Here is a 208201-nt window from a genome sequence, read left to right on the forward strand (position 1 = left end):
GCGAACGGCAAGGAGGCTGTAGGGCACGGCTACTGCAGGTGGGTTAGGTATAGGCCTAACAGAAAGTATCTGTCCATTGCGACTGCATCTTTGTAAAATACGCATTGCTGTGACATTTTTAATTGATCATCTTATTTTCCAAGATCTGTTATACTGCAAAATTATGCAAAAACTCGTTATAAATTCGGTATCAGTGCCTTGCTTCGTACTTACTGCAAATGAAGGTTACGTAATACATGCGCGTGTCGCACATACATAAGTACATTACGTGGAATGTGCTGTCAGTTGCCCCCGGAACAGTATGTGTTAACCCTATTCCTGGCGGGCTCCGCCGGGACAAGAAACGGCGGGGGGCCGATTCGGCCCCCCTTCAGATCTCCAAACTACACATCGCAGCGACAAACGGTAAACGGCATCGGATACGCACGGTCAAGATCTACAATTTTACTTAGGTCATTTTCAGGTCAGGTCAAAGATGACGTCACAGGGGTCGAAAAAGTCAAAATGGCGGCGCTAGATATGGAGAGAGTTTTTTCTCGAATAACTTTCGAATTAGTCAAGATAGGAACAAACTAAGGGCATCATCGTGATCCTCTCGTCAATCCGCATCGAATGATATATATGTTGACCTCGAAAGGTCAAGGTCAAAGGTTGACCTCAGGTCACGTGACCTCGAGGTCATCATGTATATCATTCGATGCGTCTTGACGAGCTGAACACAATGAGACCATCCACGCGTCTGTATCTTGTTCCTGTACGGAGTTATTGGCCAAAAACCTTTGGTGACCTTTGATGACGTCACATGACCTCACAGCTGCCCAACAGCAAAACAGACCTCAAGGTAGTGAAGGTTGATCGTATATGAAGTCATGTATGGTATATGGGGCCATTCCGACCCGTTTTAGTGGTAAAAACAGGGAGTTGATTTTTCCCCCATTGACTTATAATGGGGAGGTCGCGAAACTGACCTGACCTTAGGTCACCGATATCAAAATTCCGAGATATACAAATTGCACATACTGGTACCCTAACTAAAGCCTGAAGAGAAGAAATTGATCGGTCAAAAACTCTAGCTCTGGCGTGATTGCAAACTTTTCTGAGGTAGGGTCACCAAACCGCCTCTGGTGACCTGACCTGAGGTCAGATCAACTCAAAATTTTCAGACATGTTGCGTAGAAGCCTTTTAGGAAAAGTCAGAAAATTTGAGCTTCCTAGCTCAACGTGTTTGGGAGAAATAACCAAAAAACCTCAGGGGGGGCTCCTGAGGCCCCCCCCCCCCCGCCAGGAATAGGGTTAAGAAAACTGATAATGCGTGTAACTTGTGTAAACGTTGAAGAGTTTCAGGTGTCCGATTGACCAATGCCTCTCGTGTTATCTGATTTAATTCACCCGGTCTTTCATTCATGCCAGCAATAATCCGGTGAACGTGGAGAGTGTACTTATATTGCAACATTAACCCAAACTTGGTCTGAAATATGTAAGCATGTATTATGCACTGAGGTGTGTGTATAGCTATTCCGCTTATCGATAAGAGCAGCAAACAAAACAAGTGGTAATAAGGCATACGAGTAAAGAAAACAACTGGGTTCGTGGCATCTAGGAGTGATTATAACTGATATTTCATAACATGGAATAACCACGACGATGATAATGCTTGATCAGGCTACTTCTACGAAGCAGAGCGAGGTCGTCAGTGGTCAAATTTTGCATTGATTGTTGGTTGCTTCTTTGTATGTACTTATAAGAAAGTCTGTCGTGGATGGGAAGGAAGATAAGTCAGGCACCGGCTACCGACCTCCAATCTATTTACGCTTTGTAGCGATAAAATATTACCGTTCCGACCGCCATACGGAAGATCCAGTCAGCCGATACATGGCCGGCTGCTGTAACCTTCAAAGGAACATATCATTGGTTCGGAAATCAGGAAATGAAGTGCAGCACTGGGCTGGCTGACATAAGCATTGCTTTATTTTCTCTAGGAAGTTCTCAGGCAGCATCGACATATATGAGATAATTCAAAATTACAGGAGAGCTCTATCGTTCCGGCTCGCTTATTGCGGCAGCTCACTGAGGTCAAACAGTGACGCGATCCCTCTCCTCCGTTCCCCTATTGACTGTACACGGATAAGGTGCAGGTGACGAATTTGTCCTTCAATCGTCCTGTTGACCCGATCCTGTCAGGTCGGGTCGACGGCTAGGATACCAAGATTATGTCGGAGTTTCCCACCAGTTCATGTGACAGACTCTCTGGGGTATCCCTCTCTGACAACGCAATCTTCTCGGCGGGGACGGCGGACAATGAGTCAGAGCTTTGTGACTTCGTCTACAAGGTGCCGGAGAGTTGAGTCAGGACTCAATGGGCTCCCGGTGAGGTGAGTCAGGACTCGTCTGTCCAGGGTAATATATATTGAACTTACAGGGACAGGTGACGGCCATCCTCCGACGATGAGATAGGTGATGCCGCCGTCTGGGAGAACTGTTCGTCCCGGATGCGTGACTCAGGAAGCAAAGAGAGGAGAGAGAGCTGACCGGTCAGCCTTAGAGTCACGTTTGAAGAGGGAGGGGTTGGAGGTGAGGAATGTGGTGACCTTCAAGGTCAGGGTGGAAGAGCCGGGAATGCTATACCAAACATGGAGAACACTTAGAATGTGCAGAAGGCGCACAAAACTGGTTTGCCGGAGTTTTCTTCCGATGAATCATGCCGAATCGACGCATCCATTTTTGTGGGTTCTGATAATCCGATTGGACCGATGACTAGTCTAACGACATTTAGTTGATGGTTTATCCGTTACGTGTTCATCCATTCACCCCAGCAGCTCTGAGCAATCGAGCTGCCTCTGAGCCCATTCTACGCCCATCTTAATCGTTATCGCACCAGTCTGGGACAGACCAGATCCACGTCATGTGCCACCTTGGTCAGCGAAAATATTTGGCGTCGAGCGTTTTTGAGGTTTGAGAGTCTTCATAGGTACGGCATAATATGACATCTCATTTCAGATTGTGAAATCAGATCTTGATAGATGATGCGCAACTTATTAGAAAAACCGTTAATATGCCATAATGATGGCGAAATGTCCTAGGGCAGGCAGCAGAATGGTAAATGCGTGTGCAAGTACCATGTTATCGCTGTCTAGACAATGCAGTGTGGGAGGGACGTACTTCTAAAGTAACATTTTTCGTAACACTTCGTAAATGCTGCGATTAAGCAACTTAGTTACATTGTGGTTAACCCGCCCGCGCCCTGCTGGGGGGGTGTTTGAACACCCCCCCCCCTTGTGGTTTTTCGCGAATATCTCAAAAACGGCGGCGCTCCGCGCCGCCGTTTTTGGTACACCTTATCATGCATCAATTCTACACATGTTGTGAAAATTTCAGGCCAAGGTCATTCAAGGTCAGGTCACCAGGTCACTTGAAGTGACCTCACCTCATAAAAAGTTTCAATGTCTGTCATAGCTACACCGAGTGACCGATCGCTTTGAAACTTTCAGCGATTGCTAAGAGCAATAGCATGTACAAAATGTATATCTCAGAATTTTGATATCGATGACCTAAGGTCAGGTCAATTTTGCGACCTCCCCATTATAAGTCAATGGGAGAAAATTGAAATGCGTCTCTTTTGGACGAAAGACATTATAAACACTCCCAAACACTGAATTACAAGTGGTTTAGACACACTGAACATGAAAATGGTGTCCGTGACCCCTGTTTATGCCCTGAGGTCATCTTAGGTCACGGATGGTATCTAACAGTTTTTCGCAAATCTTTTCATAGAGGCATGCTAGAGCGATGAAATCACCTTAGATGTGTTCAGCTCGACGATACGGATCGACTGATATGCAACATGACCCTTTCCGGTCAGGTCATGACCTTGACCTGAGGTCAAATTTTCAAGTTGACCTTTCAAGGTCAAGTTATAGTTCATTCGATGCGTCTTGACAAGAGGAACACGATGCCGGTAAAAGTAAGCTCGTACAAGGCTTGGGTCAAAAGTTATTGCAGAAAAAACTGTTTCCGAAAAAAATCGGCTATTTTTGCAGTTTTTGCCCCCTGCAGGCAAAACCGCTGACGTTAGGTCAAATCTGAGAGAATTACTCAGAAAGGGCGTTAATAGGGCTATCGAATGCGCTTTTCCGCGGCGCTGTAGCTCTATTGGTTCCCGAGTTATGCGTTGGCTTCTTGGAAGTTTTCGACATTCGACCTGGAAATCGGCGAAATTTTGCCTTCAATAACCTCTGGTGACCTGACCTTTGACCTGACCAAAAAATTGGCCGAAGTGATTTCGTCATTATTTTTGGCGCTCTTTCGAACGCCGCCTTCTGCGTATCGCTACGTGGCCCAGGAGCCGAGTTAGAAGGGGGGGGTGTTCAAACACCCCCCCCCCCCAGCAGGGCGTGGAAATCCAGGACCCCCAGCCGGGCGCGGGTTAAGTTAAACAGCATATCTGATATCCAAACTGATAAGACTAACCAGTTACTTCGCCCAATATGAACCCGCGCCGGGCCGGGAGGGGGGGGGGGTGTTTGAACACACCCCCCCCCCTGCGGTTTTAGCAGATATCTCAAAAACGGCGGCGCGAAGTACCTGTTCGTGCATCTTTTCCGCACATATTGTGAAAATTGCAGACCCAGGTCGCCTTAGGTCAGGTCACCAGGTCACGCCAAGTGACCTCAACTCAGAAAAAAAGAATGCTCGTCATAGCTACACCAACTGAACGATTGCCTTGAAACTTTCAGCGATTGATGAGTAACATTATCTATAAAATTTATATCTCAGAATTTTGATATCGGTGACAGGTCAGGTCAGTTTTGCGGCCTCTCCATTATAAGTCAATGGGAGCAAATTGAAAAGCGTCTGTTTTGCACGAACGCTATTCTAGACACTCTCAAACATCGAGATGTAGGTAAAATTGACACACTGAACCGGAAAATGGCAACTGTGACCCCTCGTTACGTCCCCGAGGTCATCTCAGGTCACGAACAGAATCTAACAGTTTTTCGATAACTTCTGATAGAGGCGTGCTAGAGCGCTGAAAACGCCTTAGATGTGTTCGGCTCGACGTTGCGGATCGACGGATATGCGACATGATCTTTTCCGGTCAGGTCATGACCTTGACCTGAGGTCAAATTTTCAAGTTGACCTTCCAAGGTCAACTTATATATTTCATTCGACGCGTCTCGACGAGAGGAACACGATGCTAGCAAAAGTAATATCATGGCTCTTTTGGCTATCGAATGCGCTTTTCCGCGGCGTTGTAGCTTTATCGGTTCCCGAGATAGCCGTCAGCAGTTTCCAAAATGTTGAAATAGTCAACATTTTACCTTTGGTGACCTCTGGTGCAGGCGCGGATCCAGGGGGGGGGGCGACGGGGGCGGCCGCCCCCCCCCCCCCCGCCATCCGAAAAAGGCGCCCATATCCCGCGGCAGAGAGAGCGCCCCGAGCAGAAGAGCGGCAAAACAGCAAAGGTTCAACAGAAATAGGGCGCCTCCAGCAGAAGTTGGGCTCACCAAGCAGGAGAGTGACGCCCAATTGCCTATCCCCAGCAGATGAGAGTCGCCCCAGCAGCAGATGGGCGCCCCCAGCAGAAGAGGGCGTCTCGTTACAAGAATATAAAATACCTTATGTTCAAGAGGGGCGCCCCTGGCAGCGGAAGGGCACCCTTAGCAGGAGACGTGTCCCCTGAAGAGGAGCGGCGCCCCAGCAAAAGAAGAGAGGCGCCCCCATTCCGAGAAGCGGGGCGCCCTGACAGCAGCTGGGCGTCCCAGCAAATAAGGAGCCCCATAATAAGAAAATGGGTGCCACTGGCAGAAGAGGGGCGCCGCAACAGAAGAGAAGGGTCTCCAGCAGGAGACGGGCGCCCCAAGCAGAAGAGGGGCGCCCCAGCAGAAGAGGCGCCACAGCAAAAGTTAATCAGAAATAGGGAGCCTCCAGCAGAGGTTGGGCCCGCCAAACAGGATATGGGCGCCCCATTGACAATATCCGGCAGAAGACAGACGCCCCAGCAGCAGATAGGCGCCCCCGGTAGAAGAGGGGCGCCCCATTACAAAAAGAAAAGGAGTATATTCTACCAAGAGGGGCGCCCCTGACGCCAGCGGAAGGGCAACCCCAGCAGAGGGGCGGTGCCCCAGTAAAAGGAGAGGTGTGCCCCGTTCCGAGCAGCAGAGGGTCGCCTCGCCCCAGAAAAAAAAACAGGAACCCCATAAGAAGAAAAGGGGTGCCTCTGGCAGAAGAGAGACGTTCCCCGCAGTGGAAGGGCGCCCCCACAGGAGTGGCGTCTCCAGCAAAAGAGAAGTGCCCCCTGCAAGAGAGGGGCAGCCCACCAAAAGTTGGGCAGAAGTGGGGCGCCTCCAGCAGAATTTGGAGTCGCCCAACAGGAGAGGGCCGCCCTATTCACAGTAGAAAAAAGACTCCTCAGCAGCAAAGGGGCGCCCTAACAGAAAAGGTGCAATCGTAGTAGAAGTGGGACGCATCAGGAAGAAGAGGGGCACTACTAGCAGAAAATGGGCGTCCCAGATAAGTGGGCCGCGTACAGCAAATTGGTCGTTCTTAGAAGGAAGAAATGAGGCGACTTGAGCAAAGTGGGTCTCTCCATAATGGATTAGGCGATCCAAGCAGAGGTTGGGCGCCCCCGGGAAGTGAGGCATACCAGCATAAGTGAGACGCTTCCAGAAAAAGGACCGGGAGAAGAAGGACTGCACCAGTAAATGGAGGCCACCTTTTTGCTAATATCTTTTGCTAGGGTAGCGGTGCCCATCTACGACTTTTAACCCGTACCGTGCTGGTGGTCTGAGTTTTCCGTGTCCTGCTGGGGAGGGGGGGGGGCACACTCCCTCGTCTAACTCGGCTCCTGGGCCGCGTAGTGACACGCGATAAACGGCATTCGAAAGATCGTCAAAAAAAAAAACAGGACGACAACAAAACGGTCATTTTTTAGGTCAGGTCGAATGTCAGGTCACCAGAGATCATCAAAGGTAAAATGTTGCCTGTTTCAACATTTTTCCGTTTTCGAAGCAGCGGCACATAACTCGGAAACCAATAGAGCTATAGCGCCGCAGAAAAGCGCATTCGATAGCCCTTTTAAAGGTGTTTCTGCAAGCTGCGCTCAGATTTGACCTCAGGTCAACGGTTTAGCCTTCAGAGGGCAAAAGACTCTAAAAATAGCCTTTTAACGAACAATGTTTCCTGCAATAACTTTTGCTCAAGAGAGTCTCGACATTACGTTTGCCAGCATTGCGTTTCTGTCGTCGAGACACGCCGAACAAACTAAAGGTTGACCGTATGAAAGGTAATTTTGAGAATTTGACCTCAGGTCAAGGTCATGACCTGACCGGGAAAGGTCATGCTGCATAGCAGTCGATGCGTATCGTCGAGCTGAACACAGCTGAGGTGTTTTTATCGCTCTAGCTTGAATCTATCAAAAGTTGTTAACCCGCGCCGTGCTGGTGGCCTGAACTTTCCGCCGAGTGCTGGGGGGGGCGTTTTCACGCCCCCCCGTCTAACTCGGCTCCTGGGCCACGTAGCGACACGCGGTAAGCGGCAATCGAAAGAGCGTCAAAAATAAGGACGAAAACACTTCGGTCATTTTTTGGGTCAGGTCAAAGGTCAGGTCACCAGAGGTCACCAAAGGTAAAATGTTGACTATTTCAGCATTTTGGAAACTGCCAACGGCTATCTCGGGAACCGATAGAGCTACAGCGCCGCGGAAAAGCGCATTCGATAGCCCTTTTACAGACCTTTCTGAGTAATGTTCTCAGATTTGACCTCAGGTCAACGGTTTAGCCTCCAGAGGGCAAAAACTCCAAAAATAGCCGTTTTTACGAAAAACGTTTTTTCGTCAATAACTTTTGACTCATAAGCGCCATGACATTACTTTTGCCAGCATCGTGTTCCTCTCGTCGAGACGCGTCGAATGAACTATTCGTTGACCTTGAAAGGTCATTTTGAAAATTTGACCTCAGGTCAAGGTCATGACCTGACCGAAAAGGGTCATGTTGCATATCAGTCGATCCGTATCGTCGAGCTGAACACATCTGACGTGTTTTCACCGCTCTAGCACGTCTCTATCAAAAGTTATAGCCAAAAAACTGCTGGCGACCGTTCATGACCTGAGATGACCTCAGGGGCACACAGAGGGGTCACAGGTGCATTTTTCCTATTCAGTGTGTCATGTTTACCTATGAACAGATGTTTGAGAGCGTTTTGAACGATATTCGTCCAAAAGAGGCGCATTTCAATTTTCTCCCATTGACTTATAATGGAGAGGTCGCAAAATTGACCTGACCTTAGGTCACAGATATCAAAAATCCGAGATATACATTTTATACATACTGTTACTCATATCAATCGCTGAAAGTTTCAAAGTGATCGTTCAGTCGGTGTAGCTATAGCGAGCCTTTGAACTTTTTCTGAGGTAAGGTCACTTGACGTGACCTGGTGACCTGACCTTGAACGGCCTAGGTCTGAAATTTTCACAACATGTGCGGAAATGATGTAGGAACACGTGTACCAAAAACGGCGGCGCTGCGCGCCGCCGTTTTTGAGATATTCGCGAAAAACCTGAGGGGGGGGCGTAAAAACGCCCCCCCCAGCACGGCGCGGGTTAAAAAACTGCTGCGGACCTTTCATGACATGGGATGACCTCTGGGACATTATGAGTGGTCACACTAGGTGCTCAGTGTGTTAACTTTATATGTATCCCAATGCTTGATATTGTCTAGAATGGCGCTCGTCCAAAAGAGATGCCTTTCAGTTTTCTCCCAAAGACTTAATTATACCTACCTACCTAATGGAGACGTCGCACTACTGACCTGACCTTAGGTCACAGATATCGAAACTCCGAGATATACATTTCATGAATAGTGTTGCTTTCATCAATCGCTGAAAGGTTCAAAGCAATCGTTCAGTCGGTATAGCAATGATAGGGGAGAGTGGGGTGGGTTGTATCAGTTTTTACTCCGAGACCCATAACCTCGTAACTATCCGTGATAAACTCATTATTTCCATACTATCTCCTTCCTTGATTCTTCTGCTTTTTTGTGCAAAGTAACTTTTCCGCTACCTCTACTAGTTTTTCTTCTACGGTCTGCCGAATAGAACAATGTTTTTGATACAACTTGCCCCATGGCTTGGGTGAGTTGTATCACATGGTGGGGTAATTTGTATCACTATTTCACGTTTCAGGGAGTGTGCTTGCTACTGGTTTTGAACATAACAACAACATTAAATGGGGTTAATACAATGTATATGCTCAAAGGCTTCACTTTTATTAGACCAAACTTAGGTCAATCCGAACGAAACATCGAAACGAACGAAACGTCAACAGACTAGACGCAAAAGTGACCCGTTAAGAGCAAAGCAGCCAACACATTGTGCCGAAATGGAACGAGTATTGACTAGCTACCTACAAACGCGAGCCAGGGCTTAGCTTTCGCGATCAAAAGCAACATACCCATACATACATACATACATACATACATGTTACAACATACCCCACCCGGCTCTGATACAACATGTACCTCGCCGCCATCTTGGAAAAAAACTTCCTCGTGCTCAAAAACAGCGGACACTTTGGAGAAATCCATTTTCACTCACGCAGCCTTAGAACCTACCCTCACCACCGCTACGGAGATCTTTCAAATTCGTGCACATCTAAATGCCCAAAACACACATTTTCCTGCAACTTATTTTTTAGAATGACATTAAAAAAACATAAAATCGGCTCTCACCTCGAGACGCGTCCACCCAGCCACACGACAGAACAGGGAAAGGTGGCGCCCGGAAAACCTCGTCGGCTGGTCGTGTCACGAGCGCTATCTATTGGATAAGTTTGGCACAATTCGCCCTGATACAACTTGGACATGATACAACTCACCCCGCTCTCCCCTAAGCATTTGAACTTTTTCTTAGGCTAGGTCACTTGGCATAACCTGGTGACCTAACCTTCCATCACCCGCGTCAGACATTTTTACAACATGTGCAAAAAAGATGCATGATAAGGTATGCTGAAAATGGCGGCGCTGCGCGCAGCCATTTTTAACCCGCGCCCGGCTGGGGGTCCTGGATTTCCACGCCCTGCTGGGGGGGGGGTGTTTGAACACCCCCCCCCCTTGTAACTCGGCTCCTGGGCCACGTAGCGATACGCGGAAGGCGGCGTTCGAAAGAGCGTCAAAATAAAAGACGAAATCACTTCGGTCAATTTTCTGGTCAGGTCAAAGGTCAAGTCACCAGAGGTCATTGAAGGCAAAATTTCGCCGATTTCCAGGTCGAATGTCGAAAATTTCCAAGAAGCCAACGCATAACTCGAGAACCAATAGAGCTAGAGCGCCGCGGAAAAGTGCATTCGATAGCCCTATTAAAGACCTTTCTGAGTAATTCTCTCGGATTTGACCTAACGTCAACGGTTTTGCCTGCAGGGGGCAAAAATTGCAAAAATAGCCGATTTTTTCGGAAACAGTTTTTCTGCAATAACTTTTGACCCAAGCCTTGTACGAGCTTACTTTTACCGGCATTGTGTTCCTCTCGTCAAGACGCATCGAATGAACTATAAGTTGACCTTGAAAGGTCAACTTGAAAATTTGACCTCAGGTCAAGGTCATGACCTGACCGGAAAGGGTCATGTTGCATATCAGTCGATCCGTATCGTCGAGCTGAACACATCTAAGGCGTTTTCATCGCTCTAGCATGCCTCTATCAAAAGTTATTTGCGAAAAACTGTTAGATACCATTCGTGACCTAAGATGACCTCAGGGCATAAACAAGGGTCACGGACACCATTTTCATGTTCAGTGTGTCTAAGCCACTTGTAATTCGGTGTTTGGGAGTGTTAATAATGTCTTTTGTCCAAAAGAGGCGCATTTCAATTTTCTCCCATTGACTTATAATGGGGAGGTCGCAAAATTGACCTGACCTTAGGTCATCGATATCAAAATTCTGAGATATACATTTTGTACATGCTATTGCTCTAAGCAATCGCTGAAAGTTTCAAAGCGATCGGTCACTCGGTGTAGCTATGACAGACATTGAAACTTTTTATGAGGTGAGGTCACTTCAAGTGACCTGGTGACCTGACATTGAATGACCTTGGTCTGAAATTTTCACAACATGTGTAGAATTGATGTATGATAAGGTGTACCAAAAACGGCGGCGCTCCGCGCCGCCGTTTTTGAGATATTTGCGAAAACCACAAGGGTGGGTGTTCAAACACCCCCCCCCAGCAGGGCGCGGGTTAAGATATTTGCGAAAACCCTGAGGGGGAGCGCGGTAACGCCCCCTAGCACGGCGTGGGCTTTAAGCTCCCGATTTTGACGGTTTGGCGCCCCCTTTGTGTGGAGCGCCCCCGGATTGCCAGGTCGCCCCTATTTCGACTTGCCGCCCCCCCTCCCGAAAATTCCTGGATCCGCCCCTGCTCTGGTGACCTGACCTTTGACCTGACCCAAAAACTGGCTGAAGTGTTTTCGTCCCTATTTTGGACGTTCTTTCTATTGCCGCTTACCGCGTGTCGCTACGTGGCCCAGGAGCCGAGATAGAAGGGTGTTCAGACACCCCCCGGCCCGGCGCGGAATCTCGGATCACCGGCCCAGCGCGGGTTAACCCTATTAGTGGCAGGCTCCTGGCTACCCCATATTAGTGGCAGGGGGGGGGGCTGTTTACGACCCCCCCTTGATATCTCGAGATCTAACCGGCCGATTTTCAAAATTCAAACGGCATTCGATTTGGCTCAACGAGATCTACATTTCTAAAAAAAAAAAAAAAAAATGTCATTAGGGGGGTAGAGGGGGGTAAAAACGGGCAAATTGCAGATACATTTTAGACTGTTTATCACGGCCAGGTTTCTGAACCAATCTTAACGCAACTTTTGCCGATCGATAGAGAATGAACCAGGAATTCACATGGATCCTAAAAATATGCATTTTCAAAAATCATAGGCGGATACAGATCATTGAGATTGGGGGTACACAAAAAGTATAGTAAATAAGGTTTGTGTTGGTACTGTTTCTAAAAAGGGTGGCAATGGTCTTGTTATGTTACAATTTTCTTATGAGAGAACGACTAAAATTGTATTGGTCATGCATAGGCGGTGTCAGGGCACCTATGTTGGGAGGTAAAAAATAACCCCCCTTTTTGGACGCCTGGATCCGCCTATTATAGCAAAAACGTGCCAAAAGAGGATGCACAATAACTTTGTATATGTTATCACATGATACCTTTCATTCACTGTTCGTAAAACTGGTGCACCATCGTGATCTTCGCCCAAATGACTCGCTTCACGAATAAGACCCCCCAATTCCCAGTGCTCTGGAGCCGCCCCTGGTAAAGTTATGAACTTGAAATTTTCAGGGAATGTGCCCAATTTAGTTTTAGGAAAAGTCAGAAAATTTCAGCATCGTAGCTTGAGCGGTTTCGGAGATATTCCCGAAAAACCTGAGGGGTGGATAAAAACAACCCCCCCCCCTGCCACTAATAGGGTTAACCCGCGCGCCGTTGAGATCTGGCAGGTTCCACGTCCTGTTGGGGGGGGGACAAGGGCCCCCCGTCGTATCTCCGGAACCAGGTCAGAAAATTCAAACGGCATTCGAAGGAGCTCATGGAGATGCACAAGATAGGATATCGATAACCTTTTTTCGTTTGATATGAAATCGTAATCAGCTCCCCAAAAAAACTCCATAGCAACCTCACTTTACGATGCTCTAACAGGTCCCGATTCTCCCGAATTTTTGGTCATTGACCTGACCTGGAAGGTCAGCTAATGACCTAGAACCTTAAAATTGGGTATCATCGGCTTCATCTCGTCACGGGCAACACGCTCGTTTTTTTCCGCGAAGCTTTACTCGATCAGGGGCCAAAAGGCAAGGGGCATCCAACAGACCCCCCCCCTTCCTATACGAATTCAGGGCTGGGCTGGCAAAACACCAATATAGTTAGGCGGCGAGGGTTAACGTACGATATTATCTAACAGTCCACCGATTGTGCTACCTACCTCACCTGAGTTCCACATTATCCCCGCGCCCAAAGCATTTAACGTCTGGTGAAATCGGATTGGCAACCTGTGTGAGCTCTGTAGGAGTGCGAGCTTTAGGAGGGCGCTGACCCAACAGGATCTCTGGTATGAGAAGGGCTGGGTGATGTCAAGTCCGGTAAAAGACTTCAAAGGAACAATTAGTTTGTTATGCAGTTTATTCACGTGAGCACCAATGACTGATCACGCTTTGGTACAGAAATGTTACATGTAGTTAGCTTCCGAAACGCATGATAGGACGCATCCCATAAAAAGAAATCTAGAAGGAGCCGCCAGTTGAGACTGTCCATGGTCGCGCCGAGACTAAATTGGGAAAGTTCCTGGGACTGGGTAAGGGGTGAACGTTCAGACTGAGTTGGTGCAAACAGGGCCTGGCCGGATAAGGCTAAAACATTTCGCAAGTCATATTAGTCCGTATGTACATACATTGCACACAGTACATACATGACACATGCACGCCCTGGTGAGAGCGCGCCGGCCTGGTCGCAGCAGCGCAGGGACTGTCGCCGTTTTTGCGTCTTGCCGCAGGAGAGCCGGTATCGCCGGCAATCTAGAAAGGCGCCAGTTGTCAGACCTGTGCAGTGAGCGAGGGAGGAGGAGAGATGGGAAAAGGGGAAAGAGAGAGAGAGAGAGAGAGAGAGAGAGAGAGAGAGTAGAGGGAGGGAGAGGGGGAGGGGATCGAAAGGAGAGAGACGAAACAAAGAGCATAAGCCCAGAGTTTGGTTAGCATGCTGAGCGAATATTAAATGAGCATCATACCAAATTTAAGCATAAGTAATTTTATAATATAAGGCCCCTTATGGGGTTCATACCAAGGCAACTTGGTTCTTCCGTGAACATACAATGGCCATCGGCATACCACCCAGCAGTGGTGAACAATCAGATTCCTTGTAAGGACAGACGGTTTTGCAGCGTCAGCTGCCTGGCACGACAGGGAGGGGATGAGTTCTGGCAGATTCCTCTCCCTGCCCCGGTCATACCGGTCTCTGCAGAAACACAAAGCCATGGAGCTAGCAACCATTTCTGACTGGATGTAAAACAAAAATGGCTTGGAAAGGTCCATGACCGACCAAAGAGGACGAGTTCCCACGGCGCACGGACTCATCCGTAGCCTGAGAAGGATCGCGAGCGGGGCACCGGGAGATGTGGAGGTCATGAACCTGAGCTTTACTGCGTAACAGTGATGTGAGGGGATCAACAAGGAATCGCGCTAATATTAAGGCATGCGGCGCAGAGGACAGTCCTCTGTTCAGTCCACCGCTGCCGCAGAGCAGCCAATGGTGCCGAGACAGACAAGCGAATTAAAATGGCAATTTGATCAGGTATCTACCGCTAAGAGTGATGTGATGTAGGTAATTGAGGTGCGGTGACGGTAGATTTTGGTTTCTAGTGGATTGTGCTAGCTTAGCACACTGTACTACACAACATAGGCAACTACACAACATAGGCATCGTGCATACACTAATCTACCGATAGATTGTAGTCTATTGATATTCTTTTCACGGTAACTGTCACATACAGCCAAAGAACGATTGAGCATATTAATGGCAGATTACTGAACAGAGAACTTTATGAACTCATATTTAAAGCCGATGAGTGATTAATGAGCTAGAAATATTAGGAAGGTTATGTCTTCCACTTTTATTATGACTCGAAATCATCTATAGATCTCCTTCGACTAAGTTCTTGTCATTGCACATTAGCCTAAACTGTCAACAACCAATTAGAAAGCATAATCGTCCTATCACTGGCGATCGATGGAGCGCTCCTGACGTTCCTACAACGGTAGCACTAACTATATGCTGGTGCATTCCAATCATCGAAATAGCTCATGCCATTATCCTGCAAAAAGTGGTTAGCTGTGAGCTTGCAGCCTTAAAGGAAATAGTTCACTTTTTAACATGGGTTTTGAACTGGAATAGCAGTTCCGTAGCCTGGGCTGAGACGAGCATAAATCAGGAGCTTTTACAGCCCAACGATCACCCTAGGCAAATATATTCTATTTCTCGTCCCGAAAAATGTGTCTTGCGTTGAGGATGTGTGCCTTGCATATATTCGCATCCAGTATGAAACGAGCATGGGTACTGAAAATTCTTCAGAAACTAGAGAAATTATCTACGAGAACTCTAGAGAAATTCTCGTACTGATCAATAAGGACATTCAGCAGCAGCAGATCGCCCAAATGCCGGTGGCCGCGATCATTTCTCTAGTTTCTGAAGAATTTTCGGGACCCATGCTCTTTTCATACTGGATCGCCTGTGCCTTACAAAAACTGAAAAGTTCTTCTTATTATCAAAATATAGAAAATAATCTTTTCTTATAAATAGGTTTTATTTTCTTTGCTGATCATTTTGAACATAAAAAATCATAAATCCATTGCAAAAAAATAATTTCGTGAAAGTGAACTATTTCCTTTAACCGGTTACGCACTTAAACTTGTATTGCATTCGTTTATGCGACTACCCACATTTTTTACCAAATATAGGTAGGGTAAGGTGCCTAATTAGCGACCCACTTAATTTGAACCGTCATTGCTCACGCTCTCTGGGTGCCACTGTGTTACTGGATTGATTTTCGGAGAGATCGTTCATTTTTCTATTAAAATATAGTCATTTTCTGCCCCAATATTCACTTACTTATTTGTATTGAGCATTTTGGCAAACCATTGCAAAAAACGCTAATAGGGAACTCTTCCCGATTAGCAACCGGGGAGGGTCGCTAATAAGTCTATGGGTTTCCCCATACTAAAAATGGCAAAAAATGCGACGCCTGAAAAGATGAAATATGATCTCAAAAAGGTGACCTATACGCAAAGCACTCAATCACTCGGACAGGAACGTTTATCCAACACATTTACGTAAGTAAAAACTGATCACGTGATGCACCGAAGGCGAAAAGAAGGCGGAAACCCAAATTTTGCGGGCTATCTTCCTATGATATTCGAGGTCCGCGCTGAATTCGGCACCCCTGCAGTCGGTGACGACATTTGGCATCCCCTGCCACACATTGCAAGCTTCAGCAACACCTCATTTTCATTTCTCTCTTTTCCCCTTTCTTTCCCTTCTTGAGCTATTTGCGACCATGTCAGGCGCAAATAGGAAATATGAGATGCGACACATTTTTAACCGCCATGCTGTGCACAGTTGAGCGATTCACTATGGGAGAACGGCAATCAATTAAAAAAGGAATGTCGATTCAGAATAAAAAAGGTGCATCATCCTAATGTGCATCGCTTTTCATCAGAGAGGGCCCAAACACACACGTTTTGGATAAGAAACTCGTCATTTTTATTTAAACTCACCTGAAACGTCCCACCAGAAACATCAACAACCGGAAAATAATTTAATTTGATAACCAAAGTATGGCTGACCTTTTGACGATGTTTTTACCCCGTTTTCTCCTGCCAGTTTTTCTGTAGGGAGGTAGGTCGCAAATCGGAAAGGGTCGCTAATTAGGCACCTTACCCTAATGGGTTACCATCCAGCTGAACTAGCTATAAGCACTAAGCAGCTGAAGCTGCTCATATATTCTAGCAGCTTAAGCTAACAAGAACGAAGTATCTAGGTGTAACTTGAAAGTTAACACAAGCATCTCTTTTGCTGGTCAATATAAGTTATAAAACTCCAATTATTCAATCATTAGTGTAGGTGAGAATGAAAAACACATGAGACTGGGAGGAAAATGGCAGGAACCTTCTCCTTCGTCCGGTCCTCTTTGACTGGCGGGAAGGGTCCTGTGAAGCCTGCGGAAAGGGGGGACGTCTACAACCGGCGCGGCGGGGAGGGTTCTCTGCGGCCGCCGGGGAGGGTTCTCTGCGGCCGCCGGGGAGGGTTCTCTGCGGCCGCCGGGGAGGGTTCCTGTGCGGCCGCCGGCGGAGGATGCTGCCGCGGCGGCCGGGGAGGGTTCTCTGCGGCCGGCGGCGGAGGATGCTGCCGCGGCGGCCACCGGACGACCTTTCACTGAGGCAGGGGCGCCACAGGGACCGCCAGCAGAGCCGCCACCCGCCACCAGGCAGTCGTGGTCCGGAGTCTCCCCGAGAAGGATTCGCCAGCGCATCTCCCCAGCATTCAGCCATGGTGACACTGCGACTAGGTTAGTGCAAGCGGGTGGTGGGATGTGGAAAGACTTCTGCTAGGTGCAATCAAGTAGCGTTATAGCATTGATTTTTCACGGCGAGTAATTTCTAGGGATAGCCCACCGTGCTAACTAAATAGAATATGCTCTCCAATCTTATAAAACGAAGTCGTAAAGTACAAAGCTTGCAACTGTCTTTGTTATTGCACTTTTCATACTGGAATTATCTAGTACCAACTACATGACCTTTGCTGACCTGCAGCTCCGGCAGTCCACGCCTCCGTAGTCGGTTGTGCCTCGACACACGTGTAAGGATGCGTCTGCGGGGAGTGCGTTGCGAGGGTCCTAAAAATATATTCCAATTATTACTATCAATTCACCGACATCGTTTCCAAGAACCATGCTGTTGCCTGATGCTGCTAGAAATTATTAACAGTTCTGTTTGCAAAGCTTGAAGTGCTCATAAATATGAACATTCCTTTTAGAGCCCAAATTGATTTTATGTATTCATATTTAGCACACGGAGCTGAAACTGCGCTCATATACCAATTGAAGTTTTTTCCAAGCGAAACTTGGCCAGCAAGATATCAGTAAACAAAAGGGCTACAAAATACCTATTGCATATTTTTGCAGGCTCACCTCCTTCTTAAAAAAAATGAACTTAAAAATGGGACCTCTTCTATTTTTCTTTACCGTAATCTGACCAGGCTCTATTTTGGTGCGATTGCTGGGTAAAGTAAATGGTCACATATTCGTAGACCTATGTCTTTTAAAACATTTCATTGTTGTTAGTTAGGTGGCTCAATGAACTATTTATCATCATTCATTAGCATTTGTTTCTGTGTTGCAAACCAATTCTGCGTTGTTACAATGAAAAACGGAGCTGCTAGGAGTTAGGACATTGATTAAATTCAGGCTTAACCCGCGCCCCGCTCGTCATAGGCTATTTCCGGACCCTGCCATCCGTTAGAGGGGCCGTCCCACCCCCTCCGAAGATCTCGTCTCGGAAATTTACGTGCCGATTCTCAAAAATTCAAGTATGATCTGAAGGCTTCGCACATGAATTATTAGTATAGCCCGAATAATTTTACTTGCAGGGCACTGATGACGTCGCAGGTCAGGTCAAAGTAAAAACTGTCAACATTTTGGTATGTTCACGCTGCGGGCTCTGAACGTCGCTAAACAAGTTATAGCCACATCATTTTTTAATTACACACTTCTAAATGCAGCGCTGAAGATGCCCTTAAGATTCTGAGCCTGTACTTGGCGTTTTTCAGGTCAAAACTAGGGCACGCTAGGGCACAAAAGCTCATGGAATTTTTAAGGTATGTGCGTTATGAGACACATTTTCTGCGGCCCAATTTGGCTATAGAGCTTAACAATACCTACTAGCCGTTTTCACGACGGGCTATCCGGCGACTGCACCTAATTTGACCAAATGTGCATCTAATCTCTTTTAAAGCAAATATCGTTATCTTATGAATTTATTTTAGTGTTTTAATCGATGATACTCTCTGATAATATGACAAAGCAGGCATATAAGGAATTAGTGCAACCCTAGCTGATAGCTACTAAGAGACACACTGAACCTAATTTGACCAAATCTGCACCTAATCTGCACCAGATAAGCACCAAATGTGTACCAGATGGCTGTCGTGAAAACGGCTACTGTCGCTTGTGGCGTCTGAATCCATTTTAAACAGTTTTAAATGAATGTCAGGTCACGGTCAGGTCAAAAGAGGCAGATTTTCAAGTTGATTTTTTTTACAAAATCGACAAAAAAATGTATGCCTATCGAATGCAGTTTGAACTCAGGAACACAATTGTGCTATTTGTTTTGGTCCTTGTGAGGCAAAAAAAAGTACTGGAAGCTGCAGTTTAAATTTGATAATGATGATATAGGTAGTCGCCTATTGAAAAATGTGAAAGCGGATAGCTTTTCATTTTTTAAGAAGTCGGCCTAAAATGTTTCGGAGTAATTCATCTGTATGTGTTTTTTCCTAAATATCCCGGTTTTTCTTGAAAAACAATACGAAAGATGTGGATCAACATTACAAAAAAATGTATTTTTCTAGTTTTGACTTTTGACATATGTTTTTTTAAACAAAATCTACATTTTGGAAATCCAAGATAACAGTCTGATAAAAATAATTGTTGGCTATCAGCTCATGCTAAGAAATTGGTGCAAGTTTAAAAACTGGGCTGTTGAAAGCGATTGGCGTAGAACCATGTTTCGCATCCAAATTGGCCACACAAAACGTCACTCTGACGTCACTTCCGGTCATCCTAATTGGGTCTCCATGTTTTCCGTCTCTCAGCATGTGTAAAATTAATGCCGTAAGGGATATACACTATACAGAGTTTTGTGGGTTTACTCGTCTTCGATCAAGAGACATGGAGGAACTGAGGACAGGGGAGGCCGCTTCCCCCCTCCCCCTCCCCCACCCCCAACGGAGATGTTGATGTGTAGACAAATATATTTTTAAAAAATCAAAAATATTTGGTACCTCTTAGCATATTTAAAAAATATTATCCTAAAAAAAAAAATTTACTTGGACCTCAAGCAAGAAAACCATGTAACGATTGCATTATATCTTACACGGCACGACTTTCTAGAGCAGTTGTTTTACCGGTTCCGTAAAGATCACAGATGCATAAGTGAACGATGATCATTTATTAACATTGCCACCATCCAGCATCATGTACTCTCAACAATAACCATAGCAATAACCTACAGGGTTAGCTTATCGTGTCGTAAATGGCCACTGAACAGCCGCAAACATATTTACATGTGCCATCGGCTATCCCGTGAAGGCACGTTGATGCCCATCCAAGGATGTTTTTTGATGCCTCTGCTGGCCAAGGCCAACTCGCAGGATGAAGGTTACAGGTGTGCTTACTATCCCAAGACCGCTTGTTCAAACGGATAATGTGGTGAACGGTGTCCGCAAGTAAAAAGTTAGAGATCTGCCTCAAGTGCTATTTGACTGCCAGAATTGAAAGTTGACGCATTGGAGATAGACAGGTTTTGGTAAAGGTCATTACATAAGTACCTATGAACCCCGTAAAATACACAAGCCGTTTCGAATTTAAGAGTAAAATACACAGACGATTTGTTAGAGAAATGCTACCGAGCAAACTGTATTTTTACTGCGTTGTTCTTCCATATTTTTCCCAGAATAGACATTACACCAATCTATTTAATCGGCTATGATTGCCATGAAAGGGTATTGGTTTTCGAATTAATGTCGCTCTAGCATTAACTTTAGGTATTATGAAATAACCTTGGTCTTCCTTGCGCCGACAAGGAAGACCAAACTGATCTACCTTATACAGTACTGGCTTTCATGAGCTGGGTATCATCAATTACTATAACTATTTCTTCTGTTCAACCTGCTACTAAAGAAGGATCCCGACACGCCTCAATCAGCTGTATATGAATTAGCGTCAGACGGGCTGCTTCCCGCTCCGTATCGGACGGGAAGCTTCCCGCCCCGTATCGACCTTGACCGAGCTCGCTGGTTCCGCTGGATTCCCACGCTCCGCAGCGTCCGCGCGGAACTGGCTCATCGGCACGGGACCGGCACGGGCTGCCGCGCCGGTCTCACGGAGTGCACGGGACCACCGGAAGTCTGGAAGATGGCGTGAGAGATGGTGTGGGCTTTTTTTCTTTTGTTGGGTTAGGCCCTTTCGGTCCAATTAGACCATTTCAGAGCCGGGAGGATGATAGGATATAGGGGGAGACATTGGTCTGGGCAGGCACCCTAGTGAGTCGCCGGGGCTGAGCCCGTCCAGAGGACAGGCCACCCAGCCCCAAGGCACTCTGCACTGCACCCGGCTACGGGGTGCGCTCCCTCGGGAGCAGCGGTGCCGCTCCAAGGGAGCAGCCCGCATGAGATAAAGTTGCCTGTCCAGCCCGGAGGGGGGTTGCGGCGTGGAGGAGAAGGATTTCAGTATCCTGAGGATAGAAGCACGGAACGATGGTGTGGGCTTAGGATGATCGGAATATATATGCGTCCGGTACTTAGCCATGGGTCCGGCTTTTCGAACACTCCCAGCACTCAACAGGCGACCAGTCTGAAAAAGTAGATCTGCATAATCGTTGTCCAAATGAGGGAAGCGAACAGCATGAAACCGTCAATGTCTGAATGTTTGAGTGACATCTAAATATAAATGTTAATTCAGTACAATATCGCATATAGCTTGATTTTCTATGAGAACAGATACTCCTAGATGTCACTCATAGTAATAACTAATAATTGTTTCAGAGCATAGGTTGTGCAGTGTGCACCATTTTTTTGTGATAAGATTTTAGTCTAAGCACTGAGCAGATGACTGAACGTCTAGTGTAGAGCAGGGTTTATCAGAGTGCGGATCAAATTAATGATTTGCGTCGAGACAGAACAAATGATGTGCGATGACAGACGTTTCGGTGATGTCCGAACAATGCGTGACCTGCGAATCACCGTGTCACCTCGTGACAAATGACCGGCATCCCTGCGTCCCCCGAATTACCCTCCCAGGAACAGCTCTGCCCAGCGCGACCGGCTGCGGCCCTTGCGCAAAGGGAAGTCCATTTGTCTTGTTGCACAAACTTGTCCACATCAGAAATGCACCCCGTGTGCATCTATCTATCCACGTGTACAACTTCTTGTCCACGACAGGCTCTCCGCTGTAGAAAGTCCGCCCCTCACCTTCTCCCGTCCTATTCTCTCTCTCCCGGCTCTGCGCCTGTTACGGTGCCGTTGGCGGCTCCCAACACCCCTCGCCGGACGATGACCGTTTTTGTTGCGGTGACCGGTCGTTATGAGTCGGTGTAATACCTCCTTCCGACCCCTCCCACCGCCTCGCCGACGCGTATACTCCCACTCCGCCAGCGAATGGCGACAACACACCACTCACAAAAACTACCGAGCTGTGACCGGCGGGTCAGCCGCCGGCGATAGTTCCACCGGCCGCCGCCAGGGGCCCGGCAGATGAGCCCGGGTCAAGGTCACCGCCGGCGGCCAACGGGCGTCAGGGGGCAATCATGTGTACTAGGGCGGGGAAAATGATGGGCTGCGGCGGCCGGCGAAGGACCTCGAAGCCCGTAATTGTTCAAAGGTCGGTGGCAGCAGTGTGGAAGCAGTGACGTCTTTGACACACATCCTGTGGCAATGTTCCGGCGCGGTGTGGGGAGCGTGATTGGTGTAACGCCTACTTAGCGCTTTAATTTCGTGGAAGACGTAACCTTTGATTGAATTGTGGAATTCCGCATTGTTTCACCACCCCTAACGATAGACTGATGCGACAGTTCGATAGTGCTGCCCTATCAGCGTCAATGATAGAAAAACCGTTAATAGCAGTTGGTCCTTTAAGAGGCTTACCAAGATGGTAAAAGAATACATGAAGCAAAATTACATACTTTTGTCTTCTCACGCGCGCAGAAACGCATTGAAGAGTATCATCGTACTGAATTGGTTGCTTAAATTGATACTAATTTGGCTAGAATTCACTCCCGCATCCCATCCTCCACCCGTGCCCTGGTCAATGGTCGGTCTCAGAGAGAACGACCGGTCTCCCGGCTGGTCAGTGCCGTGATCACGGCGGCACGGCCGCACGCTCTCCCCCGCGGCCAGTGAGAGTGCAACGACACGGCTTGCTCGTTAGTGACTGTTTTGCAATGACCCCGGACCCTGCCGCGCACGGCGGGTCAGGAGCTGCTGGTAAAACGGTGACGGTATGGAACGGCATGTCTAAGGCAAGGAGAGTGGGGAGACGCACCGCTGAGAGAGGACGCGTTGTGCTAAAAATACTGACTGGTGTAGGGTTGCGGCCATTGAGTTATATGATAATACCGGGTAGAAATGTTGATGATAAAAACATGTTTTGACGGGTCAGAAAAAAATAAGTGATTCTTTAATCGAACACCCTGCTGAGTGCCGAATCTTATTATCACACCTTTGCCTACTAGCCGATATGTTGATAGGCTGTGTTACGTGTTGAATCTTTGTTGAATCCCGCAATATGAGGATTTGAATATTTCTGGTCTCTGGCCATGAAATATTGCATTGACACTAATCCATGGGCAAGCTTTCATCCTATGATGAACTATCACTGTCATCCTATATGTGTTACAGCAAAATAAGCCTATAGAATATACCACAAGATATATTTACACACGTGTGACTAGCGGTGACTTGTGTTTGCTTGTGCAGCTTTAGAAATCGAGGAGAAAGTTGCCGAAGAGATGCTCACCAAAGAGATAGAAAGGGATAAAAACTCAGCGTGGATGTGAGACAAGAGCTTATTGGTTGCAATGCTCACTTTGTCTGTCTGAATAGCATAAATAAAGACTTGTGCTTTGCAGCAACTCTGCATTCTAGTAATCGTTTAACACCGATTGCCTCTGTTTCCAGTTGCGCTGCTGGCGCTCTGTGCGCTGGCCGCCGCGCAGAACGAGCAAAAGTCGATTGCCGACTTCAAGAAGCCGTTCCGCGTCGTCGCCAACCTGATTGTCGACGAGAACTTCTTCCTGCTGCGTGAGCTGACTGAGGAGGAGCAGAGGACCGGAAAGGTCGACCTGGAGGATCCCTTCAATGAGAAGAGCCGGCCGCGCACCACCACCACTACCACCACCACGACCACCACCACCACAGCCAGCAGCCGCTCCGCGCTGGCCGGGCGGTTCGCGCAGGACATCTCCGGCCTCCTCCCGCCGCCCTCCTTGGCTGCCGCTCCCGCCGCCCCCGCCGCCCGCGCCCCCGCCAGGCCCTCGAGCTCGGGAGCGGGCCGCTTCTTCCCCCGCCGGCCCGTCGTCTCGCCTTCCGCCGCGGCGGCGTCCGCGAAGCCGACGCGTCGCGGAGGAGTGAGGAGGAAGGTCGTTCGTCTGCCGGCCCCGCGTCCCGTCGCCATCACCACCACCACTGAGGCGGCGCCGGTCACCACTGAGAAGCCCACCAAACCCACCAGGCCCACCACCGCCGCTCCCGTCGCCCCGGTCGCCATCCGCCGTCAGCCGGCCCGCGCCCCCGCCCCCGCCCTGGCCGCCCGCGCTCCCGCTCCCGCTCCCATCCCTGCCCTGGCCGCCGACCTGGCTCCGGCGCCGGCCCTGACGAGGTTCGACGAGGCGGCGGCGGCCGTGAAGAGGATTCCGGGCACCTCGCGACGGGTGGCGCGCGTGGAGTCTGAGCGCGAGAGCGACATCAACTCGCTGCACCGCCGTCTGCCCGGTGGCTCGCAGACGGTCGTGCGGGACATGCATTCATCCGACTTCAGGTGAGTGACCGCGGGGTGGAGGTGGGGGGCCTCAGGTTGTAGGAGGATGACCTCAGGGCGTCTGTTGTTACCTCAGGTTCCAGTTGCATAAATTATGTACCTCAGGGTGTGCATTTATGCATGAGTACCTATCTACCAAATGTAGGTTACCTACCTCCACCGGTTCACAGGATTTGGTTTACAGGACGGAGAATACAGCATAGCACAGTTGCTGACTGAATGATGACGATATCCGACAAAATACTGGATTTAACTAGTTAAACCGACATTCATGAAGCACAAATGTATTCTTTAAAAAAAAAGCGCGACGCTTATTACCTTGACAATGACTGACACTGACAAGTGACGGCTGGCGTGCATAGTTAAACAAAATTGTGATTAATCGTGCAGTAAATTCATCCGAGGGTCTCAGACTGCTGTTGTCAGTGTAATACGCGCAGGAGCAGCTTTTTCTGCATGATCCCTATGATCCATGGCTTAGAAGCATGTCTCAAATCCTGTCTCAAATGAACGTCGCACTGGCATGTTATTAGGCATGCGACACTACACCTGACATTTCCTTCACACTATATTCCTCTTGGTGTCTTCACCGATACATTTGTATATTGAGGCTTGACAATGGAAGATAGCTGGATCAATTAGTTCCATTTTGCAGCATAATGTTTCAATGGTGAAAACACGTCACTTTTGTTGACACCCAGAGTAACAGTTTGCTTCAGGCGGTTGGCCTTGGATTTGTAAAGACAATGGACCAAGATCCCATTCATAGCTGGCAACAAAGTAGTACACACGTTTCCAGAACAGCCGTCCCCTTGTAAACTTGAAGCAGATCCCATTCATTTGACGCTGTCGCACGATATTTTCGGAACTGATGACGCGTTGTATAATAACATTGCGGCATCCGCTGGAAAGTATGAACGAAACGTCTACATGCGTCTACATACGTCTACATACGTCTACATACGTCTACATTCAAGCGAAACAGCTTTAAATTAATCCTCTAGGAAGCCCATCATTTGCCCATTCATCTTTTTCTCAATCTGTCTCCAATCTTGAAAATGAACTAGCGTTAGCAGAACTAAATGTACTAAAAAATGTATTTGCCATTTAGCACCGACTACCGAACGGTAAAACATTATTCAACTTTGACATCAGTGCAAAAAGTGCAACATGTATCATCATTAGCACTGTGCGTCAAAGGTTCAGTCTATATTCGTCATTCAACTTGATCAATGCCTGTAACAAGCGAAACATCATGTCGATAGTTATAAGTTTCAATTAGGATTCAGGGGCAACTTTCATTTAATTTACTTCGGCAGAAGAAGCGGTTCTCAAGCGAAACAGCTTTAAATTGATCCGCTAGGAAGACCATCATTTGCCCATTCATCCTTTTTCTCAATCGCTAGCTCCAATCTTGAAAATGAGCTAGCATTAGCAGAGCTTAATGTACTAAAAAATGTACTAAAAAGTAAAAAGTATCTTGTTGAACATCTGATCAAATACTTGTCACTCGGCTCGTTGAAATCTAATGTCTCTGTCAAAATAATCTTCATCCTTTTATCATTCCTAATTATTGCGATCGAGCCTAAATTCTTCAGAACCTCAGCGTGCGTGTAAGGTATCAGCGACGCGAGCTGTCGTGATTTCGTCACACACCCATCCCGAAACGGGCGAGCCACTCCTCGGCAGCGGCCGGCGCGGCGGCCACCCATCGGTATATCTCCGCGCACCATCGGGTCGGCGCGTGCAGCCACCATCGAATGAGCTTACGTCATTGGAGGTCTATCTCTGGACGAGATCGGACCTTCAGTCGAGACGGAGACACGTCACGGGAGATGGGAGGCAACATGCTGGAATTCGGAGACACGTCACCTGTTGGAGAATGGATACGATGGTAAAGGACGAGACCGGTATGACCACGACCCCGCCGCCCGTTTCGACACATGCGAGGATGAGCCGCACGCGGATGCGACTCGCGGTAGTGGTGAGTCCTGTGGTCTGAGGCAGGTTTCTAGCGTCAGGAAATCCACACGAAGATGCTGCGGTGTTTCGCCGCAGTCGCCACTCTCGAACACGTTCTGGAGCAAGATATGCGGTTTTTGCAAAAGTGGTGAGATTCACTCGTGTTACTGTTACAGCCGGCGTGAAAAACCCGGATGACCAGGGGCCATAATGGCATTACTCAAACGCTACCAGGGATGCGGACTGGTCTGTGCCGGTCGGTACCTGCCTCTGAGGAGCGCCCGCGCCGGGATCCTCTCTGCACGCCGGGGGGGATCACTCACACCTCGGCGCGCGCCAGTCACTCCGCCGGGAGCTCCGGGGGCTCCGGGGGCTCCGGAGCGCGCCCCTCCGGCCGGACGGTGCCCCAAGGTGACCGTCAGCAGCCGCTGGGTGACGCCGAACCGTCACCGCAGCGGCGGTCAGTATAATCTCCTCGACCGTTGCCTCATCACCGCGTCTCCGGCGCCGCAAACGTCGCGTACCGGCTAACTTCAGACGCGCAAAGCACAGAGCTGGTCCTCGGCTCTGCAACGAAAGTGAAAGCTAAGCGGCGGATGTCGACACTTCCTGGATTTTATGGTAATTTGTCTCCCAGCTAAGGTGACCGAGACGGCGGCTGCTAGCAATGCTAACAAATTCAGCGGGAAGGGATTTTAATATAATTAGATAAATAAAAGAAGTTGACCTTTTCCTCGACATCAAAAATGTAAAAAGCCGAATAATATATTTTAAAACCGTTTTTTTAAAATATATTATTCGGCTTTTTACATTTTTGATGTCGAGGAAAAGGTCAACTTCTTTTATTTATCTAATTATATTCAATATGTTCCTCGCTCGAGCACTTAGTAATATTACCAATCGGGAAGGGATTTTATCGCTGTTAGAACTGGTCGCTTCTGCAACGTCCTGCTCCTCGTTTTTTTACCGTCAGATGAAAAAACAATGGTAACTACATGGTTAGATTTCAGACATCTGCCGTATCAAACCTTGACTCCTGTTGTTTTGCCAATTAAATGCCCAAAGGCATTCACTTTCACTGAAACCGCGTTGTTCGACGACTTAGAGCGCATTTCTGACTGATACTCCGCATTCGGCACTTCATTTACATTCCCCAATCCTCGCCTTCGAGTAAAAACAGCTCGGGCATCCTATTCAGCTGCCATAGTGGCGTCTCGATGCCCCTTTTTATTCGATCTGGCAGGCATTCAGAAGATGAGATGCCTGCGCTTCATACCCCAACACAAACAAACGGCTGGAGTGAATGTCAGTCATTCGCCGCTCTCTCGTAGGTACTTGAAATGGTATTTGTATCGATATTTGAAACACGCTGCAATGCGGTTGGCATTCGACATTTGAACATTCCTCGTCGCATTATCCTCTAACCACAGACCAGGCTATTACTCAGGAGCTCATTCCAGGGAGTTAGTTTAACAACTGGATGCATACCATATACAAACAGCATCATTAGCCAATGTCTGAAAAGACATGGATAAATAAAAATCAGAAAACAGTATGAGCTCAAAAATTACGGTGTGTTTACATTTGAATGTCATTAGATGATTTTGTAAGTTCAGCATTATGTCCAGCTTGCATTGGCTGCTTGGCTTTATGGTCGATATTCGAAACATTGAAAAGCAAACAAGGGCTTAACCCTCGCCCTGGCAGGGGGGGGTCGATGCGACCCCCCCCCCTAAGGTTTTTCGAAGATAGCGTAAAAACGGCGGCGCGCAGCGCCGCCAAATTTGGCACACCCTATGGGGCAACCTTTTTACATATGACCTGAAAATTTCAGGTCCGGGTGACCTTGGGTCAGGTCACCAGGTCAGAAAAACCGGTACAAGGTCATGGTCAAATTTCAATTTTCTTTTTGCACCTGTCCAACTCACAGTTTTGCACTGATTTCCTTCAAACTTTCAGGATGTGCTAAGTTCACCGAGTTGTATAACATATAGTTCGGGTTTTTTTGAGGTCACTGACCTGAGGTCAGTTAGAGGTCATTACGTCGTAATGTTAAGCCTATGGGAAAATACTAAATTCGGAAAATACTGGAGATATCCGCTTCGTTCTATCACTTTTGTGCTTTGAAACCACAGTACTTAAAAGCAGGTCACTTGGTGCTTCTTTGTTTGGTGTACTTATCCATGGGTCAGGTCAAATGAGGTCAACTGAGGTCAAATGACGTTTTTGCCAATAACTTGGCACATAATGACGCTAGAGCTTAAAAAATGGTATCATTGTGTTCCTGGTGATCAGCCGAATCGAATGATATGCGATATGATGCAATTTGGTTAACTTGAACTTAATTTACTAATTTAAGTTTACTTAAAATTTAAGAAAAACTTTAAGTACACTTAAGCATGCTAAAAAGTATATCATTCGACGCGCCTTGACGTGCTGAGTTCACTGGTGCTTTTATTTTTGCTCTATCTTAATTAGATCAAAAGTTATAAGCGAAAAACTTTTGGCCTGTTTTTAGCGAAATTTTTACATTTATACCCCCCAAAACCCCCCTAAATATTGACTTAGAGCAACCAAATTTGCACAGGGGCGAGAACTCCAGGGGGCCCACCTACCTACCAAATTTGGTGTTTCTAGGTGCCATAGGAGCCAATCGCGAGGGGGGGGGTCGCATCGACCCTATATATATATATATATATATATATATATATATATATATATATATATATATATACATATATATTCATATATTCATGCGACACAATCACAGTTGCCAAAGAATGGCCTTGGTGATGTTTGCTAAAACGTATGACGATGACGATGACCAGCATCCATCCATCTAACAGTCATACGCAATCACATTCAGGTTGCTCTCTCATTTCTAACAAGACAATCGCACACGTTCGTTCCATGCACATTTTGACATTTTTGCAATGATAGGCACATAGTACACAGAGCGTCCGAGTCTCTTATTCAATGTCCACTGCAAGTCAAAAGAATGTTCTTTGCTGATGGCTCGTACTCGGAATACAGGCAGGTGAGGGACGTTCACTGATGGAACAAAAAGGGAAGCCGCCACGAGTGAATGTGCGCAGGCAACCCACATGACCGGCAAATGTTGCCCAACCGACTGCACTAGAGACATCGCCCACTGTCCTGTAACAGATGTCGAACGGCCTCTGTGTCGGCTGATGTCTCGAGTGTTGGACGTGCATTATGAACGCTGCCAATGTACCACTCGGCCGCAGAGCATTTAATGTGGACCACACCCGAAACCTTTATCGGGCAGTCACGATTCCGAAACAAGTGTGAGGCAATCCTTCGGTGGCAGACCTGGCCTCTTGATCCACATGTTCTGCTTTTGTTATGGTGCCATAGTAGCGCTGTCTGCCCTGGTCCACTCACATCCATTGACTATGCATGTTGTAGCGCCTCTTCGATCATACATTTCAAATTAACACCTCACCGTGGAGACAGGTCCAGGGCAGCTGCATGCTGCGTCATTCATTAAAATGCAGTGTTGGGGCGCCTGGTCTTTACACGCCTCATATGCTCCTCGCTGGTGTCAGCTTTGGTTCAGCAGCGACCAGCCATTGTGGGGGGGAGGGAGAGGTTCTGTCAGCACACAGTTGAGTGACGTCTTCAGTCCCATCGATCCACTGGTGTTTCGTCATCGATGACCTGACAGACGATTGGCTGTCGAGGTGAAGAGGGGACAACGATTGCTCTTCAATGCTGCTACATGGCGAAATGATGCGTGAAAAGCAGTGATTATCTGATTATTTTGAAGGATCTTACAAAATTAAGCTTTTTACATTTTCATGTATTGTTTGATTCAGATGAATTTTCGGCCACGGGCAATGGTCACATCAATGCGAAAGTATCTTGGCCATATTTCATTCAAAACAATCAAATGATTTAAATGACTTACATTCAACAAGCACTTAACGATTTAAAACCTGGCGATTGTGGCGCTGAGTGGGCTTTCTCATCAGAGACGAGTGAGTGGGTGTATGCTTTTGGTTCGAGTGTTATTGCTACAGATACCTACTACTGCACACGATATTTGATTAGGTACAATCTGATGGAGCGCAGACGTGATTAGCATTCACTGATTAATCACATCCGTATCTAATGAGTGGCACGCGACGCGGGTCGAGCCAGTATTTCAATGACTCGCTACACGATTGTTTTGTTAGAGGCCTTTTTATATCCTCCTTTTGTATCCCCTCATTTGCTATAAAGGATGTATTCTGATTAAAGGGACTCTCCCACCTTAACATTAGATTTGAGTTGAGATAGCCAAAATGGGGTCCCTGGCTCACAATTACCGGTTTCGGCACTCACAACATCGAGAAATGCCTTAAATCGGAAATATTGAATTTCAAAATTGCAGCATTTTGATTCAGAGGGGCTAATGCTTAGGAATACCCCTCTGAATGTGTGACGTCAGCGCAGATATCTAACGATTTTCAAATGTTTGACTAAAACGTTTTGTAGCACGCGGTGGTATATGCTATTTGCGCGCAACATCTGCCACAAACGCCGCACTTCTGAAATAAAGTCGCTAGAAACAGCGGAGATCCCAAAAAAGTAAACAAAAGTAAAAGTATAATATCTTGAAAACCGGTGAATATTTTCGGTGAAATTTGGTAGATATTCGTTTTCGCTCTTCCTGAACCGAGCGACATCACTTTCATGCCAATTCATAAACTTTTTTGAAGGTGGGAGGGTCCCTTTAATCATAGCGCTATAAAGCAGCGTTGAGAGTGCAGATATATGCACGTTTAAAAGGTCTCCTAAATTACTTACGCGAGTCAGCTCGTTCGGTGCTGGCGTGTCTGGTAGCAATAAGAACTACAATACTGGTAATAAGGTACAATACTGCCGTCATAACTATGCCACAAATTGTATCTTCAAGTGAGTCTCAGCCGCTCACCTCGGCGATGTTCCCTCGTTCATCCCATCTTGTCAGCTGGGCTACAGCTACATGTCTCGTAATCGTCCTGTTTTATGGATCTCGCAAAATCGTCTATTCACACGCTGCACAGCGCTAGATCAGCGAACGGAGCCGAATTTCTATCGGCGGACGTAAAACGTCAGAGGCTGTTTCAGTGCGTGTGGAAATCAGGGTTTGCCGACTGGAAGAGCCTGCGTGAGGCTATGAATCGACGTTCTTGGCAAGCCTCTTTTCATTGCCTCACAGCTGAATGAAAGGCTACCCAATTTCGGAGAATAGCGGTTCGGAAACGTGTTATTACCAACACTGAATTATTTGCCATTTACCGAAACAAAATGCACGATTATTGATTGTGTGTGGCTGCAAACACATGGCATTTCCGAATCATTGAGTTTACAATGGTGAAGCGTTTTAAAAACAAAAAAAGTTTTTTTTTCAGTACAACATAGCAAGTTACAGATATCAGATATGGACTGTCTTTGGGAGCCGCGAGATCGTAGGTTGTTTTCGTGAGAGCTTTCTGTTTGAAAACCAATTGTTGTCCCTGCTGACGCCCTAAAGAATGGTTTGAATTAACACAAGATTGTGTTCTTGCCGCACCTTTATTGTTTAGCATATAATCAGTGAAAATTTTTGATATATTTCTAAATATCGGTTGTCAGCGTTGTTTTACCTATTATTTCCATTCCATAAGAATAAGTAAATAAATAAATAAATGAATAAATAAAACGTTAAAGCAAGACCCGTTATGAAAGCCTTACATACACCGTTAGCGCGTTATAAACCCCTGTGTTTTTATTGTCAGTCCAACGTTAATTAAAGACAGTTTCATGTTTTGTACTTAACCGTACTGAATGCATGCAGCATGCTATGTTAGTGATTCTCAACCAGTGGTGACCCAGAGGTGAGCGAGCAGGTCCCATCCCCGCTCACCAACCGGAGCGGGACCAGCACGACTAAGGCCTGACGGCGGCAGGTGGGCTGACTGACTGTGGACGAAGACGGAATGGACTGATCACTCTGGTGGACGGATAAACGCGACAATGGTAGTCCCGATGGTGTCGCGGGACTGCCAATTGGGAGATGCTCGCTCAGCTGTATGGTTGTGAATGTTATTGTAAAGGGGGCATTGTTTCCAACATTTGACTTACCATTTTATCGTATCAACTTTCCCAGTATGTCGCTGAAGTAGAGTAACAATTTTCTCATTTTAGTTGCCGAAGCTAGAATTGCGAATTTACTGCAGACACTGCAACATTCCCGACCAGCCGTAATCTTTATACACCTCCGTGTGTTTGGCAACTGCGGTCCCGACTGACCGTACATGTCTCCTTGTGCCCGGCAGCTGTAAGGACCGCGAGTACGGCTACTATGCCGACATGCAGGCCGACTGCCAGGTGTTCCACATCTGCACCCCCATCGTGCACCCGGACGGCTTCGCGCAGAACCTCAAACACAGGTGAGAGACAGAGACAGAACCTCAAACACAGGTGTGAGATATGCTGCTAGCAGAGCTGTCATGTGGTATCTTTCGCTCAGCTGTCCGTAATCCCTCATGGAATGCTCGTAGGAGCAATGTCCAACGACAGCTTCGGAGCACGACTCCTCAGCGTTAACGGCACTCGGCTGGTAATGGGGCATGTGCATCACTGCCAAAACTGGGAGCGCGGAGCAGTTCCGTCGCCGTTCCCAGGCGTGTAAGGAGCAGTGGGACCTCCCCTAAGCAGGGCCGCTGTCCAGTGTCCACATACCGCCAGAGGTATCGTGCAGCGCGCCACGCGTCACCTCTCAGCCACCATTCGGTCCGCGCGGCACGTCCCAACCAACCACACGTCTGCAGCCGCTGGCTCATTATCCCCAATCAGAGGAGCAGCTAATTGACGGTCTATGTACGAGAGCGTGCTGTCGTTAAACCCGGCCGGGTCGTCTGACTGTGACCCGACGCGACGTGACCTGACTCTGGAGAACGCCGACTCGGTCCGTTGTCTGTCCGATGGGGCAATTCTGAATGGCCGGTCCGCTCAGCGTCAGTAGCAGACACATACACTCGACGTGTGGTATCTCCAGGACGCGTGTCAGGGGCGCGTCTCGGATACCCGCGTGCGTACATCTGCATAATTGAGCGCGTGTGGCGCAAATCCGGCCGGCCGGCCGCTCGGGCGGTGTTGCAACTGTGATTACACGGCGCCGGGTGCCTCACACCCTCCCTCGGACAATTACGCGTCGCTTTCGTCGGAGGTCTCGAGGATTGTTAGCGTGCCTGTTCTTCGCAGATACAGGAACCTGTTATTTCAAAGAAACCGGCGGTGATTGTTGTTCGTGTGTGTAATGTATCATTCCATCGGACCTCACATCCACCGTCTATCAGTGCTGATTGTCTGTCGTGATAGTTCCGTCGGTATTTGGTGTGTGCTCCACACGGCAATTTGAGGAGGAAACAGAAGCTTTATCAGCCAACAAGGGTACAGACATAATGATTGCCTGTTCCAAAACCAGCCTGTTTGCTCTAAACGTGAAACGATTATCCATTTTTTTTTTTTCAAATGCGCTTCTAAACAAAGAGCATATTCCCAAGGATTGCTCGTTGCTGATAAAGTTAGCACTATTTAGCATAAATATCCCTATCAATCTCCTGACACCGCCTCTTTCTGCCGCAGCCTCTTCTGCAACAACGGCACGCGGTTCGACCAGCGCACGCTGACCTGCCGCGATGAGGCGCTGGCCCTGCCGTGCGCTGAGTCCGGCGACTACTACGCCAGCGTCAAGTTCTTCGAGAAGTTCGACATCTTCGAGCGCGCCCGCGCCGAGGACGAACAGAGGCGCACCAAGGTCCTGAGCCGGCTGGAGACCCTGGAGGATGTGGAGGCGCTGGAGGCGCAGCTGCAGTAGCTGCCGCACGTCTGTGACCAGGGTGAACGCTGATGAATGCTGAATGGATGCAGCAATGGATGTTTGACGCCTGTGTGGTGGAATGAAAGGTGCCGTGAACTTGATACGTTGTGCGGTTTGTGCTGATTGTCTACTGCTTCAAGGAACTTCCAATTTTCTCACTGCAACAATTTGTGCTGTTGGAGGATTATTGGTACTTTTTCTGCGCACGCGAGTTCATGCCACGTCACTGATGACGGTAGCGAATAGTGATGTCAATTACGGAAAATCGGAATACCGATACCAAACCAAATACCAACCAAAACCACGGGAAAATACCGAAACCAAACCAACTTGGGAAAATGAGGGAAATATCAACTTTTTACCGATTTCTTAGCCTGGTACACATTAGTGAGGGTTTATGATACCAACAAAATACCAAACACATTACGATTGAAATACCAAATACCAAGTTGGTATCGGTTTGGTATCGGTATACCAAAAAGTTGGTATCCGATTGACACCTCTAGTAGCGAATGTTCACATCTTTGGTCCTTTTATCGATGCAATGTGTTTGTTGTGGTGCACTGAAGGTGTCGACAATTACCCTTGTTGCTGAGTGCGTGAGGGTCCGTGTACTGGTTTATTTCTCTTGTTACGGAGGTGTCGCAGAACCTTACTTTGCTTGCCAGCTGGTTGATCTATATTTAGCTATAAAGATAGTGACGTCTCCTAAACCTAGTTATTTGTTTCGTATCACTTTCCGTACCTTTTCCTGTAGTTCAACAAATTAATTCGGACAGGCATGAGCCCAACATTTTTTGGGGTGTGATGGCTTGATGTGAATATTGTTAAGGGTATGATTGGAAAAGGTGCACCCCGACAAGCGAATGCTGTTTTAAGACGAACATGTCATGAAGTGAAACTTTTGTAATAAAGACAATGAAGAAGGTGGAAGTGTTTGAGTCAATCGGCGGGTGATGTAATGGCCAGAAATGAGACATTAGTGGAAAAAATAAAACATCGTGAGGTAGCTTACTTATCATAATTGTGTCGTATTACTAATTACTAGCCTGAAAACGATGCTTAGGGTGTTTCAAAAAAGAATTGTTAAATTATTAAGCTGAAAATTTGGAAATGCACAAGAAAGTGGAACGATAAGAGAATACAGGTAAACATTTATCATAATTATAGCCGTTTTCACGACAGCCATCTGGTACGCATTTGGTGTAGATCAGGTGCAGATTTGGTGAGAAGGTGCATTCGCCAGACAGCCCGTCGTGGAAACGACTCATATTCACTTGATCATAAACTGATCGAACAGGAGCCTCTCTGACAAATCATCCACGCAAATAGTTTTACACAAGCATCCTAGGTATAAGATGCATGCATTCACACCGCATTAAATTGGATACGTGCTTGCTAAAACAAGGGCTTAGCACTCTATAGACGAGCTTAGGACAAATATAACCTATGAAAATAAGACATTTTTCGTACATTTAGGAGGTGCAATTCAGGGTTCCAGGAGGTGCAAAAGTGCTAATAGGGGATATTTGTACCTCAAGGCTGATAGGTTTGATCACAGTTGATCAGACTTGCAACAGACTTGAGACCTGAACATTGAACAAGGCTTGAAATAAGATGTTGACCTATCGCACTATTTGTAGCTGATTCAACTTAAATTAATGACCAGGACGGTTCTTCATGTAAACGATCAACTAATGAGCAATGTATACCTATTACTTTGCCTGAAAACATTTAGACATTAAATATAACGCTCTGTAGCACTATAAATAGTAGATTTTGATAGCAGATGGCACAACAGATTATGATAGCTAATTTAAATGTCACACGAAAACAACTCGGATTACAGAGACTGATATATTGACTGCGAATGATGCATGACAATTTAAACAAAACGCTTAACAAATGTCGCACAGCGGTCGATGCCGCTGTTTGACTGGCTTTGAGGGGGGATAGTGCCTCCGACATCATGCAAATGAAACGTTGAATAACATTGGTTGATTTTAAGGTTGGTCGCACACAAACTTGACGATTTTATAGCTATTGCAAACTAGTTATACCTATTGCATGCACCGTGCAATGATCATGTACCTACCGCTAAATCCTTTTGAGCATAAATCACATCAAAGTTAAGCAAAAACCGAGGATGAGTTCCGAAAAGCGAATATCTCCATTCACGAAGCAAGTTCCTCCCGGTTTAGGATTTCAGCGATTGACAAGCAAAAATGGCCGTGGGCTTTCCTCAGTACGCTTAACCAGTCCCAGGAACCTGCAAAACAACAGGCTTCGTCCTTCGGCCTTCCACCGATAATCCGTAGTGATGGAAATAGCTATAGGCAAAAGCACCGGGACATCACTTGGCCTCCATCGCCGACCCATTGGCAGAAGACGGCAGTCGAGTGTCCGGATCGAAAGTCCCAGAAGGTCGCCGGTCGCCCGCGGATCCCCAATCCGGACCCCCCGCCGGTGTGCGGCCGTAAGCTGTCGTGTCAGATTTCAGCCCCCGTGACGCAATGAAGTGTCGGTGGGTCCAGGTGCCGGTGTCCAGTTCTGGTGTCGGTGGGTCTGGGTGCCGGTGGCTCCCGGCTCGGCAGCCACTCCAGTGCAGTGGTCCACCAGATGCCGTGAAGCCTGCATTGTTATAGGCTATAGCGGTGGGTCAGCACATGACCATTAAATAGCTGACACTAGTCGAGGTCATCCAGGGTCACGTGATCAGGTCGGACGGTGTCGTTGGTCGGTGGTAGACGGATCTGCCAAGTGTGAAAATAGACTGAGGGATAATCTCTGTGTTTAAGTGCGGATCCAACCGGCACAGGCTTTCCATTTCGGTAGCACACTATTCCGATGTCCGGACGTAGTGGTCAGGTCACGCGTCTTCTCAAGAATCCAGTCTGGTGTTCGGAGGGTCACCTGCCCACTCGGATGTCCTGTCAGTCTCAGCTCTCCACCTTCGCTCGCCTGGAGGCCCTGATACGGTGGCAGGGTCGGACAGACATACGTCACCCTGGACCGCAGCGGCGGCGGCAGGCGGCCCGGAACATTCCCCACCCGTCTCGGACCGCGCTGGGAGGTGTGAGCTGAATATGTATGGCTCCCGACGTCCGGTCAGCATGGTCCACGCTCGGCCACGGGCCAAGGTCGCGGTGGGGACGGCGCTGCGCCTCTGCCGCCGCCGGGAGAGGACTTTCACTGCGGTGGGCTCGTGGCGGTCCCCTCCGGTCCGGTCAACCGGCTCCCTCCCTCCCGGCCGGGCTGAGGGGCGCCAGGTGTTCTCAGAAGCCGTGCGCGGATGTGACCACGCGATCGGCGAGGATGGGGCTTAGTGGGCAGTCCTCGCGGCCATGAGCCGGCCGGGTGGCGAGCTGGAGCTGTTCCCTCGGCTCGCCTCCAGCGGCAGGTGCCGGATACAAACAAACCGGTCCACAATTACCGCTCTTCGTGCCGGGAGAACCGGGCAGACGGGTTGTCCGCTCATCCCGGGGTGCGGCAATCAGCACCGGCGTGCATTATGTGTCGGCGAGGGCGACCGGTCATCAGTTACCAAACTACACGGCTACATCGCTAGTCACTACCCCGGTCACGTAGCGCATGGGCCGAGGCAAGACGTCACACACAAACTCCTCCGGTGACAGCGGGCCCCTCTCGTGCTGTCCGGTGTGCCTGATCCTCTGCTGCAGCTCTGCCCCCGCGAGGGGCGCTGGGACCTCGGGACCTCAGTCGCCGCCCCCCTCCTGTAGCGGCACTCGCAGTCCGTAGAGGCGCTGGTCAGCGGCGCAGAACGGCGAGCGGCAGTGGCGCGGCCCGTGCACGTGCCGTTTGCCCACGAACACCCTGGACGCCTGTGGTGACGGGTTGGGGAACGGCTGGGATATGCCCTCGGGCGGCAGATCGGCAGGGTGCAGCGGCTGTGGACCCACGCGGATGCACGTCTTGGAGCGCAGAGGACTGCAGCAGCCGCCCAGGCAGGAGCACGAGCTGCCCATGGTCATGGCGCGGAAACGGTGCGCAACATGCTGCTCTTCAATCCGAGTATTTGGTTCAACAGCTATTTTCGCTTTCGTTGATTTTTCTTCTTGTTGATTCAATTACTTCATAGTGCGGCAAAGTTTTCAAACGTCGATAACTCAAAATTTGTAGCAGCTCAGTTTAACTATTAATTTTATTTAAAAGCGAAACTTTAACCACTCGAAATTTTGGGAGTATCCGCTTTCGCCTCAAAAGTTTAGCACTTGACAGGAAAAAGCGTACTTTAACACGTGATTTATTATCCAAAATACCACTTATCTCATGAACAAGAATGTTGAAGACGAACAACGTGCCTAACTGTAGGTACGATGATTATCTTATTGACCATTACTCCTTTATTTAGGCAGATATCGGCTTGCACCGTCTTCTCCCGCCATAGACATCAAATGGGAGGCACCACTACGGAACCAGTGATTCAAATCAAAATGGTGTAACATTTTCTGAAGCATTTTGATTAAAGTAGCGAAGATTATAGGTGGTGACCTATTTTCAAAATAATCACAATGTCCAAATTACCTATAGATCAGGTTTTTCGTTCTATTACATATATTCCGTTTTTTTTCAAAAAGTCAAAAACTTTTTGAAAAAATGTAAAAATGTAAATTTTGAATTTTATTATGTAAAATTTTCGAAATTTTCAAAATTTCGAAAATCCGAGATAACAGTTTGATAGCGCAGTCTATTCTGAGTCCTCTCATGCAAAGAAATTGGATCTAGCTTAAAAACTGAGCCCTTGGGAGCGATTGCCGTGGTTCAATGTTTTGCGTCGAAATCGGCCGAACATGACGTCACTCTGACGTCATTTCCGGCCGACCTATGGTAGCTACGAAATTCAAATTTTGACACAAGATGTCAAATTGATGCAGCCAAAGGTACTGAAAGTTTGGCGTCGATACGTCAAGCGGTTTGGAAGTCATTGCAGAAAAACGGGAGGGCGGCTATGAATAGCCCCCCCCCCCCCCCCCAGTGGGGCGCAGGTTAACGTTCGCCTCAGTGGGGGGGCATATGTTACCACCCTGTCGCGTTTTTTGCGTGTGAATAAAAAACCGCGGCGCGTAGCGCCGCGCCGCTTGGGGTTGCTTTTTGTACATTAATTTTGGACAATGTGTGAAAGTTTTGACCCCTGTCATGTCAGGTCAGGTCACCAGGTCAAGTTAACTGACCAAGCCTAAAAATGTTTGCAATCCTCTCCAGCCTGCAGTGTTTGTCAGAAAGGTTTGAAACTTGGTGGATTGCATGATCGTATGGGCGCCTATAATTTTTATGTCTCGGATTTTTATATCCGTGACCTAAGGTCAGGCCAGTGGCGTGACCTTACCATTATAAGTCAATGGAGGAAAATGAAAATGCCTCTAGATTCGTGTGTACGTATAGGAACAGTCCAAATACTTCAAAATCACAATGATTTGGACCATCCGTGACGACCATGGTGTCTTTTTTGCTGATAGCCCCTAGAAAGGTCATCCGAGGTCATTAGAGGCTACAAACAGATGTTTACCAATAACTCTCGATTGGAAAGAGATAGGACGCTGGGGATGGTCTCATTGTGTTTGTCTTGCCGAGACACATCGACTGATATGCAACATGACCTTTTCCGGTCAGGTCATGACCTTGACCTGAGGTCAAATTTTCAAGTTGACCTTTCAAGGTCAAATTATAGTTCAGTCGATGCGTCTCGGCGAGAGGAACACGATTCTGGCAATAGAAATGACGTGAACTTTTTAAGTCAAAAGTTATTGTCGAAAAACACTTTTCGTAAAAACAGCTATTTTTTTAGTTTTTGCCCTCTGGAGGCTAAACCGTTGACCTGAGGTCAATTTTGATGATTACCTTATCGAAAGAAGAGTTCAAGAACTATCGATTGCGTTTCCATGCGTTTTTTTAGCTATCATAGTTCCTGAGATAAATGCATGTTTTCTGAAAAATATGATGACATTTGGCAAATTATGGCCTTTGATGACCTCCAGTGACCGCAATTTTGCTCTAAGATGAAAAATGACTGACATACTTTCAAACGTACGCATTAAGAGCTATCGACTGCTTTTTACCGCGTCTTTCTAGCCCTCTTAGTTTTTGAGTTAGAGGTGGGTGGTAACATATGCCCCTCCCCCCCCCACTAGGGCGAAGTTGGCTGAGACCGCCACTGGGGCGCGGGTTAAGGTCAATTTTTGCTTCGACACGTCTCCCAAGAGAAGTACGTTGCCGGTGAACTCAATATCGTGCGAGCTTAAAAAGTTACTAAAAAGTTTGAAATCATCGATTTTTGACAGTTTTTGCCCTCTGGGGGCTACACCATTGAACTGTAAGTCAAATATGCGAGTACTGCTCATAAAGAAGCTATGGGATGTGCTTTCTCGTTTTTTTTTTCTGAATTATGCACCGATTTGCCAAAAATTGCCGAGAAGGCAAAAGTTAACCTTCGATGACCACTTGTGACCTTTAGCTTGAACTAAAAAATTACCGAACAACCTTCTTGGCTATTTTTAACGCCAGTCCGAACGCTACCGAACGAGGGCCGCGTGTCCCTACTTGGCCCAGAGGCGAGTTGGAGGGGGGGGGGGCGTAAAAATGCCCTCCCAGCACTGCAGGGAAAATTCAGACCATCAGCACGTCACAGATAATAGGTCTTATTGGAACCAAGTACTTAGGTAGATATGTACAGTCTGTCTTAACCCTCGCATGTGTGCGGCGTTTGCCAGCTTCTAATGTGTAGGGGGGGGGGTCGGTTGGACCCCCCCTTGCCGTTTGGCCCCTGATCGAGCTAGAGCTTCGCGGAAAAAACGAGCGTGTTGCCCGTGACGAGAGGAAGCCGATGATACCCAATTTTAAGGTCCTAGGTCATTGGTTGACCTTCCAGGTCAGGTCAATGACCCAAAGTCGGGAAAATCGGGACCTGTTAGAAAGTCGTAAAGTGTGGCTGCTAAGGGGTTTTTCGGGGTGCTGATCACGAATATCGTGTTAGTTTTGATCACAGATGATGTCTTGAAGCATTTAGACCAGGTCGGGTCAGGTCAGGTCAGGTCAACCAGTAGGCGTCGTGACGGGTATTCGTAGTACGTGTCAACCGCCTCTGACAGCTTCGTAACATGTTACGAAGTCACCAAAACTACTTCGTAAATGTTCAAATGGTTGCTAAATTCGAATTCAGCTCCAAAAACTAGCCTAGAAACATGTAAAACTCGAAAAAGTGACCCGAGGTCACCCGAGGTCACCAAAGGTCAATGACCTGACCTGACCTTCAGGTGACCTTGACACACACGGGAGTAACATCAAATCACATGTTTGAACGTTTGAAACCACGAGAAGCTTGCAAACACGCGGCTAGTGCGAGCCGACATACGCGAAATCGCGATTCCGGCCAAACATGGTCTCGGAAAAGAGGTCACAGGTCAAAGGTCATTTGGGTCAGGGTCATGAAATTTTCAGGGTAGGTGTAAAATTGATCAATGCGAGGGTACTGAAAGTTTCGTCGCGATGGGCCGCTTTTTACGCGAGTTATTCGCGAAAAACCATGGGGGGGGGTCCATCCGACCCCCCCCCCCTACACATGCGAGGGTTTAAAGTACCGCGCAAAGTGACGGTGGATCCATCAACCCTGACCGAGGAAGGGCCTGTGTTAATTTGAAAGTCACCGAATCAATTGGCCTGGGGAATGGACGAGGATATCCATTGTTTCGGTGACTCAAATCCAGCAGTCCTTCCTCGGTCAGGCTTGATGGATCCACTGTTACTTTGCGCGGTACTTTTAAGACAGACTGTACAGGAAATCAAATAAACAGCCTTTTTACGCCTCTCACCGCCTGTTTTTTATCGAACGTTTTTTTTTTAATATGTCTGACACTGATACCCAGGCGCGTAACCACGAATCTGAAGTTACTGGGGACCACATGGAGGGCCGCGAATACCAAATATGATATCTCAGGATCAGCCTTCGCCGGAATGCGTGTGTGTGTGTGTGAAGGGGGAAGAGGGTGGGGGCGTTTTTGGCCACACCTGCCAACTTTTTTTGCGCATGTAAGGAAAACCGCGGCGCGCACCGCCGTGAAACTTGGTATAGCTTATGATATATCAATTTCGCATCGTGTGTGAAAATTTTGACCCCAAGTCACCTAAGGTCAGGTCACCAGGGCAGGGCAAGTAAAGTAACCATGCCTCTAAAAACTTTGTGACTTTGTCATTCCTATAGTTTACATCCCAGAAGTTTGAAACTCGAGCTTTTACGTGAGGAAATCAGTATGAAAAATTCGTATACCTATCTCAAAGTTTTCACATCGGTGACCTAATGTCAGGTCAATTTTACGACCTCTTCATTATAGGTCATTGGGAGGAAATTGAAATACTTTTCTTTTGGCCGAAAACACATTCAAAAACCGTGACACAGGTAAACATGACACACTGAACCGGAAAATTGCACCTGTGACCCCTCTATGCCCCTCAGCTCATCTTAGGTCATGAAACATCTCCAACAGTTTTTTACCACAACTTTAGGTAGAAACATGCTAGAGCGCTGAAAACAGCATGAATGTGTTCAGCTCAACAATACCAATCAAATGGCATGCAACATGACCTTTTCCCTGACCAGGGGTCAAATTTTAAAGTTGACCTTTTCAGGTCAACTTATAGTTCATTCGACACGTCTCGACGAGACAAACGCGATGCCGGTAAAATCAGCGTCATACAGGTTTTAAGTCCAAAGCTATGATGCAAAAACCTTTTCCGCAAAAACGCCAGCCTGGAAGCTAAAACGTTGACCTTAGGTCAAGTCTGCGAGCATTACTCAGAAATGCTTTTGAAAGCGCTATCGAATGCGCTTTCCCGCAGCATTGCAACTTTATTGGTTCCTGACTTATGCGCCGATTTGTGAAAAGTTGTCAAAATTTGGAACAAAATTTCGTGAAAATTTTACAGTTGGTGACCTGTAGTGACCTCAGCTATGACCTGATAAAAAATGATGTAGGTAATTCTGGAAGACACTGTAGCGAGCTATCTGTTGCTTTTCACTTCGTCTTTCTAGCTTGCTTACTTTCCGATATAACCTGGTGTGGCCAAAAAGCCCCCCCCCCCCCCACCATGGCGAAGTTGGCTGAGAGGCCCACCCGGGTGCTGGTTAAACAAAACATCCATAGTTTTGTCTTACGTTGACTACATCTTTTCACGTCGATTTAGAGACAATATGTAGCTATTTAAGCAAATTGAGGTCGTCAGTTTTACTGGGGACGGTCCCCAGTAACCCAAAAGCTACTGGGGACCGGTCCCCAGTGTCCCCAGTGGTGGTTACGCGCCTGCTGATACCTACGTTAACGATAGTCGATACCAATCCCTAACGGCTGCAAATATCGATACGTTTTCGACTAAAGTAAAATACTTAAAGGGACTATCCCACCTTCTAAAATGTTGTTAAAACCAGTTAAATTGTGCCCGACTTTATAGATTGGATGACCAGGAACACGGTTCTGGCATTTATTTTTCATTAAACATCTTAGGCTTCCCATATTCCAAACACAAACTTTCAAATATGTGACGTCACAGCCCAAAATTAGCTCCTTCCCCAGGCCACATTACTGCCATAAAGCTGATTCTTTTTACTCTGTAGGCACCACAACAAAGTTCAGACCAAGTTTTAAGCGATTTTTCAACGAACAAACCCATTTAAATCAGAATGACTAAACGAGGTGACGTCACACTAACGGTCGCTCCATGTTGAAAATAGGGCCTTGCACAAGGCCCATTTTCAAATGAAGGGAACGAATTTCTTCAACACCAAGAGGCCGCGGGGGTTGCAACCTAGATAGATAGTGGTTTCTGAACCTCGCCGCAAACTTGGCTATCTCAACTCAAACCCCATGTTAAAGGTGGGATAGTCCCTTTAAGCATCTGACGTGGCATTATTCCCGATAGGTATTAGCGATCCGACACATTCAATTCTATGGAGCTGAGGAAAGCAACAGCGTCATCTATTTTCGTTCAGCTCCTACCTGTACGTACATACGGCTGATGGCCGTAAGGACCTACCCGTACGGCGACGGGCGCACTGTGGCTCCATCTAGGCATGTATCTCTTCCTAGTGGTCGTGGACCTACATAAACGTCATATGATGTGCAGATTACGCCGCCTACTTTTCCGTCGCGCTAAAGCTAAAAAACGGTGCGCCGCAGGCTCGCCAAAATTTGGGTAGGTATGTAGCCCCTAGATCGGCAAACTTTGAGATATCAAGGTTTAGGTGACATTATTTAATTTTTTTTAACTAAGACTGAACCTAAATATTCAAGAATGAGGTTTTGCCCGATGTTTCGCATTTACATATTGCTTATTCATGGGCTGGGCACAAAAATAAAATATTTATTTTATTTCATACCTATTTAAAACATTGTTTTAATGCACCCTATTAGTGGCAGGCTCCTGGCTACCCCTATTATTGGCAGGGGGGGGGGGTGTTTACGACCCCCCCTCGATATCTCGAGATCTAACGGGCCGATTTTCAAAATTCAAACGGCATTCGATTTCGCTCAACGTGATCTACCTACATTTCTAAAAAAAATGAAAATTAAAAAATGTCAATAGAGGGGTAGAGGGGGGAGGGTAAAAACGGGCAAATTGCAGATACATTTTAGACTGTTTATCACGGCCAGGTTACTGAACCAATCTTAACGCAACTTCTGCCGATCGATAGAGCATGAACCAGGAATTCATATGGATCCTAAAAATATGCATTTTCAAAAATCATAGGCGGATACAGATCATTGAGATTGGGGGTACACAAAAAGTATAGTAAATAAGGTTTTTGTTGGTACTGTTTCTAAAAAGGGTGGCAATGGTCTTGTTATGCTACAATTTTCTTATGAGAGAACGACTACAATTGTATTGGTCATGCATAGGCGGTGTCAGGGCACCTATGTTGGGAGGTAAAACATAACCCCCCTTTTTGGACGCCTGGATCCGCCTATTACAGCAAAATCGTGTCAAAAGAGGATGCACAATAACTTTGTATATGTTATCACATGATACCTTTCATTCACTGTTCGTAAAACTGGTGCATACAGTTATAATACATCAGCATCGTGATCTTCGCCCAAATGACTCGCTTCACGAATAGGACCCCCAATTCCCAGTGCTCTGGAGCCGCCCCTGGTAAAGTTATGAACTTGAAATTTTCAGGGAATGTGCCCAATTTAGTTTTAGGAAAAGTCAGAAAATTTCAGCATCGTAGCTTCAGCGGTTTCGGAGATATTCCCGAAAAACCTGAGGGGTGGATGAAAACAACCCCCCTGCCACTAATAAGGTTAATTCATATGCCCATGAAAAAGCAAAACACGAAACGTAGGGCAAAACCTCATTTTTAAATATGTAGCTTCAGTCTTAAAATTGAAATAAATATTGGCCACAGCTCAGCAACAGTTGCGTTGAACGTTTGCTGCAGATTATAGGCATGGAGGAGAGATTATAGGGGAGGCAAATAATATTGCAGTAGATTAGAAGACAATGTTTGAAATTATCGCCATGTCTGGCGCAGTAAATACAGTGGCGCAGTTTCGTAACGGCGGAGCGCGATTTTCAAACTGAAACACTTCCGTCACCGCTTTTTTGCTCTTATACGGCCTTGCTTTTTTGCAGTATCGAGTTCTCTGCACACGATTCTCGCTGATTTTCAGCCGTTTTTCGGTAACTGAATTTTTGAAAAATTGGGTAAGTATTTAACTTGCGTTTATTTATCTTCCATGCTGTGAGTAAAGGATGAGGAAATAAAGCGCTTCTACGAATGTAAATATCCAAGACAGAATAAATGATAACAAAAACATCAAATGTATTTTTAGACACAAAGCATTCGGTATGAAAATACCTTGATCACTTTAAAATAGAAAATTTAACTTAACTTGACAGATATTATAATCGACAGCTTGAACACAAATATAATACTGATACCTATATCAATTTATATTTATTTTGTATTTGTGTACAAGCTGCTGCCTGCTGGTGATAATTTCTGCCCTCATTACGATTACCTACTGTTTAACATAGTGATCAAGGTATCTGGTATTTTCATACTGAAAGCTTTGTGTCTAAATATGCATTAGGCGTGTTATTGTTATCATTTATCCAAACCACTTCAACTTTCCTCAAGCTAATTTTTTGCTCCAGTTTTATGATTTCATGCCTTAAATGATCAGAAAATAAAGCAAATACCTAATATTTATGGAAGACATTTTTTAAAACTTTTTTCATATGGAAGAACTAGATTCCATTTTTGGTAGCAGTTAAATAGTGGTGGTGCGGATGCTTATGCATTGACCATTCACATTGCGTAGTTCAAAAGCACCTGCATGCTGATTGGCTGAGCGACAAGTGGCTGAATACTTAACATTCTTCTACAAGTGACATTCCTCTACAAGCACTCTTTTTGGAACAAGAAATGAAAATATCTTTGCATACAACATAGGGTGATCATTGGGGTGTAAAAGCTCCTGATTTGTGCTAGCTTCAGCTGCACAAGCTACATACTGCTATTCTAGTTCAAAACTCCATGTTAAAAGTGGTATATTTCTTTCAATGTGAGTCATCTTTAGATTCAATACTCATGTGTCTCTATGGTTTACTGAATAATGAAATCAATAGGTATCAGGTATCTCAATCTAGGTATTCCTAGAATAGCTAGTGCCTACTTTGTTCTTAGGTACCTCATTTTCAGTGTAGGTACCTACTTAACAACAAGGGTTCTAGTCTGAGTCATAACATTAACATCTAACCAGACCATCTTTTCAGATCACACCATGAGTCTCTCTGGAAACAAGCGTGATCAGCACAGTGTCAGCAAAAGGTGAGAAATTTATTTAAAGTTCTGACAATTTTAATAGTTAGCTGTTACTCTGCAGCTTTTACCTATATTGATACTATTCAGTACATTTTTTGTCTATCATTTTCTTGAATTTTGATTCCAAATAGGCAATGTATTTGATTTTCAATGGTGTTTTTAGAATACCATTCTGCTTCATGTTATCTATGCATTCTGATATCATCCTTTTTTCAGGCTTCAAGCAGAACTGATGACATTGATGGTAAGCAGTCATATTTTTTCTTAATTTCCCTTAGGTATTAAAATGTAGTTTTGTTCATGTTTGTTCATTGTTAAGGATTTCAATGAAATTTGTCACATTGTTATTTTGCTTTGTTTAAGTGTAAGTCATAAAATCCATTATAGTGAAGTGTTCATTTGCTCTTCATCGCTTTCACATCAAAGAATGAATTGAATGAATTCCACATTGTATTAATGGTAATATGATATATTCACAAAACATGTATTTTATGTGGATTGCTTTTATGTGGATGTATTTGTGATTGCTTATGAATGTGGATGCATTTATCTAATCCACATTCCTGATTATTTTGTCACCCTTGAACCATAATCTCTTTTCACAGACTTCTGGAGATAAAGGCATCTCTGCATTCCCGGATGGTGACAACCTCTTCAGCTGGGTGGCTACCATCTCTGGTGCTGCCAATACGGTAAGCCAGTGGCTCATGGTGGATGAGACACTCATTCCACTTGACTCAGCTGGTGGATCAGAATCATCCTCTTTACTGTTCACATTTCGCCAGCAGCTGCTGCTTATTCGCGCCGACTTCTCGCCTCGCCTGCCGCCCTGGCCCACACTCCCTCCTCCTGTTTGCTGATGGTCTCCCCCGGTCCACAGGTGTACGAGGGAATCGAGTTCAAGCTGCGCATGGAGTTCTCCAACAACTACCCGTTCTCGGCGCCCACCGTGCGCTTCACGTCGCCCTGCTTCCACCCGAACGTCGACCAGCAGGGAAACATCTGCTTGGACATCCTCAAGGAGAAGTGGTCGGCGTCTTACGACGTGCGCGCGCTGCTCCTCTCCATACAGAGTCTGCTTGGCGGTGAGTCGCGTCGATCGACCCGCCGGCCCGCCCACTGGGTGTAGAGCGATCTGGCTCTGAATCCGCGACACTGGCTGGATGTAGAATGCCAGTTGGGCATCGCATTTGTGTTCTACCTTTCGGTATTGCCTTGTAAGTTGACTTATTTTGCTACAACCGCGCAACACGCTCGACTCTCATGTATGGTTCATATGTGTGTGCACTGTTTTACGAGCCTCCCGCTGTCTGTTTCAGAGCCGAACAACAGCAGTCCGCTGAACGTGCAGGCGGCCGACCTGTGGAGCGACCAGAGCCGCTTCCGGCAGAGCGTGCTCGAGCGGTGCTCCAGCTGCGTGCGCCAGTCGTGACGGACGTACCGCCAGCGGGCGCGGCCAGGTGCGTCCCATACCGTCCCGGACCGTGGGGCGTGTCTGGTCTCGGACCGTCTGGTCCCGGACCCCTGGACCGTCTCTGGTCCCAGATCTAGGGACAGTCACTGGGCCCTGCCGCCGTTCGGGGAGAGTTCGGATAGGCTGGTGAGGCAGCGCTGACAAGGCGGCGCATCGGTTCCTTGTGTTGTCTCTCATCGGCAGTGCCAGAAGACCACTGCTTTGTTGGTAATTCTGGCGCCTTGGAGCCCGGGTCCGACCTTAGCCCAGTCTCGTAGGCACTGCCTCGCGAACCTGTCCATATATGGTGTTTCCGAGATGTTCTCATTGCTCATCCCCATACGTAGTTTTTCGGTTATGATTCCACGGATGGCCAATTCTCGATTGCATTGTAGAGCATGTGCGCCTTGTTTTGACTGTCTTTGACTTTTCCTATACGTCTCCGTTTTTTTATGCAACATCACTTATGTCTAATGAACTGCCTAACAAACTTTCCATACATTTAAGTACGCTTGTGTAATTTTCACGCCCTTGACAGTGATCGGATAGGCCACTTCTAGCGGTATTTGATACATATTTGGTAAAATATTTGCATAACTGCATACGGAATGGTTGCGTGGGTTTCGGTCTCAGTCACGACGTATACGACGCGGAATTGATATTAATTTGTGTGTGAATTAGACTATATCTGGCTCTTTGTGCGGTGCGCAGTTAGGCTCAGTTAGGCTCAATAACTCACCAAAGAACCGTGCTCGACTAGCATTTCACTATGCATCTACGATCGATACGAATGCAATAAAACGATCACATAACTAAAGAATGTCTTTTCTATCGTTGACGCCAAAAGTAATTTTGGGCCTTGCTGCCCTAGATGATTTGCTATTTGTTATGCTGTCCATGCCCTGGGCTTTGTCAATGAGCGACCTGTTCTATCGAGGATTCGTGTGTGTGTGAAAAAGTATCGCACTATTCTCGGCGCTGGTTCCGAGGGATGGAGGTGGGAGGGGCCTGATGCAAGAGCCAAATGCTCCGTCCAAATGACAGGCTCCTGGCTCATATTGACTCCCGTTGCCTCGTCCTTGATCCCAACAAGCAACGAAACCGTAAGCGCTAAATGCGATTCTGGGGGCACGGCTGTGCAGCGTGCGCTCTGCAAGCTTGGTCACCTAGGGGATCGTGGAAGTGCGGGCGAATTGTAACCCTCGCTACTCGCTTATCAGAATTCTTATGGAATTAATTTTATATATAAGTTTTATTATGTAGATCCCGGAAGTGGATGTGCGGTTCACAGGAGCGTGTTTTCTTCGTTTTGTCGTTGGTATATGGATCAGTGATCACTCGTAGAATGCAAACTGAGAGTCCGATCCTAAGAAAATAACGTTTATTAAAACGAATACACAATATGAGGTGTTTACACTAGGTATAGGATATATCATACACGATAGGGAAATTCCAGATTTCTGTGAGGGATTCGCGTGCGCAGGTGCTCCATTTACCAATATTTACCGATATACCGACAATCGTACACCATGGGCATATACAAATCAACGACAACACACAATACCTTCGGGATATTTCAGTGAAGTTGGACACAAATATAAACTAATCACCCTCCTCTCACACAAACAATTATTGCTCACAACGCGGCTCGCGGCTATCTAAAGCGCATGGAAACTACATGGAAATCGCTCAACAGGACAGCTCTGTCACAACTGGACGCCGCCCGCGCCGCGGCGGGCGACTGGAAAGCACTTATGTTCTGTCATATCCTCTCGGGGTGCGTAACAACAAGTGTGCGCTCGCGGTGTCGGGTTCGCGGACCCGCGGCCGGGCTACGGGGCAGTTGACGCATCGGGCGTTAGGTGGAAGCCAGGTATGGCTCGAGGTTGGTCTGAATTCGGCTCTTGCTCGACGGCCTTGGTAGGCCCGCATTCTGCATATCGGTGCATTGCTGGTACCGGATCGTTGGTTAGCCCTCGCCAGGACCGCTGCCGTCTGTTCGTAGTATCCCGCTGTCGGGTCGATCCAGACTCACTATGCTATCTCCCTTCTCCCCTGTGTGGTCCCGGGAAGAATCGAACCCCGTCCTTTCGTCCATCACCATCTGCCCCACGCTGCCGCCGCCACGACCACCAGAGTGGCGACCAGCAGCGGCCGGCCGGTCGGCTCCCCTGCCCCGCTACCGCTGACTGAGGCGCGGTACGGCGGCCACTGGTCGGCCGGCCGGGACACCTCCAGCTCGTCCGTGAAGTAGTTCTTGAAGTACCACTCATTGGCAGTGTCGCGCGCCGGCTGGGAGCGGCCCAGCGCCGGCTGCTGCGACAGACTGTCTCCGAACGGGATCGTGTTGCTCTCGGGCGCCTGGGGAGGCTCGGGCTCGTCGGGCGGCGGCCGCGCGGCCTGCTGAGGACCCAGGCCGCCGCCGCGCGGCGCTATGAACTGCGGCAGGTCGTACTGGTTGTCGTAAGCCTCCACCTTGGTGATGCTCGGTCGGCCGCGAGGGGACGCCGGCAGTTCGGCTTCAGGGGGAGGCGGCGGCGCCGCGGTCGTCCTCACCATCGGAGGCGGTGGAGGAGACGCTTCTTCCTTAGTGTGAACCGCCAGCTCGGCTTTCAGTCTCGCCTCGTATGTGGCATTTTTGGGCCGTCCCCAGCCGTGATCGGGTGAGACCGTGTCCAGCTCAGGAGGGTCAGATGTCTCCGTGGTGGTCTCTGCGCGCTCCTCCGGCGCCGGACTGACCGTGGTCTCTTCCTCCGGCTCATTCGAGAACCAGTCGGAGAATGTATCCGACAGCGCGTTCGACAGCACGTCAGAGAGCTGGTCGTCATCGGCCGCCGGCGCTGGCTCGGTCAGCTGGTGTTTCTCCGAGGCCTCGTCTAGCGCGTGGACCGGCCACTCGGTGCTGGCTCGACGGTCGGCTACGTCTGTCCACAGTGGGGTCGTCTCGTCGGTCCGCTCTGTGCTCGTGATCGCCGGCTGGCGCTCCGTGGTAGACTGAGGACGCTTTGTGTCGTCTGTCGCGTCAAACCAAGCGGCCAGCGTGTCGCCGGGGCGCGACTCGGACGTCTCAGCTATCTCCTGGTACTCTTCCGCAGGCGGGGGCGGGGTGGTGAAGTCGGAGAATCCTGTGCCGCCCTCGGGCCGTTCCACCGACCCCGGCGTCGACTGCTCAGCGATCATGCTCAGCAGGTGGTCCAGACTGAAGTCGGCCAGCTCGTCGGACGGGTAGCTCTGCTCGGTGCTTGGCTCGCGCTCCGTGGTGGTGGTCGAGGGTCGCGCGCGCTCCGTGCTGGTAGTGGTCTGTCGCTCCCCGGCCGCTGCGTCCTGCTCCAGCTGCCGGAGCTCGTCCAGCAGCATGTCCAGCGTTACCCCGGCCTCATCAGCTCCCTCCGGCGGAGTGCCCTCCGAACCGGGCGCCGGCCGCTCGGACCACACGTCCTGCAGGCCAAACCGACTCCCCCCGGGTACTGCTGGCGCCGCCGCGGGCCGCTGTCCTCCCTCCGACAGCGGTCGGAACCCGTTCATCTCCTGGGGCTCGGCGTCAAACGAGGGGCTGGGTACGAACGGCGCATCCATCGGAATGGTCTCGGGCGTGGCTGGTCTCTGTGCCGGAGCCGGGGACGGAGCACTCTCCTCTCCAGCGAACACGACTGAGTTGTGTGAACTGGAGGCACCCGGGTTCAGCTGCGGGTCGGGGAACACGAACGCGTTCAGGCCCAGCGGGTCGACGACGTCGTTGTGTCGGATGTGGCCGTGCTTGGCCGGCACAAATAGTTGGTCGGATGGGACAGGCGGCCGCCCGGGCGGCTGACGCTCCGTGTTTTGCCGCGGTGGAGGCGGCGGCGGCTGGCGGGGCCTCGTCGATGGCCGGTTGGTGGCGCTCCCTGGCGGCGGGCGCTGGTTCTCGGGCCGGCCGCGAGGTGGAGCCTGCGGCGCCCCGGGCCGGCTCCGCTGCGCGTAGAAGTCGGGCCGGCGCTGCTGGTTCGGATACTGTTTGTTGTGTCCGGCGAACTGAGGCGGCAGCGGCCGCCGGGGTCGGTCGTGGCCCTGTGCCACGTGACCGCTCCGGTCCGAGTTACGGTTCGAATTCCCCAGTCCAAACGTGAGTCCCAGTTTCGGCAGAAGCGTCCCTAGCGTTCCCAGGGTACCCAGCGTGCCGAGCAGACCTCCCGCCGAGGCCAGTCCGGCACCCAGCGCCCCCACTCCTCCACCTCCTCCCTTGGCGGCGTCGGTCTGTTTCTGCACCTCGGCCTGCTTCTTCACGGAGCCGACGTAGATGGTGGGCGTGTCGCCGGCCGTGTAGTTGGGGTCGGCCACGGCCAGCGGCGTGGTGGCCGTCGGCGCCGCGATCTGCGCCGTCGTCTCGGCGGCCGTCACCGCCGCCGTCCGCTGTCCGGAAGTGGGCGCCGCCGCGGTGGATGCCGACGGAGTGGTGATCTCGTTGGCCGAGTCTGGGGACAGATGGGCGGGAGGGGTGAGGTCCGGGACCAATCTATTGTAGCCACTGAGACGGGGCGTGGCAATCGGAATGGACTAAGGACTCCGAGAAAGGGAAACATGTCTCATAATCCGATCCTTATTATCAGAAGTCCCTCCCATCAGGTATCGGCCTGTCAATTGTAATGATTATTTTTCGGTTCGCTACTTCTTTATCTATTATTATTTTTTATACGCTTTTAAGACTGGACGGCTACCCAAAGCATAGTCATGAACCTTGACAGGCAACGTCCAACAATCCTCATTCAGCCCATAACGACCCCACTTATCCTCAATCTCCTCACGCCAGGGTCTCTCCCCCGTCGATCTGTATCGTCTGCTACCCACCTGCCGCCGTGTCGTACTCCCCATCGTATCCGGTGAGCTGGTGCGGGTTCCTGGACCCGGCCGGCCGCGGCGTGGGCTGGAACACACGCAGCTCCACGTCCGTGAACTCGGGACACGGCTCCTCGTCCACGGACGCCCTGTGAACGGAACGGACGTGACGTGACGTGGTGTGCGCAACTGGAGACGTGATTGAGTGCGCGGGGGCGTAATGCGGGACGTGAAATAAACTGGGTTGGCATTGGACGTGACCGGTTACGTGTTGGAAGATGATGTGGCACATGAGAGCAGTGAGTTACTACGAATAACGCCCTGGGAGATCCGTGACGTCCACTGACACGCTGTCCGTCCGTGACGCCGCGTGACGCGTGCCCGGACGCCCCTGTCAGCGGCCACGGTGTGACGGGAAGCACGCCGCCGGGCGGTGTCGGTTAACCGTCGTTTCACGGGTGATTAGCACGGGCGCGGCCGCCCGTCCGTCGGCCGGCGGCGCGTGCTTCCTGTCTAATCCAGCGCTCGATGATGTATGTTTAGTGGAAACATTTACATGAAGTGTCGCTGACCCTGGTCAATGCCTCGCTGGTTACAGCCACAGGCATACAAGCCCAAGACTTCCTCTAGATTATGGATTGATTCAGCACCTACGCGGATAAGTTGCTCACCGTTTAAGCCCTGTCCTATTGCACAATCATTTTTGCTCGTGGGGTCTGTGTCTTCCCCACTCACCAATTACCTCGTCTCTGAAGATACTCACCTCTCGCACGTGAACTCATTCTCTCTGGTGCGCAGCATGGGGATGCCGCGCATGGCCTGCGGGTAGTAGCAGATGGGCTCGCGCAGCAGCCGCGCGGCCGGCGGGTGCAGCTCTCGCAGCTCCCCGAGCCAGTCCCGTAGCCACTGGATCTCACAGTCGCAGCGCAGCGGGTTCCCTGCGGAGGGCGGCATGACGCCGAGTCAGTGCTTTGTCCGGGTCTCATCGACATTCAGTCAACTCTGAGAGTAGTTGTCTCTTTAGGGGAAGTTAGGGCAATGCCGGAGTTGGGGCAACGCCGAAATTCGAGATATTTCTAAAACCGTACGACATGGATGCCACGTCTCAGTGATGCTCTGAAGCTTAAGTGACTACAATTATCGCATGTTTGTTATGAGTCGTCATTTGGAATACTTCGGCTGTGAGGGCGCCAAAAGCGTTTTCAAGGTACGTTTCCTTGTACTACATGCGCCTTTGAAGCTGCATTTCTTACTCATTATGCTACCGTTTGTCTGGCCAATTCGGTCAAGTAATCTTCAGCATGTCTTTGCATAAGTGTGCTGCCTATTTGAAATTTATACAGCACGTTTAAAAGTTATGGGCCTGCAAATGAAAGTATGGCTGGCTGGGGTAATGCCGAAAACGTGCAATTACGCACGTTAAAGCACGCTACGTGGACTTTACTGTTGTAGAATAGCAACGCGTATTTTTAGTCAAACAAATTACACTTTCAGCCGGCACAACGGCCTGTTACCTATAAGGAATGATTTGCCTGGCATTTTCTTATTATATCACACAATTATAACTTCCAGTGTGCACCAAGCGTCCTCAAGCAACGCGTGTCAGCTTTGATGAATTTTGGATAAAGTTTGAGATAAATTGGCAAAACATCAATGTCGGTATTCCTCGTAGATCATTTATCCCATTTTCGGCTTTCCCCGCAGTCCGGGGCAACGCCGAAAAAGTCAGTTCTTTGATATTTTTAGTTTTTGCGCTTAACGGTATGCGAATTCATCAAATGCGCCTGGTATGTTTGAAAGACAAAAGACTGGCCTCTCGAATGACGCCAACAAGAATAGCTTATGTTGTCTATCTTGCGTGCTACGGGCGTCAGCAAAAAAGTGTTCGGCGTTCCCCCAACTTCCCCTACTGTAGTTATCAAAGGACTCCGTTTTCACTCGCATTCGTCAGACAAAATCGCAGAAAAGTGAAAAGAGCGATGAACACTTCAATGGAGAAAACAGCACTCTCGTGCGCTCCCAAGCGTGGCACTCCCGCTGACATTTCATTCTGTGAACCATCACACCCCAACTTACCTGAGACCTCGAGGTGTCGCATTCGTGAGGTGACCCGCCGGAACAGGGGTTTCCGGAGGGAGCGCAGTCGGTTGTTCTGCAGTAGCACGGTGTCCATATGCCGCTGGCCCGAGAAGGCGTCCTCGTGGATCCGACACATACCGTTATCGTTCAGCTGTGGCGAGAACGGGGGGCGTCAGTGGGGGAGAACATGGGGTAATGATGCTGCGAGTGTTGGGTACCCACTGCTCAGTCGCTCGGCTGTGACGGGAGTGAGGGGCTTCACTCACGGAGAACATAATAGGGTAATGATGTTGAGGAGTGACAGACGGTGGTTAACACTGAGGTTGTTCCCTATGTGGTCAGGGAAGAGTGAGACCCACTTGACCGGTAAACGTTTGGAGGGGGAGCGAGGTAGGTAGTTGTGGGCCTAATTATATGAGTAAAGAGCACTTGATCAGGGAAGGGATCACTAATTCTACAAGGGATGGCCGGACCTCGCGGCCGTCAAAATAATCGTGACGCCTTCTTGCCGCCGGCCGATTTCAGTGTTATCCACGGCTGTTTCGTGCTAATGAAAGTAGCCCTCTGAACCATGTCACGGGTCAGCTCGGTCGCCTGCATTTATCGGCGCTTTCAACACCTCTGTCACACGGTATTCCCTAGCTGATCTTCCCTTTTATCTAGCTGTCTATCTTCGGACTCTGCTATCAGCGACCATCACGATCGGCGCTGGCCGTCCTACCGTCACGAGCGTGTCAATCGTCACGGTCCGCCGCTCGGCCCGTCACTGGGGCTATCGATGGGGAGAGGGGGACGGGGTCATGGGTCACTGCCGACCCGATGACACCGCCCCAGGCGATCGCTGGCACTGTCTCAACCAACGGTGTCGTCGCTGATGCAGAGTTCGCGAGGGTATTTACGATCGGGAATTGTGGCAAATGTCCAGCGGTTTGTGGCGGTTTGGTCGGTGGTCGCGTTAGGTATGTTAGTGGCTTATAATGGCGGAATGGGACGCGTGCAAGTTATATAATTGCAGCAATTAGGACACATTCTACGCGTGAAGTGATTGTACGTGAAAGTGAAAACGGTGCCATACGAGGCGTTAAAAGGAAACTTTGTGAGGGGTGCCCACTTTACTAACGCTGGCAGTCGGGTTACCCTGCAGCGCGCTCTACCACAATTATCCACAGTCACGGTGAGTGACCTTGTCGGTCAGCCTGGTATCAGTCCGTCCACGGAGCACGCACGGAACAGGACACAGATCGGTCGCATCACGGAACGGTCCTGCCGTGGCCAGCCGACCACAAAGGCTGAATTCCGGGGCACACATGGTTCGGAAACGATCGTGGTTAGCCGCGCGCGCGGCGATGCCGGATCAGTAACGGTGACGGACGGAGGTCACACAACAGTTGCCGGTGGACGGGTATTGCCGCTCGTAATTGCTTAAACCGAACCATTACAACTTTGTTCCATGGCGCAAAATGACCTTGGTAGTCGGTGCGCCCTATAGACCCAATAAACCAACAAACAGCTTTGTACCAACAGATGGTGATGGGTGCGAAATTTGGCAATCGATATCGTAACGAGCTTCTTCCTTTTAGGACCGACAGTTCACTGGCGTTTTAGTTTGCATCAAATAATTTTCCATCCCCTTTTGAGCACCACTGAAAGCGGCTTTACAATACTTTCGGGCATATTGACTGTCACTAGCCCTGATTTATCAAGACAACTATTATTGCCCTGTTAATCCACTCGCTGGCCTAGAGTTAGCGCTTTGCGAAGGTCATCGGTTGTGTCGAGGCATTGGGAGTGTAGAGGGTGTAACAGACGAACATACTGTATCATTGCCAAGTGGTGGCTTACATAAATCACAATTAACAACAACTGTCGCCCGCGGGTGTCGGTTAGCTCAACGGACCTTGCAAGAACCTAGCAAACAGCTGCCATTACAAACTTTGTGCATGACATGGCACCATGGCGTGGCCTGTTTTATGCCAGCTCAGCTCTGTGAAGCGCAGAGAGAATGTTTAACTTTTCCCTATCACCACTTTTTCATGGCGGTGGGTGACTAACGACTAACCCGCCAATATATTCAGCGAGAGTTCGACCGTGTCCTGGTCAATGTCACCTACTTAGCAAGCTAGCAAATCATTTCAATATACCTAAAATGCCAGTCTGTCTGATGCTACCTATACGGGTACTCACATTATCATCCACCCTTTCACTCAACCTCATCGTGCACCCTAGCTACCTATGTCCATCTACTCATCTCCCCTTCACCTACCTTGACCATGCGGAGGTCGGCCAGCGGTCGGAACACGGCGTCCGAGACCTCCAGGATACGGTTGTGGCCGAGGTCGACCCTCTGCAGCGCTGGTAGATTCCGGAATGAGTCGCGCGGCAGCCGCTCCAGCTTGTTGAAGGAGAGGTCGTACTCGCGCAGCGCCGGCAGGTTCTGGTAGGCCTTGTCGTCCAGCTCGGCCAGCTGGTTCTCGCGCAGGTCGAGCCGCTCCAGCCGGTTCAGGTTGACGAAGGTGGCTTCCTTCAGCTCACGCAGGGCGTTGTTGTTCAGGGACATGGTGACTAGCTGCTGGTCGCCTCGGAAAGAGCCCGGATCTAGCTCGGTTAGAGCGTTGAAACTGAGGTCCAGGTGCCGTAAGGAAGGCATGTTGAGGAAGGTGTTGCTCTTGATGTGCTCCACGTAATTGTGGTGCATCTCCAGGTGCTCCAGAGATGGTGTGTTCTCGAAAGTGGTGGAGGAGAGGACCTGGATGTTGTTGAAGCTAGCGTCCAGGTATTTGAGCGAGGGCAGCTGGTTCACCATGTTGTCGAAATCAGTGAGTGTGTTGTTCCTCAAGTCCAGCGTCTCCAGGTGTCCCAGGCTGTGGAACGTCTTGGGCGGGATGCTGCTCAGCAGGTTGTTGCTGATATTGACCAGCCGTAGCTCTCCGTTGTGCTCAAACAGCTCCAGCGGGATGGTCTTGAGGAAGTTGCCGCTGAGCTCGACCGACCGGAGGTCACTCATCGCCCGGAGCATATCCGGGTCGAGCTTTGACAGCAAGTTGAAACCCAGGTCCAGATCCTTCATTAGGGTCAACTTCTGCATAGCCTCAGCCGGTACCTCGCGCAGCATGTTTTGTTTCATCCTCAGCTCAGTCAGTCCTCGGAGCTCCATCAGCGCGGACGAAGGGAACGTGTCTATGAAATTAAACGAAAGGTCAAGAGCCCTCAGCGACTCGTGGGTAGGCATAGAGCCGGTTTGAATGACGGATATTTTGTTGTACTTCATCCCTAGCGTTTCTAACCTGTCCAAGTGAGAAAACAGCCCCGTCTCTAAGGATGCGATTTCATTGTAGCTCAGATCCAGTTGCCTGAGCTGGTGCAGATTCTGGAAGGTAATGGGATTGATCGACTGGAGTGAGTTGTAAGAAAGGTTCAGGTACTTGAGTATAGGCGTTTCTTTGAAGCAGTCTTCGTCCATCCGTGTGATGATGTTGTAGCTGAAGTCTGCGTGCTCGAGGAGGCTGACGTTGCGCAGCAGGCTGGCCGGCAGCTGCGTGAGGTCGTTGTAGCGGAGGTCCAGCACGGTCAGCTTGGGCAGGTCCCACCAGGCGCCACCGGCGGCCGGGCTCAGGGCGAGGAAGTTGTGGTGCAGATGCAGCTCTCGCAGGTTAGGCAGCGTGATGAAGCTGGATGGCGTCAGCTCCTTGATGTTGTTGTGGTTCAGGTAGATGATTTCCAGCGTCGGGTGACTGAATGTGTCATCGGGAACAGTCTCGATGAGATTCATGCTCAGATCTAGAATGCGCAACTCCGGGAGCCGCCTCAAAACGTCTGCGCAGCCCACGAGATCAGAGATGTTGTTGTTTTTTAGAAGCAGCTGTTCCAAATTTTCCATACTGTAGAACGCCTCCTTTTTCAACGAATTCAGATAGTTATTGGTGAGATCCAGTCGCTTCAGCTGTGGAAGGACATGGAATGCATCCCTATCCACCTCTGTGATAAGGTTCTGCCGCAGGTCCAGACTCTCCAGCTTCCTGAGGTCCACGAACGTGCCGGTCTTCACGTGCTCGATGAGGTTGCCGCTGAGGTCGAGCCGGCGCAGTCGGGGCGCCTCGCGCGCTGCCACCGTCACCACCGTGGCGTCCCGCAGGCCGTTCCCCTCCAACGAGAGGTGGTCGAGCTGCTGAGCAGGCCGCAGCGCGCGCGGGTGGATGTAGCCGATCGAGTTGTGGCTGAAGTCGGCCACGCGCAGCATGCCGAGCCCGATCAACGCGGCCTCGCCGAGCGCCACGGTCGGGTTGTGCGTGAAGTGTAGCTCGCGTAGCTCCGGAGTGCCGCCGAACGAGCGCGCCGCGATCTGCGTGATGCCCGTGCCGTTGATGTGCAGCAGACGCAGCCGGTCGGCGCGCGCCAGCGCCGGCATCGTCTGCAGCGGAGTTCGCTCCACGTGCAGCGACTCGAGCGTGTACAGGTCGTCGAAGGCGTCGAAGGCGAACATGTCTGCGGCGGGCTCCTGCAGCAGCAAATGCGTCAGCGAGCGCTCGAGGCCATGGAACGCGCCGCGGTCCACCATGGTCACTTCGTTATCGATCAGCTCCAGTCGGAACAGACGCACGCCGTCGAACAGCCGATTGGAGAGCGTCGACAGCCGGTTGTGCCTCAGAGTGAGCCGCTCGACGGTCCCACGCCACCGCGCCAGGGCCGCGAGCGCGGAGCGCACCTCGGCCAGGGCGGCGTTCTCACACCTGGGGAAGGGCAGAGGGTCAGATCTTGGTGAGAATGGCGCACCTGGGGAAGGTCAGAGGGTCAGGTCTTGGTGAGAATGGCGCACCTGGGGAAGGGCAGAGGATCAGATCTTGGTGAGAATGGCGTTCTCGCACCTGGGGAAGGGCAGAGGGTAAGATCTTGGTGAGAATGACGTTCTCACACCTGGGGAAGGGCAGAGGGGCAGATCTTGGTGAGAATGGCGTTCTCGCACCTGGGGAAGGGCAGAGGGTAAGATCTTGGTGAGAATGACGTTCTCACACCTGGGGAAGGGCAGAGGGGCAGATCTTGGTGAGAATGGCGTTCTCACACCTGGGGAAGGGCAGAGGGCCAGATCTTGGTGAGAATGGCCTGGAGAGCGGCAGAGGTTCAAATCGATAGGCGTTATCACAAGTGCATTCGCGGCCATTGGGGCGACGTAAGAAAAGAAGAAACCAACTGGCCCCAAGAACTTTAAATTATCAGTTAGCATGCACCTTTTCCTTGATGTGTAGAGAATTTACCATTATTTGTTACAAAAAATTGCATTTAAAATCTTCCACTTATGCTTTTTTCATCTTTTGCACAATATGTTCTTTTACTAAGCTAGAAACACTAATTAGAAATAGTTCCCGCATCATCAAGAACAATAGGGAAGGCTTGAAGTGAATAAAATAATTTAAACGGTTTTGTAATCTATGTGAGGGCACTTCTAAAATTGCCTGTAGAAATATTGAAGGCAAAAGTTCAACTTTTTCACAAGACGGATGTCTATAAACCTATTTAACTTGTGACAACTCAGCCGGTATTTCGTCGCCTACAGCCAAGCTTTCCCTAGTGACCGATAGAGGCGCTGCTATCGATGTCCGCCCGTGCCGCCTAACGTTTCGGCCAGGGCCTCGTTTCATAAAGCGATTCCGTAACTTACGCCAGTTTTTGGGCTTGTATTGCGAGCGCATGTGAAGCGATAAATTTATTTCCCCTTCTCCCTTCTGTTCTTGCTTGCAAGATAAATGAATTCAGCGATTCAAACTATCATCATCGTTTCACATGCACTTGCATTACAAGACCAAAAACCGGCGTAAGTTATGTTCTCGCTTTATGAAACGAGGCCCAGGGCGGAATTCTCACACCTCGGAGGGCCGAGGGCCAGAGGTAGGTCACATCTCCACCATAATTTGGTAAAATACTTATCGGGTGTGAGATCATTTAAAGGAACACACTTGTCAGCATACACCCCGTCGTGCTGGTATGGTGATCACTGATCAGTGCTGAATGATATGCGTGAAAATGTCGATCGTTTGTATTAATTACATCCTCCTCCAGGCATTGACGATTACAGCAACATCATTACAAATAGATATAGAGTAAGTAAGCTTTGCTGGTTTATGTGAAAGTAACACCACGTGATGATGGCGGTAAAAGTGCCTGTTACAGCGACACCATTGGTCATGGTATGGGGAGTGCAATAGTTCATGGCAGTAGCATCAAGAGAGGGATGCATTAGTTCACGTTACAGTAACATCAGCGTAACCGCAGGTTGTTTGAAAAGACAAACACTATTCGTTAGAATTGTGTTTTTCTATTGAAAAACAACCGGAGCGGTCCTTCTCCGGGCTATGTTTTGCAAGTCTGGCCGCGAATCAGTACAACTTGGTCGCAGCCTAGACGAATCGCTCAATCTTCGTAAAAAGTTCAGGGTTATGGAGACTGCAATAACATTTAACAGTAACACTTGGCGGAGACTGCATCATCTAGTCTAACACTAACATCAGGGTATGAAGACTAGATTAGTCTAACAGCAACGATACAACATGGAGACTGCATCAGATCATGTAACAGTAACCCGAAAGGCTAGAGACTGCAACGATCCACATGACAGTAGCACAAGATGGAATTGGAAACTGCGTTGGCTCATCTAAACAGTAGCACCAGGGTGGGGACTGCAGTAGCTCATGTAACAGTAACCCAAGGGATGGACTTAGAAGACTGCAGAAGTCTGTGTAACAGTACCACCAGGGGACGGAGACTGCAATAGTTTATGTAACAGTAGCACCAGGATTTACAGGAGACTGCATCAGTGAATATGAGAGTACCGCCACTCGAAGGCGGTAAGGCGGTAGGAGTCGAAGGCGGCGGTAACACATGCACGATCACAGTTAAGACCATGGGATTGGCTGGGTGATGGGACAGTTAAGACCATGAGAGGATTGGGACTACTGGAATTGGCAACACAATTACACCGTGATATAGACTATAGGACTGTGTAAGTGTGTAACTTCCTGCAGCACAGTCGGCGTATCCGTGCACGTGTACTCTGAGCAAAGAATGAAAGGTATCTACGCAAGTGATGCGTAGCTGATTTGCTGATCGTTTTTTTTTTTAGATTGAAACCTTTGCTTAAATGAATGAAATAAAGTTTCCAGTAAGACTTTGCATCCACATGTTCAATATTGTTTAGCTTTGCGAAAAACGTTTGACATGGCATGAACTATTTCTGTGGGATTCTCCTTAGCTTACCAAATATCCAAACATTTTTTGCTTTATCATTGTCATGCAAAACTTGGATGTTGCATCTAAACGTTAGGTACGAGCATAACAATGCTTTGGTTGATGACTAGGCTGTCAAAATGACCGACGTGCGCACGACGTCCGTTTCACCTAATTATGTTGCCGGCAAAAATGGTGACAGCGTGACAAACTGATGACACCGAGACAATGACAGTAGTTGCGTCGGAACCATGACAAACAAATGCGGACGTTGCGGGTTACACAAGCCAGGATTTATGAGTTTCCGTGAATGCATGCTACCGCTATTTTGGTGGAAAGCCAGCGAGATTGGTCAACTCGTATCACAATGAAGATGCTCCAGCTTGCTCATGTGCGATATAATGGTAAACATAAGCGTAGGAACCATGGGTGCAAGGGTGCAGCTGCACCCACAATATTTATCCAGTGGGTGCAGACAATGTATTCTGCACCCACAATAATCTGAACCAGAAACCCCTTTTTCATCAACACTACTTCCCATGCAGCACGGCAAATTCAGGATATGTTGCCTACTATCCATCTTTCGAAGCATTTGCTTCTGTGATCAGTGATGGTCTTCAAAACTTACATTTGTGCTGAAAAAAGGGAAATGGAGCATGTGATTGAACACATACCGAACCGATGACCCACTGTCAAAAATTTTAGTCCGATATCTTCGAAAATGGCTAAGTTGGCCGCTTTTACTTTTTGCGGTAGTCAATATTGACAATATTAGCCCTCGAATGTGTGCAGCGTTTTCCAGCTTCTAATGTGTAGGGGGAGGGGGAGGGGGGGGGGGTCGGTCGGACCCCCTGCCGTTCGGCCCCTGATCAAGCTAGAGCTTCGCGGAAAAAAAAAAACGAGGGTGTTGCCCGTGACGAGAGGAAGCCGATGATACACAATTTTAAGGTCCTATTTCATTGGTTGACCTTCCAGGTCAGGTCAATATTCCAAAAGTCGGGAAAATCGGGACCTGCTAGAACTGCGTAAAGTGAAGCTGTTGTCGGGTTTTTCGGGGTGCTGATCACAAATATCTGATGTTAGTTTTGATCACAGATGATTTCTTCATGCATTTAGGCCAGATCGGGTCAGGTCAGGTCAGGTCAACCATTAGGCGTCCTACCGGCTATCCATAGTAGGTGTCAACTACCACTGACGGCGTCGTAGCATGTCACAAAAGCACTAAAACTACTTCGTAAACGTTCAAATGGATGCTAAATTCGAAATCAGCCCTATAAACTACCCTAGAAACATGTAAAACTCGAAAAAGTGAACCGAGGTCATCAAAGGTCAATGACCTGACCTGACCTTCAGGTTATCTTCACACCCACCGTGATGCATGGGAAGAACATCATTTCACATGTTTGGACGTCTACAATCACAAAAAGACTGGAAACGCGCGGTTAATGTGAGCTGACAATACGTCAAATCGCGATTCCGGCCGAACATGGTCTCGAGAATCAGGTCACAGGTCAAAGGTCTTTTGGGTCAGGGTCATGAAATTTTTAGAGTAGGTGTAAAACTGATCAACTCGAGGGTACTAAAAGTTTCGTCGCGATCGGCCGCTTTTTGCGCGAGTTATTTGCGAACAACCATGGGGGGGGGGGTTCATCCGACCCCCCTACACATGCGAGGGTCAATGCTTCCAAATGCACTTATCGGTTGGTACCTTTTCGACATGGTACACCCTCAAAGCTCGTAACGAGCCTTCGCTCGGGTGTCGCCCCCCCCCCCCGCTTCACCGGCCATGGCTGGATTTCTGCACCCATGCACCCACAATGTTCCAGCCGTTCCTACGCCCATGATGGTAAAGGTGGCGCAATAACTCAAATGGCATCTCGCGAACTATCGGCAAGTCACTGATCACTCGGTATATACCTACAATATATGACCGGAGTGGTTGATAAACTCACGTGACATAGACGGCGCCGCGCTCGCTGGTGCAGACGCAGGGCCGCAGGTCGCCGGGCACGGGACAGTCGGACCGCGACTGGGCGCCAGCGAGGGCCGGCAGGGCTGCCAGGGCCAGCAGCACCATCACCAGCGGCTGGGCCCGGCGGAAGGCCATGCCGTCAGCGGAGGTGGACTGGCTGCATCTCCGGAGCGGCGGGCCGACGCCGCGACGTACTGCCCTGCTCGGCGCCACCGTGCCCTATAACAGAGAGAGGGAGTCAGCTGGGAAAACGGCGTGACACGGGGAAACACTTCCTATAACACAGACAGCTGGGGGAACGGCGTGACATGGGGAACACTCCCTATAACACAGACAGCTGGGAAACGGCGCCGACACGGGGAAACACTTCCTATAACACAGACAGCTGGGGGAACGGCGTGACATGGGAAAACATTCCCTATAACACAGACAGCTGGGAAACGGCGCCGACACGGGGAAACACTCCCTATAACACAGACAGCTGGGGCAACGGCGTGACATGGGAAAACATTCCCTATAACACAGACAGCTGGGAAACGGCGCCGACACGGGGAAACACTCCCTATAACACAGACAGCTGGGGGAACGGCGTGACATGGGGAAACACTCCCTATAACACAGACAGCTGGGAAACGGCGCCGACACGGGGAAACACTCCCTATAACACAGACAGCTGGGGGAACGGCGTGACATGGGGAAACACTCCCTATAACACAGACAGCTGGGAAACGGCGCCGACACGGGGAAACACTCCCTATAACACAGACAGCTGGGGGAACGGCGTGACATGGGGAAACACTCCCTATAACACAGACAGCTGGGAAACGGCGCCGACACGGGGAAACACTCCCTATAACACAGACAGCTGGGGGAACGGCGTGACATGGGGAAACACTCCCTATAACACAGACAGCTGGGAAACGGCGCCGACACGGGAAAACACTCCCTATAACACAGACAGCTGGGGGAACGGCGTGACATGGAAAAACATTCCCTATAACACAGACAGCTGGGAAACGGCGCCGACACGGGAAAACACTCCCTATAACACAGACAGCTGGGGGAACGGCGTGACATGGGAAAACATTCCCTATAACACAGACAGCTGGGAAACGGCGCCGACACGGGGAAACACTCCCTATAACACAGACAGCTGGGGGAACGGCGTGACATGGGGAAACACTCCCTATAACACAGACAGCTGGGAAACGGCGCCGACACGGGGAAACACTCCCTATAACACAGACAGCTGGGGGAACGGCGTGACATGGGGAAACACTCCCTATAACACATACAGCTGGGAAACGGCGCCGACACGGGGAAACACTCCCTATAACACAGACAGCTGGGGGAACGGCGTGACATGGGGAAACACTCCCTATAACACAGACAGCTGGGAAACGGCGCCGACACGGGGAAACACTCCCTATAACACAGACAGCTGGGGGAACGGCGTGACATGGGGAAACACTCCCTATAACACAGACAGCTGGGAAACGGCGCCGACACGGGGAAACACTCCCTATAACACAGACAGCTGGGGGAACGGCGTGACATGGGGAAACACTCCCTATAACACAGACAGCTGGGAAACGGCGCCGACACGGGGAAACACTCCCTATAACACAGACAGCTGGGGGAACGGCGTGACATGGGGAAACACTCCCTATAACACAGACAGCTGGGAAACGGCGCCGACACGGGGAAACACTTCCTATAACACAGACAGCTGGGGGAACGGCGTGACATGGGGAAACACTCCCTATAACACAGACAGCTGGGGAACGGCGTGACACGGGGAAACACTCCCTATAACACATACAGCTGGGGAACGGCGTGACACGGGGAAACACTCCCTATAACACAGACGACTGGGGAACGGCGTGACACGGGGAAACACTTCCTATAACACAGACGACTGGGGAACGGCGTGACACGGGGAAACACTTCCTATAACACAGACAGCTGGGGAACGGCGTGACATGGGGAAACACTCCCTATAACACAGACAGCTGGGGAACGGGGCCGACACGGGGAAACACTCCCTATAACACAGACAGCTGGGGGAACGGCGTGACATGGGGAAACACTCCCTATAACACAGACAGCTGGGAAACGGCGCCGACACGGGGAAACACTCCCTATAACACAGACAGCTGGGGAACGGTGCAGACACCGGAAACAAACCGTGCTCTGAAACACAGAGGGTCAGCTGGGGAAAACGGTGCCGACACGAGGGAACAATCTGTGCCCCCGTGTAACTTAACGGAGTGAGGTTAGCTGGGGAGACGGCCACGGCACCGACCGACGAGGGAACAATCTGTGTCCTGTGACACGGACAGAGGGTCAGCTTGGGAACTGGTGCTGACTCGGGGAACAATCTGTGTCCTGTGACACGGACAGAGGGTTAGTAGGGGAGACGGCGCCGACACGAGGGAACAATGGAACGGATTAGTAGGACTGATGGTGTTGACACGTGTAATGAGGCTGTAATGAAGACGGCAATGCTGATTACAGCGCTGTTTTATGGGTAATTAATTGAAAGGAGGACGCAAATAGGTGGGGCTGTGGCTGCTTGAGCATCAGTTGTCTTACTCTGCTCCTATATTTTATTGCGAGATGCGGTCGGCAGAGTTTGAAAGGTTGTCAAGTCAAAGAATGATATGAAAGAAGCCCACTACAGTCCATGGCCTCGTCCAGTAGCTCTGTCAGCGCATATATCTGGCCTCTTGGTTTAATTTCCAGCGGGATCACCGATTACCCAGCTGAGTGTCACTTCCTAGCTCGGGTGAAACGCTGCCGCTCCGAGCTCCGTGCACACACGGCGGCGGCGCGTGCCGCGGTCACGGAACGACGCGAGTTGTGTAAGCTCGCCGCGCGCCGCCCGGCCGCCTGTGACGTCACGCTCTAGATGACGCCGCCGTGTGTGACGTCACCGCGGAACGGTCGCCGTCGGCGCGAGTTCTGAACACGGGTCGGGCAGGTAGTCTATTCTGGGTCAGAGGAGGTTGGTGAGGCCGCAGGGTGTAATTTCCGTATTTTGAACGGAGTGGTATAAATTTGTGAATCGGACAAGTGGATCTGAGCATGTTTAAGAATTTTGCAAGATGATTTGCACCTTCAGTCTTTAGATTTGCTTCCTCAAATAGGTATCTGAGGCCGGACGGTTATCCTCTGAAGGTGGTATTCTAATCATGACAAATAATGATGTTCATATTTCATGTGTAATATCAAGGCGTACAGGTCCTAATGGCAGTTACGTGATCTACATGCCCTACTCCGACGTCCGGCGACCGCCGCAGGGGGATGTCGTCCCGGTTCTCCCCATGTATTATTCGCCAATCAGCTTAACACTACCAGTGACGTCACTGGTGGATCGCCAATCGGGGCCGGCCGGCCGGGCCCGTAGCAGGCCAAACGCAGACGTTTTCAGAAAAGCGTAAGCCGTATAGATACAGTCTTGGATGGAGTTTTGCTGTGATTCGGCTCTCCAAGAGTGCGTCAGCGGACAAGGACCAAGATAAAGGTCCTAGTGAACCGGCATCTGATAAAATCCGCTCACGGCTTAGCAGCCGACTTCGACCCTTCGCCCTCGTAAAATACAAAAGCTTGCCGGTTATCAATCCACCTGCATCTCCTCATCTGCTCACTGCCTATATCGACCAGTTACTGCAGCCGTTTTGGAGCGGCTCACGGCCGATAACACGCCGGGCGTGCGCTAGCCGCCGGTGCTAAGCGCTAACCACTGAGTGCGCGTGGCCGACTGCCGCCCCGATGGCGCTGGCCCCCGGCACCGACACCGGCGCGGCGCCGCTGACCCATGGGGGGGGGGGATTGCTAGAGCCGGAACTGGGATAGAAGCCGGTATGGAATTGGGATGGAAACTCAGCGAGACTAAATGATTGTTAAAGGTAACGTTTGGCTACCCCAACCATCCTGACAGCGTCGAATCCCCGCCAACCACCCCGTCACCTCCAGGGAATGGTTCGTATGTCAATAGTAGCGTAGGTGACAATTTCCTCATCCTCTTCCTCCGTCCGTCACCTGTCTCTCGGGCTGCGAAGTATGTGCATACCAATAGGGCGTAGATGTACCTACTTCAAGGACGCAGCCACGAGAGATGGGAGGCCGATCAACAGCCAACGGTGACAACGAGAGATTGAGGTAAAGGGAGCGGGGAAACGTTACAGAAGTTAACATAAGATAAAGTTAGTTATGGGATTGTGTTGTGCCTTCGGTAGGCCCCCAAAAATCACCGGTGTAGTGCCCTCAGGGCCGCCGGTTATGAAGCCTTTGGAGGCACTGGTGTGGGCCCTCAGAGGCATTGGTGCGGGGCCCCGGAGGTGCCGCTGTGGGCCCTCTGAGGTGCTAGTGTGTGGCCCTCAGAGGCGCCGGTGAGGGTCCTCACAGTTGCCATTGTGGGCCCTCAGAGACACTGCAGTGTGGGGTCATCACAGTCGGGAATGGGACCCTTAGAGCTGCTGGCTCGAACCCTTTATAAGCCGACAGGGGCTCTCAGAGACCGACAAAGGGCCCTTAAGAGGTCTGCGGTGTCTTCAGGAGCCCTGTGGAGTCCTCAGAGACCAGCAAGGTACCTACTCTCAGACGCCGGTGGGGGCCCTCAGAGTCGTCGGTGCGGGGCCCTCAAAAGTCACCGGTGAGTGGCCGTCCGATGCGAAGGTCCCGTCTTAGGCCGTCAGAGGCTCCGGCGTTGAGCCCTCAGAGCCGCCGATATATGGCCTTAAGAAGCACTGGTTTGGGCCTTTGGAACTTCATTCAGGGGTGTCGGTTGAACTCAGAGGTGGCAGTGTGGGGCCCTCAGATGGGCACCGCTTTGGGGCTTTCACAGCCGCCGGTGAGGGCCCTCGCAGGCGCCGTTGTGGGGGCCTTCAACCATTGGTTTAGGGGGTCATCACAGGCGTGTGTGGAACCCTTAGAGCTGCTGGTCCCTGATAGGCCGGTAAGGGCCCTCAGAGGCAGGCAAGTAGCCCTCAGAGGTCGCCAATGGGCCCTGAGAGGCCGGCAAGGGGCCCTCAAATACCGACAAGGAACAATAAAAAGCCGGTGTGTGGCTCTTATGGAGAGAAATGTGGCTATTGTGTGGCTATTCGGAGCACATAAGATGTTCTTTCGAGCCCTGCGGGGCCCTTCTGAGTCGAAAATGCCAGCGTGGACCCTCAGCCGCCAATTGGCGTCGCAGGGCCCCTCGGGCCCGAGAGGCCCCCTGATCCGATGGGGGCACGTGCCCCCTGCCCCCCCCCCTCCGGGTGCAGATAGAGAATGCAATCGGCGGTGCGGGACACAACAATTGCAATCGTTCCTTCTCCCGTCGCGAGGGTCGCCCATTCGACCCATTTATCCCAAGATTGTCAACCCTGGGGCTCGGGTCGGCAATGCATCGGCAAGGAAATCAGCTTTAGGTGGGTAAAAAAGTTATTAAGAGTCATTAGTAGTCGTTACGTTCAGTAATAGCAACGATAAAGTGCCAAATGTACCCGACGTACGGCTTGGAGCCGGGCGCCGCGCGGCATCCACCAGTGACGTCACGCTAATGCTTAGCGACCGGTCCATTGGAAATTGCGGGATGATTCTACCTCTCTTATACGGCCTTGGACCGCCGGACCGGCGTCACTCTCATTACACATCCAGCTCGTCCCAATATTCCCTCCTTCACTCTCCCTTCCACCCGTCGCTCGTCGTCTCCAGTGAGGCGCCTTCACCTGTCCGTCTGCCGCCCTCCCCTCCCCCCCCCCGCCGTCCGTCGTCCGTCTACCGGCCCGCTCCGCCCGTACACTGGACAAAGGGTCGGCGGTGCGGTACCGACACTACCCACACGTGTTAGAAAAGGCGGCAACAAAAGGCACGGACTCGCTCAGTGAAAGGCTGTCCTGTCATGCATGCCCTCTGAGCCAACACCTACACGTGAAAGTGTTCTGCGTTCGCTCCAGTGCCCTTTCCGCCCTCTCGCCTCGACGAGTGTGTTTCAGAGGACATTTCGTTGTCCTTTCTAGTTTGCCGCCTTTGATGTTTTTTTTCTTCTAATTTTAATTTATTCCCTGCAGTTTCACGAAGAGACTGAAGGGTTTACACGGCTTACGAGCTAAAATTGTTTGACAGCGTGTGCGATCAAGACATGTTGAGAAGTCTTTGTGGCGGTATTTTGCAACCTTTATTCCTCCAAAGTAACTTGGTCAGAGGCCCTGAGGAAGCGCATTTCATTTCTTGCTTTAATAGGTAGCATTAAATGTGTGATCACAAATGCATGTAATTGACGATGTTGTCGTCCTGCCTGAACTGGCGTTAGCATTACCTTGCAACGCATATGCAAGTCTGGGTACCATGAATATGAGAAAAGCACTGGATGTAGTGTAACATGAATTTTGCGAGTCGAAAAAGTGTAAGGCACTATCGAACCTGATGCTCTTATGTGGAAGGATCACAGTCCCTACCAACGTGTGTTTTTCACGCTATTGTAACCACACGTTCGGCGTGACACGTGAAGTAATTATTTTCCCGCAATTATCACCACGAAAATTGTTACTTATTACATAAATGAATGTTAATTGGGATACTGGGGGTCCAACCGGCAACCTGGGCCTCGTTTTATAAAGCGAGTCCGTAACTTACGCCGATTTTTGGTCTTGTATTGCAAGTGCATGTGAAGCAATAGTTATTTTCCCCTCTCCCTTCTGTTTTTGCTTACAAGATAAATAAATTTAACGATTCAAACTATCGTCATCGCTTCACAGTTCACATGCACTTGCAATTCAAGACCAAAAACCGACGTAAGTTACGGACTCGCTTTATAAAACGAGGCCCTGGTGCCGAAAATCGGGAAAAGCACTAAATGGAGTTCGAGGATCCGATGTTCAGGCATAATGTTTTCTGCCCTAAAATAGGCGTATTGTTAAAAATCAGTTTTTATTATGGCTGATGGCTCACATGCCCTCTGCGGCCTCCGGTGATTGACCCGGACAATATTTCTGGTCACAAACTATTCACATGATGATGAATCTGTTTGTTATAGGCTGATTTTCTCGTTCCGCTCCGGTCCACAATTAGTGACAGTCTTTGAGTTGAAAGCAAAAATCTGCAGAAAGCGTGCCGAGATTGCGCCGGCTCAGCCAGCCACGAAAACAGTGACCGCGCGGATAGCTGCCTGGGCTTCGAAGTTCAGACGATAGACCGTGACACGTCAATAGCTGTTCGCCGACAGCTGTCCCGGGTCGTTGGGTCTTTGTCGCGCTGAATCTGCCGCTATTCTTCGAGCCCGGAAGCCGTGCAGAGGAGAGAATAGAGAGAGGAGGTGCTTTACGGAGGTGGATGATGATGATGTGTTCACTTTTTAGCCAACCGTCATCTCTTTTAGATGTCCAATGCACCGTTTTCGAGCACTTGCTCTCCGCTACAGGTCATCATTTAGCGCGGTACCCCATCTACCTCGCTGTTGACACAAGCGGCGCGTGCGGCCGAAATGTGGCGCGCCACGCGGCCAATGTCACGTGAGTCACGCGGCTGGTGGCGCGCGTCACGGGCGTCCGGTCACGAGCCGGCCGACGGCGGCGGCGGTGACGGAACTGGGACTGGAGGCGGGTCGTGAGAACGGACCGTCGGCGACTGTGAGAGTGTGCGTGCACGGTGCAACTGGCGGGCGCCGGCTAACGAGATGTTGGTTTAGGAGGCGATGCTTGCTTGGAACGTTGACTTATTGTTATTACATGTATTGCAAAGCAAAGCGGTCTGTTCTGATACATGATCCAACACTTAAAAAGATGAAAGTCCCACAACTCACACGCAATCTGCATTGTTTCATTACCAAACGTGTGCCAGCCAGCAGTCCCCATGACCCGACCACCGGCCGGTCGTCTGTAGCCGGCGGGCCCTGTCCCGCGCTGCTCCATGCCGGCGGCCGCGCGCCGAGCTCCTCCGTGGCCTGTGGCGCTGCCGTATCGCGTCCAGCTGACACACTTCCGCTCCCCCTCCCCTCCTCCTCCCCCACCACCGCCGCCAGACCGTGGTTTTTCGCGAACCGGGCGACCTTTTTGTCACAGCACACTCACCGGCTGACCCCAATACGGCCCGCGGCACTCTCTAGCAGCTCGCTGTCGCACGAATGTCACGGGTGTGTTCTGAGGCCGCCGGGGAGCTCGCTACAATGGAAGTGTCATGTCATACTGGGTTTTATTGGCGTTGACGTATTATGATGGCACACGACGTAGGTTTGGTGTGAAATATGAGCAACTCCGGGTCACTAGAAGCACGGGTCTGTTTTCCCAAATGTATTCCAGTGAAATATTGTTAGGCTGTAGACCACATTTGCGCATACGCTGTCGCTTGAGTGCAGGGGACTTTATAGTTCGGGTGTAGCGGGGGCTGACCGGAGCTGGGCGATCAGAACGGATCCACCTGCTGTTTCACCTGCCCACGCCACCTGCCGCTTCCGTCCGGCTCCTTCGGGAAAACGATAGGCCGCTAATGACTTCGGCTTGTTTTGGACCAGACCAAGACCAGACTAATTGAGCTACAAACATGCGCACAAAACACTGTCCGTTCGTCACACCTTCTCCACTCTCGAAGCGGAAAAGGCAAGACGGTAAAATAGACCTTACAGCATTTCCGACTTGTGCCCAAATGTTGTTATAGTGTAACGTGTTTGCGAAAGGAAAGTTCTTGATGGTGAGACAGCGCTTCAAGCTTACCTTCAAGGCTAAAAAATCCGCAGCGGTCAACAATTGTTTAGTTCGTCCCGGTTTGACTTATGTTCCCCTGCATGCAGCTGCCTCCAGCCTCATTTGTGCCACCTTCTATCTTGGGATTAGATGCTGTATCTCATCAACATAACAACGTCGGTTCAGTGCCATCTCTCATTAAATTAAATTCCTATCAGCGTCTGGCGAGGAATTTGCAAACTACCACTCACACCGTCTGATTGCCAGGTGGTCGAACCGCCTCCACACACCCCCCACACACCCTTCCGGCCTGCCCGCGAATCAGCAGAGACGACCTTGGGGCGCGCGCCGTCACAGGAAGCTCAGGGGCGGGGAAGACAGGTGTGATGACCGGCCACCCCCCTCCCCCCCGCCGCGCCTTGTCTGGCCGGGCAGGGTGGGGCACCGTTCTGGGTGCCAGTGTCGAGTCGCAGCCGCCCCGAGGCCCCAGGCGGTAGCTCGAGTATGACCAGTGTCCCACATCGTCCGCCGCCGGCCGCCGCGTCGGCACGGGTGCCTGGCCCCGTGCCGTGTCGGCGGCTCGGGCGCCCGTCTGGTGCCGCGGGCTGGCCGCACGAGCCGATATGCCCCACTGACCCCTGAAGCCGGCCAGTGTGGCTGTGCAGTGGTTTCGGTCAATGGTGCTGGTAGCGTGAGCCTGTGTTGGTATTCTTGTGCTCGGATATATTGAAAGAATGAAGAATGCGGTTAGTTGAGCTCAGTTTTGATGGGGCCAGGCACTCGTGCCGTGCACATGTTATATGGTATAGCACAATGCCAGCGTGAGTTCATTTAAGAGGAAATGCCCTTATAAACATCTGACACAGGACTGATCTGCTCAGTAGTTTACTCAGGTGCCATCAGGTATAAGTACAATCGTCTCGCACTCGGTGCCCGACTCACGTGACCGTGACCGTGTTCTGGCGGGCGGGTCACGTGACCTGGGGGCTATGTCACGGCGTGCGGCTCGGCCGTTACTGAAGCCGCTACCCGGCCGGCCCGTGTCGGTAGGAGCCGCGCCGACTGGTAATCAGCCCGACACGGGACTCTGTGCGGCAGTATAGACCTGTACTGGTAGAGACAGAGTGGCGGCGGAGGGAACGGTGTCTGCATCATGGCAGAACACTACTACAGATCGCCGGGCTATAAAACCGCATCAGTTGATACTGAGGACTGAGGGCGCAAGCCGCAACGGTTCCGGAAACAATTGTTTTGCGACTAGATATTACATTTTGGAACTTCTAAAAATCAGCACTTTCATGGATATTAACCGAACGATTCTTTTTTAAATGGAGTGTTTTTATTTTGCTTAATTGCCTTCGTCTTCTGACTCCACTCCATTGGTTCTTTTTACATTTGATGTTTGCGCTTCATTTGCGCGACCGATAGGTGAGCCTGAAGCTTTCCGGCACGGTCGCCCCGCGTCACGCCTCCGTCGTGTGTCGGTCACCGTATATAGCGGTTCACACACGGCTCCATTCACTGCAAACTGAAGACGAACGGACAGGCGGAGGACAGGGGCGGAAACCGCTGTCGGCAGTGAACAGGACAAGACAGGCAGGGGCAGACAGCTGTGGACAAATGACAGTACCGGGCAGATTAAGTACTAAGACAGGGAAGGAAAGTGAGCGGGCATAAAGCGGACGGCAGCGGACAAAAGATGACAGTGGTGGACACTGGACAGTGGGCACTGGACAGTAGCGGACAGAAGCGGACAATGGTAGACAGTAGACAGTAGCCAGACAGTGGCGAACACTCGTGAACAGGACAGTGATGAACAGAAGGGGATAGTGGCGTATAAGAAAGGACGGCGGCTGTCAAAGTCAGGACAGCGGCTGTCAGTAGCGGACAGCGGCTGTCAGTAGCGGACAGTGTCAGACAATCGACTGTGGTGGCGGCACAAGTGGTCATTAGAAGACGTCAGTCAGCCCTGCGTAAACGAGCGGACGGCGGTCTCGGTCATATTAGGTCATTATTAGTGTCAATCACGGAGGCATCCGGATCTCAGTGAGACTTGAAGGACATTCCTCACAAATTAGAGATGTGGTAAAACGTGCAGATGTCAGTTTGTCATTGATAAAAGAGCTTTATTGAGGGGATTCATATGTAAGTACTAAGTAGTAAGTAGATGATATTTTGAATGCATATGTCACTAAAACAGGTGTTGTATTCATTGGGATAATCACTGATCATTTTGCATGCATGTACTACATAACCTGAACCCCGGGGCGACATCCTTACGTGGCCTTTGAGCTGGAAGATGCGATCTTTACAATGGTATAGCATCCCCCATACAGTTTGGGTAAACATCGCTACATGAGCCGCTGCCTGTGTAAACATCCCTCTCGTGACGTCTGTACAAAACGACAGCGCGTACTGGCGTGACGGAGATTTGTCACCTTTTCAGTCGCCACGCGCCGCCGGGGGACAAAAGAGCTGACCCGACGGTGCCCGTGTCGACACCGGGTCGACCGCTTGCCCAACGGGGCGCGCATTGTCCCCCGTGAGGCAATGCGGAGCAGTTTTCTGACACGGACTGCGGACCGTGCCGTGTCGTAAGGTGACACGGTACCGCTGACACGCCTCCTGCTGGTGCCGCTGCTACCCTTTCCAGCGAGTGTTCAGGTGTCCGAAAACGGCGCCACGGGCCGCGCCGGCCGTGTGTAAGTGGCGTGGCAACATTGATCATCGTGACACGCTTTCCAGAGCACACGAGCTCAATGGTCGAGCTGCGTCCCAATACCCCATAATGGCCTTGCATTCTTGCAATACGTTCTCTCTAGATGTTATCACCAAGGACTCTCATAATCAACAATTGGGGAATTTTTGCATGACCTGATGATGTGCTTGCATAAAAAAATCACGCACTGTTTGGCTCCTGGTTAAGGCCAGCCAACCACGAGCTGATAAACATCACATTCGCCAGCCATTCTGACGGTTAGAGTTATAATTCTGGTGACACGTCATATATGCGTTTTCCTCTCAACTTATACCGGCCAATTATGCCGACCTTTCTGTTGAACGTGATTCACGACTCGGTAGCTCGTTTTTGTGCGAGTGTGTGTAACCTGTGAACTTTCTCCCTGTATGCCGTACAGTACAGCCGCCATGAAAGCGTAAATGAGTGGCTCGGTAGCCAGGTTTTAGAGTTACTGGGCAGAACACGATCAAACTGAAATGGCGCAACCCACCGCCACTCAATGAGACGGCGGCTTTTGAGTACCGATGACGGCTGTCAGGATATCAAGTAACGGATGAGAATGGAACGTTCAAGGAATGATAAAGAAGCATTGAAAGCGTACCGTTCACACACAACAACTCAAGCAAGCACAGCACATCAATTCAACCCTCGTCAAACCTAATATGTTGCATAACGTCCCGAACTTGGGGCTGCAGAGTATGTCCTATACATCGCCGTTTCGGTCCTGATCGAGCTTGTTTTTAGCGATGGAAACTGACATGCTGGTCTTTACAAGACCCTGCAAAATGCAAATGGTACCCAATTTTAAGTCCTCTGGTCACAGTTCATCGACCCATAATGTCGGGGCCCGGTTTTTGGGAACATAGATTCGATACAACAGTCGCAAAGCATCAAGATTAGTACCTACTTACTATCACGTTTGTCATATTTAACTGCGTCGACATGTTTCTTTTTGTTTGGAAACAGTCAATTCTGGTGTTAACCTTAGGTCAAGTCAAGCTCATAGCAATGTCAGCCTGTTGCATATCACCCGACTCGGCAGCTCATGTCATTCGTGCCTCTTCTGATTCGCCAGCTCAATTTGCTCAGGGCATTGAGAAAAAACTCGGACGACGTCCAATGACCTCATGAGTGACGTCAACACAATGTCCAGATTGCAGGATCTTAGCGTCAACATTTGCGAGTTGGCTATAGAATCTCGATTTCATTTGTTTGGTAATATGATGAAATCACTTCTAGAGCTAAAAAAGTAGTTTCCGCATTTGTGGTGTTACTTTTGTGTGTACTGTTGCAGTCTCCATCCTGTGGTGAAGCTGGAGTGTATATTGTAGTCTCCACCCATTGGTGCCACTGTTATGTGTATATACTGTTGCAGTCTCCGTACCGCGGTGCTGTCCCCTGGTGCTACTGTTGTGTGTACTATTGTAGTCTCCATCCATTGGTGCTACTGTTATGTGTACTGTTGCAGTCTCCGTACCGTGGTGTTATCTCCTGTTGCTACTGCTGTGTGTACTATCGCAGTCTCCATCCCTCTAGTGCTACTGTAGTGTGTACTGTTGTAGTCTCCATTTCCTGGTGTTACTGTAATGTGTACTGCTGCATTCTTCTATATATTGGTGCTTCTGTTGTGTGTAGCGTTGTAGTCTCCATATCCTGGTGTTACGGAAGTGTGTATTGTTGCAGTCTCCATCCAGTGGTGTTGTACAATTGCAGTGATTCGCGTTGAACGGTTGAATGTGTTTCTGCAACCCAAAACTTGAGCGTTTCGTGATGAAAATAGTGCTTCAAAGCTGTAACTTTCTTGGGTGTAATGCAGTCAGTTTCACAGTCTAACAATGACGCATTCCACTTTCTCATTTTGGGCTTTTTAGTGGTTATGGTTCCATTCACGCTGCTTCACCGTTATTCCGACTTTGCAGAACGGTGTGAAATGTGAATGCTCTCGACAGCTAGTGCACTGCTAGGGACTGAAACATGCAGCAATTGATATACTGGTGGATGATTGTCAATAGGTACCTACTCTCTTGATACGGTCTAAGGGTGTTGAAACCCCTGCAGAAATTTCACGTCTAAAATGGGACGTGTTACGAATATAGAACCAAATTATACATTTGACCCGTCTCTCCGCAAATAATTACGAAGAAACATGCCGATTTTCCATAATTAAAACGGGTATGCACCGTGCAAGCACTGGCGGATCCAGAAAGGTGGACCTAAACGCTGCGGAGGGGGGCATACCGAGTCTCTTCTAATTCCAAAAACTCATCGGATTTGCAAATTTTTGTCGATTTCGGGCGTTGGGGGGGGGGGAGGGGATTTACCCAAAATGCCCCTTCCTGCAGGAAGGCGGATCCATTGATCCATGGCGGATCCATGGATCTGCCAGGGCGTGCAACTACGTTCTCCGAAATATGGGAAATAGTTAAAGATAAAATACAATTAATCACAATTCGAAGACTGTTGGTCTCATGTATGAACTCAACTAAACCGACGAAAATCTCGGTCACTCCATACCTGTGTCGGCGTCGCTCCGGTAAAATCCACACCTCTGCTCCCCCTCCGTCCACGCACTCCGCTTCCCCGCTCGTCTAGTCCAGGCTCTGCCGCTGCCACACGCCACCCAACTATCAGCCTGACACACTGTCACAGTCGGCACGGGTCGGCACGGCTCGGCACGGGTCGGCACGGGTCGGCTCGGCGCACTGAGGTCGGCGGCACGTGCCTCTCGTCGCCGGCTGCTCGGCTCGACTGAGGGGGCGGCGGCGACGCGCGGCACGTCTCCGCGCCGTCGACACGGCCCGCAGAGCACGGCCGGCCACGCCACGCCGGCGCCGAAAAGAAAATGTGAAACTGGAGCACCGGTTGGGTCATCGCGCGACCCGCCGACCCCGCTCCCTTCGTGTGGTGTCCGGGACAGGCGTACAACACTCCCTGTATTCAAGCTGTTTGGTCGACCCGGTTACGTGTTTCCGAACTTATACAACATGGGTTCATGGATCCCGCGATGTGTCGGAGACAGAACTCGAGAATCCCCACATGTATTCAGGCTGGCAGCCGGGTCCCCTGAAATGTCCACAAAGGAAATCTTTCCAGTAACTTAGCGAGTGCTCATCCGGCCTCCGAAATGCAAAATATTGAGTATTCCAGTACGGGAAGGCGTTGTGTTTCAGCAAGAATGCCGCTCAGTTGGTAGAACCAATGACTCCCGGTGCTGAGAGCATGGGTTCGAGTGTCTCCGGCACTCAAACTATGAGCGGTTGATGAGAGCAGCCGCGATCAATGAAGTAATTTGGGTGCAGGACGAACCGTGTCGGGTTTTGATGGGCACGCTAAATTTTGGCTTCTAACCTCTCCCGATTCATCCCGAACTGCCAGATCGAACGGTAGGGATATGGACTAGCGTGCGTACCTAATTGGCTAGGCTTGGCGTGGGTTACGGCGCTGTCGATCCACCCATTCACATATTCTAGCTACACATATTCATGTAGAAAAGGGAAAAATAGAGCAACGAACGTTTCATTCACAAAGCACAGTAGTAAAAGTCTCAGTCTACTGTCCCAGTTCGGTGCAGCCCGTGACCCATTTGTAACCGCAGGATAAGTTTTGTTTTTACGTTTATGGAAGCAAAGTCAAAAATCACTAAGACGCATCATAAGCCAAGTGTTCAAACCAGCGTGCTTCGAAGCACTTTCGATCGAATACCATCGTTTTTGGTGTGAGATAGTCAGTTATGTGAGGTGTCAAATTTAGGTCCGACTTTGATAAAAGGACTTGGGTCCTGGACCACATAGCGCCGAGTATAGGAAGAAGCGCTGGAAAAGCTGACAAACTCAGCGAGAAAGAATTTCGGTCAAGCTTAGGCCAGGTCACTTTGGGTAAAAAAAGATCCCAATTCGGTGCCACCCATAATCCGTCAAATACCGGCTTCCTATCCCTCAGCTACCTATTTACCCACTGTCATCTTCGCCATAAGCTGCAGCGCTTCGCACACGGCACAAGGTTCGCTAAGCACTGAAACTGACGTCTGAAACACTGAAACTGAGGTGTTCGCGGCGTGGTTTAGATGGATTAGGCTGTGCTTGTGGAATCAGGCCGTGCAATCGTCATCTGCCATCAGCCCCTGTGCCTCCGTAGCCAGCCCCGATACCGGCCCCTTGTCCCTCCCCTTCCCGCCCCGTCTTTCCGGCAGTGTCGGTTGCCACCCTTCGCCACCTCCCCCTGTCCCGCACTGGTTCCAGTCCCAATTGTCCCTCCGTTACATATCATATTCCTCTGTTCCGCTGTCCCTCAAATATCGATCCCCTGTCCCTATGCTGTCCCCGTGGCAGCTTTCCCCCACTGCACCACGCTGTTAGTATCGCTGCGCTGGCGACATTGCATTGCCGTGCCAATAGCGATCGCCTGGGGGCCGCTCTATCGACACTGCCTGTCACGGCTGGCGGTCAACGGGAGGGTCAAACGCAGCGGCACGGCCCGCAGTGCAGACTTTCACAGAGCCGCAGGACGGGCCTCTGGAAACGAATACCGAGAGAGGTGTTCGCGCCGTGGATTTGGAAGTTTGGAGTGTTCGTGGAATTAGGCCGTACAACTGCATCGGACGTGGACGGAAGTGTGGGATGGGATTAACAGGTGCAGGTACAAAAGTGAACATTGGACTGGAAACTCGTAATTTGTAGTATGCACGGCAACCATAGTGGAAAATGGCACGAATTGAAAAGAAAGGCGAGATCTTATTAAGTTCGCAGATCCATCTGTTCCCGTGCATACACCTTTTCAGAAAATCAAAAGCGCTTAGCCAAAGTGAAAGTACCTACATCTTTCTCGCCAAAGCGTTGCAAAGTTCTGCCTGCTGCACACCTTTGCGAAACTGCCCATTGGCACACATTTTTACATCTTGCAGTCACAGAGGGTGCCCAGATGAACGATGCGATATCAAGTCCCCGATAATTTTATAAGATTACGCGATAAACGTCTGCATCATGGCCAATCAATCCCACGTTAGTTCAGCAATACGTTGTGAAACTGAATGATCAAATGTAGACGCAAACGACTTGAGACCCCAACAGATACATAGCCACATTTACGTTGATGCGATTGTGAGACTGGTTGAAATAGGATTGTGAAATACTGCGACTTTGAAAAGTAGGCAGTAGGCACGTGCAGCGTGCATACATTTGGGGATATTTGTCGTTGCACCTTGCAGGCATGCTTGCTGGCGCGATTGGGGGGGGGGGGGGGACTACAAACACGTGAGGACGACGTAGAATGTGCTGCTGCAAGAAGACTGAACCTGACAGTCCTTTTATACCCTCCAGTGACCTAGTGGTGACACCACAGCCGTCAACCCGACCCACCATCACATCAGTCCAAGCCCCGGCCAAAACCAAACACCCAAATGGCATGTCGTAACTGTATATATCATCGAATATACTCGGCAGATATAAATATAAAATATAACGGCTGGTACCTCGAACATAATAGACGATAACACAATCAATCTCACAGTGGCGACGGCGCGGGGCGCCCGATGTAGACAACAAATCAGCGATTTGGTGCGCGCCGGATTGGTGCGTCTCGGTTGTCACAGCAGCGCCGGGGGCGGCCCGTCCCCTCTGCAGAGGGATCCATCGCGCCGGCAACTCAGCCTATATGCACCTCCCCTCCCTCCTCGGCCCAACCCAGCCTCAGAAACGCTCCCGGACCAGCGGAGCCTACTCGCTCTCTCGCGCTCTCACTCAATCGCAAACCACTCTCACATGCCTACAAATGCAGGTAGGTTCCGTCGTTTTCACGCAAGCAAATACATATGCGGAGCAGAAGTCTCACAATGCGCGCACGAGCAGACAAGCGCCCACGCACGTCAAACAGCGTCGTTGTGCGCCCTGTTGAGATAATAAATGCCGAAAAGCTGCAGAGTGGAGCCATCGGACGCGCGAGTCAGCGGTCGCATCGTCCAAGGCACCGCTGGAGGCCAGTGACGTCATACATGCATCACTATGACGTCACGGCGCCGAGAGTATTGAACTGGCCAGTCGGCCGACTGCACACAGTCAGATGACGTCATCCCCACAGGCCGGCTACACGTTGATGACGTCATCCAGGGAGAAGGAAGGGTCCAGCACCAGTTTTGGCACGGGAGACACCGGCACGGCGGCGCCGGCGGCAGCGGCGTCAGGGTTGAGCGCAGCGACCGGCGGCGGCCCGTCAACTGAGCTCTCCATCAGACTCTGTAACACGTCCAATACCAGGTGTTAGGGCGGCCGGAGACAGATAACTGAGCTCATCATCAGACTCTGAAGTACGTCCGGCGGCAGGCTTCAGGGCGGGGAGACAGACATAACTGAGGTCCCCAGGAGTCAGGGCGGAGGACAGTCAACTGATGTCCATTGTCCAGTCTCAGACTCCCATCAGACTCCTCGACGTCAGGCATTAAAACAGGGCGCCAAATGATGGTGAACTGAGCTTCCCAATCCCCATCGGACTAAAAACGCGTCCACCTCAACACAACGGGCAACTAGTAGAGGGTTACGTCGGAGAGCACGTAGGTAGTTCATCAGTGCGGAGGTCAGGTCGTACACGTTCACTGCAAAGGTCATAGATCGCAAGGTGCTGGCTTCTGGACTCTGGCAGTAGCGCCTGGCAAGGGTCAGACAGATATTTCGAGCACCAGTTCGAAATCATTTGAACTCTAAGACGCAACCTTTCTCCAAGTATTTGGTTACCAGAGCCTCCTCTTCGTTCTAGGAGACTTAGTCGGTGCAGGCAGATGGCAATCACAACCAGCATTCACTTACCTGAAGTTCAGCCGTCGTCAGCGGCCTGCGCGGGCGCTGGACACTCGGTGAACCGGTGCTTCCATCTAGCGGTGCAGGTACAAAGCGTTAGTGCCGGGCCGCGACACTAGGGCTCCGTTACCGAGCATTTAGAACCGCCGCCGCGCCAGGCGGGATAAATGATAATGCCAAGGCAACTGAGAGCAAAACCAGCAACAAAACAAAACACAAGCGGGCAAGCTAAACTGACTGTGAACCGGCTCAGTGGCGTCAGCTGGCGGCACGCCTATTGTACAGGGAGGGTGTGGAGGAGATCGAATATCGGTGACACTACTTGGCATGCATCCGATCATCAAACTACGGTGATAGGCAAAACCAGTGAACAAAAATGACAAGCCAAGTGCAAACCGAAATGCGAATATGTGATTATGAATGTCTATCCCCTATCCTATCATCTCATCATAACCCTGTAATGTCCTTTTCACGCCGAAAGAGCCTGCTCTCAACAAAACAAATGTGATTATAAAGCACTCATAATTTTCGTCTGGCCATTTTCAGTTCCTTAACACTTATGGCTAACAGTTTTGAAAAAAAAATTAAGTTCATCAGAAGAAAGATAGAAAACATGTCTGAGACACCTAAGCGGAATGGCCGGTTTACGCAATAGTTATATGGACAGAACACATAATGTTATGTTGAGGATGGTAGCGGTTGCCTCACATTGTTAACCCCGAACCAAGTTAATAGTTAATAAAACGTGAAACACAATGTTAATTACTATTGGACAACCAAAAAGTAAAAAAAAAAAAAATCATCTTGCACAACTACACGCAAAAAAAACAAATAAAACCGGAACAAATCATTAGCACCATTTCCCACGATCACCTACAAAATATTAATAACGCACGAGCTTGTTTCTGGCTCGTTCAAACAACTAAATAAAGCGAGCAAACTGGCCCGTGCAGGCAGCATGCCAGCCACGCCTGAGCCTTTGTACAGGGCTGGTGGCCGCTCGCAGCATTCCTGTAATGGAACTCAGATGCCACTAGGGTCTACGCTACTGCCCGATCGATAGTCCCCGGCCCCTCCCCCCCCCCCCCCGATCAGGCCTGAACTGAAAACCCCACCTGCCATACCGCCCCTCGGCTGAGGTTCGGACTCTAAACCTACCTGTAGTACCCCGCTCCAACTCCGTGTGGTGTCATTCCCCCACCTATGTATTCTCCCCGTGTGAGCTCACCTGGTGCGCCGTCGGTGGCTGCCGGCGCCGGGTCGACCGGCCGCGAGTTCCACGACTCCGGGCCACTGTCGACCGCCGGCGGGCTGGCCGCCCCCGCGGCATCATCGGCCTCACCACTGGACACACTGCCGCCACCTGATGGGGGCGAGGGGAGGGATAGACATTCAGACAGCGGTACGGACCCCCCACTACAACCACCGGCGGGCTGGCCGCCCCCGCGGCATCATCGGCCTCGCCGCTTGAAACACTGCCGCCACCTGACGGACGGGGAGGACAGACAGTCAGGCAACGGTACAGACTACAGAGTACAGACGCCACCGCCGGCGGGCTGGCCGCCACTCCCGCGTCCTCGGCCTCGCCACTGGACACACTACCACCACCTGACGAGGGCGAGGACAGACAGTCAGACAGCGGTACGGACCCCCACTACAACCGCCGGCGGGCTGGCCGCCCCCGCCGCGTCCTCGGCCTCGCCACTGGAGACACTGCCGCCACCTAAAGGACGGGCAGGGCAGACAGTCAGGCAACGGTACAGACTACAGAGTACAGACGCCACCACCGGCGGGCTGGCCGTCCCCGCCGCGTCCTCGGCCTCGCCACTGGACACACCGCCACCACCTAAAGGACGCGGGGTGAGGGGAGGTTAGCGAAGCAGATCGTGGTACATACAGGTCAGCGAGGTCACCACTGATCGCCTTACAGCAACGGCCACGGCGATACCTGGGCTCAGCTGCCAGCTTATAAAGGATCATGCAGTTTTTTTTATATTACATTTCGCTCACAGCAGCTGCGCGTGCTGCGTGTCGCATTGCAAACTGACTGAACGGATGCCAAGAAACTTACCAATTAGACAATAACCCAATCATTCCAATGGCAAAGAAATGAAGAAATTACAAGCACATGAATTCGGCACGTCTTTTCACTTAAACTGAAAGGCAAAAAATATCCATTAACAGCATATTTTAAAGGCTCCTGAAAGAAAAGAACAACACGCTGAAGATGAAACGGAATCAAGAAACATGCTCGAACGAAAACTGCCAAGAAAAGCGAATAGCACTCAATCTCGGTACCGAATCTTTGGAAGAATCATATAAATATTCTCTGTCATTATTGGCTACATAATGAGAAGAGCAATGCTCGGAGTTCAAAAGTTCAATTTTCTTAAAGGTTGATGGCAATAAAACTGAGTCAGCAACAGCACCACACCTCCCTCACACTCAACAGGAGTTGCGTAATAACGTCAATGTCATCACGATGCTTCTCACAGGTACACCATGCTGGCATCTACCCATGCTGGAGTAGCTCCAAAACCTACAGAAGCGCCATGCCTGCCCTCCCTCAGCCCCGACAAACCAGCCTTCTGCTGCTCATATCGCCCCTGCCCGCTGCCGCCGTTGCCAGTTTGTACCCGCTAACACAACCCCGGCGTTCGCCCCACTTACCCGAGTGTCGGTGTTCCGTTCGCGCCGCCATGGAGCGCGGCCGCGGCTTGGGCCCGGGCGGCAGCGGCGGCGGCCGGCCCTGGCCCGGCAGCGGCGACGCCTGCTTGGGTTTACTGGCCAGACTCGGCTTGGGACCTAGAACAGGCGGCGGCCGAGCTGTTACCGGGGGGAGCGCGGCGCGGCCCGGTCCCGGGGGCTGCAACGACCCAGCGGGGACCCTAGCCGTCCCAGCGGAGACCCGGGCGTCCCGGCAGCACAGGCAGACGCAGACGCTCTCCCCGGGACGCCAGCAGATCAAGACAGTCAGTCGGGGGTGACGGGACAGCCGCGGCTCCCGTGCCGTGCCGGGGCGCAGCGGGACAGTCAGTCACTGAGTGACCGGACAGTCACAGCCGCCTTGCCATGCCCCGAGTCACTGACAGCGCGCGGTCCCCTCTCGTCAGCCAGCAGGCGGCAAAAGCGACCGGTAGCGGCGCGGGCGGGCGGGTTAGCCGTCTCACGGGTGCCCGGTGCACACTCGGGTTAGGCGGGCGGGCGGCGCTTTGTACCAGTACTCACTGATGGAGGGCGGGCCGTGCGGGGCGGCTGGCGGCGACTTGATGGCGGCGGCGGCGGCTAGCGCGGCGGCGCGACCCTTCACCTCCTGGAGAGGAGAGCGCTCCTCCAACTCCTCAGGAGTCTGGAGGCGAGAGGGGCGGTACAACACGGTCAGCGGCGCCTAGTTCACACCAGTGTCAATCACTACGAACACATCCACCGACAGCCGCCCTCAAAACTCAGCGGTGGTACGGCAAGGTCGGCCGTGCCATGAAGTGCAGCCTCCAGACAGTGTCAGCCACCAACCCATCGCCTATAATATCAACCATCCCGCTCCACAGTCCGACCCAGTCAGACATCACTCTTCCCCCTCTTCTCCCACCGCTCACTCACGTGTTTGGGAGTGAGGCTGGCGCGCTTTTCCTGTTTGGCGCGCATTTCTGCCAGCAGGTCGGAGCCGCCGAGGCCGGCCGGTCGCCGGAGAGCGGCCGGCTCGACGGTCGAGTCGCCCTCGCCCGGTGGCGGAACCACCACCGGCGACAGCAGGTGGTTCAGAAAACTGTCCGCGCTCCCTGCCGAGGGGGGGGGGGGGTCGGTCAGACGAGTGCAGCACACAGCAAAGCACAACATATAATGCAAGCCGATGTAAGCAGTAAGCACACCGCGGCTCGCCAGAAAGCTATAGCATAATCGATATGTGTAATGGTAACGTAGCTGCTTATAATCAGTAGAATCGATCACAAACATCCCACAAATTACGTGAAAGAGAAATTTCAGGTTGCCTGCAGCTAAGTGCACTATCCATCATCCAAGCAAATTGAATCATTTTGCACCGCTAAAATATTGGTGGCTAAATGTCCATGGCTACATTAGTTCACTGCCATATCCCTCCACTCTGCCTCTCCCCGTTCCTCAACGCTTCCCTCCGCCGTACCTGATCCAGCCGACGAGTCACTATCGGCTGTAGTATCGGCACCGGCTCCCTTCCTGCCGCTCGACCTGCCGCCGTCCCCGTCCCGGTCCTCTCGGGAGCGAGCCACTCGGTCGGCCGCCAGCTTACTGAACACAGAGGAGATGCCCTTCTTCACCCCACCGCCACTGCCGGCGCCGCCGGAGCTCTTGCGGTCGCGCTGGGACTCGTCGTCTCGGAGCGCGGACGAGCGGCGCGTCCGGTCCAGGCCCAGGTGGGGCGTGTTGTCGGCAGAGGTGGTCATCAGCTGCCTGTAGGTGCGAGGGAGGGGAGGGGTTGAATGGTAGCGGAAAGAGAAAGTGCGGCACATACCGGAACTGCAGAGCAAAGCAGAACAAGAAGTGGCTGGTAAGTCGTTGAGCTCATGAGGTCTGAAAGCATTATGTTTGCCAGTGAAACAAACCCACCATGAACCTCTCCGACGAGTCCGACCTATCACCGCCTACCCAGGACTTAACTTCAAATCTCACGACATTGCGACCCCGACCCAGACAGACCCATGATCACCAGTTCAGAGAGAACCAATAATAAGATATTACCGGTATACTCCCCCCTCCCCCTCTTCACCCCTGACCCTCCCGCGGCGCCTGCGTACCTGGACTCGGAGTCGGGAGATGTGAGCGGACTGCTCGGCAGCGAGCGTGCCGGCGGGAAGAACGCGTCCAGTCCCGAGTCCAGTCCGGCGCCCTCCTCGCCGACCACAGGCCGGGTGGGCGCGCGGCTCTTGGCCCGCCGCGGCCGCGCCTTGCCCAGGTGCCGCAGCTGGTGCGCCGGCGCCGGCAGCTCCGACACCGTGTCAATCTCTGACGGACCAGACACACGGGGATGTTACGGCGACGGTCGGCAGAGAAAAGTTAGTGGACACATCAGAGTCTGCACAGTAACAGGCAGCGATAGTACAGATTCGGCAGCAGGGAATGACATTGATCATATGCATGAAAAGCATTCACATGAAGCTTTGTGCAATAAATGCTTCCTTTGGTACATATAGCCAAATTTTCCTGAACAAAGTCAGAAGCTGTAGGGCTTGGTCCCAGGACAAACCTTGGAAGAAGACCATAGTCGTGCTTCCCTAGCAGAAGATGTAGTGGTACAAAAAGGGCATCGCTGAGTAGAAGATATCTGACTAGTCGTTGGCAATTTTACGGAATAAAACTACATACTGTATTTCAATTTTATGAAGTGATTCCAGTCAAAACTGAACATTTGACATTTGGCTATAAACTATGTTCAACAACAGAATAAGACATAAGATTTCGCGTAAAAAGCAGCAACGTCAAGCGATTTTCTCTCCGAGTGTATAACTAGAATAATTTAAACAATGTTTCACACGAAAACAGCTTTCGCTCCACCACATATCTCGAATCACTGGGATCAATCAAATACTGCCATTGATTTTTGTTTGAAGAACGTGCTTTCGGGTATTGCTACGCTACTAACCACTCAAAACAACGTGCAAAAAAAACATGCGAAAAAGGAATGAAATAAATGAGGAAAAAAATGAAAAAGAAGAGACTCCTCAGAACTCGCAAAAAAAACAACAACAAATTCCTGTATACTAAAGGTGAGTGCAACAGCACAGCCAGCTTGTAAATAAAACAATGGATAAAGCTCGAACGTTTCGGTGCCAGCCAGCTCCAAACTACAGCGCCACAGGTTGTAGTAGCATCGTACCTTTCCTTTGAATCCTTGAACCACGCGTCGAGTGTTTGAACCACTACCTTAAACAATAAAAGACAATGTATATCTTCGCCTGTCGAGTTCACCACCCTGCCCAGTTCATTTCTTTCGTCATACGATCTTAGTCGAAACTACAACAATAATTCAGAAACCAACAATTAGTTTCTGAAGCTGTTCTCACTGCCATCTTGCCAGCAGCACCATCAGTGAACCCCATGAAATGTGGATGAGTGTTTATGGCAATGGGGTTTTAATAGAACCTCTGACTCCCTTTCCTAGAACCTAAATCCCTCAGAAACCAGAGGATACCATCCCGTGGTTTGTGGCGGGCCGTCAGCCTCGCCCCAAGAGTGGCAGGGTCGCCTCCGTGACCGGTGCAGCAGGGAGGTGATCGGACGGGCGCCCTACCTTCCTCGGTGTCCTCCAGGCTCGGCAGCAGATCGGGAAAGTGGTCGGCCGAGACGCCCTCCACGGAGTCTGCTCGGGACGCGGGGAAGGGCACACACTGAGGGACGGGCTCGCAGCCAGGGGGTGGCCGCATCCCGCTGATTGGGGGCGGCCTGGCACACCATGCAGCAGGCACGGCAAATTCACAGCACATCGACAGCACACGGGGCGGTCCGGGCAGGTCCGGAGAGCCGCCGGACACACACCGATCCCATCCCGCGCCGAGGTCGCTCGTGACGACTGAGGCGGTAGAACGCCGTTCAACTTCAGCGCGTTTCGATCCGATTTCGTTCAGCTGCAGCTCGTTTCGATTAAATTTTCCAAAATAAAATTTAAGCATAAAAATAAGTGTAAACATATTTTGGCACTAATGCTACAAACTTGGTGCAAAAACGCATTATCTGCAAAATACTAGGTATACTTACTATTTGATCACAGCATAATTTACTTTTCACTTTCAGTTGTGGAAGCAAAACCATCCTGGATAGATGGTTGACATTTGGTACCATATTTGGAAACGTCTCAGTCCGTCCTGAACAAGCCATCGGGCACGGGGAAGGGTCGGCCTACTGAACCATGCTCTAAAGTACACTGAACCACCGCCCTCGCCCATCAGAGCGTGGCTGGGCGGGGAGTTAAGTCCCTTACTGTACACATCCAAGTTACACCGGAACAAGGGCAGACCTGCTGGGCGACACGAGGCCGGGGCAATGACTGGTCAGACGGGACACAGTACAGACGATGAGGCAGTTCAGCCACGGTACAGGGATGGTTCAGCCATGGTACAGGGTGATAGGTGGGCACTCGTCAGACATGATCAGCAGAGGAGCGGGTGAGGCTGGGGCAGACGGACCCCTACGTTAGAGCGGGCGGGGACAGGGCCAGGCTAGATGGGCGTCATGGGATGGCGGTGAAGAGGGGAACAAATATAGACAGAGATGGATGGTAATCAGCAACATCTCGCGAATATATATGCATATTACACAGAGCATACGAGTATGTGCAATATAAAACAGAATGAATGCGAGCTCAAATGTGTCATAATGGCCGCTATATAATAAGGTAAAACACTATCACTCGGACAGTCGTTTCAAAATCGCGTCGCTTCAAATCATTTGCTTGAATAATTCTTCTGTACTGTTGCAGAACTCCGAAAAAATGGTCAAACAGTTACCGTGAAATTACAAAGATACCCTGAAGGAAGCTGAGTACAGGCCGGGTCACGTGGTCACTTACCGACGACCGACTTGGGCCGGGTCTTCCTGCCCTGCAGGTTCAGCTTTTTGGCGTGTAGCTGAGGCGTGGCCTGGAACACAGCGACGACACGTCTGAGGTCAGCTTAGAGCTCGAAAAACGTCAACATGTGTCGCATCATGATTAACACACGCGTAAGAAAACACGTCCACCGACATACATACGAAGAGGACAAATGCTACCGAACGGTATCAGACAGCAGCTGCTGTGGACGGCATTATAAAAACGCCCCAAAGACAAAATATTGATAATTGTAGCCAGATTGACAACAGAGCGAAGATGCTGATTTCAGAGGCACTATATCAAAGTGGTGCTGTACAACGATCAGAAGAGATGAGGGCAATCATTGACTGTGACAATAAAGCAGGCGGAAGTACACCATCTTACCAGATTCAGGTACTCCAGTTTCTTGGCAGCAGATAACAAACGACGAAGGTTATTATCCTTAAATACGGCAGCAGCTTACAGGAAGAGCAACACAAAAAACTAGCAACTACTGCTAGCGCATTCGTGAACAAGGAACACAGTCTAAAGCTAGAGTGCGCCTAACACTGGTTACACGTGGTTACAGCGCCTAACGCTGGTTACAATCTAACGCGTAAATTATACATAAAACAGCAGCCAGGAACGAGGCAAGATTTCGTTCTCTACTTAAAATGGTAAAACTACAGCCCACTATGTTCACGGCAATCCTATATCCTATGACCTATCCTATATCTATGCAGATGTAAAGCCCATCTATACCGAAGGTAGACCCATGTCCTAAAGAGGACACACTGTGAGGGCTGCTGTAAGAAGTCCTGTGGTAGGACCAGTGAGAGCAGCTGGTGCAAGTGGTGAGACCTCCCCACTCACCGGCGGCGAGAGGTCGGAGCTCTGTTCGCTGGTCACGTCCTCTCGGGAGCGGCTGGACTCGCCGCCGCCACCCACACTGTCCACATCGCCCGAGAGGCGCGGGTGCGACTTGAGCACGTCCGGCGTGCACGCCCGCCGCCGCGTCACGTCGCCCGTCTGAGGGCGAGGGGTGGGGTCAGAAACAGGGAGACGCACAGGGTGCAGTCTCACAAGGGAGGCCACATACATCGGGAAAAATATTGTCGCACAATATAGCACTATAGCTAAGCTGTCATGTAACAGTCGATCACTGTTGGACCAGTGAGGTTTAGAAGGCGACTTTGAGTCTTTTACAAGTTGGCAGCGGAGATGCTGTAGTCTAGCAGAAAAAGATGGTTGACAACACAGCGACTACTTATATGCCGGTCTGTTTGACTGTCATTCGCTCATCACTTCCCATCTCCTGTCAATATCGTGTCCACTCACCAGCTCTTGGTAGCTCCTGGTGAGGCTCTCGATGACCTCATCCACGATGCGGTCGCTGACCTGGCCGGCCACGTTCAGGTGAAGCTCGTTGACGCGTTCGGCCAGCTCCGAGCCGGCGCGCTGCAGGCCGGCGCCCACCTTTTCCGAGGGCAGCGCCAGTCGCAGCCGCTCGGCTCCGGTGGCCCGCACAGCCTCCCGCACAGAGGAGACGAGGACGTGGGGACACTCGGCCTCTGCCGTGTCCAGCATACGGTCCACAGTGCCCTGGGGAGGAATGGACGCGATGGTGAGTACGGGGACCGCAGGGAATGTGGGGGTAGGTAAACGGTACAACAGGAGGGGCAGTACAGAGGAATCCTGCCACATGGGTGGCCGTTAGTCTCCTAACTGCTATTTCAGACATCATCACACACTACCACGGTCCCGAGTCACGCAAGCTGATGAGAACGGAAATCTGTCGCTAAGGTGATGCGCTACAAAAAGTCCACCTCGATGTGTTCAGCTATGACACCGCCCTCTCCTAGCCACCAACGTCTTCCCCAACCACCTCCGCTGTCCTCCATCCCTCTTTTTTTCATCTCCGTCCCCTGCCACAGCCCCCGCCACGATGTGATCGGCTACGACCGTGCCCTCCCCCTCTTCTTCCCTCAACTCGCAGCTGTGCTCCCCGTCCCTAACTCGATATGCTCGGCTATGGCGGTGTTCTTCCCTAGTCTCCGATTGGGGCATTCCACGATAGATCGACCAAAGCTGTGCACCCTCATATTTGATTTTTCGCTCAAAATTCGTCTAGGGGGTTGTTTTGGGCCGGAAAGCCAGCTGTGGCGATGATTTTTTTTTTCGACGAACGGTTAACGAGATATAGCCTCGGGCAATTTCTGGAGGTCACGCTTCAACCCTATGTTTGGCGGCTCATAACTCAAAAACTATTGACTTTTGTATAAGGATAACTTTATGTTTTCCAACTCAACATCGACCAAGGAAACTTTTGGCTATCTCGGATTTTCGATTTTCGAAAATTTTGGTCACGTGACCTCTTGACCTATTTTTTGAAGAGTGACCTTGACACTTTCCCACCTGAAAGTTAAAATTTGGTCTGATGACGATTCAAGCCTTATCAATGGTCGTTCATATGCAACAATAAAAAACATGGCTATCGGCCTGCATTGACCTCAGGTCAGGTCATCTTTGTGACCTGCCCATTATAAGTCAATGGCAAAAGTACCGGCTAGGCCACTAAAACGCATCGGACTGGTACAGTTACTTCATAATCATACCATATTAGGTTATTATTGATCACTCTGGTGCAATTTTGCATCAGTGACCCGCGGAAAGGTCATCCGAGGTCACATTATGACTCACGACATTCATATGCCTTTTATGTCTATATCTTTTGATAGAATAGGTATAGGGATTTGGGAAACACATCAATTAGTTCACTTTGGCCAGGCGCATCATGCCATACGCAGCCTTATATGTTAAGGTCATTTCGTGACCTTGACCTAGGGTCAAATTTTGGTCAAATTTCATATTTGACCTTTCGAAATAAAAACTTATACAATTCGATCCGACTGGAAAAAGCAAACACGATGGCGCTATTTTATACATCTGACTTCATAAACATAATAAGATATTGGCGAAAAACGTTTTTATTCCGTGAAAAAATGTTTATTTTCAGCCAGATTAAATAACAATATTTTGGCGTGGTAAAGGCATTCGAGGTGCATAGACACGTTGGCGTAAGTACTTGTACCTAAGCAATTCACGCTCATATGACTCGGTGTTGCGGTCATTTCTACAGGTACCAATCTAAAAAAAATAGCATAGGTAGATATGTGATGATCAGCAGTTTCGTACATTTGGCATGAATAATAATCACTCACATAAAACATTTACCTATGTACACCCTAATCGGCACGCACGGCACACAGCAAACCGACAACATATTCACAACAACACAACACAACATTGGTCCGATCCAACAGTGCAACTTTCCAAGCTCGTCTACTTTGTATGTGCTTATCTAAGACACTTTGACTTCCTTGCCCTCCCGATCTTCTGAAAGCTCGTGGACGCGGACTGTGGTCAGGTCAACTGGACAGAATCTGTGGTACTGTCTCGTCCCCTTCACAGTTTTGGCCCTGGCGAAGCGAGCTTGTGAGTGATTTATGTGAGTGATTATTATTCATGCCAAATGTACGAAACTGCTGATCATCACATATCTACCTATGCTATTTTTTTTAGATTGGTACCTGTAGAAATGACCGCAACACCGAGTCATATGAGCGTGAATTGCTTAGGTACAGTGTGTCTAAAAAGAATGTACCGTCGCCACTACGGGGCGCTGGTATCGCGAGCCGGTAGTTGGCTGAATCCGCACCAGACCACACATTCCCAGGCGCTAGGTGACAGCTGCGCAGCGGCCGGTAGTAGCGTAAGCCCGAACCTTCGTGACACGACCCCGGGGGGGGGGGGGGGAGGGAGGGGAGCGGGCGGGGCAGCGCGTGTAGGGAGGGGTGCTCCAGCAAGCTGGCAGTTGTCGCGGCCAAAGGTCAAGGGGTCACACACCAAGCGAACGGACGCTGATGTGGGTTCGTGGGGATCATGAACTTGTGTGTGGTAGGTGCGTCTTGCGATGCACGGGTGATACGCCAGGTCGAGGTCTAAGCCAAAGGATTCAGGGGAGAGCTGAAGAAAACACCTGGTCAACTACGACGAATAGTAGTGCTGAAAAATGGAAAGTATGGGTCAATGCAAGCCTTCATGACCAGAGGCGGATCCAGCTCAGAGTTTTGGGGGGGGGGGGCAAACCATAAAAATTTATCGATTCTTTCCATGCATCGTCCATAGGCGTAATGTTAAAATCATGCCGTTTGGGGGGGGGGGGCAAATGCCCATTTTGCCCCCCCCCCTGGATCCGCCACTGTTCATGACTATAAACAACTTTCTGAGGACGCAAAGGCCAGCATTGAATAACGATATCCGGATCGAAATTAGCAATGATTTATAATTAAATGCCGAACTAATAGCGCTGCAAAACCCTCCTAGTAAATTGTCAAGTCGGATTATACCCACTTGAATTAAAAAATTGTTAATTAACTTTCTAACACTGACGTTCTTTATCATACGATAAGTATGGGGCTAACCAAGATTCAGCATCTTCCGCGTTCAAGCAATCACCTGTAAGGCTAGAACATTAATGGCCAGGTAAAAACATGGTCGGGATTTGATTAACCGGATTATAGGTCGATTTTTTTAGTCGGGATTTGATAAGTCAGATTTTTTACGCCAACCGCATTTTTAAGTCAAGTCAGGTCACTGATCTATGACGTCATAAATGAGCAGTCCTAAAATGAACTGTGTGAAACTGTCCTAAACTGTCCTCAACATTTTAGGACTGTGTGCACAGTGCACACTCCTTAAATGTTCAACTTCGCTACACCCTCAGTGCAGAGCTTTCATAGGGAGATGAAACTTACAGGATCTTATAGTATGATCGAGAGTCTCACAACTTGTATAAATGTATATCTCGGATTTTCTGAAGGGTCGCCTGAGATCAGGTCAGTCTCTCACCATTAAAAGTCAGGGGAATATGGAAATTGCTAGTTTGGTCCGGAAATGATATACAACTATCTCAAATTCTCAAGCACACGGAATCGTGATTTCATGCGCTCCTTGCAAGGTCTGATGCTTTAATATTGCTTTGTTGATCTTGCGTGACGTCATTTATCACGTAACCAAGGGTATCAGTTTTTCGTCAATAACTCCCGATCAACTAAAGCTACCGAGTCGATAAAGCCACTAATGGACATGAAAAGACCTGCCGAATCGATTGATATGCAATATGACCTCCTTTGACCAGCTTCGTGACCTGACGGGCTGTGACCTGACCTTGACCCGAGGTTAACACCTTAAAGGGACACTCCCACCTTAACATTAGTTTTGAGTTGAGATAGCCAAATTGGTGGCCATGGCCTGCAAATACCGATTTGGGCACTCACAACATCGAAAAATGCTTTAATTCGAAGATATGGAATTTCAAACTTGCAGTTTTCGGATTCTAAGGGGCTAATGCATTGGAATGCCCCCTTAGAATTTGTGACGTCAGCGGAGATCTAACGATTTTTAAATCTTAGACTAAAACCATCGTTAACACGTGGTGGTATACGCTGCTTTGCGCGCAACGTCTGCCGCACTTTAAGGCTGCCAAATTATTGCTTCCAAATAAAGTCGCTAGTAACAGGGGAGATCCCAAAAAGTAAACAAAAGTAAAAGCCTAATATCTTGAAAACCAGTGAATATTTTTCGGTGAAATTTGGTAGATATTCGTTTTCGCTCTTTCTGAACCAAGGGACATCACTTTCATGCCAATTCATTAACTTTTTTGAAGGTGGGAGGGTCCCTTTAACTCTCGCCCATATTGGTGTTTTTCCAGCCGCAAACGTATAAGGGGGGGGGGGGTCCGTTGGACCCTCCCTTGCCGTTTCGCCCCTGATCGAGCTAGAGCTTCGCGGAAAAAACGAGCGTGTTGGCCGTGACGAGAGGAAGTCGATGATACCCAATTTTAAGGTCCTAGGTCATCGGTTGACTTTCCAGGTCAGGTCAATGACCCAAAAGTCGGGAAAATCGGGCCTGTTAGAAAGTCGTAAAGCGTGGCTGCTATGGGGTTTTCGGGGTGCTGATCACGAATATCATGTTAGTTTTGATCACAGATGATGTCTTCATGCATTTAGGCCAGGTCGGGTCAGGTCAGGTCAGGTCAACCAGTAAGGGTATTCGTAGTAGGTGGCAACCGCCTCTGACAGCTTCGCAACATGTTACGAGGGCACCAAAACTACTTCGTAAATGTTCATATGGCTGCTTAATTCGAATTCAGCTCCTAAAACTGGCCTAGAAACATGTAAAACTCGAAAAGTTAACCGAGGTCATCAAAGGTCAATGACCTGACCTGACTTTCCGGTGACCTTGACACCCACCCTAATGCATGGAGGCAACATCATATCCCATGTTTGAACGCTTAAAACCACGAAAAGACTGCAAACGCGCCGCTAATGCGAGCCGACATACGCCGAATCGCGATTCCGGCCAAACATGGTCTCGAAAAGTAGGTCGCAGGTCAAAGGTCATTAAGGTCAGGGTCATGACAATTTCAGGGTGGGTGTAAAATTGATTAACGCGAGGGTAACGAAAGTTTCGTCGCGATCGGCCGCTTTATACGCGAGTTATTCGCGAAAAACCGAGGGAGGGGGTCCGTTCGACCCCCCCTCTATACGGGTGAGGGTTAAGTTGATCTCACCCGAAGAAAAAGTATACCATTCGACACGCCTGAGCTAGACAAACACGATGCTGCTAAAATCGCGGATCTGCGATCATTTTTAGCGAAGTTATTTACCAAAAACCGAACCTGTGCCTTGGGCCACTTGACCTGACCTCCGAAGTCATCGGCTGACCCTGGTCCTTAAATCGGAGACCAATCGCTGCATTTCGAAACGACGCGCACGATCGTTTCTTTCGTGAGGCTCTAGCTCAATTAGGGGCGAATCGGCGAAGGGGGTTGTTTCCTCACTTCCAACCCCCAACGTCCCTCGGTATTCAGAAAACCTGAAGGTCCGGTGAGGGTTAAAACGTTTCTCCTGAACGAGGAAGAAATGTAAAAGTCAAAGCTCTATAGACGTCCTGTAAAAGTGGCCATAATAATAAATTCGTTAGAAATAAGATGCTTTTTAAACGACTTCCTCATATAAAATCGGGTGCTGGGACCAATCTTATAAACGCTTTAGAATGGACAGGGCGTCACTGGCTAAAGTTTGGGTGCAGAAAACGGCTATTACCTAAATGCAAAATGGTTTTCATGCATTTCAGTCAATTGTATATTGTCGGTCCCAGTGGCCGAGCTAAAAAAAATCGGTAGTGTTTTGCATCTTTTACGCCATAAGAAACTACACTATCTATCGAAGTGGCCGGGCTTATTTGAATGGGAGGGCGCATTATGCACGAATCGAGTGCTTTCGTTTATTTTGGACTGTATTTTACCACATCCACTGCTGGTATCACTATTAATATTATCTAATGCCGTGAATACGACAGCATTCCATTTATAAGATTGGGCCAATGGAGTCGCGCCCCGCGAGCTCGGTTTTCCGCTGGGCCGCTACAGGCCAGGAAGTCGGTCTTCGCCTGAGGGCAGGACAAAGGTCAGCGAGGGAGCGCGGGGTCAGCCAGGTATCGCCAAGTGCCGAGCGGATGCCGCTCCCTCCCCTCTCTTCCCCTCTTTTCCCCTCCCCACCTCGGTATAGATGGGGAGGGACCGAACTGCCAATGACATGCGAGCGGTCAAGGCCGCTCGCGCGGCAGCGACCCTGGCGGCCGGATGCCGCAACTGGGATTCAGCCAAGTTACCGATTCGCCTCCTGTGGGAGAGCCAAACCAGGGGACATACTTTTTAGATATACTGTACAAGTACTTACGCCAACGTGTCTATGCACCTCGAATGCCTTTACCACGCCAAAATATTGTTATTTAATCTGGCTGAAAATAAACATTTTTTTCACGGAATAAAAACGTTTTTCGCCAATATCTTATTATGTTTATGAAGTCAGATGTATAAAATAGCGCCATCGTGTTTGCTTTTTCCAGTCGGATCGAATTGTATAAGTTTTTATTTCGAAAGGTCAAATATGAAATTTAACCAAAATTTGACCCTAGGTCAAGGTCACGAAATGACCTTAACATATACGGCTGCGTATGGCATGATGCGCCTGGCCAAAGTGAACTAATTGATGTGTTTCCCAAATCCCTATACCTATTCTATCAAAAGATATAGACATAAAAGGCATATGAATGTCGTGAGTCATAATGTGACCTCGGATGACCTTTCCGCGGGTCACTGATGCAAAATTGCGCCAGAGTGATCAATAATAACCTAATATGGTATGATTATGAAGTAACTGTACCAGTCCGATGCGTTTTAGTGGCCTAGCCGGTACTTTTGCCATTGACTTATAATGGGCAGGTCACAAAGATGACCTGACCTGAGGTCAATGCAGGCCGATAGCCATGTTTTTTATTGTCGCATATGAACGACCATTGATAAGGCTTGAATCGTCATCAGACCAAATTCTAACTTTCAGGTGGGAAAGTGTCAAGGTCACTCTTAAAAAAATAGGTCAAGAGGTCACGTGACCAAAATTTTCGAAAATCGAAAATCCGAGATAGCCAAAAGTTTCCTTGGTTAATTTTGAGTTGGAAGACATAAAGTTATCCTTATACAAAAATCAATAGTTTCTGAGTTATGAGCCGCCAAACATAGGGTTGCTGCGTGACCTCCAGGAATTGCCCGAGGCTATATCTCGAAAACTGTAGGTCAAAAAAAATTATCCTTGCCACAGCTGGCTTTCCCGCCCATTTCTACCCTATACACCAATTTTGAGCGAAAAATAAAATATGAGGGTGTCAATTTAATTTTTTTTTTTTTGGTCGATCTATCGTGGAATGCCCCCGTTGTGATCTATCCCTCTGGACCGTCTCTGCCCCAGCCCTCACCTCGATGTGCTCGGCTATGACGGCGTGCAGTTCTGTCGGTAGCCTCCCCATTCCTTATAAGACCCAGTCCTTACCTCGATGTGTTCGGCTATGACGGTGTGCAGTTCCTCAGCCACCTGGCTTAGACGGAGCTCCACCGGACTGCCGGCCGCCTCTCGTTCCGTCACCACCGCGTGAAGACGGCTCATCAGCTGTGGGAGCGGGGCACAGGGTACATATCAGTGGAGTGCAACACAACTCCCTCCCGTTCCCTCACCACCGCGTGAAGACGGCTCATTAACTGTAACAACAGAGTAACAGATGAGTGAATAACTCCCTCGCGTTCCGTGACCACCGCGTGTAGACGGCTAATCAGCTGTAGAAGGATACAGAACGGGTCAGTGGGAGTACAACACAGCAACGGGCCAACCCTCACCTCCCTACCGTCCCGTCACCACCGCACGAGGACGGATCAGCAGCTGTGACACTGTTGCAGTGATATGACAATAAAATGATTACGGAGCGAGCGAAGCGAGCGGAGTCTTACGTAGAATAACGGAAATTTCTGAGTATGAGCGGCCGGCCGGCCGGCCGGCCGGCCGGCCGGCCGTGCGGACGCTTTTGCGAGGCTTATATCTCAGCAACCACTTGACCGATTTACACGCGGTAATTTTTGTAGGGTAGCTTCATTCCTTCTACCAAGTATTGGACTATTCCCCATGCATGTGGGTGACCCCTTATGCACGTGCCACGTGCAAAACGAAGAGGTGTCAGTTTTGTAATTGTTGCAATATCTCGGTAACTACTTGGCCGATTGCGCTGAAAGTTGGCATGTAGGTAGGCACCCACTAGGTACTGCATATCCATGTGCCAGAGTTGGGGTGCTGCTGCACGTGCGCACGTGCAGGGGTCGTTTCCAGATCTCGAGAACGGCTGGACCAATTGCGCTCAAATTTGGTACACAGTTAGGGACCGGTTAGTAGGGTGCCGTGCACAAGTCAGTTAGGACCCATTTTGCACGTGCGCACGTGCAGGGTGCCGCTCCCAGATCTCGAGAACGGCTGGGCCGATTGTGCTAAAATTTGGCACATCGCTAGAAACCGGTGAGTAGGGTGCCGTGCACAAGTCAGTTGGAGGTACCCCCTCGAAATTTCGCACGTGCAAGACTCACCCCCTCGCTCGCTCCGTTAGTCGCCCCAAAAGGCGCTATACTGGTAATGAAAAGCGTCATATTGTGTGATGAAATATGCTGCCTTCAAACTTTTGGAAGCAGCCCTCTCTCCAACGACCAAAGAACAAACGACGCGGACACATTGTGGTGTAGAAAAATGACTGTTAGCAAGCAATGAAAATCCCGTCGAAAAAGGAAACACAGTGAAATATACGAACCGGTAGGCGGTCATAACCATGCAGCTGAACCGAAGATTCCTTGCATTTTCACAAAGAAACAACTACCTACAGTTCAACGCATACCTTATCGCAGAAGCCGTGATCACACTGCAACTTCGGCATCCTGCGCTTCAGCTTTTTCATCTTCATCTTCCCTGTATCATCCACCTCCACCCTGTGATGCTTCCTGGCCTTCTTCTTTCCCACGAGCACGTCTCCTTCCGTCCTGCTCTTCCTCAGCTGCGACATCAGCTCCCCCATGAAGCCGGCGGGAACGCCGGGCGGCACCTTCCGCGGCCGGATCTGGCCGTCCGCGTCCGTCGGGGGCGGGGGAGGAGCGGGCGGCGGCGGCGGGGCAGCGGACGAACCGGCGGAGGCTGTGTCCTCATCAGCTGGCTTTTCGGTGTCGTCGTCTACATCGGTGATCTTGAGGGTTAGTTTGGGAACAGCCGCTGGCGGTTTCCGAGGTGGCTTTTCGGCTCCTTTATTATTTGATTCTTTACCAGAATCATTTTCTTTCTTCCTTAGCCGATGCTTATTAGCCACCTCCCTTTCACCATTCTTCCGTCCAGAATGCCTTTCCTTCTTCTCTCCATTTTTGCGTTCAGGCGAAGCACTTTCCTCTATTCCGTCGTTCTGTTTTAGTTTGGCTTTATCGTTCTCCTCATTCCGCTTCCCTACTCGGTTATTTTCTCTGACTTCTTTCTCCTCATTTACTTCCGCCATTGCATCATTATCCTTTTCTTCTTTCACAGTCTTCTCCTCTGATTCCTTTTTCTTCTTTATCTCCTCTTCCACCACCGTCTCCTCTTTCTTCTCCTCTTCACATTCCTCCTCCTCCTGTTTCCAGTTTCTTTTCGTCCTCACTGCTGGCATATCGTCGTCGTCGCCGGCCACCGCCGATCCCCAAAAGTCCACCACGGGCTCCCAGGCGGGTGACTCGGCCACCTTTGTCGCTCCGTCAGCTCCGCCAGCCGCCGGCCGAGTCACCGACTCAGACTCGGAGTCCGGGCCGGGCGGAGCCATGTCCACGCCCGGAGTCAGAGTCACCGGGAGTCACAGAAGACAGCCGGGGTGGATCGAAGACGGCCGGGTGACGCTCCTCCACAGGGGCGGCAGATTCTCGCCGAGTCTGATTCACCGGGTCACACCCCGGTACGGAACCGCTAGCCCGCAGAACGGCAGATACCACGGTGGGTGAATCACAGGGTTACACCCATCGGCCTACTGCTGCGCCCGCTTATGGGCAGCCGGGTCAACGCCGTCGAACTCGCTAAGACGCAATCACTGAAGTCCCATGAGTTCTGGAAGTTCACTTGCCGTCACTAAATATAATTACGCGTGTCGTATGACACCACTACCGGAAACCGCGTGCCATTTGACACCGCACATACGCCACCACTTGTCGCCTCTCATCAACAAACGGTCGAAAGTGTTCCGATGCGGCCGATGTTGCTTATCACACCACAACGCGTTGTGACGTCACTGGCCACCAAATCTTCACTTCCGACAGCACGCAGACCACCGTACGCGCCTCCCGTGCGTTCCCGCCCGCTCCGCCGCGGTCAGCCCGGGCCGATCTCCGCGGCGTTCTGGGCCGGCGGCGGCGGCGGGTAGCCGGGCCGAGCGGCTGGGTGTCAGCCAGAGGTAAATATAGCCGGCGGGCGGCGGCCGCTCGGCCGATTAAGGCGAGAGATGCCCCCACACTCGTACAGTCTGTCTTAAAAGTACCGCGCAAAGTGACGGTGGATCCATCAAGCCTGACCGATGAAGGACTGCCAAATTTGAGTCACCGAAGCAATGGACATCCTCGTCCATTCCCCAGCTCCATTGGTTCGGTGACTTTCAAATTATAGCAGGTCCTTCCTCGGTCAGGCTTGATGGATCCACCGTCACTTTGCGCGGTACTTTTAAGACAGACTGTACAGTCTGTCTTAAAAGTACCGCGCAAAGTGACGGTGGATCCATCAAGCCTGACCGAGGAAGGGCCTGCTATAATTTGAAAGTCACCGAACCAATGGAGCTGGGGAATGGACGAGGATGTCCATTGCTTCGGTGACTCAAATTTGGCAGTCCTTCATCGGTCAGGCTTGATGGATCCACCGTCACTTTGCGCGGTACTTTTAAGACAGACTGTACAGTAGGTCTACTAAAAAAGTCCCCCGCTCCAGATGCGGCCGGCCGGCCGAACCCCCGGATTCCAGCCCCGACTCTATTGCGCAGGCCGCGGCAGCGACACGGGTCAGGTCGCGGCGCCCGGCGAGTGGGTCAGTTGGCGGCGGCCGGCCGTGGAGTGAGGACGCCGTGTGTGGGGCGCAGAGATGCCGCAGTGCAGAGGAGGGGAAGATAATGACCTGCACGATGCCGGAAATGATGCCTTTGTGATCTAAATTAAACACCTGCAGGGCATATCCTCCCTTGCCCCATTCCTATTTTATCATAATCCTTCAATAATCCGTAATGGCCATTCAACGCAAGCAAGCAAACAAAACAACCCGTTTAGCGGCGACATCATCTCGGATAAAAAAGCGACAGTGATGATTAGAATAGAGTTAGCGCGAGGGGCAAATCGAGGGATATAACTATATGTATCATCACATACCGAGTATTTTATTCCCATCTAGCGAATTAAGATTGGGAATCTTGACCAACAGGTCAGCGGCCGTTCTAGACACAGATAAATGCTTTGTTTTCGGTCGCATCACTATCTGCAATAATTCGAAGCGAGGTTTAACCCTCGCCGGCCGATAAGAAGGGGTGGATGCCGCCACCATGTATTTTTTTGCGGTAGCTCAAAGCACACTGATGATAGAAGGCTGACATTTCACATGCCTTACATTTCATTCAAGCCGTATCACTTGACATCAACCACGTTTTCAGGTCAGGTCACTTAACTATGACGTCTTAAGTAAACCTCTGCACGGTTGTCGGTTATAAAATGATGCAATCCGCAATGCACTTAGTGTCATATACGCATAATGGGGAATTATGGAAACTGTTAATTTGGCGTCGGAAATGATCTGAAACTATACCTCAAGAACATGAAATCGTGACTTCATACATTCTTGTCAAGGTCTAATGTTTCACTTTTGCATTGTTCACCTTGCGTGACGTCATTTATGACGTCACTAGGGTCATAGGAGTGCTTCGTCAATAACTCCCGATCAAAATGAGCTAGCCAGTCGGGACAACCATCAATGGATTTTGCAAAACTTGCCGAATCAAATGTTATGCAACATGTCCTCCTTTCAACAGCTTCGTGACCTGCGTTTCCCTTACATGACATTGACCTGAGGTAAACATCCTAAATTGCTTCACCTAAACAAAAAAGCATATAAATCGACGCGTCTCAGAACAGAAAACACGATTGTATCGAAATGACGATAATGCGTTTAGTTATTTACCAAAAACCGATCAAATGCCTTGGGGCCCTTGACCTGCCCTAAGAGGTCACTGATATTTTAAAATGGGGTAACAGTCGCTGCGTCACGTAACGACGTAAGCGCTCGTTTTGTCCGCGAGGCTCTAGCAGCTAGCTCAATTATAGGAGCTAAACATGGGGTCGGGGAATTGCTCCCTTCTCACTCACCAGTAGCGGCGGAACATCTTCAATCAAGGGGGGGGGGGGCACTGCCGACTTTTGGTCCCATTCTCTCCATGCAACGTCCATAGGGCTAATTTAAAATGCCAAAATCAAAGGGGGGGGCACGGTGCCCGGGTGCCCTCCCCGTTCCGCCGCCTATGTCACTCACTATTTGGCCGCGACAGTGTTTGCAATTATTGTTAAAATCTAGCATTTTAAGATTTCAAATGACCCATTTTTTCCCGCCCAAGTCTTTCAATTCAAGGTCATAACACCAGGTCACGTCAAGTGACGTTACCTCAAGGAAAGTTCATGTGCTTATCATATCTAAATACACCGACTAACCGATCGCTTCAGAACTTTCAGCGATTTTAATGGGAAACAGTATATGTATTTAAAACGTTTACTTTGCAAGTTTGACCTTGTTGACAGAAAGGCTGGGTCAATTTTGAGATCGCTCAAGTCAATGGGAGAAAAAAGAGCTGCGCTTTTTTGGACGGAACGCATAATAAACACTCGGGCCATCTTTTTCGGTCTGAAAAGGCCCTTGCAGGGCTATGACATGACATAACTATGCTCATGGTGTAGTAATTGGGTTGTGAGAGCCAGCGACTGTGATCTGCGGAAGCGAGACTGTTCGCGTGGGACGATTGCCCTGTCGGGACGGTCCAGCCGTCTCCCAAACGGTCACCCGAAGAGGATTATGTGTCCTGGAGTGGATCCGACATCAACTACAGGTTGGCTGGTGGGGTGACCTCCAGACCAGAGAGGGAAGCATGAACACTAGGGGCGACGCGGATTGGTTTTTCCTGAGGATAGCGAGGACGGAAGGAATCTAGCACCCTTGAACCTTCCTTATACTGAATGTATCTCAGGCTGTTAACCCGCGAGTTGCTGGGGGGAGGGGGCATTAAACACCCCCACTTTTTGCGCCGCGCTATAGCATAAAAACGGCGCGTCGCAGGCGCGCCAAATTTTAAGTACCCGTAGGGAATTGATCGAAGATTATTGTGGCAAAGTTAAAAAAAAAAATCGGTCGGAAAATTTTGGAGCTATCGAGGTTTTAGTGACGTCATGATTTCTGAGTTTTCGACCAAAAACGCCATATATTCACAAATCATATAAAATCACAGAATAGACATACAGACATGCCGTAAACGCTGTTAGACTGCCAATACCATGAACAATCAAATGGCTATCTTCGATTTTTTATTATCGTTCCACACTTTCCACAATCTTGAAATGAATCTTGGCAATTTTTCGTGACTTCTTCACCACCATGATACATGCATTTCTTAAATTGAACTTTTTGAACCAAACACGTGCACATATGATAAAATAAATGCCACCATCGTGTTCTACGCCCAAAATTACCCATAAAACACGTGTCATAGACTGCAAATACCAGTTTTGATATTTGGGGATATGTGCTTAGGGGTCGGGTAAAATACCTGATAAATACCTACCTGATTGACCTGACCTTGACCCTGACCTATGTTTGACTGACCCCTACATGTATCTGACACTCTTGTAGGCCTTATATGAAGGATTGTGCACCGTTTTGACAGAGTTTATGACGAGAGGCGCCCATTACGAGGTTCTGAAGTCCATCCTGCTGAAAGCCCGATTTCAGGTGTTTGACCTGACCTTGACCCGACCTGTGACCTCAAAATTCAACTTTAAAGTACTCATCTCACATCTGAAGCGTCTCGTCGCGTTCTTTCGTTTGCCGCCTCGTGCGTTTCGCTGCGCCTATTGGTTCTCGAGTTATCGGCTGGGGGCGTTTAACGCCCCCCCCCCCGCAGCAAACGGCGGGTGGCGAAATACCCCAGCAACTGCCGGGTTAAAATTCCTATGCGTTTTTTCTCGACATCGTCAAGTTGTCATTAACAAAAATATGAAATCCGGGAGGATAAATTAAATATAGAAATTGTGGCCAACAAAACATTATCCAGTTGCGTTCAACATATTCGTAAGCATGTTCACACAGCCAGCTTACATTGAGCTATGTAATTAATTATTTTTGATAGACATGCTTAAGTTATGAAATCAGCTGAAGTGCTTGTAAAGTTCCACGATACGGATCTAATATCCTGCTATGCATTATGACCATTTCTGGTCAGGTCATGTCTTTGAACATAGGCCAAATTTTTCAAATGACCTTCAAGGTCAACTTTTGGTTCATTCGAAGCGTTTTGATAAGAGGAACACGAGGCTGGTAAAATTAATTTCATGCAAGTTTTAAGCTAAAATCTTTTAAGTGTTTGTGGAAAAGCAATTGGTTTTCTCATAATACCGATGGTGGCAGTTGTTATTTACATGCTAAGCCGGTGACCTTAATTAAAGCTGACAATATTATTCAGACATAGCGGTAAAAGAGCTGATTGTTGTGTTAGGTTAGGCCCTTTCGGTCGATTTCAGAGTGGGAAGGATGATAGGAATTAGTGGGAGACAGGGGGCCTGGGCGGGAGTCCTGGACCTCATGCTCCGCTGGGGCCGAGCCCATCACGTGGGTTGGATTGCCCTGACACATGGATAGCCCTGGGCGGTGTTTCACGGCCCCGCGCTGCAGCACGCTGCGCTGCGCTGCTGCATTGTTGCGGCGGTTGATATGAATTCGGCTCCACGCTAGCGTTGCGAGCTTCCGAGTCTGTTGATGTTTAATTGGAAACCCAATGCACCGGTGCGCGCAACGCACCCTGTCTAAGCAAAATTTTACCATCGATGACCTCTAGTGACATGACTTCTGGCGCTATGACCCGATCCGAAATTGGCTGAAGTATTTTTTTCTTCTTTTTGCTACTTTTGACGCTACTTCGAATACCACTTAACCCTATTCCTGGCGGGCTCCGCCGGGACAAGAAACTGGCGGGGGGGGGGGCCGATTCGGCCCCCCCCCCTCAGATCTCAGAAACTACATATCGCAGCGACAAACGGCGAACGGCGTTTGATAGGTCGTTTAAAGATCTACAACTTTTACATAAAACATTTTCAGGTCAGGTCAATATTGAGGTCACTAGAGGTCATCAACAATAAAATGTTTTGGAATTAGTTACCTATATAACTTTTAAACTAAGAAACATAGAGACATAAAACCAATACATTTTTTGTTGCTCTCGCCGAGGCGATGCGAAATAAGTATGTGATGACCTTCACAGGTCAATTTGAAATTTGACCTGAGGTCAAGGTCAGGTCATTCATCAATGAGGTTGTGGGGTATGGTCATGCTGCATACCAAACGACGCGCCTTGACCAGGCGAGCAGTTTGGTACCACTTACAACTACAAGTCTTTAGGGGTGGGACTAAATGCTTACTTCGAAATCTAAGCTACGTTGCGGCATTGGCGGTTATGTGCGGCGTGTATGCCGCATGATTAGTAAGCGGCGACCACTAAATTAAAGACTCAAACGCTCCGACCGGTTCTCAATGAATAACATTGCATACCAAAAATGCCAACCGCTCTCGTCATAAGATATTCAGCTTTAAATAACTAGGTTATCTACATCATCATTTTGAACCAAATTAATACTTTCAACTTAACTCACTCATTCCTTCCTTTGTTGTCTCCAAACAGTCTTTCGATTGTCTGGAAATCGTATGCTAAATCCCGTACCTGTATGCGACTGGTGCATATAAAGGCCGATAAAAGAATTTGAATAGGCTCTGGCATGCGATTTCCTGGCTACCCAAAAAAGTCTGTTTCAGTCTTGCTATCAAAACATGACCTCGCCCGCACAGGGGGGGGGGGGGGGGAGTTGATGCAACCCCCTAAGGTTTTTCGCGAATAACTCGCTTAAAAAGCGGCTGATCGCGACGAAACTTTCAGTACCCTCGCATTGATCAATTTAACACCCATCCTGAAAATTTCATGACCCTGACCCAAATGACCTTTGACCTGTGACCTACTTTTCGAGACCATGTTTGGCCGGAACCGCGATTCAGCGTATGTCGGCTCGCATTAGCAGCGCGTTTGCAGTCTTTTCGTGGTTTCAAGCGTTCAAACATGTGATATGATGTTGCCCCCATGCATTAGGGTGGGTGTCAAGGTCACCTGAAGGTCAGGTCAGGTCATTGACCTTTGGTGACCTCGGTTCACTTTTTCGAGTTTGACATGTTTCTAGGTCAGTTTTTCCGAGCTGAATTCGAATTAAGCAACCACATGAACGTTTACAAAGTAGTTTTGGTGCCTTCGTAACATGTTACGAGGCTGTCAGAGGCGGTTGACACCTACTACAAATACCTGGCAGGACCTCTACTGGTTGACCTGACCTGACCTAACCCGACCTGGCCTAAATGAATGAAGACATCATCTGTGATCAAAACTAGCATGATATTCGTGATCAGCACCCCGAAAAACCCCATAGCAGCCACACTACGACGTTCTAACAGGTCCCAATTTTCCAGCCTTTTGGGTCATTGACCTGACCTGGAAGGTCAACCGATGACCTAGGACCTTGAAATTGGGTATCATCGGCTTTCTCTCGTCACGGGTAACACGCTCGTTTTTTCCGCGAAGCTCTAGCTTGATCAGGAGCGAAACGGCAAGGGGTTATACCTTATACGTTCGCGGCTGAGTATTAATTTGGTTCAAAACAATGATGTAGATAAGTTAGTTATTTAAATCTAAATATCCTATGACGAGAGCGATGGACATTTTTGGTATGCAGTGTTATCCATTGAAAACAGGTCAAAGCTATTGAATTTTTAATTTAGTGGTCGCCGCTTACTAATCATGCGGCATACACGCCGCACATAACCGCCAATGCCGCAACGCAGGTTAGATTTCGAAGTAAGCATTTAGTCTCACCCGTCTTTAGCACCATCATGTCGTGATTTATTGACAGAAAAACGATTTATGACGTCACATGACCTCAGATGACCTTTGCCGGTGCCCCTGTCAATTAGCGGCACCAGGATCATCACCGATGAGATAATCTTCCATAATACTGAAAGAATTGGGTGGTTTTGACTCGTTTACACGAAGCAGGAGGCGTTTCAATATTTTCCCATAGGCTTGCAATGTAAAGGTCACGAGTCTGGCCTGACCTCAGGTCACAGATATTAAAATTCTGAGATATACAAATTGCACATACTGGTACCCTAACTAAAGCCTGAAGAGAAGAAATTGATCGGTCAAAAACTCTAGCTCTGGCGTGATTGCAAACTTTTCTGAGGTAGGGTCACCAAACCGCCTCTGGTGACCTGACCTGAGGTCAGATCAACTCAAAATTTTCAGAAATGTTGCGTAAAAGCCTTTTAGGAAAAGTCAGAAAATTTGAGCTTCCTAGCTCAAAGCGTTTGGGAGAAATAGCCAAAAAACCTCAGGGGGGGGGCTCCTGAGGCCCCCCCCCCCCCGCCAGGAATAGGGTTAAATGCCCAAAGCTGAGTTATAAGAATGATGCTCAATCCCCATTTCTCCTCCAACAGGGCGTGAGAGTCTAGGCAGTCCTGTGGGGCACGAGCTAACAATGATTATCTCATCATCATTGTGGCCATGAACATCTACTGCCATTCTTTAACACCGGTTTCGCTGCGCTGAGCGGTGGCCGTCCCGTTTGTTGGATTCTACAGCTGGCTGGCGGAAAGCGTTACCGGCCGCCCGTCCACCGCCCGCGGGCCGGACCGAGCGGTCCCGCTGACCCTACCTGACCTGAGCCCGGCGCGATATGGGACAGGCAGACGGGGGTTCGGCTAAGCGAAGGCAGCGCCCACTGGTGCTGGGGACTTTTTTAATAGACCTACTGTACACCGCCGCCCACACCTGACCGGCTGGCGTAACGCGGACCCGACTCGGAAGGGTGTCGGCAGGCAGAGAGAGCCGGAACTCTGGGCGGACGGAAACCGCGCCCTGCCGCCCGCCTACCTTCTTCTGCACGGTCACATCCAGACGCAGGCGAGTGACGTCAAACATGACGTCACGTGTGACACCAGGGGTGACGTCACTGAATGACACCCCATTTGGCAGCGTTTCTAGTTATTAATGGGTGGGCATCTCGCAGATGAAGGTGTTCTCTTACGTGTGTTTGTTTTGCCGACGAGAATCGGAGATCCGATGGAACGAGTAGGTGTAGTTATTGCATGTATGACAACGAAATGACATATATTGACCAATCGGAAGTGATTTTGAAATAGTGGGCGACGTCTTCCATTTCAACATCAATCATGGCGTTTGTTTTGCCAATCACATCACTGGGAGCAGATAACCGATCGATCAGCTCTGGAGGTGAGCTCAGACCGGGACCGGCAGCAGCAGCCCGGGCCAACAAGGTGCCGAAAAACAAACAGTGAGAGCGCAGAAGGTGCGCTGGGTTCCGGTCACAAAAAGCGACCTGTGCAGACAAGGCTGCCCTCGAAGGAAAACAAGAACAGAAGGCGCGCTAAAAAAAAAATCACAAACGGCATCCTACGGCAGATTAAGGCTGTCCACAAAAGAGAAAGAGCGCAGAAGTCGTCAATTTTCAACCACAAACGACGCCCTGCGCAAGCGGAATCTGTCCCGACAGTCGGCTAGCGTTTCATCGTACTGGAGCAACGAAGATCAACGGCATTACTGTGTCCGTGAGTAACCAAAGGTAACCTAGCGACAAGCAGAAAGCGGAACTTGGCAAGACACATCCCTGATCCTCCTTCCGCATTGCGCCCTGACAGTCGTCGACAGGCCGCGGAAGGCAGGTAGTGTGGAGCAATATTAGCGATGCGTGATGTAAAATGGGGCGCACGATATCACTCGCCCAGGACAGGAAGAAAGTGTGACGCAAAAAAGACGAGCAATGCCTATAAAATCCATTATTAACTTCGAAACACCTTGAATTGGCGTCATCTGGACACCCTTTGCGAATATTCTGCAGAGTTACATTTTCGTACAAGCACCTGCCCTAGTTCCCTACCAAACGGCCATCACCGATCCAGGACCCGGAGCACCCGGAGGCTCCCCATTTCTCTGCACATGGACTTCGTTTTGAAGACAACCAACAAAAACTTTGTCTATCTTACAAAAAAGGTAATCATGTCTCATTTCGTACCACAATGACCATACTTTGAAGTTGGATCGCTTTCAATAATTTCCCACTCTTATTATCTTCCTATCGACTCCTCTCCGACATCGTTGTTTCTGTCCGCACACGTCCTCCGCTGTTGTGTTGCCCCCTACCTTGAGCCGCCCCGCCCCGGCAGACAGTGCTGGAGCCTGTCCAGGTAAACAGCCACCGATGGCACAGTGCCAGCGGCTGGTCCAACAACACGGGTCGAGCGGCCAAGCGCGACGACGGAAAAGGTCAACGGCGGGCACAACAGAACAGGGGATCGGCGGCGTGTGGGGACAGTGCCGTAGTCTGGGATGCTACCCGATTAACGCATCATACATGAGCAGTGAGACTGACTGATCAGTGACTTCTAAGCAGGGTTGGATAAAAGCCGGCTTAAATTGAATTTATGCCAGCCAGTGGTTTAAACCGGTTTAAACCGGTTTAAACCGGCTTAAATTAATAAAAACCACCTTCAGTCAAAACATCTACTATAACTTATCTTGTGGGTCAGTGTACTCGTTGGTGAATGAGCAGAGTGCACGAAGTCAATACCTGTGTCATTTGGTATTATGTCAACATTTTGGCATGTGATTATGTTGACAATCTGGTCAGTAGGTAACTAAGCTAAGAAACAAAGTAGGGATAAGGCCTAAGCACGTTCTAATCTTAACATTCGGTTTACCGGTTAAAAGTCTCACTTTATTTTACATGTAAAATGTATTCTGACCAATCGTCTGGGGACTGGGCCAGAAACACTAGAAAAAAAATATTTATCATGGTAGGTACTAGGTATCACCCATTCTGTGATTTAATTGCACAGGAAATAATTGTAACAACTCATCATTTATAAATCTTCTGGAATGTTCCTATGGTTTGTGTTTTTTCAGGTAGTGCATGTTGTTTTCTTGGTATAACAGTGTCCCTAACTAATCACACTTATTATTGTTTTTTACATGTACTTTGGAGCCTATAATGGTGGCCGTGCTGTCAATTCCTTTGTTTAGTGTCACTGACTGCTTAAGCAATAGACAGTTCCCTAGTAAATAGGCAATGTTCTGTATGATAGTTCTTAGGCCTTTCCATTCACTGATCCTTGCACCATGCATTTGGCATTAGGTCATGTTTGCTACAGCTTCTCATAAAATTGAAATTGGTTTCTTTATTGAAGCTGTCTCCAAGACCTTTCATTCCATAAACCACCCATGGTTGTGCAAAACACTGCAAATCAAAATAAACATTTGATGCATGGTGATACAGATCAATATAATGAATCACATCAAGTCAACCCCCAGGAAAAAACATTACAAGTTAGCATGTAAAATTGAAAGGTGTGTATAGAAAATGTGAAGAGAAGAAGCAGTTTAACCCAAGTGATGTTGCGACAAGTTAACGTAAGTGGCTTTTATTATGTTGGTGCACGCTGGTTTAAACCGGGGTGGCTTAAATTAGTTTATGCCAGCCGGTTTAATCCATGGATTAAACCGGTTTAAACCGGCTGCTGGCATAAATTTGCCAACCCTGCTTCTAAGTACTCAGCAAGCAAATAAATGTGTTATTATTTGACTGGGAGGAGTCATAGTATGTTAGCGTAAGTGACTGTATCTTATCCAATCATTACCAAGCCATAAGTTAGCAGTATGGCAAGCAAGTAACGACCTACATAGGTTCAACGTCTGACTGAAACTGCATCCCGATTCTGATTTCTGGTTAGCTATTATCCCTCATATTAGGACCCAGACTGCAACCAAGGAGCTGTCCTCAGTCCTCACGATACCAGGTCGTTCTTCGTAAGCACGGACCAAATAAGTCGCGCCTCACATCCGGGCTTCCAGGCATAAAACCACGACCCTCGATCCAGAGTCATGGACCCGCGCACTGGTCCAGACTGAGATTAGAATACTTCGTAAGAGAATACATCCGTTGGTGTGAATCGGTCACCGGAATCGCTAGTGCCAAAATTACTTAAGTGGTTAACGTAACCTGCCATGTTAGCATTATGCGACTATACGTAATACCAGTGCCAGCAGAGTGTATCGGTATATACATACGATCACTGTGACTCAACCGTGCCATCAGTTTGTCCCCGTATCATCAAGTAAGCCACCGGACTGACCTGCTTGCAGCGCTGGGCGTCGCCACAGACGGCCTCTGCCCGCGCGATGGCCTGCTCAGGCGGCCGCTCGGCCTCTGTGGCGGCGCCGCCGGCCTCTCGCAGGGTGCGCACCTGCTCGCGGATCTGCGCCACCAGCCGGTCCAGCATCTGCTGGGCGCTGCTCAGCAGCAGACCCTGTGGAGAGAGGCGGGGTAGGTTGGATGTGAGCAGACCCCGTGTAGCTATACGACACAGACCAGCCGTCCGTAAAGCATAATGCCACTGTCCCGCCGACCGTGGCGCGCTGTGACAAGTTCCCGCCTTCCGTCCCACGCTCTGTCCCAGACCCGCCTACCGTAGCGCGTTACGCCCCCCCCCCCATTCCGACAGTATCTTGTATGGCATGGGCCCACTGCAGATTATAGTGCGTTCTGACAGGGGCCCGCCGCCCGTAGCGGGCCGTCACTTCAGGTCCAACCACTGACCTCCTGTAGCCGGAAGGCCTGGCCGCTGGGCCGGCCGCTCGTTACGCCATATGACACGGGCCGGCCGACCGTACCGCTATATGATACGTTGACAAGGGCCCATCTACTGACCTGTTGTAGCCGGAAGGCCTGGCCGCTGGGCCGGTCGCCCGTTACGCTTTATGGTACGGTCCCGTCTACTGACCTGTTGTAGCCGGAAGGCCTGGCCGCTGGGCCGGCCGCGGGGCGCAGTGTTCCGATGCAGCAGGTCCTGCAAACGGCGCCACACGGCCTCCGTCCGCTCCGGGGACAGCTTCATACAGGGCGTGAGGTCGTGCAGCGGCGCCGGGATGTACTTCAGGGTGTAATTACTGCCGACAGAGGGCAGGATGGTCAGTGTGGGCACCGGCGCTGGGCAGGGATCAGGGCGATTGACATGGAGGCAATTAGGCACAAGTCAGCACATTGCTACACTGACTGAACGCACGGCGGTTTGACGTTATTAATAGTGCACGGAAATGGTGTCTGTTTGAAGATAGCTTGCTCGACGATTGTTAAATGTCGATATTGACAACCCATCCTCGTTCCTCCTGCCATACCCCTGTCTCTTACCACTGGAGTCCGTAGGCGATGTCCGACAGCCCCTGCAGGCTGATGCCGTTCCTGTCCAGACAGATCTGCCGGAGCCGGCAGTTGATCTGCAGAGCCTTGGAGAGGAGCCGCGCGCCCGTGTCGCCCATCAGGTTACCGCTGTGGGAGGGACAGGCGGGTCGGTCACTCACTGTATGTACTATGTATGCACTGAATTAGCACTTCTGGCAGGTCATGTTGTTGACCTCACTCAGAGATGAGACTGGGTGCGTCAGGCCTCAGGGCGTCGAGTAAGGGGAGAATGAATATGGTCCTAGGACGTCCGGTGGTAAATGCTACAGCAGAGTTAGGATTTGGATCTCAGGTCACAGGATGCTGAGACACAGAAAGCGGTAAAAAGAGCCGCTGAAGACAGCGGCTGACAATAGCGACGAAGGCACAAGAACAAAAGAGAGGGTGAAAAAACTAGCAACCCTGGACACTGTCACAAAGAACAGCTGATTCATCCACGGCAGCCATAAAGCAAGTTCTGCTCCACCCTCCTTACACTAATTCGCAGTTGCCGTCCGGCCCCAGGTCCACTACCAATCCACCTCTGCAACGGTCCCCTGACCCACGGTACCTGATGTCGAGCGTCTGCAGACAGCTGTTGCTGCCGAGGGCGTTGAGTAGGCTGTAGAGGTCCGACTTGAGTCGGGAGTCGTTCAGGTGCAGCACCTCCACCATACAGTCGTCCTCCTGTGAGAGGGAGAGGCGGCCAGTGATGTCAGGTCGGGTATGAAACAATCTGGCCAGGGAGAAGGGAGGCACACGTGACAACAGGTCAGGTGTGACACTCTGGTTGGGGAGAAGGGAGCAGCAAAACGTGCTCCCGGCTTTACAGAGAATCTTTAAGAGTCTTTTCCAGCTTTACACAGCCGGGAATCGAACGGCAATGAATCATGCAATGCTTACTAAGACAATAATGTCTTCAGTTTCCACATACAACCAGCAATAACATTTTACAGCACATCTACTGAACGAAGTAATCTGTTCGTCAGGCTGAGTCTCAGCGCTCCGCGGGTGTTAATTTCTCACCTGTATCATTTGCACCACGGCCTCGACCACGTGGTGGACGTGCTTCGACTTGATGTTGACGAGGTTTCGGCCCATCTTTAGGGTGCGAACCGACTTGTTGCGGCTGACGGCCGTCACCACGCCCGAGAGGTCCTGCTCCAGACCTGAATGAAAGAGATGTCACAATCATGTCACAATCACTCCGGGCACTCACGCCGGTAGAGTGTGACCAGGCGTCAGATCGTCATATTAAAAGATGCACACCTAGCACGGAGGTGAGACTATATAGTAAGCTTCCGGTTGGAAACCAACGGCGTGCCGCGTGGGGGTCATCTTTGAGAGAAAACTGTTAATGCTTGTGAACATTCAACGTAAGGCCATTGCAAATATGACAAAAGAAACGCTGAATATATTAAGCGGATAATGCGTGGGCAAACAATGTCTTCCCCTCCTCCTATGACGATAAGCTACGAAAAAGATACCGCTTAGGGGCCACTGCCCGGGTAAGGGCTGACCGAAGTAGGAGAAAGGGTGACACAGGACCGCGCCGCTCCGTACCGTTTTCGCTGATATCCAGCGATGAGACGCATTTGACGCCGTGAATGCACGACTCGAGGACGTGCGCCCCGGTGGATCCCAGTCCGTTGGAGCTGAGGTCCAGCTCCACGTCCTCGGTGGATTCGTTACAGGCCAGGCCCAGCAGCAGGTTCCTGACAGAAGGGGGAGTGTAAGCAAATACCCTTTACAATGGACTCGTTACAGGCCAGGCCTAACAGCAGGTTCCTGACAGAGGGAAGGGGGGGGGGACGTCAGCTGATAGAGGGGTCTGTACACCATATAGTGGATTCGTTACAGGCCAGACCCAGCAGCAGGTTCCTGACGGAAGGAGGAGTGTAAGCAAATATCCTTTACAATGGACTCGTTACAGGCCAGGTCCAGCAGCAGGTTCCTGACGGGGGGGGGGGTGTCAGCTGATACTGCCTGAACACTCGAAAGTGAGCTACAAGCTCACCGTCACCAGAAATAGCCACTTGCTTCCGACAGGACAGGGTAGAAAAGAATCTAGAGAGGTCTAAATATGACATATGTATCAAAATAAAGCAATGGGCAGCAATGCTTTATAATCCACTCACGTTAACCTTAAATTAAAAATCCACTTCAAATAATCAAACAAACGTTTTCACGTTCAGCGCTTTGGTAAAGTTTTGCAAACAACTTCCGGAATGAAATACCATTCCGCCAGAATAGACAGCTTTTCAAAGCACTATAAAGCTGAGCGAAAACACATAAAAAGTTCGTAAATACTTCACGTAAAACTATAACGTACTTGAGAGCCTCGAGCGGCATCCGACATCCGGAACAGTTGAGGTACTTGAGCGCGATGGTGCTAGTGAAGAACTGCTTGAACGACGGCGGAATGTCCTTGGACTTTTTCGTGTTGAAGACGTTCTTGGAGATGTCCAGCCGCGACAGGTTCTGGGTGCAGCCGCGCAGCAGCGCGCCGAATATCTGAAAGGCAGCAGTAAAAACGGTTAGCTGAGGTCCTGCAGTTAACAGCTTTGGAATAACGCGACGGGCATGAATACAAAACAATGAGCACTGACTCCAGTAACTTGAGTGGCGAAACTAGTAACAAGAACTAAACGCATAAATACCGAAGCCGTAACTATACACCGTCACATTGATGTCGCTCGCCAACACGGCGCCTCTCACCAGTCGCACCTTCAGTCTCCCATTCCCTCGCCGCTCCCCATCCACAATCTCATACGCTTCACAGTCACAATCACCCCATCCCTCTCACCGAGTCGAGCAGCAGGTCGCAGGAGCTGACGTTGAGCGACTGCACGGCGTTCGGCTGCGCCAGGAAGTTGTACAGGTTGGTCACCTCCTCCTTCATGTTGTTGCCGCTCAGGTCGAGTGTGGTCAGCGTGGTGGCCATGGTGCGGTTCAGGCTGAGCGCGTGACACAGGTGGTTCACGCCCTTGGCGGTCAGGCCGCAGTGGGAGAAGGCCAGCTGACGGAGCCCCTTGGCGGCGCGGCCCACCGGGCCCGTCAGGTGAGACGCGCCTGGAATGACGGGATGGCGGTCACACAACGCTCTGTGAGGGGACTCGAGCATGGGCAGCTGCTAGGGGCTGTGGGACTAAACCGAGGCTGTGGCAGTCGTCAGCCGGACCCTGAACCTTAGCTGATAAGCGCTAGGCCAGGCCTTAAAGTTGAAAGTAGAAAGCAAGAAATGTTCGAGCAGGTCAGCAGAATGAATAAGCTTTCAGAGTTCCTCGAACCAATAAAAGGGTAATGTAACAGCAAGGGCATCTGCTAATTATCAAGCCAAATAAAGTAAATAAATGCCTTAAACTTAAGCGCTCTTGAAGCAGCATCAATATCACTAAAGGACCGATATAATAATCTATTTTTTTAAATCACGTTAGCAATATGTGAATGGCGAGCTCATTTCGCGTCCTTCAGTTAGATGGATATGAACACTGTTATACCGGTCCTACTGTTACCGTCCACCGTCCCGCGTCAGTTACAGCCGACTCTACACGACACGTACGCCACCACTCCCTGTCAGTAGGCTGTGGGACACCACCTGTACAGTATACACGATATGAGCGGGGATCACTTTAGCTCCATACCCTGGCCAATCCGAGTCAGTCACAGAGCACAGTTACACTTGCTGCCGTACGGAACACACTGGCGGAGCGGACGAGACACGGACACCGACCCACGCACGGGCAAAGGCGGGCGCACAGACGGAATCGTGTGATCAAAATAAGACCGTATTGCCGAATAGATACGGCTTGAGTTACAGCTGTAGCAATTATTATCCGTCTATACGCCCACCTTTGTCGTGCGACCCATCACCGAAGCAGCGACGGACGTAGAACACATAAAAAACGGACCGAGGCGGCGGCACCATGTGTAATAAAAAGGGTGGCACCACGTTCAACATGGTGGTGTGCTTGATTATTGTCACTGCTCGAAGCATGGCTTCTCGTTATTGCGAGCTAGAAAAAGTTTATTTTTACTTCGTTTTAGCATAAGCATTTGAAGAGATGAACAGATCATTGCGTGACAACGTAGAAAGCTAATTAAGTACAGCAACTGACAGTTGCGTCCATCCACTATCCAGTCAACGCAGAATCTTCAGTTTCATGGCATTCATTTCGATCGACTTGCGGCCGTCAAGCGACAGTACAACGGCAGAAGACGTCTAGCGTCAAAGCAGCGGCGCATCTCTTGCTGGCTAGATTTTCAGAAAGCCAGCAGTCAAGCGGCGCAAGACAGACATACGGCTACCGCCACCTCCATCACCACAACCGCCACCGCTGCCGCTACCGCTGTCGCTGGTCTGTGGACATGCAGCACTGGGGCACGAATATATACACAACGTTCAGCTAGCCTGCAGACCGTCTCAGCCAGCCAGACTGCGGGCCAGCGCATCCACGGCCGACGTCCACATACAGCGACACATAGCCCAGAGCGGCCGGGACGGACACAGACGAGCGCATACGATACGACCGGGCAGACTGGCGCTAATGCGTTAAACACGGCGCGGGGAGCGGGTTCAAACCTGGTGGAGTCTCCGCCAGCTTGGCAATGGCCGGTACAAAGTGGGATACACCTAAAACAGAGTGCAAACGGTGCAACAGTGGTCGGAAACGCATCCAACGAGAGACAGAGAATGGGGGAACAAAGTAGAGAGAAATTGGGGAAACAGAGAAACATCTGAAAGGAACGTAGGTTCAAACATCCACGGATGCAATGGGGGTTTGGAGTTGCGCATGGGGTTTGAAATAAGATGCACTTTCAAAAAAACGAGAAACTGCTCAAGATATCAACACCGAAGAAATGTGTAAAGACCGTGCAAGACTCGAGCTATGATATCCACAGCTATATAGTCAATAGTCAATGTTATAGTCAATGTCGTTGACGAATCATAAAAAAGTATTCTGGAGGAGGTCATCCTTGTGACTGAGCCGTTATTGACAACCGGCAATCGGAGTTATCTGTACGCAGAACACTCAATTACTATCTGAACTCTGCGCAAAACAATGTCTAAAAACAGCCAGTGCCGAGAGAAAACCCTCACCCTCAGCAGCTGCCTGCCGGATCAAGCTGGGAGCTTGTCCCTCAGACGTCAGAGGTCAACAACTAGGCATATAGTTGACACAATTGTTGGTTGTGGGTATACGAGGAATACGTTGCGTCACTGATCATAGAGCTGATTAAGTGATTAGCCTGCCTAACTAGTTTCGACTGATGGTTCCCACTTCTACACCCCGACGACATACACCCTCACCAATCAGCAAAAAAATGTCTGCCTAGCCTTCCGGAAAATACTGGCATTTATCAAATCCCAGATCACCCCTATTCCATTTGGGGAGACGACCCTCTTATCTCCGCCCCTCTGGTTACAGCGGGGACACGGCGAGTGTCCAGCTGGTCGCCAGCTGTCGGCAGGGGACACCCGTCTCGGATTTCAGCACGGGGATCTCGGCCCCTCTCCCCCGCTAGGAAGAGGGGAACTCGACGGCTTTCTCCCGCGAATGAAGCCTCCCTACCTCACGGGTTCATTACGGAACTCTCCGTACGGCTGGTACTGGGGTGTCCTGTCAGCACGACTGGGCAAGTACGCACCTTTGTCTTCGATGGGGTTGTGAGAGACGTCCAGCACAGTCAGGAGAGAGCTGGAGTTGGCCAGCAGCGCCATCGACAGCTTGCTCGCGTAGTCGCTGCGGCGGCACGGTCACAGGTCAGGTCAGGGTGACAGGCGGGCGGGAGGTCAGCGAACATGATTCAGGAAAGTCATACAGCAAACAGGGCGTGAAGCGAATTTAATGATGTAATTGGTTATATTTGCTCAGTATGAAGTCAAATAAAGCCATAGGAGTTGCATAGTATAACCTTCTGCAACCCGGCGCCGTCTCTCCTAAATATACCATACCTCCCTTCCCCCTACCCTCTCGACCCCAGCTGTTTCACCTTTATTAACCCGCGCCCTGCTGGGGGGGGGGGGGGTTTGAACACCCCCCTTGTGGTTTTTCGAGAATAGGTATCTCAAAAACGGCGGCGCTCCGCGCCGCCGTTTTTGGTACACCTTATCATACATCAATTCTACACATGTTGTGAAAATTTCAGACCAAGGTCATTTAAGGTCAGGTCACCAGGTCACTTGAAGTGACCTCACCTCATATAAAGTTGCAATGTCTGTCATAGCTACACCGAGTGACCGATCGCTTTGAAACTTTCAGCGATTGCTAAGAGCAATAGCACGTACAAAATGTATAGCTCAGAATTTTGATATCGGTGACCTAAGGTCAGGTCAATTTTGCGACCTCCCCATTATAAGTCAATGGGAGAAAATTGAAATGCGCCTCTTTTGGACGAAGGACATTATAAACACTCCCAAACACTGAATTACAAGTGGTTTAGACACACTGAACATGAAAATGGTGTCCGTGCCCCCTGTTTATGCCATGAGGTCATCTTAGGTCACGAATGGTATCTAACAGTTTTTCGCAAATAACTTTTGATAGAGGCATGCTAGAGCGATGAAAACGCATTAGATGTGTTCAGCTCGACGATACGGGTCGACTGATATGCAACATGACCCTTTCAGGTCAGGTCATGACCTTGACCTGAGGTCAAATTTTCAAGTTGACCTTTCAAGGTCAAGTTATAGTTCATTCGATGCATCTTGACGAGAGGAACATGATGCCGGTAAAAGTAAGCTCGTGCAAGGCTTGGGTCAAAAGTTATTACAGAAAAACTGTTTCCGAAAAAATCGGCTATAATTTTTGCAGTTTAATTTGCCCCCTGCAGGCAAAACCGTTGACGTTAGGTCGAATCTGAGAGGATTACTCAGAAAGGGCGTTAATAGGGCTATCGAATGCGCTTTTCCGCGGCGCTGTAGCTCTATTGGTTTCCGAGTTATGCGTTGGCATCTTGGAAATTGTCGACATTCGACCTGGAAATCGGCGAAATTTTGCCTTCAATGACCTCTGGTGACCTGACCTTTGACCTGACCAAAAAATTGACGGAAGTGATTTCCTCATTATTTTTGACGCTCTTTCGAACGCCGCCTTCCGCGTATCGCTACGTGACCCAGGAGCCGAGTTAGAAGGGGGATGTTCAGACACCCCCCCCCCCCCCCCCCCAGAAGGGCGTGGAAATCCAGGACCCCCAGCCGGGCGCGGGTTAAGAGACGAGCAAAAGCAGTCGAACACGCCCCACTCACGCCTTCAGGCCGGTGTTGTCGAGGTAGACCTCCTCCAGACTGACGGACTTCTTCAGCACGTGCAGCAGCCGCTCGGCGGCCTCGTGGGAGAGCCTCAGGTGAGAGATGCGCAGCTTAGTGAACCACGTGTTGTACTCGAGAGCAGAGATGATGGGCACCAGGTCTCTGCAAGGGGGAGGGGAACGTGAGGGGACGGTAGCATTTGACGATATCGCTGTTATATGGGTCTGTGGTTTCGTCAAATGCGAGATACGAACGCTTCAAAAGAGACATGGCGTTGAAACATAGTTCCGTAATACTAAATGACGCTTATTCTGATATGGACAAACGTCATACACTTTGGTTATTGATGAGCGACACATGAAATAACCAAGCATATTGCTGTGAAGTAAGGAATTGAATCCAATTTCAAAAAGGAAAGTATTCAGTTGTCATCTGGCAACGTCAAAAATAATTTGCGGTGCAGGTTAACTCTAATCGCATCGTTTCAGTGGTGTGTGACGGCTGTTATATACTGCGCTTGGCCATACTGCGCAGACAAGAGCCCTTAATCTAGCCTCCCCGTCAGGAAGCATGACCGAGGGTCAGCGCTAAATATGGACCGTCCTAACCACAGTAACCGGGTATGACCGAGTGTCAGCGCTACAGACACGAACCGCGCTGACCCCAGTTATTACGGCATTTTACGACGTCCGTAAAACGGCACGTCGGCAGCATCCGCCCGGAATTTCCCGTCCGCTCCCAACAGATGGACGGAACGGGCGCACCTACACGACCGTGCCCCGCATACAGCCTAACACGAACACAGCAAAACACCCGGTTATGTTCAATGCCGGCTGATGAATTTATTCGGCACCCTGAAAGACCAGAGTCCAGCTGCGTCTATGGTTTTCGGCCTGTGCTATCGGCCTTCATTCAATAAGCGGGCTGCACAGTAAATTCCAGCCTGGCGATATCGTTTATCGGTCCTTATCGTCGCTGTGCCAATAGGCCACCATCCCACGCAACGATCGGGCACGCCGGCCACGCGGCCCACCGATACCTCTGGTGTGAGCCCGCCGACAGCACCCCACTACCGACTCACCAATACTCCCCTATCTACCCCGCGATATCATACAACTGAGCCCAGTAGTACGAGACCAAAAAAGCACGAAGATATCATAAGCTACCGATCCGACAATATCCCACACCTACACTCACCAATACTGAACCCATGAAAGTTGAAACCGTCTGTGCCCCAGCCACCAGCCCGCTGGTAGCCCAGCATATTCGTCTGATTTTCCGCTGATCTGCCTCTCAACCGATCATCAAGTCATGCCATTACTCCTCCCCCACCAGCCCCCCCCCCTGCCAACCGACATCCCCAGCCCTCCCCCGCCCCCTATCCTCAGACAGTGACACCGGAGACGGCGGCTGTCATCTGACCTCGACCCCGTGTGGTTACTGTATGGCGCCCGGGCCGACCGGCCGCCTATCTCAGCGCAATGTCACACCCTGTGAGTCAGTGGTCGATCATACTCACTGAACCATCGTGTGGCTGCAATTGGGACGGTGGGGACGGGCGAGGGGGAGGTCGAGCGGCGCTAACGGCTGGGGAGGGGCCGGGGAGGGAGGTAAGGGCTGGGGTGGGGTTCCGGGCGGCGCGGCGGGACCTCAAGGCCGTTCAGAGAACCATTGATGGTGAGAACTGGGTGTGATTTTGTCACATAGACCGGTGTCTCATGTAAGGCTTGAGTAAGGCGATAACGTTCTTGTCAGTCTCGGCCCGATCGGCAGTAAAGTTACCCCACATCCCCACCCCGCCGGGGCAGCCAGGGATGGTCGTGCGGCGTGCGGCGTCCGGCGCTGCTCCAGCCGACTTACTTGGGATCGAGATGGTCGAAGTCCTGCAGACTGAGCTCCCGGGAGTCGTGAGACAGGTAGATGGTGTCCACATCCTGTGTTACGGGTCAGTGTCAGAGTCAGTGGTTGAAAACCATAGCACGCTTGCTGGCAGAAAAACCATGTTTTGACCGATAGTGGTCAGGCTACTGAGGTTGATTGTGGATTTGTTGATTAGAATATGCAAAATGTTATACTGGTAACGGGTGCACGCTACGCCGAATGAAACAGACACAGAAACAGACCGTTTAAATGGAAATTAATTGCAGTGTAATTACAAAAAAGAAGATATTTTCAATCCGCCAGCTCAGCACTTGAAACATATAGAAACCCGTTCTATCAGCCTTCATACAAAGCCGCCCTTGTAGGGCCCTATTTCCCTCCCACACCCCGCCCCGCTGTAGAAGTCGCGCTCGCCAGCCCGTCTGCGGAGACAGCCGGGACGTGACGGGGCGGTTCACGGGGCGGGGCGGGTCACCTACCCAGGCCACCTCGTCCCGGTAGGGCAGGTTGTGGTAGTCGCACATGCAGGCGTACTGGGTGGAGAACCCGCCGCACGGCACGGGCTCGCGCGCCTCCACCAGCCGCGCCACCTCGTGCAGTTTCTGCAGCCGGCGGGCCGGCACCACCTCCACCTTCCGAACTATGTGGCTGTGTAGGTGGGCGGGGGAGCCAGGGGGAGCGGGTGTGGGGGGTTAGCCACACGGGGCACTCGGGGTACTGCCGACGGACATCGGCAGTGGAAAACTGTCGCTCGGCCCCCGCCGCGCCGTCGAGATCAGCCAGCAATGTCACTGCGCTCGATATCGGGAATCAAAGTTGATGCATTTGTTGCCAGGATGACCAGACTAGCGACATTAGGTCGCCAGCCATTCATTTTTATCAGTTTTAGATCATCGGGGGGCTTGACAAAGTTACTGGTGAAACAACTCGTTCATGCAGCAACACTGGAATCGATGACTGGCTGATCTCGAAGGCAGCAGACCGTGACGACCTCGGGCCTCCGGCGCCGGCGGGAAGTGACAGACCACAAGCCACAAACACCGCAAATCCCGCACGCACCAGAGGTGTAGAGCACGCGGGACAAAAGGACGACGACACGATCAAAATCACATTGCCCGAACACTACAGCACGGCAATCGAATACCCAAAACACGGCACACCGCAAACCACGCGACCGGAACCATTGGTAAAACATCACGCAATACGGGCGGGTTGTCACCAATCGCAGATATTACTACAAAAATACAAAACCCCACACGTCAGCACCGAGTCGCGGCAAGGGCTGCGTGAAATCCTACTCTATCGCTCAAGCGTAAAATCCTCAAAATCGGGGATATCAAGACATGGGTACCAGGAAGGAGTGACCCGCACACCTTCCCACAACACGAGTGCCAGCACAGGGAGACGGAAGAGTACCTACTCACCTGAGTGGCACCGTGGGGAACACGTTCTTGATGGAGACGCCCAGGTTGGTGATCATGGCGTCGATCTCGTTGTGCCGCTCGTCAGCCGGGATGAACGTGTAGCGCTTGTCATTCACCACCAGACAAAACTGCGCGGCACGACGTGGTCGGGAGTGTTAGGGAGGCTATAAATGACGGATTACGTGGATAACAGCGTACTGGTGTAATGCGGATAACAGCGCTACTGTGTGTAGGGTTCCACCGGTGGACGGTGTAGGCCACTACCGGTCCTAACAGAGTAGCCAATTGTCAGCCATGGTGTCACCGCGGTCCATTCAACCCGCCCTAAACCTACCTCGTTCGGGTGCTTGCTCTCGATGGCCTGAATATCCAGGTAGTGGAAATGATGGTCAATCTGAAAACAGCATCACGAAGCAAGTTGGCTTTCAGAGACAGAATCAATCAGCAGCAGCTTGACATCGATTTTATCCGCCTAGCCACTGACACATGTTTTTAAATTCCTACACTAGAAAGCACGCACTGACCATAGAGATCTTATATACATAGAGATGACACGCCTATGTTAAAGCACTTGATTTCGTGGCGATTCAGTGGGTCTTTTTAAGCAAGGTTTTCTGGGGTGCCATGGCCCGTGACTTGCATTTTGTAAGGATTCGGTCAAGGAGATTGTGTTCACATCCGTTTATTTTTAAGTACAGTTTTTCTTTTTTGTCTAGCTGTGACGCTTTCGAGCGTTATTATTGAAATGATATTAGACATGTTTTAACCTTATGCTCGTATCAGGTACTGCATGTATCATTAACCCTCGCCGTCCGACGGGGGGGGGGGGGGTGGGTGCCGCCTCCCTATAGGGTTTTTTCACGATAGCTCCGAACACGCAGGCGATAGAGAGCTGAAACTTGGCATAGCTGACCTTTGATCCAAGTCGCATCTTGTGACACCAACCGCATTTTCAGGTCAGGTCAGGTCACTGACCTGTGACGTCATATGTGAACCTCTGCACAGTCCTCAGATGTCGCAACTTCGCAACGCCGTCAGTGCCAGAGGAACTTTCACAGGGAGATGAAACTTACAGGATGTAGTATCATCCAGAGGTCTCACAACTTGTACATATATCTCGGATTTTCCCTAAAAATCACATGAGGTCAGGTCGGCCACGTGACCTCACCATTAGGTTTAAGTCAATGGGAAAAATGAAAACTGCTATGTTAGCGCCGAGAACTATCTCAAACTGTCTCCAGCACATGGAATCGTGATTTCTTTCACGCCTTGCAAGGTCCGATGCTTCACTTTTGCATTGTTGACATTGCGTGGCGTCATTTATGGTCACTTGGGTCATTGTTAAAGAAAGCGCGGTTTTGAGGCTCATGATTACATATATAACTGCAATGAAAACCGTAAGACGGTTTGACAAAAGTCAGTTTGTCAGTTTGCCCAGCATGTCTTATTTTCTTGGCCCTATTTTTAATATAATTATTAGCATGAGGCTTACGGTTTTCATTGCAGTTATATACTTGGGTCATTAGAGTTTTTCATCAATAACTCCCCATCAAATTGAGTTAGCGAGTCGGGAAATCCACCAATAAACTCAGGAAGACCTGCCGATTCGAGTAATATGTAACATGACCTCTGTCAACCAGCTTCGTGATCTGGGGGAGCTGACCTGCCCTTGACCCGAGGTCAACACCTCAAGTTGACCTCACCCGAACAAAAAGTATACCATTCGACGCGCCTGAGCGAGGCGAACACGATGATGCCAAAATCGCGGCTCTCCGACCGTTTTTTTGCGAAGTTATGAAAACTGAACCCTGGCCCTTGGTCACTTGACCTGACCTCAAGAGACCTTAAAATCGGGTACCAGTACCTGCGTCTTGTAACGGCGCTCACGCTTGTTTTTTCCGCGACGCTCTAGCTTCATCAGGGGGGGGGGGGGGGCGAAACGGCGAGGGAAATCGTACCAACCAACCCCCCCCCCCCCCCCGGCCGGCGCGTATGTAGAAAACCAATAGGTCCGGCGAATTGAATGGGAACATGCAACATATGTATATTTGAGCTTGCACCGTGCTCAGAAAGGTTCAGAACAGCCGTTTTCACGACGGTTGACCGAAAGCGCCAAACTTGACCAAATCTCAAGGAACCTACCCTGAAAATTCCATGAGCCTGACCCAAATGACCTTAGACCTGTAACCTTTTTTTGGGGGGACCATGTCAGGGGGGCCATAAAACATGCATCGCACAACCCTAGTTAAGAGTAAAGTTGGTTCATGTGCTGACCCTTGGTGACCTGACCTGTGACCTGACATGGTATTATCAGTGACCTCTAATAGCAACATATATACTAGGCAACGTACGCCCTATTTTTGACGTACGTGAAACATTTTATCTTTGACCTGCCCTGTGACGTCATCGGTGACCCCGAGGTCAATGAAATTGGAGTTCCATCGACAAATTTGACAGGGCTATCGAACATCGTTTGAATGTTACGGATCCGTCCAGTAGTTTCGGAGATACGGGAGGGGGGCAAAAAAATGCCCCCCCCCCCCCCCCACCGCGCGGAAGGTGGCCGGGAGGTCCACCGCCTGCCGGGTTGATGAGAGCCTGAATGAGAGAGAATGCTTTTAGGCGAGCTTTTAAGGAATTCAATAAAAACACAAAATGAAATCATGCTACAAATTTCATTGCTTACCTCAGGAATGAAATCAGCCAGGAAAGATCAGCAACATTTTTAACCAGTAAAACGCCTTTTGGGGCGACCAACGGAGCGAGCAAGAGGGTGGGCCTTGGACAAGCGAATTTGCAAGGGACACCTCCAACTAACTTGTGCACTGCACCCTACTAACCGGTCCCTAGCGATGTGCCAAATTTGTGCGCAATCGGCCTAGCCGTTCTCGAGATCTGGAAGCTGCACGTGCACACGTGCAAAATGGGTCACAACTGACTTTTGCACGGCACCCTACTAACTGGTCCCTAACCATGTACCAAATTTCAGCACAATCGGTTCAGCCGTTCTCGAGATCTGGAATCGACCCCTGCACGTGCGCACGTGCAGCAGCACCCCAACTGTGGCACATGGATATGCATTGCCTAGTGGGTGCCTACCTACATACCAACTTTCAGCGCAATCGGCCAAGTAGTTACCAAGATATTGCAACAATTGCAAAACTGACACCTCTTCGTTTTGCACGTGGCACGTGCATAAGCGGTCACCCACATGCATCGAGAATAGTCCAATACTTGGTAGAGGGAATGAAGCTACCCTAGAAAAATCATCGAATGTAAATCGGTCAAGTGGTTGCTGAGATATAAGCCTCGCAAAAGCGTAACCACGGCCGGCCGGCCGCTCATACTCAGAAATTTTCGTTAATCTACGAAAGACTACGCTTCCTTCGCTCGCTACGTAATAATTTCTTCAGACTAACAATGCCTCAGCCATATTGGCACGCTACTGGCTGAAAATAAGTTGCTTAAAAAGACCCACTGAATCGCCACGGTTTTAAGTGCATGTCATCTCTATATGGCACTGACAAGAAGTCCAATATTCATATTCATAGGAGCTTTGGCTACCAGCATCACTACGCATCGATTTTAACAGACGTTAGAATACCGGAAAACCTCGTTCAGACAATCGTCGGATATCCGAAACCGCGGTAGCTTAGACGGTAGTCTCATGTTCTAAGTAGAGTTCCGTGTGAAAAGTGTCGGGGAATCAACTGAACTACTTACCCGGGATGGAACTTTGGCAGTCATGATGAACAAACGACATGCAGAGAACGCCTGGGGGATTGGAACACGAAGTTAGAAATGGTACGTCAAAAGGCCGTTGCAGAGATAGTTACAAGGGTAACACTCGACTAAAGCCGCCAATCCCTTCGACACCCGAAAACCTTCGGACGTTCTCGGCCAATTCGTGTCAAATTCAACTCCTCTGCCAAGCGAACTAGGTAGTCAATTAGCAAGCGATTCCAATTTTAAAATGCACTTTCACTTACATGACGCTAACAGACCATCAGGTTTTACAAACAACTTTCCACTTATACTATTCCTGTTGGTACACTAAACATGACAATATCACACATCTAACTGTATCGAAAACCCAGTCTGTTTCGCCACCGCCTTATAACTCACCAAGACCCGGTTCTCGAACTTGTCCTGTTTCGTTTCCATTCGGACCATGCACTTCATGGATATTTTCACCGACCGGCCCAGACATGACCGGATACTCTCTGCAAGGCGGGCGCAGGTACGTCAGAGCCGCGGTAACTAACCGTCGCCTGCTCCGCGGAAACTGAGAGCGGCACTACAACCTCAGCGCTGTTTAGAATGGGTCACCGACCGACACACACACGCCGGCAGCACGGTAAAGAGCACAGAACAAACAGTGTCCGGCTAGAAACCGCCGCCGGCACCGGCACTCAGCCTTTTCTCTGGTCAGCAGAGGATGGCTCATTTGACGGCGCGATTGGTTTTAGTAGTGTCATTGTCCCAATACCCGAGTGACCAGGTGGGAGACACTAGACATGCGTGTCAGTACCGGACAGTTAATCAGGCAACGGTATTAACGGTCCCACGGAGCTCGTCATGTGATTCAAACCGGCGAGAAACCGGCAGCTCTAGGTGGCCGGTCGTCTGCAGGCGGCCGTGCAGCGTTCCATTAAACTGGAAGGTCGTGCAGGCCGTGAAGCGGTGAGTCACCCGACACCAGCGTGACACCAATCGTGGTGACGGCCGAGGCGTTGGGGGATGTTCCGTACACCACTGCACGCAGGGGGCCCGCTCAGTGAAACACGGGGCGGAAATCACGGTACCAAGAGCCGCGGGGTAGCGCCGGTACCGAGAAACAAGGACGGTGTTTTGGAACAATGTGAAAAGTATCGAGGAAAAATCAGCTGCGAGGGAACAATGCGACAGCGGCGCATGTAAAGCTGTGTGTTCATTGTGAAGGCACTGCTTCTTGTAATTCATGCCAAAAGACTTTTCAAATGCCCGCACCAGCCATTAGTTAATTTCAATGAAACACTCATTGTTTGTAAATTAGCAGCCAAAGCACCAGTTGCTTGTTTTGAAGAAAACAAGCCAAAACCCTACGATAAAAGATGACGAAGAAAAACGCTCAGAGGAGGAAGCACGCACTAGAATCTTTGCCGGCAAGATGTCGGTATCCCGAATCGGTAGACGAGGAGCACGAATAGGGTTAGCTGCCGATCATTATATATCCTACAAAAATATATCCCATTGGATATATTTTTGTAGAGAAACAAAAAATGAACCTTATATTTCCAAAAGGCTACTTATGTATTATAGAACAAGTATGCGTAAAACAAATGAGGGAGCTGACACATCTTCTGATCCAGAGTGCATCTCAACATCCCAGTTTCTAATTTCGCAATCTTCTCGAACTAATTGTTTATATTTCAGTTGAGCATTCATGGCGTGGGGTACGTATTAAATGGAAGCAAACGAACAAAAAAGCTAAGGAGCTGCTTTTATAAAATACGGAGTTCTAATAATTTCTTATAACAGACGGAGTTACCGAGGTAAAAAAAAAGACGAAACTAAGCGTACGTCGTTACCCACATCCTAAGCAATATCGTTCGATCAGAAAGCTCCAAGCGGGCAGAATGTTTGACTGAATGATGATTCACAAGTCGACATTTTGAGATGCGACCGAGCTGACCATCCTAAATGCAGCCACCTGGCCTGTGCTGCGACCACTGACGCTGACACTAGGCTATCTCCGACAGAACGGGCGCTGGAGGGGCTCGAACCGGGAGTTCACGTTCACCACGCATCTACCCGAACGGAAATCGGACACCCCTCGCCTGAGGGGTCCAATACCAGCTTGGCAGTAGCATTTGAGTTCAGAATGAAAAATAAAAAAGTCAACAGCAACTGAAGTAAGCGAGCTGGGAGACTCATGACAGCGACCCGAATGCCCAATGTTTGAGATGTGAGGAGCCAGAGACATGGCCACGAAGGCCGGTACGTTTTGACGGTATCCGGAACGGCCGGACAAGTGGTACGTTTTGACGGTATCCGGAATGGCCGGACAAGATGGTACGTTTTAGCGGTATCCGGAACGGCCGGACAATTTATCGGGGCAACTGAGCTGATCCTGGTAAACAAAACCAAAGCTGTTGGTTAATGGCATGGCTTTCCCAAACGATTAAAATCTTACACCTTCAAAGTTCTACACTAATGCACTTTTAAGTCATGCTGATTCATGTTACTGTGTCCTACTCAGCAGTAAACAAGAGGTAAATGCTCAACAGCTGGGTATGAGTAGAACCCCCTCACTTGACCTGGGAAATTAGGATAGGTTGTCCTTCATTAGAACTCAAACTAGGCATAACTTGATGAGAGCCATGCAGCCCAAAAGCAGCCAATAGAAATTACACACCTGACATCACAAGCTGTCCATTGATCACTTGAAACCACATTGCATGGAACACTAAGACAGAAAACAGAAATGCGTGTTATACAATTTATGACATGTTCTCAGAAAAAAACTTTTTTTGATTATATGACAAGACAACACACACCCAATAAAAACATTATTCTTTGAATAACAAGAGCAACAATGACATAAACCTAGCTTAACTCAAAGGTCACAAGAGACTGAAGAACAAATATATTCATACAGAACAGCTAGGGAATCAGAAAATAAGTGACAGCATGTTGCTATAAACTTATTCACTTTCCCTCCCCCCAAAAGCACATTTTGACAGCAATGAAATGGATGATATTAATGTTTGTAATTATAGTGTGGCTAAGTGTATCAAAGTAGCTAATAATTATTGTTACAACATGGCTGTAGAGATGATAAATATCTTACCATTAAGGTCTCTGGTAAGCACACTTCTGATGGACATGCTTGATCGTACAAATGGATGACGCTGACCAAATCAGAATCTTGAACAGTGGTAAATGCAGGTAGACTTTCAAAGAAAGTTACTATGGGCAGGGGCTTGTATCAAAAATACAGTATTAAATGCACCTTTCATTGAGCTTGTAACTGACCCAATATCTTGAGCTATTAGGTACACTTTCACACAAAAGTAGGCCTCGCTCCCATTAACTCATCACGGTGAACTTGGAAAATGAATTGAAACGAGGTGATGAATCTTGATGGATCACCATAATAAAGGAAACCTCATCTTCCGGTCGTGAACAATGCTTCCATTTTCATTGCTTGAGAGTCACCACATACTTCTTACTAATCGCACAGCAAAGTACACTGAAAACATTCAACAATACACGTCTCAAGGCTCACTCAAACCAAAACGGTTTTGGGCGAAACCACGGTATATAGAGAACTGGCGAAACCAAGCCCGTGCTGGGTATGACTAATACAACAAAATGAGTTATTAGGAACTCAGCTGGCTAGCCTTTTAAAGAAGAAAATGATTTTGATATGAGGGTAATTTTGGGAAATTATCATCTTCTTATTTATAATATTTTGTAAAAATTGATATTTCACCTTGCTCAAAAATAAGTGAAAAGAAAATCTACTCATTTTTTAGGAAACTTTGACAAAAAGGCAGACCGAAATCACAGTAACGTAAGATCAGCTGAGCTGTGATTTCCTAGCTGCCACTCAATACTACACTGAGCAAGGGAGATGGGTTTATTTTAATTTTTAAAGACATTAATGACGCAAAAGGTTCTTTTAAGCCGCACCAAAACTCAATAAAGGTCATTCTTGCGTTATAACTCGGGGAATTTTGACCCTTACACTTAGTGTTTACCATTTTGTGCACATTTCAATCTGCGGTTTTGTTGCATTGTTGACGTCAATGCACTGAGATTTCCCCGCTCTAGCTGGCTGAAAAAGTTATTGAAAACGTATCTATATCACCTACAGTGTGCTTGTTTATGGTTCTTTGTCAGATACCTGATACCTGATACCTGATATTTGGGGATCATTGAAGGCACTAGGATTGCCCGGTGGATCCGTCGTAAAGAGCTCGGGTAGCATTAACAGTCTTATCTATTGTGGAGCGATGAAGGCATAGTTCATCCAGTGCTTGTCCAGCCGGTTCTTGAAAACATTTGTCGATGGCGAGCAGACAACTTCTTCTGGTAGGGCGTTCCAGTCCGACACAACCCGGGTGGCGAAGTGGTTGCGCCGGACGCGGCTGACCGCTGGCTTCTTGGCCACCTTGAGTCGGTGGCCGCGGGTGCGTGTACTTGGGGCGGGCGAGAAGAAGTCGTCCTTGTCCAGGCCGGAGCGTCCGTGCATGATGTTGAACATCGTGATCATATCTCCGCGTCGACGGCGGTACTGGAGGGAGGGAAGTTTAAGACTCTTCAGTCGTTCTTCGTAAGGCAGATGCCGAAGTCCAGGGACAAGGCGCGTAGCCCGTCGCTGAACCCGCTCCACCAGCCTCACGTCGGTCGTGTTGAACGGGCCCCATACTTGATTGCAGTACTCTAGGTGCGGGCGAACCATTGTCTTATACAGCAGAGGAAGTGTCTTGGAATCGATGTGGACGAAGCTGTGCTTGATCAGGCCGAGGGTTCTGTTGGCCTTGCCAATGGCGGTCGCCGCCTGCTCCCTGAATTTAAGCAGTCTGTCCATCTGGACCCCCAAGTCTCTTTCCGTGTCAACAGTCTTCAATGCAGCACCTTCGATCGTGTACTTCGTCCGCACGTTTTGGCTGCCCAGGTGAAGCACTGTGCACTTGGATGGGTTGAACGGCAGCTTCCACTTCCGAGACCAGGCCGCCAGGGCGTCCAAATCCTGCTGGAGCCTTCTGCGGCCGGTCTCGGTGCCCGCTCCGACGTACACCTTCGTGTCATCAGCGAAGAGCTTGCATGCGCTCTCTACGCAGCCAGGTAGGTCGTTGACAAAAGCGATGAAGAGCACTGGTCCCAAAACTGTGCCCTGCGGGATACCGCTGCCGACTGCGACCCAGTCCGAGAAGCTGCCGTTGACAGTGACCCTTTGCTTTCTCTCTGTCAGGAAAGAGCGAAGCCACTCGAGGAGGCGTCCCCTAACGCCCATGTCGTGGAGCTTCTGGAGAAGACGCAGGTGAGGCACCGAATCGAAGGCGCGTCGGAAGTCCAAGTAGGCGACGTCAACCGGCTCGCCCTCCTCCATCAGCCAAGTCCACTCCTCGAGTGTGCTGAGAAGCTGCGTTGCGCAGGAGCGCCCCGGGCGGAACCCGTGCTGGCATTCAGTTAGCTGGCCTGTCACTGTCATGTGCTCGAACAGGGCGTCACGCACGAGCGACTCCAACACTTTCGCCGTCACGGACGTCAGGCTGACGGGACGGTAATTGGAAGGATCGCTACGAGGTCCCTTTTTATAAATGGGGACAACTTGACCTAGCTTCCAATCTCTTGGGACTCTTCCGTCTGCCAAGGAGTGGTTGAAGAGGTCTGTCAAGGGACCACACAGGGGGGCAGCCAGCTCGCGCAACACCCTAGGATGGACTGCGTCAGGGCCTGGTGATGCTGCCGGGCGTAGGTTGCGGAGTTTACCCTCCACTTGCCCCGGCGTCACCCGCAGCTCCTCCAACGTTGGGCCTCCATACTGGGGATTCATTGCTGGAACGTCAGCCGGGTCTTCATCCCAGCAGTACACACTGCTGTAAGCTTCCGCCAGAGCCCTGGCTTTAGCTGCGTCCGTGCACGCCATATCCCCATTCTCAGTGACGAGGTCGTCCACTCTTGTTCTGGTGGTCAGGCGGGAGTGTACATAACGCCAAAATGCCTTCGGGTTTTCTGGCAGGTTCTCCACCAGTTGCCGCTCAAAATTCCTGCGGAGACGTCTAACCAGTCCCTTCAACTGGTTCCTGGTTCGAGAGAATCGGCAGTAGTCCAGGGTATCTTGGGTTAGTAGGTATCTCTTCCACATTCTCTTCTTACGGTTCTGCAGCGTCAGGGCCTCGCGCGTCATGTACAGGTTTCGCTTCCTGCCACCTGGGTGCTGCCTAGGGATGCCGCGCTCGCAGATGCCGTCCAGGACTTCTTGAAACGCTCGGTAGTGTTGGTCAACGGTGCAGCCATCAGAGACAGGCCAGGTCGCCTCTCGCGCCATTTGGACCATCGCCCCATAGTCGCCGCGGTGGAGTGCCGGTTTCAGTGTTGTCACTTGCTCGACTTCAGCGTAACACCGCAGGGTGAACGTCAGGACGACGTGGTCGCTACTGCCGAGTGGCGGATGGCTGCGGAGGTCGAGGACCATGCCTTCCTCGTTGGTCAGCACGAGGTCCAGGACGTGCGGCGTCTGTCCGGGGCGGTATCTCGTTGGGGACAGCACGTGTTGAGTGAGGTAGTGGTCCCTAAAGAGTTCTAGATAACGATAAAGGTTGACAAGGACATTGTGCTAGGTACTGCTAGACCAGCTCAAGCTACTGAGACGCTAGTGTGCCAAAAAGTAAGGTAGTGAATGATTTAGATGTAAAATATGGTCATCAAAAGAACCTGTTTTGTTTTGTAATGGGTAATTGTAATCAATGTTTAGGTATGATACATATGCTAGTGTGACACATTGCAGGCTTCAGCCAGCTAGGGTGCAATGAGCGATGACTCTGTTTTGACGTTTGACCATAGCCGTCCACAGGTGAAGGCTTGACCAGCAGCCATGAGCAGCGGTTTTGTGAGCGAGGCTGAGCTGCAGAAGCAGAGAGAGGCAAGACAAAAGGAGTGGGAGAAAGTACGCACGGAGGACCAGCCGATCGGTGAGCGCCAACAGGCTTATGATCTGATAGCTGGTTTGGTTTCTTTGAACTGCAGGGTGCTACAGTACCTATTGATGTGATTCATTTAAGTAGCCATGTAGTTAAGCATTTACTTTTTTCTAGCTAGGTACTGACCAGAATGCTAGGTACACTACCTAGCCTACCTACCTACTTTGATAACTCTACTCTGAGGTGTAAGCAGCTGTATGAAATAGTTGGTCTTTCTAGTCACAATTGAAATATTGCATTCTAATAGGTATTTGTTTTTAGATTTATATCAGTTTTACATTGAACTATTCTTCTAAGCTCAAGCTTTATGCATATTTAAACAAGTTGTGTTGTTTGTATCTATGACTCATATGGCCTCTGGCACCTTTTTCAGAGGCTCCTGAACCAGAGTATGATCATAGGACATTGTATGACCGTCTTCAGGAGCAGAAAGATAAAAAGCAGGAGGAGTGGGAGGAGTCGAGGAAGTTCAGTAAGTGGGAGGCAAATGATGTGATTACTTGCTGTGATAATAAACCTCCATCAAAAATGTGGCTGCTGGTAGGATGGCACAAACCTTGCTGGGGACAGCTTGTGCAGCTGGTATGACCTTATAGAATGGCATTTTCTTGGCAACTTTTATGGTCATTGCTTTGCATATTGTGTGAACTTTATGACAAAAATAGGCTGCATTTGGCTATATTCTAATCAAATCTATTTCACATTTGGCCTTAGGGTCAGCTGTGGCACCCAACACCTTAGCTATCGCCCTTGGCCCTCCTTGCTGAGGGGCAGTGGGATGGCAACCATTGGTGTAATCCGCGCTCGGTTTTCTCGCGATTGCTCGTACCGGTTAGTGATAAAGAGCTGAACGCTTGCATGCCTGGCCTTTGAAACATTCAAGGTGGATCTTGCTGACATCAGCGTCATCTTTATCCTCGAGTCATGTCAGGCCAATGATCTATGGCGGCATAAGTGAACCTACGTGGTGCACTCCAGAAGTTTTGAGACTTTTTCAGTAGAGACAGTTGTCTGTTGCAGAGAAGCATGAAACTTGTATGACTCTCGAAATGGAACTTCCCGAGTCCAATGCACCTGCTTTAGCGCTCCTGTCACTGCCTGAAGGCCTGCTGATAGGCCTTCAAAGTGAAGGTGCCCAGGGCCTCTGTCACAGCCTCACTTATCTCCTCCACATCCTCCGAAAGACGGCCCCTGAGCTTCCCTGTCAGTCTGGGGAACATCCAGAAGCCAGGGGGCCAGATCAGGACTGTGGGAAGGGATACGGACGGTTTTGACGCACATCTGTGTCAGATAGTTCGTCTCCATGGTGGACTTGTGGGTGTGTGCGCTGTCCTGGTGCAGGAGCCCCTTGCCAGAGTTGAAGAGTTCCGACCTTTTGCGGCGAAATCTCTTTCTCAACTCCCTCAGAACCTTCACGAATCATTCCTTGTTGACAATCTGGCCGTGTAGGGGACCCAGGTTATGAATTTTTTGCCTTTTTGTTCTAAGTAAGGGATTAATTTGAGCTTCCCAGGGGACCTGCGCTGTCTGTCTTTATTGGGTCTGAAGGAGTCAGTGTGTTTTCATTGGACCTTTTGTCTCTTGGTCTCATGATGGTAAAAATACATCCAGCTTTCGTCTCAAGTCACTTGAGAGCCAATTTGCTATGTTTCTCGGGCATTTTTGCCAAGCTAATCCCAAAATTTTATTGCACAGCGACCCTCCAAGTTGTCTTCACATGAACAACCTGACTGTGCTCTACACTGGTCACTGTGACAAGACGCATGCGACTTGCCATGTTCAGGGTGACGCCGTTGCCGTCTTTTGCAACGTAGAAAAACAAAATTACGCAAGTACGTTTATAACAACTGTGGTAAGGACTTGTGAGAACAACAAGTATCTAGCACTGTTCATATGGATTTTACGAGGCCAGTCTCAAAACTTCTGGAGTGGACGACGTATGCACGGTCCAAAAATGTCGCAACTTATCAACGCCCTTTGTGCCAGGGAATGTTTCATTGGGAGATGAAGAAGCAAGCTTATGAGTGACTGAGTCCTTACGTAAGCGTGACAAACACGACGGTCCCTAACTCGCGGCTCTGCCGTCGTTTTCGGCGAAGTTATTGTCAAAAAGGGACCCATACCTTTGGGGCTTTGATCCGACCTCACTGGTCACCACTCGGCCTAATAACTTAGAGTCCGGTACCAATCCCCGCGTGCCGTGACGCTCGTTTTCCGCCAAGCTCTAGCTCAATTAAGGGCAAAAGGATGAGAATGATCACACCAACCCCTCCCGGGTCGGTCGGGGTGCATAGAAGAAAAACGGTAGGTCCAGCGAGAGAAAGGGCTCCTTCCATAATAGTAGCTATCGGTCCTATTTTAAGAATAAAACAATCTTTGAACATGTAGTCTTGACCTGCATAGCACGATTTCATGTTGACGGTTCATCGCCGAATTCACAATTGACGGGATTCGACCTGATGAGCGCTGTGATTTTTAACGTTTCACAAGTCCCAGTATGTCACATTTTCCTGTCGTTTTAGAAAACCAAATAAAGAATCTCGATGAAGATGAGTGCAGCTTTCTTGATCTTGTCGACAAGACAAAAATCGAGCAGCAGTCGAAGATAAACCGAGAGGAAAACAAGGAGCTGGAGGAGTTTAGGTGAGTTACAAGCTAAGGCTTTGAGAGCGAATGAATCAGTGATGCAGCATCCAATTTTTTTTATAGGTCGGCTTGAAAAGCTTAGAATTGTTTGAAAGTTAGCTGCTGATTTGCGTCCCAACTCCCATTGGTTTCGTGCGCTCATGTTTGACTGTGAAATATACCCCGCGTTCGATGTCTCTCGGACGACGAAGATTCTACATCATCCGGCCAATCCCGTTCAAGGTCAGCGGGGGCTCGGCTGCGGCTATGGAACGTGATTGGCCGGACGACTTAGAATCTTCGTCGTTCGAGAGACATCGAACGCGGGGATATACTTTTATGAATTTAGTGCGAAATGTGTTCAAGCGGCCTCTGTCCCCTTTTACACTTTAACTTTTTGGGCACTTTTCGTTTTCAATGGTAAAATTAATGTTTCCGGAACACTGTACTCTGAATTCAGCGTGTTTTAGGAGGTTAGGTTGGGCGGCTTACGCGCTAAACTAAGTATCCCCTGGCCCTAACTGACACGTCTGCCCCGCCCCGCCTGCCGCCTCAGGAAGGCGCAGGCGTCGGCAGAGGAGGCGGCCACAGAACAGCGGCTGAAGGCGGAGGTGCAGCGGCCCTCGGCGCCGCCCGCCGCACGGGCCGCCGCAGCCGGCTCCAAACGCACGCAGAGCCAGCTCATGGCCGGAGTGGTGAAGAAGAAGGCGCGTACCAACTCTGCCGGGGACGCCGCCGAGAAACCCGCACCGGCTGCTGCGTCGGATGCGGCGGAGGGCAAAGGCGATTCCGGTACGCGTAACATGCCTTCGGACGCGGAGCTGATCGGTTGTTTTATTCATTTTCGGTGCTATTCGTATCCTTATTCGTAATCCGGTGCTTTTCGTCATGTTTCTTACGAGATGTCACATTATTGCTATATGACATGTAATAAGTTATGATTTTTAGCGCGTTTTCAATATCAATGGTCTGAATTTAGGTTGAGTTACGGCTAGTTCACTCTCCGAAATGTTTCTTATGGTCACTTCTCAGTAGGTAACTGCCGCAGAGCCTTCCTCGTAGTCTCTTCCGGTCCTCACCGTCAACTCACCGTACTTTATTTCCCCAGAGCCGCCCGTGGGAGCTGATGAGACGACCCCGGTACCCGTGCCGGTGGAGGACGGGGCCGTAGAGTATCCGTCGGCGCTAGAATGTATCGGCGTGCTCCCCGGAGTCGGCGCCTACTCTGACTCCAGCGACTCCGACTCGGATGCCTCGAGCGACATCTCGTGGCCGAAACCGAAGAAAATGGTTGTCAGTTCTGCGAGTACCGCCGAATCACACAAGGGGCACACCAACTGCACGTCAAATTCCAAAGGCTGAGGAGACGACCCAAATATGGTCCCCCCAGTTCGATCGCAGTTTTCTTGCAGGGCGGCATACGGGAATAAGGAGCACTCTGACGGTTGTGTACGGGAAGCACTTGTTTGTAGCGACTACGTGGCGCGTGCGCATTTCCCTCTTTTACCACATCCCTCGTTGGATGTCTTGGTTTGAGGTACTCGTAGGTACCACTGTCAAGTGAAGAAGTAGCCCGTGTCGACGGGGTAAAAAGTGGCAACGGTGTGTCTTATTCCATTAAGTCTGCAGTTCGGTTGTGGATGAAATGAAAGCGCGGACGCATCAGGTCCCGATTAGCCAGCTTGCTCGATAGATAGCTTTTGAGGCAATTTGTGTGCGACTTTGTTGTGTGCGTGTTTGTCGTGTGTTTGCGTAGTTTGTATGCTCTCTTTCGGTGAGTGTGTGGACAGTGGCAGATAAGCTGAGTCCTAGTTGTCTTTGCTGTTGGATGCTGACGTTTTCTTTGTGAACTCTGTGCGATGCTGTTCTGACCCTTGACCGGGCTGTGCACGTTGCGCTGCCGCTCTCGCGCTTCGGTCAGTGCGTAAGCGGGGCCGTCATCGGTCCTGCCTTGAAGTGTGTTAGCAACGCTTCGATATGGTTGCCATGATTATGAACGATTCAGTTCTCTGTTTTGGAATGACACAGGCACATACATGGAATGAGCGTGGGAAAATGTTGGTGGGCGGTGGATATTAAAGCGTCGTTTGAAACATGGAAACTGACTGTCGTGGCTAAATGGCACATGCCAGGTGTCATCTGTAACTAATTAAAGGAAAAGGGCCACCTTCGTGAAATATGAAGATATCGTTGTTTTTCATTTTGACATTATTATTTTTCATTTTCTTTTTAAAACTGGTGCCAGAAGTGCTTAATTCGCGAAAAAGTATTTAAAACTATTTAACATATTGGTACTATGTTGATACTCTCTACGGCACCTACTGTATGATGGCATAGCGATGACGTCACACTCAAGCCAATCAGCGTGCAGAAGACAGACTCGTCGGATTGTGTCAGATAAGCTGATTGGTTAAAGCTGAGCTGGTTGGAGCTGATTGGTAAAAAACCAAAGCCTCGCCGCGGGTGGCTGTATTGTCGGATAAGAACGCATTCCTGGGATAAGGACGCATTCCTGGCGTATTTTCTTTTAAAATTGCCGATAACTACGAATGGAGGCCGAAATCGGCCGTAAGGAGGTAATCGGTTAGGTTTTCGGACACGGGCTACAAGATGGCAATCTCAGTTTCAATCCCCATGTTAAAGGTGGCCCTTTTCCTTTAACACCAGCGCGTATTCGGAAATTGTTTTTTTTTTATTCAACGTTGCTGTTTGTGTAGAACCCGAAGCGATAGGTATCACCCGAATCGAAAGGCACCAGCAATTTCGAAACTCACTGCCTGTTTCAAAGTTCAGATTCCTGAGCACCACCACACACATTCTCTTGAAATGAAATAGGTCTGGCATACACGAACATGGCAGGACCTGACCGAGCGTCCATTTAAACTAGTTAGCTGCCCCATGCTGTACTGAGTTCTGAGCCCCGTGCCGGCCTTTTATCATTCGACACAAAATTGAGTTAAATCATTTTATACTCAGGCAGCCTCCTTGTGCACTGTGCAGCACTTCTGGGTGCCATGGTGGTCCACACTTGGTCCACACATTATCATAAATTTGAGCATCGAAGTAAAGCATGTCATCTAAAATTGACGTGACTGTTGAGTGATGACCTCGACTTGTTCCACGAAAGGTTAACTTAGGCGATGTAATATCTGTTATGTTTGCTTACCTACCTACAATATCGAGATGATGGACCTACGGCGGGCGGCCAGCGAGTTGCGACTGATTCGTAGCCTTACATGTAAACCATTTTGGCGTAGGTCGTTGATAGGAGCATAATCAATGCATCAATTACGCGTCATGCTATTTCTCTCTTTTCGCCAGTAACTCGCGCTGTCTTTCTCGGGGTTGTTGCCGTTGGGAGTGTTGTCTGTCTTGGAAGCGAAATAGAACTGCAGTAGTTTAGCGATGCCTAGTAGCTGTAATTTATGCAACCTTGAGTGATGTATTTCGCGCCATGTGTGTATTATTTTTCCGTGTGGATGTTTGCTGCCGTGAAATTACGTCTGTCAAACTAGCAGCGAGCAGCGAGCAGCGAGTCCAGCAGCGAGAAACGGGCCATCCCGATTTAGCTGAAATTTGGTTCACAGAGCCTTCTCAGCACGCTGATTCCGAAAATCATGGTCTCTAGGGTGGAAATATTGACCGTTCTCGAGATAGAACCCTCTAAAGTTCTTACCATCCATGACCGGGCCATCCCGATTTGGCTGAAAATTGGCCCACAGAGCCTTCTCAGCACGCTGATTCCGAAAATCATGGTCTCTAGGGTGGAAATATTGACCATTCTCGAGATAGAACCCTCTAAAGTTCTTACCATCCATGACCGGGCCATCCCGATTTGGCTGAAAATTGGCTCACAGAGCCTTCTCAGCACGCTGATTCCGAAAATCATGGTCTCTAGGGTGGAAATATTGACCGTTCTCGAGATAGAACCCTCGCAGCGAGTCCAGCAGCGAGAAACGGGCCATCCCGATTTAGCTGAAATTTGGCTCACAGAGCCTTCTCAGCACGCTGATTCCGAAAATCATGGTCTCTAGGGTGGAAATATTGACCGTTCTCGAGATAGAACCCTCTAAAGTTCTTACCATCCATGACCGGGCCATCCCGATTTGGCTGAAAATTGGCTCACAGAGCATTCTCAGCACGCTGATTCCGAAAATCATGGTCTCTAGGGTGGAAATATTGACCGTTCTCGAGATAGAACCCTCTAAAGTTCTTACCATCCATGACCGGGCCATCCCGATTTGGCTGAAAATTGGCTCACAGAGCCTTCTCAGCACGCTGATTCCGAAAATCATGGTCTCTAGGGTGGAAATATTGACCGTTCTCGAGATAGAACCCTCGCAGCGAGTCCAGCAGCGAGAAACGGGCCATCCCGATTTAGCTGAAATTTGGCTCACAGAGCCTTCTCAGCACGCTGATTCCGAAAATCATGGTCTCTAGGGTGGAAATATTGACCGTTCTCGAGATAGAACCCTCTAAAGTTCTTACCACCCATGACCGGGCCATCCCGATTTGGCTGAAAATTGGCTCACAGAGCCTTCTCAGCACGCTGATTCCGAAAATCATGGTCCTTGGGTGGAACTATTGACCGTTCTCGAGATAGAACCCTCGCAGCGAGTCCATGACCATGATTTTCGGAATCAGCGTGCTGAGAAGGCTCTGTGAGCCAATTTTCAGCCAAATCGGGATGGCCCGGTCATGGATGGTAAGAACTTTAGAGGGTTCTATCTCGAGAATGGTCAATATTTCCACCCTAAAGACCATGATTTTCGGAATCAGCGTGCTGAGAAGGCTCTGTGAGCCAATTTTCAGCCAAATCGGGATGGCCCGGTCATGGATGGTAAGAACTTTAGAGGGTTCTATCTCGAGAACGGTCAATATTTCCACCCTATAGACCATGATTTTCGGAAACAGCGTGCTGAGAAGGCTCTGTGAGCCAATTTTCAGCCAAATCGGGATGGCCTGGTAATGGATGGTAAGAACTTTAGAGGGTTCTATCTCGAGAATGGTCAATATTTCCAACCTAGAGACCATGATTTTCGGAATCAGCCTGCTGAGAAGGCTCTGTGAGCCAATTTTCAGCCAAATCGGGATGGCCCGGTCATGGATGGTAAGAACTTTAGAGGGTTCTATCTCGAGAACGGTCAATATTTCCACCCTAGAGACCATGATTTTCGGAATCAGCGTGCTGAGAAGGCTCTGTGAGCCAATTTTCAGCCAAATCGGGATGGCCCGGTCATGGATGGTAAGAACTTTAGAGGGTTCTATCTCGAGAACGGTCAATAGTTCCACCCTATAGACCATGATTTTCGGAATCAGCGTGCTGAGAAGGCTCTGTGAGCCAATTTTCAGCCAAATCGGGATGGCCCGGTCATGGATGGTAAGAACTTTAGAGGGTTCTATCTCGAGAATGGTCAATATTTCCAACCTAGAGACCATGATTTTCGGAATCAGCGTGCTGAGAAGGCTCTGTGAGCCAATTTTCAGCCAAATCGGGATGGCCCGGTCATGGATGGTAAGAACTTTAGAGGGTTCTATCTCGAGAACGGTCAATATTTCCACCCTAGAGACCATGATTTTCGGAATCAGCGTGCTGAGAAGGCTCTGTGAGCCAAATTTCAGCTAAATCGGGATGGCCCGTTTCTCGCTGCTGGACTCGCTGCGAGGGTTCTATCTCGCGAACAGTCAGTATTTCCACCCTAGAGACCATGATTTTCGGAATCAGCGTGCTGAGAAGGCTCTGTGAGCCAAATTTCAGCTAAATCGGGATGGCCCGTTTCTCGCTGCTGGACTCGCTGCGAGGGTTCTATCTCGAGAACAGTCAATATTTCCACCCTAGAGACCATGATTTTCGGAATCAGCGTGCTGAGAAGGCTCTGTGAGCCAATTTTCAGCCAAATCGGGATGGCCCGGTCATGGGTGGTAAGAACTTTAGAGGGTTCTATCTCGAGAACGGTCAATATTTCCACCCTAGAGACCATTATTTTCGGAATCAGCGTGCTGAGAAGGCTCTGTGAGCCAATTTTCAGCCAAATCGGGATGGCCCGGTCATGGGTGGTAAGAACTTTAGAGGGTTCTATCTCGAGAACGGTCAATATTTCCACCCTAGAGATCATGATTTTCGGAATCAGCGTGCTGAGAAGGCTCTGTGAGCCAATTTTCAGCCAAATCGGGATGGCCCGGTCATGGATGGTAAGAACTTTAGAGGGTTCTATCTCGAGAACGGTCAATATTTCCACCCTAGAGACCATGATTTTCGGAATCAGCGTGCTGAGAAGGCTCTGTGAGCCAATTTTCAGCCAAATCGGGATGGCCCGGTCATGGATGGTAAGAACTTTAGAGGGTTCTATCTCGAGAATGGTCAATATTTCCACCCTAAAGACCATGATTTTCGGAATCAGCGTGCTGAGAAGGCTCTGTGAGCCAATTTTCAGCCAAATCGGGATGGCCCGGTAATGGATGGTAAGAACTTTAGAGGGTTCTATCTCGAGAATGGTCAATATTTCCACCCTAGAGACCATTATTTTCGGAATCAGCGTGCTGAGAAGGCTCTGTGAGCCAATTTTCAGCCAAATCGGGATGGCCCGGTCATGGATGGTAAGAACTTTAAGAGGGTTCTATCTCGAGAATGGTCAATATTTCCACCCTAAAGACCATGATTTTCGGAATCAGCGTGCTGAGAAGGCTCTGTGAGCCAATTTTCAGCCAAATCGGGATGGCCCGGTCATGGGTGGTAAGAACTTTAGAGGGTTCTATCTCGAGAACGGTCAATATTTCCACCCTAGAGACCATGATTTTCGGAATCAGCGTGCTGAGAAGGCTCTGTGAGCCAATTTTCAGCCAAATCGGGATGGCCCGGTCATGGATGGTAAGAACTTTAGAGGGTTCTATCTCGAGAACGGTCAATATTTCCACCCTAGAGACCATGATTTTCGGAATCAGCGTGCTGAGAAGGCTCTGTGAGCCAATTTTCAGCCAAATCGGGATGGCCCGGTCATGGATGGTAAGAACTTTAGAGGGTTCTATCTCGAGAATGGTCAATATTTCCACCCTAAAGACCATGATTTTCGGAATCAGCGTGCTGAGAAGGCTCTGTGAGCCAATTTTCAGCCAAATCGGGATGGCCCGGTCATGGGTGGTAAGAACTTTAGAGGGTTCTATCTCGAGAACGGTCAATATTTCCACCCTAGAGACCATGATTTTCGGAATCAGCGTGCTGAGAAGGCTCTGTGAGCCAATTTTCAGCCAAATCGGGATGGCCCGGTCATGGATGGTAAGAACTTTAGAGGGTTCTATCTCGAGAACGGTCAATATTTCCACCCTAGAGACCATGATTTTCGGAATCAGCGTGCTGAGAAGGCTCTGTGAGCCAATTTTCAGCCAAATCGGGATGGCCCGGTCATGGATGGTAAGAACTTTAGAGGGTTCTATCTCGAGAACGGTCAATATTTCCACCCTATAGACCATGATTTTCGGAATAAGCGTGCTGAGAAGGCTCTGTGAGCCAATTTTCAGCCAAATCGGGATGGCCCGGTCATGGATGGTAAGAACTTTAGAGGGTTCTATCTCGAGAATGGTCAATATTTCCAACCTAGAGACCATGATTTTCGGAATCAGCGTGCTGAGAAGGCTCTGTGGGCCAATTTTCAGCCAAATCGGGATGGCCCGGTCATGGATGGTAAGAACTTTAGAGGGTTCTATCTCGAGAACGGTCAATAATTCCACCCTAGAGACCATGATTTTCGGAATCAGCGTGCTGAGAAGGCTCTGTGAGCCAAATTTCAGCTAAATCGGGATGGCCCGTTTCTCGCTGCTGGACTCGCTGCGAGGGTTCTATCTCGAGAACAGTCAATATTTCCACCCTAGAGACCATGATTTTCGGAATCAGCGTGCTGAGAAGGCTCTGTGAGCCAATTTTCAGCCAAATCGGGATGGCCCGGTCATGGGTGGTAAGAACTTTAGAGGGTTCTATCTCGAGAACGGTCAATATTTCCACCCTAGAGACCATGATTTTCGGAATCAGCGTGCTGAGAAGGCTCTGTGAGCCAATTTTCAGCCAAATCGGGATGGCCCGGTCATGGGTGGTAAGAACTTTAGAGGGTTCTATCTCGAGAACGGTCAATATTTCCACCCTAGAGACCATGATTTTCGGAATCAGCGTGCTGAGAAGGCTCTGTGAGCCAATTTTCAGCCAAATCGGGATGGCCCGGTCATGGGTGGTAAGAACTTTAGAGGGTTCTATCTCGAGAACGGTCAATATTTCCACCCTAGAGACCATGATTTTCGGAATCAGCGTGCTGAGAAGGCTCTGTGAGCCAAATTTCAGCTAAATCGGGATGGCCCGTTTCTCGCTGCTGGACTCGCTGCTCGCTGCTCGCTGCTAGTTTGACAGACGTCGTGAAATTTGCAAGAGAAATTTGACAATTTTGGATTAAACTGTGGGTGATGTTGAATTACGTCTTTTTGGAATAATGTTGGTGAGTGCATTTAACAAGTGTCCATTCATAAATATGGAGAACCGGCTATACTGATACCATGGAAAGCAGAGATGAAATTGCTATCGCTGGCGGTTGGCAGATCGGGGGGAGGGGGCTTTTTGGGCAAATGCCCCAAAAGCCCCCTAAATTTCAAAGTTCTCTGTGAATTGCACAGCAGTGTGTAAGGAATAAAAACTGATGAGTTTTCGGAAATTAAAGAAACTTGGGAGCATGCCTCCCTGCAGCGTCCACTGTCCAGGACTGCGTTTCTGGATCCGCCAGTGATTGCTCATTGATCTGCATAGTTTTCACTAGGGTGACCCACGTGCTCCGCAACGCAAAAAGGGGTATTTTCGATCGGCGGGTGTTTGGTTTTCTTGTGCCGGTTGGGTTAGCTGTCCATTTCGGTCGATTGCTTTTTGACGGCTAAAAGTTTTGGTTTGTGGAAAAATATCCATCGCATCGAGGTGCCCGTGTCTGATAAGCATGCTTTCCACTTCAGAATCTGTCAAATGTGTTTTATAATTGAGGTGCGTAGTTTTAAAGGGACTATCCCACCTTTAACATGGGGTTTGAGTTGAGATAGCCAAGTTTGCGGCGAGGTTCAGAAACCACTATCTATCTAGGCTGCAACCACCTTGGTGTTGAAGAAATTCGTTCCCTTCATTTGAAAATGGGCCTTGTACAAGGCCCTATCTTCAACATGGAGCGACCGTTAGTGTGACGTCCCTAGTAGCACACAACATTGATACAACATCGAGATATGTTGAAATCAGGTTGATTGTCAATATTGGTGCTTCAACACGAATTCAACATTGATTCAACGTTGATATCACGTTGAAATTTGATTGTGCTTTGTTGAATCTTGGTTGAAGTTCAACATTGTAGTTCAACATCGATACAACATTGTCCCAATGTTGAGTTCACAATATCGACAGATGTAGAGTTTCAACATTGTGATTCAACATTGATACAACATTGTCATGATGTTGATTTCACAATATTGATAAAAGTAGAGTTCCAACATTGTGATTTAATTACTATATTGCCCCGCGGTTGTGTTGACACTTGACAATATTGAAGGGAGAATGCTCCCTCGGGTGTAAGGGGTCCCATGAGCTCGACAGGTCCTAAGGCGTCAATCGGACTAGTAAGGGTGGGATCACTGAGGTTCCAACTAGACGAATATGGTCTTATAGAAATAGTACCTATTGGTATCTTATATAAGCATATACGTCTTGAATATGACATGGGTATAGAGAGTTATAAAGTGAATCGATCCTTAAATAAAGATAGCTCTACTTCATAAATCCTTTTATATCATCCTCAACCTACGTTGAATAAAGCAGCATTATTGTAATAGGCATTATTTTATTCGGGTGCCACCGGTGCCATTCAAGTATCACGGACCACGGTAGGTCCTACCAGTCGTGCGCTGAGCTCTTTCAGAGACCGTACCGACTGGAATCTAGCGACCGTTGGGCGCTGACCGTTTTGAAGACGCGGCCGGCAGCGGGCGGTCCCATCCTCGCCTCCAGCTAGAGAGGGGGAGACCGCGACAGGGGACCGCGCGTCCCCATCCCGTTGTGCCGGCTCGCAGAGTGCGGACGGGTGTGTTGAGTGTGTGGTGTCCAGTGTCGTCTTGCGTCTCCTCTTCCGACCATGTAGGTTTCCGCCAGTTTCTGCTGTGTGACAATCAGTGCATTTATCCTAGTTCTTGCAGTGCTAAGTTAAAAAAACTGGCGCTGAAACGTTCTCTTCAAAATGGTGGCGATCACCGTCGTCATTTACTTGCCTGCGGCAAAGGGAAAAAGTGCTGCTGGTGGCGTAATGTAGCGCCATGCCTTGAAACAGGGCCCGGTAAGTATAAAAGAATAGATGCAGGGTAGTGGGATGCATTAAGGGTACATGCGTCATACATGCACTTACATAAGTATCTATTATCTGAGCTGAAAATGACTGAACTGAATTTACTCAAAGGCCCAATTTAGGTATTACCGTTGTTACATAGGAATCTCCGCTTTGTTACAGGAGTGCGAGGCTCGACGGGCGACTCAACCCCCACGGCCCTGACTCAACCGCTCAAGATGTGAAAATGGCGGAGACTGAGCGGCGGCCGAGGTTGTGTGACGTGACGTGATGTGTGAAGTGTAGCTGACTCGAAAAAAGTGAAGAGCTGTGCATATATCATAGAAATACATTTTCCCCCGAATATTGACTGTGACGGTGACACTGGAATATTTTAGATAATTACGGGATACGTGATTTCGTACACGTATAGGTCTGTCGACAACATCGAGACAATGTTGTATCAATATGGAAACAATGTTGAATCAACCAAGAATCAACATCGAGACAATGTTGTATCAACACCGAGATAATGTTGAATCAATCAGAAATCAATATCGAGATAATGTTGAATCAACCAAAAATCAACATCGAGACAATGTTGTATCAACATCGAAACAATGTTGTACAATGTTGTCCTGTCAATATTGATACGATGTCGAAATTCAACATCGTATCAATGTTGAAAGTGGCTAACAGATTGACATCGATACAACATTGTTGTCAATATTGATACAACATCGATACAATGTTGATGTGCTACTAGGGGTCACCTCGTTTAGTCATTCTGATTTAAATGGGTTTGTTCGTTGAAAAATCGCTTAAAACTTGGTCTGAACTTTGTTGTGGTGCCTACAGAGTAAAAAGAATCAGCTTTATGACAGTAATGTGGCCTGGGGAAGGAGGTAATTTTGGGCTGTGACGTCACATATTTGAAAGTTTGTGTTTGAAATATGGGAAGCCTAAGATGTTTAATGAAAAATAAATGCCAGAACCGTGTTCCTGGTCATCCAATCTATAAAGTCGGGCACAATTTAACTGGTTTTAACAACATTTTAGAAGGTGGGATAGTCCCTTTAAGACAAATGAAAGGCGTAGATAATTTTCGCTAAAAATCGTTTTGCAGAGGTTTGAAACATTTATATTTTTAAGAATACTGTTGCTTGTCATGCAAACGTGATGATTGGATCTTGGAGAGAATTGAATGCTCTTTCCAATGATAGCATTTTCAATTGTCAAACGTATCAGGTTAAGCAGCAAATCCCGTGTAACTTTTTAGTGGCACATTATGGACAAATACCATTTAATTCAGCGATTTTTTTCCACATTGTTTTTGATCAGTTAGCTGTTCACAATTTTTCCATGAGAGGCGGTACATTTCTCTTGCCAATTGACGTTGTTTCAACTCTCTCAGTCTGATGGTCACGGGAAAATAAAATAAAATCCAAAATCCGTTTAAAACGGCACTTTTTGAAATGAAATTGCCCTCACACTTGCACGTGGCGCGTGCCAACCCCTGCACCGCACACCATTCGATAGCCCGTTCGATTCTCTACACGATGCTGTTTTCCCCGTACCGGTCGGGCCCACGGTTACCGAGATATTGCACCGGGACCGGACCCGTGTCGAGCAAATTTGGCTGTTTTCGCCCGTTTTTGCCAGCCGATTAATACATGTAAAGTCTATGACGCGAATTTGCACTTTTTGGGCACGCGCCACGCGCTCGCTATCGATCCGATCGAGCTGAGACCCATCAAAGGCACGTTGTCCATCCTTGTTCTATGAGTTGCGCAAACTTCAGCGCGGTAGGTGCAACGGTGTGACCTGTAACCCGCGCTACGTAGCACCATGTCGCGACCTTCGTAATAGACAGAAACTACGTCACCACAAATAGTAATATAGATTTTGTTGAAAGCAGTGCAAGAGTCAGAATCTCATAGTTTAGATATATCCCACTGTATCTTAATTTTCATGTTGTGTTGTTCCTTGCTACAGTGATGACCTGGCGGTGAGGATGGGCGAACCAGAGGTACAGCCATGCTGCCTCTGTGGCCTGGCTGAGGATGACCAGCTCAAGTATGGCCAGCTATTCAAGGTTGATGGGCTCACTGTACATCACTTCTGCATGGTAAGTTTCATCTTCACTCCTCTGCTTTGTAGACAGAAAATAAATACATTGAACATTGTCTACATCTTTATCTGAGTTTAAGAAACAATGTGTTAAATTATTTGTTTTCTTCAACGCAGAGCAATGACACCAGGGGAAGCCAAGTGGCCATTATTGGCTGCTGAGTCATGGGAGGCGGGCACAACATAACACAACAAAACAACACACGTCACATTTACACACATCCTTCATTTGTGCCACCACACTGCTACATACTGGTCGGGTCTCCATATTGCTCATGCAATAGCTATCCAGAAGAGTGTGGGGCGAGATCGGAGGCAGGGCATTGTAATGCGGTAGATACAGTGGCATACAGGACCCGGTGGAGCACGATTGCGTTCTGCTCTATTCAGAGGGGTGTTCACGGGCACCGCACAATGCTGCGTGCGGTGTGTGCGGGGTGTCCAGCAGGCGTGGGGGCAGGGGATGGGTAGGCGGCTCTGACGTCACGGCTGCGTGCGGTGGACGGTCCGCTGTGGCCAGTCCCGACCAGCAACAGCGGTCGCTGTGTGCGGTGACGGAAGGCTGACGTAGGGACGCAGTGGGCGGAGCTTGGAGGCTGTGTGCGGTCCGACCGCACACAGGGCCCGTGAACAGCCCTCAGGTACAAATTGAGCAGGTCGGTCTGGCGTGTGTCACACTCACGCCCATGTATGTGCTTCGTGACACTAAGCCGCCGTAAAAGGTATTTGGGCTGTCCTGTCTTGAGATTTTTATTAGGAGCGTGACAGACTGTGTCACATATTCTTAGGCAAAAGCCATTTCAGCACTTTCAGCACTTCGCTTACATGGCCATACGCATACCTCCCCCTGCCCGACACAACACGAGCACCGAACTTGATCAGCCGTTGGAGCCGAGGCGTCTAGGTGACACCAGATCCACCATTTACGACAATGGCGTACCAGATGGATGAGACTACTAGAGCCCGAACCGGAGTGGCCAGCGTACTGATCCGTAGGTAGTGCCTATTGTGACTGAGGCCGATCAAGATTCCGGCACAGCGGCGGACTACATATGAAACAGGAGTTGAGAACGTCATACTCTCGTCAAACGTGACACCGAGGTTCTTGGTTGAAAACGTTCCAACAGCAATGGTACGGGGACCCGGAGTTGCTACTGTACACGAACCCCAAGTCTAACCGTCTGTCCTGTCCAGTAACAACCGATAACATTGCTATAGACTGCCGGTCCCTGTACAAGAGCAGATGAGGTTTTCATGTGCGTGCCCTCTGACAGCTTATCGTTGTTCCCTGTGAGGATGCTGGAACAATTTACTCAGGGTCGCTGTACAGTAGCAACTGCGGGTCCCCGTACCAATGATCTTAAAATCATGGAACTTTCACAGGGAGATGAAACTTACAGCATGTAATATCCTCCAGAGGTCTAACTTTTATATCTCGGATCTTTCCTAAAGGTCACATGAAGTCAGGTCGGTCACGTGACCTCACCGTTGAAAATTAAAGTCGATGGGAAAAATGAAAACTGATATTTTAGCGCCGGGAACGATCTCAAACTATCTCAAGCACACGTAATGGTGATTTCTTGCACTCCTTGCAAGGTATGATGCTTCACTTTTGCATTGTTGACCATGCGTGACGTCATTTATGACGTCAGCTGGGTCAGAAGAGGTTTTCGTCAATAACTCCCGATCTTATTTAGCTAGCGAGTCGGGAAGGTCACCAATGGACTCAAGAAGGCCTACCGAATCGAATGATATGCGATATGGCCTCCTTCGACCAACTTCGTAACCGGGGGGGGGGGGGGGGGGTGAGGCGCTGACTTGACCTTGACCTGAGGCCAACACCTTAAGTTGACCTCACTCGAGCAGAAAGTATACCATTCGACACGCCTGAGCGAGGCAATTACAATGATGCCAAAATCGCTGTTTTGCGACCGTTTTTTTGCGAAGTTTTTTTATGAAAAACTGTACCTGTGCGTTGGGTCACTTGACTTGACCTCAGAGGTCACCGGTTGACCTGAGACCTCAAAATTGGGTACCAGTCGCTGCGTCTCGTAACGGCGTACACGCTCGTTTTTTTCCTCGACCCTCTAGCTCCATCAGGGGCGTAACACCGAGGGGGGGGGGGCTTACCAACTCCCCCCCCCCCTCGGCCGGCGCGTATAGTAGGAAGCCAATAGTTCCGGCCGGGCGAGGGTCAAGACTATCGAAATTGAGTTTTTGCGAAAAAAAAAACGTTTTCCTGCAATATCTTTTGACTCAAAATTCGCACGACATATTTTTGCATATCCAATTGAAGACTGCAGACAAAGCAATAAACTGTTTCATTTGATTGAATGAGTCACGATGCGACATAGTGTACGCATAATAAGTAGGTAGTTGGACATTTTGACAGCTGTGCCATCGCGGTCCAGAGAAGAAAGGTTGTTCCTGTATCTTGCGGTGAAAGTGGTTAGCTTTTGGATGCATGGTAACAGAAGCCAGCGGGGGCGTTCCACGATAGAACGTACCGGGCCCGTCACCCTCATCTCTTATATTTGAATACAAATCGGTCCCAGGGGTAATCATAGGCCCCCAAAGACGCGTGCCAAAATATCAGCTTCAGATAAAACTTTCTGAGTTATACATTTTTTTTCTGAGTTATGTATTTTATAACATTTTTTAACTTCGGATTGTAAGGGTGAATGTGATGGGCTATAACTCAAGAACGGGTAAAGCAAGCGACAGACGGCATTGCAAAGCAGCACTGAACACAAGCAAGCAGCACTGTAAAGCAGCACTGAACTTGCGATCAATCAAGGATTAATGTTGCTTTTAAAAACTCGAAAGAATTTTCTTTGCCGAAAAAAAATTGTAATATTTTTCATTTGCCTCTAATGTCCTTTTGCACCACAGCTGTTTGCATTTTATTTTTTTCAAAATAAATTTCAGGTCAGCGCTAATCGACATGCAAAGATAAAACTAGAAAGGATTTCCTTCTCTAAGTAACTCATTTTTATGCAAACTAAATGGGTTTCGGGGGTTGGGGGTTGATTCTACCCCAGCTCACCGTTTCGCCCCTAATGGAGCTAGAGCCTCGCGGAAAAAAACAAGCGTGTGCACCGTTACGAGACGCAGCGATTGGTACCCGATTTTATGGTCTCAGGTCAAACGGTGACCTGTGAGGTCAGGTCAAATGACCGTCAGTGGTTCGGTTTTTGGTAAATAACTTCGCAAAAAATGGCCACAGAGTCGCGATTTTGGCATATTTGTGCTCGCCTAGCTGAGGCGTGACGAATGCTATGCTTTTTGTTCGAGTGAGGTCAACTTTAGTATGTAGTTGACCTCGGGTCAAGGGCAGGTCAGAGCCCCTCAGGTCACGAAGTTGGGCGAAGAAGAGCATATTGCATATCATTCGATTCGGAAGGTCTTCCCGAGTCCATTGATGGCTTTCCCGACTCAAGCTCAATTTAGTCGGGAGTTATTGACAAAAAACTATTGTGACCCTGGTGACGTCATGCAAGGTCATCAATGAGGTGCGAACAAAAAATGAAATAAAATAAAATAATAAATGCAAAAGTGTAGCATCAGACCTCGCAAGGAGTGCATGAAATCACGGTACCATGTGCTTGAGCATGCTTGAGATAGTTTAAGATCATTCCCGGCGCCAAAATAATAGCCCATATTTCCCCATTGACTTATAATGGTGAGGTCACGGGAGCGGCCTGACCTCATGTGAGTTGTGACCTTTATGAAAAAAGTCCGAGATACCTATACGAGTTATGAGACCTCTGGAGGATACTCCTACTTTCATCTCGGACAGCTATGGTCATTGGCGTCCAAAACTAATCGAGACCGTTTTCATGGCGCAAAATAAGTATGTATGTTATAGAAAGAACACCTTCCTAGTTTTTTGCATAGTACCTACTTAACAATGAGCCAAATGTTTTTTTTTTACGAAATAAGAATTATAAAATTGGTCCAAAAGGCCAAAAAAGTGCAAATGAAAGCAAACTTGAGATGTCATACCTATATCAAAAATAGTTTATTTTTCAAAATTTCAAAAATTAATCTTTGTTTCATTGCAAGCTTACTGCCGTACAGGATTTGGCCTTTGGATAATCCGTCTTAGAGTTACAGCTCGCCAAACCATATCTGATAAGCCTGAGATTGTTACAAGTGGATTCAGACTTCAGAGCCCCTGAACCCCCGTAGGGGACACACCTGAGACCAAGTCTCGTCAAAATCCGAGAGATGAGAGTGTCAATTTGGGGGAAAATGGTACGATTTATCGTGGAATGCCCCAGCTTGCCGTCGGTAGGTACTAATTCTGATACCTTGGCGAAACGTTTTCACCCAACCGTTTTACAACCTCGATATCAGTGGTCAGTGATTCAGTAGTTAGAGTCCGTGGTTTGTTCTACACATGCAAATCACTGGCATTATCGCTCAGGATGCGTATAAACAAGACTCCACGATGGAATTTCAGTCGCCGAATAGCGTTGGTCGCAGCAAGCCGACAATTCGCCACGTGGCTTGTGTTAGTGTCACCGCGAAGACTGTATTGAGCATGGAGACTGCAACGCCGGGCGCCGCTGAAAATCTGAAATTTGATTCGTCCGGCGCCGCTCGAATTTTTCGCATAGACGAAGACACGTATCGCATGGTTTCATTGGGCGCAGGGACAAGGAAAATGAGCGGAAGCGCTTGATCCGTTTCGAGCGACACGCTTTAATAGATATTTAATGTCAGTACAGTTTAATCAAATTTTGGTTTGGCAATTGCCTATGAACTTATGTATTGAATCATTTCGGGTCTCATGTGGGTCAACCCGATACATAAGAACGGCTAGGCCATTTGTCGGTACACTTGGCTCGAAATTAGTGCACCTTCATGGATCCTTTTGGATCATAGCTGGATCAGTCAAAAGTGTGGCCCTCACTGGTCAACATGTGGTCTTGCATTGAACTATCTGACATGCAGGCTGTCTCGCCTACTCGTTTGTCGCCTTAGAGCGTCTTTTTGGTCTTAAATACATCACTTTATATGACGCGTACCTGTTACACGTCACAAAGAACCTATGCAAAGACAGCTACCTTAGATGCTACATCTAAGCGGTACTAACTGAGGTGTAGTTAGTACCGCTGCTCCGTCCTTCCGACGTCAACTCACGTGTGCGTGTCTGCTGTTGCAGCTCTTCTCGCCGAACCTGGCCCAGAACGGCAAGGATGACGAGGGCGCAGAGGGCTTCCTGGCCGTCGACATCAGGAAGGAGATCGTCAGATCAGGCAGCACGGTAAGTAACTATCAGATCAGGCAGCACTGTAAGTAACTCGTTGTCAGATTAGGCAGCACGGTAAGTAACTCGTCATCAGATCAGGCTGCACGGTAACTAACTCGTCATCAGGTCTAGCAGCACGGCCAAGAGTCGGTCTGAGGTGCAGCAGCACGGTAAGCCGTTGTCATGTCAGGCAGCACGGTAAGCCGTTCTAGGATCAGGCAGGGCACTGCGAGGAATCGGTCTCAGGAGCAGCAGTACGGTAAGTAAGTTTTTCTCAGTTCCAGCAGCACTGTGATTGACTGGTGAGTGGTCGTTCTCAGGTGAGGCAGCACGGAAGGTGACACTGGTTCTCAGAATGGGCCCAGCGCGGGCAGTTTTAAACCTCGCCGGCCGAGGGGGGGGGGGGCGAGTGCCGCCCCCCATAGGTTTTTTTTTCACGATAGCTCCGAACGTGCTGGGGATAGAGAGCTGAAACTTGGCATACCTGACCTTTGATTCAAGCCGGATCTTTTGACAGCAACCGCATTTTCGGGTCAGGTCAGGTCACTGACCTATGACGTCATAAGTGAACCTATGCACGGCTTCAGATGTCGCAACTTCGCAACGCCCTCACTGCCAGAGTAGTTTTCACAGGGAAATGAAACTTGCAGGATCTAATATCCATTACTAGTCTCACAACTTGTATATCTCGGATTTTTCTTAATGGTCATATAAGGTCAGGTCATTTTCGTGACCTCACCATTATAAGTCAATGGGGAAAAATGAAAACTGCTATTCTGGCGCCGGGAACGATTTCCAACTATCTCAAGCACACAGAATTGTGATTTGGTGCACTCCTTGCAAGGTTAGATGCGTCACTTTTGCAATGTTGACCTTGCGTGACGTCATTAATGACGTCATTAGGGTCATATAAGTTTTTCGTCAATAACTCCCGATCAAATTGAGCTAGCGAGTCGGGAAAGCCACCAATGGACTCAGGAAGAACTGCCGAATCGAATGATATGCGGCATGACCTACTTTGACCGATTTCGTGACCTGGGGGTGCTGACCTGACCGTGACCTGAGGTCAACACCCGAAGTTGAACTCACCCAGATAAAAAGTATATCATTCGACGCGCCTGAGCGAGGAGAACACGATGCTGCCAAAATCGCGGCTCTGCGACCGTTTTTTGCTAAGTTATTCGCCAAAAACTGAACCGTACCCTGGGGCACTTGACCTAACCTCAGAGGTCACCGGTTGACCTAGGACCTTAAAATTGGGTATTATCTCTGCGTCTCGTAACGGCACACACGCTCGTTTTTTCCGCGACGCGCGCTATATGGGCGCAAAATGACCTTAGCAGTCGGCGCGCCCTAAAGCCCCAATCAACAAACAAACAAACTAGCTCCACCAGGGGCGAAACGGCGATGGGGTTCGTACCCCCCCCCCTCGGCCAGCGCGTATGTAGAAAACCAATACATAGGTCCGGCGAGGGTTAACCCGGCAGGCGGTGGGCCTACCAGCCACCTTCCGCGCGGTGGGGGGGGGGCACTTTTTTGCCCCCCCCCCCCCGTATCTCCGAAACTACTGGACGGATCCGGAAAATTCAAACGACGTTCGATAGCCCTGTCAAATTTGTCAAGGGAAACCAAATTTCATTGACCTCGGGGTCACCGATGACGTCACAGGTCAGGTCAAAGATAAAATGTTTCACCGTTCACGGGGCTTCTAGGGAAAGCGCTATAACACCGAGTAAAACGCATTTTGTCGAAAATCAGCGATAAGGCGCCAGTTGTCTAGTACATATGTTGCTATTAGAGGTCACTGGTCATACCAGGTCAGGTCACAGGTCAGGTCACCAAAGGTCACCAAGGGTCACCACATGAGCCCAACTTTACTAAGGTTATGCGATGCATGTTTTATGGCCAGTTTTTCATTTCCAACTCAATGGTGTTGGTTATAAGACCATCAGGTACGGTTTAGGTCACTTTCTGGTGGAGGTCAGGTCAAGGTCAGGTCAAAAAAGGTCAAATTTCAAAGTTGATATTTTTGCATAAAATGGGTATCGATTCGATGCAGCTCGTCACGGGGAGTCTAATGGTGGTCTTTGTTTTGCGCTACGAGGTCTAGAATTGCTAAAAATTGAGTTTGAAAATTTGACGTCATCAATTTTGAACAGTTTTTTCGCTATAACTTGGTCAAAAAAGAGGTATCGATCTCAAATTTGGTATGTAGATAGAAGGTGGTAGGGGCTATCACATATATTCCGGTTTTTTCGAAATTCAAAAAACTTTTTGGATTTTTTGGCTATTATATTCAAAAAATCTATTTTTTGATTTTTTGGGGTCAAAATCCAAAAAATTCGAAAAACCGAAATAGCAGTTTTGTAGCTCTTTTAATTCCACACCTTTTATGTCTAAAACATTTTTCTGTATCTCTAAAGCTGTAGGCCTGACAGCTCTTCCCGCGAAACCTTTTTTGGGTCGAAAATGGCAAAAATGACGTCACTCTGACGTCATTAGCGGCCAACCTATCGTAGCCTTTGGAAAAAAATTTGGTCACCATGTGCGCTAGCTGCTCCCGGGAGGGTACTGAAAGTTTGGTGACGATCGGCGCAGCGGTTCTCGAGATATATCGAAAAAACTAAAGAGGGGGCAAAAAATTGCCCCCCCCCCCCACCGCCTGGAAGGTTAAGGAGCGGCGGGTAACAACGCTGATGCCAATTGAGGGAGGGGGAGGGAGTGAGTGGAAGCTGACGTAAAGGTGATCCACAAGGTGATGCGTTAGGCGTCTGGCGTCGCATGGTGTAATTATTTCCATGCTCTATTTTTTGGCTTTGGTAGATGTTACGCTGCGTTTTTGATTCCACGGTTCGGGGTAAGTCGCCGTTTTGTCATCTGACTAATATGTGACCTGTTGACCTCTGGTGGCCCCCAGTCATGCTGCTACTGCACCAAGGGTGGCGCCACTGGGCTCTGTATGAGCATGAAGTGCAAGAAACACTACCATCCCAGCTGCGCGGTCCGGGCCAGCGGCCTCCTGCAGTTCTTCGGACAGTTCAAGTAAGTGAAGTGATAATGCTCTGACATCGTTCTCCTATCACGCTTGCACTGGAAAGAAAATGAAATTATACCTCTGTGACTCTTTTGTTGGAAAATTGTGGCTGATTTTGATTCCCTGTCAAGCTAATTTGATTAATTTGACGATTGTCGATTCAACCCTGCAGCGCACGGAGCACTACTGCTCCGTCACATTTGGTTGAATAGATCAGCACCAGTACTTACGATTTTGGTCGACAACTGTATCCCTTGATAAAACAAATGAGTACGTAATTCCCAATGTCCCCCGCTGACCCTCCCCCCCCCCCCTTCGTTCGGTAGGTCGTTCTGCGAGGAGCACCGGCCGCGTCAGAACGTGGTGGGCAGGGAACTGGGTGAGAGCTGCGGCATCTGCCTGGAGCGGACTGACCCGGAGGACGACCACAACGTGCTCTGGACGCCTTGCTGCCGGCACTTCTTCCACCGCGCCTGTCTACAGGTGAGCCCCGATGACTTCTGAGAAGCCATGCGCCATAAAATCACAAATAATCACCCCAAGTCTCCAGGCTAGACGCCTGCTGTGGAGCCGGGCATCGGCACGGGGGGGGGGGGGGGCTGGTTGACGGCGTCGGAGTCGTGTGTTGCCGCTAAGGGTGTGTTTTGTTGAGTTGTTTCAAGCTGATGCTGGGAATGTATAAGGAATAGGCATTGAACGCTGCGCATGCCTGTGTCCTGGCGCCTGGTGACCGCATGGGACCCGATTGACGGCCAGACTTTGTTCCCCGCCGCCACAGAGGATGGCCTACCACTTTGGCTACTTCTTCTACTGTCCCGGCTGCCGCAACAAGGACAACGTCAGCGGCTTCCTCAAACACATGCGGCACTTCGGCATCTTCATTCCAAAGAGGTTTGTATTCGATATTATGTGCAAGTCTTCACTTATAGGTCTGTGTTTGACGTAACAGATTTTGTGAAAACATTTTCCGTCATTTATCATGCTTCGCATTTGGTTTCAAACACCGTTTGAGGAAAGGCGTGTCTAAGGCAGATTGACCCCCCTATGTTTCCTACAAATATTAGCTGGTGGACAATATGATGTATGTACCCTACCTATTTCGGAAATGTATAACGCCGGCTCTGTCCCTCCTACAGGGACGCCAGCTGGGAGATGGTCCCTAACGCGTTCGGTGAGCTGTTGGAGCGGCACCTGGTCTGCGACGTCCGCTACTGCCTCTGCAGTCAGGGACGCTCCCACCAGGAGAACGATACGGACAGGTGGGTGGTCTGGCGATCTCCGAGCTACAGAGAGAGCGCTCTACTCTACGTAAGTACATACGCTGTAGGGTAGCTGGAAAGGGTATGAGTGAAGTGTAAGGGATGCAGGCGCAGCGAGTGAATATGGTGAATTCACACCTATCCGTGCTTCTATCCTCAGGAAACAGAAATCCTTCTCCTCCACGCCACAACCCCCTTCCGGGCTGGACAGGCAATTTTATCTCATGCGGGCTGCTCCCTTGGAGCGGCACCGCTGCTCCCGAGGGAGCGCACCCCGTAGCCGGGTGCAGTGAGTGCCTTGGGGCTGGGTGGCCTGTCCTCTGGACGGGCTCAGCCCCGGCGACTCACTAGGGTGCCTGCCCAGACCAATGTCTCCCCCTAAATCCTATCATCCTTCCGGCTCTGCAATGGTCTTGTCGACCGAAAGGGCCTAACCCAACAAAACAAACAAAATATGGTGAATTGATTATTCCGTCGATCGAGGGAAGTGTGTGGCGCAGATGTTAGATCCGTCCATATTTAATTCTTATTCAGCTAACGGTCGGTCTATGATCGTTTGTCGGATGTAACTAACCTCACCAACCTGTGTACCCGTGAGCTGGGCCCGACCCGGCGTTAGTTACTGTTGTTCCTCTAGTTCGTAGCGGCTCTGTGTGTGCTGTCTAACGTTCATCCCCCTCCGCACCCAATCTGCCTGTGTGACTGTTGTGTGCTTTGCGTGTCTAACGTCTCCCCTCTCCCCCAGCCCGTGGCGGCTGTGCGTCTGCGGCACGTGCGGCTCGGCCGGCACCCATCTGGCGTGCTCCGACCTGGACGAATCGGTCACCGTGTGGTCGTGTCCGTCCTGTACCCTGGAGCCGGCCCCGGCCAACAAGAAGAGCACCCTGCGCGAGTTTATAGCCAGCCGGGCGCCGCCCGGAGCGGGGGCGCCGCCGCCGCTGCCGCAGGTCAGGCGATGAGATCAGTAGAGCGGGGGAATGACTCTGAGACTTGATTTACCATAATTATTGTCTCTTGCATCGTGCTGGCATTTTCGTTTTGCGTTGCGTGAACTCTATGTATCTGAGCTCTAATTTCTAATAAATATCAACGACTTATCCATTTTCTGTTCGTCATTCATGGATGTGGCCATGGTGCGGCGAATTTTACGCACGGTTTGACTCACGCCCACACCACTGTTTCCTCAGGCCGGTGAGGGCAGCAGCTCGGGGCCCGCCGCGCCGCCGGCACCCCTGCTGACGGCTGCCCTCTCACTGCACGAGGTGCTGGCTCAGCTGGACGAGCCGGAGCGACTCATCAAGTTCACCGTCAACCCGCTCTCAGGACTGTCGGTGAGAAGCAGGGCAGAGGCTGCAGGAGGCAAGGGAAAGAGCTTGGGTGTTATGTAAAGGCACAAAGTGTTTCGCAGGTAAAGGCACAGGCCAACCGACTACTCGTATGCGCGTGCTTGATTACCGCCTTCCCCGGCCGTTAGCCGTCTTTCGTGCTCAGGTGTAAGTACGGCCGATTCGCTTCACATCTCGTATAACACCGTGTTTGTTCGTGGCCTGCGTATGATTGTCCCCCCCCCCCTGATTCTCCCTCACAGCACTGACTCTGCCGTCCGCTCCCTCAGGTTCAGACGCCATTCGTTTCCTTTACCAGGTGCGTGATCTGGGCACCTGTGGTTTCTCCCAGCCTGCTCTTACGCCATTCCTCATCTCCTCTCAGGTTCAGACGCGGCCCGTATCGGGCGCGCGGCTGGCGGCGCGGGAGCCCGGCCGGCGGCCGGTGGCGTTCAGCGCCGAGGACCTGCTGCCAGAGGCCGTGGTCTCAGTTCAGGATGTGGCGCAGGCCGAGCTGCGGCTCTGGTCCGAGAATCATGTGGTGAGTGGATGCCAGTGTTCCATTTGGTCAGAATTTTGGTTGGAAAATCACAGCTAGTGAGGAAAGTATTTTCGTCTTTAAATTCAGAAAAATTGGCATTATTTGAATAACATGTTCCATGCATACGAACAGCAAGGTTACATGTGAATTGACAGTTAATGCATCCACATCATTTTCTTTCAAATACTGTCAAGATCCTGGCATGAAATCCTGCTTTATCAATTGACGATAACTGGCATTACTGATGACACCCTTTTGCGAAAAGTTTGTATGAGTTTACTTCCCTTTTCTTATCTTAGGATTTCTTTTCTTCATTCTCACGCCCAACCAAAGTCCAACTTAAGAACGCTCAGGGTGGACGGGGGCGGAGTGGGGACTGGGTGGATAGTGGAGCGGATGAGATGATAGGAGCGGAATCATGTGAGGGAGTGGGTTATTGGACGGGAGCTGCATAAGAGTCGACCGTGGACCGTGGAGGGTACTGCTGAAACTAAGGGACGATACTCAGGACAAATTTGGCGGGGATGAACTTAATTGAATGACGCGAGAAAATATCAGGCGTCAGTGACTCAGAATGAAATTTATTTTGTAACTTCTGCTATACAGTTTAGGCTGCTTTCACCAGTTCTATGAGAAAATAGTCCGATAGCTATGTACATTTTACGCAATATTACAGCCTTGTACACAATTAAATCATTCACTTCAAATATCGTACCATTATTACGCAGTTCAATCAAACATGTCTGACAAGCAAGTCTTGTGCGAATCGGCCATTGGCGAGAATTAGCATTGGAAGTCGCATGTGCCTCAGCTTCAGGGGGCGGTTGGGGCGGCTGAGCATTATACGGGACCGAACACTACCGCTGAACCCCGTCCTCAATCTGCCACTCGCTTCCTGCAACGACCCACCTCGGTGAAAAATGTAAATCAAATTCTCCATCTTAACATAAAGTTGCTATCTTAACACGCGCAGTGGAAGGGGGGGGGCCGATTCCGCCCACCCCTCCTGTTTTTCGCCAATAGCTCGCGCCGCAAACATAATAAGAATGTGAAATTTCGGCTACCTGTCCAGAATTTAACTGCGGATCTTCTCGTGCAAGAAATAAGAAAATCGGGTCACAACTTTTCTAGAAATAGCGGTGTAAAGTCAAACATCCTGCCGCCGCCGCGGCGCGGCGGCCGGCGCTAGCCGTTACGCGCCGCCTGAATTGTAGACTGTGCCGGGGCGGGACGTTTCCGTCTTTACATCGCGCTCCTTACCGCTGATTATATTCGATTCGCGTCAAATTTTATGAGAAGACTAAGAAATGTACAGGCAATATCATGGTCAAAGAATTTTGAAAATCGGCCGGTAACAACTTGAGTTATGAGTGTGTAAACACAAAATTGTGATTGCCGCGTTTCCCGCGTCGGCCGGGGGGGGGGCGGCATCCGCCCCCCCCCCCACCCTTCCACTGGGCGTAGTACTCGCAACCCTTCCACTGCGCGTGTTAAAGCTTTGCTAACGATATATGGTGATCCTTAAGAAAAGTTGCTAACGACCATCTACATCTGTCTCGACTGGCTTATATCATGTCCAAGTGAGTTGTAAATACATGTCACATAATTACTAGGAACTGCACTTTATATCATATCGCATTTTTATAGGAAAAAATCTGCCTTCCACAAATAATGATGTTACCTTCCATTACTCGTTTCTCACTCGTTTTCCCATTTTTCGAGGTGTCTATCAAGTTGAGTTACTTTCAAGCCGACGATGGTGGGGTGGGTGTTGAGTGGCACGTGCACTGTGCAACGTTCTGGAGTCGAACGAATAACAGAGATGTGACTTCGTTTGAAGCGGAATGAACATTCAACAGTGGTATCTGTCTGGTCTCGTCTTTTTTCAGTGGTCTCGGTCTCTGACGGCCCAGAAAGCCCGGACTAGAAAATTCCGTGAAATATTTACTTGAATGTCCCGAAACCGAAAGCAAAAATTATATACGGCGTACAGATGACGGTCCACCAGACTTGATTTGAAACACGACTTATGGCGCAAAAAGGGTGGTTATGATAGTTGAAAAATAACGTTTTGCCAAGTGTTTTGGTTTTACAAGAAGCGTTGATTTACCACCCAGTTCCATGACAACACATTGTACTTACGTGGCGTTGCAGCTCGTTCTATGAGGCTAATGCGCACTGCTATTATATCAGTACCATGGCTGCGGTTTCAGAACAGATGCTTTTCAGCTTCCCATCTAAATCTTATATTCATAGCCATTGCCTTATTATTTTTGGTGATCAACACGAGATTTGGCATAGTACCGGCAGCCTCTTCTTTTTCATTTTTCGAGTGCTTTCGTAAAGTTCTTAACCCGCGCCCCGTAGGGCTACCGGCGGACCCTACCACCCGTAGGGGGGGGGGGCCGTTTCGGCCCCCCCTAAGATCTCGGAAAGTTACCGGCCGATTTTCAAAATTCAAACGGCGTTCGATAGCCCCACCCGGGAACTACCTTGTGACCAAATTTCATTGACCTAGGTCAAACCGATGACGTCACAGGTCAGGTCAAAGGTCAGATTTTCACCGTTCACAGACAATTCAAGAAATGTGCTGTGAAAGCGAGTAAATTGGTAATTTATTGAAAACCATCGATGGTACATTGTTCGTCAAACACATACTTTGCTATCTGAGGTCAGTGATACCAGGTCAGGTCACAGCGAGGTCAGGTCACCGGGGGTCACAATATGAATGTGTCGTGTGATACATGTTTTATGGTCCATTTTACATGACAAATGCGATTATGTGGGTTAGGCAGCCTTTGGGGCCAGCCTAGGTCACGTTTTGGTGAAGGTCAGGTCAAGGTCAGGTCAAATTAGGTCAAATTTCAAAGTTGATATTTTTGCATAAAATGGGTATCGATTCGATGCAGCTCGTCACGGGGAGTCTAATGGTGGTCTTCGTTTTGCTCTACGAGTTCTTGAATTGCCAAAAATTGAGTTTGAAAAATTGACGTCATCATTTTTGAACAGTTTTTTCGCTATAACTTGGCCAAAAAACGAGGTATCGATCTGAAATTTGGTATGTAGATAGAAGACGGTAGGCACTATCACATATATTCCGGTTTTTTCGAAACTCAAAAAACTTTTTGGATTTTTTGGCGAATATATCCAAAAAAATGCTTTTTTGATTTTTGGGGGTCAAAACTCAAAAATTTTAAAAATTCGAGATAGCAGTTTTGTAGCCCTGTCAATTCTACACCTTTTATGTCTTGATCATTTTTCTGTATCTTCAAAGCTGTAGTCCTGACAGGTCTTCTCGCGAAGGTCTTTTTTCGGTCGAAAATGACAGAACATGACGTCACTCTGACGTCATTTGTGGCCAACCTATCATAGCCTCTGGTAAAATTTTTGGTCACAATGTGTAAAATTGATGCCCGGAAGGGTCCTGAAAGTTTGGTGGCAATATCTCCAGCCGTTTAGGAGATATCGACCGAAAAGGACAGGGGGGGGGGGGCCGTTTCGGCCCCCCCCCCTACGGGGCGCGGGTTAATCGAAATACCCGCGATTTATCAACCGCTTCACTTGTTGGCTGATTCTGCCTTATTGGTCTTCGTGAGTACGCGAGTATATCAGGTTTTGCGTTTGGCCCGTTATGTGTATGCGTGTGTGCGAAGTGTGCCTGTCGGTGGCGGCGGACCGCGCGCGTTGTGCCGCGCTGCGGCTGCGTCCGCCCGCCTCCGCTGGCCGCCGACTGAGTCGCCGCTGGGGCGTTCCGTGTGTTACAGGCGGCAGCGGAGGCGGGCGGACAGAGCACCTACAGCGCGGCGCGGCGCCGAGACGCCACCGCTGTCGACGACGCGGCGCGACCGCTGGCCGCCGCCCCCGCCGATGGGCCGCCGCGCTGGGCGGCGCGCGCCGCGGCCAGTAACGCCGCGCCGCGGCCGACGGCCAGCGAGCGGCAGCGTCTGCAGCTGGCCGGCCTGCCGCCGCTGGCCGAGCTGCGCGCCGCACTCTCGGCCCTGCAGTGTCCCGGCTGTCGGGCCGACTTCCGCCTGCTCAGCGAGCTCACCTACCACTACCAGAGCCACTCGGGGGAGGCGCTGTTCTACTGCCGCATCTGTCAGCAGCCGACCAGCCAGTGGGGCTCGTTCCACCTGCTCGACCACCACCCGGACCTGCGCGCCGAGGAGTGGGCCTCCTACGTGGACAGCACGTTCCAGCAGGCGCAGGCGCTCATGGTCCGCCTCCTGCTGCACCGGCGCAACATCAAGGTCACGCTGGACCAGGGCCGCACCATCGCCAGGAACTTCAAGGTGATCATGGCGTCGAGTGCCGACCAGGCGGGCCAGTCGTCGGCGCCCGCGGCCGCGCCGGCCGGGGAGCGGAGCAGCAGCGCGCCGGACGACGCCCAGGTCGCCGACTTCGTGTGCGACGAGTGCGGGGCTGTGCTGCGCACGAACAGCGCTATCGCCTCCCACCAGTTCCTGCACTCGGCCGCGGCGCGCGACAAGTACGCCGGCCGGCCGCACCACTGCGCCGACTGCCACTTCGGCAGCGGCCAGCTGTACCTGGTGACCCGCCACCGCACGCTGCACCACCGGCGCACGCAGGGCGCGCTGCCCGGGCCGGCCGCCGCCGCTGTCACCACCGCCATTCCGGCGCCGCGCCCGGCGTCGGCCGTCACGCGCACCCCGTCGCCCGCTCCCCCAGTGGCGAAGAGCAGTGTGGCGCCGCTGCCAGCGGGACCGCTCCCCGTCACCCGCATGCCGTCACAGTCTGTGATGGCGTCGGCCGTCTCCGACAGTGAGGTGGCGGCCACGGCGCTGTCCGGCGGCAAGTACAGGTGTCCCCACTGCCGCAAGGTGACCAGAACGCCCTTTCTGATGAAAACTCATCTGTACTGGCATTCGGCCGAGGCGGAGCGCCTACAGCGCCCAATGGCCTACCACTGTCCGTTCTGCTACTTCGCTGCCAACCGCAGCCAGAGGGTGGCCAGACACATCTCCAGCGTACACAATCGGCCCTACCAGACCTTCCAGAGAGCGTGCCCCTCGTGCCGTCGGTTCATGTACAGCCCACAGAGACACAACTGCCTGCCCGAGAAGGAAAAGGTGAAAAAGTCGACCAGCCTGACGATGCGGACGAGCCGCAGCATCAAAAGCAGCGCCATCAGTCGACCCAAGCTGGTGCGTCATCCGGCGCCGAGCTTTGCCCTGACTATGTCTGGTGATAAGATGGCAATGCCGGCCCCTATCCCGCTGACTGCGTCCACTTCCAAAGATGCGGACCATCGGTGTAAACTCTGCGGAAAAGAGGGTACCAAGGAGTGCGTGCGGGTGCACATGAAGTTCCACACGGCCCAGTACGAGCGCCTCGGTCGCCAACGACCATTTCACTGCCACTTGTGCTTCTTCTCTAACACGAATCAAAACTTGATGTGCAAGCACATGGTGGTCACCCACAACTTGGATCCCGCTTCTTGCCAAACACTATGCACCATTTGCAATGAGATGGTCTTCAACGTGAAGGCGCACGCCCGCTACCACAGACAGCAGGGCGATGGTCCAGCCGCCACCCAGTCTCCCGTGAAAATCGAACCGGAGCTGCTGCATCGCGCGGTCGTGAAGACGGAGCCAGGAGAAGAATGCGCCAGCGAGGAGCCGGAAGTGGCTGGAGCCAGCGGCGAGCCGGAGGAGGCCGAAGGGTCCGGCAGGGTGGTGACCGCCGGCTGCCTGATCGCCTGCGGCAACGCCCAGAGTCGTCTCGACTGTCCGTTCTGTGACGCCTTCTTCGACTCGAAACGGATGTACGACCGCCACATGATGCTCAGCCACCTGGTGGGCGCCGAGACGCGCCACGTCGTCTGTCGCTTCCGCTTCTGCTGCGCCGAGTCGACCCCCACCCACGACAAGCTGTTCCACAAGGGCAGCGAGGACCGCTCGTTCCGCTGCAGCCAGTGCGACAGCACGTACACGTGCGCCGAGGACCTGCGCGTGCACACGACTCGCCAGCATGCCGACGAGTCGGTGCCGGCGTTCGAGCTGCGTGAGGACGGCCACTGCTGGTGTTCCAATCTTCGCTGCGGCGGCGAGCTCGGAAACATCAAACACCACTTGATCGCCTACCACTCTGTGCTGGTGCGCGGCTTTCCGGGCCCGCGCGCCGCCCCCTACACCTGTCCCAAGTGTCCGCTCAAGCTGGAGTATCACAAGCTGATTGAGCACATGCAGCAGAGCCACGGCTGGGCCTTCAGTCCGGGTGTCGAATACCGCAGTCCCGTCCACGTGCGTGACATGGAGGTAGGCTGCCCGCTCTGCTATCGAACCTTCTCGTTCGAGTGCCTGTTCATGCACATGCAGGAGAATCACCAGTGGACCTTCCTGGACTCCCGAGCGGGTGCCAGGGAGAGAAAAACTCAGCCGTCGCCGCGCAAGCCGAGCACCACCGTGGCGTTGGCCGGTAAGCTGGTGAAGCAGGCGGCTGGGCGACACCTGACGTCCTCCGCGGCCGCTGATCTAGCGGGCGCCTCGGGCTCTTCGTCCGCCGCCAGCGCCGCCGTCTCGGGCTGCACCATCTACGACTGCGCGTTCTGCGACGCGTTCTTCAGCAACGAGCATGATTACAGGATGCATGGCCGGAAGAACCACGCTGGGTTAAAAAGCTCCAACCACCAGAACCCGGAGGGCCTATGCTGGGCTCGTTACTGTTACTTGGCAAATGATCGTCGCCACACCCATGTCTACCACAAGAACCTGACCAAGCGCACAGTGGGGTGCCGTAAGTGCGATGGTGTATTCACATCCAAAGGCTATCTGCGGGAGCACATGAAGAAGATGCACAGTGTCACTAATCCCGTGCGGACTCTAATGGGGAAGGCGGTATGCAGCTGCGACCTGAGCAAGACTCGCTCGTCGCTCGAGCACCTGTGCACGCACCATTTCCCTTCGTACCGGTCGCCGCCCGGGCCGAGGCCGCAGCCCTATTGGTGCTTCGAGTGTGGCGTGAGCATGAGATACGAGGAGCTCAAGGCGCACCTCACCGCAGACCACTCCTGGCGCCTCAAGGAGAGCGGCACGGACCTGGCCAAGGTCAACGCCAAGGTGTACAGGAGCCGCGGGCTGCTGCCGCCGCTGGACTCGGTGTCGTCGCCAGCGGCTGCCTCCCGAGCAGTGGCGTCTCTGCCGCGCTCTGTGTCGGTGACCGCCCTGCCGCCGGCCAACCCCCGGCCGCCGGCGCTGGTCCCTCAGCTGGACGCAGCTCGCGCCTTCTCCGGCCGGCACCGCATCAGCGAGCTGATCGACGACCCCGCCCGACTCGACTGCCCCTTCTGCGACGCGTTCTTCCTGGCACTCAACCGCTACATGCGCCACATGCGGCTGGCGCACTCGGGCTCCAACGGCATCACGGACAGCACGTGCACGTTCCGCTACTGCTACAACATGTCCTCGCCGGCCACCACCGAGAAACACATCGCCACCTTCCACAAGGGCGCCGCCGCGCTGGAGCACAAGTGTTCGTTCTGCGACAGGATGGGTCGCTCGGAGCGCTCCATCGGCGTACACGCTGAGATCAGTCACAAGTCGCAGATGCAGCTGGGTGTCCAGGTGGGCGACGGGGCCGAGTGCGTGTGCGACGCAGTGGGCAGCGAGTGCGAGTCCAACAAGTCGCTGCTGTGGATGCACTTCGTGCACAACCACTCTGTGCAGGTGCGCAGCTACCCGGGCCCCCGGTCTCGGCCGTACGACTGTCCCGTCTGCCTGGAGAAGCTCCCTTTCCGTGAGCTGGTGGACCACCTGAGCACCACACACATGTGGCGCATCAAGACCGACGGCGAGGAGGCGTTCGGCGTCAACCGGATCGACAACCGCAACTTCCTCGACTCGATCACAGTGATGCAGGTGACGGGCGGAGCAGGCGCCGAGCCGCCGGTGCTGACACCGGCCGTGGCCGGCAGCTCGTCAAGCGTCCCGCGCAGGAAGGCGACTGCTAAACCCGCAGACGGAGTAACCGAGGCGATGGCCGCCATCATTGCATGCCCGTTCTGCGACGATTTCTTCGACATCCCCACCGAGTACGAGGAGCACGCGTTGATTAACCACTCGGGACTGAATCGGCCGGAATCCATGTGCCCGGTCAAGTACTGCTGCGCGCCTTCCGGGGCCAGGCACCTCGCTCTCTTTCACAAAGGGCTTCTACCGCTGCACTGCCGCAGCTGCGACGCCTCGTTCCGTTCGAACAACCGTCGCAACAAGCACATTGTGCGGACACACAAGTGGATCGTGAACCGGTCAACGGCTAAGAATCCGCTGTATCGGATGTGCTCGTGCTCGGTGAAGTCCGTGGGCGGTATACACATGCACGCATGCCACTCGGTGGCGGTGCGCGGCGTGCCCGGACCGCGCGACGAGCCCTACCTGTGCCCGGTGGCCCAGTGCGACCTGCAGCTGACGTTTGAGCATCTGGTGGCTCACCTGACCGAGGAACATCACTGGCAGCTCAAGTTGGAGGGAAAAGATCCGTTCACAGGTTCGCCGCCGAAGACCGCCAAAAGCACCGTCTTCAAAGCAGGCCCGGCCAACCGGCCAACCGTGCCGGGGTTCCAGGCTCTGAAGGTGAGGCAGACATCCGCCGTTCGCCACGCGAAAATGGTGTTCCGGTGCCACTACTGCCCCATGTCCGGCGCCAGGGACAAAGTGCGTATCCACCAGAACACCGTTCACCGGCAGGCGCACGGCGCTTTCATGCAGTTCGCCCGCTCTTGCGACAACAGGAGCGGCTTATACTTGTGTCCATTCTGCCCGTTCAAGAACAAACGTCTGTGGTCGTTTCATCTGCACCTGGTGCGCTCTGCCGCCTGCCGGCAGCAGCTCGGGCCGTCGGCCGAGCCCTGGCTGGAGAAGAGCGACACCGACCCCAGCGCAGACCCCACGGCGGCCGAGACGGCGCCGCGCGTGGCGCCGCTCAAGATCAAACTGCGCACCACCGACTCCGGCACACGCACAGGCAGTGTGGGCGCGTCTCCTAGTGGTGGCGCCAGGCCCGCTACCCGCCCCGCTCCAGCCCGCCGCAAGACACCGCCGATGAATAGTCATGGCCCAATGGCTGGCCAGTTCTGGTGTCATTTCTGCCTGATCAGAGGGCAGAGGGGGGAAATGAAGGTACACATGATCGAAAAGCACGGTGAGGCCTACCACGCATTTCTTGCGTTCGCCAATCAGAACACGCGAACTACTCACGGTGGGCGCCGAGGATATTCGTGTCCTGGCTGCTTCGAACATTTCGACAAAACCTGGCTGCTGATGCCGCACGTGGCAAACTCGTCCTGTCGTGACCGGGTGGGAGCCGAACAGCAAGTCTGGATCAGCCAGTGTCCACCCATTCAGGATAATATGTACGGCGGTGACAAGAGGCCTGGGCGGATGAAGATCTTCGCAGCTGTTGAGGATCCGCCAGCGGCCTCCGACTCTGAGCAGCCGACGGCTTCCCCGGCCGAGGCGGACCCGCTGCAGCTGTCAGACGATGAGGCCGACGAGCCTCGGTCCGTGCTGCCGGGCCGGGCTGCCGCACCGGCGGACGGCGCCGAGAGACCGCCGGCCGGCGCCGGCCGCAGCGCCGCGTCTGATGGGGGAGGGGAACGGCCGGCGCCGGCGCCCGACAGGCCCAGCTCGGCGGGGACCACAGCGGTCAACCCGCCGGCCGCCTCCGCTCCAGCCCGCCGCAAAACGTCGCCGAAAAGAAGGCCCGGCACAATGGCTGGTCAATTCTGGTGTCACTTTTGCCTGATCAGAGGGCAGAGGAAGCAAATGAGGGAGCACATGATGGATAAGCACGGTGAGGCCTACTACGCATATCTTGCGTTCGCAAAGCAGACCTTGCAACGTTTAGCCAGTGGGCGCCAGCGACATGTGTGTCCTGGGTGCTCTAGGCAGTTCGATGAGACCTGGTTGATGATGCCGCACGTGGCACACTCGTCCTGCCGTGACCGAGTGGGGGCCGAACAGCACGTCTGGATCAGCCAGTGTCCACCCATGGATGAAAACATGTACGCACATTACCGGAAGCGCCAGCGGTCGAAAATTGGTGCGGCTGTTGAAGATCCGACAGCGGCCTCCGACTCTGAGCAGCCGACGGCTTCCCCGGCCGAGGAGGACCCGCTGCAGCTGTCAGACGATGAGGCCGACGAGTCTCAGTACGTGCTGCCGGGCCGGGCTGCCGCACCGGCGGACGGGGGCGAGAGGCCGCCGGCCGGCGCCGGCCGCAGCGCCGCGTCTGATGAAGGGGAACGGCCGGCGCCGGCGCCCGACAGGCCCAGCTCGGCGGGGACCACAGCGGTCAACCCGCCGGCCGCCCCCGCTGCTACTGCCAGTGTACAAAGTTCGCAGACATTCGAGTGTTTGAAGTGTTCGGCGAGGTTCTCGGACAAAGCGCTGCTCATCGCCCACAGTCAGAGTCAGCACAGCACGCGCAAAAAGCGAACGCTGACGCCGGACAAGACCCAGCCCCGCATCGACTCATTCTTCAAGCGAGCAAAGTTGGACTAGCGACGTGTTGCGGCATAATGACTCCGCGGTGTACAGAGGCACGCTCGGCAACGCTGCACGTTCCACGGGCTGTTGCGTGTCGGCGGCGATCGTATTTCCTGGTTCAGGTTCTCGCCAGCTGAGGCGTTCTGTTTTGTAGTACTCCCGCTGGCGCCACTCAAGGCTGTTGCGCGCTCGCCCGCTCGCCGCGAACGAAGCTGCTGTTTGTCGGACGTCGGTGGCTGACAGGCTGCGCATGTGCCCCTCCCCCTGTCCTTCGCCCCGTGTCCCTGTGTGTGCAGCGTTTTATGGAGGCGCGGTAGGCTGACGTGTGGCGGCATTTGCTCTTTCGTTCGATGGATGTGACTAGTTAGGGATGGCTGTGTAGATATTGCTGTACTCGGTGCCGTGTACATGTTTGTCTGTTCGCAAATACAGACCAGCTCTTCGATGAATTTGTCTCTCGCGTTTGCGTACCGACAGGGCTTCTGGAAATGCCGTACAAGGAGGTGGGGGTGGGGAGGACCATTCTAGCCCGGTAGGTCTAAACATTCCCCTTAACAGCATCGCCACTATCAGGGAGGGGTCACTGCCATCGCATCCGTTGAATACGCATGCGCATGATGAACAGATGTCGGATATAGAAGTGGGAATCATCACGGGGTACTGGGCAGGGGTCGACTTGTCAGGAGCGTCCTACGTGCTGCTTTGCTACGACACGATCTGACGCGATATCGTCCGCCAACCGAGGGCACCACCCGCCGCCAGCGATTTACTGACCGGGACGCGTCACCCAATGTTCTGCCCGATCTTGCCACAGCCGAATGACCAGTATCTGAGAAGATCGTTGCCTACGTAGGTGCCAGCTGGCCAGGACTAGACACATTTCCCCTGAAAACCTACCTCTCGACCGAGTCCGGAACATCATTCATTCATCATTCGCGTCTGCCTCCTGATCAGATTAGATCAGTCGTTCTGTCTCTCTCGCTCTCATTCTCTCGGTCTCGCTCCTTCCTAGCTAACCTCAGCACTTCCTCTAGTCTCTACCAAACACATTCATTTCTGATCCCACTCACCTGCGGCCAAGTCTCGGGGGCTGCAACGACCTGGTTGTTGGGTGTTGAGATGGGCCGAACCAGCTCCACCCTGACGGTCCCTCTCTACCAGCGGAAGAAGTTGCTCGATATGTTCGCAGCTACCGCTGGTAGTTGCGAACCGCCGTCATGGCCGTGGCGTCCCAGGCACTTCTGCACCCACCCTTCGGTCGTTCTGCACCCACCCGGCGGTCGTTCTCAGTTCTGCACCCACCCGGCGGTCGTTCCACACCCGCCCACCCGGCAGTCGCCCTGCGCCGACCCATCTGGTGTTCTGTGCTAGCCCGACCCGACTGCGATATCCCCGACCACACATAGGCGGCGGAACGGGGAGGGCACCGGGGCACCGTGCCCCCCTTTGATTTTACATTTTAACATTAGCCTTATGGGCGTTGCATGGAAAGAATGGGACCATAAGTCGGCAGTGCCCGCCCCCATAATTGAAGGTGTTCCGCCGCTACTGCGACCACACCCAAAAGTTTTGTTAATTCAATGATGTAATAGTGTTGTGACTGGTGACGAAGATATTACGTTTGCAAAGACCCAGTGAGCTAGCCGCAGAGTCGATCAGGAGCGATCCCATTCGCTACATTAATACTTCGACGAATTATTTTCCATTCCTGTGCTCGATACGTTCGCAGTTCAGTGAAACACATCCATTCGTAAGGAATACACAGACTCGATGAAAATACACTGCAACTCCGTTCCGATCATCGTACTAACGCAATGTTTGGGTCGAGAAAGCGGGCAGCCAAGTTCTCCACCGGCACCGTCACTAAGACGGGTCAATGTCGGGAGGATAGTTTTCCGTAACTGAGGGAAATTAGCCGTGAGCATCAGCACACTTTCAGGCGGAATAGACAACCAGTGAGTATCCATGGGCAGCTGATGACCCATGAATTCAACAGCACAAACTATTACCATTCATTTCACATTAGTGAGGGTCCACGAGGCAGTATGGTACGGCATATGTAATATGTATTCTATTCGTGTAACTTGTGTTACGTTGTCCCCAGGTTTCGTGCGAGGACGACCTGCCGGAGTGGACTACCTACTCGTTGGAGAAGCGCCGGACAGTCACCGTCACTCGGCCCCGCCAGACGCCGGCCGCAGCCCCCGAACTAGCTCAGACCGCGCCGGCCACCGCGCAACCATCAGCGCCTGGTGTCGCACAAACAGCGGCGCCCTCTGCCGCGCAGGCTTCCTCAGCGTCCGCCGTCACCCACACTTCATCAGCGGCTGACGGGAAGCCGTCCCGAAATCGTCCCCGGCCGAGACGAATGGTGGCCGTGGCACGCAGCTCTCCCTCGAAACTGCGCCGCCTCAGCCGAGCCAGCGACCCGGCCGACCGGCAGTGCGCCGCGTCCAGCGACTCCGACACCTCCGACTGTGACGACCCCGACTTCCTGGCAGAGATCGCGCCGGGCCCCAGCGACCGTCCCGCACCGGTAAAACGGTCACGCGCGGCCGACGACTCGGCGTCAGCGCCGCGACCGCAAAAGGTGCTCTGCGACGGCGTCCAGCGCTCCATCCCCGCCCCGATTGTGCTTGACTCAGACTCTGACGAAGTGACAATTATTGATGACGAGCCGGCACAGAAGGTAGAGCACCAGCCGACACGGAGGGCTGAACACCAGCCGACACAGAGCGTAAACCGTCAACCGGCACAGAGGGTGGAGCAGCAGCCAACTCAGAAGGTGGAGCATCAGACGGCTCAGAGGACTGAGTACCGGACGGCACAGAAAACTGGGCATCAACCGGGGCTGAAGACCAAGACCGACGGCGAGGGAGCAAAGACCGATCGGGAGGGTTCAAAAACTGACCGGTTGGAGACAAAAACTGGCCGGGAGGGAAGACAGACCAACCGTGTTAGGACGTACAGCGAACAGAAGGCTGCCAAGACTACTCGGGAGGATGCACAGGATGCCCAAATGAAGGAGCTGTGTCGTGCTCGCCAAGCGCTGTACGGCTTCCCATGTCCCGTGTGCGATAAGAAGAGCGAGACATTGACTCAGGCTACACTGCACTACCACAGACACGACAGCGCCACAGCACTGTTCCGCTGCAAGATCTGCGATGAGAAATTCGCCGCGTGGCAGCCCAATCACATTCGCCAGCGACATCCGCACATTCGGGGTCCAGATATTTTCTCCACCATTGAGAACAACTTCGAACAGGGTAAGAGGAACCTGGTGCGGCTGATACTCGAGAAGAAGAAGCTGTACTCAGAGACTATCCTGGACAAGGTAATGAAAATCACGGTGAACCTAACTATGGTGCGAAAGCAAAGACCGGTCACTAAGCCACCGCCCGAAACCAGCGGCGCGCTGGCAATCCTGGCCTCCGCCAGAGAGAAGGAACAAGAACAGAAGCGGGCCGAGGAACTAAAGCGCAAGAAGCTTGCCGCGCTGAAAGCTCTTCGCATTGGCAAGGCTATCAAATCAGAGAGCGGGTCGAAAAGGCAGCCCATTGACGTTAAGACCAACGACTCCAATACTGGGACTGCGCGCTCCAGTGTTGAAACCCCTCAGCCAAGCACGGACGCAAAGCTTCAAACAAGACCAGAATCATCGTCGCGGGCGGCATCGGCATCGGCGGTGCGTAGCGACAATTGCGACGGTATCACCACGTGCGAACAGTGCAACTTCCGCGGTATTTCGGTCGCGGTGCGTCGGCACGCATACTGGCACACGGACGAGGCTCGTCGGCGCAGCGAGAACCTCCCGCACAGCTGCCACCTCTGCTTCTACGCGACCGAGGTTCGGACGCACCTGCAGGTGCACCTGATGTGCGTCCACTTCGTCGAGCGTCCGGGCTGGGACAGCGGCGGCGGCCGGCCGGGCAAGCTGCCTCGCCCCGACCCATGCAACGCCGGACCGCCGCCAGAAGAGCAGGCGCGCTGCCTCCGGCAGAGGCGCTACGACTGTCCCATGTGCGACAGCTTCTTCGCCGAGCGCAGCGAGTTCGCGGCACACGTGCGGCGGCTGCACATCAAGGGCCGGTCGGCGCCGCGCCGCTCCCTTTGCCCGTTCCCCCACTGCTACCACAAGCACGACGCAGATCACATCAAGTGGTACCACAAAACCGCGCCGCTGCGGAACCGAATCTGCGAGGACTGTGGCGGCACCTTCTACTACGGCAAGGACAACCAACACGGTAACGGCGCCTGCGTGCGCGAGCGATCGGAGAGCTACGAGTGCCCGATGCCCATCTGCGGGTTCGGCACGCGTCTTCTGGCCAACATGGACCGCCACTTGGTGGAGTGCCACTCACTGTGGGTGCGCGGCACCGCCGGTCCGCGCAGCGCACCCTACTTCTGCCCGGTGTGCTCGGCAGAGGTGAGCTACGACGAGTTCCTGAACCACCTGGGGCAGCACGACGAGCAGGTGGAAGACGTCGACGATCCAGGGGACTTGGAGAGCGAGGACCCCGCGTCAGTTGATGACACGGATGATGCAGAGGTAAAAGATGACCCAGTTCCTGTTGTTCCTATAGCAGCCAAGGACACTGCTCGACCCGACAGAACCCAAAGACCTAGCACCACAGAAGTTCCTGGAGGAACCAAGGTCACTTCTCGACCTGACAGAACCCATGGACCCAACCCAGCGGAAGTTCCTGTAGGAGCCAAGGACACTGCGCGACCTGGCAGAACCCATAGGCCTAGTACCACGGAAGTTTCTGTAGGAACAAAAGACACTGCTCGACCTGACAGAACCCATGGGCCCAACCCTGCGGAAGTTCCAGTAAGAACCAAGGACACTGCTCGACCTGACAGAACCCATAGACCTAACACCACGGAAGTTTCTGTAGGAAGAAGGGACACTGCTCGACCTGACAGAACCCAAAGACCTAGCACCACGGAAGTTCTTTCAGGAAGAAGGGACACTGCTCGACCTGACAGAACCCATAGACCAAGCACCACGGAAGTTCATTCAGGAAGAAGGGACACTGCTCGACCTGATAGAACCCATAGACAAAGCACCACGGAAGTTCCTGGAGGAACCAAGGTCACTTCTCGACCTGACAGAACCCGTGAGCCCAACCCAACGGAAGTTCCGGTAGCAGCCCAGATAAGAGCCAAGGACGCTTCTAGTCAACCTGACATGGCCCACAGGACGTATCCAGTGAACGCTCCTTTAGCAGCCAAGGACACTGCTCGACCTGACAAACCCAGCCCAATGGAAGTTTCGGTAGCAGCCCAGACGAGAGCCAAGGGCACTGCTAATCAACCTGACAGCGCCCAAACAGGGGCTGTCCATGGTACGCATGACAGTGCCAGGACCGGCAGGGACACGAAGACGGAGCGGCGGGACGAGCGCGCGGCCACGGCCGATGGTCCGCCGGCGGCGGCGCCTCCGTCCGGCGGCTGGAGCCAGCTGTCAGTGGGTCGGTTCCTGACGGAGCGGTGCTCGCAGACCCTGCAGCAGGAGGCCTACAGCCAGCCCCGCGGCGGCTACCAGACGCGCGGCGGTGTCGACAGGTGCTTCTTCTGCCCGTTCCGCGCCGACGATACCAGGCGGCTGGAGTTGCACCTCGCCGCCGCGCACCCCCAGCAGGTCACTGCGTTCGACATGTTCCTCAAGGGCTGCGTGACCAAGCTGGGCACCAAAAAGTGTCCCATGTGCAATGTTGGTTTCCGTGCCAAGTGGGCACTTTTCCGCCACGTTATGTCTCATACGATGAATGTGCCGAAAGTCGAAGGAGTCTAAATTAGATCTCACCACTACCCGCGCCAGTGTTTATACTGTTTTGGCGTACCCCGTGTTTGGTGTAACGGCATTCGTTTGCGGTTTATGTGAGTGAAGTGTTATGGATCATACTCTTTATAAAACATTTTCATCGACAAAGCCCTAGCTTCCCATTTGTGGGCAATGTTTCGGTATAGAAGACGTGTGCGACTTGCGACACTGAGTTTCATGCACTCTGCTGATGTATGAAAGCGCGGTACGAATAAAACAATATTAACGTTCAGTGCATAAAGTCTCTAGCCAAACAATTATTCAAGACTTGCTTCGCTTACACCAGCTGACGTTCGAATTGTTTCAGTTCGCTGATACGATAAGTAAATACATCCTAGTGTACATAGTACTCTTACTCTGGTCTCTGATAGTTTAAATCAAACATTGTAAAGCCTGCGGCAACAACCATCTGTTTTATTAGTTAGTCCGAGAGATTGCACTGGAAGCATGATTGCGCAGTTCTATGCGGACACCAGTACGTCATGATTAGTGTTCCGGCAATGTATGCCTGTGGAGCGTTATCATGTATTGTTTTTGGTGTATCATATGTGTTAGAGCCCCATGCCAACAGCTGAAAGCCCAACCGGTGGCAAAAGTGAGACGGAAACTTCGTTGATGTGATCTACCATAGACTTATGCACCTACATATACAGGAGTCTATGGATCTGCCCAACGACCTGCATATCCACACATTAACGTCTAATCTAAACAGCTGGGTATCTCTGAACTGATGAACGAATGAGCGACCGTTCTTGGTGGGGAAATGTCTCGTGGAGATCTATACATGATAGCATATAGTGTTGTGAACATGCAGGACCTCGTATAGATCCAAGACAACACATTCATCTACAGCTCTGTATGATTTGCCCACTCATTAGCCAAAGCGATCCTCCATAGTTTCGCCTATGCCCAGTTAGAAGCGCCATCTATGCACGAATGTCGGCGCCCTCTCGCCTGCCAGGTACCGGCGAGTCCGCCTCGCGCTGTGCTGGGTGGGTTGACGACAAAGGATGTTTCGCAAATGTTTTTTTTTTCTGGCAAATGTACGTCAGGAAATATGGGTAGGACTAAAGTGCATATCGCAAATGTAGGTACTTATGGCATTACGTACGTTTGGAAAATAGTGTAGATTAAATTAGGTTGGGCTGGGTTTTGTTGGGCTAGTTTTTTACCTTACTTTACCTTACCTTCAAGGTGTTCGAGTTAAAGAAGGCCACTTGGCCGCTCTCATCCAGCTCGTGAGGATGTACATACTGGACTCTTTTTAATTTTTATGTGCTACTTAGTTCAGTTAGTGAGGTCAGGTCAGGTTATGTTGGGTCCTCTAGCGATCCGTACTTGTCCTTGCGTACTTTAGCGCCTACGAACCTAATCGTACAACAAAGATTTTGGGGAGGCATTTTCGTCCAACGTACTTTTGCGATAGGTACACACTTTTGCCCACGAATCCTGATGGGCATATTAGATGCACAAAATAAAAAGTCAAAACTTTAAGTAGTCTTATTTTATTCCCCAATGGGTTGTTTTTAGCAATCCACTAGCTTTCCATAGCATTCAAAAACAGCTTCGACTATGCAGAGCTATGATGCGATCAAAAATTACTATAGTTTATGAAAAGGCATGTATTGGGAACAGCTTACCTATACAACAGCAAGTAAAACATTGACAAATTTTCATCTCCAACCTTGCCTAGCAAGATTTCTCATAAGCATCAACTATCATAAAGAGGGTAGTTTCTGAGCAAAATGCTATGCCTACTGCCTAGCATCTGTTAAAATCAACTGCTAACCATTTAATGCCTTTTAAATTTCCATGATATTTCAGCAAAGTGATAACTACCTACCCTTAGATTTTAATTCCTTGATCTGCTGTAACAGAAAATGATCTATAAAGATAGGTCTGATGGATAGTCAGTCCTTCAAGTATGTCATATGTAAGCATGCCTGAAAAACAAACATAAGTGATGTGTTTTAAGTCAGTTGGACAAACTAGTCAGTAGTCACTTATTTAAATACACATGCTGGGGGGGGGAGAGCAGAACCTTGAAAAAAAAGTTTTAACATTAAATTTTGAAATAGTGGGCATGTGTGGATGACCTTGGCTTGTGACTGCATGGATTAGTAGCTAGGCACTACCTGCAACCTACATAGTTGGAATTTGATTCACAAATAACAGACCACAATCCAAGTGTATTTCGCAGTATTGGACATGACAAGTAATCCTGTGAATGTATGATCTCCAACACAGGTCAAAAGCTTCAGTCATTGTTCTTTTGACACCTCAGGCCACTCACTTTGATGAAGATGCTTTACCATCCTTCTCCTTCTTCTTCTCCTCTTCTGCCTTTGCCTCCTCCTTTTCATGTAGGGTGATGTACCCTGTCACCTCTTTCTCTGGCAGGATCCTCAGACTGGTCTTGCCCTGCCCCCGAGACAGAACAGCGAGCTCGATCTTGTCAGCAGCCAGCTTGGTGACATCCAGAGTTTTGCTCATCACCTTCATGGCCAGCATGATTGCAGCTTTTATCTCCATGTCTTCCTTGTAATCCTGTTTGAGGATAGAAACTGCAGCAGCACTGTTACTTCCAATGCATGTCGCCTTCCATCCACTGTAGTTTCCACTCGGGTCAGACTGGTACAGCTGATATCCATAGTGCTTGTCCCAACCAATGTACAGGATGGACACACCAAATGGCCTTTTCCCTCCAAACTGGGTGTATGCCTGCTTGAGATCACAGAGCATAGTGACCAACTGCTCACAAGGAATTGGCTCTCCATATTGAAGAAGATACCTCTGCGAGATCAGGCGCAGCTCGTTCGTCAAAACATTTGCATCTGAGGTGATGCCAGCAACACTGCATGCCATGTTCTCATGGAGTTTATAGATTTTCTCTGAGAAGTCAACCTCATCAAGAAGCTTATTCATGTTACGCTTCTCAGCTGCTAGAACTATTCCATCAGGGGTTCTGATTCCCAAGCATGTACCGGCGTGGCCGATGGCTTCCATTGCATATTCAACTTGATACAGTCTCCCTTCTGGAGAGAATATGGTGGTTCTTGAGTCATACCTGCGGGCCATCTCGATGCCCTAATATGATGACTGAAAATATGCTCAGTCTTGTTAAATTTCAGACAAAGCACCGGCAAACAACCGCAATATTTATCCAGACTCATCAAAAACAATAGGAAGCGAGAGAATGCACTTGCGCCACGTTTGCAACATTGCTTTGTAATCGTCTCGTTTGCGTTCACCACTAGTGCTACCATATCTGAAGTTTATGCCAAAATTTCATGCTCAAAGTTCTCTCCCTCCGTATTCCATTTGGCCGGGATAGCCCGGCCTGAAAGTGCAAAAAATGATTAAATTTTGCACTCATTAGATTCAATGCTTCATTTCATAACTAAAAACGTCCGTTATTAGGCCTCAATGAAGGTACAAAGTACTCAAAATCGAAGTTCAAGAAGATGCTGTCGGAGCACAATCTGGTAGCATCACGTGACTTCTTTTCAGCAGATTATATATAATGTCAGGATATATTTACACGATTGCTGCCTAAAACGTCATTAATAATGCACTTGTAGCAGTACTTATTTCTGTTCAAGTCATAACATTGCAAAACGCAGAGTAAATCATGGCAGTCACGTGACCAAAGGTATAGCAAAGGTTGGGACAAACACTTCAAAGGATTGAAGTTTTTAATTAAATAATATAATTTTCATGATTGAATAAAAAAAATCATTTTTCTTAATAAAATACAAATTTGTGTCTGTAAAATATTTTCCTTATAGCCGAAATTCTCAATATAAGAAATGTCGTTGACGTCACCAGGGCCAAGGGGCTAGCGGCCTTTTGTGGGACGCCGGTGAAAACAGGGAGCCGGAGGGCATATTAGTCACGTGACAATTGGAGCTTCTCCCCCTTTGTGGGCCTTCTACATGCTAAACGTCACGTGTAATTTTCACGAACCTTGATCAAATCGCCCCAGGCGCCCTGTTTTCACCGTCGTCCCCTTTTGTGTGCAGTGCTGCCAGATTTGGAGGATTTCCGCAAATCTGGAGGATTTTGAACTCTATTTGCGGACAAATTTCGCTTTTGGAGGATTTTTGATTCTGGAGGAAAATCTGGAGGATTTGTCGCCCGATTATTATATTCAATTTCATGGAAAAATATAACACATTCAAGACTAAAAAGGCATTTTCCTGCCCAGCGTCACCCTACCCGTTAGGATATATCACGTCCTTTATCACCGTGAGACTGCAGAATGTCTCAGTCTGTAGCTATATTTACGAGGGTACCAAACTACTGGCGGATCTAAGGGGGACATTTGGGGCAAATGCCCCCGGCCCCCCTGCAGCGCCTGAAATCGACGAAAATTTTCGTTTTTTTTAAGATAAAACGAAAACTCAACAACTTTTATAAGAAAAGTATCTTTTAAACTGCACAGCAGTGCGAAAAGATTCGAAATCCGATGGGTTTTTAGTATTTGGTGAAACTTTTTTGGGGGTATAGCCCCCCGCAGCGTCCAAGACCGCCTTTCTATATCTACCAATAGGATTTGGAGGAATCTGGAGGATTTTTGTAACTGATATAGAGGATTACAGCCTTCCCCATCTGGCAGCACTGGGTGGGCATAAGTTGATATAATGATACCGATGATACCCTGGATATAATGTGCACTGCCCCATGCGGAGCTTTTCTGTGTCACTCATTTCAATTTTGGATATTCAGTAATTTTAAAATATGAATCATACCATTTTCTGTCCGACGACCATCGAGACCAAGTGTGAGGCACAGCCACAGACCAAGACGGTGAGAAGGACCTCAATGATCAATCTGTGGACTGTGAGATCATGTCAATGTGAGATAATGAGGTCAAGATGTGTCAGAAATTGAGATACTTATGCAAAATGTTTTCCCAAAGTGTTGCTCCCCAACCCCTTCCCTGCTTCACCGGCCTGGGCTCTGGATTTCTGCACCCACGCACGCCAGACTGGAAAAAATACACGTTATGCCGAATATATCCGGCGTAGTGGTGGGATCCGCCAATAATTTAAGCGCACATCTGGCGTAACTTCGCATGCGCTGAATTCAGCACATGGTGGCAGACAAATTTTTTGGCGCATGGCGGTCACTTACTAATACCCATAATTTTTGGCAAAAGACAGTCACTGAATTTATGCGGTACGCTGGTCAATCCAGCAGCAGATTCACCCTGCGGGCGGCTCTGGAGTGGTTTTGGGACAAGACATCCCTGCCCCGGTCGCCCTGCGGGCGGCTCTGGAGAGGTTTTGGGACAAGGCGTCCCTGCCCCGGTCGTCTCGTGCTCGAACTGGCGAGGCGCCCTGAGGAAAACATCCATCCGCCATCGTCCAGCGCTGCAACCTGATATTGATCAGTCTTGCTTGGTTGTGCAACAGAGTACCCGAAATCCATGAAGCGCATCCCACACAGGTAGCTGCAATGTTACCCAGAAAAGCGCTTCCAGAAAATAATCAATTTTGGTGTGCGCATAGGGTGCGGTCTGAGCCGGCGCGAACATGTAACCCCAGCACTGCAGGAGCTAGCATGGAAGTGTGTGTACGACCTGATTTGTGACAATGATCTCACTATTGTACGACATCTGATGACCTTAGCTAACGCCCCTGAGATCTGGCGTAATAAGCTGGTCCTTAGAGATCTGACGAGTCTTCCAGAAGTACTCGTGCGACCGAGAATGGGCGTTTGACTTTGCCTCGTGTAAGGCCAGAGTTTGCCCGCCGTGGCTTCCTATTTCGCGCTAGCAAGTAATGGAATGATTTTTAATGCGCCTCTATCTTTGCTACGTGGTTTTAGCTTGATATTTTAGGTTCTATTATCTCGCCTGTATATGACGTGGAAACCACAAACCCATTTTATGGAGGTTCCGAATAAAGGTCTGTCTGTCTACTCAGCGGAGGAGCGGCCGCTCAGGTGAGGCCTCAACCTTCGGCATAGAGATAGGTATGAAAGACCTTGTTGAACGTCGCCAAGCGTCGTTAAGCAATAACAGCGGGTTCCTGCCCACTGCAGTATCGAGGAGAATGAGATCGTGGACGACCTGGCAAAACAGGCGGCCGCCCTGCCCTCAAACGCCCGATCGCTGACCAGGGCGGTTCATTGTGCGGCCTCGCATCAGTGACGCGACAACTGCTCAGAATCACTATTCAGGCCACTCCTCGGGATCACGCCACCGCCCCCTATCCCCGGAGAGGACCGAGAGGATGCCATTTCGGTGCACCAGATGAGGGCGGGCCACCGGGGCCGCTCGCTCCAATACGGCACCGAATCGGCTGTCTCCACTCCGCCGCGTGCCAGCAGTGCCCAGACAAGCGGTGCCCAGCGGCGCTCTGCACCATGAGCCGAGAAGAGGCTGATGTGCCGGAGCATGTGCTGCTCCGCTGCCCGGCCCTCGCTGGCTCCCGCCAGCCTCGAACACACTGCTCCGCCGATATTTGTGGCCCCGGAACTTACAGCTCCGGCTTTGTTTCACGGCATGAATCTAGAGTGCGCTAAGAGTATTGAGGCATTGGGTTTCAGTGGAAATCAATAACTCATTAGGACGCTCAAACATGGGAGAGTGTACGTACAAGGCCCCGAAACACTGTCTGGTTCATATAGCCTTGATCAATAGACGTACACAGGTGCTTTATACGAAAAGGGCTTATTTTTTGCAAAAAATAGGCACCTAACTTTTGGCGCAAATGACGCAGAAATTTCGGCGCAAAATCGCTTGCGTCGAATTTCGGCGCAAGAGGGTCTCGCGGGCGTCCGGCGTAGCGTATGGATGTTTTCCAGTCTGCACGGCGCACCCACAATGTGTCAGCCATTCTTATGCCAATGTTCTTAAAGGAAATAGTACACTTTTAACATGGGGTTTTGAACTGGAATAGCAGTTTTTTTAGCTTGAGCTGAGACTAGCACAAATCAGAAGCTTTTACCGCCCAACGATCACCCTAGACGAAGATATTCCATTTCTCGTTCCGAAAAGGGTGACTTAGAAGAAATACTCAGAATGCAGCCACCTTAGTCTCAGCTTGGCGTCAGCCAATCAGCATGCTGCTTGCAACCAATGGGTTTTTACTACGCAATATGATTGTTCAAAATGTAATAAGCTTCTGTGTTAAACAATACTTTTTATAGAATATAGTTTTTTCCTAAATTAAGATACATAATTTTTCAACAGATAGCTTTTATTTTCTTTGCTGATGATTTTGAGCATGAAAAAACATAACTCCATAGCAAAAAAACTAATTTTAGGAAAGTGAACTTTTTTCCGAAAAGGGTATGCGTGAGTCCGTGACCCCCTGTTTATGCCCCTGCGGTCATCTCAGGTCACGAATGGTATCTAACAGTTTTCCGCGAATAACTTTTGATAGAAGCATGATAGAGTGATGAAAACGCCTTAGATGTGTTCAGCTCGACGATACGGATCGACTGATATGCAACATGCCCCTTTCCGGTCAGGTCATGACCTTGACCTGAGATCAGATTTTCAAGTTGACCTTCCAAGGTCAAGTTATAGTTCATTCGATGCGCTTTGACAAGAGGAACACGATTACGGTAAAAGTAAACTCGTGCAAAGCTTGAGTCAAAAGTTATTGCAGAAAAACTGTTTCCGAACAAATCGGCTATTTTGGCAGTTTTGCCACCTGCAGGCAAAACCGTTGGCGCTAGGTCAAATCTGATAGAATTACTCAGAAAGGGCGCTAATAGGGCTATCGAATGCGCTTTTCCGTGGCTGGCGCTGTAGCTCTGTTGGTTCCCGAGTTATGCGTTGGCATTTTGAAAATTGTCGACATTCGACATGAAAATCGGCGAAATTGTGCCTTCAATGACCTCTGGTGACCTGACCTTTGACCTGACCAAAAAGGTGACTGAAGTAATTTCCTCATTATTTTTGGCGCTCTTACGATTGCCGCTTACCGCGTGTCGCTTCATGGCCCAGGAGCCGAGTTAGAAGGGGGGTGTTCAGACACCCCCCCCCCCGGCCCGGCACGGAATCTCAGAGCACCGGCCCGGAGCTGGTTTAACCCGCGCACCGACGGGGGGGGCGGATATCCGCCCCCCCCCTGAGGTTTTTCGCAAATAGCGGGAAAACCGCGGCGCGAAATTTCATATGACTATTCCCTTATCAATTTTACACATGGTGTGCAAGTTTGAACCTCCTACCTTTCAAGGTCAGGTCACCAGGTCACTTTGAATGACCCAACCTCAAGTCACTTTTTTGCAACTTTGTCACCGTGCCAGAGCTACAGTAGATGTCGGAGGCCTTTGAAAGTCGCAGGATGTTATTAGGTCATTAGTAGCTACAATTTGTATATCTCGGAATTTTGATATCGGTGACCTAAGGTCAGGTCAATTTCGCGACCTCCCCATTATAAGTCAATGGGGGAAAAATCAACTCCCTGTTTTTACCACTAAAACGGGTCGGAATGGCCCCATATACCATACATGACTTCATATACGATCAACCTTCACTACCTTGAGGTCTGTTTTGCTGTTGGGCAGCTGTGAGGTCATGTGACGTCATCAAAGGTCACCAAAGGTTTTTGGCCAATAACTCCGTACAGGAACAAGATACAGACGCGTGGATGGTCTCATTGTGTTCAGCTCGTCAAGACGCATCGAATGATATACATGATGACCTCGAGGTCACGTGACCTGAGGTCAACCTTTGACCTTGACCTTTCGAGGTCAACATATATATCATTCGATGCGGATGGACGAGAGGATCACGATGATGCCCTTAGTTTGTTCCTATCTTGACTAATTCGAAAGTTATTCGAGAAAAACTCTCTCCATATTTAGCGCCGCCATTTTGACTTTTTCGACCCCTGTGACGTCATCTTTGACCTGACCTGAAAATGACCTTAGTAAAAATTGTAGATCTTGACCGTGCGTATCCGATGCCGTTTACCGCTTGTCGCTATCTTGCTTCGTTCTCGAGATCTCAGGGGGGGGGGGGGCGGTCATCCGCCCCCCTCGTCGGTACTAAGTTGGCGCAGACCCCCGTCGGTGCGCGGGTTAAGCTCCCAATGAGCCTCTGCTCGGGTGCCGCTCCCTACCCCCTTCGCTTCACCGGCCGTGGCTGGATTTCTGCACCCATGCACCTACAATGTTCCAGCCGTTCCTACGCCCATGCTTTTATGCATACCATTTGGAATCAACAGAGCCTGAGGAATCCAGCAACAGCGAAAACAAGCCAATCTCATATTTCCAAAACCCCGATAATCCCTTTATTAAACTTGTATTTGCTCAACTCATCATCTGATCCCTAAACATCTGACATTTCGCCTCTTTTCCCTACAAAGATGGAGTTCGTGGAGGAGGACGGAAGTCCTATCGACGTCCAGGAAGTGATCGAGTTTGCCGGTGCGGACCAGGGATCTGCAGCTTCAGAGATGAAAAGAGAAGTCAAGCGTGGTGGCAAAAGGCCAGGCCGACACGTGTCACATTTCCTAAGAAATCAGCATCATCGTCGCTCAAAGTATTTAAAAACAACGCGAACCCTGATAGCAAAGGTGAGTTATGATATCACTTTGCATCATTTGTTATATCTGCAAATCGAATGTTTGTTGCTAGCAAGACACTGAAGCATAACTAATGATAATCTAGCTCAGGTCTAGCTCAGACCCGTCAAAGGCACGTTGCGCATCCTTGGTCTAAAAGTCGTGCACAATGCACATTTCACCGCGCTAGACGCAACGGGCTGGCCTGTAGCCTGCGTTAACCCACGCCCGGGTGTGTGTGTGTGTGGGGGGGGGGGCTTTTTGGCCACACCAGATTATCTCGGAAAGTAAGAAAGCTAGAAAGACGCGATAAAAAGCAATATACGAGTATAGCTCGCTACAAGATCTTTCAAAATCATCTAGTTCATTTTTGATCAGGTCATTGCTGAGGTTACTGGCGGTCACCAAAGATAAAATTTTCACGATTTTTGGTACCCGATTTTGACAACTTTTCACAAATCGGTGCATAAGTCGGGAACCGATAGACCTACAGCGCTGCGGACAAGCGCATTCGATAGTTCTTTTAAAGGCCTTTCTGGATAATCTTCTCAGATCTGACCTTAGGTTAATGGTTTAGCCTCCAGAGGGCAAAAGCTATCAAAATTGGACGTTCTTGCGGAATTCGTACCATAACTTTTGACCCCAAGCTTGTATGACGCTGATTTTACCGGCATCATGTTTGTCTCGTCGAGACGCGTCGAATGAACTATAAGATGACCTGAAGAGGTCAACTTGAAAGTTTGTCACGGAAAAGGTCATGTTGCATGTCATTCGATTCGTATTGCTGAACTGAACACATTCATGGTGTTTTCAGCGCTCTAGCATGTTTCTATCGAAAGTTATCGTCCAAAAGCTGTTTGAGACGTTTCATGACCTGAGATGACCTCAAGGGCATACCTACAATAGGCCGCCACCAGTGCAATTTTTCGATTCAATGTGCCATGTTTACCTATGTTACGATGTTTGAGGGTGTTTTCGGTCAAACAAAGAGCGTTTCAATTTTATCCCATTGACTTTTAACCCTATTCCTGGCGGGGGGGGGGGGGGGGGCCTCAGGAGCCCCCCCCCCTGAGGTTTTTTGGTTATTTCTCCCAAACGCGTTGAGCTAGGAAGCTCAAATTTTCTGACTTTTCCTAAAAGGCTTCTACGCAACATGTCTGAAAATTTTGAGTTGATCTGACCTCAGGTCAGGTCACCAGAGGCGGTTTGGTGACCCTACCTCAGAAAAGTTTGCAATCACGCCAGAGCTAGAGTTTTTGACCGATCAGTTTCTTCTCTTCAGGCTTTAGTTAGGGTACCAGTATGTGCAATTTGTATATCTCGGAAATTTGATATCGGTGACCTAAGGTCAGGTCAGTTTCGCGACCTCCCCATTATAAGTCAATGGGGGAAAAATCAACTCCCTGTTTTTACCACTAAAACGGGTCGGAATGGCCCCATATACCATATATGACTTCATATACGATCAACCTTCACTACCTTGAGGTCTGTTTTGCTGTTGGGCAGCTGTGAGGTCATGTGACGTCATCAAAGGTCACCAAAGGTTTTTGGCCAATAACTCCGTACAGGAACAAGATACAGACGCGTGGATGGTCTCATTGTGTTCAGCTCGTCAAGACGCATCGAATGATATGCATGATGACCTCGAGGTCACGTGACCTGAGGTCAACCTTTGACCTTGACCTTTCGAGGTCAACATATATATCATTCGATGCGGATTGACGAGAGGATCACGATGATGCCCTTAGTTTGTTCCTATCTTGACTAATTCGAAAGTTATTCGAGAAAAACTCTCCATATCTAGCGCCGTTATTCGAGAAAAACTCTCTCCATATCTAGCGCCGCCATTTTGACTTTTTCGACCCCTGTGACGTCATCTTTGACCTGACCTGAAAATGACCTTAGTAAAAATTGTAGACCTTGTCCATGCGTATCCGATGCCGTTTACCGCTTGTCGCTATCTTGCTTCGTTCTCGAGATCTCAGGGGGGGGCCGAATCGGCCCCCCCCCCCGCCAGTTTCTTGTCCCGGCGGAGCCCGCCAGGAATAGGGTTAATGGAGAGGTCGCAAAATTGACCTAACATTAGGTCACCGATATGAAAATCCCGAGATATACGAATTGTTCATACTGATTTCCTCACGCAAAATCCCGAGTTTCAAACTTCCGGGCTGTAAACTGTAAGAATGACAGAATCACATTTTTTTTAGAGGCATGGCTACTTAACTTGACGTGGTGACCTGACCTTACGTGACCTGGGGGCAAAAGTTTCACACACGATGTGAAATTGATGGATGATAAGCTATACCAAGTTTCGTCGCCGCCGCGGTTTTCTTTACACACGCAAAAAAAAAAACTGGCAGGTGTGGCGCCAAGCCCCCACCCCCACCCACTCGGGCGAAGGTTAACCCGCGCCCCGTAGGGGGGGGGGGCCGAAACGGCCCCCCCCTGTCCTTTTCGGTCGATATCTCCTAAACGGCTGGAGATATCGCCACCAAACTTTCAGGACCCCTCCGGGCATCAATTTTACACATAATGACCAAAAATTTTTCCAGAGGCTATGATAGGTTGGCCACAAATGACGTCAGAGTGACGTCATGTTCTGTCATTTTTGACCGAAAAAAGACTTTCGCGAGAAGACCTGTCAGGACTACAGCTTTGAAGATACAGAAAAATGATCACATAAAAGGTGTAGAATTGACAGGGCTACAAAACTGCTATCTCGAATTTTTGAAATTTTTGAGTTTTGACCCCCATAAATCAAAAAAGCATTTTTTTTGGATATATTCGCCAAAAAATCAAAAAAGTTTTTTGAGTTTCGAAAAAACCGGAATATATGTGATAGTGCCTACCGTCTTCTATCTACATACCAAATTTCAGATCGATACCTCGTTTTTTGGCCAAGTTATAGCGAAAAAAACTGTTCAAAAATGATGACGTCAAATTTTCAATTTCAATTTTTGGCAATTCTAGAACTCGTAGAGCAAAACGAAGACCACCATTAGACTCCCCGTGACGAGCTGCATCGAATCGATACCCATTTTATGCAAAAATATCAACTTTGAAATTTGACCTAATTTGACCTGACCTTGACCTGACCTTCACAAAAACGTGACCTAGGCTGGCCCCAAAGGCTGCCTAACCCACATAATCGCGTTTGTCATGTAAAATGGACCATAAAACATGTATCACACGACACATTCATATTGTGACCCCGGTGACCTGACCTCGCTGTGACCTGACCTGGTATCAGTGACCTCAGATAGCAAAGTATGTGTTTGACGAACAATGTACCATCGATGGTTTTCAATAAATTACCAATTTACTCGCTTTCACAGCACATTTCTTGAATTGCCTGTGAACGGTGAAAATCTGACCTTTGACCTGACCTGTGACGTCATCGGTTTGACCTAGGTCAATGAAATTTGGTCACAAGGTAGTTCCCGGGTGGGGCTATCGAACGCCGTTTGAATTTTGAAAATCGGCCGGTAACTTTCCGAGATCTTAGGGGGGGGCCGATACGGCCCCCCCCCCCTACGGGTGGTAGGGTCCGCCGGTAGCCCTACGGGGCGCGGGTTAAAGGTCGCCATGTCAGGACCTCGGTTACAGACAGACGCAGCCACCGCAAATATAGTGTAGACCTCAAATATAATTATTATAGTAGAAATAGTAGGTTTTGCATAGGACGTGCCGCAGCTACATATATCGTCATGCTGGTTGACTATTGTTATGATTGACATTGCTCGTGCTACCATTATATGAAAAGTATCCTTATAATCTATAACACCTATCATTGTGTTATTTAATATGCCATCAGGCAAAGGATCTGGAGATCAGCACCGGTGCAAGTGTAATGCTGCACATCAACCACCCGGGCTACAAGGACGTAGGATATACCAGCGTTCCAGCAACGGTGGACTCGCCCGCTCAAGTCGAGGGGACGGCGCACACGCCAGCTTCGCCAGTTGACCTGCCTAAGCAAGTAGCCCCAGTTTATTGTGACGCTTTCTCCCCGACCAGATGTGTGCGAGGGACGCGTCATGTATATCTTATAAGGTCGTTCAATAAGTAATGATCAATTGGGCATAACTTTTGTATTACTGACGATAAATCATTCAAGCTTTCACATGTTTGTGAAACACTATTTATCAGCCGATCTCAGCCCCCAAACCCGTCACCACCCGCCTGCACGCACTTCTCCCAGCGCTCAACCCAACGCCTGAACCCTACCCGGAAAAGCACGCGCGCTCGGTCTTCTTCACCCACTCCCTGGCAGCACGCTTGACGTCGTCATCGGTCTTGAAGTGATAGCCACGAAGTTCACAAAGTGACCGGCGATGAGTCCAGTCCTGAATTCACCATTACCAGCCAGAAACTAGGCGTCAGTCCATGGAATGGACACCCCCAGGATCACCAGCACCAAAGAAGGTGAAAACTGTCTCTTCTCCTAGGAAGATTATGGTGACCATTTTCTGCGATCAAGATAGTGTCCTCATTGTGGATTTTCTTGAGTCTGGGCAGATAATTAATCATGAACGTTACGTCAAGGTGCTGAAAAGGCTGAAGCAAACTATCATGAAGAAGCGTCCTGGCCTGGACGTCACGAATATCACTCTGCATCATGACAACGCCTGGCCGCATACAGCCCATATTACTGCCCAGAAAATTGCCGACATGGGCTGGAATATCATGCCGCGCAGCCGCCTTACAGCGGCCAGACCTCGCTCCCTCTGAATTTCACGTATTTGTTCCTCTGAAGGATGAACTTCGTGGCTATCACTTCAAGACCGATGACGACGTCAAGCGTGCTGCCAGGGAGTGGGTGAAGAAGACCGAGAGCGTGCTTTTCCGGGCAGGGTTCAGGCGTTGGGTTGAGCGCTGGGAGAAGTGCGTGCAGGCGGGTGGTGACGGGTTTGGGGGCTGAGATCGGCTGATAAATAGTGTTTCACAAATATGTGAAAGCTTGAATGGGTTATCGTCAGTAAAACAAAAGTTATGCCCAATTGATCATTACTTAATGAACGACCTACTGTTTGCGCCAGACCCCTTGAGACCCTAATTTTTCGCGATTATTTTTGAATGCGTGGAAGAATTTCAACCAAATTCAAGAAATGGCCTTTTCAAGACCTGCCGAAACTTCTACAATTTAGATAGTTTGTCGCTATTTCAATATTTCAATTTTCAGGCACTTCTCATTGACTCGTAATGCTAAATTTCGAGCAAGATTTTCATCCGGTGTGTAGAGGTCTAGTCAGACTTTGATACGTTGTGACGTCACAGCTAAGCCCCGCCTCTATGGCCTTGGCCTGCGGCGGTTTTGGGTATGTTTTAGGGCCTTGGTTTTGGGCCGGCGCGCGGTCACTCGCGCTGTGGCGGGGAGCGGGGACGGTCGAGCGGTGCCGAAAGCCGGCGGAGTTTTGCGTAACGTCTTGCCTGACAGTGCCCAAAGAGCCACGGAGGAGCCAGCAGTGCGTAATGCGCGTTGCATATTCAATGCGATCGTTCGCTGATATTTATTCTCTTTAGTTTGTATAGGCTGCAATGACGGTCATATGGCATGTGACATAAAGTTAGAAAATATTAAATTGTACCTATTTAAAGCCTTTGGCGTTGCAGATAATGCGCCTATGTGCCAAGGACATCTTATCATATCTATCGTATCTAATATGTTGGCATTTATTGATTTCAAGTTTTGAAATAAGAACGACAATAAATTTGTATTCAGTTCATAGATGCTACTTGTTAAAAGAAACGATTCGCTTATGCCAAGAAAATATGGCCACTGATGAGCAGAATGCATGAAGCAAAAAGTTTGTCGGGAAGCAAAAAGGTGATTCACGGGATGTCGGATAGGTACATCGCAATGCACCTATATCAGTATCGGCCATCGCTATAATTAAAGGGACCCTCCCACCTTCAAAAAAGTTAATGAATTGGCATGAAAGTGATGTCGCTCGGTTCAGAAAGAGCAAAAACGAATATCTACCAAATTTCATCGAAAAATATTCACCGGTTTTCAAGATATTAGACTTTTACTTTTGTTTACTTTTTGGGATCTCCGCTGTTCCTAGCGACTTTATTTGAAAGTGCGGCATTTGTTGCGCGCAAAGCAGCATATACCACCGCGTGCTACAAAACGTTTTAGTCAAACATTTAACGGACGTTCGAAAGCCTGATGACGTCATCAGATTCCCGTAATGGTTAAGAGATAGGGACCACGCTGGTCCCACCCTGCAAGTAAAGGGAAGAAATTTCTTGAACACCATAAAGCTGCGGGGGTTGCGACCAGGGTTTCGGAGTCGAGGTAGTGCAGTTCCGACTCCGACTCCGACTCCGACTCCGGGCTCCTGACCGACTCCGACTCCGACTCCGACTCCGACTCCGGGTTTGCTACAAAGGGCAATGGTGACTGCCAAAAGTCCGCGTGATATGACGACCCGTGCTAGATCTATACGTTCAAGGGGAGGTTGCTACCACATTCCAGTTTCGTTCATGCGGTCATCATTTCTCCCATTTCTCCCACGTGGACGCAGCTTAATCCACAAGAGACCAGCAGCCAGTGGCCAGCTTGAAAACCCGCCGAGAAGCACGAGTGTGGCCGTATCATGACCACGAGCATCGCCATCATGTCGGTGATCTGTGTTTGTAATAGGCACTTTTCGGAGCGATAAAAGAAAAACGTACATATATGTTGTCTTTGACACTGGATAGTAGAAGTTATAACGGGAATACAAAATGCTTGCTTCTAAATTATGACATAACTTGAAACTTAAAAGATCCAATGTTTGTTAAGCAGAACAAAAACAAGATGTGTGAAAAAAAAACCTTATTTGTAATCACTGAAAGTGAATTCTGCCGCGGGGCAACTGGCTAAACACAACTTCAAAGTGATGGCACGGATTTTAGACTTCAGTTAATTTTCCGGAGTCGGAGTCGAGGCAGCTGGACCGACTCCGACTCCGACTCCGACTCCTGGCTGCTTGCCACGACTCCGGGCGACTCCGACTCCGACTCCGACTCCGACTCCGACTCCGAAACCCTGGTTGCGACCAGGATAAATGGTGGTTTCTGAGCCTGGCCGCAAACTTGGCTATCTCAACTCAAAACTAATGTTAAGGTGGGAGGGTCCCTTTAATTAATTGCCTTCATTTCACTTCATAGGGCTATGGTCGTATTCCACCAAATAGTTAGATACCTATCAAAAAAAAAAAAAAAAAATTTAGCTATTTTGATAGGAATCGTTTGTTCGAAGCGTGTGTGAATACTGAATAGTAGATTGAGGATTTGGTGGTCCTATATCTGCACTGTCTAGCCTAACATTTAGTTGACCGTGTGCTACAATTAATTCATAGCACGTGAAGCATCAGCGAAATTCAAAGCCCTTTGCAGATGGCAGGGGTGTCGTTTGTACAGAGGTCGCGGATGGGCACGGGTCAATGCCGCAGTCGTGGGCGGAGCCTAATGTCATGACGTATGAAAGACTCCATCCAGGATGGAAAAACAGTTAACATTACGAGTCAATGACAAGTGCCACAAATATTTAAGTGACAACGAAATCTACTGGAAGAAAAAGTTGCGGTAGGTCTTGAAACGGCTATTTCCTAGATATGGTTGAAATTCTTCCATCCATTTAAAAATAATCGCGAAAAATTAGGGTCTCAAGCAGAGTGCGGAGCCGGAGCCGCCGGAGCCGGCACATTTTGCCGGGAGCCGGAGCTGGAGCCGCCATGACATTTCACCCGGAGCCGGAGCCGGAACCGGAGCCGATTTTTTCTCCGAAGCCGGAGCCGGAGCCGGAGCTGTCTGAAATTTTCACGGCTCTGCATCCCTGCGCATAGGGGATGTACTGAGTCGGAGCCGGAGCCGGACCACCATTTTACTCGGAGCCGGAGCCGGAGCCGCCATGACATTTCACCCGGAGCCGGAGCTGGAGCCGATTTTTTATCCGGAGCCGGAGCCGGAGCCGTCTGAAATTGTCACGGCTCCGCAGTCCGCATCCCTGGTCTCAAGGGGACTGGCGCCAACAGAAATCTTACCCACGGCTCGTCTGAGGGCGCGGCGAAATCCCCATACCACCATAACACATGCCACATCTGCCGAGATGAATATGTCCAGGGCAACGAGGGCCTGTGGTAGGCTACAGCTACCGTGGCGCGCGGCGGCGCCACGTATGTCAGTCAGAATGTCATTGTCAATGTCAATGCCAATGTCAATGTCAGAAGTGTGTGCGGCTGCGATGTCAATCGGCGCAAGAGCTCGCACGCATCTCCATCTGTTGCCCTGCCCACTTCTGAGTAGGACAGTTGACAGAATGCATGTATGTATTGCACTGCATTAACCCGCGACCGCCTGGGGGGGTCGGATCCGACCCCCCCCCCCCTCCGTTTTTCTTGAATAACTCAAGAACCGCTTACGCTATCAACTTGAAACTTGGCATACCTTCTCCCCCATCAATTTGACGTCTTCTGTGTAATTTTTAAGAAAAAAATTTCAAATTTTTTTTAGATATATCGATTTTAGTGATGTAACTACATGGCGTTTTTAGTCAAAAAGTGGTAAATGTTTTAAAAATCGCCAAAAATCAGGGTTTTAAGCAAATTGCAAATTAAGGACATGAATAGACGCAGCTCAACGAGTTCTTTAAAATGGCTATCTCGGATTTTCCATAAAATGCGTTTTTCACCCCTAAAAATTCAAAAAACTACATTTTTTGGAAAACAGCTAATAAAATCCAAAATTTTGAGAATTTCCAAAAACCGGAATATATGTTATAGAGCTCTATTAGAACATTAGATGTGCCAAATTTCAACTTTCTATCTTGATTTTTGACCCCCAAATTGTAAAAAAATAGCTCCAACATGCATAGGGCATGGTGACGTCATTAGCATTTTCGTGAATTAGAGGCACTTCTGAACATCGCATGTGAAAACAAATGGCACCACTAGATTCCTGGGACAAAGCTCGTCTAGAAGAGTGCATTTTTATGTCAAAAATAAAAAGTTGAAAAAATGACCCTTTTTCTCAGCCCTCGTTTAGTATAAACGATTTTTTATGCTTTCAATGCACACTTATCACCAGCAAAGTGAATTGGGGTCACATATAACCATTACCATCGGATTCGGCGTGAAAAATAAGCCATAAAACATGTGTTGCACGCCCATGTAGCAGAAAGTGAAAACCGTGACCTTTCGTGACCTGACCTGACCTTGACCCGTACTTAGTATGACCTCTATACTTACATGGTACCTTCACTAGGCCTTTGAGGTCATTTTTGGTGAGTTTCGAGCAGCAGCTATCGATTCCGCTGTCCGTAAGCCTAATCATGTAAAACCCCAGAATTTGACCTTTGACCTGACCTTGACCCGAAAGTTGACCTCAATCTTAAAATCTTAAGAGTGCTTTGGGAAGGTCTCGTAGAGACCTTTCGAACGCCGCCTCGCGGGGCTCGATGCGACCATTGGTTCTCGAGATAACAGGGGGGGGGGGTCGGATCCGACCCCCCCCCCCCAGGCTGTCGTGGGTACGGAAATAGCCCAGGCGGTGCCGGGTTAACCCGCGCCCTGCTGGGGGTGTTTGAACACCTCCTCCTGTTTTTCACGAATATGCGCCGCCGTTTTTTGGCACACCTTATCATACATAAATTCTACACATGTTGTGAAAATTTCAGGTCAAGGTCGTTCAAGGTCAGGTCACCAGGTCACTTCAAGTAACCTCACCTCATAAAATATTTCAATGTATGCCATAGCTACACTCAGTGACCGATCGCTTTGAAACTTTCAGCGATTGATCAAATTAACAGTATGTACAGTAGGTCTACTAAAAAAGTCCCCCGCTCCAGAGGCGGCCGGCCGGCCGAACCCCCGGATTCCAGCCCCGACTCTATTGCGCAGGCCGCGGCAGCGACACGGGTCAGGTCGCGGCGCCCGGCGAGTGGGTCAGTTGGCGGCGGCCGGCCGTGGAGTGAGGACGCCGTGTGTGGGGCGCAGAGATGCCGCAGTGCAGAGGAGGGGAAGATAATGACTCTGCACGATGCCGGAAATGATGCCTTTGTGATCTAAATTAAACACCTGCAGTGTATATCCTCCCTTGCCCCATTCCTATTTTATCATAATCCTTCAATAATCCGTAATGGCCATTCAACGCAAGCAAGCAAACAAAACAACCCGTTTAGCGGCGACATCATCTCGGATAAAAAAGCGACAGTGATGATTAGAATAGACTTAGCGCGAGGGCAAATCGAGGGGTACAACTATACATATGTATCACATACCGAGTATTTTATTCCCATCTAGCGAATTAAGATTGGGGATCTTGTCCAACAAGTCAGCAGCCGTTCTAGACACAGATAAATGCTTTGTTTTCGGTCGCATCATTATCTGCAATAATTCGAAGCGAGGTTTAACCCTCGCCGGCCGAGAAGAAGGGGTGGATGCCGCCACCATGTATTTTTTTGCGGTAGCTCAAAGCACACTGATGATAGAAGGCTGACATTTCACATGCCTTACATTTCATTCATGCCGGATCACTTGACATCAACCACGTTTTCAGGTCAGGTCACTCCTAACTATGACGTCTTAATTAGGTAAACCTCTGCACGGTTGTCGGTTATAAAATGATGCAATCCGCAATTCACTTAATGTCATATAAGCATAATGGGGAAATATGGAAACTGTTAATTTGGCGTCGGAAATGATCTGAAACTATACCTCAAGCACATGAAATCGTGACTTCATACATTCTTGGCAAGGTCTAATGCTTCACTTTTGCATTGGTCACCTTGCGTGACGTCATTTATGACGTCACTAGGGTCATACGAGTGCTTCGTCAATAACTCCCGATCAAAATGAGCTAGCCAGTCGGGACAGCCATCAATGGACTTTGCAAGACTTGCCGAATCAAATGTTATGCAACATGTCCTCCTTTCAACAGCTTCGTGACCTGTGTTGCTCTAACATGACATTAACCTGAGGTAAACATCCTAAATTGCTTCACCTAAGCAAAAAAGCATGTAAATCGACGCGTCTGAGAACAGAAAACACGATTGTATCGAAATGACGATAATGCGTTTAGTTTTTTACCAAAAACCGATCAAATGCCTTAGGGGCCCTTGACCTGTCCTAAGAGGTCACTGATATTTTAAAATGGGGTACCAGTTGCTGCGTCACGTAACGACGCAAGCGCTCGTTTTTTCCGCGAGGCTCTAGCAGCTAGCTCAATTATAGGAGCTAAACATGGGGTCGGGGAATCGCTCCCTTCTCACTCACTATTTGGCCGGGATAGTGTTTGCAATTATTGTTAAAATCTAGCATTTTAAGATTTCAAATGGCCCATTTTTTCCCGCCCAAGTCTTTCAATTCAAGGTCATAACACCAGGTCACGTCAAGTGACCTTACCTCAAGGAAGGTGCCTGTGCTCATCATATTCATATCTAAATACACCGACTAACCGATCGCTTCAGAACTTTCAGCGATTTTAATGGGCAACAGTATAGGTATGTATTTGAAACGTTTACTTTGCAAGTTTGACATTGTTGACAGAAAGGCCGGGTCAATTTTGAGATCGCTCAAGTCAATGGGAGAAAATTGAATTGAACTGCGCTTTTTTGGACAGAACGCATAATAAACACTCTGAAAACATGTGGTGCTGAGATACAAAACTGAATGAGAAAATTGTTTTTTTGTTGGGGGCCATCTTTTTCGGTCTGAAAAGGCCCTTGCAGAGCCATGACATAACTATGCTCTGGTGTAGTAATTGGGTTGTGCGAGCCAGCGACAGTGATCTGCGGAAGCGAGACTGTTCCCGTGGGACGATTGCCCTGTCGGGACGGTCCAGCCGTCTCCCAAACGGTCACCCGAAGACGATTATGTGTCCTGGAATGGATCCGACATCAACTACTGGTTGGCTGGTGGGGTGACCTCCAGTCCAGAGAGGGAAGCATGAAGACTAGGGGCGATGCGGATTGGTTTTTCCTGAGGATAGCGAGGACGGAAGGAATCTAGCACCCTTGAACCTTCCTTATACTGAATGTATCTCAAGCTGTTAAATCTCCTAAGCGTTTTTTCTCGACATCGTCAAGGTATCATTAACAAAAATATGAAATCCGGGAGGATAAATTAAATATAGAAATTGTGGCCAACAGAACATTATCAGTTGCGTTCAACATACTCGTAAGCATGTTCACACATCCAGCTTACATATGAGCCATGTAATAATTATTTTTGATAGACATGCTTGAGTTATGAAATCATCTGAAGTGTTTGTAAAGTTCCACGATACGGATCTAATATCCTGCTATGCATTATGACCATTTCTGGTCAGGTCATGTCTTTGAACATAGGCCAAATTTTTCAAATGACCTTTAAAGATCAACTTTTGATTCATTCGAAGCGTTTTGATAAGAGGAACACGAGGCTGGTAAAATTAATTTCATGCAAGTTTTAAGCTAAAAACTTTTTAGTGTTTGTGGAAAAGCAATTGGTTTTCTCATAATACCTACCGATGGTGGCAACTGGCAGTTGTTGTTATTTACATGCTAAGCCGTTGACCTTAATTAAATCTGACAATATTATTCAGACATAGCAGTAAACGGGCTGATTGTTGTGTTAAGTTAGACTCTTTCGGTCGATTTCAGAGTGGGAAAGATGATAGGAATTAGGGGGAGACAGGGGGCCTGGGCGGGAGTCCTGGACCTCATGCTCCGCTGGGGCCGAGCCCATCACGTGGGTTGGATTGCACTGACACATGGATAGCTCTGGGCGGTGTTTCACGGCCCCGCGCTGCAGCACGCTGCGCTGCGCTGCTGCATTGTTGCGGCGGTTGATATGAATTCGGCTCCACGCTAGCGTTGCGAGCTTCCGAGTCTGTTGATGTTTCCATGGAAATAGGAAAACCAATGCACCGGTGCGCGCAACGCACCCTGTCTAAGCAAAATTTTACCATCGATGACCTCTAGTGACATGACCTCTGGCTATGACCCGATCCAAAATTGGCTGAAGTATTGTTTTTCTTCTTTTTGCTACTTTTGACGCTACTTCGAATACCACTTAAATGCCCAAAGCTGAGTTAAAAGAATGATGCTCAATCCCCATTTCCCCTCCAACAGAGCGTGAGAGTCTAGGCATTCCTGTGGGGCACGGGCTCTCATAATCATTGTGGCCATGAACATCTACTGCCATTCTTTAACACCGGTTTCGCTGCGCTGAGCGGTGGCCGTCCCGTTTGTTGGATTCTACAGCTGGCTGGCGGAGAGCGTTACCGGCCGCCCGTCCACCGCCCGCGGGCCGGACCGAGCGGTCCCGCTGACCCTACCTGACCTGAGCCCGGCGCGATATGGGACAGGCAGACGGGGGTTCGGCTCAGCGAATGCAGCGCCCACTGGTGCTGGGGACTTTTTTAATAGACCTACTGTACAAAATTTATCTATCGGAATTTTCATATCGATGACCTAAGGTCAGGTCAATTTCCCGACCTCTCCATTATATGTCAATGGGAGACAATTCAAAACCGCCTCTTTTGGACGAAAGTCATTCTAAACACTCTCAAACACCGAATTACAAGTAACTATATGTCACACTGAACGTAAAAACGGCACCCATAACCTCTCGTTATGCCCCTGAGGTCATCTCAGGTCACGAATGGTATCTCAGTTTTTCGCGAATAACTTATGATTGAGGAAGCTAGAGCGATGAAAAATCCTTAGATGTATTCAGCTCGACGATACGGATCGACCGATATACAACATGAGTCATGACCCTTTCAGGTCAGGTCATGACCTTGACCTTTGGTCAAATTTTATGTTGACCTTTCTAGGTCAAATTATAGTTCATTCGATGCGTCTTGACGAGAGGAACACGATGCCGGTAACCGAAAGCTCGTGTATGGCTTGAGTCAAACGTTTTGCAGAAAACCCGTTTCCGAAAAAATCGTCTATTTTGGCAGTTTTTGCCCCCTGCAGGCAAGACCGTTGACGTTAGGTCAAATCCGAGAGGATTAGTCAGAAAGAGCGTTATTAGGGCTATAAAATGCGCTCTTCCGCGGCGGCGCTGTAGCTCTATTGGTTCCCGAGTTATGCGTCGGGCGTCGGCCTCTTGAAAGTTGTCGATATTCGACCTCAAAATCGGTGAAATTTGACCTTCAATGGCCTCTGGTGACCTGACCTTTGACCTGACGAAAAATGTGACCGAAGTGATATCGTCATTAGTTTTTATGCTTTCTCGAACGCCGCTTTCCCCGTATCGCTACGTGGTCCAGGAGCCGAGTTAGAAGGGGGGTTGTTCGCAGGGCGTGTAATTCCAGGACCCCTCAGCGGGGCGCGGGTTAACTAGCGCACCGACGGGGGTCGGTTATCCGACCTCCCAGTTTTTGCATCCACCCCCGTCGGTGCGCGGGTTAGGCGTGTTACTGGGGGGGGGGGGGGGGCTTTCTGAAGTTTCAAATAACCATGCATCGACATTCTGAGCAGTTTGTCTGTGAAATCATCACGATTTTTGGAAAAAAGACGGAATGTTCTTGTATAGGCATGTCAAATCTAAAAATCTCATTTGTCCTCAAATATGCGCCATTATCTTTATATATCCGCCAAAATTATGAGGATGATTGTATGAAATGCCTTCTCCCTATCGCGCGCCGCGATAACGCCTTGAAAATGAAATATGTTTTAATCGCAGCCTGATTATCTTCTAGCCCGGAGCATATACGACTGGCAGAGGAGGGTGAGCAGCGAAAAGAACCTTTGGATTCCAAGACCACAGCGAAAAGAAAAGAGCTGATTTGGCACGACGTTACCGAGCAACTGGACATAACAAGTACGAATATCTCAGGCGTTTTTTAGACATACATGTATTTAGCTGCCTACCTGCATGATTATGCACATTAGCAGTTTATGTTGAGTAGGTATGGAAGTGGTTAAATTGTAGATATATCCCTACATAGTTGTAAAACTGTGCAAATGTAGGCAAATAGTAACGACTTATTAAGTAACGAGTAGAGTATGTGTTCGGTCACATGACCATCTGTCCTCAATGTCTGGCTGTTATCAAATAGTATACATAGGTACAATGGATGTGTACATACAATGTGCATTGTGCAATGTAGACGTGTGCATGGATCCGAGTGATGGATTAATGTCAGTGAATCTCAAAAGTCAAAACAAACGACAAAATAGGATAGGTGATCACATTCATGGATTCCTCATAGAAGGTGCATCCTAGATCTATGATCTCAAATGATCTGACAGTGATGACAAACCAAAAACATGTATCTATTATCTGAGTGGATACTACCATATGCACCCTTTAAAATCATTTATCCATATGATTTCATGTCAATTAATGTCACAGTGAATAATGATTAGTAATCATATAACAGGGTGTCCGGAAATTGATTGCACACTCTTCTAGTCCATTTGACAAGGAAACAAAACATGCATGGGTCATGGCTTATATACCGATACACGCTCCACCCAGTCGCACACACTCCCTCATACGGTCGGGCATGCCGCACATCACGTTATCCAGAGTCTCCGCACTGATGCTGAGCCACGCTCGCTGGAGTTTCCTGATAAGCGCCTTCTCGGTGGTAGCCGGCTCCATCATGTCGAGCTCGCTCTGCACGATAGCCCACACGTTCTCGATGGGCGACAGGTCAGGGCTGTTGCCCGGCCATACACCCTTCTCCCAAAACCCTGGGAGGTTGTCCCGGCACCACCGTTGAGTGCTGGTGACGTGATGAACTGGAGCGCCGTCTTGCTGGAAGATGGCCTCGGACATCTTCGAGAGCAGCTCGACCTGTGCTGGCGGCCCCGCCTGCCTCTTTCGTTTCATCGCCGACGCTGCCGACTTTTTTAGGGACCTCCTCCACGCAGTACTGGGCCGTCACGGTCTGCCCGCGGGGATGATCTGGAGGTCTGACAGGCCCTGATGTCTCATCATGGCCCGGACCTTGATTTTCAGCGGCTGCTTCACAGTGTCGATGGCAGGCACTTGAGCGCTGCTGTGCACCTAGACGCGCTCGATCTGGCGATTCGGTGGGTGCACGAGCTCGAACACCAACTCAACTCATCGCTGAACAAGACCAATCTGAACATCGCCAGTCCTGGATGGTCCAGTTTTTCCGTTCCTGGAAAAATGCCAGCTGTTCCCGCTTCTGGGCTTCGGTCAGTTTTGGCTGGCGGCGCAGTTTTAGCGGCTTGAGACCCAAGCACTTGGTCATGTAGTTGTGAACAGTGGTCTTCGACACCGGGCGACCCCTTCTCAGTCAGCTTTTTTGTCAGTTTTCGCGTCGATTGGCGTCGTTTCAGCACGGCTTGGCGAGTACGATTTTGGCCACTCTGCTCAGCACAGTTTTTCTCACACGACCCTTGCGATTCTCCAGTGATGCATGTGTGATCCAGTGATCACGCCCAGTAATAAAGGGTCCGGCGAGATACATCCACTTGTCGGGCAACATCGCCTACCGTCATCCCGGCTTCAACTATCCCAACCGCGCGGTGGCGCGTCGCCAAAGTGTGCTCACTCACAATTCCCGACATGGGGTCCGCGCGCAAAGACTGCCTCTCGGAAAGTGACCTGTGGTCGCTCACTGCGGTTGAGGTCAGGCCACCTGCTAGGTCATATGATCAACTGACACTCATGGGTGCCCGGGGGCGGGGTCGCGATCCTCCCTAGCCGTTTTGTGCGAGCGTACGGCATATGGACACGCCGGACAGTGTGCAATCAATTTCCGGACACCCTGTACAGGGTGTCCCAAAAATAATATCACACCTTTCCAGCGTCAATTTCATGAAAATAACAAAAATGAGAGGCGCATTTTTCTTACATATGCATCCCACCTTCTCCCTGATGCGGGCAAGCATACGGTCCGGGACATCAGACACCAACATGTCCAGCTTCTGTGGACTGATCTTGGACCAGACAGATCGAACGTTCCTGGTCAGCGTGCGTTCAGGTTATCCTGGCGCCGTTTTGCTCACCTCTTACAGGACGATCGCCGAAAGATTTTCTATCGGCGACAGGTTGGGGCTATTCACTGGCCATTTGTACTTCTCCCAGAATGCTGGGAAGTTCGATCTGCTTCGGATCAATGATTCCAATCGATCTTTCGACGAATAAGATAGCTGGGTCTATGATCTGTTTGGATCCTCGATCAAGATACGTGGGATCAGATCTGAGATCCATTTTGTCGGATCCGTGAACATGTCTTGTAAGTACAATGCACAGCCCTCTGCAGACTGCGTGGTAGGTATTCTTTTTTCGACAAAACCGATAATAACTCAAAGGCTAAGTTATCGGTCGGTCGGATCCATGCTCCACTCCTTCGATTGGTTCTATCACTGTACGAAGTATACAACTAGTGTAGCAACAAAAAAATGCAAAAGTTTGTTTTGGGGGCAAATATAAACTTTTTGTGTTGTTGCAAAACTAGCCGGAAAATGTATACCCAAATAAGCCCAATCTAAGGTGCGGAGTCTCGCGCGTCTTGCTGTTACGATTTCCGAATGACCGTTAGCATAGTATTCGCGTTATTCTCGGTTTTGTCGAAAAAAAGAATACCTACCACGCAGTTTGCAGAGGGCTGTACAGCCCTCTGCAGACTGCGTGGTAGGTATTCTTTTTTCGACAAAACCGATAATAACTCAAAGGTTATGTTATCAGTCGGTCGGAACTCACTGCAAAATAGATGCGCCATGCTCCACTCCTTCGATTAGGTCTATCAATATACAAAGTTTACGCCTTGTGTGGCGACAAAATGCAAAAGTTTGTTTTGGGGGCAAATATAAACTTTTGGGTTTAATTGCCGAACTAGATGAAAAATGGATACGGTGATGATGCCAATCTAAGGGGCTGGGTCTAGCGCGTCTTGCTGTTACGATTTCCGAATGACCGATAGCATAGTATTCGCGTTATTCTCATTTTTGTCGAAAAAAGAATACCTACCACGCAGTTTGCAGAGGGCTGTACATGCAATGGTGCACATGCGATTCCCACTGAAATGCTACAATTTTATTCTTTATAGGGGACCGAGCAAAACAGCAGCGGAAAGGCACAAAAGACAATTTCGCAGCGTCCGTGCCAAGCCGCGCTCCCTGCCTAGCGGACCGGCTGCAGTAGCCCTGGCGCCGCTTCAAGAGCAGCAGAAGCTGTACCTCTGTACCTTGGGCGCGGGCTCGGATGCCAAGGCGTGAGTATGGCTTAACTTGTCTTCTGGCAGCCGGTATTACTCCTCGAAGCTCGTAACATGTTCTTTACTTAGGCTCACCCCAGGATCGTAACTCGAGGCTTCGTACCATGTTACGAAATCATCAAAACTACTTTGTAAGTGCTCAAATGTGTGCTAAATTCGAAATGAGCTCCAAAACTACTTTTGAAACACGTAAAACTCCATAAAGTGAGCCAAGGTCAGCAAAGGTCAACTTGACCTGACCTCTAGGTGACCTTGACACTCACTGCAATGCATGGGACCAACATCATTTCACATGTTTGAATGTTTACAACTACAAAAATACTGGAAACACGCGGTTACTGTGAGCCGACAAACGCCGAATCGCGACTCCGACCAAACATGGTCTCAAGAAACAGGTCACACAAAGGCCATTTGGGTCAGGGTCATGACCCCTCCCCCCTTGGCTGGGGCATACGTAGAAAACTAATAGGTCCGGCGCGGGTTGAGTTAGATTGTGCGCTAAGCAGTTATGCTCTATTTGATTTATTGCTAAGATCAGACGGTTTTTCCATTTCAGTACCTGCCCGAGTCTCCGGGGGTCGCACTCTGAGTTGACGCATCTTGACGCCGCAGAAGGTGCCGGAGGGGAAACAGCGTACACTCCAACACCTGAGCGCAGCGGCACGGAAACGCCCAGTGCTGTGGCACCAACAGGGGTGTCTTCGACGCTGGATCAGCTGAACGCAAGGGAAGAAATAGCAAAGAAAAGTAAACACGCGGGTTTTTTCACTGAACTAGACCAGATGCTGGAACGCATGGGAGAGCGCAAAGCGTGTGAGTTCAAAGCTAGAGTGTACGCGGAGGCCGTGAAGACTGCTTTCAATTTGTAGCTTCTAGCTGAGTGGGCCATACCGAAAGCTACATGTTTTGTCGTGCACTGTTTCAATTCTGTTCAGCCTGGAAAGTTGACCCATGATGTATTGTGCTTTGTGAAGTTCATATACCTACCTAAGTTTATAGCTTGCGGGAATACGCGAGATTGTACATTGTATTGTATTTTATTATATATTTTCATCAACCTCTTCCGTGCGAACACAGTTTTTTTCGGAGGTTCGAGTCATACACAGCTAAGAGAACTTAAAACTATACATGGAAACAATGATGGCACATACAGGCTCCCACCCAATCAGAACTTTCAGGTGATTAATTTTGACCACTTCTATAAATCATCCTCAGACGGCTTTTGAACTGCCCGATCGACGAGCTCTGCAACACAATCTTTGGCAGTGAGTTCCAAGAGGTAGCGGTGCGGTACGAGAAAGTACTCTGGGTGGCGACGAGTCTCACTCTAGGCAGGTCAAATTGCTCAGACCGGGCGAGGCGGGTGTCACGGGAGGCTGTGTCGCGTCTCGGAGTAAATAACCGGCGCATCGCAATCGGGGTATCCGGATCATGAAGCGCACGATATACACGAATACAGTCCCGTTCTGAAATCACATCGTCAAAGTTCACCCAGCCAAGAGACCTGAGCACGGGAGACATGTGCTCGGCTCGTCGTGCGCCAGTGACCACACGGGCTGCGAAATGCAGCAGCTTTTGTATGCGCTTCAACTGGCTGCTGCATGCACTAGCCCAAACTGGCAAACAGTACAGGATGTTCCCCTTTCGCATTTCGTTGACCGTGAGACAAAAGAGAATCGGCCCGATAATCAATTCCTGAGGGACGCCACCGGGAGCACAGTGGTGCCGCCGCGAACCACCTGTCTCCGATCACTCAGGTAGCTGGCAAACCAATCAGACGAGATGCCGTACCATCCCATCTTACTGAGAAGGACGCCGTGGTCGACGCTGTCAAATGCCTTACTAATATCCAGGCGTGTTATCTATGCTACGTGACCTGAGTCGATCTTCTTCGAGATCCTCTCGACAGCGTCGACCAGGGCGTCCTCTACGCTGTGTCTGCGTCGGTAAGCATATTGTGTGTCACTCAGTATGCCGTTATCGCATAGTTAAGCCGATAGCTGGTCGCACACCACTCGCTCACAAATCTTTGACAGTACCGACAACAATAAAATTGGTCGATAATTTTTGGCAGTGTTGACATCGCCGGACTTGTGAATCGGTACA

The 208201-nt window shown here is 50.0% G+C and overlaps 7 protein-coding genes and 2 long non-coding RNA genes across 25 annotated transcripts; 6 read left to right on the plus strand and 3 right to left on the minus strand.

The window, feature by feature from the left end:
• The first annotated feature begins 16918 nt into the window (after nt 1-16918).
• On the plus strand, nt 16919-35084 carry LOC122371421 (translation initiation factor IF-2-like). The gene is made up of 4 exons (XM_043347744.1): nt 16919-17104; nt 23485-24343; nt 32611-32724; nt 33923-35084. Exons 1-4 carry the CDS (start codon nt 16939-16941, stop codon nt 34152-34154), a joined length of 1371 nt encoding a protein of 456 aa, XP_043203679.1. The 5' UTR covers nt 16919-16938; the 3' UTR covers nt 34155-35084.
• Nucleotides 35085-45743: 10659 nt separating this feature from the next.
• LOC122371417 (ubiquitin-conjugating enzyme E2 C-like) lies at nt 45744-49262 on the plus strand. Of its 2 annotated transcripts, none has more exons than XM_043347722.1 (6): nt 45744-45869; nt 46944-46998; nt 47209-47236; nt 47598-47684; nt 47873-48077; nt 48312-49262. In XM_043347722.1, the coding sequence occupies exons 2-6, from the start codon at nt 46952-46954 to the stop codon at nt 48422-48424; spliced, it is 480 nt and encodes a 159-aa protein (XP_043203657.1). In that variant the 5' UTR covers nt 45744-45869; nt 46944-46951; the 3' UTR covers nt 48425-49262. The 2 variants fall into 2 exon arrangements, with proteins under 2 accessions (XP_043203657.1, XP_043203658.1); XM_043347723.1 differs by having other exon boundaries at nt 45750-45869; nt 46931-46998.
• Nucleotides 49263-49811: 549 nt separating this feature from the next.
• On the minus strand, nt 49812-59948 carry LOC122371418 (the record flags this gene model as incomplete). The annotated part of the gene is made up of 5 exons (XM_043347724.1): nt 49812-52896; nt 53270-53406; nt 54021-54195; nt 55334-55487; nt 57600-59948. Coding segments are annotated over 5 exons (5169 nt in total), but the record flags the coding sequence as incomplete, so codon positions are not given.
• A 21380-nt stretch (nt 59949-81328) lies between these two features.
• LOC122371419 (F-actin-uncapping protein LRRC16A-like) lies at nt 81329-132164 on the minus strand. Of its 8 annotated transcripts, none has more exons than XM_043347726.1 (31): nt 131702-132164; nt 128995-129092; nt 128593-128643; nt 125204-125263; nt 124870-124997; nt 123925-124093; nt 123425-123498; nt 121562-121726; nt 119962-120056; nt 118895-118945; nt 117119-117384; nt 116645-116826; nt 115876-116027; nt 115339-115481; nt 114884-114999; nt 114283-114420; nt 113876-114041; nt 113228-113401; nt 99212-99328; nt 91596-91859; nt 91131-91286; nt 90258-90327; nt 88983-89051; nt 87490-87697; nt 86859-87145; nt 86318-86496; nt 85946-86066; nt 85388-85522; nt 83946-84080; nt 82727-82791; nt 81329-82159 (listed from the first exon to the last, which is right to left on the minus strand). In XM_043347726.1, the coding sequence occupies exons 1-31, from the start codon at nt 131736-131738 to the stop codon at nt 82010-82012; spliced, it is 4221 nt and encodes a 1406-aa protein (XP_043203661.1). In that variant the 5' UTR covers nt 131739-132164; the 3' UTR covers nt 81329-82009. The 8 variants fall into 8 exon arrangements, with proteins under 8 accessions (XP_043203661.1, XP_043203660.1, XP_043203662.1 ...); XM_043347725.1 differs by lacking the exon at nt 131702-132164 and adding an exon at nt 131267-131312; XM_043347727.1 differs by lacking the exons at nt 88983-89051; nt 131702-132164 and adding exons at nt 89670-89705; nt 131267-131312.
• Nucleotides 132165-132598: 434 nt separating this feature from the next.
• LOC122371420 (PSME3-interacting protein-like) lies at nt 132599-140244 on the plus strand. 9 transcript variants are annotated; one of them, XM_043347738.1, is made up of 7 exons: nt 132655-132711; nt 133832-133900; nt 135427-135554; nt 135937-136035; nt 138086-138206; nt 138745-138980; nt 139297-140244. In XM_043347738.1, the coding sequence occupies exons 3-7, from the start codon at nt 135458-135460 to the stop codon at nt 139548-139550; spliced, it is 807 nt and encodes a 268-aa protein (XP_043203673.1). In that variant the 5' UTR covers nt 132655-132711; nt 133832-133900; nt 135427-135457; the 3' UTR covers nt 139551-140244. The 9 variants fall into 9 exon arrangements, with proteins under 9 accessions (XP_043203671.1, XP_043203670.1, XP_043203669.1 ...); XM_043347736.1 differs by lacking the exon at nt 133832-133900 and having other exon boundaries at nt 132599-132711; nt 135437-135554; XM_043347735.1 differs by lacking the exon at nt 133832-133900 and having other exon boundaries at nt 132611-132711.
• Nucleotides 140245-146566: 6322 nt separating this feature from the next.
• LOC122371413 lies at nt 146567-173009 on the plus strand. The gene is made up of 11 exons (XM_043347719.1): nt 146567-146665; nt 150509-150641; nt 155814-155915; nt 158818-158942; nt 159261-159417; nt 159713-159825; nt 160071-160193; nt 160939-161140; nt 161381-161524; nt 161904-162059; nt 165824-173009. The coding sequence occupies exons 2-11, from the start codon at nt 150528-150530 to the stop codon at nt 172577-172579; spliced, it is 7992 nt and encodes a 2663-aa protein (XP_043203654.1). The 5' UTR covers nt 146567-146665; nt 150509-150527; the 3' UTR covers nt 172580-173009.
• A 7551-nt stretch (nt 173010-180560) lies between these two features.
• LOC122371414 (proteasome subunit alpha type-4-like) lies at nt 180561-181641 on the minus strand. The gene has a single exon (XM_043347720.1). It carries the CDS (start codon nt 181467-181469, stop codon nt 180681-180683), a length of 789 nt encoding a protein of 262 aa, XP_043203655.1. The 5' UTR covers nt 181470-181641; the 3' UTR covers nt 180561-180680.
• Nucleotides 181642-183021: 1380 nt separating this feature from the next.
• Nucleotides 183022-191893, plus strand: LOC122371415. The gene is made up of 3 exons (XR_006254729.1): nt 183022-183200; nt 187721-187930; nt 191733-191893. It is a non-coding gene; the product is annotated as an uncharacterized LOC122371415 (long non-coding RNA).
• Nucleotides 191894-202593: 10700 nt separating this feature from the next.
• Nucleotides 202594-207156, plus strand: LOC122371416. The gene is made up of 3 exons (XR_006254730.1): nt 202594-202719; nt 205928-206092; nt 206652-207156. It is a non-coding gene; the product is annotated as an uncharacterized LOC122371416 (long non-coding RNA).
• Nucleotides 207157-208201: the final 1045 nt, after the last annotated feature.

The sequence above is a fragment of the Amphibalanus amphitrite genome, unplaced genomic scaffold, assembly GCF_019059575.1.
Source record: "Amphibalanus amphitrite isolate SeventyFive unplaced genomic scaffold, NRLGWU_Aamphi_draft 001241F_arrow, whole genome shotgun sequence".
In the NCBI taxonomy this organism is placed as follows: Eukaryota; Metazoa; Arthropoda; class Thecostraca; order Balanomorpha; family Balanidae; genus Amphibalanus; species Amphibalanus amphitrite.

Excerpts from the sequence above, each read along its gene's own strand:
- LOC122371421 (XM_043347744.1), top strand. The coding sequence starts at position 16,939 with ATGCTGCCGCGGCGGCCACCGGACGACCTTTCACTGAGGCAGGGGCGC. Across the intron at positions 17,105-23,484 it reads CATGGTGACACTGCGACTAG|TTGCGCTGCTGGCGCTCTGT; the intron begins GTTAGTGCAAGC and ends CTCTGTTTCCAG. Across the intron at positions 24,344-32,610 it reads ATGCATTCATCCGACTTCAG|CTGTAAGGACCGCGAGTACG; the intron begins GTGAGTGACCGC and ends TGTGCCCGGCAG.
- LOC122371417 (XM_043347722.1), top strand. The coding sequence starts at position 46,952 with ATGAGTCTCTCTGGAAACAAGCGTGATCAGCACAGTGTCAGCAAAAG. Across the intron at positions 47,237-47,597 it reads CAGAACTGATGACATTGATG|ACTTCTGGAGATAAAGGCAT; the intron begins GTAAGCAGTCAT and ends CTCTTTTCACAG. Across the intron at positions 48,078-48,311 it reads CATACAGAGTCTGCTTGGCG|AGCCGAACAACAGCAGTCCG; the intron begins GTGAGTCGCGTC and ends TGTCTGTTTCAG.
- LOC122371419 (XM_043347725.1), bottom strand. The coding sequence starts at position 131,306 with ATGTGGTTTCAAGTGATCAATGGACAGCTTGTGATGTCAG. Across the intron at positions 115,482-115,875 it reads GCTGGATATCAGCGAAAACG|GTCTGGAGCAGGACCTCTCG; the intron begins GTACGGAGCGGC and ends TCTTTCATTCAG. Across the intron at positions 82,160-82,726 it reads TGACGACGGCTGAACTTCAG|AGTCTGATGGAGAGCTCAGT; the intron begins GTAAGTGAATGC and ends GACGTGTTACAG.
- LOC122371420 (XM_043347736.1), top strand. The coding sequence starts at position 135,458 with ATGAGCAGCGGTTTTGTGAGCGAGGCTGAGCTGCAGAAGCAGAGAGAG. Across the intron at positions 138,207-138,744 it reads AAGGAGCTGGAGGAGTTTAG|GAAGGCGCAGGCGTCGGCAG; the intron begins GTGAGTTACAAG and ends CTGCCGCCTCAG. Across the intron at positions 138,981-139,296 it reads GGAGGGCAAAGGCGATTCCG|AGCCGCCCGTGGGAGCTGAT; the intron begins GTACGCGTAACA and ends TTATTTCCCCAG.
- LOC122371413 (XM_043347719.1), top strand. The coding sequence starts at position 150,528 with ATGGGCGAACCAGAGGTACAGCCATGCTGCCTCTGTGGCCTGGCTGAG. Across the intron at positions 159,418-159,712 it reads TCCACCGCGCCTGTCTACAG|AGGATGGCCTACCACTTTGG; the intron begins GTGAGCCCCGAT and ends CCGCCGCCACAG. Across the intron at positions 159,826-160,070 it reads GGCATCTTCATTCCAAAGAG|GGACGCCAGCTGGGAGATGG; the intron begins GTTTGTATTCGA and ends TCCCTCCTACAG.
- LOC122371414 (XM_043347720.1), bottom strand. The coding sequence starts at position 181,469 with ATGGCCCGCAGGTATGACTCAAGAACCACCATATTCTCTCCAGAAGGG.